The sequence below is a fragment of the Anomalospiza imberbis genome, chromosome 13, assembly GCF_031753505.1.
Source record: "Anomalospiza imberbis isolate Cuckoo-Finch-1a 21T00152 chromosome 13, ASM3175350v1, whole genome shotgun sequence".
NCBI lineage: Eukaryota > Metazoa > Chordata > Aves > Passeriformes > Viduidae > Anomalospiza > Anomalospiza imberbis.
Window position 1 is genome coordinate 6183815 of NC_089693.1, and position 269354 is coordinate 6453168.

Here is a 269354-nt window from a genome sequence, read left to right on the forward strand (position 1 = left end):
AGTCTGAGTTGGAGAGCAAATTCACAGCTGGAGTTTCTCAACCAAGACTTGAAAGGATACCCTGGATGAAGACTGGAATTAAATTTCAAGGTGGGGTTTGCTGTTGGAGCACATCAAATCTGGCATTAATCTTACGAAATGTGCTTCTTTCTTTTTCCTTCAGTGTGGCTTTGAGCAAGAACCAGCTGAGGGAATTACAGGGGAAATGCTGCAGACATTTATTCTAAACTTTTATTGCTGAAATGGGAATGTAAGGAGGATCCTTGACCTGAGAGAGTAAACCAAAATATAGCCAGAGGCAGATGAGTTTGGGATTCCCAGAGAGCAGAGAAGATGGGCAGGGAGAACTGAGTTTCACTGGTGTACATGCCACATCTGTTCCATGCTGGCACATTATTTAAATAAAAAACCTTTGCAAGTTGCTGTGGGACCACAAATGACCTCCTGCACATGCAATAAGGACCCATCTCAGGTGCATGGCTGTGGGGCCACAACACAAGAAATTACCAAAAGACCTCTGAGTCACCAGGCTTTAAAGGTAAGTTAGAAATAAAGTGTGTCCATTAAAAAATAATTTAAAAACCCCGGCTGTTTCAACAGGATAAAGAAGTTACGGCTCCAAGGAGCATCCATCAACAAAACTGTTGTCCACGGAGGAAGACAGAAATCTGGAGAAGGAATGAAAGAAAGATGCAGGACAGTGGAAGAACAGATGGAGGAATGGTCTTTGGGAGAAAATTCTCTGGTAAGTGAAGGATATTGGCATGTAGAAAAAGGGTGTTTCACTAAATAGAATGTAAATGATAAAAAATGAAAATGCCAAGACTTGCATTACTACTTAAAAAAACAAACAAACAAAAGAGATATGACAGAGTGGTAGAGATGCTTGCAGAGAAATCTGGAGCTGAAAACTGCTTGCTTACGTAAATGGCTAATTCCAATTAATAAATGCAAGTTAAGATTCCATTTTCTCGTCAAGTGGATCTATCAGGCTAAGTAGGATGGACAGTGAGGAAAGAGAGTGGGCAGAAAATAGAAAAATAAGACAGCATTCACTGAGTGTGAGGTGTCAGATGGATAGACTAGGGGCTACATCACAAAAACAACACCTCTGAGTGTTTGCTTCTGAAGTGAATAATGGAAAACTGGGGAAATGGAGACATAAAGATGAGAATTGTCCTAACAAAATGATGGCTGAAAATCAGGAACTGAAACCAGTGGAAAGGGAAACTGAGGGGAATAGGGACAAAATCCTATTTGACAAACAGGGAAAGAAAGAAAGAAGGAGTGCTGGCAGGGTGGAAGGGAGAATTGTTGGCAAGGGTGAAAAGGAAGTTCCTCTGCATAGTTTTGTACTCAAAAATCATAAGCAAAGATATAATGAAATGTTTCAACCTCTCAGAAAGTCCCTGGGAAGCTTCATACAGAGTTTCAGCTGCTGTGTTCAGATAAACAAACATCTGGGAGGTTTTGTATTGCATATTTGTCTCACCTGGGATGGAGCTGGATGAAGCAGGACACAGGGCCATGATTTACTGTGCCATACATCAATAGTATCAAATTATGGCTCTGTGGTTATTGGGGTATATGGTGGAGTGTGTTTTACTCCTGGCAATAAATGTAGTGTTTGCCTTGGGATGTCAATCAATAAACTATCTGCCTTAATTGCTATTGATTTATTCATTCATTCATTATAACACTGTACAATGAAAACCAACACTCCTGCATTGTCACAGCCCCTGCAGCAACAGAGCTCTTGCCAAATCCATTTTGCACAGCAAAACTCGGGGTTTCAGATGGGGACAAACCTCTGTGAAACTCCCAGTGACTCCAGCTCTCCCCTGGGACACCGAGGGGCTGCCCTCCATCACTTCTGATCTCTACAGAACAGGGGACTCCTGTTCAATTTTGCCTCTTCCATGATCCACTGCTGAATGGGAAGAGAAAACCTCTCTCCTTTCTACCTCAATTGAGCAGTGGAGAACAGAGCTTTCCCTAAGAGAGGTATAAATGTGGATACCCCGTGGGTTTGAGGCGCATTTGAAGCCTGCGAGAGTCTCAGCAGTGCAGTGATTTGCTTAATAATGGCGACAAAAGCTGCTCATCCTGCCAAAGCAGCTCTAAAACCTGCCCTGCACACTGGGCTGGGTGGCAGGGGCAGTGCTGGGGGGCTCAGGGTCTCTCCCAAAAGGACACCTGGAGTCTGCTGTGCTGTCTGAACAAGGCCAGCAGGTTTCATGCTACTTTTGGCCCAGTGGGATGCTGCCACTGTAACAATATCTCCTCTCTTTTAACTGGGAGGAGGCAAAACGCTCAAGTCCAAAGATCAGCTCTGACATGGCTCAGAAGCTGCTCCAGAGGGGAAGAAGGGATGCAGCAGTGCCTCCAGCCTGGAGAGCATGGGCTCAGGATGGGGTGAGGGCTGGTTGCTCCACTGATGGCTCGCTTTCTTTTAAGTTAAAATATGATGACTGAAAAGCAGGAACTGTAAAAGCAGTGGAAAGGTAACAGGGACAATACCCAGTATGAAAAGAGTGAAAGAAAAGATGACAGTGAGGGGAGGGAGAATGGTTTCCATGGGGTTTAGTTATAATGAATAAATAAATAAATCTGTTTTTTGTTAATTCCATACTTTAAACAGTGCTCAGGCAGTCCCAGAACTTATGGCATGGTACGGAAAGAGGAACCTCTTTTCCTGCCTCACTGGTACCCTCAGTCATGGCTTTGTGCTTTGTTCTGGGGATGCCTCTCCCAGACAGAAATGTATGTGCTGGCAATTAGAGTTAGCACAGACAATTACACTTCTGCGGTTTCTCTCTTGTCTCACCTCATCTGAGCAAGTCAATTAATCTCCCTGCATCTCAGTTTGCCTGCCTGTAAAACAGATAATCATGTGGGCACCACCCAGCATGGCTTAATCGAAGTGCTGGCATCTCCCCTGGCTGCAGAGGTGCCGTGGCTCCTTTATCTGAAGCCAGGTAAAGCGCTGCTGTCTGACTGGTCATTATACCTGCCAAACCAGCAGCAGCCTCTGCCCACCCCTGGGATTTGCTGGGTCACCTCCCAGGACCTCCTGCCGGCTGTGGCTCTGAGCCCTGGGAGACCCTGCTAAAAATAGCTGTGCTGGCACTTCTGCTCTGGATGCTGCAGTTCATCTATTTTTCTTTTTTAAAGAGATGATTTTACTGAATTTTCTTTTGGGGAAAAAAAAATGAGGGAGGGAGAGAAAGAAACCATTCAATTAGGGATGAAAATAATGGCCCCATTAGGTGGTCACTGCTGGATCAGGCAGGAGGGAGGTGAACTGCAAAGTTCTCGTGTTGGGAGGGAGGGTGTGTGGGGTGTGAGGGGCTGCCTTGCAAAAAGTGCCAGTGTGAGGTAAGGAGCCTCTCGTGCAGTGAAAAGCGACCCAGTTATGTCCCAGGATGAAAATTTACCAATTAAACAACTTTTCTACAGAGGAAATTGCTGCAGACGTGCCCTATCTCTTCAGGAGGAGCTGTCCATTAGTGCTAAATGTGCTGGTGACCCTGGCAATGGAGACACCGGCCTGTTTGGAGTGGGATGGACAAACTTCATCTGATTTCACTTATGCTGCCAAACAGATAATGGCTGTTAATTATTTTAGCCACTAATTCTCTGTATCACAGTATAACCCACGACCCAGAGGGGAAATGTTTTGTACCCCATTACCATATCCCCTGCATCAACTAACGACTCCAAAGATAAACATGTTTAAATTAATAGTAATTTCTATTTGTGCTTTGTGACAACACTCTTTCCAGCATACAGTCCTTACACACTCCCTATTTTTATGCAGAAAAGATATTGTGTTAAAGTTTGGAGAGCTTTTTATTGGGTATTTTTGGTATGCAATGAGTGCTTTTCTGGCATTAGTCCATCTCATGCCCTCTCAGATTTTAAGGAGAGACTAAGTGGCTCTGACATGAGTAGAGGAGGATAAGCAAATGGAAGAAAGCATAATTGGAGTAGATGAACTTTTCAAGACTCAAAGAGGAGTAAGAAGAACCACTCTAGAGTCTGGAGAATCTTCACATTTCCCAACAACAATGTAGACCAAGAAAAAGGCTGTAGGTCTGCAGCTAGTGATGGGTACACAAGCAGCACATGGCAGCTGTGTCAGGCTGAAGCCCTTCTCTGGAAAATCCTTCGTGTTCTCAGTAAACATCTCCTTCCACACAATACGTCAGCCACCCTCCCAAGATCTCAAATTTTCATTGGAAAGCCACAGTTTTGCTTATAGAAATTATTTTATTCTCATAATTTGTAGTTTAGGGGGCGGGGAAAGGTTGATTTACTCTCAAATAATAATAAAAACCACCGAAATTCCCACCTCTTCTCATTTTTTCATCCAGTTCCTATTAGTCTGTGCTCATCCATGCTAAAGCACAATAGAAGGGTTCTTTTGGGTGGAGTTTGGCTTTTTACAACGCAGCCCTACAACAACATTTGGAAATCAGGCACTGACATATCTGAATGGGTGTGCTGAGCCTTCAGAACAATTTCTGTAACAGGCAGACAGGTGAAAGGGAGAAATCACAGGAGGATTCACTTGTCTCATAAAACGCAAGAACCAACCTGAGAGCTCACATGGTGCTGAAACAGATGGCTTTCTGAGAGGTAATCTGTTTTCTCAATTTGGTGCTGTGGAAGGCACATAAACATTTCCTAAGGAGAAGATGACTCCTTGTCTTTTGATGAAAGGCACCTGCCCTCCATGCAGCCATTACCTGAACAAGGACAAAGAGAGAGAAAACAGAAAAAAAAAAATCATGTGTTTTTCAAGTCTTTGTTGGAAAAAGGATGTAGAGAGGGTGAATATTTCTAATTATTATCTGAGCAGCATTCACAGACAGTAGCTTTGGGGAAGCCTGTGGCAGGTTAAGAGAGCACATCAGCAAGCACACACAAATGAGAAGGTACCTGCTCAAAGGAAAACAATGCATAAAACATCCTGCTTATGCAAATGTATGATGATGACATTACCAGGTGCTGATTAGAAAATAAATCTGATTTGCTTAGGGCCTTTTTTATCAACAATCCACTGTTTTTTAAAAGGTGTCTGGTGGCTGTAACCTTGGCTTCCTCTGTATTTGGCTGTCCCCTGAGGTGAGGTCCAGCCATTTGGAAATTAGCAGAGGAAGGAAGGCTCCTGCTCTCAGGGTGTCCTGCAAGTGAGACTCCAGGCATGACTGATGAACAGGCCAGGGTGGTTTTTGTGCTTGCCACAGGGAAAATGGCTCTTTATACATCCTGTAATCTGTGTTCCTGCTCCTAAGGATGCTCACATGTACATCAATTCCTCTCCAGCCTCCTCCTGTGCACCTAGTCATGCAGCAGAGGGATAAATACTGAAACAACTTACAGAGTAGGTTGGTTAAATGTTCACTTCTTGCCGTGTTTACAAAGGTTTGGAACTTTCCTGTTTTCACTGCAGGGGCAGAGACATCAGGACATGGCAGGAACGCTCCATCTGTGTGGGCTGCTGTGGTCCCGGACACCAAAGAGCAGCACTGTCTCCTTTGATGGCATTCATTGCTAGCAAGATTTTTCTGATAAACACTGGCCATTAGCACATCCTGCAAGTGCCTTTTCTAAGCCCATTTCTTCTTGGCATCCATCACCTGCAGAGACTGGTTTCTAGCTCCACAAATTGGCACCGGATCACATTAACAGATGGCCTCGAGTACACGTGTGCCAGGACTCATTATGCACCTCTTTTTTTCTTGTTTTTTAAGAGCTGTGTATGGACTCTGTCCAAGTATGTGGCAACATCTCTCACATCTGGGATCATGGTGATAGCTCCTTTCTTGTACAACAAAGACATGTCTTGTGTGTGATGTGCTCCACAGTCCTCACTCACACTCGAAGGGAGAGAAGCATCTGTCTGGTTGGAGTAAACAGCTGTGCATTCCTTTCGGGTAGCCTGCAGTGAGCTGCTGGCAGCCAACACAAAATGCAGCTGCTGGGATCCATCCAGTCCTCAGTACACTCCCAGCCTCAGTAGATCTTCCCAGCCAAAGCAAACCCCAAATGCTCCCTCAGGTGATATTCCTGTGGCAGCCACAGCACCGGGAACACAGGGCACACAGGGCACCGAGTAGGAATTTTCAGGCAAACAGCAGCAGGTGGCCAGCAAAGCCCAAGGAAAGGAGCTGGAATCTCCTTCCTTGGGGGTACTGAAAAGCTGTGTGGACACAATCCTGAGTAAAGTGCTCTCGGGGGTCCTGCTTGAGCAGGGAGGTTGGACCAGGTGACTTCCCAGTCCCTTCCAGCCGTACCCATCCTGTGAATTTGTGATTTTACTGCTCAGGGCTCATTTCTGGGGCTGCCTCCATGGCAGAACTGGTCAGGGAACTTCTTAGAGATGACAGCTAAAGGACAGAGATACCACAGCTACATCCTGATCCAACAAACTCTGGTTTTGAAGCTTTTATCTTAATTTGCATAACCTCAGGTCTGTGTTATTTACATGATGGAAAAAGACTCATCCCTTTGTCTTCCTGAATATCATCACGACTCTGCTGACTCCCCTTTGTGTCAACCTCAATTTTTTTTTCCCTTGGGAAAAATATGTTGTGCACTGATCTGTCAGTCACTTCTTCGGGGATATGGAATCTATAAAAAAGAAAAGCCTGGTTTTAAATGACATGTCACACTAAACTGCCTCGTTATGTCCAAAGTGAGATGAAATGCATTCTCTCTACATATTACTTTTCCCCCTACTTCTCAGTATTATTCTTCATTCATTAGAATGGTGTTTAGCCAGGAAGATTATAGACTGGTCATAACCAAAGAAAAGGAGAGAAAGATTTACTCCAATCATGTCAAAGGGACCTCAGTGAGTATTAACTGATAAAGCATGCACAGGTCTCAGCACCCCCTCACAGCCCGCCTGTGAATTTATCCGGCTTGATAAATGGGAGCAGTTTACAGAGCAGGCAGGAATTGATATGGGAGAGGTTTCTATCTGGAATGCTCTGTATAAATTACTGGATGCTTATCTGTGAGTAATTCCCTTGCATATGCTAACTGTCCAGACACTTAGAGCCTATGGCAAAGACATTAGATAACCTTCGATTCACAATTGCTGGGGGCAATCTTCAAGCTAAATAAATAGTTCATCTCCTTCAGACCCAAATGATATATCTGTTTCCTGGCACCACAAGTACTGGTCTAGAAATGGATACTTCAGCTACAATTTTTGAGCTGTCCTTCCTTTTTATTTTTGTGCCTGCAATTTCTGTCTGTACTTTATGTAATTTAGCAGCCTGCTACTCCTGCCTTGCCTATTTTATCCATCAGGTTTCTAATGTCCCCATCCAGGTGTCTGTCAGGTAGATGGACAGTTAAAAATATGATTTTTAATCTTTCTCTTTTTTGCCATACACGCTCTATTGAGGCCACAAACCACCCCAAGCACCTTCCTTTATTTGCCTTTTTGGCAATTTTGCCCACAGCTCTTCCTTGCTACAAACTTATGTGCTGAACTGAAAAGGAAATATTTTTCTACTGAGCCTTGCAGTCTTAAGATCAGAGCAAAAACTGAGGCCAGGATGGAGGCAGGGTGAAAATCAAGCAGTCAGTACATAAAGACAAGAGCATTTTCAGCACTCAGACAGGTGAGTGACAAATATCATCCTTTTCTGATAGAACTCCCCCATCCCACCTTAATACAGACATTGCATAGTGTTTGTTTGGCATCAGCCGAATTTATAGCTCTATTTTCTAGAAATAAAATCACTATCACTGCCTGAAAGTCAGAGCAGATTCTTCTTTCCCCTAAAGGAATTGCATTGGCACTCTCAGCCCATTGTGCAGCCCAGTGCCAACCAAGTGTAAATGAACCAGGAGGAGGAAGTTCATGGCACAGAGAGGAAACTTCAGGCTGCAGGCAATGTACAGCAGCAGATCTAAACCAGATGGGTGGAAGCTGCTACTTCTCCAGCCATCAAGAGCAAAGCCAGGGATTCCCATCCTGTTGTGGCCCAGCTCCTGAGCCATGGAAACTTTCTGCCTCACTGTGAGAGTGAACTGCAGCTGTGACCAGCACATGGCCAAAAGCCACAGTGTGCTGGGAGATGAGACACATGGAGCTGCTGTCCCTGCCTGGAGAGACACAGCCCTCCAGGGAGGACAAGCACAAGGCTCAGGGCTCCCAGCTGCTGCCTTTGGTTTAAATCTGCTGCTACACTTCAGCCAATCCTGCACCTTCAGGTGATCTGCAATAAGTTCAACAAGATGGTCTGCACAAGCCTCCTCACCACAGCCGTGAAACAAACTGGAAATTATTAAAACCTTAAGACACTCTTCCCCCAGCAATATTCTCTGCTCTAAGTTTTGCTGCCTGACAAGCTGTGCTGGTAAGTGCAGTTTCCCTTGGCAGTTATCAGTGAAGCTGGCTCTGTGTGTGTGCTGGATTTGTATTTCTCAGCTCTGGAAGAGGTGCTGATCCCACGCCTCATTCTTGGCATTGCCAGGGTCCCTGGCAGAAAGCTGTGCACAGATCCTTCCACAGGGGAATACTTCATTAATCTAGTGCTGACAGTCCTTCTCACTGTTTTTTTTTTCCCACATGAGGGTCAAACACATCATTTTTGCTCCTGAAAGACGTTGCCTGCAATCCTGCACGGCACAACTGCGTCACACAGGCCCCGGCAGTGGCAGAGGGTCTGGAGCTCAGTCTGTACCCCTGGGGAAGGCAGCAGTGTTTCCCAACACCCAGCCAGGATCTCGTACAGATGCAGAGACAGAGCTTGTCTTTTGACAAGCTTCTTCCACCTTCTGCGTTTAACAGCTAGTGACAGCCCATGGCTGCTGGTCAGAGCCCCTGTGAGTGCTCTAAGCTGTGCCACCATCTCAGGCTTGGCTGCCCTCTCTCCCACAGCCAAAGTTAACCCTTCCTTTTCTCAGTTTTCCATGTGGAAGCAGCACTCAGCAGCTGGCCAGATCTGCAAGGCACAGCTAAATATCTGGAGTCCCCAGCCAGGGGCATCCCACCCCCAGAATGGGGGTATCCCAAGATTTTATATGGAGGCAAAACAACTGTCTCATTTTCAATGGACTCCCTGGTATTTCACAAGCTTTTTTTTGGCTGCCACTGCCCATTGAACTAACGATATTGGAGAAGTGTCAGAACTGAATCCAGCTATGCCCAGTCCAAGCTCAGCATGTGCAGAGATGGCCCAGATTGTTTCTCCCCACATTCATTATGGTCAGTTACACTGACACTCAGATTTACCTAGTCACACAGATTTCTGAAATCCTTCAGAGGTTCCCTGCTATTTGATGGCTTTTGACTGCCCAGAAGACCTGAGCTCTTCCCCCTCACTCCAGCTGTGTTGTGAGCAAATGCACAGCTGGAGGGATGCTCAGCTGGGATGGGCATTGGGGGACCTCAGCCCTCTTGCCCACCACTTCTTGTTTCTAAGAACCTGAAGGCAGATTTTACACCACAATTACTTTTTTTTTTTTTTTCATAAAAAGCTGACATCACCGATTATTAAAGGTCAGTGAGAGGAAGAAATATCTTTGCATTTGCCTCTTTAGCTGAAATCTGGGAGCTACTGCCCATCTGCCAGGCTAGTGCTGGAGATAAGCCCAAACTCCAAACTCAGCAGCAAGCTACAACTCCTCTAGATCTGGCCAGAGCAAATAACATCTCCTGCCACTGCTACACGCCTGTGATTTGGGTCAGACAAACCTTTTGCTGCATGCTTGCGACAATTAGCAGAAATTTCTTTAGATCCAAGGTCCATCAAGTGCTCTGTGCAGAAGAGAACTGAACACAAGTTTCTTTCTCTGCCTCAGCAGAAACCCATTTCCATCTCATAGGAGAGAAAATCTACATGTTATTTTTTCCTCCTCATGGCTTGTTGCAACAAGGACTCTCCCTACTACCTTTCCCAGAGGGGAGAAGAGTTGCCTTCACTTCTAAATTTAGATTTAATGAGTGCAAAATGAATAAGGCAGCAGGGGAACCTAATCTGGTTAGCAGAGCAGCAGCAGAAAGCACAAGATGCCTGAGTACAGCGTTGGGTTGCCATTTCCTATGCTGAATCCACAGGAGCACTGGTTTTGCGGATAAACAGTTGGGGATGAATTCAGCAGGCAGTCCTTACTGCTGGTGATGAGAGCAGAGCTGAATTTGACCCTGGGCAAACACACCTTCCTGCTGACCTTGCTGCTTGGATGTGTGTGTGAAGGGAGAAATAGCCCAGGTTGGAATATATAAAGTTCTGTGTAAAATCACCCCCTTGGCACAGCTTGCAGAGGTACTTGGCTCCTAACAGGCACCCTCTGGCTGTCCCTGCCCTCGGGTCTGAGTGCCTCTCTCCTCCACTCCTGGAGCACTGCAGGAGCTCTGGTCACTCCCTAATTCAAAGCAAAATTATTTGCTGCATTCATTCAACTCCGAGATCCCCCCAAACCTCTATCAACATGCCTTAGTTTTGCTCCAGACCTGATTCTGCAAGTCCCTCCTGATACCCTTCACTCCTGACTTGAATTATCCATTTTATCCTTCCCATTCCTCACAGCCCAAAAGGAGAGTGCTGCTGAGCTCAGCTCCCCTGATCTGCAAAATATCAAAATGGGTAGGATGCCCTGACTCTTGCAACTCAGAAAGTGTTTCCTCCAAGAACCCCAACGTTATAATCCCAAATTTTTTCTTGGGGGTCATTCCTGGGGAGTAGCTCCATGGGGGAAAAGAAAAAAAATTGCCACCAATGTAACCAAAGTAGCTTCACTGCCCAAAAGTATAAAGAAGAATGTGTACACAGAGATAAAATATTCAGATTCCACTGCATAAAATTAGCACCTGGCATTTGTCAGAAATGGCAGAGGATGGCTCATGATGTTAAATGATCAAAGCACTTGCTTTGGTCTCATGTGAAAGCTGAAACTATCTTCAGAAACCATAAATTCTGCTAATCCTGTGCTGATGCTGCGACTTTCTGTGGTGTCCTGGGGCTTCCTTGGAGGTCTGTGGACCAGAGACACATAAAGGATGCACAGACTGAATTTCAAAAGCATCTCTGCTCCCACAATTTCTAGTGAAGTCATCTGAGGAGACTGCAATGCTCCAATCCTTTCCTAATTAGATCAGCAGTCTCATCACCCCCTGAGAAGGCTTGGTGAATCCTCTGGCTTTTAAAGGAATTCTGTATCAAAAGCAGAGATCCAACAAATTGGAGCCTTCTCAAATACAGAAAGAAATGTAAAGAAAACAAAGAGCTTCCTCCATCACAATTTTGAATAATGACAGCTGGAGAAATAGCACTTGTTTGTAAATAACCCATGACCCTTTTCATCCAAAGGGATCTTGGTAGCAAATTAATCAATGCTTTTCTCAAGACATAGAGGGCATTAATAACATGCTTGGCCAGTTTTCTCACTTGAATTTTAACTTTTTTGAGGCTGTGACCAAACATTCTCTGAAGAAATAGATAACACTATCTTTAATTTCTCACTAATTTACAATGGGCTTATTTTCAGGGGATGGATAATTTATTTTTATACACACTTTATTTCAGGGGATGAGTGCACACAGAAAGCACCATCAATTACTCAATCAAGCATGGAGGCAGCAAATCAGCTGGGTATGAGCAACCAGGGTAAATTATCCCTCTATATAAGATTATTTCTGCAATATATAAATGAATACAAAAGGCTGGATTTGTGTTTCAGTGCTCTCACATTGCCTGGTGTCACAGAGATATTTAATGTTTATTTGTCAGTGTTGGGATGAGGGGTCATTTGTACAAATGGGTGTAAAGATGACCCTGGATCTGTGTCTTGTAGCATTTGCAGGGTGAGCTGATAGGACAAGGGATATTGGAAGAAAGGAATTGTTATTACCCCATTTGATGGCTGAAGAGTGAAGGTGTGAGGAAACAAGGCTCAGTGGAAGAGTGTAAAGGACTGAGAGGTGACTCCTGTGCTCCAGCCACAGTGTGCACCTTCCCAAGAAGATCCACACCTCAGAAATTCAGTCAGCAGCCGGGAAACCGCAGCTGTGTCCTCTCCACCTCCAACAAAATGAACGGGATTAGAGATGCTCAGAGATAACAGGTGGCCCAGAGGTCGCCAGGGAGCCTAACCCTCACATCTATAAACCCCGTGGTGAGATCTGCACAAGCCAAAATGAGCAAACAACGGTGGAGTGTTTGTGAGGATTTATATAAATGGTGCTTGAGTGTTTTCCTTGGGGACATTCTTTCCCTTTGCCACGAATCTTCATACAAATGATATTTTTCTGTGCAAGACCAACTATACAAAGGAAAATGCTCAGAAATATGCATTTGAGTTTCACTACAAAGAAATCTTTGTGGTGTATAAAAGTTTCAGTCCCTCAGAGAGTGAACTGAAGAAATACAATCTAGGTAATACATTTTGCAAACCAGCAAATAGCAACAAAAGGCTGGCAAACAGCCAGGTGCCAGAGAAATGAACTCGAGGACTGAGATACATCACAGATTGTGTTTGAATAAGCAACATTGTCATAAAAACCAACCCTGTTCTTTCATGAATAATACAGGACCAAGGGACAGGTCTGAATTTGTCATGTAAATTATTTACTGTAACTATGAAATGGCCACCTGTCAGGACTTGTTGCAGCATTTGAAACACAGCCCATTAAATAAAAAAAGGAAAAGATAAAGTTGATTAAGCTGAAGAGGAACTTCTTTGGTCGTGCAGAGTGGGATGGAGACCTGTCTGCCAAGCCAGTCTGACCCAAAGCTGATGAGAGAGCAGCTCTTAAAAACACAGCACCTTCACGCCCAGCATTAGCCATTGTTAAAGGTGGCATAAAATCTGCACTGTAGGAAGTCTAAGAGACATTTTTCTGGGTTCTGGCTACACCCTTCCACACCTCCCCCAGCCTGTTCCCAACACCTCACGGGAGTCAGCTCCTCCATGGTTACATGCAGCTCTGTGCAACCTGAGCTGGAGGACAGCTCAGCCGCTCAGGATTCCAGCGTGGTCTTTTATTTAGTGGTTTCTTATTTTTTTTTTCTTTTAACCTGTTGCTCTATAAAGTGCTTCCAAAAAATCCCAGCAGATCAATAATGAACAGGAGTTACTTCAGAAAGGCACTCGGCATTCTTGTTTAAATAACCTCTTTTACTCCTCAATTGCCTTGTTTTTCTCAGGGTTGTCATAGAGAGGAAGATATTGATGAGATGGTGGTGTGAGGCAGCATGGATGAGAGCAAAGTCATTTACTCTGTTCTCTAAAGCATTTATTGTTGACCTATTTATCTAGTGTGTGTAGCTACAGTGTCCCTCTGCTCCTTCATGTCAGTTTGGTCATTGGGAAGAGCATCCTGAGGCAGAGCACAGACATGGTTAATGCTGCACTGCCTGGGACTAGAGGAGTGTCTGTCATGCTTAATACATCCTGAGAAAGCAGACACCTTGTAGCAGGCAAGTCAATAGGTTGTTTAGTTATACAGAGCTTCCAGAAGGCAAAACCTCATTTTCACCTCTCTAAAGAAAGGAAAGGTCTCGGGTGTCTGCATTAGATCTTAAGAATGTCCCGTCAAAACAGAGGCTGCTGCAAAGGCTGTTACCTTTTAAGAGAAATGTCTTACTGAAATCAGCAAGGTCTCTGCTCTCTCCTATGAAAAAGGAGATGAATGAAAGCAGGCAGTAGGTTCTAAGACTGCTTTCCCCAGAAATAACCCCAAACTTTTCTTCCTGGTGCATTGCACTTGTTTGCACTTAACTAGAAAACTGGAGAAGAACTAAAAGGTGCAGGAAGCCAGGCTGGGCCATCTCTGAGTTTCAACCATCAAAAGGCTCCTTCAGCAGCAGTAGCATTATGAAAAGTCCAAGACAGAATGTATGATGTGCATCAAGAGCTACTCACAAACTCCAGCCCTTCTGGAAGCTACATTCTTTGTTGAAGACTTTCCTCTGGATATTCCTTCCTGCCCTTGCTGAAACACACAGTTCTATTTCCACCCCCATAACCACTTGTCCTCTTCAGGTCTCACAATTCCTCTGTTCACACTGGAAGGCAGCACTGCCAGCAGAAGAGTTTTGACTGCAGCAGTATATTAACCAAACATCCTAATTAACTGATTCACTCTTTTATTGTCTCACATCCTTGCTATCACTGGGCCTGCTGTGCTCTAACAATGCTTTAAAAAGCCTAACTTGTTTTTTGTCTCCTGGCTTTTAAACATCCTGGCATTCCCATCTGCGGCTTTGTGTAGAGATACACATGCAAAAAAAAAAAAAAAAAACAAAAAAAACCACAACAAACAAACAAACAAAAAAAAAACACAACAAAAAAACCCACAAAAAAAACCCCCCAAAACCCAAACAAACATGCTTCTTGCAGACTCCTTCACCTTTTTCTGCATGCAGCCCCCAAAAGGTGGCTGCCCTGCATGTTTCTAAAGCTGTAACCCAAACTATGACCACAGAAATGCAGCTCCAGTGATACCAGGTAGCTAACACCAGAAATGGCAGTAAGAGCGCAGGGAAAGGAGGAATTGAAAAGGGAACCAGCTCAAATAAGATGATCCTAAATGTTATTAACCTGATTCTCCTCTGCCATCAAAATTACACCGAGGGATCTCCGGTTCAATGAGATTCAGACCATGAAAGACCAACAAAATCCTTTCTGTTAATAAGCCCATAAACTAATGGCACTTGAAAAACTCAGCACACCAGGCTTTATGACCCGCAGTGAAACAGATTAGAAGTAATACAGAGGCAAAGAGAGCCCCCTAAAACCTTCTCTTTAGCTACAAAGAGTGTTCTTGTGCTGAGCAGGTTTTGGTTTGCAGCTCAGCATCCTCTTCTGCACCTCCAGAGGCATTTACAGTCCAGCAGCATGTTTCCACAATATTGGAAAGAAAATAAATAAAATAAGTCAAACATCTCTGTGTCATTTCAACAAAGGCTGGGTTATGTTTTGGCTTCATACAGAAATCTAGATGAGTCTCAAGCTGCTCTGCTCCTTTCCAGACACATTTGGAAGTTGTGTGGGTGTTAGTACTGGATGAGTGCTGATTTCAGTGGGGAATCCCTACATGTCCTGAATGGAGAAGGTGCTTTGTATACACACAAGGCTTGCAGGAAAAGGCCTCCAGGATTTCAGGTGAAAGCATTCCTAATTAACCTAAGGGGAAGGGTAGCTCCAGCATGCTCTAAGGGTCGCCACAAAAACATCATCGTATCAATCATTCATACTATTGGCTCAGCAGACCCTTTCCTCCTGCATATGAAGGGAGGGTTGGAGAGGTAGTTTTAATTCCAGAAACCATCTCTAAGACAGAGAATCAGGAGGAGGGTCCACTGCATCCCAAGCAGTTCTTAAACTCCTGGATTTCTGCTCTCTGAGTTTCTGTATTCATCTGCTGGAAGCCACCCAAGGACCCCTGTTCACTTTGCCCTGCAGCCTTTGGGGCACATTCACTCCTCACTGCCATCCTGAGCCCACCTGAGAATGAGATAAAGTTTCCATCCCCTTTGCTTTCCCACCTCTCAGCAGAAATTTTCCTAACCTGCTGTATAATGAGACCATTTTTATTCTTTCTGGCCATCTCCTAAAGGTGAAAATGGGCCCTCTGCTGAGCATCAGCTTCCCAGGCTCGAGACGTTTAATGAAAACCTCAAATTCCTTTATTTAAGGCCAGCAAGGTGACTAATGGGCTAAACATCCTTAGAGGTGGAGGAAAGGCCCTGCAGAAGAGCACTGTGGCTGCCAGCAAGGTCCTTGTGCTGAGCTAATGTCCCTGACAGTCAGCCAGCCCCACGGACCTCAGGCAGGGAGCAAACTCCCCTGAGCTGCACTTTGGTCTCCTCAAGGAGCTCTTTCACACCTACAAGGCCAGTAAAAACACCCTATTGCTACAGCTGCCCTTCAGCTTTATGGATTTTCACTCCCAAAATAAGGAGTCTCCTACCGGAACTCTGCATTCCAAAAGTAATACAGGCTGGGGCTCTGTAGCCTGTGGGACGTGAGCAGGCTCAGCCCCTGAACATGGAGCTCCCAGCCTGAAGATGAGACCTGCTCAAGCATCTTGCCCTGCCAGGGAGGGAAGATGCAGATTTGCAAAAGAGCAGACACAAAGCCAATTTTAAAACCAACGCTGGCCTCAAGCTAACAGGAAAAAAAAAATGCACCATTAGCTTTGATTTTTAAATAGTTATTCTCTCAAAGGCTGGATCAATGGAAAAAGGAAGCTGAGCAATGGATGAACCTTTAATTGCTTAGAAGTAGGATTCATCCTCACACTGCCTGGCCTGAGCATGCCCTTCTACTGGTAACTGTGCTCCTGCATTCCCTCACAGCAGCTGTGCCTGCTCCCATGTCCCAAGCGACCACCAGGCCAGTCAGGCACTCAAAGCATTTTTCTGGTGGGGTCTGGATTGGCAAAAGGCATCTGTGAAAAGTTCCAGAAGGTTTATATGCACTTGTGTCTCAAAATAGAACAAAACACTGAATTTCAGAGTTTCCGCAGAAGTGTAATGTTAAGCAGAAAATATTGCTTGAAGGCAATCAAAACATTTCATTTTGATAAAGGCCCAAATACTCCAATTTATTTTATGTGCTGAAAAACTTCAAGCTACAGTTTCCCAAAGAAAACTCTAAATGCTCCAATTTCAACAAGATACTGTGAGCTCATCAGCTTTTGTTTGAATGAAATAGCACTGAAACGGAGACATTCCCACAAAAAGTCATAATTTGGAGGAAATTACATTTTTTTTCCCTCACAGGGAATATTCTGACTGGCTGTATGTAGCAGTTTGGTTTTGCATTTTGCCTGCAGAGCCAAAGGCATTTGTGTGGAAGGACACCTATTTGTTACAGGAGTGACAGGTAAACAGAAATGAGATAAACACCTAACTTTGCCCTGCCATGAGCAAGGGATCTGCCCCTCTTCTCTGGCTGGCTGAGAAAGGCTCTTCAAAGAAGGTTTGTGGTAGAGTGACAATTCTAATGCTGTGTTTTATCCTTCCAACGTTCTCCATTTCAGGCCACCAGACTGCTCTCTGCACTCACACACACAACCCAGGGCTGCTGCCAGCACAGGGAGCACCACAACACAGAACCAAGGCAGGTTCTCACAGCCCCTCCAGCCCACTCAGCAGCACACAGATCATCTAAAGCTTCAGGAGCTGAGCAAAGCTGGTGCAGAGCTAAGACCTTCTGCAGGGAACATCGCCTGGAACATCACAACCCTCTCCACTTGGAGCTCCCCAGATTCATCACCAGACACTGCCTTAGACCCAGCTCAGGGTGGCCTTAGGAAGGGTTCCAGCACCACAATCTCCCTGGGGTGGGCACCATAACTTACGCACAGCCCAGGAACACCCAGGAGGAGAAGGATCAGAGAAGGCTGAAAGGGACAGGTGAACTGATGCTGTTGATGTGACCCAACTGTGAGTCCTTTCTAATTAAAGCAGGGCTCAAGCACAGCTACACATGGGCCCTGTTGCTAATTAAGGGAGAACTGAGCACTGACTGACACATTAACCTCCCAGTCTCAAAATATTAACTTTACCAGGTGTAATATCTTCTAGGTGACATAAAGGTTAATAGTCTGCACCCACGACAGAATTCAGATTGGTAAATACCCAATTAACCAGTTTCTGTTAGAGGCAGCCACAAAAATGAAAGGTCTGGGCTGGCTGAAGGGAGGCTCTGAAATGCTGGGTGTGATGTGTGCTGGTGTGTTCACCCCCTGTGGGGGACAGGGGACCTGCCAGGAATGGCCAGAGGAGCAAGCAGGAGTGATGCCTTCAGAGGGAGCTTGCACAGATCTCAGCACTACCAGGAGCTGGGCTGAGGAAAAGCAATGAAGTGAAATAAATAAAAGGATTCTTCACTGTCAGCATTTAACAAAACATTTTTTTCCCAGACTTCCTCCCTCATTCCTCCTGAACTATTCTTCAAAGTCCCTGTTGCTGGAAAGTGAATTCAAAGTAACAGTGGTTGGATTCAACTCCTGTGCAACAAAATTGGGTTTTGTTTGTTTTCTGACTTTTAATCTTTGTTTTGCTCACTGCCTTTCAGAAGAGGAAACTGGAACAGGGAAAGATAAAAAATGGAACAACCAAGGAATAAGTGAATATTCAACTGGGTTTGAATGCAATTGCCTCATTTAGCATAATATTGTAGAAGCTTCAGGAGAAAACTTTGATACACCAGATTTGAAGCGTTTAGAAATAAAGGATCAAAGAAGTGATTATTTTTATTCTGACCAGTACAGCAGCTGGAAGAAGGGGAAGTGTGTGTCACTGAATCCTCAGGAATGTGTCACCCTCTGGGCCTGATCCCATTGATGGAGATGGAGAAGCTTCTGCAGCTGCAGGGGCTCAGGGTGCAAGGCAGGGCTCAGCCACTTCACTCAGCTGTTGCTATTTCAGCTAAAAAGCTTTTTTTTTTTTCCCTCCACAGCTGAACTAAGAGTGTGAGACATATTCATCACCACTGACATATCCACCATTTTCCTGCTCAAATCATGTTTCCTTTGAGCTCCTCCTCATTTTGGTGTCTTCCAGGTGTTCAAGTTCCTCTGTTAATCAAGAATTTAGGATGCCCTTGTTCTAGCTTTCCTTTCTCCATTCATTAAACTTCATTTTGCCCTTCCCCAAAACCTGCCTTACCTTCTCTGCCACAACCACTGCTTCACTGGACCTCCCCTCTGAAGGCACTGCACATGCACAGAACACATTCACCCCACTGTCATTTCTAGCAAACCTCCAACCTGAACTCTCAACCCTGCTTTTACTGAGGCTGAGAACCTTCTGGAACAGTCAGAGCACCAGCCCAGCCAGGCAACCCAGGAGAACCAAAGAGATCATCCAGTGAGACAGGACAAGAATGAAAATAGTGTTTTTAATATCATTTACAGCAAACTTACAGTATGTATTTCACATCACATATTTCTAAACTGCTCATCTGGAAAATATAAGCTGCAAAAATACAGAACACAGTACTCAAAATATATCGAGCATGTGGCTTCTTTTTTTTTTTTTTTAAAGTCAATTGTACAGTGAAACATTTCCTTTTCCAAACCAGGTTTTGGTTTATTTTGGAAGTGCTGCTAAACAGCTGAAAAATTACCAGCAGTCAAATTACCAGCACAGTTCAAAGACCTTTCTGAGGACCACTTTCCCTTGGGCACTGCAGGAAAACAGTAACCCCCAGCCCAAGAAGGGGCAGCAGCATGTGGGCTCATCCAGGTCCCACAGTGCTACAGATTATTTGTGGAGATGTTCTGTGCAGGGAGGACCTTCTCCACAGCCCACAAATGCTGCTCTGCCCAGGTGACTGTGAAGAACAGCAATGGCTTGAGGGACAAACACCATGGACTGGTCTGCTACAGAGACAAGTAAATACTCCTCCAGTGCTGTGGCCCCTGCACAGAGCTCTGCAGGTGAGTTTCAAGCACAGGTGTGACAAACTGCATGGGGTTGTCTTGTTCTCCAACAAGACAATCAGCGTGGAAGCACCCTCCGTGCACTGATGGAAGACTGCATCCACACACCAGCTGCAAACACTTGTCAGAGAAGTCCTGAGCTGCTGAAGCCCAGAGAAACTTCCACCAACAACCCTGTTAAGAGATGCATCGGGATTTGGAGGGCACATGGCAGGCCTGCCTTGTGTGTGTGTTATTTTCTTTATTTACACTATGGAGAAAGAGAAGGATGGATAAGGGAGTGAGTTAAGGAACAAAGTAGGTTCCTAATATTCTTACTAGCCAAAACCCCAAGCCCCTCAATCTCTGTCAGAGACACAGAGGAGCCAGCTGGTCAAGAACTTCTTTCCCAATATGCTATGAATTTTAAGCTCTTGAGTTTGCTCATCTGTAGCTGCCACTAAGGGCTGTCAGGGGTGGGGAATAACCAGGTTGCATAGGCAGGGCATGTGCTGCTGGTCAACCTCTCCAGCAGCAAAACAAAGAAAGAGAGATCAGCCACTGAAACCTGGCTGTTTCTCCACCGTGAATGAGACATGGCCAAGGACTGGCTGGGCAGTCTCTTCTGCTCATGAACCACATCAAGAGCTGCTCTCCTCCTACCTGTGTAAACTGCCCCACTCCCTCTCCTCTGATTTCAGATGGAGCTCGTGTCTCACCTGCACAGGGCAAAAGGAAGTTCAGAACAGCCTTACTGCAAACATGCCCCATCTAATGCCATTTATGCATTGTTAGCTCACACAACTCCAAATGTCCTCGTGCCTGGAATGTGATATAAGTACATACAGCAGGGAAAAAACCATTTCTGCAGACTGCATTTGACTTGTATCAAAATCCTAACGAACACCACATTTATTGTACTTTATTTACATGGTAGTCACGTATAATATAATACAATACAGCGTTCCATTTGCAGTGGTAGGCACTATGGGTTTTAAAATGTCACAGCTGTCCCCTCTGCTCCATCCCACCCCTCCTCCCTATGGATGTGAGCTCCCTGTTGTGCGGTCCCAGCGCTGCTCCAGTTTCCCTCTGAACCTGCTCTGGGATGGCTCTTCCCCAAAAGCAGGTGAGGGAAGCTGCTTTCACATGCTAACGTGGAGACTCCAAAACTTTGGTGGTCACAGACCACTGGCACACCTTAGCACTTGTCAGGGGCAGTCATGTGCAGCCTCCTCACCATGCTTTGCACCAAAACACCGTGAAGGCAACGTGGGGCTGTAGCTGAGCTACAGACCCCTAGCACAGGGAATAGGCCACCCATGGTGATCACAGAGCACCATTTGGTCCTGCTGCAGTAAGACTTTAGGAAAACGGCTGTGAGTCTCCAAGAGGGATCATCCTCCTCCTCTGATCGGGCAGGAAGTGTCACAGGTGAAGAACAGGGGTCTTTTCTTCCTTCCAAGTTCACAGTTAGAGTTGTGAGGCACCAAAAACACAGCACGGTTTGCACTGAGGGCTAAATGCACTGCTGTTTGTGCGATGCCATACTGCAAGAGAGAACGGGTTTTGGGGGCTGAGACATCTGTGGCACAGAAAGATGCCTTTTGCTGTCCCACCCATGGGCAATTCATTTGGGAAGAACTAAGACATGTTAGGCCATATGCAACTCTCTTGATGCCCAAGAGGTTTCTGCTTCTGATGCAGGAGCTGTGCAAACATTGCAAATAAAATTTACACCACCTGCTTCACCTCAACACCGATTCGCTTTTGTCTGGATTCATACTCTTCTGGTGTTGGCTCTCAGCAATTACTCAAATGAGTGCTTTAACCAGTAGGAATACTGGGAGAGGCTGAGAATTTCAAGCATCTTTGAGAAAACTTTCCTGGGAAATGGACTGTGAGTTGGAAGCCAGCACTGTGGTTGTCCTGGAGCATGGTGTGTCCAGCGGCGCTCAGCCCACTTACACTGAGCAAGGATCCTCTTACTCAATTCCTAATCATATACTTTTGAACTAAATGTTTTTACTGATGAGAAAATTACATCTTAGGGAACTCAGGGAGCAGAAATAACTCCTGTGAGTTTTATGTCCATCCAGAACAAATCCCTGTGTATGAATTATAAGAAAGCTTTTCCAACTTCTCCAGACCACAGATGATATGCAGAAACGACCTTGCAAATACACTGGAGGCATTTTCTTGGTTTTATCAGAAATTTGCAAGGAAGAAATAAAAGGAAGAATTAATGTATGAAGTTGCTATAAATTATTTGCCGAGTTGCAGCTGACAAGTTTCTTATTGCTTCTTGCCATATGCAGATACCAACTTCATGCAGAACAAGTCCTGCACTACAAACTGTTCAGGGTATGACAAAGCTTTTCCTTCTTAGGGTTGGGCACCCTGTTCTGCCACACTTAATCTGAATAAATGGGGGAAACATCACAAACTCATCCCATCCCAAAGACCCCATCCCTGGGGTCACTCCATTCATCAAACAAATAGAGATTGAAGCAAAGCTTGGACAAGCAAAACAACATCAACACTAGAAGCATCCTGAAGTCCTACTCTGGCAGACATCTAAATGGACTGCTTTATCCACATGGCTTCTCCTGAAATCCCTGTGTCCTTTTGGGACCAAGAGATGCTCAGAGCCAAACAGCCAAGGCAACACTGAAGCTGACAGAAAAGCAGTCCATGTTCACACTCTGCCCCGGGAAACATCAGTATTGCTTCTGGGCAGGCACAGCCTCCTTCTGCTCCCCTGAATCCAGGGAACAGACAATGGCCAGAGATTTTACTTGGCATCACTAGTTAATAAAGAAGTACCTCATGTCTAAGAACTGCTGAGAGGCCATTTTTCAGCAAAGCAATTGTATTAAGACTCAAATTGGCTAGAAATGTCAGTGGAATGATAGAAAACATCATTTGCAGCCTAGAAGTTATAGATTTTAGGGGATATAAGCAGAACAAACTATAACATTTTGAACATATGTAAAACTAAGTGAGACTTGCTGGCATCCCAGGCAAATTTAAATGCCTCTCAGTAACTCTGGATACCTTGTATTGACTTGGTAGAGCCAAGCTGTGCTTTGCCATTGGGGGAAGGAAGAACTGTGGCTAGAGAAAGGAAGCTGACGGTCAGTTTGGAAGAAAACACCCATAAACCATGGGTCTGGTGGAGGTAGGGCTATCCAGGAGCACAGAAGGGTGGATAATCCTTTCACAGACACCAAGTGGCTCAGTTACAATGTCCTTTCCTCCTCGGATCAGTCTCCACCATCAGATAAGCATGGCTGAACCTGGCTCACACCAAAGGTTCCCATCTTAGTAAACTGCTACCTATATTCTCACCAATTTTATTTTGGCTGCCAACAAAACAGGTGAGGTACAGCAGCAGTGAGGGATGCTGGGAGAGGTGAACCCAGATTTAGGTAAGAAAACCCAGAAGCCCAATTGCAAACGAGAGCAGGTCAGTATTATTGCTTGTAATCAGGGGTGCTCTGCCCTATGCACAGCAAGCTTGTGAGCTTTGCACATGGTAATCAGATCTAGAGAGAGAACAACAACAAACCTGCTCCTGTCTGCAAACAGAGTTCACATGAAATTAGGGGGATAGATGAGCACAGCTGCATTTAAAGGCAGAGCAGGAGTAAGTCTGCAAACCCTTGTGAATAAACAAACAAAGCTGTTATCACATCAGTCCAGTGAAGCATTTACACGTGTCTTTTATACTGACAATTCCTCATATCACCTGCCAAGAATAAAGCAAACATCACACCAAGAATGCCAAAATCTGAAGAAAATACCAAGCCAAACACACCCAGCTGTGACAAACTCTCATATGGCAGCAACAGCTGTGGCTGACCTGGGGGCTAAAGCTTCACAGTGCTGGTAGGCTTCAGGTTGTTGTGGACTGGCTGTGGAGTGAAACTGCTGGTTGTGAGATGGAGTTGCCTTTCTGTGTCCCAGGACCTCATTTACTGAGAAAAAAAGTGAGCCTGTGTGAGACACAAAGGTGAACCTTAAGCACATTGCCTCCACTGCAATGTGATGAACATAAAACTCTGATGGGGATAGGAGGGGGTTCAAATCACATTCATTCATTCCTTTTTTTTTTTTTTTTTTTTGCAAGGCAAAAGAAGTAAATGCATCTCAGCCATTTGGAAATACTCCAATCACTTTCCAAATGTCTGCAGACCATCAGTTCAATTTGGAAGCATTTTGAAGTGTAGCTAAGTCAGATAATGGAAGCTAATTCCTCTCTGCATCTTTCCCTTCTCACCTTCTGAGCAAGGTGAGACCCAACCACGATGAACAGCAGCAGAAGCACCGAGGAGTTTAGTGCATCTCAGAGGGGAATGGCAGAGGGAGGTCCCTGTTAGCTGAATTGCCAAGAATGGAAGGTTTGTGATATTCAACTGATGGATTTTCAGTCCCACTCTACATCCAAGATGTGCTGGTAAAGTCAGAAAAATAGATGATTTCTATCTGTATTAAATGAAGGTTCTGGAAATGCATCACCTTGTTAACAAGGATGCAAAGAAAACGATTCCAGTGTCATCTGCACCAATTTTAGACTGGGGTCCCCTTTTGATTCCACTGGGGCTATTCCAAAGTGGGATCTGAGCAAGGGAAAAGAAACCCCAGCCTGAAGTCATGCAAGGCAACTGGTCAATCCCAGAGAGACTGCAGAATCTCAAGTAAATTGTTTTTCCAAACATCCCATTCCTTAGCAGACAGCCACATGGGGAACACAGTGCTTGGAAATGCCAAAATAACATTTCTGCTGAGACTGAGGCCTCAACAAACCCCTGAATTTCAATGTCCTTGAACATGAAGAAACAATTTCCACCACTGGATCTGGACCACACAGCTCAGAGCATGCCTCTGTTTCTGCTCCTGAGAATGGGCATTTTTCTAACTCCATCCTTGTTTTTTAAGTTTCCTGCATGGTTAAGGCAGTTACAGGATGGAGGTGAAATGCTGACAGGTGAAGGCCCATAACGCAGTTTGGGAAGAAGGAGGATGTCTGACGCCCTTCCTTTGTTATTCTGTAACAAAAATTGGGTTGTAGGCAAAAATGGCTTGTGGTTCTGAAATCAGAAAAAACCAAAATGCCTGCTGGTGTGGATGAAGGGCTTGGTCTGTGTATTTTCTTTCAACTAAAGCTCTGTTCTTGTATCTGTACCAAAGCACTGACAGCAAAGCCCTAGACAATGACGGCATCAGACCTAACCCTGGGGGGGAAAAAAAGAAAAAGAGTGGGATGGGGGAAAAGATTTTCAAGAGTGCCATTATCAAAAGAAATAAAATAACAATCATGCAGGAATTTCAAGTTACAGCTTAAAAATAACATAAGTAACCCTATTCAACTGCATCTCCCACACATACTAAGAGAAGAGATCAAATGGAAAAAGTAAAGAAAACAAAAATGAAAATGTTATGTGCCCTGGAATCCTGTTTCTATAACTCCGGTCAAGGGAGACTTTTGACTCTAGCAACAAACCACAGCTCGTGAACACTGGGAGTTTGTTTTACATCATATCAATCAGCATGCTATTCTCCTTCACCTTGGACTTTCATAGGGGAAAATCATGAAATTGTGGAAGGGCTTATGAAATTTCAAGCAATCAGGCTCTTAGAAAGGTTCTATTCTGTGACATTTGTGTTTGAGTCTGAAAGTGTGTGTATAGTATAAAATTATGAGTTAACACTTGGAAAGACAGCAGTCAAAGTAATAAATCTGCAGAACGAAGAGAACTGTACAGAATGATTTCAGAGGCTTATACTCGACAATTATATATATTTTATGAGACAGTTATGCACCCTGTGCCTTTTTTGAATTCATTGTTTTATGGATGCAGTATCTCTATTTTAGCAGATAGGATATACTAAACCAATGTAATGGTCTAAAAAGCATCATTTACCACCCAACATAACAATGGCACTGCATAGCTTAGTTTTTTTTTTTTCCCTAAACTCCTTCATCAATTGAGTGATTCATAACATGGCTGAATCCCAAGAATTAAATATCTGTAATTACAATATTTGTTGAGTATTTGGCACAATTGAGTTTATTTGATACACCCTTTTTTCCTGCCCTTACTGTTGCTGAACGTGTAATTCTGTGCTTAAGTTGCAAGCACACATATAAAGACAATCAAGTGATATTCCACACCCATGTTACAAAGCCTAGATAAGAGCAAAGGCTGCTAAAAATGTGCTGAACATGAGTGACAAGTTATCAACCCTCTGTAATTGTGCCAGCTCTGGGCTGTCCACTGCAGCAATGGACAAGGACTTGGGGAAGATCAACCCCTCTGCCACCTGCATGGAAGTGACATCCAGCATTTGACTCAACATGCCAGGTTACTCCTCTAAACAGTCTCAAGTTCACAACAGCTTCGAAATTCACACAAAAAATGAACTTTTAATTATGATGCTAACCCTTAAAGCCCTTCTGACATTTAGTCCATTGGAAACAAGTCTGGTTCCTGGGAAAAAAAACTCATCAAATGCCACCAATCTGCATTGCTTCCCAGCAGGAATGTTTTGGAAAACAAACATGTGCATACAAAATGAGCCTGACCCCCATGCTTCTTGTGATCAGATGAAAGCTTCCCCATGGTTTTTGCAGGTTTAGGTAAGACTGCACTGCAGGAGCCAAGCCAAATCTGCTCCTGCATGGATGCTTTGTGGGGAGCTGAATGGAAGTTTGAGTTGCTCAATGCTGGCCAGCCTCTGCTCCCATAACCCAGCCTTCCAGAGGGACACTATTCCCACATGTATGAACAAAATGTGGCAACCAGGAGAGATTACTCCATCTTCCTCACATGGCTTCCACTGAAAGTCAGTGGAATTTCTCAGGTGAAAAATAAAACACCAGTTGTGAGGGTTGAAGGATTAAGGTCAGTATTTCTCTCATCTTGTACACACACACACACACACACACACGCGCACACACACGCTTTAAAGAAAACATCCACCACACAATTTCTAGATTGCAAATTATATATATATATATATATATCTTTAAAAACTGGAGAGAACATCAACAGCCTCTCCACATATATATGTATTCACTGAGTCACATAGAATATGAAAAAACTATATTATGTAAATCATCATATTATCTATAATTCTCCAACAGACAATTGTTTTTATAGAGACACAGTGCATTCATTCTCTTTTTTAAAAACATATTATGTGTCTTCATTGGCTTGGTAGCATATTAGAATGAAGGCGTATGGATAAAAAATGCAGAGGATTAAACAAACCTCTTGAGTCACATTAAGTTTGGGTGAATTAAACAGGATCCTTCCCCAAACTAGCATAAATAAATCCTCCTCATGGAAAAGTGTCAGCGATTTAAGGGTTAACATATACTCGAAAATAATTTCAAAAAACATCTTATTAGAGGACTACACAGATAAGTATTTGGAACTCATCCCCCTTTAAAAATGACAGCACGTTTGGCAAGTGTGAGCAAATGTCTTGAACTCTACTGGGTTTGAGATCTGAGCATGGTTATTCACAGACAGCCATGAAGCTGCAATCTGCGAATAAGCCTGGCCTGGAAGGACTTGGATACCCCTGACAGCATTGCTCCCCACTGGGAAGGTTTCCAGCAGCTTTCAAGGAATTTATTGTGGACTCATGGCTGGTGACAGAGTGTGACTGGTGGAAGGACTCCAGCACCGCTCCCTCTTTGCCATCGAGGATGCAGCAGGTTGGAGCAGCACCCAGCCTGGCCAGCCCTGCAGGGCTCCACGCATCCCATCTCATAGGGAAAGAACCTATTGCTGTTATCACCTTGCTGTTATCAGCTTGCTGTTATCAGCCTGCTTTCTCTATGCCTCGTGCCCAAGCTTGTGACCAACTCTCCGCTGAACCTCTGCAGGTGCCCTCCTTGGAAGCTCATACTGTCACCGAAGGGGCTGGTACCCAGCCACAAGGGCTCCCTGCTTTCTCCATCACCCCACAGCATGTCACAAGTGATCCCATTAAAAGATGCTGTTCTCAAGAATCCTGGCTGGGTCTGACTTTGAGAAAAAGACAAAAGTTTCCTGTGTTGCCGTTGCTGTCTTGCAGTCGTTTCCTCTTCCGTTCGTGCTCTCTCCTTGTTTTTATTAAAAAGGACCCTTGTATTATTAATATAGTTCACTCCTCCACAGTCACTATAAAACAGACTCCATGTTTTCACACCACTCATGATCTTCAAGGTTATAGATAAATTTTGTCCTATGTGGTTGATTTTGGGGCATTGAGTCCCGCCCCAGATTGTCTAGGGTGAGAGTAGAGGCAAAAAACTCACTAGTGCTGAGACCACCTTCGTGGTTCTTGATGTATCTTTTATAGTTTTTCCTCAAGCACTGCCAGGTGGTTGTGTACAGGATGAATGCAAAGGACTTGAGGGCGATAGCAATGCTGACATACAGGTATCTGTAGACCACGTTGTCATACAGTGCACAGGCTCCTTGCTCGCCACAGAATGTGCTCCAGAACAGACACGTGGAGTCAATCCCGGCCCCGAAGATCAGTGGAGGTGGGATAAAACCTGCCAAAATAAGAGAGACAAATCATGCTTTGATGATCCCTGTGATAAAGAGAGAGGACGTGACTGCAGTGAGTGGAAAGAGGGTACTTTATCAAGGCTAATAGTCCCAGCTGCAGCCTGTGATTCTAATTTTTGAAGTTCTAAATCAACCTGAATGAAGCTTGTGGATGAGATTTTAGCTTGGACTTAACGTCTATGGAAGAGATTCCTGCTGATATCAACATGCAGCAAGGCTTTTATTCAAGTTTGAGTGGCTTTTATTAAACTTCATGTTTGCCTAATGAGACTAAGTGGAGGGTAAATGAAAGAGGAGGAGGACAGCCTTGCAGCTCATTCTCTAGAAGCTGTTAATTCTGCACTTTAGGGTGTTCACCTGAAGGATCACATAGCATTCCAGTTCAGCACCTAAAATCAGCCTTGGCACTGAGATCCAGTTTTGGACTGTACCCTGACATAGCTGAAGGTTTTCTCTGAATCTAAGGAAAAGAAACAATAGCCTCTAATAGATGTCAAAGATGCCATCTGAAAAGAAGGGAAAATTTCAGAGTGCCATTAAATGAAATATCACAGCAGGATTCTCCCACAGCCACTGCAGCTAACTACCGATGAGTGTTTCTCAATCATAGTTTGCAGAAGAGCTGCAATCTTCAAGCAAAGTAATCACTCCAATCTCATTTAACTAATAGAAGAAATGCTTTTCTTGTCTACTTTCCCTCATCCTGCAGGGACACTGCAGCAACCCCCCATTTCCTATTAGCCTGATGGTGATTAGGACATCCACGTTCCAGCTCTGCGCTCCCCAGCCAGTGTGCAGCACTGGGAAGAAATGTGAACATTCTACATACTGTAACCATTTCTCTACCTTCTGCTGTATTTATGGGCAGAGGATAGAAGCAGATAAACCCTGAAAAAAGCCCTGATTGGTAAAGTCACTGCTGTGGGTTAAGACAGTGAGCAGAGGAGAGCATTGCATCTACTGAAACCCAACAGCAGGCAGGCACAACACCCCCCTGACAGTATCAATGCATCCGTAGGTGCTGTGATGCCTGAGACTCTATAAATACCTGTGACAGCAGACACGAGGACTGCAGTTTTTAGACAGGAAAGTGTTTAATCTTGGATCCAGTTTCATCATTAACCTGGATTTCTAGGCTTAAAAAAGATACCTTCCTTCAGCTTGTCACGAGCAAAGTAGTGACATTCATGACATGTATCCTAAGACTACAAATAAATTGGTTGTCTTCACTGTTCTCTGTGGTAACTGAGATCTCTTTATTTTATTTTCTTGATGACTGGAGCTCTGCAGATTTTGTTTGATCTTCCTTATATGTTGATAAATGCAGGAATTAAGAAAGGCTATATGGGCTTTTGGTACTCATTTGAACCAGTCATTAACAGCACAAATGTAGTAAATAAAACCAGATGATAAAAAAGCAAGACAATCTGTTTGTTAGAAATACTAGTTCCAGTCATCATATCTAAAAACCTATCTATGTTCTGGAAAAAAAATATCAGCACCAGTTCTTTGTTCATCAATTCAATGACTGGAAAATCCAGGCTGGGCTGGTTCTGCTTCTAAGTTAAAAGATGCTTTTTTTGTTGAAACCTGTGAACAACCGCACACTCAACCTGGATTTTAAAAGTTCAGTTGGGCTCCAGCCACAAAGAAGCAAGAAGCTGTGCTGCTGACTGCAGTTTTTGTGCCCAGTGCTGCTGGATGGCACCTCAGGAGTAATATCTGGATCTGGCAGTGACTGAAGAGCCACTTTCTTTCTGTAATAACAGAAAACCACATTTGGATCATAATTTTGAGGTGTGAGTCCCTACTTGTTAATGTGCTGAGAGATGTTGACACAAAGCTTTGGAGACGTGCAGGCTGAACTTCAGAGAGAGCTGCCATCCCCACCTGCTGGCTCCAGGCTGGTGTCCATGAAAATTTGGCCTGGAAAGTGCTCCTCATAAGACTTGAGGAAGGACCTGTCTCCCTTGAACTCCAAAGCTACTCCCATATTAATGCAGTCATGTGGAGAAACCTTCAGCAACCAGTGAGTATTTCAGGTTGTTTTTAGCAGGGGAGAGGACAAGAGACTCACAGGAGCAAGTTGGTGCTCAGAACCCCTGAGACGAGGGAGCTGGGCAGTTGCACTGCACACCAGAAACTCCTCCTGAGAGTGAAACACTGTGGGGTTTTGTCATGTTAGAGTAAGAGGCAGACAACATGAGCTTGGAGGAAAAAAAATCTAAGGAAGTGCCCTGATAAGCAGGGGCTCTTCTAGGATGCATGGTGAACACCACCCACAAAAAATGCATCCAAGGTCTGAAATTCTTTGCCATTCCAGACAATTCCATTCTGAACCTTTGGCTCCAATGGCACTGCTTTACTCCCTTCTCTGGGAAACTGCAGTAATGCTTTTCTATGAAGACACTGTTAGGCTGCTCTCTCACAGCAGAATTCCTATGAAATGAGGTAATATATGCAGGAGGATACTGTGAGAATTCAGTCATGTTTCATGTTATTCCACTGAATATTAAAGAGAGTCAATCATGTTCTACCTCTTACTGCAAAGTGTTGCAAAAATTTCTGATATATATATATGTATATTTCATAGCAGAAACGGTAGGGCTGCATAAAAAAAGGTGCTTCTGTCTTACTGAAATCTATTAGCTACGATTGCACCTTCGGGTCTCATACCTCTTGCATTTAATTCTCTCCTTTGGTGTAAGAAGCAGCTATTATCGCTGTCTTCTTAAGTCAAAGCTTAAAGGTGAACTGAAAAGCTTTTAAAATAAATCAGTAAAGCTATTCTCAAACCTCAGGTTGACAGAGGCAATATTTGGATACCCTTGCTCATATGGAAAAGTGTCTTTCTCTTCATTTTCTGTGCGTTCCGGCTACATTGCTGATACGCTTCAGGATGTATTGTCTTATTTCATGGGAATCCCTTAGTGACAGAGCAACATATAAAGATTTGAATTTAAATTCTCACTATGGCTTCTTTACTGGAATGAAAAAAAGAAATCTGTTCAACTTAAGCATACATGTCTGAGCCTGGTTTTAGAGGAATTCAGGATGCTGCCGTCTCGGGAGGCTTCTATCTTTTGAAAGGAAAAAAGAAAAGCTAAAAATCCCTCTCTGCAAGTATTTTTCCTTTGGAAACAACAGCCCACAGCCATCCTCCTTGCACACGTGCCTGCTGAGATTCCACATTCAGCCAGTCACAGCTGAAGTCAGGCCAAAACCCACGAGCAGCACCAGCAGCTAAAGAAAAAGCTGTGTTTGCAAGGCTTGAACCAGAGCTGACCTGGGTCATCCCACAAACTTCCCTTTGAGTTATCTGAGCTCTGGGTAAGTGAACTTGATGGAACTTTTTGTATGGCTGCAGTAACTTCACCAAAATCAATGGACATCTAATTGGCTTTACTGTAAACTGGTCTGGGAGCACAATTTCCTGTTTAGCATACGGGGAATAAGGCGGTAAAAAAATAAGTAAAAAATGAGGTCACTTATTCAAAGCGATGTCTGGTACTGCTGGATTTTCAGTCCTGTACTTTCCAGTGTCTTGCTGTAGCCTAAGAGATGGCACTTTAGTCTCCAGCTCATTCCTTTGGGACCATGCAGGGAAGGTGCTCTCTGTGCCCTGCTAAAAAAAGTAAGTTCCACTCCCACAACATGCAGAAACCCTGGGCATGAGATGGTCCCACACAATGATGGATCAGAGGATTTTGCCCTAAACCACTGAGACTAATGAGCTGAAATAGAAGAGCTTTAAAATAGGAGCCACCTCTCCCTGGGGGGGGAAAAAAACACTCAGAAACAAGCCTGGTATGTTCCCTTTAATTCATACATGAGGAAAACATACTGGTTCAGGGGAGGAGCCATAAGCATTTTAATGGGATATTAACCCACAGGAGGAAACAAGGACTCAGCTTGTCTCATTTTCCTAGTTTCATTTCTGAGACACCCAAAGGAAGGGGCAAACTCACCGTGTAACACAGGTCCTGTCCCTCAGAGGAGGGTGAAAATCCATATCCCTCTACTTCAGCAATATGCAGTACAGCAGTAATTCTGCAAGCTGCTGACACGTTATTAACAGCTACAGAAGAGAAACTGGTTGTGTGGGACCATGGGAGAAACAGTAATTTCTCATGCAACACTGCATTTTCTTCCATTAGCACAACACAAATGGCAGGAAAAGGGCCTTCAGGAGCCTTGATGTGACATCCCTCACGGAGAGGGCTTGGACCCCAATGTGTCAGACCCCACTCACGACAGTGACAGCACTACAGGGAGTAGAAATCAACTTTTGCATGTTAAAAATGGAGTGTTCCAAGAGGGAACAAAGATTGGGAGAGAAGGACACACAACTTTTGTACCTACCTAGCAACCGGAGCAGCAGGAAAAGCACCCCCAGAGCGTAAGACTTGAGTTCAGGGCTCACGGTTCTGCAGGGAGGAGGGAGAGGGAGAGAGAGAGAAATCAATTCCTTGTTTTTCTGCTTTGATTAACACACCCTGTGGCCATTCTGTGCTGTCAGCCAGGATGCCACCAGCACCTCTTCAAAAAGTCATTAATGGGGCTTTTCTTCTGCCTTCTCCTGAACTGCCTACAGCCCCAAAAGTAATTGCATTGGTGCTAGGTTCAGGAATTAGCCAAGTCATTAATAACAACAGCTAATGTTGACATCGGATGTTTATAAGCTCCCCATCAAGTTTTCGAGGCTCCAGATCTTGAGAACTGGAGGGAGACAAAACTTTTGGTTCTGAAACTCCTCAGACAATGAGAACAAGAGAGGGAGGGAGAATGGGGGACCAAAAGGTTCAGTCAGCCTGGTGATTCAGTGAGGAAGTGCTCAACACTAGTTTTCATGCACGTGACATCAGCATGCCACTTTTTTTATCTTGGGAGGAGAGTGTTTGCAGTGTCTTCTGCTATGAACAGAACAACCACTATTGCATTAAGAGTTAGCCATCAAAGGTGCTTTAAAAAACCATTCATGGCAGAGGTGGTTTTCTGTATAAATGCACTGGAGGGGCACTGGCTGAAACTGATAAAACAGAAGCAGTTTTCAAGATAGCTTTTAAGTTAGGAGAAGATCCTTCGGATCACGTGCCCTCCTCTCACACATTCATGGGCCATGCTATACCACACCATGATGTCTGTGTGAAGCCTGTGACGTCGGGATGAATTTCAGCAGCTTCCAGGCAGACCTCCACACTTTATATATAAAGCCTTTATGCCAGGAATTATATGACCTTGGAAAAATCTTACAATGGTTAATGGGTTGGCTCAAATGGGATTCTACAGTTGGGTGAGAAATGAAGGAAATAGAGCATTAAAAGTTTTTTTTAATGAAAAAATAGATTATCACATGGAATATTCATAGTGGGCTTTTAACTAGTGGTGGTGTCCTTCCATCCACTTTTCTATATTTAAGACTAAAGTCAATCCCCATAATTAGGCTGGAGTAAAAATTGCTACTTGGAGACATCTCCTTTTCTCACTGACTACAGCAGTGACCAATGACTTGCTAAGACAAGACATTTAATTTGTAGACACCGAGTCAATTTTTAAACAACCACGGGAGCTTCCAGTGTCACTTGTCACTGCTCTGGACACCAAGGACACATTCATATGCCACAACTTTCTTTAAGCAGTGGAAGATGACAGTTGCAAGAGAGCATGAGGTGGTATCTGGCTCAGAGCTCTCCGCTGTACATTTGGTAGCTATCAGTGATTCTGAGTGAAGTTACAAATCTGGAAGCATGAATTGTTTATTTCCTACAGCTCTGAACTGAATATGTTTAATCTTCCCTTTGCTTTTCTTATTCCCTGGTATTCTTTTTCCTGGCTGGTGCTGGGCTTATCTCATTTGAAGGCAACACTAAGATGTCTCCATGCCGTATCCTAAAGGTGCTGGCAGCTTCCTTGAACAAAGAACTCTTCAAACTTCAAATTGCTTTTGTCACAATATTTATCATGAGGAAATTTGATTTCCCTTTAGCTACCGGAGATGCAAAGAGAGAAATGAACTAGTATGTGGAATATCTCATTTTGTATCCTGCAGGGAGACATGCCCTCGCAGAGCTGTTCTGTCCAAAATCCACTCAAGAGTGTGTTTCTAATACAGACCTTATTGATTGAATTTTATTGGAATTTTCCAGGCAGCAGAATGGAGCTGATATTTATGCCTCTGGTTATTAGTCTCAGTAAGTGACAGCTTGGACAGCTAAGTAATTTTGGATAAATGTGGGCTTAGATATATATGTATATCATAAAGTGAAGTGTTCCATATGTTTGGAAATAACACAAGGTCAGTTATTTGAATAAGCTACTTTTGCCCACCTATTCACATTGGTTTAACTCAGACATGTCCTTCAGACTTCCAAGCTCCTTATGTTCTTGGACTTGGTCCAGGGTGAGAGAAGTTAAACTCCAGTCAGGGAGGTATTTACCAAAGCTAGTCTTTGCCACAGCTTTTCATTTTTCCATGGTTTCTATGGTCTCCAGACTATCTCAAAAGGTGAGCCTAAGCCTCTCTCTAAGTCACTACGTGATGAGAACATGGGGTGGCAATTCTGACCCCCTCCCGATGCAGCTGTAACTTCCTTACTACCTGGACTGGAAACTGCACATGTGCATTTCCATGTTAATCCCAGAAGAACAACCCCTGCCACCACTCTCTGAAACATCCCTGATGGAATCTTGTCTGTTTGGGGGCCCAGTTCCACTTCACTCCCTCACTTTACCAAAGGAGAGCTTAAGCAGTTTTTGTTTTCTCTCTAGCAGCTCCATACTGCAGGCCCTGAAATGGGGCCATGCCTGGCTAAACCAGGTGCTACCAAGTGAAAAAAAGTGGCTTAGGGAGAAAACAGCTTGAATGGAGGTTCAGTTCAAAGTCATGGGTCTAGGACAGTGAGCTTGGTGTAAAAGGGAGAGGCCAGGAGGTGTGTGGGACTCTGAGCTCCCCCTGTGCCCTCAGGTCCCTTCAGCCCTGATCCCATGCCAAGAGTGGCCTCATCTTAGAGGATGGTGACTGATAGTCCAACTTGGTGAGAATGATGACTGATGGCCCCACCTGATGAGGATGGTGACTGAAGCCCCTCCTGATGAGGACGGTGACAGAAGCCCTACCGGATGAGGACGGTGACAGAAGCCCCACCTGATGAGGACGGTGACAGAAGCCCTACCTGATGAGGATGATGACCGATGGAGTCTGCGCCATGGCCCCGATCATGCTGCAGACACACATCACACACAGGAATGTCAGGAAGGCCTCTTCGCACCCAGGGCTGGGGCATTTGCCAGGAACGACGGTGGCATTTTCGGCAGGGACCGAGGTGAGGCACGAACAGCCACTGAGGTTCTGCAGAGGAGCACAAGGAGTCAGGAGAAGGGAGAGCTGTGATCCCCATCGCTGCCCTCTGTAACAGGGCTTGTCAGCAGCAACACCTAATCCTCTAATGGTCAATTAAATAACTCCTAAGTGCTTGTTGGAGGGGGGTTTGGAAAGAATTTCAGGAGCGTCAGAGCTGATGCATGTTGCCAGGGAGGGAAAGCTGTCCCTTGGCTTGTTTCTTTTCTTCTGCTCCTTTCAAGTCTCTCCCATAAATGTCACGGAAACAAAATTATTACCGAGTCCTACCTCTTTGGAGGAGAATAAAGAAACAATCTGTGTATCTGTGACAAGGAAGATTTCCCCCATTATGGTTCTAATTACTTTCTTATTTACCTCCATCCTCTTGGCTATTGCAATTAAACTGAAGTAGATTAAATGCAGGTAAATCTGCAGCCCTGTTCTTGGCTGCAGTTTGGGGCCTGCTTCCAGCACCTCAAACCCTGGGAAGGAGCCACCCACTATGGGTGCTGAAGCTCACCCAGAGCTGAACCACCACAGCCTGGCAGCACGGATGCTGCTGGACTTCAGTGCACTCCAGGGCTAATAACTGACATCTGGTTCAGAGGGATTTGTGTTGAGCTAAAAGCTCAAGTCAAGCAAGATAAACTTTATCAATATGTGATCACAAGGAGGGTGGAATGACTGCATTTTGCTTTGATCTCTCCAACAAGTGCAGAATGTGAAAAGAAGCTTTGTTTGCCAGTCACAGATTTAAGGATTTACTTTTTTTTTCCCCTTTATTTTCCAACTCGTCCTCCTGAATTTCTGAGTGGGGGATGTCAGTGCAATTAAGGCCCACAATACTACCAAGAAATCCCTTAACGAATACAGAAAGAAACAGTCATTAATGATTCATGGCTTGTCTTCACAAGCCCGCTGGGTTTGCAGGTCACATGTTTGTATGAGGAGTAACGTCATAAAATATAACTTATTGAAAAGCAGCTCAGTCTCCTCCCCTTCTCCTCTACCATGGGCAAGCAGAAATTCCTTTGCTTTTCTGCCAAAGGGGTCCCCTTAGGACCATACAAAACCACACTTTCTGGTTCACTGCCTCCAAAGATACGGATCAGCAGGGATACTACTCCAACCTTTCTGACACCAATCTCTTTCTTCTGCATAGGAGTCAAATCTTTTTTTTTTCCAATTAAGTGCAAAGAGGACAAGAGAGACTGTGGTGCATAACTCTAGGAAAGCTGGAGCAGACATGCAGGTGCCTTTCCACTGGCAAGCAGTAATTAAAATAACAAATTCCTGTGCTGTGAGTTAGAAGCTGACACCTGAAGGCTCCAGAATGGTGACAATTAGCACCACTGAGGTGGTATTTGCACAGACAACACGAATTTGTAGCTCCTGGCTCTGACTGCAGTGCATTTCTAGCCATCAGCCCTGTGGATCAAAACACATGTAAGTCTGGAAAAGTATATACCTGCATTGAATAACCCTTGGACAAAATTCCCATCACAGCAAACACGCAGAACTGGGTGTTTATTTCCCTGGGCTCTCATCAAGGGACAGAAAGTACCTGTTTTGGGCAGTGGTGGGCAGAATGTCCTCCCACTTGTGTGATTTTTTTACAAAGCACAAGGCAGGGCTTACCTTCACTGCCTGAAAATTTGTCCCTCAATCTGCTTTTTTGACCACTTTGCTTCAAGGTGCTAGCCTGAAGCAGTGTGAGTGGTTTGTACCAACTACCTCAGCTTGCTTGGCACTGCACATCATCCTTACCTGGGAGATCTTTGATCTTTTATTACTGACACAGTATGCAACTCACAGACATCAAACAAGGAAACATCAAAGATGGAGTTATAACTTTGTCCTGTGGAGAGGAAATTTTTTTTGCTACCTGTGCCAAACTTCTATAGATCCCCTTGTCTGCAACCCCACTGCATTCAACCACTTTTTATCAGAACCTTTTGGTGCCCAGCAACCTGCACACCCAGATTTATGTGTGCCTGTGAAGTTACACAGATGCAGAGTTTACACCTTTAACAGCATCTTGACTTTGGTGTGATTATCCATGCAAATTACCCATGTTTTTAATTACTCATTTTTAAGCCCTGGCTCTGACAGGGAAGGGACAGGCTGGTATTTCAATGCAAAGCTGTGAGGTGCCAGCACAGTAACTCCAGGATGGAATTCATGTGTCTCCAGCCAAAATGCTGAGAGTCAATGGCATCAAACAAACAAGATGCACAGTCCAACACGTGGTATGCAAGGGTCACTCCCAGGAATGGCTTGAAAGAAAGTTCTTGGGGGTGCCAGAGCTCTGCCTACCAGCACTGATATTCCTATGGCTTTTTGGACAAGTGCACCTCTGGAATCAGCTCAGTAAGAGAGAAGGAATGAAAAAGAAAAAAATAACTGAGCTACACATTGCTTTTAGAAATAGTTCACAGAGGAAAAGTGAAGAGAAGCAGTCAGAAACGTAAAATGTAGTAAAGTTAAATAAAGCATTCAGAGAATTTTATGTCCCAGTAAAAAGCAACCCTTGCCTCATCACAAGCACATAACATTCACAAGACCCTCCAGACAGGTCATTACCTGGATTATGGGTTTAAAACTTGGTTTGGCAATTTGGCTTTGCCTCAAGGCCATTGCATGGCCAAACTGGTCCATAATTCTTGATAATGCCCTTTCCAGCAGATGCTATTGCTTCACCAATTTTTGTTCAAAATGTTACTGCAAAAAACCCCCACAAAACAAAGAGATGAGAAGAACCCCATGGATGACAACAAAAAGGTAAAATAAGAAGGAGTGAGTAAGAGAAAGCATGAGGGAGAGTGAGTTTTTTGCTGAGAGTTTTTTTGCCTTGCAGAGCACGAGGTCAGGTAGCTGCAGACTGAAGGAGCAGAGCTGAATTTTCATTACCATGCTCCTTCCAGAGGAGCCAGAGCTTTGCCCTGCACAGCGAGGAGATCGCTCCCACGCTGCAGCCACACACCAACACCAGCTGTACCCTTGCTGAAGGCTTGGTGAACTGGTGAGACACGATTCTGTGTGCCTGAAACAAGCTGGTTTCTTCTTAAAACCATCCTGCAGCCATCTCAGGTGCTGACTTACTGGGAGGAGGAGGAAGAAGAGGGCAGGAGGTAACACCTTCATGTGTCACACATTGACGTAGATCCTTGTAGGGCTGCTGAAAGGTCAAAACTGTGGTGTTTCAAAGGGATGCCTGCATCTCTGAGGCTGGAGAGAGAATGGAGGAGACAAGATGTTTCTGCTCAGCAGCACTCACATGTGCTTTGTCTCCGGGGCAGGAAGGGAGGTTTGGTATTTCCTCAAAGAGGAAGGATGAAGCCTTGAAGGGATAACTGCATGTGGTGAGCACTGATGTGTAGGCACAAACAGTCCCTGTGACCAGGCTGACCTCCCACGGACTGCACACAGCAGTGATCACCACGCCTGGCACGGTCCCAAGCAGCGAGCAAGGATGCAGGAATCCCACCAGTCCCCACCCACAGGAGCAGCAGGCACTCATTTTCAGTGGAACCCAGAAGACATTAACATTTCAGCAGCAAAAAATGAAAAAGCTGGCTTTTAAGATACGGTTAAAAATCCCCCACATCTTCTTTATAGAGAGATAGTTTGGTCTTTAAGAGTTTTCTAAGGGGAAAAAACTCTTAGAGAGAACTGAAAAATGCAGAATGTCTTTGGATGGAAACTCTGCTCCCCTGACAACTGCTCTTGCTGCTGCCTCAGAGCAAATCAAGGAAAGAGAAATAAGTAAGTGGAGTTAAAGGAAAGCTTAAACAAGGGTGAATAAAACCAGGAACTGCTCACAACTATCTAGGAACCAGATTCAGGGAAACAGCAAGAGGAAAAAGACTAAAAGGGTTAGGTGGGGCAAACATGGGCAGGTGGAGAAGAGGGGAGATGAGAAGTGGCAGGATAAAAGAGAAGCTGGTTCCTCAGCTGGCCTGTTCTGGGTTAGGAATCTCTTGCAGAGGATGTGTTCTGCCACTGGACACCTGTGCAGATCTCCTATCACGTTCCTTGCTTCCCTGCTGAGGAGGAAGACCAGGGCAGGAGGTTGTGAGATCCCATCCTGCTCCGTGGGTGACCCTGGCAGCTGCTGCTGGAGAGAGTGGGCATTTATGGAACAGAGTGGCCCACCAGAGGTGTGAGATCAGCTTTTGGGGGTGCAGCCACTGCTGGCTGTAGGTGAGCTACCCTACCGGACATGCAGAACCTCACTCACTTGAGCTCCCAGAACCGTTCCTAGAGGCGAGAGGTCCCCAGGAAAGCCCACTCACCGTGCTGCTGCAGCCAGCAAAGCAGGCAGATAAGTATGTGACCCCGTCTGCCCCACACACTGGAGTGAAGGAATCAGTTTGGCATTCACAGTTGTTATTGCACGGGGAATATGGGTCCAGAGATGAGGTTGGAGTTGAGCTGTAAGATAAAGAGAGAAAGAAAATGATGGACAGTGTGGTATCAGCCAGCTTTTCCAATTGTTGCCTCACAAAGATGCCTTTGAGGGGGATAGTTAAGGCAAACACATTATAAAAAAGCAGTGGGCAGGATAGCTGGGTTCCAGCTCTAAGAATTCCAGGCTACAGCCTCTCCTTGGAGACTGAAATGCCATGGCCACTATCCCCCTGCAAAAGAGAATCTAATGCAAGGCTTGGGCTGCCCTGTTACCTCAACAAGAATCCTCAAGGAGACACAAAGAGATGCTGTGGAGATTGCTCTGTGTTTTCTGCAACACTGTAAGCAACTGACAGGCTGATCTTGTCATCTAAAGAGCTGCTACTGCATACAGGAGCACTAAGGAAGAAAATACCAAATAGCTCCCTCCAAGTCCTGTGAGTGCAGGACAAAACAGGGTTACATGGGCCTCACTTCTCACATTAAAATGAGCCTGCAGCCAAAAACACTCTCTCTTCACCGTATCTGTATTTCCAGGCATCAAAAACCTGGTTCTACAGATTCCCCTCAGGCACTTAAATCAATGTACAGAGCAGTGCATGTCCCTTACTGCCAGGACAAACCAGCCCCAATGCTACAGAGGTGCCTGTGGGCACAGACTCAAGTCTGGCACTTTTTGATTCAGTTTGACTGAATTTCAGATTTTAATGAAACTCTGTTGTCATCTGCAGGTACTCAACTCTCTCAGTGGTGAGTGGCATGGAAACATCCCAGACTAAGAGCCCATACTACACTGCCTTCTCTGAGCTTGCTCTATGGGTGTCTGAAGGCCAGCACTGACTGTCAAGGACACTAACATGGATTTATGTTGGTAAAGCTCCCTAAAACTCTCTGTGGACTCACTTGTTTCCATAGGGAACAGTAACCCCTGCCACAGGTCCTGTGTCACACCCCAGGAACAGGAATGACACGTAGCAAGCTGTGGACACCAGGTTCACCAGCATGGCCATCCTGATGGCTCCCAGAGCAGACAGGCTGAGCTTCTTCACCAAGAGGCCACCCAGGAATATGCCCAGACATGCACACGGGATTGCTGTCATCCCTGCAAGAGAAAAAAACAATTAGCAAGGCCCAGTGAACTACACTGTGACAGTGTGACAGCGCTGAACTCCCCAGCAGCCAGATCTGTGTGCTGGCATGAGGGAACCTTGCAATGCCCAACTGCTGGAGTAGCACCAAGCTGGGGTTGCCTAAAAAAAGGAACAGATGCAAACAGACATGCTGCCTTGCATGGAGGAACCAGGATCTTCTGCCAGTTCTCATCCATGCTGGAGGGAATGCCAGACTTGCTGAGCTTGGCCCAGCCTGACCTAAGCAGCAGCAAAATAAAGTCAAGAATTTTCCAAAGTGTCTGGAGGCTTTGGATGAACCCTGCTAGTGCAACTCACAGAAATCTGATCTTCAGAGACTAGCCAGGAGCAGCATTTGAAAATATGAAATCTCCCTAGAAGAATTTTCTTTTAACTGTGAAATGCAAAATCACTGCCAGAAGTGACTCCCTTTCCAGCACAGACAGAAATTACCACACTATGCTTGTTTGGGATCCCTTTCATCCCTTTGCTGCCAGTTACACTCCAGATCTCACCACCTGAACTGTGCTTAGAAGAGAATCCTAGTCCTGGCATTTCTAGACTCCCTTAAACACCATGTGAGAAATCTGATTACAACTTTGTTTAAGCAAATTGCTGTGAGAAACACAGAGGTATCCAAGTCTCCTTTCCCACTGTCAGCTCAGAAGCAGGATGTGCTCTGGCTCATGGGTGATCCCCTCTTTGCTGGCCACCCAGCTGCACTCACATGTTGACTACCCAGCCAGCTCCCACCAAACAGCTTTTTCCCTTCTCCCACTGGGTCAACAGTGAAGTTACTTTCCCTTGCCAAGCCTTTAATTTTCAGGGAAGATGGAATAGCCTAACAACTTTGAGACCTCTGGCCTTCTGTCAAATAGTATTAAAATTCACTAGCAAATTCCTGGGTTGCTGGGGGAAGAAAGGCTGACTGCAGGGGATTGTCTCTTTTGGAAAACCAGGCCAAAACCAGAAGATATCAACGAGTTTAATAGGGAAATAAACAACTGTCAGGAGAGCAGCTTGCAAACTCCTTGTTATGCTGTGAAGATCCACCCATTTCCTGATGTCCCAGTTTTTGACAGATCACTGCCAGATGCCCATCTGGCAAGCTGTGGTCACAGATCGTCCAAGATCAACTTGCAGATATCTTAATTGGGTGCTGCTGAGAGAAGGGCTGTCATAAACAAATGGCTGGGCCTGCCTGGGATGAGCAGCAGCAGAAAATAAATGACTATTCTGCCATCAGTGTCCTGACAGGGAACAAATGAACACTGAGAAATGTAGAACGTGAAATCACAGCAGCATGGAACGGTCAGAGAGAAGGGACACTTGAAAGACGACCAAGCTGCACTAACTCAGGTATTGAACTGCTCATTGCAATCTTGTCATTTGCAGGCCAAGGGGAAAGCAGTGACTAACAGGAGACACTGGGCGTCCTAACCCAGACTGAGATGGGCTGCAGAACTGTGGGGCACCAGACCATGAGACAAGCAGTTCAATGGCCACACTATCACTTGGAGAGCAACTGCAGTCTCGGGCAAACAGGCAGTCCATTTCTGCTGCATCCAAGGCTCTCACAGACTCTCCTGTCCTGGGTGTCCCACACAACAGGCTGGGCCACAGGGGAAGTGATGGCAGCAGGATGCAGTGGAGAAAGGATGCTGGAGGTCTGCTCCGGGCCCTGCAGCCATGGCACAGCTGAAGGCCAACCCTCTCACTCACAGACACATCCCCACATGTCAGACAAATCACTTTTTGGGCAGCCCAACCAGCGAGACTGACAGCAGTTACCAGCCATGCTGAACGCTTTTAAATCCCTTTGGAGGCCAGAGGTTTGGTGTCCCCTGTGGTTACTCACCCAGGAGCTGGTTAGCAGATGAGGTGGTGAGGTTGAACTGCTGCTCCAGGTACTTGCCCAGGAAGGCGGCGAAGCCGGCCACCACCGCGATCTCCATGCAGGCTGCCAGGATGATGCAGGTGAACACGGGGTTGGAGAGTAGGTGCTTAGTCACTTTGGGGATCACTAGAAGAGAGGAAAAAGGGAGAGGTGTTTTTGTGTAGACTTTACATCAGGTGCTGGAGGTGCCTTTCTCCTCTTCTGTAGGGTAAACTCACTTCACAGCAGGAGAAATTTCCTGCTCTGCACAGACAAGCTGCTTGAAATGTGGGAACACCAGAACAATGTGAAAAACCCAGAAAGTGCCACTTAAAGATTCAACAACCAAGAGGGTGCAAAAAGAAACAATCTGTTGTTATTTACTCTTACAGATGATTTTGAAAATTGGAAAAATGAGAAAAATTTCCCATATTGCTTTTTGTTTTCCCCACAGAGAAGTCAATCAAAACCTGGTGTGCTCTTTTTTCCCCCTCTCCTTTCTGTACCTGCTCCCCATGAACAAAGCTGAGCCAGATGATGGGTGCCATCAGTGCTGTATTCATCATAAATTCTTGCAAGTTTTCAGATACAAATTAACCCAGCTCACATCTGGCTTTTCCTTCTCCTGCCATCCAGATTTGATTTACTTTCCTATTCCAAACTAGCTCACTCACTGATGGTCACCTTCTTGCAGCACATGTGGGTGTTTTCAGCAAGCTGAAACTCTCAGGCTTAGCCTGGCCCATGGATACCCATGGCACAAGGGTCATCCTGCCTGGGACAGGCTTGTCAGTCTGTGTGTTCCCACAACCTAAGGCTTCTCCAGCCAACCAATGCCTTCCATGTAGACCCTGCCATCCTTAAGAGTTTGGAAGAGGACGGGCTGAGCTGTTCACTGTGTAGGACACACACATGTGGCTCTGGTCTCATGATCCCTTGGCTCTCCCCTTCCAAATCAGCCGTGTCTAGAGTCCTCTCTCTGCCAAGCCCATCTCAATTTCCCATAAGCAAACAAGATTTCCCTACAAAGGGAAATCTGTCTAATGAATCAGATTGCACGTTTTCTACTCCAGCGAGCATTTTAATTATTGTTGAGATAACATAGCTTGAACAGGAGAGCATCCCAGTACAGAAGAGAGCCTTGCTTTGTCTCAATACCTGATGACTAATTTCTCCCTGAATTAAATGTGAAAATCATTAAGTTTGAAAATTACCTTGAAGTAGTGTAGTGGAGCCTCAATGGACCCCTATTTGCATTTTGAAAATCCATCCCCCAGATTCCCTGCGGTGTACCAGGGACTGGCAGATGATGTTTCTCTGGTGCTGGCTTATGTCTTCCCTCAGGGATTTTTTTGCACTGGCCTCAGCAGAGAATGCACAGCTCTTTGTCAAGGCTCTGCTTGGGTGCCCTTGGTTCTTTCTTGGGGACAGTGGAAAAAAGGGTTATAATTAGGTTTGATCTAACCTTTTTTGGAAGAGGTCACTTCACAGTTTCTGGTCCCTTTATATCAGAAACATTTTTCCAAGCTGTACAAAATTTCTGCTTCCTAAAGATTTACTGAACATAACTAAGGTGCAAGAGCCATAGCAATTTTTAGCAGAACAGGTGAAAAAAGAAAAGAAAAAAGGGGGGAAAAATACTGTGTGGGAAGAATGGGGATGGGGGAATTCAGACATGGATAAATTTCAGAAGCCACCTGCTGCTTCCTTCAGTTCTTTGGTGGCCACCTATAGAATTTCCCCTTCTTGCCAGGAAAAATAAAAAAGTGAAAGGGTGGACTTGGCAGTACTGAGTTTGAAAAGCCATATTTAAGGTATTAATGACTGTTGTGCCTCGGGAGTTCCGTTTGTTCAAGATTAATGGATTCCTTGAGATGTAGCTTTGTGCCAATTTAAATCCAAAGACACTAAGGTCTACCTCTAACTTTATCCACCAAACAATAGTGATGACAGCCTGCCTTTTGCAGGAGGGAGCTAAGGATCACGGACATTTATTTCTGAAGTTGGCACCCAACCATCATGCACTACCAAGGTCAAAATCAATCAATCTGGGGGTGGACAACAACAAATTTGCAGAGTTACTGCAGCATCGCACATGGGAGAGGAACCCCTCATAAGTGCCTTGTCTGGCAGTACAGGGCTCCAAGTCACAGCACTTCATCACCTAAAGGGGCTACAGGAGAGCTGGAGAGGGACTTTTGACAAGGGTGTGTAGTGACAGGACAACGAGTAATGGCTTTAAACTGAAAGAGGGAGGGATTACATTAGATATAAGGAGGAAGTTCTTTACTGTGAGGGTGTGAGACATGGGAACAGGTTCCTCAGAGAAGCTGTGGATGCCACTGGAAGTGTTCAAGGCCAGGCTGGATGGGGCTTTGAGCAACCTGGTCTAGAAGAAGGTGTCCCTGTCCATGGTGAGGTGTCTGGAACAAGATAATCTTTAAGGTCCTTTCCAACCCCAATCTTCCTGTGATTCCATTATTCCACAATCATTGCTTCTCCTTCCTGTGAACTTTCTGGTACAGATTCTGTCCTCTGCTGAATGTCTGACCACTGTCTACTGCAACAGGACTGTGTACCATCAGGCATGTGGGACACAAAACCCAGTGCAAAGAGTGCACAGACAACTCAAGCAGTGTCTGGCGGCCTCCACCATCTCCTCAGCCAGGGCCAGCTCATTCTCTTTCATCTTCTAAGGGACATAACACGGGGTTCCCTGTAGAATTGAATATCCTTTCATCTTGCTGCTACCGTTCGTTAAGACCAATCATTTGACACTGGCTGCTGCCTCATCTGTCTCAGTTCTTGGGGTAAAATACCTCTGGGAAAAAGGTAAAAAGTCAGCAGCAAAGTTTAAAAATCTCTCAATGGACTAAAGTGACATGCTTTCAGCTGCTTGGCTTATGGTGCTGGGTATGGAGTAGGAATGGAAATGCCTGATGGGCGACAGTGAAGCCCTAGGGAACACAACATCTACGGATGGTGTTTTTCCACTGGAGCCAACCCAGCAGGTGTGATGGTAAACGTTACCCCTCACCTTTATGAGCCCAAAGGTTACCTGAACACTTTGGAGCAGCCCTTTGCAGCTACAAAGCTCAAAAGAAATCCATTTGCCAAGTGTGAAAGTCTTTTGGAGTCCAAAGAGTCTCAGAAATCTACTTGGAGAACCCACAAGCTGCAGCAGACACGGCACACAGACAGACTCAGCCTCCCACTCCCAGAAGGACGAGCTCATTTTGCCATCCTCATCCTGATACACCTGATATGCTCCAGAAATGGTGGCAGAAAAGCGATTCCCACTGCCCTGGCAAGATGCACTGAGGAGAACACAACACCTCTTTTCACTGCTGAAAAGTAGTGAAAAGTACTTTAATCCCCACTCTTCAGACAATTCACGTGCAGTGCTGGTCACAGGATCATCCACAGGCTGGGAGGGATGGGGTGGATGTCCCAAAGCTTTCCAATACCCCCCACCAACCCCCTGACTCCCCACCTTTTCACCCTCAAGCAACACCGGTGCCAAGGCATCCAAACCCCCTCCCTATCTCCCTCCATGGGGCCTCTGTGGATGACAGGCCAGGGGCTTGACAAATGCACACACTTATGTACACCAAGTAGCTTTGATTTGTCACTGCACATCGGGGAGTAGCGGGGATAATTGGCAACCTCATTACACGAGGTTTAACTACTCTCCAGAAACGACAAACTATAATCATCACGTTGGTGCTTGAAATGAATTGTTTGGAACATTACAATCACCAAGGCCCCTGTTTCTGGTTGGAGCACCCTACAGAGACATGTTTTCAATTTGCAGTAAAGATGAAGAACACAGAAAGCAAAGTAATAAATTAGAGGGAGGTTTACAGCCCAGTCCACCTAGGACAGAGTGGTGAGGGAAAGGCAAAATGTAGTATTGAGCCAAAACACAACTTTCTACTACCCATGTCAGCAGCAAGCCTCAGGTCTGAAGAGAAAACAAAAGGCAAAATCTCCACCTGGCTTGAGGGAAAAGGGATGAAGAAATCAGCAGAGGCAGCAACACTAAAATACATTCTGGAAAGAGGTAGCTCCTGTAGAAGAGAATATGGAGTAAGGCAAGAGGTACTGAAGATATCTCAGGTGAGGTTAGTTTGCTGAAGTTCCATGTGGCCTTGGCAAAATTATCATAATGGATATGAGGGAAAAGCATGACATAAATCAAAAAAGTCTTCCTGACAAGATGCAAGCTTGAAGCAGCAGTTACATACTCAAGCATGGAAAGCAGTTCCTTCTAGTCCATCATCTTCCCTGCAGGAACCACCTTTACTTGACTTGAGAGGAGGACACAGACCTCCCTCACCTGTGACACAGAAGTCATGGAAAAGAATTTTCTGGAGACAGGCTCTGCTTGCCTTCAGCTGCTGCTCAGCTTTGGCCTTGAGGTGTGCAGGCTGAAGGCCTTTCTGAATTTTTTAAAGGTGCTGACAACAAGATGTTGGCTTGGAAACAGCCATGAAAAACCTGACAACAGTACCTGCTCCTTCATGAAACACAAGCCAAAGGAAACGCAAAGACTGATAAGACCCGATGCCTTTTATGATCACCACCTTCTCACCTAAGACTTGGACTTCTCAGCAAGCCTTTAAAGTGTTTGCAGGGGGACAAGACCCAAATCCAAAAAGGCATTAAAGTCTAAACCTGGCCCAAAGCCTCACTGCTGCAGCTGTGAATGAAGGTATAGATGGAGCCCTCTCCAAAAGCTTGTCACTATCAGTCATGAGTAGTCAGGTGTTAAAAACGACTCTTGTTAGCCTTTAATCCTGCCCAATCCTATGAACTCCCACTGAGGATTACAGGCTCCCCATGGTCCAGGTCCTCCCTGCACAGCTGGGAGCTTTTGGCCTAACACTATGCTCCCAGCAAGCACTTTTTGGGAGAGAAATCGCAGATTCAGAGCAGCTCCCTCCCTAGGTATTCAGCAGATTGGTACACGGAGCAGGACGGAACTGCACAGAAGACAAGGCAGCTGTCAGCTGTACGTCCCAGCTCTCCTACACTCCTGAAAATGAAGCTGGAAAGAAACCAAAACGTTTCCAAATCTAGGGAATTTGCAGTTCTGAAATTCATTTAATTCCACAGCGAGTTTTCTTTTAATTCCTCATGAATGAGCTTCTCTTTCCAAACCTGGAGGATTCCATATCAATTTCAATCCTTTTAGGGTTTTAATCTCTCTTGCTAGACAGAGCAGCAGAACATAACGAATTTCTGGTTTAAATCATTGCAAAACAGAATGCATTTAGGGCAGAATGTTTCAGAGGTGTTAAAGATCATGCCAAGGAAACATTCTGAAATAAAATTTCATCAGAACTGGCCGCTCAATTCAATAAATGTGACATTTCTGTGCAAAAAAAAGAGAAAGGCTTTAACAAACTATTTCCAAGCACGTCCCAGAGCAGGTGGTGTGTCAGAGGCAGCGAGTGAGAGAGCAGATGCTGGAGAGACTCGAGCAGAGGGGCACAGGTGCCCTGACAGAGCCGAGCATCTTAGCTGGCCCTGAGGAGCAGCGAGGTCTCCAAGGCAGAGCAGAGGTAGGAAAGCAAAGGTGTGCCCCCCAGAAGATCAGGGACTGCCCAACCCATGCCTGAAGTGCTCCCACAGACCACACGGAGAGCACAGGGCTGGAACAACCCTGCCAGGCGGGAGCAAAGAGCAACGGCAGCATTTATTCAGACTTCCACTGCTGTTAATCCTTCACTTCTCTGTGCTCCCAAATGGATTTGCTTTGCTGAAATGAAATACTAATCAGGCAAAGCAGTGCAGCATTCACATGCCAGTTTAGCCACGGGAAGCAGCTCCCAGGACTGTCCCAAAGCTTTCCTGCCTGAGCTGCCGTGCCCCTGTGCTGAGCCCCCTGCTGCCTCCACTGCCTTTGACTGCCTCTTCACCTCCTGCTGTTCAAAGGCACCACTTTCATTTCAAGTTTAGAGCTCCTCTTAAGACTGCTTCTTCCTGGCATGAAAATACCCCACAGGAAGAGATGCTGGAGCTTCCCAAAAGCTGGGCCCTCCCTCCTGCTTAGACTTTGACAGAAATGTAAAAGATCAATACTTTGAGCATGTTCCTTTTATATTAGTCCTGGTTTTATTTTTTTTTTTTTGTATGCTAAGGCTAGAGAAAGCCAAGGAATCTCTGCCAGCTCTGCATCTCACTGACTTTCAGCAGATCTTGTGGTGTCTGGAGCATCCTCCCACTTGCCAGCCGTGCCATGTCTCTAGCTAACAGCCATGACCCAGCTCAGAGCATGTCCCCAGCTGACACTGCCCTGCTCCCTCTCCTACCATGTCCTTTCTCTCATGGCAGTCACTGCAATGTTTGGAAACAAATGTAAGAAAAAATAATAAAGCTCCTTCAGTAGCCAAAAAGGAGATGCAGTTCATCCTCTCAGGATGTGCTGTTGATACAGAGGGTGTTTGCATAATCAGTCCAGAGAAACAGCTCTTCCTCCCCACACCTGCACAAGAGATGGACAATCCACACCTCCATGCAGACATGGACTTACAGCAGGGACAGCCCTGTCCAGGACCAGCTGCAGAACCAACGCTTGCTAAAAATGAGTCAGAGTCGTGGCCAGACAAATCCCAAGGAGCATCTCCAGCCCCAACCCCCTGTACAGGCAAATCCTCTGCTGCTGCCCAGAGAAGCTGTGCTTGTCCCATCCCTGGAAGTGTTCAGAGCCAGAATGGATGGAGCTTTGAACAAGCTGGCCTAGTGAAAGGTGTCCCTGCCCATGCCAGGGGGGTTGGAACTAGATGATCTTTAAGGTCTCTTCCAACTCATGCCGTTTTATGACTCCATGGATTCTGTTCAGCGTCACAATTCATGCAAAATCCAAGGTCATATTAGGACAGAAGACATGACTATGCATGCACATACATATTTTTAACCTCTGTATATAATTAAGAGCCTTTTTTACCCTAGGAAAAAGCCTAAACAGTCTTAACTTTCTCCAAAGGAGAATCAACAAATAGATTAGGGAGACTAAGACCTGCCACAAAGAAATGAATACAGATATTTCAGCTGCTACCAAAGTAATGTACACCCACAGAAAGGTTAAACCATCACCTGAAACACCGCTCGTCAGGAATGATGAGGTGTGTTTGCCTCACTTCAGCAATGTGACTCTTCACCACATTCCGACTATGACAACAGTGGCAGGGGATTTGAAAGGAGATGTCAGCTACCAACACCGTGTCGCCTGTGACAGCCTCAAAGGAATTACTAAAAAGGTCATTCCTTGTCTTATTTGATGTGATGTAAATTTTATTTCAAAGTCCATCTCCAAAGAGGCTCCTGGAATACTGACTGATCCGAAAGGGGGTTGCCCAGTGAGAGGGCTAACGTGGAGGCCTGTGGTGCCTCCTGATGTAATCAATACTTGAAGCATATGCATGTGGCAGTTTAATTTCTCTACTTCAATGAGCAACAGATGCTCAGTGAACCCCCCATGGCCTCCCTGTGTGCAAGATGCTCAGAATCATCCTCAGGCTGAACTGCTGCCCCTCCATGCAGCAGGGATACATCATAGTCTTTCATTTTTCTGTACAAAAATCTGCAAACGTTTCTAGTACCCACTCCAAAAGCTCAGTGGACAGAAGCAGACACTCTGATGTGTACACAACAAAAGCCACAGAACTATCCATATGGACATACAGTGGGAAAAGCCCATTCAATAGAAAATCCTTGCAAAAAGGATGTAAGGATGAAGAAATGAATTTTACTGAGTTTCAAAAAATTTATCCCTTTACCTTCCTTCTGAATTTCCTCATCAATTCAAAATTTCACATCTTTGACCTTCCCTTAATGAACAACCACATCTAGTATTCAAGGCATTTTTATATATTTAGACAACATTTTTTTCCCCCAAAGTCTGTTTTTCCATCCCACTCGCACTTCATCCAACTCCCAATTAAGGTGACTGCATAGGGAGTAAGTGATTTTGTCCTCATTTATCTAAATGCATCAGGCAGTAATGAAACCTGCTCTGCCACGGCAACAGGGAGTGGGAAGCAGCCACCAGTGCTACAGAAACACCCTCTCAGATGAAGGATTTTCCAGTACAGCCTAAAGAAAGGATATCTGCCCACACTCTCCCACGAAATGCTGGATCATCAGCTTACTTTAATTAGAGTCACCTCCATTTCCATCACTGCAGGACACGATGTGAGGCTTTCTCTCTAATTTGCTGCAAATCATGCTCTGCCCTGCCATTTTGCTGCTATTCTGGGCTGGTATCTCCCTCTTCCCATTTCAGTTTAAGAGCTATGGTGATGCCCAGCACTCATTGCTTTGTATCTGGGATTGCATTAAGGTGAAGCTCAGGTGCTGGGACCTCCCTATTTCTTTTAAGTGCCCTTGCTGGCTTGCTCTCCGTTTCAGGAGGCAGAGGGGAGCAGAACAGTACACTGGAGAGAAGTTCACAAATTGCTCTGGCAGCTGTGCTCCCCTTCATATTTTTTAGCAACTCTACAGCACTATCATGCAGCTTAAATAAAAGCAACCCAAAGCTTTTGAGTGGAACGAAATCTCTCTTTGAGATGCCGGAGATAATTAAATAGCAGCTAAGGACGGAAACTGAGGCTAGCGATTTCTTGGGTGGCTTTTGGCGGGCCCTGCTGCTGAGCCCCACGGACAGCACGGCTCACGCCTCACCTCGCAGCTGCTGGAAGCAGGTGGTGCTGCTGTCCCCATCCAGCGGGTGCCGCAGGACCCCGTTGCTGGGCTTGGGCCGCTCGTAGTCCCTGTCGGGGAGCATGGCCTGCTCGCTCTCCCCGGCGTGCTCCGGCCGTGGCGGCAGCGACTGCGGGAAGCCGAACATCGGCAGGGACGAGAAGAAGAGTAAGGCACCACAGAGCAGGAAGCCTCCCCACCACGCTCCGATCCACCGAGGGTCGTCCGGGGTTATGTCCAGCTTACCTGTGGGGGAGCAAACACGAGCCAGAGTCAGCGGCTTGGCCACAGGGAGGGGAAGACAGCGGTGTGAAGGATCCCGTGGGCTGCACAGCGGTGGCTGGGGCCTTTGCTGGCAAGGGAGGGGCACAAGACACAAGGTGGGATATCGCCGGCCAGGGGACTATGTGCAAATCATGAACGGGACAGGACTGCTGAGGAACGCGTCTCGAGCTGTTTATTTTCCAGCATCAGTCTCATTACACGGCTATGACAACGGGAAGATGCCAGCAGCTCACATCCCCAGCAGCAGACTAAACTTAATGTTACAATTTACTTTAAAAGCTTTTTGACCAATCGCACAAAGCAAAAGCATACTGACAGTAGTTCTGTCCAACCACTGTAAGCACACGTACTGTCGCTGTTGAGGATGGGAACAGAAGAACTCCAATTCAGAAGGCGAGAAGAAAACTGATTTATTTCAAATGCACCACTCTATTTATAGAGAACATCGTGCAGACTAATTTCATTGGTCTTAAAGTAAAAACATCCCACACCATTGGTGCGGTCTGAATGACTCACGGTGGCAGAACATATCTATAAACAATGTGAACAACAAGAGAGATAGTGCATTATTTACATTCTTTTCCAACTCTCTCCCAGGCCCAGCCTGGTAGAAATGTCTCATTTTCTGTCTGACTGAACTGAGAATATCCGCACACGTACCTTTGGTTAAAACAATGCTCGCTTATTTTGAATACAATACCAGCTTGTAAGCCTTAAGATACAATGCACGGAGCTCCATTATTAAGCTTAGAACTTCTTAGTATCTCACTAGATATACTTTTCTGTAACTTAGGGAGTTATTCCAGACAAACGTTAATACACAGACCATTGTTCTATTTGCCCTTACTCTTCTATTTACTTTATAATTTTTCTGCTGACAAATCTTATGTCTACTGCTTAGCTGTAATCGCAGTTCTACTGTCTCTGAGGCCTGCCTTTTGCAACTTGCCCAAAACCCTCGGATTTTAAGGATTCCCACAGTGGGAGCCCACAGTGAACCCCACAGCTGTAGCATGTGAGACATCAGTGCACAGTGTCCTCCGTATCCAAGAGATCCTTAGGACCAGCTCCCATCCCCTCTTCTACCCAAATGGTACACCCAGCTTCTGCAACACCCTCTAGTCAGAGCTTCTCCCTTGTGTTTTTGGCTCTGCCAGCTCTAGGAAGCTGCTGTACACCAGTGTCCCCTGCGCTGGCACTGAGCTTTTGGGCATCCCTGTCCAAGTGTGTCACACTCACCTGACACCTATTGGCACACACCTGCACAGAGAAGGACACTGCACCTCCAACCTGCTTACCACCCTGTTTTCCCAGGAGCTCAATGCTCCTGCTGCTTTGAATTCACAGCCCTTTTCAGCAAAAGAGAGATTGGTATTTGGGCTTTAGGGGCATCTGTGACTGGAGGGTGAAACAGTCCTAAATATTGGAAAAGAAACCCACTCACAGCATCAAATGGGCTCAGGAAAGTACAGAAATAATCAGAAAAGGAAGAAAAGCAAAATAAAAGGCTAGAGTATCCGTAGGCCATCACTCTGCACAGGTAAGGTCCAAGAAGAATCTGGAGTCAGTTTGAGGAAATACAAATAAACAGCAGGAGAGGAAAAACTTTTCCTAACAGCTGCCTTGCTGCCACAGCCACAAGGGTGCCCAGCGCTGGAGCTGATTCCTGGGGGAGACCCACATCCACATGGCTGGAATAACAATCCTCTGTTCATGGTGACTGTCTGGTTACTGCCACTCTGAAAAATCTGTCTCAAGTGAGGCAATCAAGTTGTCTCTCAAGCTGAGACAGAAGGAAACTCTTTTTGCCTTAGGGAAAATAACACGTAGCTCTCAAACACAGATAAAGTTTGAAAAATAGTGCTGTGGAGGGACTGGATTCTTCTGCTGTTATTTCCTCCTGCCTGAAGTGCATTTTTTTCAGGTTCTTGGGAACACAACAGCGTGAAGAGTCAGGCAAATCAGAGTTTTCTTCATATTCCTTTCCTAAAATAGCTGCTGGATGGTGGGCAGTGCAGCAGCATGCCCTGGCATCCCACACCTGCCCAAAACAGGGAGTAGGACAAGGCTCAGCCCCCTGGAGCTTGCTCTCCTTATGCCACCTCGAGCTCCAAGGCAGAGCCAACTGCAAAGTGGAAACTCTTTCCCATACAAAAACAAACAGAGGCCATGTGTGCCTCAGCTTTTGCATGACAGTGACTGACCGTGGCCAAAGCCAGCTGGACCAGGAGCTGGGAGCACTGCACCATCCCTGGAAAGTGGCTGAGCCACAGCCCTTCCAGGCTTCTCAGCAGTAACCTTCCACAGTTTTCTCTGTGGCTCAGTATTTGTCTGGGGCTTTTTGAGCTGTAAATATTGAGCAATGTCTTATGTTAAAAATGGCCAGAAAATACCAAATTAACTTCTCAGCTAGGTCAGCATCTTGCCTCTGATGGCAACCAACTGCAGCTGCCCAGAAAGCCTACATGAATAAAGCCAGCATATATTATTCTTGTGGCTTGGAGGCTTTCTAAGCTAGATTTGGTGTCATGTTCATTTTTTTTTCATCTATATACACTTGTCCAATTGCTTTAAAATCCATTTGGAGATTTTTAGCACCTTACGGTGAGGAGTTCCACAGCTTCACCTACTGGGAGATAAAATATTTTCTTCTGTACATTCATATTTTAGTGTAAATTATACTAAATGGTAAAATATCTAACAGGTTTCAAACAGCTCCTCTGCCAAATGAGGCTTTGGTAAAGCCAAGGAATGAAAAGGGGCCATGTGGTGTTTGACCAAACTGCAGACAAATGCCTCAGCCATCCCAAAAGATACTTCCTTCTCATTTGATATTATTTACATTTCTTCAGCTGCCATGTGCATGTGAGATCAAAAAAAAAAAAAAGCAGTAACACTTTTGCAGCTTTGCACAATTCTGTTCTGAGTCCCGCAAGGTTCAACTCCACCCAAATGTGTCCTGTGACAACGCATTTGCAACATCATAGGGCTGAAACACACCCTCTAAGAGACAAAACCCCTGCACAAGGGTCTGTGGGGTCCAATGGAGCTGAGAACTGTGGAAAAAGCATCTGAACAACTGAGGGAAAGGAATGAAGTATCAGGTTTGCTGTGTGTAGCCAGAGGGCCGCGGAGCAGCAGAAAACAGCCTGTTACATGTTGCCCTCTCATGGCGAAGAACACACAGTGCAGGCACCAAAAAAAGCAGAATTTGGTCTAAACGAACAAAAGGACAATTTGCAAACAATCTGCTTTAACCCGAGTGAAGTCAAGGTGAGCAATAATTATTTAATGCTCTGGAGAAAAGCAATAACGCTGTGGGACTGATGCTGCCCATCCAAGCAGGGTCATGGGCAGAAGGTGCTGGGCATGGACCTTACTGGTGGGCCTCCATCAGAACCTGGCTGGTTCCCCCACACCCTGGGGTGGCAGCTCTCCAGATTTCACCCCGTGCTCTGGACACAGCTCCCCCGGCATGACAATGCCACAGTGCTATTTCAAGGTGTCCTTTAAGAGCTGGGATGAAACGCATCTCATAGTAGAAAACACAGAAGGGAACAAATTTTAACCATTAAAAATCTGTTGCTTAACAGAGCTGAATCCTTTTGAATCCCAGTCTTAAAACCCTTCTAAAAGTGACACTTATACATGCAAGAGGCACTGAAGATAGAATGAGTTTCCTGCTTGTGAGCATCAACATTTTCGTCCCGATGATAAAAATGTAGCATATTTGATTTGAAACCAAACCCAGTTCTCCTTACTTGTGTCAATGAAGACAGCATCCACGTAGATTTTGGTACAGAAGGAGCCCAAGATAAATCCACAGGCTGGCCCAAATACCAGCATCGTAAACAGGATCCCTACAAGGAGAGAGAAAAGAGAAGATTAGTACCAGGCTCTGGTTATTCATTGCAAGTTGTTCTGCTTGTATTACCTCAGTGATGCCAAATAGATAGGGACAGTCTCTGTGTTGAATGCTCCAAGCAAAAGAGCACCCTAAATGTGTTTTGCTTTTCCATATCTCTTCAGAAAAATGAACAGATGGAGGTGTGATAATGCTGAAGGATTTCTATTGAGCTGAGGAGACAGTGTGGACATATGCTGTGTTTTGGTCGGCTGGCTGCTCTAAAAGATGTCTTACTCAACAGCACAAGGCAAAGCAGCCCTGCCTTCTCCTCACAGGCAACTCTGTTTTTGCCACCTCCAGCTAAAATCCTGGTAGACAGAATTTTCAAACATTAGGGACAACGAATCTATGAAACGAGTGCTGTCACAGACTGCTGGATAAAGTCCCTTTACAGAAGTAGGAGCACTTTTCCACATCTGTGAAGCCCTTCTCCCCATCAGACGCACATGGCAAATATTCATGCTGTGTGGAACTTCCAGCCTCTCACAACTGCTTGTTCTTTCTGCAAAACCTGCATGAAATTGCCAGTGTAATGCCAGGAGAAGAGCCATTATGAGTAAATTACTTATTTGTTTCAATACAGTATTTAGAAGCATTTATTACACTCCCATTTTGGCCCTGAAACAGGAATGCTACAGGCACAGCGCCAGCTCTCAATTATGCAAGGCAGAAAGGCAGGGGGACACAAGGAAAATCAGAAAAAGAAACAGCAAAGATAACACAAAACATTTGTAAATTAGACAATAAGAACATATTAGGTACTTTCACATTTGGGATAACAACAACATTTGGGAAAAACAACAAAAAGTCCCCCAAGGACCCTTGTAAATGGTTTTCTGAAGGGAGCAGGGACAGACTGAGCAGTGTGCAGCAGAGCAAGAGCCTGCTTGTTCCCTCTGGAGGAAGGAATGGACCTTGCTGATGGACCCATGTGCCTGGTGACGGGGGCACCTCAGCAGACACGTGCCAGCACCAGTCTTGGTGTCACTGCACTTCAGAAATGGCCCACAAGGACCTTATTTGCATCTGGGTGCTTTGCTCACTCTCCTAATCTCTCTGGGGTGTTGCCTGGCATCTCAGTGCATTTATAATGCACTTCATCACAGCTATCTCAGCCCTCACGTTCCTTATCTGGAAACTTTTTAATTCCCAAGCTCCCTCTCTGTGCATTTCTCATGAGCTGGAGAAATTATCAGAGCTGTAAAAAAAAATCCCAGACCCCCATCCCCAGGCAAGGCAAACCACACCTGCCAACAACAGCTTAGCCAAGCAGAATAAACTTGTATGGTCAGAAGTAACTTCACCTTCATTTTTAAAACGCAGGGTGCAAACTAATTCCTCCAGGTGGCTGGCACTGGGATCTGGCTGGATTAATAACAAGGGACAAAGCAGAGGTGCCCCCAGCCAGCTGCTCACACAGAAACCCAGCACGTTAAAGCCTTCAAGGCTCTCACCTACAGCAGCATGAGGGACAGAGGAAGGTGGTGGGAGGAAAAGAAGTGCCAGGTTGTATGAGCTGCAGTGAGGGGTCACTGCTGTCAGGGCAGCAGCAGGACTGCCAAGCTCAAAGCTGCAGCAATGCCACCGTGCCTCAGCCCGTGCTGCCAGCTTAAATTAATCCCCAGGGTCTCTGCCCGTGCTGTCCCATGTCACAGGAGGACCAGCCATCTCCCCTCCTGCAGTCACCTTGTCCTGGGTGTTGGGTTTGTGCTTCATGATCCAGCAGTACATTGGGGAATTGGTGCCCCCTGAGCAACAGAGCTGCTTAGGAAGCCTGTGCCTTGCTCCTTTGGGGATCTATAAAGCCTCACAGGGGAGATCCCTGAACACCTGCAGAAGCATTTCAAGGGATGTGAAGTGAGGGAAGAGAAAGGCTGGGAGAGAGAAAAAAAGGGATTTCTTTCCCCAGCAAATCTCAGCCCAATCTCCCCTCCCTCCCAGCCCCAAGGCCAGCCCCACTGCCGTTACACACTTTCCAACAGGATTTTCCAAAATATCCATGTCACATTTTTTGTGGTCACTAGATGGCATCAGCGTTTGGCATTCAGTCCCCAAGTGCCATGTGGAGCAGGCTGGGTGACAGTGCTGCTCATCCTTGCTCCCGGAACACGATGGTGGTCCCGGGATCCTGCAGCCCTATGGAGGGTGGTATAGTAAAAAATGCAGCAGACCCCGACTCAGGGAAGAAATGATGATGTCTGGCTCCAGATCAGAAGGCTGAAGGATTGCTTTATTAAAACTATACTATATTACATTAATATACTATTTAAAGAGATACTCTACTATTCTACATACTTCTTACTTACCTATCTAACTCAAACTCGTGACTCTCTGCTGAGAGCCCCACACACAGCTGGATCCCATTTGTCACTGAACCCAAACAACCTTCACCAGGATCCAACCCAGCAATCACTGCAGGTAAACAATCTCCATACCACATTCCACATGGGGAAAATAAAGGAGCAGAGATAAAGATTGCTTTCTCTTCTACTCTCTGTGCTTCTCCTGAGAGACAGAATTATGTCTCTCTGTCCAGAGAATGTGAATGTCACAGGGTGGCACTGACACAGGGCACTGTCAGCACCCACACATCTGCCATATGCACACTCAGGCTGAGCCCCTTCCCTGTCTGCATGCCAAAAATGACAGGTTTTAGGACAAACTGTTCTCTAACTGTTAAGTTTTCAGGCACAGAGCTGAAGGAGACAGCATGTAGCAGAGATTGCTATGGCTACTCCTGTGACGAATGAGACAGCATTCAAATACCTTTGAAAACTGAATATTAATTACGAATTTCTATGTAAATATGGTCAAGCACATAAGGACACGCTGGGCCCCATATCAGATGGAGCAATGACAAATGGAGCTACTCAGGCAGAAGGACAAGGGCCAGCCAGTTCTACCTCCTAGGCAACACCTTTGGACGCATCAGTGTTGGTTTGAGGAGGGATGGAAGTTTGTCCTGTGATGATCTCCAAACCAGAGAGTTGTCTGACCATGTGTGTACAGCAAAACCACAGAACTGGTGTTTGTTTCATGGAGCAAAGCCCAAAACAAAGAACACGGAAAAAGATCATCCTTCACCAAAACCAAACAGGAAATATGTTCCTCTTTTCCAAAAGCAGGGACCTGTGGCTGGTGATCCAGCAGCAGCAGCGAGATGCTTGCAGAGAGAACTGTCTCAGAAAAAGGCAAACAATGAGAAAGCTGTAGCCAGTGCAGGCACAGGTGACAGATGAACACTGCCCCTCCTCACACTACCGCATCTTACTGCACTATGCCAAAACAAGCCCTGTCCTCCGTTATTAAAGGACCTCATTTCGTATCCTGGTGGCTGCAGGAAGCCACGATTTGCTCTGCCATATCCTCACTAGAGGGCAATGTGGGATAGAGCATCCACTGAAACACCTAACATCTTACAAAAGCTATTAAATTATTATTCACCTCTAGGCTAGCCTTAAAAACCCATGTTAATTTTGTTTTCACTTTTTCTGTAGTTTGTTCTAAAATCAAGAAGAAAACACCTGGTTCACCCATTGCCCTTTTTATCTTTTTTTTGAGACTCCAACAAAATCCAAGGGTTGCAATAATAGTATTTTACACTTTAATTCACAAATCAAGCAGATTGTAGAAAAACCCAAGGCATGGACTGTCACAATGGATAGTCCAGGGTCTGTACAGAGCAGGACCACGCTCAAGGATCAATGGAGCATGCTGCTGGGCACAAAAGCCAGGCTAATTAAGCAAGTGGGATGGAGCCTGTGGTTGAACATCTATGCGGAATTGAGGACACAAGGGGAAGTTAGGCAAGTTTGAATTAGCTTAAGACATCCTTCCTCTTTTGAGAAATCCTGCACAACTCCTACCACCCCTGCTACTAGGAGAACACTTTCCACATCACTCACCTCGTCATGCATCAAGAAAGCTGATGCTTAGTATAAAAGGAGGTCTTGCAAAAACCCTTTTCCCAGTGCTGGGGCTGCTGCTAAGAATTAAAATGTGCTAAATTTGTGGCTAGCTTTAATACCACTTGCTTGTTCTTTTCCAATGTTTTCCTCTAACTTTTAAATCAGTCTGACTTGATGGAGCCAGAGGACACTGATACCAGGAACAAACAGATCAAAGCTCCTATCCTGGCTCCACCAGGCTCTTGGGAAACTCCCAATGATGCCAATAAAACCAGTGATCAGTACAGGTACTGAAATTTGATGGTATTTTTATTTTTAATATCTGAGTTATTTTTCCAAATTCTTACTAAATTATGGAAGTTTTTAGAAGTACTTCAGAGAAGATAATTAAAAAAAAAAAAGCAACTCTGTCTTGGGACAATTCAAACACTTTTTTTGGTAACTCTCAAACATTTCCTTCCAGTTTGTGTCCTTTTAGAGCACAATGACATCTTAGTTTGAAAACAGCTAATAATTTTCAGTTTACCTGTTCTACGCGCTTCATCATTCTTCCTGCCTCCCAAAAAGGCAGGAAGAAAAAAAAAGCAGCAAAGCAGGCTGCACTGAGAAATCAGAAATGTTTTCCTCCTCATCTTTTCAAATGGAAAAATTTGCCAAATCCTATTTTGTCCTGTCAAATAACATTTTCCCAGAGCTGAGGAAAGGATTGAGACAGAGGCCAGTATTAGATCTGACATTTTGTGATGAGACTTTATCACTAGTAAAGCCCAAGACTGATAATGCAGTTTTCCATTAGAGCAAAGGGAAGGAGCAGCAGCAGGTACCACATCTGTGGAGGGATGGTGGCACAGAGATGCTCTGAGTCACACAAAGTACACAGAAACCAAACTGCAAAGAGGGATAAAAGCTGTCAGTATTTCAGTAATAAAGAGCTGTCCCTTGGTGTTTCAAATTGCTTTCCAGTAGCAACAGGATCCTGAAACATGAGCAAACCTGTGCTGTTCACAGGGTAAAACGGGTGAAGCATCAACTCAATCCCTGTAATGAATTAACTGGGGACAGTAACTCCCAGGAGAAGCCCTCCTGGCTGGAAATAAGGCATCGAGGGAGACACTGCAAGGCTTGCCAGCCTCACCAAGGTGCAGCCAGAGACACCTCAGGTACAGTTCACTGAGGAATAAGAGCACAGTCACGGGCTGAGGAAAAGAACACGTGGGCAGCTAAAGAACACCAAGTCATTTCGCTTAAAAGCCTCAGCCTCCTCACCAGGGGCTGAAGACATGAGGAAATTTATTTTGGAGAGCTGCCAACATACGCCAGGCAAAGGTGAGCTGGGTAGGTGAGACAGGAGGAGGAAAAGCAGCATCTCCCACAGCAGGGATGGCTATCAGAGCAGGAACCATCAGCAGTGACTCACACAGCACTTCCCAACCATGGGCAAACCCCTGGTGTAGCAGAGGATACTGTTTTATTTAGCTATGGGGTTGTCACTGGTATCTGTTGGGTCCCCTGGAGCCAGGTTGCTCCTACCTTGGCATTTCCATGAAATTAAAGTGTGGGAGATTATTCACTGTGCTCCTAAGAAGCAGCATACCTTCAGCCAAGCACGTGGTCAGAGAAATACCTCCTCCCCCTTGCACCATCCCAAGGGACAGCTTTGGTGGGCAAAAAGCTGATCAGTTTGGAAGGTGTGGGAAATTGCTGCAAAACATTGTCCTTGCATCAAGTAACTACATCCCTGAGGAGGAAGGGATCAAGGAGCTAAATGTGATCTCTGTCAGCAACTGGGTGGTGCAGTGACCATCACAAACCAGAGGTTTTGGGGTGTGCGGGGGAGGGCACAGCACAGACCCCACCTGCCATGGTCCTCGGAGTGCTGCCGTGGTCATGGGACAGCATCTGGCCAGGAACGTCACCCTCAGCCCCCTGCCTGTGCAGGAGCAAGCTCTTTCTAAAAGCACAAAGGGAACTGGCTTTGCAAAGCACGAGATAATCTCAAAACCCTGCTTGTCCCACATTTCCCGCTGCGTGCAGGGCCGGGCAGGCCAGTGTAAAGGGATTACTGGAATATCATAATTCAGGGGCTCTGTGACCTGCCTTTAAAGAGACACCAGCCCAGCACAGCCTGTGGGAACCAAAGGCATCCTGGTACAGTGCCGCATCCTCCTGCACACCAGGGAGTGGCTCTCAAGGGGACAAACGCTCCATGCTCACACCCAGTGGGCAAAGCTCCCCGCTTCAGTGGGTTCTCCCTGACTTCTATCAGTTGATGTAACCTGAAAAACACACAGTAAGGGTAGAGGGAGGCTGTTTCCTACCCAGATAGCTTCTTTGTACAGCAAAACCTGCTGGAGTCACCCAGCACTGCCCATGCTCTCTGGTAGACAGCGTGCCCATGAGCTGCCCGTGCCCACAGTAGTGGAGGGATGCCTGCATCCCTGCTCAGCCCTTGGTCTCTCATTCCCAGCTCTGCTCATTTACCATGGAAAGACATCAATTTCCCTGCCACTCAGCTCCCTGTCTACACAAACAGCTGCCCACCACCACCTCCTGCTCCCTTATGGCTGCTGCTCACTCACACCGGCTGTAGGAAAGGTGAAGAGCTGGTGCTGGCCCGGCGACGTGTTTTGATTTGTTCTGCCTCCTCAGGGCACCCACTGAAGCGAAGGGAATGCTCAAACAGGCTGGACAGATGTTTCCAAGTGCCTGCAGCTGTCGGTTAATGAGGAACAACTTTGGGACAATTCACTTTAATGTTTAGTCTTTGTTCTGATGGGGATCAAATGGCTCCAGCCCTGTATGGCATGAGGTGGGGAGGAGTGAAGAGGTTGGGGGTTCATCCCACCTGTACAGTAGCACACACATTATTTATTAGTTTTGCCTTCAGGAGCTCAACACCAGCAGACCCCTCAGACACCTATTTAGGGTTGCTCAAGTGATGCCAAAGACAGGCACAGATGTCCTGGCAGTCCCAAGGCAGTGAGAGGCTGAAATCCCTGCTCGGCCATTCCCTTCCCATGGACCAGTCACTGCATCTCATTACCTTTCTACCTTTTAACAAAAGCTAGTCCCTCCTTGTGATGTATTGCAAGATGCACAAATACTATGCAGTGCTTTAGTTATCAGGAACACCAAATGTGTTAGATCAAAGTGAGTTTTAGTTCTGAGCTCGTCTCATTGATTCCACTGTTACAGCTCACTGCCTGCAGCTGTGTGTGCAACACAACACTTGGAGGAAGGTCCAACAGCACTGTCCCAAGACATCCCATTTCTCACTGACAGACTTGCAGCTGCTTTTGGGCCAACAGAGCAGCTCCAAAAAGCCTGCAAAGCAAAAACATTGGATTGAATCTGACTTCTCCCATTTCCATGTAACCACTTGTGATGGAAAAGCCATACAGGGGTTTAATTCTTCCAGCCAGTGAAAGAAATTATTACAGAGTTTGAAATCAGGCAGCCTTGGACATCTCCCATCCTCCCTTCTTCTCTGATCAAGCCTTTCTATCAATATACCAAATCAGTTTCAGTAGCCTGTAAAAACCACTCTTGCTTCATGAATATTTGGGTTTTTAAAGCAAGCTACTCACCACCGTATGCAAATGCTGCAGAATGACTTATTTATCCCCATGTTTAATAAGACTTAGTAACTGTAGCTAAAGCTGGTTGGGGAGTTTCATGCACTTACTTACAAGAAGCAACAAAAACATGCACCCATGCTACAGATATAACAAACTTCTAATATGATTCTTCCAAGGCCGGAGAGAGCCCATGGCAGTGGCCTTTTCCCTGCCTGCTGGAAAAGACTGTTTGACTACTCCAGTACAGTTTTTGTTCTAGCCTATATTTAACATTCAGATGTTTATCCCTAAAGGGGTTGCTTGGACTTGAAAGTATCTTACATGGAGGCTTCTCCCCAGACTATCAGGGTCCCTTCAAATATTGATTTCCATCAGAATTTGGGATTTCTCTAAAGAAATGTCTGCTGACTTAGAGATTAAATCTGTTTTCTATAAGCGGGCATTTTGCCTGGTGAACCCTGCGTTTTCAATTATTACAAAGCCTTAGGTTTGTTTTATCAGCAAATCCCTGTCCTCAGCACTATCAAGGCTACATGTGGAAGGATCAATGTTGTATCAACAACTGACAGTCCCAGGGGATCCTGATGCACACACAGAATGTTTGTGGAGTGGCACAGAAGGGGATTGGGCTTTTGCATTAGGAGCACAAGCTCCAGCATCCAGCCCTGTATCTTCTCCATAATGACTAGGTGCACTTGCAGCAGCTCAAAACACATTCATGATCTGGTTTGTGCCCTCATTCTGATGAGCACAGAAATAAGGAAAAACCCAAGCCAAACAAAACAAACACCCCCCCTCGAAAAAAAACCCCAAATACAACCTCATATCAACCAAAAACCCAACCCAGAGCTCTGTGCATATTGGCTTTTAGGTTCCTCCTTTATCCAGCTGCTGAAACGGGATCACCAAAAAGATGGCAGAAAAGCAAATCACACCATAAGAAAAGCTCCACAACCCTCAAAACCATGTTTGCAAGCAAAACAAAAACTAAAGCAGCCAATTTGTGAGCTCTGCAAGGTAAACTGTGGGGATGTGCTGACTACAGAAGTCTTGGGATTTATTTGGTCACACCAGTTAACACTGGGAACAAACTGTTCCCACTCCAGTTTTCCTCCCTACCATCTCAGTCCCCTCCCAGGCAGCGGAGGCACCTCTTGCTGCATTTCTCTCCTTACTGATGGGAAGCTGGAGAAGAAATTTGCTTATGCTAATCAATCCCTGGCACCAGCCACACGAGAGCTAATCCACTGGCAATCTCCATCAGTCTCTGCATATTTAACCAAAGCAGTGAACACTCACAGAGGATTACGAACGCAGTGTCATTGTTGTAGCAGTGTTTTCCTACTCGAGCTGCAATCACTCTGATGCCCTGTCTCTTAATATTTACACACACTCTACGCACAAACAGCATGCAGAATCACATCAGTGCATCCAAGCAAGATGAGAGCCTATGAAAACACACATGCATTGATTTAATATATCTCCCTGCACCTAGTGCTGTCTCCAACCTCTTCCAAAATGCTCATCTTCATGCTGGTTATTTCTATAAACCAGCATCTCTTAAGATAGTCATATTGCTTAATCCTCACAGAAGATTTGTCTCCTTCTGCAAAGATTTTACAGGTAGTTGGACATGCACTGCAAGAGATTAGAGACTCAGGCTGAGTTAGGAGAAGTCTGAAAAAAGAAGCTCAATAGTAAATTCTTCTGCCACTTTCTGCAAAAAGGAAACAAAGAAACAAAGAAAGTATGAACCCATGCCCTGTCCAGTCAGGTGCGTCACAAAAAGCCAATGCTGAGCGATCTCTGAAAAATAAGGACAAGCCACTTGTTCCACCTACCCTGCTAGCTCACATTCCTGTCCCTGAAACTTGCTTGTTATCACATCAGAAGGAGGCAGCTCAGTTTAAGAAGTGGGTACAAGCACGTTCCTAACTATAGCGTGCAAATCCAGGGCAGGCTATTTCCACCCTGACGCACGAGCCCACGAGCCACGGATTCCACACCTCCAACATACGGTGCAAACACACCAGCCATAGCCGTGGGCTTGAACCAGCCATTTCCACCTTGTAAGCAATTTTTCCCTTGTGCTAATTACCTTGGGAGGCAGCCACCAAAGAGACTGGAAAAAAAAAAGCCACATGCTCCAACGCCAAGTATGGTTTTTTTGAAGGGCTGAAGCCGCACGCCTTCGAGCCGTGTTCATCTCCCCCCAGCCCTTAAACACAAACACCTGTTCCCCCAAACCCATGATGCCTCTGCAGCTACAGATGGGCAGATTTCCTTGTGTTATTTCCCAGGAATTGTGCCAACTATAGGTTTGTATGGAAATATACTTACAGGGCACTTTCTCTCTACAGGACTGCCAACTCTGCTCTGAGTTTGCTGGCTTATGTCCCCTTCAATACTGGGTGGTTTTGATCCTACAGAAGAGCGTAGGGATACATTAAAGATCTGCACAAAATTCTTCCCAGTCCTCTCTTCCCTGCTCGGATGAGCTGTCCACTCCACCTACGAGCACAGCCTGTGTTTGCTCAACAGACATGAGACTCTTTTGAGGCTCCTGTACATTTTAACCTCCATCACTTGAATTCTGCACAAGTCAGGCACCTCCTTATACACTAAAATACACTGGGAAAAAAGCCCCCAACAGCTCAAACAACTCACAGTACAATGAGCTATTCACACATGATTCTCACAGCCTGTAAAATGTGAATTTTGGCATTTGGAAGTTGCTGCAACACCACCTTCCCTTTTTATTTATTTATTTTCAGTTGTGTACTGCGTTCAGAACAGACACAACATGTTCTTTTGAGGAAAGAGCAGCCAGAACTGCCTCCCTCTCTCTCTAACATCAGTCTTGGGGGTATCCCTTCCCATCCCACATACCTTAAATGAGAACATGTTCAATTGCTAACTGAGATTTTATGTCAATACAGGCAGCTTGCTGCTTTTCTAAACAATGATTAGTCAGGAAGAAAAGTTCAGCTTTTTTCTCCCTACTGGACCTCTGACATGTCTGTCTCACCATTTGAAAAACTCTTCCCTGCAGAATTCCCCTCTGCTCCTACCCACTTCTCACCTGACTGCAGCAGAGGGCCACTGCTGCATTTCCAGTTTTTTCATGCCTCTAAAAGCATTTGCCATTTCTTTCTTGAGCTGACAGCACTTAGGATTTAAAGACCTTTCATCTTAGCATCATCCAGAGAAAGGATTTCCAGGGTTGGATGACGCAGACTCATCCAGTCAAGTCAGGTATGGTCCTGGATACCCCAGCAGCCCACAGCTCCCCAAATCCTGCTCCCCTGCCAGCTGATCAAGCTGTTACACACACATACATGAGTAATCCTCCATCCCAAACAGAGCACCTGCTACAGAATTTGACGCCCTGAACAATGGGTGAAAAGTTCATATCCCTGCTGTTCAGGCATTTCCGTGCCAAGGAAACCCTCCCACTGCCCCACATCACCCCTGCTCCAGTGCTTGCAGATCAGCTGACAGCTCCCTGGGAACATAAGCAATTCTAATTTATTTTTCTCCTTTGGTTTCATGTTTTTTCAAAAGGTCTTGGAGGAAAAACTCAGAACAATTAAAGATGCATGAAATGGTCTCTTCATCTGTGAAGGAAAGCAGTAAGAAAAGAGCATCCAAAAAGCAACAGTTCCCTAAGAATTGCCAGGGCAGCTCCTGCCCTCCCAAAAGCCATCGGCACAACTTCCACTTTTAGCAAGAGCAGTTTTCACACATTTTGAGATGTCTGTTCGAATCTCCTTTGCTTGGCTGCCGTGCAGGTACAGACTACGCTGCATGGTGGAGGATGACTCACAGGCAGCTGGCACTGGGTAAGCCCATCCTAAATTTCCGAGGCAAGGAGAGGCCTGGGAATCACCAATGACGTCAGGCAAGCTGCTGGGAAGCCAGTGCTGATAACAGTTATCTTCACCCACCATTTAAGAAAGCGCCATGCTTTCCTCTGCACAAGAGATTAAATCTACTCTGGTAATGGCTGAGCTGTCAGGAAGGAAAGGAAATTGAAAACAAAACGTGTGTTGTTCTGCTTCCTCATATTGCAAACACCATCAGAAAAAAACATCTGCTCTAGTCATTCTGTGCCCTGACCCAAATCTCACTGAGGTTTAGGCAAACTCTTGCACTGATCTTAACAGACTTTGGATCAAATCCACCGTTTGCTTCCTAGAGCAGATAAATATTTGATCTTAGAGACATATAGGGTGCTGGCCTGGGACCTGGCAGACTTGGCTTGACACAAGTATCTCACACCTCCTGGCCACCCATCTCCTCCCTTTGAGGTACCCCACTGCAGAGCTGCTCAGCCCTTGGCCATGCACAGGTTGCAGCTCCACCTGCTTCCTTTGGACAGTGGCAGGAGTAGGCCAAGGTGTCCCCAAAGCATTTGTGAAGATCACTCTGGGGTTGGGGCTCTAGCTGTGCTTTGTTTCATGGCAAAGCTACTTCTCAACAAGCTCTATGTAAACTTCTCAGCAAGAGAAATTTTGGAAGTCTAAATATGTATTATTTATGGGTGAGACAGCACTATGCTCCCACAAAACCTTCCAGGCAGGCAATGGGGTGATCCAGTCTGACAATCCCCTCCAAATATTGCCCCCAATTATCCCATGTGAGGAAGTCTGAGGGATGCCAGATGCCAGTCTGCACTGGGGGATGGGGAGACTGGCTGGACGCAGGATAATCCCCCAGTCTAAGATTACTTCCAATGTAATTGTTTAGCAGTTGCTTGCACTATCAGCACAAACCCTGCAGACTGGATGCAGAGGAATATGCTCCTGAGAGAGTGTTATTCAGCATTTCATCCCTGGTGCACAGCCCTCCTTCCTCCTGCCAAAACTACAGGACACATGGCTGTTTTCCTGAGGTTTCTTACCAAGTCAGAAGCCGTGGGGAGCTGCCAGCCTCTTCAGCTGCTTTCACAAGAATATCTTCTTTTGTGCCAAGGAGGACCCTGTCCTTGAAGAGTCTCTTTCTGCCCAGGGGAGAGAACAGCTGCTGCTATCATTATGGGCTTGTCTCCCTCAATTAAACATCCACAGCCACAGCTGAAAGATGAAACGAAGTCCTCTTCCAGCCCTCCAGGAAAGGGGTTGGATGGAGGCTCTGGGAGAAGACAGCAATTCTCCTACAGTAGACCTGGAATTTTGTTTTAAGTTGAGAAGTAAATTAAAAGCTGCTGAATATCCCATCTAAAATCAATCATGTCAGAACGGCCCGGTTAAGGGTGTTGAGTGGGAGGCTGCCCTTGCCTTAGTGAAGCAACCCTAGTTGGCCAAGTAGGATGAACATAGAAGGTCCATGAGGGCCTCTTATCACTGAAACAGGTTATCCAAAATTCTTCGTATTATTCCTCCTCAATGACCTTTCAGGAGCTAGTGTGACTCTGCAAGGTCATTCTTCTGGGAGTAATGGCTTTAATGATAAGATACATAATTTCCACTTTGTTCAGAGATGTCCACCTCTGAGTTTGCTACTTTTTGGTGTTTTATGTTTTACAAAGGGTGAAGGTGTGCATTTGTTCTGCCTTCTTTTTTCTTTTATTTGTTGGCTTGGTTCAAAAAAAACAACTAAATTAATACAAGCCTATTAATTCCCAAATTTTTGACTTCAAGTGGCTTCTCTTTGCAAGCATCCTTTCATCTTGATTAGAAAAAAATGGAGTTTTAACCAACCAAGCAACTGCAGATATCTCTGAATAGTATTTCTAAGAGTCATTTTGGTGCTGTCACTCCTGCTCATCTCCAGTGAGGTTCTATTAATGAATTCATGTTGACTCATTTCTCTGACTGTTTATTACCCCTCTCCCAGCAATCACCTCCTGGAAGATGTTAACTCCTTAGGACTGCATAGGCAAATTAACTGCTCAGAAAATGAAACTAGTTTCAGACAACCATGCTATTCTGGCTGCATCTGAGCTGGACTCAGAGGTTTATAGAACTTGTTAGCACCCACATGCTGCACATCCTGCCAGCTGAACTGCCAGTGCTGCCATTTCCAAGCCCAATCCTGTGAAGCAATACAAGTTAAGATACTCATACTTTTAAAATAATCCAGCTAAAAAAAAAAAACGCTGCAGTGAGGAATCCTAGAGAGTCTGTGACAGGAAGCTGGAAACAGCAATTTCCAAACCAGCAAACAGAGCTGCCTCTTTTATCAGCATTTCACAAGGTTTATCTCTACTGCAAAGTCCTGGTATATGGAATTGGTCAAAAAGGCTTTGATGGACCAGTGTGCCACTGGAAAAATGCAGGGGATGAAGCCAGGAGGCTTTAATGAGACTGTGGCTGCTTACCCTTACTTTAATTTTTGGGAGAGAAAAAAAAAAGGAAAGGATGCTGAAAATTCTCCCCAGACATTCAAAACAGACCACATTATTTAATTTGGGGTCGAAAAACCAGTCACTCCTCCGTGATGAATTCTCAGAGTGAGTGATACAGAGCCAAACAAAAAAAACCCAGAAGAGTTAACAAAACCCACTGATCTCTCAGACACTTTGTTCCCAAAACGCTCTGTGTGGGAGGTTTCAAAGCCTGCCCCATTTCCCTGCACGCAGAGGGAGGCAGAGTTGTTCTGCACGGAGCTGCCGCTGCCAAGCCCCGCGGGACGCGCTTGGCCGGCCCCCACAAACTGCCACATGTTTCAGCTGGTGTGGCTTTGGACGATGATCTACTTTCATTATTTTTGGCAGTTTGTCGCATTCTTTTGGACAGTAATTACATTTTCCAAGGCAGGCTTCCTGCCAGAGCTCGAAACGATGACCAACAGGCCATTTTTAACCACCTGCTGTGATTCCAGCCTTGATTAGTTATTAATGTGCTGTGGAAACCCATTACAAGAACCACCCTTTCTGGTTATGTTACCAGGCTGGCTTCAGGGAGAGGGAGGCTTGAAAAGAGAACAGGGAAATACCATAAGCAACAAAGACAGAAATTTGGAAGGCTGTAGAGAAACCATGGAGATTTTGTAGAATGGTACATGAGTGGGGACCAGTTTTTAAGTGGGGACTTGCTTTGTCCCCACTGTTACCACATCAGCTGGGACTGAGCAGCTGCGATATGATATGAGCAACCCAATGCTGATGATAGCTAAAACAGAAACAAAACTCCTCATAAAAATCTGGGGTCTTTTTCACACAACAAGTATCAGGCTCCCATTTTCTTCTTGTATTTTAGCTGACTCGGGGAATGGGAGGCTTGAAAGCATTGGGTTTCTCCAGGTGTTGGGCACCTTCTGACTGCCTCCACCCAACAAACATCAGCCCCATGGGCCAATCTGTGGGTTGGTAGCAAGTTCACCCTGGCAGGAAAACTGGTCTTTCAGTCCGAAGAAAACCTCTAATTTCCTCCACTTTTTAATTTCTACTGCCTGATTTTTACAATTGCCTTGCTTCCAAAAGAAGAAATTGTGGTTCAGTGGCACATGGGGATCAAGCCTTGCATGAGGACAAGTCACACTGTCTCTCACTGAGGGGAAGTAAGAGGCTCTTGTCGCTGCATATCACACACTTCAGGTATTTTCTTCATCAAACCACAGCGAACAGAGGATTGAGGCACCAAGAGGCTAAGGCATGTGACCAAGGATATTCCCAGAGCTTCAGAGAATGCGGATTCTAATCTTCCACCTCTTTTCTCCTGAGCTGGTATCCAGAAATGCCCAGATTCCACATTAGATACTTTAAAATCTGCTGTGATGGATCCCTTCTCACAGTTTGTGCTTTCACCCATTGAAGTTTATGTCATTCTCCTTTTAATAATCAAGTCTCTATTTTCACTCACTGAGCACAGAAACAAGTCAAGAGTTTGGCACACATCACAGGCACAAAGGACACACGTGCCTGGCACCTTCTCAAAGCAGCAGTCCCAAAGTGAGTAATCACAATTACACTCAACAGGAATTTCTACTCTTCACAGGTACCAAATTTTAAAGGAAACGTGACCGACAACATTGGTGATGTCCTGCATAGCATCTAAAATTCAAGAAAAATCCCCATTAATCCTGATTCAGGCCCACTTGAATGCTAGACTTCTTTGTAGACTTGGTCATGAGTATGTATTGTCCAGGGTGTCTTTGACAACTCCCTCACTCCTTCAAAGCCATCAGGATTTCTCCAGCCAGGCTTTCCATGGCATCCCTCCCAGCTTCTCAGGCTACAGCCTGCCAGGGCTGGTTTGGAGCTTCCCTCTGAGTAGATCTCAATAAAGCTACCCACTGGATCTTGATAAAAATTAATGTGAAACTCTGCTGTATGCCACCAAATCTGCATCCTGTAGGGGATACAGGAAAACTACTAAATTGGTTTAGTAATAAAGCCTCACCAATGGAATGACCATCTCAGGGGAACATTCCACCTTCACTTTCACTCTATTCTTTTATCATCTCCCAGAGGTTTTTAGTAATAAAACCAGCACTATAAGGATCCAGAGCAGACACACAGAAGGCACTCTGCATTTATTGTGAAGATTTCTGCTTTGCAAAGCAGCCACATGTCTGCCAGAAAGTTCCCCGCTCTGCTCCTGCCAGTGTAACCTGAACCGTGGGGAGGAGAAAGGGACTTAATTTTTCACATTATCCAGGTTTTGCTCCTTTTCTCAACTTTAAATGCATTTAAAGTTAATTCTTCTCTTCACTTTTTTTCTTTACCTGATCAAATCCATTATTTAATATGGGGATAAACATCTACAGACACCTTGGAGGTTCTGCAGTGCATGAGGAGTTGCCAAGAGAAGGAAAGCATACCACCACTCAGATTTAGAGGCTTAGATTGTTCTGTGGAAGGTTTGGCAAAGTAGTACAGTAAAAAGAAAAGATTTTTCCATCCCTGTGAAAATAATTCCTTTAGTCCAACGTCGAGACAAATAATCAGCCCTTGTGATTTATTTTGCCAAAAGAAACATTCCCAAGACACTTCACTGAAATTATTGAAACATTATGTGTTGATAGAGGGGAAAAGTAACTACCTAGAGCCTGTTTCATCTCAGTACTACATTATATAAAGAGATCTTTTGTCTCCACCCAAATACATAATTTTGACAATCTTCTGTTGAATATTTGGATAAATCTGATACAAAACACTTCAATTTGAACGAATTTACCTTACAAAACACCTGCCACAGTGAGAAGTGTCCAGCAGACACAACCCAGCAATCACCCTGCAAGGTTCCCTCTGCAAACCTGATGTGCCTTGTTTTCCCAGCAGTAAGGTGCAAGGATCACAAGGGGGTTTCTGATCTGGATGTGACCTTTATGAACATCCTTAAATATGGAGGTTGTAGCAGAAAGTTCTAATCACTGCATCTTGTCAAGACTATGCACAAGACTGTAGCAGGGCATTTCTTTAAAGGAAATTACCTGGGCACTGAAGTCATGGAGTGTTTTCATCTCCAGTGACTAACTGAAGCCTTCAGGCAAATTATTACACCTCTCCACTTAGGAAAGATAAAAGTTTTCTTTGACACTAAATGACCATTAAGCATGTAATACTAATAGGGGACAGCAACCATTAAGAATGGTAACTGCAGTGTGTGCCACGAAGGACAGTTAGGAAATATGCAATTTTCACAGTCTAAATAGGTTAGAATCCATCTAGTTCATGACTTCAGTAAGTGTATCACTGCTCTGCATTACTATGGCAAAGCTGTTGGGTCACATTTACTTTATCACCACAGTCACGGTAGGACTGCTCTTTCTGGCTTTTTTAAGGGGATTATTTTCAGGTATCCAAATGTACAATTTTACATTCATGCACATTTTTAATACTGAACTAGTGAACAAGGGGAGAAAAAGAAGGTAGGGAAAAAATGCTGCATGTGAAAACCACTATTCCTTTCAGTAGCAGCTGTAATACACAAAGAGGTGCTGACTGACACAGTCTGGAACTCGAAAACCCTTCGGGGACACAGAAATCTATGATGCTGTTTATAAAGGACCCTTCATCCATCCTGAAGTGACAACACTACACAGGCACTGCTGCAAACAGTGTGTTTAATCCTGCCTTTTGAGTGCTCTCTAGCACTCATCCAGCTTTCTACACACTGCTGGATAAGAAACGTTCTGCAACCTCCCCATCTGGCCATGGCAGGCAGTGAACAGAGCCCTGTCCCCCAAACCACCACTTTGTGCCACTGCTCCTCCTCCACAGCTCACAGAGGAAAGCACTTGTGGTCCTGTCACAGCAAGAAAAGATAATGTGGAGAAAACCAGGTCACCTCTTGGTACACAGAGGAGAAAAGCCGTTCCACAAACCTTTACAGCCCTTTAATACTGGCATTTGACGTAACTCTGGGCTTGCACAGAAGTGCTGGAGTTGAAAAGAGGTTTTAGTGTGTTTGAAAGGGGGAGAAGGAGCTTGATGAGAGCCATGCTGTACATCTCAGATACAACACCTACAGATTTCCTCACCTGCCCCTGAGATGGGCACAGAAAGTCCATTCCTTTGCATGGAGGAGCTTGCTTTTGTTTCACTGTTCTCACAGCTTTTGTCATGGGTGATTATGAGACCTGAAAAACTCTCCAGACTGAGCAACTCCACTTCCAAACTTCCCAGGTGCTGCTCACTCAGCACTTCCAGAAAAAACTGCCAGTGAGGACTAAATTCTTATACCTGCCAAAGAATGAAGAGGCCACTTTACAATTATTAGCCCAGGTATTTGTCGCCCATCTGCCTCCAGGAGACCACATCTCAATTGTTTCCCTTGCCAGGGAAGCACCTGCGCCACTCTCTGTCTGGTGCCAGATTTTACAAGTGACTATTCCTGAATTGGAACCAAGCTAAAGGTTTCCAAACTTCTACCTAACTCATATACCGGTTTAGGATCTGAATTTTATTGCTCAGAAAGCAAACCAGGGGGGAAAAAAAAAGAAGTAGCAGGAGTAGTCAGAAAAATCACATTTGTTACACACTAGAAATCCACCCTTTCACTAACGAGTGCTTCTCTCTCCACAGAGGTTCTCAGACACATCTACATAAGAGGCTTGATGGAGCTTAGCTCTCTGGAATACGTGTCACGCCAGACCCAAATCACAGCGCTGTGATGTCACGGCCAGCAGCAGCTCAATTCCCAAGACTTGCCTTTTTTGCACCAAAATAGCAGTTAAGCCTGAACAGGAAGTTCTGAAATATTCATAACGATGGAATTAGAGGTAACACTTAATCCTCATTACTCACTATTGGTATTTAGGCAGCATACTGTCTGGCTCGTGAATAATCCAGAGGCAGAAGGCAAAAGAAGTTAATATATGTGAACAGGGCACTGTCATTTCTGAAAAGTGACTCTGTGCTGCCTTTTGGCTCTGTGTAATCTTTGTGGGCAGAGGCAATGCAAATTCCTCTCCCTTTACCTGTCATTGTAAGAAAAATTAGAGCTGGCATGAATAAAGAAGAGAGCAGACAATTCCATCACATTCTGCTTGCAGCTACCTGGAGCCGTATTTGCAGCGAATGAGTCGCATCCAAACTCCCTGGATTATTAAGAACAGTTTGGTGGGGGGTTCTCCATTCCTACACCACCAGGTCTGCCCAACAGCAGCAACAAATGTGGCTCTAAGACTTAAGGCACTGACAGACATTCCCTCTCAAGTACACCATGACCTCTTTTTTACTTCTCATTATGCTTTTTGCTAGCAGTCGGGGCAGCTGGCCGAGCCACCAGTGCAAAGGCATCCTACCTCCTTCCAGTCAAGAGGAGCCAGATTAGCAAAGACCTGTTCACATGCTCAGTCACCTGGCTCGTTTTGGTTTAGGGATGGATCAGAGGAGCAACTCTGCCTGTTGGGATCAAGGGTCAGCATCTCTTAAATACCAGCTAGAGAAATAAACTGCAGCTGACAATAGAGGCTAGAAAGGTCACATCTCTATGGCCTTGGTTTAGTAACAACACTCATTTCAGGGACTGGACATTCCACAGCCCTTGATCTCACATTATTCTGGGAAAAAAAAAGTCAAAATATTGCCTTTCTCCCCTCTGAAGAAAGAACAAACTGAGAGCAAAATATCTACATCGCTTTCCACTGCTGGCCAACAGCAGAGGAAAAACACAAGCCAAGATTTTTGGGGTGTTCCCAGCATTCCATCACCAAACATCTCACACACTTTGTGGTGGATACCATCCTACGTCATGTTTATCTTCCTGTGGGAAAGGTGCTGTGCCTTATCTTCCCTCTACTTCTACAAGTACCTGAGAGCAGCAGCCAAGCTGAGGGTCCATCTGCCCCCATCACACATCCTTACCCTTCAGCCATGCTTTTCTCTCTCTCTCTCCTGGATGAAAGCTCCTGCTTCATCCCACTACCAGGACCAAAGCATCTCACTTCCACTCAACTCATTAAAGGCCTTCAAAAATGGAGGCTGCTGCTGATAAAACCAGCAAGCACCAGGGCTTTGAGCAGAAGCTTTGAGTTCACCATCTAAGGCATCAGCAGGGTGAGGGAGAGAGTGGCATCCAAAGAGGCTCTCTACCAATAAAAAAGGCATAAAAATGGACTGTCAGCTAGCAAAGCCCTTCAAAGAACTGCAGGGAAAGCACTTTTCCTTCTTATCCTCAGGAGTATAAAGATGATTCATGTTTCAGTGCTGCCACTGTAAATGAGGACACATTGGGTACCACCACGTACTTCACAGGTTCTGCAAGTCATCTCAGTGGTGGGGTGACAAAGGCACAAGTTCAGGATTGCCACCACAGACAGGGCTGTGACAAAGTTTTGACTAGAGCACAGTCACTCCAGCTGGCTTCCAGCCTGCCAGCACTTGTATCCCTGCACTTGCAGCCTGCCAAGGGTCAGAGAACTGATCTCCAAAGCAACCTAGGTGATGAAAGTAAAACCTGATTCTCAGCTTGTGAGTCCTGGCTTGCATCAGGAAAGTTTAAAGGCAGTTCAGCTACCTGTCACATGGCAGAGCAGCCTCTGTCCTGAAATGACAGGTGACGTGGGTCAGTGCTCAGGTATCGCCATCTGGTTGTGAAATGCTCTACAGATGTGGGAGAGCAGGCAGTGTGACAGCTCTCTGGTTTGTGTAGAGGATGCTGCAAGGTAGCAGAGAAAAAAGAAAAGGAGATTCACTCATCAGCATGCAAGAGTGTCAAACCGTCAGAGCCTGTCCTTTCCACCACTGGGTTCTGCCCTGTGGAGACAGAGATCTGTGAGTACAGAACAAAGCAGGAGTTTCACCTCTGATATTACAAAAAGAAAAAGAGCAAAAAGCCTGCTGCTTACTCCCAGCTCCTCTGGGCCATCCCTGTTGTGTGGGCAGCAAAAGCTGATTGCAGACTGCTAACAGTAGTCACCACTGCCATCTTCAAAACTGCCATTTGCAAGTGATTAATTAATGCTGCCTGGGTACAGGCTGTGTTGTTAATTAAGCTTAGGGGGACTTTTCAAAAGCAATACTGGTGAGTGCTACACTGTGCTGGAAGGGCTGAACATGGTTGTCTTTCCCCTCCAGAAACAGGGAAAACAAACAAACAAGTAAAGTATAGACCTGAACAAAATGGGTCCTAGTACATTTTTAAACAGATCACATTTGGTTAATTTCAAATAAATGCTATGCAATTTAATTTCCAAGGCTAGAGACAGGAATAATACAGCCCTGCTGTGTTGTCTTCATGTGTCTTCTAATAAACTGATTAGAGCCCAACACGTTAAAAGCCCTGTGCAGCATTATCTATTATTCAGGTCCCCAAAAGATGTTAATTAACCCGCATGTTCTGAGGAGCTCCATTGTAACACATACAATAGGGAGCCACATGGCACAGTCAAAGCACGTGTTGCTTACTCATTTCAACTTAATTACATGGGCATGATGCCAGGGTGGTACTGGAAGAAAAAATACAGTATGGCAGAGACAACGTCCAGACAAACACGTCAGCTTACAGTTCATTATTTTATCAGGAAAAACCCAAATAAATTCACCTTTCTCTGTTTTTAGCCAAAAAAAAAAAAGCCTCACGTAGCTTAGTCAGAACTAGGTTATGTCAGGAAAATCTAATGTTAAACAAGACAAGTTTGGGTTCAAAAATCAGCACTCAAAAGAGTTGATCCTACCATGAAGAAGACCTGAAAGAACAGTTCTTTGTAGGTCAAAATGCAAACCAGAAACTAAAGGAATTGCAGAAGGAGATAAATGGGGTTCTGAGTCAGCTCCTGGTCCCTAAGCCATTGAGAAATGAGTGGAAGGACTAAGAAGAAGAAACTTCGACATTAGCTCCCTCAGCCATGGCACATGCATGCCCATCACAGATGAAGCCTCTGGACAAGATGCATTACCGAGATCCCCACCAAGCATATAAAATATAAAATCTTTCAGAATTTCATCACAAAATAAAGTCTTTCAGACCGCAAAGTTCAGCATACTTAAGTGATTCAATAATGGTGACAGAACTCTCTCTCCCCAGACTGCAAGGCCTGGGAGTACATGATAACTGTAAGAATTATATTTCTATTTGAACATGGTAAAATAACATGTGTTCAACCAAAAACACTGAGCCGCAGCTGTTTGCACTGAAAATTTAATTTCTTCCTAAAATCTCACCCTGAGGTTGACACTCTGCATGGAAAACCTCGTGTCAAGCTCTGAAAGCTGGAAAAGCTGTAAGCGCTAAAACCAATGCAGTGCAAAGGGACACAATCAGCTGTAAGGCTGCTTGATCCGCCTCCAACACTGCAGAGCCAACATTTAATAGGACATCAGGTGGACAGCCAACCTCCTGCAAAGCCTGAGGTACCTGAATGGTGTTTTTTAAGCCAGTCCTCAAACAGATGATCATTGCACATGGGGAAGGTGTCTGAACTGCTGGGGACTGGTTTCCTAGCATGGATTCTTTGGTTTATGTGGTAGGCACTTGGTGGTGCACTGGTCAGACAAGCACTGTGCTGAACATCCACACACTGCATGGTTTAAAATACCTAACTTGTGGAACTGAGGTGATGGATACCAACATAAACCACTAATAGGTGTAAACTGCTGATTTGGGGCCAGCCCAACAATCAACAGATAAAACTAACAACAGATCAGAGGGGATGAAAGCCAGCACCAAGAAAATTAAGCTAACTCACCTCTCTTGCAAACCTCTCCCTTCTTCTTGTTTTGCAACACTTTCAAAGGAAAGTAAAAGTAAAAAAAAAAAAAAAAAGAAAAAAGACTGAACAAAACCACAGACTTTTCCTATAAGGCTTCAAGGACCACAGGCAGGTGAAGCTGTAAAAGAAGCCCTGCAGCCCCTGGCAGGGATGGATCCTTGTGCTGGGATGCACCCCAGGTAACTCAGCAGGGTTTGGGCAGGAGCACACCAAGCTCCTGTTGGAAGGGGTCACAAACAGCAGCTGGCCCCACATGAACTCTCTGCAGCCCAGCACCTGGCTCAGGGTTTGCTGATAAAGGCAGGACTTTACTCAGGGGCAGGAACTGACGCTGTCCTCCAGGGCTCCCATGCTCTGTTTCCCTGCTATAAATCTAAGCCAGCTCCATAAATCTGCTAACATAAACTGCTGGTGGGAGCTGTGCAAACACAACACATGCAATGGGGAGTTTGGAGGGAGCCTACCTCATCTCCTAGTGCTGCTGGTATGTTTTTTTAAAGCTGTTTCAGAGCTGCTTCATCTGCCAAGAACTTGTGATTTCTGACAGCATAACCACCCAGCCACTGGGAGCACATTACTTTGTGCCATACAGGACCTTTGTGATGGAGTTTCAGATGTCTGTGGTGCTGGGATCTTGTACTTAACTGCAGAAGGACAGTTTGTTCCTTGTTCTCAGGAAAATGGAACTTGAAAACATGACAAAATTTGTATTAGAATTTGCTTTAAATGAAAAATCTGCAAAGGTTACTTAACTCAAACTGTCCTTAAATCCTTGTGTGTTCTAGGGAACCAACTATCAGGGTCAAGTTATCCCATGTGTATTTACCAAAGATCTCATTCTTTCCTGACATACACAGAAATTTGGAGAGGAACAGGCAATTTGAGGTTCTCTTCCTGTTGAATCAAAAATTTCTCTATACCTGTTCAGCTCCTGCTTTCTCTAATATAAATGTTGAGCTGTCCCTGTGTTTTCTCTGAAGTCTGAGCAGTGGAGCCTTTAGAGATGGACCACTGGACTGATGATGGGTTTCACCTCTCCTTTTTTTTATAGAAAAGAAAAACCAAACAGAAGAACTCAGTAGTTGCTGAAGTAGCTACTCAGCAACACAGAAAATTCCCATCCAAGGTTTATTCTGCTTGCAGAACTGTGAACATGCAGCAGGGCCCCTGGCAGGAGGGGAATGCAACAGAACCACCAGGATTTTATTCTATCTTATGTTAACCCTTCTGCACATCCACCCAGCAACTCCTACTGCTGACAATGGCAGTATTTTTATGGTCACCCCCTATCAATGCAGATGCCATTAATATGTCTGTGTCTATCAGTGTAAGCAATAGCACAGTGCTAACTGAATGGCTGAGTGTTCATTTCATCACACATTAACACTGCTAAAAGTTACATAATTCAGTTCCCAGGGAACATTTTACCATACACTATAAACTACCTCAAGACAAAAAGAAGGCCAAGACAAAGCAAACCAGCTCCTAGAAGCTTTTCCCCTCTTGGAGGGCTGTTATTTAATCAGCTTTTATTTCCATCATTTATCATGGGGAAGCAACGGTGCCATTTCAGTGGCTGTATCTTAAAATGTAATAAAATATGGTTGTGACACAACAATACCTGGATCCTTCAGCCAAAGCCTGCATTTCAGTGTCAGGATGCACAAAATATTAATCATCTGATGCAGCTGCTGCTCTCTTTGTGAACAGAGCATATATTTCACTGCACCCTGGCACGTCTCTTCTCCTGAGGGCTTTTATTAAAAAGAGCCTGTGAGTTACTGAACCATTAAGGTTTCTAAGCCAGAAATTTGACCCAATACCCAGGTTTATAATGCTCTTGGAAAATATTTAAATCAACGAGCAGACCCGGACCCTTAAATCACAGCAAAAGAACACCTGACACACCATTACACAACAAATCTTTTTTAAGAAGAGGCGGCTGATAAAGCTTAGCTCCTGGCATCATTATTTGCAATGTTTTATAACCAAAGAGGCCAGGTTCCTACTTACTGATTAGGTCACCAGACAGAGTCAGGAAACATGAGGGCTGACAAACTCCTTCTTAGACTTCATCTTTGAGTCATGAGTTTCACAACACTTTAATTAAGGGGAATATTAGCACAATACAACTGGGCAGCAGGAACAGTGTTTTGCTTGGAGGGGAGCACTGAAGGGCCATCTCTGCTGAGGATGATGATGACAATGACCATGCACTTGGGCTGCCAAGGCTGGGTCAGGACTCTGCTCTTGCCTTGGCCTGGCACAGCAGTATCAGCCCGAGAGAAGTAGCTCCAGCTCCTTGGAGCACTGCAGCTTTTGGACAACGTTCACGCATCTGTTCAGCCCAGACTTTTAGAAAAAGGTATACAGAAACAAAAAGGAGGATCAGAACATTTCCTTTGGTGTCAGTGTCACTCCTGATGAGAACTGGGTCATTGAAGAAGAGCTATTTCAGCTATTATATCCAATTACAAAAAGCAATCAGCATCTAAAAATAAAGCTTCGTGTGCCTGAACTTTATTAAAGGCAGATCAAATAGAATCAAATAGAATAGACCACCTTTCCCAACAAGTCAAGTCTGCATCTCTGCTGAGGTGTCACTGAAATGTATCACTAATGTGGGAGCTGCATGCAAAGGACAACAGCCACAGCTCCTGAGGGATGACACCACTATACAGCAACCTCATTCTTGGAGACTGGAAACAAAGAACTCCACAGCACTTCAGTAATTACTGCTGCTGAACAGAACTTGTCTGCTTTGAATTCACTGGTATAACTAACCCAAGAACTGGTCAAATATCTGTTACCTCTTTCCAGCATCCCCCCTGTTCAGACATGTGAACAATATATCCCTAGACACTCCATCCTCCCAAGAAACATGCTCAGAGGCAAATGAGTCCACCTGAAACACAAACCACCCTCTGGCAATGCCTGAGTCGTCCCACAGCCTCCACACTCAGCCTTCTAGCTCTGAAAAAAGTGCCATTGTCCCTCCAGAGGAGGATGTCTCAAGGTCACCCTATATACCAAGGTAAGTGGACACTGCCAAGCCAAACTTACTGGTAGAAGTCAGGAGCAAAATACATTTCGAACAAGAAGGTGGGAAACTGGGTGCAAGATTGCACAGCCAGCAATGGGCAGAGTCTCAAAGCTTGTTTGATATATGCAAACATGCCAGAGATCAGACATAGATTTGAAGCACTTGGAATTGCAAAGCTGGATTGAAGTTTCACAAAAATAATCTTCTTCATGGTACATCTTGTTCTTCCTATTTCTGAATGTGATGGAAACACTGCAAGAACAGCCTCTGCCATCACAGAGCAGCATATTGTATTCCCAGGCAGTGCCACAACGGAGAAGCAGAAGTGAATGGAGCAGAAAAAAGCATAACACTTTGGCATTATCACCCTCAGAAACACTCTTTTTTCTTTTCCTAGTATGCCATTTGAAAGTTTTTACACCCATTTTATCCTCAGAGAACTTTTCTTGAGGACAATTTCACGGAGAAGACCTAAAAGTGAAATCAGATTTGAGAAATTCATCCATGTGGGGGTGGATACCCCATTTCTTCTTCAGAAAAGTGTGGATGCAATTTATCTGTGCAAACCCAAAAGAAAGGGCAGGGAGGACAAGAGGGAGAGATCCAGTCCAGCTGAAGGAGGGGCATCAAACACATTAGGAAGAGCAGAACAGCATCGACACTGATAGGGCATCATGGACTGAGGGGCAGTTCTTGCACACCTGAAGGAGTGCAAACTTGAAAGCTGGATCATTAGAGGATCATTATCTTACATCCTCCCTCTCTTGCTTTTAGTGAAACTCCTTCTTCTCCACCTCCTTCTGACACACAACCCTTACACACCCTGTTCACCTGCCCCTGTATCACACCCTGCTCTGTGTTCATCCCATTTCTTCAGATTCCAACACTACAAAGATGCTCATTACCTCACACTGCAAGTGTTAGCCAGACTTTCAAGAGCTTACAAAGTGGGATTCAATAGCACCCAGTAGACAGGCAGTTGTGGGAAATCAGCAAGTAGGGGCCTTCACACAGGCCCAATTCAGGGTAATGACTGATCACACATTCATTACAGATGCAACCTTTTCTGACCCAATTCTCAACAGCCAACATCTGTCTGCTTGCAAAAATGTGCATCATTGTGCTATGAATCTTGTATGAGTAAAAAAGGAGTCGTTATGTACAAAAAACTCCCTTTTTGGTCAGAAATCTTTCTGCAGCTTGGATGGGTTTTGCCAGTCTCTGCCTTTCCTCCTTTGCCAACAGTCAAGGAACTTGCATCACTTGTCACTGCCACTCTTCATGCCCATGGGCTGTCCTGCCCCACACTTCATTGCTTACCAAAAACTTGCCTTTATAGTCTGTGGGATGCTCCTTCCTGGGCCGAAAAAGCAGAAGCAGAAGCTGCTTCTGAGGCTGAAAGCTCTTGAAGGTAGGGAAAAAGCAGGGGAGGGCTGTGTAGCATCTGCTCCTTTCCATTCCTCTGCAAACATCTCACAACTCCTGCCAAACTGCTCTGTGCTAACTACCTGCTAATCCAAATTTGCTCACTGCTCACAGGTTGGGTACCTCCTCCAAGATCAGTACTAAGAAATATTAAAAGAAAGATGAAATTAATGTGTAGCCATTTTGTCAGTGTTAACACAGAGCAATTACCACAACGTTCGTGTTCCATAACAGGCAACAAGCTCTTAACAAAGTGATGTTGTACAGAAGGCTCCTGCAGATAGATCACAGCTGGGAGCAGGGCTGAGAGCTCGGAAGCACTCCTGGTTAAAAATAGGACAGTTGCATGGAAGAGGTAGGATTTGTAATTCTAAAAATAGTCTTCCCTAAAAGGATGCTCTTTACCTCGCTCACACATCACATGTGTATCAGACCTCTCAGCAAGTACCAGCTGTTATATCAGGATTTTTCCTGGTCCTAAATTATCATTTCAGAAACATGAAATCTTAACTCACAAATTTAAAGAAAAATAAAATATCTACCATAATGACTCATTCTGAGAACTACATTCACAAATGCTCCCTTTCCCCTAGCAGGAGACACATTCCAGGACCATGTGAGCAAGGAAACACAGTGGCAGTCTCCAAACAACACGGCCTCTGCTTATTTAACAGTTTTGGTGAGCCTCTGTTTCCTGATTCAGTGCTTCAGATTTGCAACAACAGAAGTGAGAGATTACAGAGAAGGTTTGTGTGGAGGCTGGAATGAATGTAGGTCGACCAAACTGAATTTCCTAAGAGGTGCAGGAGAGCAGTGTTGTCACACCATAATGGTCTCCAGCTGTTATGCCACCAAAATACGCAGCTAACATTTAAAATACACACATATAGCGCTTAAAAGCATGTAAAATCTGGCTCATCTGACAGCAGGTCTGCAGGGCAGAGTCACTAACACAGGACTGGGTATTTATGGAAAGCACCGATCACTGGGTGACACTCTTTACATGGGGCTGATTCTACTGTGGAAGTACCTCAGCTAAATCAGACTGGGATGAGCAGGATTAAAAGAAATTATTCTCTCAATTCCTGCCTTCTTCTATTGCTCTGCCAGCACCCCTGCTACAGTTGATGCTAATGCATAGCATCAGAGTTGTTATTCCACAGGAGCAAGAGAAGCCCAATCTGCACTGCTGAGCAGGGAGAAAGGGAAGGGAATGTGACCCAGCAGATACAACATGGAACTGGCAGTGGAGCTGCTGCTCCCAGCCCTGCCACTTGCCCATCCCTGCACAAGGAAACCTGCCTTTTTGTGCTCTAATTTCCCAATCTCCAAAGCCAGGCTTCGCTGTTAAGATCTTTCAGATCCATGCATGATCAAGAGCTAGACTGGTTTCTAAAATGAGGGCAGCAAAGCCTCAGGGCCAATAAAAATGCAGGGACTACCCAAGCAAAATGAGTGAGTCAGTGGAATTCCTCCAGTTAGTTTCTCATTTGTCCACAGTAACCAACGAGCCATGATACTGGCAGGCTGCCACAGGACTCTGACAGCAACCACTAAAAATTATGGCTTTGGTTTTTCCTTGGTTTGGGCATAATGAAATAAGAGCAATGAACGTATTGATCTATTTTTAAACCAGTAACCAGCAACATCCGACAAAAGTGCTGGGCACCACAGATTTCCAAAAGGAGAAGCTGCCTCAGTCTGAACTGCCCAAAGGATATTGGCTTTCTCTCAGTAGGCTCCACAGCCCTGACTAGAGGACAGGTGGGACTCCAGAAAACACAGGGTATAAAGGCCACCAGAATTACTGTCTTTCAAAACATAGCTCTAAAGACTCTTTTTATAGGTGCTTTGACTTAGCCTTTGGCAGAATAGGAAGGAAAGACAAATATAAGCATTTCTTTCTCTCTTACCTCCTGGGCTGGCTGTATTTATACTGCCACACAGGCTCTTGACAGGTTGGTTCAAATGCCTTCTTAGGAATAACCTGAAAAAGCCTCAATTTTCTCAACAGCCACCTTCAAGCGACAAATGAAGATAAACTACACACAGTGATACAGCTGCTGTGTAACCAGGACCCAAGGATTGCACTCATGGTAGACAAGAGGTGCATTTGCACTATTTGTTCCTCCTACATGAGCTCTAGGAGGTAGCTCAGGAAAAGTTCACCTAGTAGAACTTGCCTCAGGGGTTTTCTTTTCAGCTTTAGCATTTTACAGGGTGGAATGGCCTGGGAGCAACTTCAGACACAAGTTTGTCTACGTGTTATTGACAACACTGAAAGGAAAAGCACTGGCAAAGCTGATGTATGATGAGCAGCTTTCCTTCTATGCAATGTCCTGGCTCCCTGGTGACCAGTCTGGCAAAGCACTTCTAGCACTTCATCTTGCAACTTTCTCCAAGAGCTGAAAGATAGTTCAGGAACAACAAACAATGGAGGTCTGAGGAAGACACCTGCAATTGAGCTTGCTTATTGCATTATGTTGGAAAAAAACCCAGAGCTATCAACTCCATATGGGAGAAGACATTCAGCAATTCCTTTATCCTGTATAATCAGCAGGAAGATCCAGAAGGAATTTTGGTTGGCCAAAACAAGTAATTCCTTGTTCCTGGGATAGGGGTGTAACTGAGAGCCCATGTCTGTATTTTAAGACTGAAAAACAGAGCAGGTGTAGTGTACAGGTTGTACTGTATCTGTGGGCACAAACACCTACTGCATCTCATCAGACCCACCAAGACAGAAGTGACCACAAGGCACCAATACCCAGGAGAGCGTAAAAAGCAGCAAGAATATTTCTGAATTGTATTTGCCTTAGTTACAGCAACAGGCAAGCATCTGGGCAAGCAGCTCTGGCGCCGTGCAAATCTGAGGCCTCCCCGTATGTCCAAAGGAACTGAAAGAAAGGAATTCATTACAGGATACGGTGACATGCCTTTGATGCTGCCAAAGCTACTCTGTCTGCCTCTGAACAACTGAGCCATAATCACAAAGGAAACTCTTCTGAAGTTTATTTCTCCTCTAATTTGCATCTTGTTTTCTTGTGCCTCTTTTGTAAGCTGTGCTTTGAAAGCACATTTCCCTGCCAGCAGCAGAGCAGAGTGGAGAGGCGAGAAAGCTCCCTCCCACCCCTGCCAGGATTCCTTGCTGGCTGCCTACGTGTCTCCCATCGCTGGGCTGACCCTGCCCATGGGTGGGCAGGGGGAGCTCCCTCTCAGAGCTCACCCACCACCCACCTGCGAGGGCTCTGCAGAGAGCTCCATTCCCTGTGCTGAGCCACAGCACTTGGAGATGAACTGTGCTTCATCAGGACAGAAATACAGATGCTTATTGTTGACTGACACGCACCCCATCGCTGTGGGTGCGTGTTCCTGTGCTTTCCTTAGCCTGGTTTGCAGGAGAGTGGCTGGCCTAGAGCAAACTCTGCAGCTGGCTGAGACTGCTGCTCTGAGCTCAACTGTTTGACCATGACAGAGCATAACATTTTTGGGCCACAGTCCCTGCATTTGGTTGGAAAAAAAAGAATATATTCAGTAGTCAAGACATTTAGTGCGTAAGGGCAGCGAGGTACAGGTCTATGATAAAGTGTTCCATTGATCTAACATCCTTTATACAGTGTAATACGCTTCCATCACAAATTCCAACATCTTTCTAAGCCAGATGTTTCACTTTTGCTCTTTCCAAGGGGCCATGTTGCAGCCCTGAGGGTAATAGGGTGGTCCCACTCTACACCTCAACCCTTGTACTTGTGACTCTGGCCTGATAGGATGTGGTTCAAAACATATTGTTTTCTGAAGGGATTTTAAACACAACAGCATTGCATGCTGATGTATTCCAGGGGAAAAAATGCAATGGACAGGCAGAATTTTTCAATATCTCTACCACTGCAGGCCTCTGCATGAACCTAGAACTCACTTTTATAGGAAGTCTATTGAAACAACCAGAAGACCATGACAGAAAGATATTTCAGTCCTACTGTCTGCAGAGCCAGTTATGCCCTGCACGACTGACTACACTGATCTTCAAACTCTTCAAGGGGCTGGACAGAGCCGTGCCCACCTCTCCAAGTTCAGGGGGGACCCAAGAACTCAGTAAAACTGACAACTCCAAAATTATGCCAAGTTTTTGCCTGGGAAAGACAGCTTTATCCAGTTCCTCAAATCCCATTAATGGCTCCTTGACTACAGTCTATATATCTAGCTCTAAATGCAGGAAGAGGAAAAAAAAGGAAAAAGAAAAAAAAAGAGTTTAAAAAAAAGATTTCAAAGTCAAAACGTTGTTTAATTTTTTCATGAATAACTCAATGGCAGCAGTATGACATTGTGCCTTCTGCCCCCATCACAGTTTCACAATCATCAGAATTCTAAAGGTGTCTCTCTATCGCTCTCCAACGTTCATAGGTATAGTCTTGACAATTCAGTAAACTAAACTGAAATGAAGGCTCAACAGAGCACAAAATTTGAGGCTAGTTGGAGCTTTTGAACCAGGCCATTACGATATTTTGGGTCAGTGAGTAGGAAAACAAGTTGGGATAGCAAAATGTCAAAGAGTAAAACTGTCAGAAAAAAAAGATGTCAGAAACAATATACTCTCATTCCTCCCTGAAGATGACTCTGTCTGTGATACAATACCAAAATTATTTTACACACCAGAGATCCACAAAGTCCTTTCAGCTGGAATGGCAGCAACCGATAACTTGCTCTGGAGTGTGCGCACTGAGCTTCTTCAGTCCTGATCTCGTGTTTCAAGAGCTGACTTGGACCATGAAATTTTATTGGTAGCACAAAAAAATTCTTAAATAAAGCTAAGCTGATGGTTTTGCACTGCTGAGAAAAGGAGATGTATTTATTTTGATCATTTTATCTCCTCAGAGATAAAAGTAAGACTTTAGAAAAAGATGCAAACATCAAATCACAGATCTTCTATGTGGATAAGCTGAAAGTTACAGTATTTTCTTAGCTAGGAAAGACAGAACTGCTATGAATTTGATGACATTCAAGACTTACCACAGTCTGTTTTATTTTCTTGAACCAAAATGCAAAATAGAACCTACAGTGTCATTGCTAGAAATATTATTCTAAAAAGGTAGCAAAGATACTTGTTAAACTCTTTACGATAAGTTGGCACTCACTCGTGTATCTAAATCAATGACAAGAGATAGAAACATCTGAAATGATGCATGAGCACTGTGAAGTAAGTTGGCTGAAGTTTCTCCAATTAGACAGTGCTGGGATTCAACAATTAACTTCAGCCATTCATTGTGTGAAGTACTTGATGTAACGTCACTGTAAAAGACCAAATCATCTGCAACTGGAGCAAAAATGTGCCCCTTGACAAACAATTAAAAGTACATATAATATGAGGGGAAAAGACAGCTTGAAGACTCTTAGAGCCTCAGAAAATCACAGAAGATGGAGAGTTTCAGATTTCAGAACCTAATAATGAATCAACACCAGGGATCTTCCTATGGCTACTAATGGATTTATGTAAAAATGCCTATGAAGGGCTCCTGCCACAGCCCTGTGTGCCAATCCTACCCTGGTTTAACTGGAGTCTTTGCTGAAAGCTTGGTGTCAATGCCAGAATAAATCTGAAGTAATGCAAAGTTGAGTTTTCCCTGGGATGCCCACTGAAGGAGCAGAGAGGAACATCAGCAGCTGCACGATAGAGAAGGACACTCTTCAGGTCAGACAATCTGGCACCCATGAGCATTAAACTAATTTCCAATAGTTTAAAATGACAGCTGTAAGTTAGCATCCATTTTCTTCTTCATTGACTACTAAAATGAGAAATCCCCTTCTTCAGCTCCCAGGAGAAAGCCAGGACAAATACACTTTGTCAATCACAATATATCATTCTGCAGCCCCAGCTTCCCTAGAGAACCTCAGCACGAGTCATTTACTGGACTGGATGGGCCCTGAGCATACACACTGTTGAAAATCATCTTGCATTCAACCCTGAGAGGACAGATGTAATGAATATTTCCAAACTCTCATTTCTGTGGTTCCATTCCATGTCCTTCTGTTAAGAAGATAAAAGGCAAGAGAACAAGTGGAGGTAAAATAGCCACTTGCAGGCAATGCTATCCAGGTCAAGGATCCTGGAACGTAACTACAATGCAACAGAGGCTACAGAATAATGGAATTGATTGTTTTCAAGTGTGTCTTTCTCTCCTTGGAGAACTGCCTTTACAAAAGCCCTGGAAATGCAGTGCCCTCAATTAGCAGAAGCAGCCTTTGAGTGAATACGTTGAATTTAATCTTGGATCTACAAGTCTGTGCTTTTCTCATGCTTATTCCCTCATCAGAGAAGTTATTCAGGAGAGACCAGCAAAGACAATTGTCAAATGTTTTCATCTGCTGAAGAAATGCCTTGGAGATGACCTCCACCCCACCTGTGATCATACAGCCTGTCACCCCTCCATGGTACCAACCCAAGTGATGCCTTCCCAAGAAGAGAAACACCAGGTATGTACCTGGCAATGTATTACAGGCCACTTAATTAAGAGGAAGACCAAAAACCAAGTAATCAAGCAGGGATGAGTCAGCTCTGCTTGCATGCAGCTCACAAGGAACAGTTTGGCCAATCCTAATATCTATTGTATATATAATACTACTATATTTCCAAAGAGCTTAAACAAATGGAAGAAACTACCTTTTTGCCCCAATTAATTTTGAAGTTGGGAAACTCACTGTCAAGTAATGAGCGCCAAAAGATAAGATGGATTAAAAAAGCAATTGGACAAAATAAGAAATCTCTCTTCCTGCCAAGTAACACAGCAGATAGGAGAGAGCAAGGTTTCACTTCCCCCACTATGAGATGGGGCAAAAGGCAACCCAAGGAGGAGTTAACATCACATCAAACCACCAGCATTCAAAATTCCAGCCCTGGTCAGTACAGGAATTTGAAGAGACAGACACTCAGTTTATACAGCCCAAGTGTACTCTGTTGCTTTGTATTTGCTCAACATTAGGCCCATGGGTTTTCCATCGTGAAGATCATCTTGTGCAGCCACAGAACTGTGACAGCACCCACAAGGTGTGCTCCTCCTGGTGACCAAGTTTGTATTGATGGCATTGAGTTTGCTGACATTGATTGTGACAGGCACTAGAGAAGCCCAGCAAACCCCCGAACAGCTTTTGGGAATAAAGAAGCACTAGTAACTGTGCACAAACATATACAGGGTGAGCTACATGGTCACAAACAAAGCAGTAGCACAACAACAACAGCCTGGATCCCAGTCCAAGGACACTCAATCCAGTAATTTAGACATATCAGCATGAAAGCCCTTGAAGTGGATTCTGGCTGCAGCCACCATGTTTAGAAGCTCTTTTTTTTTGTCATTCTCCTCTAATCAAATGTTTTACTTTGCAGAGACAAATTACATTCCTACCTTTTATTTACTCAGGAGCCGTTGTGACCAAGCAATCAACACTCTTTCGTCATGTTTAAAACGCTGATGGTCAAATAACACAAGGGGTGATTCATCTTTCAAATGCATCAAGCTGCTTGCAATTGCCTGACTGCTTTCCACACACCAAGGAATGGCAGGCTTAAGGGTCTGTTGTTCACAACAAACAGGATTCCTCCAAGGGACTTTCCCATATGTTCCCAGTTGTCCCACACTGTTATATATAGGCTCTTCTTGACTTTCATTGCACAAGGGAAGGTATGGAAGTCATACATCAACAGGCAGCATCTCTATAAAACTGTGAACTGGTTTCAGGGACAGCTAGATCCAAAAACCTCTCCTGTCAGCACCTGCACAAGATGCTGGAGCAGCTTCTTCTTGTTCCCAGCCACAGCCACACTGGAGTCAGACACCACTTTGACAACAAAGTGGGTGAAAGCCAGGCTACAAGTTGGCCAAAATTTTCCCATATCTTATTTAATTTAAAAGAAGTTTTCCTATAAAAGAGTAAAAAATAATTTCAATACTTTTTTTTCCTAATAAAAAGTTCTTAAGAGACAAAAAGTAATTATCGGGAAATTTGAGAGGGGAAGGGGGACTGTCAAAAAGCTGTTTAAGTGGCAGAAAAAACCCCTCAGATTACCCCCTTCCTACTGCCATTGTGAGAGCACAATGCAATTCATTGGAAGGCCGCAGTTCCACAGACTGGCTGCTCATAACCACTACTAAAGAATGTCCATGCGCAAGGTTCCACTTTCTGTCCCAAGTGCTCCTTCCACCACAGAGGATGAAGCTGATGCACAAAGATCTGGATAGATGTATTTGTTCCAGCTGTTCAGTGGACAAAGAAATCAGGGCAAATAATTAATGCTGGCAGCTGGCACAAATGTAACTTTTCTTTTGAGATGTGGACTCTATAAGACAGCCTGAATCTCCATCCCAAATTCAAACCACTGCAAAGGATGCACATCAGAGAAGCTGTGGCTCAGCATATTATCTTAAACTTCTGCATGTGGAAAAAAATAATAAAGAGAGTTCAGCACTAATTCTTTTCTTTATTAGAAGTCAGTGCAGACCATATGTGATCCAACTTTCTGGACTCAAGACAGCCACCTGGCACCAAAGCACTGCACTCAATTAGTGTGATGGATTGATTTCTCCAAGAGGCCAAATTAATGCAAAGCATTAGTGTTATCCAGCTTGTATCAGCATCTCACAGTTCACAGAGCAGGTGACACCAGCCTGGCAACACTATGAAGAGACAGGGGAAATGTGCATCCCTAATGCTGGCCAGCTGGTCAAGCCCACAGCCAGGATTTGAGGAAACCTCGGGAGGATGTCACAGGACCTCTGCTCAGGCAGGAAACTTCACTCAGCCCTTGATGTCAGCAACCCTGACTGCAACCTGCTAGCAAGTCTTTTCATTACCCTTTTTCTCTTTGCCCCATGCCTTACCTCACACTTCAACATCTTGCCAAAAAGGACTTTTCTCCTTCTGCCATTTATGCACAGACAACACATTTCTCTGCTTCTCATCCTTATATTATGCAGCCTTGGGGTCCCATGTTTTGTTCACACAAAAAGTGCTTTCTGCAGGCAAGGGAACTGGCTGAATTCATCTGCAAAACTTCACAACAGCAGGAACATGGGTCACGCTCAAAGAGTCCCCTGGCAGGTCACAAAGTCTTTTCAAACTAGAAGCAGACAAAGAGCACTTCAGGAACTCTCACTATAAGCAAAAATAGCTCTGGAGACCCAACTGCTGTAACAGACTCAACAGCTACAGCTTCAAAAATTTGGCAGAATTTTACTTTTCCATAAACCTAAAAGAGCATTTATATTTTTCTTTGTGAAGTCAAAGGTGGGAGCAAACCACACACAAAGGAGGCAAGGCAGTACAGTGGAGCTCTCATCTCTGCTCAAGTTTGTAGGCATTGCTGCAGTAGACTTCACTGTGTAAGAAGTACTGTGGTATTTTGGCTGCTAGAGCCCCAGCTGGAGTGCAAACATATACTGAAAGCCAGAGAAACAAAGAATAATGAAAATAAATCATTACTGTTTAAAAGCTGAAAAAAAAATCAATTTGAATATGGCATTTGTGTTTATTTTAATTTAAAGCTATGACAACTGCACCAGCAAACTTATTACAGCCTCTTCACAAATGGACTGGTTCAGGGCAACACCAAATGTTAAATTATGACCACAGACCTGCAAAACTAGAGGTGCTGAACACACACTCAGCGAGTCCAGTTCATGTTTAAGAGTAAAGCCCTACTGACATAGCTATAATTCAAAGGAATAACACAGATTTCCAAAGAACATTAATAAAAATATACTTGTTCTGGTTTTGCTGGGTACACACTGGACCCAATCAGCAGGTACAGCAACACTGAGTCTTTTGCAATAACTGATGATGCAAACTGTGCAGCACAGAGGCGTTTTGCTCCCACCTGCAAGCTCCAGGCTCCTCAGAGTGGCTGCTCTGGGGTGATTTTGTAGTGGCACATCAGAACAGACAATGCAGGAACCAGCTTGGTCCTTTTGGAGGAAATTACTTAGTATCTTTTTACAAGAATCAGTTCAAAGGTAAATTAGTATTTGTATCAAAAGCTGATAAATTGGTATTTTCCTCATATTATCTTAACGGCACAAAAAAAAAAAAGGAAGAAAAACAGGAACTAAAGAAAATAGGATTTCACAAGTAGAATAATTTACTCAGGCAAATATATTCAGAGACACCCCGTTAACAGAATGGCTTAGCAAGACCAGCCAAGCAGTGATCACCGAGCCAAGCAGAACAACCCCTAACATGCATTGTCTGAGGAGATATGGCAGGGGAGGGGAAATAAGCATCACTTAGAAATGGAAAGGGGAAATGTATCGATGGTTTTGTAACTCAGAAAAACACGAGGAAGGAAATATCTGCAAATTTACGCTTGGGTAAAGATCACCAAGGCTTCTAACTGCCTTTCTTCTCCTGTCCCCTGAGATTCTTGCTAAAAAGCAATTTACAACCTCCTTGCAGGGCTTTGTTGTAAAGTGGGTCCTTAGTCTCCTGTTTTTAGGTTCCTTCTGACTGTCTTGCCTAGGGCACATTGGAGCAGCACCTCACTGACAGCTGCTGCTCTGGCTCCCTTCTCAAGCTTGCCAAGAGATATTAACTGTATTAGCAAATGCAGATGGGAGGGGTCAACCTACAGGTGTAACCTCCATGGCATCCCTTTTAGAGGTAAAAATAATAAAAACAGCCTAGGTGCAAAGGTCCAGTCCCTGCCTTTTAATGTTCTGGTAACACCTGGCCACTGCTGCTAATCCTCTGTTCTTTGGCAAAACGGAAAACAGAAGCTTATCTACAAAGATCATAAACTAGAAGGCTTTCATCTCCTGGAAGCTGTGCACACCAAGAACTGTCATGACGGAAAAATCACCAATGACTGTTTGCAGAGCACTGACAGGAGAACACAAGCTCAGCCTTCCCCACAGCACCATCTGCAGAAACCTCTCTCTCAGATGCCAACCCCTCATCTCTAAGCTTGACATCACCAGTATCCCATCTCTGCTTTGCGCTAACAAGATGCCTTCATCTCCCAAGCAGGGAATTCTTCACAGAAGAGACAGCTTCCTTCCTCACGTGAGACTGAGTCCCCCCATCACTGCCCAGTGCAGATGCTGCCTTCAGAAACAGCCTGAGGGCACGGTGGTGACTCCCACTCTCAGATGGAAACACACAGAATTAAAACTGGGCTTTGGAGGCAGCACCTGAGTTAAGCTCTCAAAGCAGTTGGGTGCCTGTCTATGGGATTGGGAGCATGATGCTCAACAGCCAGCATCAGGAGCAGGATGAAGAGCAGCAACCACAAGCACTGAAGTGCAGACAGACACACAGACTGGCTGTGGTCAAGCCTGTGGAGAGTGTTAGTGAGGACTGATGGGAGTGCCAGATGGTTACACAGCAAAGTTTTGCCTTCTGCGGTGGATAACAGCATTGCCCTCTGAGCAGCTCCAGTGTCAGAGCAAAATCCACTCTTGTTCAGGGTCTTGTTCATGAATATTTGCACCCTGGTCCTCCCACACTGGTGCCATGTAATGATGCACAAGCCCAGCTGCTGCAGTGGCCACGGGGACAGGAGGCTCTCAGCCACCCACAAATAAAGTGTTTGTCTTGCAGTTTAGATCTAACTAAGCTATTTGAAAATCCTCTGGTGACTCTGGCATTCTATAGACTCACTCAAATGCCTCAGTGAGAAGCCAGGTGCCTGGTTCCAATGGATGGGAAAGGTTTCCCTCCATATATCTGTGCATACAAGCATAGTATGATCCAGGCAGCCTAAAATACTGCCTTAAGCACTGGCAGTCAGAAGCAGATGTTTCTGATGACCTTCACACTGAATTTTTTGGAGGTCATAGGAAAACCCCTTTTTGAGTCTTAAGTCACTTGATCCTGAGGAATAACTGGAGAAATGGTCCAGTCAGATCAAACTTACACAACTGTACATACAGGGTCACAACAACAGCTCCCCCCACACAAGAGGATCTGTCATACAAAAATACCATTACTTTGTCCTGCCCTATCACACCCAAGGCCAAACTCTCAGCCTCTGAGGACAACAGAACAAGGGCTCTTGCCTTGATGCACACAAATTTGAGCTGCCATGTAAGTGAAAATCCCAGAATCAACGCTCTGCACAACTTGTGTATCATTAAAAAAATACTACTGACTCAAAAAGCAAGTTCAGCATGTGAAGAAAAATATTTGCAGCGAGTCAGTGGGGAATACATCACTGCTTCTCATGCACAGAGGAAGTGTTATTCCCACCTTGCAATTCTCCAGCACAGGAATTCCCAAAGCTTCACCCCCTTTGCTGGGAAAGGAGAGAACAGCACATTAAAATGGGCTGCTGCTCACAAAAATCTCAGGCAGAACTTCAAGCTTCTGTGTCCACATGCATGCACTAGTGACACCACAGTCACGTGGGATGTATAAAATGACAGCTCTAGGATTACAGCACCAGTGATGATATAAATAGGTGGTGATGCACAGATGACGACAAAGATGAAGGGTCAGGGATTTATGGTCCGTCAGGTGTTGCATGAGCAGATGGTGGCCAACAGCAGCAAAGAAGTCCACAGCCATGCCAGACAGCTTTGATCCATTCATATCTCAAGCTCCACATCTGCTGTAAGAGTTTCCACTTCCTGAGCAGCTTCCCAGGATTGGCAGGGTGGTATTTCCTGTCCACACTATCCAGAGATGAAGCTGCTGCCTGAGCTCAGACATGGCAGAAGGGACGTGTCTGGTCCTCAGGACACACTCTAAAGTCCAGTGCTGTGCAGTGACCTACATCAACCAGCCTAGCCACAGAGGCTGGCTGCTTACAGCTAAATGAAAGGCCTAAAAACTTGAAGATTTGGAGGATTACAAGGGAGATGAGGCTGAGTCAGGTCCTAATCCTAAGTATTTGCCTGATTTTGTGTGCTAAAATGAGATCTCTGTGACACTATGTACTGCAAGTTTTCCAGTTTGAATTTGTTCCCAACCTTGTAGCATTTGCCACCTCAGCCTCTTTTCTTACCATAAATTTCAGCACTGGAAGATGACACATCACTGGAAGACTAAGCAGTATGAGTAGGACACCCTTTGAATTCAGTATTATCTTGAGATAAGAGACCCAAACGCACAAATCCTCCCTTTCCCTGCTGCTCTGACAACAGTGCCCCTTCATACCAGAAGTCAAAGCAACAAAAATCCCCAACTGCTGAGAAAGGTATAAAAAAAAGTTGCTTTTTCACAACATCTTCTCCACTAGGAACATGTAGACACATCTTAATGAGCTAAAACAGGATCTTGAGCTCCATTCTAGAGGTGCTGGCAGAATACTGACTGCTCAAAACATGTAGAAATGGATGCAGCACCACATGGCATAATCAGTTCTGCCTGACATCAGGCAGTGATAAAACAGTCCTTAGACTAAGAAAAGTTATTTAAATGTCTTAATTAGACACTTTGTCCCTCTGTTTAGTCCCACATATATAACAGGACATGCAAATACAAGTCAGCAGCATGGAAAGAGGAGGAGGAGGCTCAAGGAAGGAAGGAAGAGTACAGTTAGCCATAAGCTGCCCAACTAAGGACAAGAAATTTAGAAGTGTGAACTTCAGTTTAAGCATCCTGTTTCCATCATATTTTCATGGGAAAAGAAATATCCATGCTCTAAAGGTTCAATTACTGACAGGACAGCGTGAATGTGGGAAAAAAAACCCCTCAGATTCCCAGAAAAGTCAGGAAACCTTAACTATGGTTTAAAAACTAATCCACCACCGCCACTTTGTTAAGACCCCGATGAAACCTGTACAGGGCTCCAAGGCTTTCAAGGGAAATTTTAGACAGAGCACTAGCATTTCATGGATCACACAATCCAATTTAAGGGTTTGCCTGTGCTAGAAGTTCACTGCTTTCACTTGCCTGTGGTGGTTAGAGTGGCATCCTGCTCAGCCAGGTCTCAATATGGGTGCAGGTGTGCATGTAATAGAAATTGCATTTGTAGGGCTTATTTGCTTTTTTAGGCAAAATAAACAAGTCAGTGCTCCCTTCAGCCCAGCTGAAGTACGGGTACAAATGTAAAATCCTATCTCTGACAACATGGTTTTTGACTGGTCTGTGTGTTCTAGCAGGCCAGCATCTGAACACTTGCAGAGACAGGAGGAGAGCAGAGGACCAGGAGAGAAGATAAAATACCTCCTTTCCAATCTGCATGGATTTACTAGAGCCCCAGCAGTGATGTTTCACGGTGTGTTCCCCCCCAGGAAAGGAGGAAATGGGCTGACATCCCACTATCTTTTCCACCCTGTGCTGTATCACCTCCAAATTAGCTCTGCATGGAAATAAACTCTCTCCTAAAGTGAATAAAACTTTTTCTCCATAGCACAGTAAGTTTTCTTCTAGCTCAAGGCTCTGTAATTTTAAATAAAAACTTGCTCCTTTTACATCAATTTCTTAACATTTATGGTGTGACCCACAGGCACAAAACAGGATTCCTGATAACACCAACTCTTCATGCAGCTTTGAACCTTGGTCAGGATGTCACATTAGCAGAGCCCCAGCTAATGATTTATTTGAGCCATTTTCACATGAGAAAACTTGGCTTCTCATAATGCAAACTGAAAGGGATGGATTCAAGTCCTTTATCTTTCCAAACACAGTTTGGAAATATTTTTTAATTGCTCCTATATTTTCTCCAAGATGCCTTCAAAACTAGCAATATCATATTTTCCAGTTTGAAACAATGTTTTGCTTAGAAATTTCAAACTAAAAGAAAAATTTAAAAGTAAATAAACATTTAAAAAGATAACCTTTGGTTTAGTATTAAGAACTTGTGCTTTTTTCATCTCATGTCCCACCAAGTCACAGATCCATTTTGGAGGATGAAAGCAAAGCAAGCCAGAAACACCATCCTCCTGCTGACTCCCTGCTTTATCCATTTGGTTGCAATATCTTCTGCAGCTTGAGGTTTTGGGGGTTGGTGTGTGTTTGAGTCCAGGCACCATCCAGCCTCCTTCCCCCGCTGTTCCCACTGCAGCACGAGGGTGCCAGCGCCCAAGGAGCAGACAGAAATGCTGGATGGCACTGCCTAGCCCAAATGCACAGCTAAAAAATATTTTATTAGCCAACATGGTTTCTGTCCTGGAGCTGTTTAGCTTATTAGTCTTACAGTGCCCTTCCCTCTCAAAACACATCCACACTATTTCTTTGGCCTGCTGTGGCTTCTTGGATCCATGCAAACCACTCTTGCCCTTCCCCATGAAAACCCAGCCAGCAGGCAACACATAACCTACAGAGTATCATCCTGCTTAGCTTTCTTCTTTGTTGTTGAACTGCTGTGTGTGCTTGTGTGTGGGATCCAGAACACCCTGTTCATTAATTAACATAATTAGCTGCTTGGATCTGCAGCACTATCATTAGTCTGCAGCGTAACACAGATCAGGGAACAGCCGATGTGGATGTAGGGACTCGGATCACGGCTCAGTCTCGGGGCAAGCTCAACAACTGCAAAAAGCATCCAAGCTTCCTGAGCACCCAAGTCTTGCCTGTGCCACGAGCTGGACTCACACACTGCTGGCCAGGTAGAATTGCCATGTGCACAAACATGGGCTGGGACAAAGGAGAGCCCAGGCCCCCACAGCAGACCCTGGCACAGCTCAGACAATGCGCTAATTCAAAGTTTTCACAACTAGAGCTCTGTTCAAGTCTAAACTTCCTTTTGTGGCTTCTCCTCCCACCCCATCTGCTTTTGGCTAAGTGCAATTCTTCTTATCTAGATACCCATTTCTACATGGGGTTTCACCAGGCTGGTGGATGAGGTTTCCTTACCCTCTGCAGCTTGCTGGAGTGGGGAACAGAAGTGGCACATGAATAACACTCAGGAGAGGGAAGAAAACATCAGAAAACCAAGCCAAGGCTCACTTAGCCTGCTGGGTTTTTTTGTATTATTGAAGTAGGTTTTCATTAGCTGATAAACACTCTGACAGTGAGATTACTCCAAGAGAAATCATCACGCAGAACAAATCAGTACATCCACAAGGCTGTCTCCATTCTCCAGCCTCCATAGGGACCACTTCCCCCATCAATAAATGTAGAGGGAAAGGAGATGTTAATTCTTCCTAGTAATACTTTGCCTTTCATCTGAGATTTTCAAAGCACTCAACATTGAGCATTTGTTTTGTTAATGTTTAGAGGACCCAGGAGAGTGGAGGCCTCATTAGGAAATTGATACAGACAAAGCAGCATCATCCCTGTACTGAAGAATATGGTCTGACCAGGCTGGGCAGACCAGGTGCATCAGAAGAAATGAAGGCAAAGGAACCTGTATACAATTGTCCACTGAGATGATTAGGAAGTTAATTCTGTTTCCCTGAGCTTCAGTCTTACTCACTGGATCAGACTGAACATCACAGCCAAGCTCCCCACACTAGAGGCGGAATATCCCCATAAAACATACAGGGGAGGCCAAAGGAACTCAGGTTTCCAGGAAGCATAGGAAGTCAAAGAACAGACATTTATTTCCCTGACCACTATAGAAAGTGCCCAGATATCTCCTGGATAAGCCAAGGCTCAAATACCTGCACAGAGACAGCTCCACCATAAATGCCAGGAAGAAATGTGTGGAAAAGCATATATGTGAATAACAGCCAGTTCTCTTTTCCATTTCAGTGTTTCCTCCCAAAGGAGAATGTCGTGCATATTACTTGCATCTATAAATAATTTATATGTCTGAAAGAAAGAAGGCAAGGTCTTACAAATTTAGGTACCATATGCCTTCATACACATATTTATGTATAGAAATATATCTGCATGCACAGCACTCTGCTATCCTGGCACTCGGATTTCTACAGACAGCTCATTTCTCTCCCCTCTCCTCTGCTCCTCTGCAGGATCACAGTAATGAAGTTAGGCCTGGCAACATTAGTGAAGCACTTATTTAATCCACCCTTTCAAATTCAACTGATATCTGCCCAGATAATATCAAGAGAGCAGCTGAGGCCCCTTTGTCAGCAGCCTTGAAGGAGTCTTAAGCAAGAAGATAATAAGAAATCTTATTACCAGTTTGGAGAGAAAGAGAAAATAGGGATTTGGAAGAGACATATAAGCCAAAATTGACCCTAGGCAAATGCATGTGAGCAAGGCTTTCAAATGCAGTACATCAGGAGAGCCCTAAAACAGGGTTTTAAATGTGTACAGTGCACCCAACCAATTAAAATCAGATGCTGGGAAGCTCTGTCCCTGTCAGGACACAGAAGCAAATTTTTATCCTCGGCTAAAAAAAAAAAATTTACCTTTTTGTTTCACCTTCATGACATGAATTTTCTTTTGTTCTCTCGCCTTCTGCAGTGTGAATGAACAAAAATGGCATTCTTGGTTTATGAATCTCCTCAGAAACACAGAAACTCTTTGCATATATCTGGAGATGCCACCTAAATCTTAAAATTAATCCCATAAGTTGGTTTCAGTTACAAGATGTTTTTGAAATAAGCAATCTTGAATAGCAGTAGCACTACATACTCGTCTGCAAAGTAACCGAAGTTACTTTATTTCTTGGAATTTCTTAAGAACCAGCAACATGGCATATTTTTATGAATTATTTATCTAGTATTTCTCACAGAATATTGTTTTTTGGCAAATTTTGACCAGTTTTTATACTTGAAGCTGGATATCACTTTGAAAAATACAAAAGTTTTGTAGCCCTGCACAGAAGAGACAGCCGCATTACGGAATCACTAACTGGTCACCTGATCTGATCACCAGAATGACCTGCACAAACCCTTCTGGAAACTATTACATCTGAATTAGTGATTGCTTCACCTCTGTTCTCTTGCCTCAGAATAGGGCTGGCACTCACAGGACCCATCTCCCCACAGAGCTCCAGTACACCACGGTTTCACACGTCCCAGATGGGAGAGGAACCTCAGCTGGTGAAGGCACAAGGACCTCTTACCACTGCATCCTCACAGCCGAGGCTCAGCAACGCTTTGAGGAAAACACTTCCACTGAGATGAGCCTGAAGAGCCAAAGGGAGAAGCTGATGGGCTGTTATTAACAACAGATGGCTCTCAGTAGTGCATCTTCAGGGGAAATTGTATCATTTCCCAGTTTGGGGGCTTGGAAACCTGAGAAACCCTGGAGGTGAGGTGGTTTGCCAAGGGGCATTCGCAGTGACTCTGCTCTTTCTGATTTATTAATAACTTTGTCTACACTGACTCAGCTGGAAAATATGATGGCCTCTAAAGGCAGATGAAAGCTTGTTTATGGCTCAGAAAGGTAATGTCAGCTGAGCATATTTCTAAGCCTGTTTCTAACACTGAAGTTATATTTAAGCACTCATATGTTACAGCTGATCTCAACCCAGAAGATAAAGTCTATTGTGCTTTGCAGGTTGTCCCACCAGAGGCAGAAACAATTGTTTCAGTTTGGTTTTTAAGCTCAAAAGGAGAATAAGCAGCATTTTCAGTTGACCCAAATACTTGGCTTCACATGACCTATTTCTGACTACGATAACTGCACAGACATTGTTTACAGGTCACCAAAGTGTGATGCGCAGGGAGGAGCACAGCAGCCCAGAACCCAGTCAGAAATATCCTCCCCTTGTGCCTGACCACTGACAATCTGAAGCCTCCTCATCACCATTGATTTTGGTGCAGAATTGACATTTCCAGCGGTTTCATTACTTGCAGATCAAACACCAACTAGGACACGGATCCAGCTAACCCACTGGCTTGGATCTGACAATTCTTCATAAGCTTGGGACATACCCAATTGTAGAATTTCAGCCTAGCCTTATCAATTCTCCTTTTGGTTGAATCTAAGACAATATAAGATTAAGCAAAGTGGCCTCTTCTGCTGCTCTGACAAAGGCCAACAAGAAGCAGTAACGGCTGCAACGAGCACAGCTCACTCCTGCACTTCCATCTGCCCATCCAGGGGAAGGAGAGGACTGCTGAAGGTGACGATGGAACTTCTCTGCATCAGGTTTGGCGTTTAAACAACAGAGAGTCAAATCTGCAAGAGAAGTATGGACTGAGACTGTAGATCTACTAAGCAATGCAAACACAGCATATGCTTTTGCAACATGGCCCTTACAGGGGCTGCTATGCAACCCCACACTGTTCCAACTCCTGCACCAGCTCTACCCCTGTGGTCATGTCTCTGCCCAAATACACTTGGGAGCTGTGCTGACAGTTCAGCTCTGTGCCTAATCAAAATTGAAAGCCGCTCAGAATGACTGCAGTCTGCCAAGACTTCAAAGGAAAGGTTAGTTAAACTGCAGGACTACCTGCAGACCCAGATGAATGAGATTTTATTTTACTGGCGTAATTCAAAGTCAGCGTCTGCATGTTATGGCAGGAATATGTGCAAAGAGCTCTTTTACCTCCCCATGTTCTGCCCAGCACTGGAGAGTTATCCCTCCCTCCAGATACATGTCCCTAGCAGTTCTCTCCCACAACTGCTGTGACAGCAAGGGATCTGCTGCTTCTCTTCAGTCTCTACAGCTCAGGAGCACCAGCTTTAATTGCTGACAGTACTGGCGGATGTCTCCTCTCCTCACACACCCATCTCCAGCCCAAGCCTCACCAGTGCCCAGTAAGGACTTCACAAGGTGCTGCCTGGGATCAGGAGGAGGGGAATTGCACAGCTGTGCAGCACTCCTCCAGCAGTCACATTTGTGTCCTGCAAGTGGATGTTTTTGAATGGTGTTTGAGAAGTTACTGCATTCACTGACACGTTTTGACATTCTTCTATTGACATCTAAAGATGTAAATAGATGTAGCCTGGCTTTCATGGATATCACTTCACACCACAAGGGAGGTGATATTTGAGCACAATTTCGTGTAGACAGCAGGTGCCACAAGCCTCCCTTATTCTCCTGGAAGCTTCATACCCTCCTAACGCTGCACATCCTTGCCTTCCCCAGAAATTCACCACATGCCCATCCTAACTGCAGCCTCCCTGATCAACTCCAAATTAAATCTAATAATCAGCTCGTGCCTAAATGTGATTATCGTCCATGAGTTGCAGGAAACAGGGAACATTCTGTAAAACTGAGATCAGGGCCAGGCTTGATAAAAATCATCTCTGGAAATAAGTGTAGTGAAAACAGAGGCTCCGTACCAGGGTAAAATAGCCTTTCCAGAGCTCTAAGCCTCTGGCCTACATTTTGTCCAGCTGGTAGAAACCCCTATATACTACACTAGGAGTAAGACAACAGGTAGCAGTTTTATCCAAAAAGCTTTGGATGGATGATAGAGCCAATGCAGGAGACAAAGACAGGAAGAAGAAACAAAGCATAGGGAAAAGTAACAGATTAGCCACCACATCAAAGGAGCAGCCCAGCCATGCTTTTGAGACAAAGGATCCTCTGTCATGCACAGTGTTTCCAAAGGCATGGATTGCAAACCCATGCTGGTGCCACTGGAGCATTCAGGGAAGCCCAGTGAATATCTGATACCAAGGAAGACCCTGAGCAGCTGCACATTCTGTCCCTGTCAATGGGAACAACATTTGGGAATTCCTGTCATGGAACGAGAAGTCATCATCTTCATCTACAGAGAAGGCACTCTGATGGCCTCCAGAGCTGTAGGGAGTTGTCCAGAGAAGAATGCAGTTGAAAAAAGGAAAATAAACATCAGCTCTTCTGTTCTGGAGTGTGGTTGCTTGCATAGCTGAAGTATTTTTGGCCGTATATACAAAATTCAGTTTAGATGTTCTTCAAGTTCAATTTTGGTAATTAGAGAATGTACTTTTATATCCTGACTGACCCTGCATTTTCAGGGAGGGTTGTGTTAGTTTTGGCTATAAAGCACTGATTCTCAGCTGTTTATTGCACAAGTGTGGACAACTATCCTACTTCCTTAATTTATCACTAGATCCCTGGGAAAAGCAAGCTTGCTTTTACAGCAGGAGAGGAGACACACAGTAACACTGGAGTCCTGTGATGACACCAAGGAAAACTGGTCAGAGTTAAGCTGGCAGTCTCTCCAAAAGCTTGAGTACAGTAGAGGTGCTAGAAATGAAGCAAGGAGGGGCTGTTTTTTTCTGTGCAACAGCTGGGAAAAATGCTACAAGCTTCTTTTCAAGGCCAGCCTTCATTTAACTGAAAAGATTAGAACAAAATGAAACAGTAAGCCACTCTCAAACTGACAGAGCTGGAGGACAACACATGCAAGCAAGCAGCCTGCATACAAAAATAAGACAGCTGAAGAAGCAATGGCCGTATTTTCCTCCTAGAAAGCAGCCTGGGGAATTAGACACAGCTTGGCTCTGCAAAACTTTGGAGAATATCATCTCCCACTTGATCAGAATCCTTTCCCACACCTTTCCACAGCAGACTTAAAGAGCAGCTTTCAGAGGATCGCTGTGACACTACAGGGAGGCAGCACGACAGGAAGGCTCCAGCCTGGATGGCAGAATCCCCCCCAGATCCCACCCCACAGCCCTCCTACGTGTGAAACCAAACTGGCTGGCAGCTCTGGGTAGAGCTGTAGGAAGCCAAGGAGAGAAAAAAACCATTTATAAAACACCCTGTTTGGGGAGAGCTACAGCATTGTACAGTTTAACAGAGTAAATGATTAAGTCCAGGCAGGTTGCAGGAATTCTGCTCCAATCTCATCCCCTGTGCCAGTGCTACAAAGACAGAATTAAAAGCAGTAAATATGATGGCTCTGCCTCTTTGGCATGAAGGATGCCCAGCTGGTGCACTGTGCCACTAACTCATCTGGCACCAGGGAATGTGACTCTTGGGCAGATGACAGCAGGAAAGGCACTGACTGCTCCCTCCTCCTCAGGGCAGGGTTACAGCTGTAGGACCATGGACAGCCCAGCAGAAAGCAGAGCATCTTTCTTCTGCTTCCTCCATCCAATGAGCTGAAGAATCAGGCTTAAAACATGGACCTCAATAAGAACTTTTTGGATTTTCTCCCACTTTTACAAGTCTTCCAAATCACATCAAGTGGCACATCTCTGGTCTCAAGGAAGTGCCACATCTTGAAGCACTTCAGGTTTTTTTGCCTTGACTGCAAGTAGAATCCACATGGATAAATTGAATACCAGTCATTGCCATGCCCATTAAAGCATCTGACAGTATCCTAAATGAGAGCATTTCACCACCACAAATAAAACCTTCATTGAACACAGGAAATGTCCAGCCAGAGCCCATAACAAACATTTCCATCCTAGTAGCAACTCCTGCTTTTATCTCTTTGAAAATATTACTCAAAACCTGTAACACCCTGTAAAGTTTCATAAACAGGGAAAGCCTAATTGAAATAATTCAGCCAGGGCTTTGGAGAAGCAGTGCATCAACTGGACTACAATCCAAGCAATTCTTCTCTAACCCTCCTCCCCAAACATGAGCTCATACTTGGTTGCTGAGGATTCAATAACAATTAATTTTTGCACCACAAAAACCTAGCTGTCTTTGCTGACAGAGCTCCCATTCTGCACTCTATATTATTGTGGTAGGAATGCAACGGAAAATATCTAGTGAAAAATTAAATGGATTCTACCAAATGCCTTCAGCTCCGTACAAAGAGCAGATGTTAAAACCTTCAAGTGGTGTCAAAATATCTCTCTCAAAAGTGGCAGGTTTGAATGGCTTGGTAATTAAAGACTCTGAAGATTGTTGGCTTTAGTTCAGCACACTTCACATTCACAGAAAGCCTTATTTCTTCCCTCCACAGTGCCAGATACTGATGTACCGAGGTATTTAAAAAGCCAGTCAGCCACCAACTTCCATGAGAAAACAGCAAAAAACCAGCAGTGCTAAAATCCCAACATCTACAGAGTCTGTTCACATATCATCAGCCTGCCTGGGTAAAAAGAGACAGAAATTTGCACAATCACATAAACCCACAACCAACGTTCACACCTTGCAGGTGAGGGAAAGGTTTCTCCCTGGGGGCACCAAACCAAGAGCAGAGGGAGCCCAAGCAGGGCATGGAAACAGCCAAACCCCAATCACCTCAGGAGCCAGGTAGTGCCCAGGGGGAGCTCTGTTTGGAACATACTGAATAGGAGGCTCCAGAGCTGTCACACTTTGGCCAAGCTCCATCACTATTTGAAGAGGAGATCTGTGTATATTCCTTACAGGATATACAGAGCACACTGAAACATGCAAACTCCCCCATAAATATGCTATAGATCAAGGACAAAACCAAGTCCTTTTTTAACACCAAAAATGTTTTCCACACAAAAGCCATGTTATTAATTACAATTTTTTCCTTAAGTGGCTCACATGAAGGGTTAGTCATATACCTCCCATTGACTCTAATGAGAGCCTTATGGTTAGAACAGCAACAGCTTTTTCCAGAACATGGTGGGTGGAAGCAACTACTATTTTAATAGGCCAAGAGTAGAGAGAAAGACAGAAAACCAGAAAAAAAAATTCCCCATGCATGTTTGGAAGGGGAAGAGATATGGCATATGTGTTCTCTGCCTCATTTCAGGGACCTGAAATGAATCTTCAAATTAATTCTTAAAGCATTGCAACAAGACAATAAAGTAATTTTCAGAAGAGATGTTAACCTGCTCCTTCCTTTAGGATGAACACTGAAAGGACAACACCAAGATAAAAGCATGGAAGCTGAAAACAAATCTTGGGTTTGAGAAATAGCTTACAGAAAATTATATACACTGCCAGTGGTTCAAGGCTGGCATATCTAGATTACCAGAGCTAGAGAGAAAAAATAGAAAGGCTTCTCCAAAGAGCCACCACATTTCAAGCTAACTTAAATTCTGAAATGGAAACTCACCCCCTCGAACCTATACTTAGAAAGAAAATCCCTAAAAAGTACAGTCTGAGATTTCATTTAGGAAAACTGAAAACAATCTTGTAACTGAGGATTTTCAAAACACTTCTGAAGCTCCTTAAAATGCCTAAAGCTCAGCTGTTTGCAGGCTGACAAGCTGGGCAACAGACATGAGAACTGGGTTGTGAAGGGTATTTTAAAGCAGAGGAGCCTCCCATGGTGCACACCTTTGAACAGGAACACGGGAGCCCTACAAATCCCACCTCCAGAGCAGCACACATGGCGTGAGCCTGGAAACCCAGACTGCTGCAAAGAATGAAGACAGTTCAACTTTGAGCTTTTTTTTTTTTTTTTACAGTTCTGTTATTCCATGTGGCCTATTAAGAGTAACCTTAATATTTGTATAAGGCTTCAAAACTCTGTCCAAACATCAGTTAATCCTCTCAACAAACTTGTGAGGTAAGCAAATAAGTATTATAATTTCCATTTCATGGATGACAAAGCTAAAACATGTAAAGGAAGTTAAAGCCACTATTTCCAAACAAGCAGGTGAACAGAATGAATGAATGAATGAATGAATGAATGAATGAGTGAACAGAGCATCCTGGAAGTTCAAAGAGATCTCTTCCTCCAAACAATCATATCACTTGCAAGTGTGGTTAGATATTAATGTTCTTGAAGGAGGAGAGCACGCACACCTTCATGCAGTGGGTGATACCTGACACTCATCTTCACATGGGAGGTAAATTCTACTTGGATTTGATGGCATTAAGCAAGAAGCTGCTTGGTGAGTACAGCAAGAGGTGCATCTTGCTTCCAGGAAATATTGAAAATTATTCCAACAAGCACCACCTCAAATCTCCCTGAGAATGGTTCACCCCTTAAAACCCAAAGCTCCTATGTGTTGATACACCAGTTATGGCTGGGGTGAGATGTTAGAATCTCACCCAGCAGTGCTCTTCAGGACAGATTCCAGTGGTTCCTTCTTCCCCAGGGCAGGGGAGCTCAGCTGCCTGCTGCTGTACACAGAGGAGGTGGTCACCAGTCTTGTTTTCCTATCTGGTTTGTTTTGAATGTATTTGTAAGGGCACTGAAGTAATTGAGCTGGGCGTTTTTATTGTCTTGCTCTTATAAATCTAAATAAACACCACACCCCCTAGAAAAATGGTTTAGTTATTAAAAAATACAAATATGAGCAAACAAAAATTTACTTTTTTTTTTTAAGACCTCAAAACATGTCCAAAAGTCCTTAATGCCTGAAAGGATAAAACTCCAAAATGAACAGTACCCTAGAGGCAGCACAGGCTAATTTATATGAGCCAAAAACCTTTTGTACAGAGTATACAGAACTGTGAAACAGGTTTGATCAGGGGCCAAGTTGTGTTTCCTGGGCTGGTGTGTGATTATCCAGCATGACTTTGCATTATAGGACGGGTGTGAGCTACAAGAGGGTGCTGCAGAAAATCACAGGTGAAGAGCTAAAGGTTAAACATCTTCAACAGAGAAAAAACCCTGCACTTCAAGTACACAAAGCTTTGGGTTAGGCCAGAGTTTTATACTGTGGTGACAGGGAGGAGAAGAATAAACTAATTGTGGTTGATTTTTACTAAGCAAGAACCTAGCAGCTTAAATGCTTTTTCTGCTGAAATAGAAACAGATTAGATATATTAAATTGATGACAATGACATTTATCTTGAGAGTCAAGACACAAAGTAACAAACACTGATTTGCTGTCAGAAGCACACAGAGCAAGACCTAGATTTTCATAAATCTCAGCTGTTGCTCAGGCAACAGCCACTTTTAAACAGCTACCGTGCAGAGAGCATTTCCACAAACCCAGCCTGGAGCATCTCTGACTCAGTTTACTTGCTGCAAGCAGAGATGGGAACATCAGGGTGAGAGAAAGCAGCAAGTGCTTCACAGTCCCTGTGTGAGGAAAGCCTCCCTGGGGCCACTGTAAAAGCTGATGGATCCCAAGAAAAAGCTTTGCTGTTCAGTCTGTGAGCAAGAAAGACCTGGATCAGGTCTGTTCCTCTCCCCAGACGGAGGGATGATGTGGCAGGGCTGCAGGGAGGCCCTGCCCTGTGGCTGTACAGTTTCCTGCAGTTGTAAAAGCACCACAGACCAGCCCTGCCAACTACAACTGACAGGCAAGCAGAAGTTCTTCCTGAGCCCTGAGGCTACAGAGGCCCTAGAAAACAGCTACCAGGCAGGAGGAGAGCTTGCATTCCCAATTCCCTGCCTCTCGCTTTACTGGAGTGCAGCCTTTTTGTCCTCCAAACACATTAGCTTGGATATTTAATTTTCCTCCCTCCAATTCTCAATGCCCATGGAGAAGCAGCTCCTTCCCTGCCAGCCTGTTCCCTCTCACCTGATCCTTTTGTTTCAGCTCATTATCACTGTCTGCGTGGGAAGCAGAGCTAGGTAAATGAGCACCAAGTGTGTTATTCTCAGATTTTTCTTTACATTTTGTAGCAAGGTGGCACATGTACATCAGCACGTTTTCACTTTTCTTGCTGAGCAGTTTGGACAGAGCCTCAGAGTCCTTTGGGATGGAAACCTGGCAGCAAAGCTCTGTTTCAGCCTGTTCTGCTCTCAGAGAATAAAGCTGATTTTCTTCCCATTCAGGCATTGTACCTGAAAAAAGATGTTTCTTGCAATAACCCTTAATGCTCAGTGTATATAGTGGCCTGCTTTGCTCTGCTTACTATGACAACAAAACCCTCCCATCTTTATTTATTTCCTCTGATCAAATAGCAGTGGAGGTTTCCAGACGTGGACACCATTAAAATCTGTATTCTCTACTAGTCAGTAAAAAGTGCATTAAGAACTGAGAGGGCTAATAGGGCATAAATGATTTTCAGGTGGCAAGTCCCACTGGTCTGTACAAAACACAGACGAGATTGGAAACTGTGTGACCTTATGTAAAGGATGTAATTTCAAAAACTGGAACAAGATCTCTAAATAACATTTGCAGAAGAAAAAGGAATCACAATCAAAAAAGGACTAAGTGTCCCTCTTGCCACAGGTGAGACTGCAATAGGCTTGCAAAGCAGCCTGAGGCTGAGGTCAGGAGACAGAAGGAGAAAGGGATTTAAGTGTGGAGCCAAAGCAAAAATACCCAACAAATGTTGCTTTGATTTGCCTGTGCAGCAACACTGCAGTTACCTGGAGTGACCCTAAGGAAGGAGCCCAGCAGCAGTGAGGGTTATGGGGAGATGCTGTGGCCAGATTGTCACAGAAATGCAGGCTATTTTATCAGGTTAAAACAAGCAGAAGGCAGTGCACGACAGCAAAGCAGCAGCCACCCTGCTGACCCCACAGAGGTAAAAATCAGAAAAGCAGGAGGGTTTAGCCGAAATTAATAGACAGTGGATTAGTATGGGATTTTTATCTTTGACCTGGCTTTCTCTCTTGCAGACAGCTTACACCCAAACACACTGGCTAAAGAGAAACCCCCACAGACAAGTGATACATTTTTGCTCTGGCACAATCAGAGGAAGGAAGGAAGTTATCTATGCTTTACTGTACACAAGGTACACATTCGTTTCCTGCAGTTACAGAAAAGCCTGTCCTTCCTCCTTTCCCAAAACCACCTAGCAGTACTCCGTGCAGCAATACCAAGTCCTGTACAAGTTTTCTTCCACTCCTTCAGGAATAAAGAGGAAACAAAACAAATTTCTCTTTTTTCTTTTTAAGTTCACATCTTCCACACATCTATGATTTACATTTGAAAACAAAGAGCTGCAGAAAGTGCTATGAAGAAGGATTCTCTTCTTCTCAGCCACTTCAGAAACATGCACATGAATCAGAAGCGAGCCCTAGGAAGTTTGCTGCCATCCTTTCATTCACAACAGGAGGCTTTCCCTTTTCCAGCCCCTTTTCAGAGACAGAAGCTGCATCAATAACCACTTCATCCTACACTCCAGGATGAGACACTGTGGGCAGGAGCTGGCTTTCAGTTAAACCTCCGTCCGGAGCGATTGCTGCATTTATCCTCGCAGTAGAGCCTGCAGCCCACCCTGTGCTGGCAGCCTGTACGAGCAAAGCTTGCCTAAAATAGCTGTGTATCTTCCCAACTACAAACCAGTTTTACTTCAAGTGCCTCAGAGACAGCAGCTACTTCAAAACTTCTTCAGAGTAAGTTAAACTTGCAAGGTTAAGTGATAACTTTGGGGGTTTTTTTAAAGCTGTGGCATACAAGAAAGCCTCAGGCAGCACTTCTTTTCCTTTCCCCATCCCAATCCCATGCTGGCTCTGCATCTCAGCAGGGTAAGGCTGGAGCGACCCCAATGCTGCAGCAGTCACCTCAGCAGCTGTTCGGAACCCCAGGGACCAGGAAGACTTTGAGGTCCCCATCTCACCAGGCACAGCAAACTCGTCCAGTCAGAGCAAGAGGGGGCACTAGGGCAGCTTTGGAGGCAAAGCTCTCCAGCACCACGGGGCTGGGAGATGGTGACATTTCTGCCAAGTGAAGGATGGTGCAGGTGAGAGGAACAGCAGCAGCACAGCAGCCCTTCCATCCCATGACTAAAGATACACCTCACTAACAGGTGTGCAGTGAACAGAGATCACTGTTAGTATATTTAATTTTGAAACAAACCCCAGGAAAACCCTTGCTGCTGTCTTGGAATGTTCCAAGCAAACAAAACTTTGACATACTTCCTTTTAAAGCTTTTTTCCTCCCCTTCTTTTCTTTAACCTTTGAAATACTGACCTTCTGCTGCGTAAGAGTGCTTGATCTTGCACATATCCCCAGCTATAGTCCTTCCTTATACCCAACCACTGTGCTGCCAATCAGTTTGAAACTCCATCAGTGTTTCTGGGATGCTCCAAAGGAACAGTGTAAAACCAAGGTGTGCCCTAAATCTCAGGACAGGGTGCTCTCTGAGCAAACTACACCTGCCTTTCCTGAGGATTTGAAAATAAGGATGACTTTGCTACTCTGTCACAAATCCCTAGCCAGTATTTCATTTTAGTGGGCTTAAATTGCTCTGGTGCACAACACAGCTGAAGGAAAAATGCTCCCCTGAGCAGCTGCAGTTGCTTGTTTAAAAGTAGAATAATCCTGTGTAGCTCCTCAGGATGGATCACTGGGAACTGTGATTCTGTGATGTTAACAACCCATCCCAAGATGACACATGTAATCCTTTGGCTCTAAAACAAAAGAAAACCGAACGTTCTCCTTCAGGTTCCAGTCCAGGAAATGTTTTACTCACTTCTGCACTGCAAACACCTCCAAGAAGAAGTGAAGCAGCAGACTAAAATCCCACAAAAGAATCCTAGCGTGACTCTGAGGACAAAACAGAGCTCTAACATCTCTGACGGGGGGTGGGGTAGCAAAGAAAGAGAACTGCACACGTGTCCATCGCTAGGACTGTCCCTGAAGCAATGGCTCAAGATTAGCTCACACGAACTGCTGGAGCAGCTGAGCTTTCTGGGGTCAGAGAAGGAAATTTCAGTCCTTAAGCAGTTTTGCTTATGTGAGTCAGATGCTCTTGAAGCAATCTGTGTACACACATGCATTTTCACATGCAGCCCCTTGCCCACATATTGATCATCAGCAGCATGTTCTGTCCTTCCTCTAGCTCCTTAATGCCAACACTGACTGCAATTCAGCCCTGTAAAATAGAGGAAGCTCTTACAAAGTAGGGGGGAATCGATATGAGACAACCATAATTCTCTGCTCAATAATTACACAGAATTTACACTGCTGAGTACGCTCCCTCCATTGATTTTTACAAAAAATATTTACTGCAGAAGGGATACAGGTGTAAGGCTAAGTTTAGAGGCTCTGTCTTTTCAGTGCATTGATTTCAAAATAATAACCAATTTCACACAGTACAATGCTTTAATACCTTCATTCAGAGACACACCTCCACACAGACCATGCCTCTGCCTACAGCATTCTTCTCCCTCTCTATTTCTCTTCCTTTGTTCAAAAATGCCAGTTTAGCAACTCTTAAGTACTTATCACAGCCTCAGTAAGAAATGAGTCATGTTGTAGAAGACCTTGGGTCCAACAAGAAAGGACAACATCCCTGGAATCCTATCAACCGACTCCACCCAATGACACAACTGAGGGGCTGTGAAGATGTGCCAGAATGTCTCAGTGCTAGACAATGCTCAGGCTGTTAATTACAGTCTCATAGGAAAAACAAACAAATCCATCCTGATACCAAAAAAATCTCTTAGAATGTGCTCTGCAAAACTTGAGGGACGAGGGAGGCAATTAAGAAGGGAAAAAATCTGTCACCATCCAACTCCAGAGCAAACCTGTATCATATCAAATGTGAACATCTGGCCATCCAGCTTCAGAAACAATAGAAAAGAACTAGAAAACACAGACAATACAAGACAAGGAAACCAGAAATATGGAATGGAAACACGGAAGGAGAGAACCACTGCTTTGGGAACTTAAGATGACCAAATTGTGTGGAAGAGATTAACAAAACATTACTATTCTGTCAGGGCTTGTGGGTGCCCAGGCAGAACCTGCAAAGAGATCTAAAAATAAGAATTTAGTTTGTTGAACTTGCGGCTGCAAGATATTGCAGGGCCTGAAAGACAAATCAGCCTATAGTCAGGTTAGATGAACTTAATATGGCAATGGTTCAGATGGAGCCTCCAAAACCAAACCACTGAACAGCCAGAACTGGCTTCAAATACCCAGGAGAGGATCATCCTTGTGTTTTTCCACACTTGAACATTTGTTGCTGGTTACTATGTGAGGCAGAGCACAGGCTAAGAGGGACTCTGGCCACAGCTGTCCCCACGTTTAATGTAGCACAGAAATCCCTGAACTATTGCCAGTGCCAATGGCACAAATGCGTGTGAGAGGAAGGGCAGTTCAGAAGCACCGGAGAAAGATGGACACAAACTCCCCTCAATTTAAAGGAGTAAAAACACCATTTAATTATTTCCTTGCTGTTGGTGCTGTCCAGAGGGGAAAAAAACAAGATGAGCCAAGAATCTATGACTGCTTTTCCACAAAACACTGGTGTGCAGCAGCTCCTGTGGACTCAGCAAGATACTGCCCTTTCTCTTTAAACTTAGAAGGGAAAGTGTAAGCCTTCAAAGCAAGAGCAGAGATCTGGACCCAAACTAATAAATCCCGCTGGTATACAAAGATGAAGGGTAGGTATCTATATGGCACTCTCTATTTTTCTTTTCATTGCAATCAATTTCATTTTCTAATTTTTCATGAGATGTAAAGAAACTGTGCTTTAATTCCATGAAAAAAAAACCAAAAAAAAAAAACAAAAGACAGAAGGTCAATACTGCGTTAAGTCTCACTTTCCTTGGTTTTCTCTCCTGAGAACACTGATGCTCCTAAAGCACCATGAATTTCATAAGAATGACTCATTATCTGAGTAATGAAAGATTAAGTTTTTCTTCCCCCTCCTTAAACTTCTGCAAGAGAGGGTTTTTCAGGAGGGTGATCAGGGTGACTCACTGCGGAGGGCGCAGGGGCCACAGCTGGACATGCAGCGCTCCCATCTCAGAAAGCCCTTCCAGGTGCTCTGCAGAGCTGTGCAATGACAAATGGCAGATTAGCATCTGACATGCTAGAGGAGAGCTTGTAATTACCAGCAAAGGGGAAGGCAGAGGCAAATAATTGCCTCTCTTCCAGGAGACAAACATTAGAAAGGTTTAGTTAGCAATGCTTCTTGGGGTGGCAATGGCCTCTTTCAACACCTCCTGTAAACCCTTCTTCTTCAATTTTCCCTAAGCTGGGGCATTCCAAAGCCACAAGATAAACTGTCACAGGAGCAGGGGAAGAACAGTAAGAGGAATAAAACCTGGATCCAGGCTAGAGTAATAAATATTTATTGCCTTTCCTTTCTGCACATTGTGGAAACAGATGCAAAATGAAGTTCAGTGACTTGTGGGAAGCGAGCCAAACCCAGCTTTGCTGCTGCTGCAAACAAGCAGAGCCACAGGAATGGCTCCTGGTTACCTTGCAAGTGGTGCAGAATTTGCCTGTCTATCCAGGACCTCCTAATCTCCAACATCCCTGTTCCACTCCACATGTACCAGTCCCACCCAGTGCCACATGCTCAGGAACAGCCACATGGACAAGTGGCCCTCTGAAGCACTGGGACATGGCTGCTTAGTCCTGAAGTACTGCAAAGACACAGCAGCTGTTGCTGCTTTGTCAGGAAGCCAAAATTTTAATAGCTTCTTTTGTCCGAGGTCCTAACATCAGCTCCTCTTCTCATGTGATGAGAACCTCTCCTTGTACCTTCACTCAACATTTTCAAGGAAGCCTGCTACGTTCTCTCAGACCTTTTTCAGCACAACTGTGTGCTAAGGAAACTTTGTTCTCTTGTCACACTGCCAGAAGCATGCAAATACTACAAAAAGCCACACAGAAAAAAAAACACAACTGCCGTTTGTTTGCTGGCTTTCGTATTTTTTCCTGGATTAAAGGCAAGTCCCACCATCCAACATGCAGCTAGAAAAGGAAAGGCAACTACAATATATAGAGCCTAAGGACCAAATGATGTCACAAAGTTTAAATACAATAATCCCAAAATCAAACCTGTCTCATATTCAGTAATATGGTTTCAAAGGGATGAGTGGGAGTCTTAATTTCCATCCTTTCTTAGTGGATTCTGGTTCTTCTGTGTAGTCACTTCAAAACTACCACTTCCATCTAAGATCTTAAGTTCTTACAGGCTCCTACCTCACAGGGTGACAAAGAGGCACAAATGGTTATTTCCAGTTATTAAGCTGATGATATATTAGGCAGGGATTGAATCTGGAAAACTCTGCGAGCAGCTCAGGCTTTGAGCACTCCAATTATCAACAGTGTGGAGAAGTTTAGGCAAGCCCCACAAAACAGACAGGGTGAGGGAGAAGGATCCTTCTCCTGAGTGGCCATTCTAAACAGCCTCACTAAGAGACAATCAGGGAACAAGAACTTTGCTCCCAGAACATGATGTTTCTTCAAAGCAAGAACAGGTGGGGAGGCAAAACAGGTCATCTAGAAATTGTTCATGGTGCATTTCTTTCTTTAAATAAATGGCTGAAGCACACCACAGCTTACCAGAGGACATCAGAGAAGAATGAAATGTGAAGCAGTTCAAGGAAAGAGAGAAAAAACCCGGGGCAGGGCTTGGCAGTGCAGACACCAAGCAGGTCTCTGGGCTGGCGAGGAGGAAAAGCTGAACACACTGACTTATAAAACTCTGCAGGTGCCGTGGGAGCAGCAGATGAGACAGGTCAGTGCAGTTTCACATGCTCACAAAGAGGCCTCTGCAAACAGCAGCACCTGCCAGACGGAGGGAGCTGCTGCCCTGTCCTCATGCACACTCTGCCCATTGTTTCCTAACACAGTTTGGCTTTCCCCCCCTCCCTCAAGTCTATAACATCTCTAGTTGACTTTAAAAGCTCTTTTCTTTCTGTGGAAATACGAAAGCTCTCCATTATTCAGCACTTATTCCACATGGATGAAGGTCGACAGCCTCCTTAAAGAGCTTTCCTGCAGTGTGTAACATTAATAGCTGCACCAAGATGAAATTAATTTTGTTTTCCGAGATCTTACTTTTGACACTGAACAAAGTGCGTGGGATGGGAAGGAACAGCAGTAACAATTCCTTACATGACTCAAGGGGAATTACACCTCAGGCACAAGGACCAAACCCCACAGACCACTTCTGCCCTCTCCTCCAGGGCATGCAAAGGACTCTAAGGTAAACTGGTCCACACTGGCCAGCCCCAAATCCCAAACTCCTGAATACTTGTAAGTCACAGCCAGGAGCCTTCTGTGGGTGACATTCACAACATGTGAGCGTGTTGGCAGAAGACTTGAGGAAGTCTTAAAAATGCTTAGGAACTTCATGAGGTTAATTACTAGGCTAAAAAATACTTTAATCATTAAAATAAAACACAAGAATCAAACTGTCCATTTAAAAGAGGGGAAAATGAGAATAAATTGCAGGTCCCTCTGCTCTAAGTAAAGTTGACATTTCCCATTATATGCCTAGTGTCAAGGGCTGGGTCCTAAAAGCTGCATCTCTGATGACCATAAGCAAGAAAAAAAGAAAAAAGGGCTGACCATCACATCCCCCCAGTAGAGGTCTCACTGCAATGGTTACAGCATTCAGAGCCTCTGAGAGCCCTCTGCCAAACCAATCCATACCAGCTTTTATCCTTTCAACAACTTTAAACTTCCGTATCTGAGTGGTTTTGACTGAATGGTGACACCACCAGTCAAATGGGAGTCCTGGTGGGATGGGACATCCCCCATTAATCATCCCCAGCCAGAAAAACACAGAGCCAGACCTTTGCTCAGGAGCACCTTTCCAGGAAGGCAAAGACAAAGCCACCAAGCCTATGAGGCTGAACACAAAACACACTCGGGGTGAAAAAGGAGAGAGTTTGACAGCAGGGAGCTGCAAAGGAAAGAAGACTGAACCAAAGCAATGTAAAGATTAACAGGAAGGTGGAGATTAAGCACTGCTGTGACCTGCCTGTTTTATTATGAATAAAGGGTACAAGGAAATACAACACCAGTGACCTGCTCCTGCTTAGGCCACCAGCATCAGATGGTATAAACAGCCCAAAGGAGATTTGCCATCATGGTGTAGAAATCATATGCCATTTAGAAACCCTGGAATCAAATTGACTTTGCAATTCAACAGCAAGCACAGAAGGAAGATAAATAAAAAGCCAGTGGGTTGAAAGTCAGGATTTCCTTTAGTGCTGGGAACACAGTTTGATTTTAGCTGTGCTGCACAGCTCAAAGACTAAAGCTTAAGCTGTGATATTAAGGTTCATACGGCTGAGAAGATATTGGCATTTGGGCAGACGTCAGCAATTCTTTCAAGCGAGTCACAGATACCAAGGGCTGGAAAGTCAGAAGCATTTCTGCTGTGTAAAACGTGACATGCCAAGATATTTATTCTGTTGCAAATGATGCTCCACACGAACCTTGAAAGACTGGGCTTCTTGTAGCTGAAAAAATAAGACACTCCATCCTCCATGCAGACACACAGGTTTTGGCCCAGGTGTAATGATGCTCCTGCCGTCTGCTCCCCCAGTCTGCGCTCCCTCACAGAGCATTTGGGACTTGCACAGGATCCCAAATTCCTTACACCATGTGGCTCCAGGGAGAAAAATTATAGGAAAATGCCTCGACATTAGTTATAATAAGGCTTGTGAGCAGACTGGGTGATGAGAGCATTCTACTAGCGCTGAATACAAATCAGAGGCAACATACAACCATGGATCGCCTGTTAAGTGATCAGCTCCTGTTTGCACTCCCTGGAAAGGGCTTCTTGCTTCTGGAAGGGCACGTGGAAGAAGCAGGACGGGAGAAGGGCAGCCCAGGACACGCTGCCCACTGCAGAGCTCCCAGCAGGAACACTGCCAGTTCCCACGGCTGGCGAGACCCGCGGCGGCTCCGCTGTAGGGACCTGGGCATGCCGGGACTCTGCGGGCCAGAGCTGCCCAACTGAGGTTCCTTTGAACCTCACTGAAAATAACAGGCTTTGTAGCTCATGGCCAAATACTAAATGTCACTTTCATACTAATTTTCAAGCTTGGACACAAGTGTTTGTTTTTCAGAGAATGCTCCAGAAAGCTTTCGCCTTCTGCACAGATGGGTACAGCCAAGATCCAGAAAACAATCCACCAGAACTGATGAGACTTGATTTTCCTCCTTATGAAATTATTATATCTGTGATTTTTCTGAATATAAAAGGTTACAGTTAAAACTTGGGATAATGAAAGCAGAAGTTAACTTTCATTAAAAAAAAAAACTAACCCAGAATGTTGCAATTACTTCTGGCACACAAAAAGCCTACTAAAATTCAGAAATTATTATTCAAGTTAAATATTTCACTAGTTAGGTTAATTTTTTGCAAGGTTTTATTGTGTTTTCTTCCTTTCTTAAATAAACTCCCACCAATTTGCTGCTAGAAAACCTTGAAATGGTGGAAATAAAAGGCAGCCAGCATGTCCTGTTAAGGTTTAGATCATGTCCAGCTGCATAAGAAGCACAGATAAATAGGAGGGAGTAACTCAACCAACAGGATTTTGGGCCCACAAGATGAGTGTCATATGTTTGAGAAACACTTTTTGCCTTCTTGCCATGATTCCAGATACCACAGAAGGCAGAAGATAAAGGCACAGCTCCCGCCCCATGTGCTCAGGCTGGATGTGCAAGGACACAATCACTATTATGTCCACTGCACATCAAGCTCTGTGTCACCCTTGAAATTAGTGAGGATCAGAAGGCACTGATGAACCTTTGGTTTATTAATTATTTTTTTTCTGCTCCCTAGAGAAATTACACTAAAAACAAAAAAGAGCATTTTAATTTCCCTTGAAGAAACTTGGAAAATTATCATTCCAATGTAACTTTGGCATTCTGATTTTTTTAAAGTAGTCTACAACTTCCTCCGAAGGGATAGTAAACTTCTTGTCTGTCAATGGAGATTTACTTGGTCAACAGTTGTATGCAAGTGGAATTAGACCTTCATCACCATTTCTAGAGCATCCTGGGTGTATGCACAGCATTGCACAAATTAAGAACTGCACCAGACAAATAACAGGTCGTCCATCCAAAAGGGTTTACATTAATTATGTTAATCCAGCAGAGACAGAGGAGTGTGATTAAACAGTCTCTACTGCCTGGGATTTGGCTGTTATCCAGCAGTAATCCTGCACAATCTGGGTTTGAAGTGTGTGTGTAAGGAGTATACTCTAACCACCTACACTCAAAATCAAAGCCAGTGACTTGGGTAGACAATGGCATCCCAAGATGCAGGAGCAGTTCCTGGAGAGCAGCATCTCCAGAGATGAGCCCCAAGCCCCCAAGCTCAGCTCCAGAGCAGCCAGTCTCTCCCCTGACTACTGTGAGCCTAAGGGCACTGGGGACTTGGAAGTTAGGCAGTAACTGTAATTAAACCCCAAAAGCCTCGTTAAGGAGAGCAGAAGGAGACACCAGAAACAAACCTGGTGCCAAACCCTAACATGCAGCTGTCTCCTGTGCACCTGATGGGGGACGAAGACTCAGCTACATGGACCCTCCATGCAGTCACTCGAGGTTAGATTTGAACTCTCCCAGAGAGAGAGCAATCTCTGTACAGGAGGTGCCTCATCCTCCTGCAACACAGAGGAGCCTGTTAAACAACAATTTAAGAGTCACCTCCAAATCTCCCCTTTCTTTTAGTTGTAACACAGCTGTTATGAACACAACTGGCTGAAAAAGGGATACTGATTCCCATGCAGCAACACAGCCTGGGGCAACACAGAGCTACAACACACAGCCTCTACCAGATCACATGTTTGTGACCAACAGAAAAGGAGAGGTCCCTTCAGGCAACTGAAGCCACTTTGTGCTGAACAGGCAGGTTGTAACTAAGGCACCCATAACCTGGGCTGGAGGCAGTAAGCCTCAGTGGTCAGTACTGGACCTCCTGCTTCTCTTCCAGTGCCTTCCTGCAGAAGGCTGTAGGTTACACAGGGAGAAGAAGGTGCAGACCCGGCAGAACTGAGCCTGTGCCTGCTCTGTGCCAGCTCCCCACGGCAGCAGCACACCAGCCTCACCCCAGTGATGCCACCCAGCACACTCACTGTGTGAGTGTCACCAGCAGAGGCACTGACGGTGGCACCTGGTGTGACACAGCCCTGACCCTGCTCCTGCAGCAAAAGGTTATCTCAGCTTCTGGCCCAGCTGGCAGCAGACCCTGGACACTGCTGTGGGGACCCAGCTGATACACTATCCACCTGCTGTAACCAGAGCACAGCTTATTTATTCCCTGTCTCTGGCAGGCTGTCTCCCATCCAGAGGCATCTCCTCGGAAGAGAAGCCAAAGCCCCGAGTCACTGCTCGCAGGCATGGGGAGCTCTGCCTACCCACTGAGGAGCCTTCTCCAGCTCATTCACTCCTGAACATCACCTCTGGCAAGCAGGCAGCAGTTCTGTGCTACCTAGCACACAGCTCCAGAGGGAAGCTGGCAGCAAAAACAATGAATCATCTGCTGAACCTTAACTCGTGACAGCGTGAGCGTGGACTCTGCTGTGCTGGATACAGCTCTGAAAGCTGTGAGGAGCAGAACCACAGGCACAACTTCTGGGATGTGAAGTGGGAAAGGTCTGCTTCCAAACACCAAAACCCACTTCTACACTCGCAACTGACAGGGAAGAAAATCCTTAAATCTAAAGAGATTCACTTAAACAAATTCCATTCCTCTCTCCTGCATCCCTCTGAGACAGAGAGTCTGCAGGATATTGTGGAAAAATCAAGATAGTCTCAGAACAAAGGCTGAAGTCCCAACCCTCCTTTTCCCCACTTCACACAATAGAAAATGACCCGTGAAAATGCAGGTCTGGAGAAATGCTTTGTTTCTAAGTCTCCTGGACAGAAAACTGAAGTAGTAACTTCAACATACACACTCACAGAAGATGACAAACACGTCTACAAGCTATTTCTAAATTCTCAGTCTCATTTGCCAACTGAGATGACACAGACAGCAAGTAATTTCTCTGTCTCAGCAGGGGAGACAGGACAGAAGTCCGTAGACAATGCGAAGAAATGCTGCTCAGGCAGGAATCAAAGAGTCAATCCTTGGGAAGTGCAGATCACTGTTACACAAGTCTGGTTTGCAATGCTTCTTTCATATTATAGTAGAAAAACCCACTCATACAAACAGGGAATAATGAATAAATGTACCTATTCTACTTCTAACTTTGTGGTGGATAAACTCACTGCAACAATAAAACCCCCAAACTTAGGGGTTTGCTGTACCTGTCACTCCCACAACCTCAACTCAAAGTGCTCTTTGATGATATGCTGACAACTCACTTGTTCAAGGTTTGCATTTAGTTTGAAAAGCTCAACATCCCCAGCGTGAAAAACATCAATGTTTTCCTTGGGTCAGCAAAACAGGGCAAACACAGCTTTTATTTTTCACCCTAACCCTAGCTGGGAGAGGCATGGCTCACATTCAAAGGCACAAGTACTCTCTGCCACACGGCTGGGAATGAGTTTTGCTCTGTAGCTCTGTAACATCATCCAATTCTCAGCTGGAGGTTTTCCAGTTAATAAAACGGCCATATGGGGCATTAAAAAACAAAACCAAAAAACCAAAAGCATTTCCTTCCTTTGCAACCTTCAGTCTCAAAATCTCTCCAAAAAAAAAAAAAAAAAAAGAAAAATAAAAACAAAAAGTAAAGAAAAGTAAAGCAGCAGCCGGTGGTAGTTCTGAAATTCAAGATCATCTCTTTTCCTTCTTATAACCTTTTGCTGATAGTGCTTTTAGCGAAAGCACTATCAGCACCTTTGATCGGTGTGCTGCGGGCAGAAGACAAATAATGATGGGTTGGAGGCAGCAATTAGCATCTTCAGTAAACACTGGATCTCTCTCTGGGAACAAGGCTTCTGGCACACTCGCTTCCTGACACCACCCACACTCACCATCAAAACACACTGTTTATTCACAAAACAAGCTTGAATGGAGATGTGAGCACCCTGTGGTCTAGGAAGAGGCACACAGCAATACCCTCCTGAACCCTGCAACAGCTGTGACCCAGAAAGGCAACGTTTAGCACAGATTCCACTTAGACACCTGATTCCCAGGTGGGTGTCGATTATTTTAAGAGCCTGAATTTTAATAAAAAATGGAGTCTTTGGATGTGAGGATCCAGGCTTCTGTAGACTTAATGGAGATGGCCCACACCATGTTTCTGCTGTATTGGCTGAGCTCCTGTCTTAACTCTGCTTGCTTCAATACCCGACCCCTTCACCCCCAGTTTTAATACGCTGCTGCTCACTTCACCTCCCTTTCACCACCATCATTATCCCTGCCTCTGCTGAATGCAGCCTTTGCTCAAGCAGATTTCCCAAATCCTTACCCCATCCTAAGCCACCCCAAACAGCTCCCCAGTGCACTGTAGATTTAATTTCCAATTGCCTTCCTGGGCTGCAGTAAGCAGCAAGGACTTTCTCAAGCATATCCTCAGCCAGCCCTACACCTCCTTGCTTGACTCTCATTCCTTTGCTCCTCTGGCTCAGCTCTAGAATTTACTGCCCCTCCAGGGCTAATAAAACCCAAACTTGCTGATTTTAAGGCACAGAGTGTCTCTTCTGTTTACTCAGACTTAGAATATCACAGGACAGCAAGACTAATTTATTCAGAAAGCTTCACTCAGCTGCTCTCATCTCCACATTACCACAGTTTTGGGGGGTGCAGAATGTGAGATGAACTCAGGGAGCTACACATGGGAGCATTTTACACAGCAATCTGGGCAGCAGCACAGCTGCATTTCCACTTCTCTTGTTTATCTGAAATTTTCACTTCAACAGGTCTTTTATGCATCGGCAAAACCCATTAAAGACTGTATTTTTCACCTAATGGGATTGCCTGTCCTGATTTTTGCCAGCTGTGCCAGCCTGTGCCTTATCTCCCCAGCCTCAGTGCACTTTCTCACCAGCCCAAGGAATTCCAGGTGCACTCCTATCTGTGGTGGGATGTTGCAACACCAGGGCGATGGCATGACTGCTAATTCAGCAGGTTTTTGATAGGCAGATGACACTTTGAAGATATCTTTACTCCAAGAGAAGTTTTGTGCCCACTTTGCCACCTTCACAGCCTTAAAGCCAAAATCCTAAACATCCAATCAAGAAAGCAACAGTCTTGGGAATAAAAATGCACAGCCTAACTCGGAGATGACAAAAGCCAGAGGGAACTGTGGAATTTGCTACCATTTTTGTTGTGCAGGCTGCAAGTGAGCTTCAGAGGTGACTGGACAAGTCTGGGATGTGCATTCCTGTGCTGCTGGCTTCTGGGAAGGAGCTACAGAAGAGTGAGGTGTCAGACTGTCCTCAGAATGCTTCTTGCAGCTCACCAACCTCAATCACAGGATGGTCTGTGCTGGAAGGGACCTTAAATTTCAACACCCCTGCCATGGGAAGGGACACCTTCTGCTAGACCAGGCTGCTCACAGCCCCATCCAGGCTGGCCCTGAAGAGTTCCAGGGACTGGGCATCCACCAGTTCTCTGTGCAACCTGTTCCAGAGACTCACCACCCTCACAATCATGTTTTTTCCTAATAGCTAATCTAAACCTGCTCTCAGTTTGAAGCCTTGTCCTGTCACTACATGCTCTTGTAAATAGTCTCTCTCCACTATGCAAAGCCAGTGTTGGTCTCAATCATCCAGCTCTTGGAGGCAAGTTAAACATAGTTTGCAGAGGCGGAGCAGGCTAGTGCTAGCAGACAAAAAGCCAGGATCTGTAACCCCTCTGACACTGAAAAGAAAGGAATGTCTGCACCCATGGAAGATACATTGCTTTGCAGGAATGTAGTGAAATGCTTTGGTTCTCAGAGCAATTGCAGAGCACTGGAGTCAGAATTCCTGGGGTCTATTCTCACCCTCTTACTAACTTGTTTTATAACCCTTGAGACGTTGCTGAGTAGGAGTATTTGCTTAAGCTAAGCTTAATTTAAGTTTTGCTCCTACTTCTAAATCAAGTACCTCCAGGGCTCTAAGCTCCTGATGAGGTGGGGCATACAATTACGGAAGAGAGTGTTTCCATTTGATAGGGAAGTCTCACCAACACATGAAGTAAAGCAAGGTTTGAAGGGATAAGATAGAACTGACAATTGATAGATAAGAGAGAACTGAGCTCAGGCCAGTAAGGCATGAATCAGTGCTCAAACACCTCAGAAGCACAGCCAGGGGAATTTGTAGTTCACTTCTTGCATGCTACCACCCCTTCAGTCTCCAACCCCAGCACACAGTTTATAACTGTCTACTGAGAAAAAGCTCTCTCTAACAAGTCTTATTCTTTTGATGATCAACCTGATTGGATTAGGACATCCTTATGTTGTAGCTGATGGCTAACAAGATAGAGGTGGTTTTTCATCACATGGCTAATTGGTCTCTGCAGCAATTACTAACACAGCAAAGTTGTCCCAGTTGTCTTTTTCTCCCCCCTAATATTATTTCTTTCAAACTCTAATAAGCAGTATCACTGACTTGTACAAAGAGTCACAGTGGGACTGGTTTGTCTAACACTGAGGGCAGGAATGTACAGAATACCTCAGGGGAAAAGTGAGGCAAGCAGAGAGACACAGAGAGGAAAGAACTGATGCACAGAGTATCTTGCTCTTCTACCAGTTTGAACACTTGAATGTTCACTATTGCTTTGATCTGCTGCCTTTAGCCAGATCCTGCTCCTTGTCACAGACACAGCTTTGTTTGGCTGCACTCAAGAGCTCTGAGGTATTAAGTCAAAGAGCAAAGTCACATGTTGTTAACTTCTATCCAAGAAACTAAATCTCACGTTTTAACTGGTTAATAAAGGGCCAAATTTGCATACAAAATCCCTATTACTGAAATCAAAAGGGGGCTTAGTGGGAGCAGGCCTCCCTCTTAGGAAAAGCCAAATACCTCATTACCAGCATAGTTAATAGAATGGCCATACCCTGGCAAAAATAAATCTGATAAAAGACTTGGGTCCTTTCAAAAGAGCAAAATTAGAAGAAGCAATTTTGGGAGCAGATACCAACTTTGACCCAAACAACCAAGTAAAGCCAGAATTTCTCCAAAACCACGGGGAAAGTGCTCAATAACCCCAGATTTATGCAGACTTATCATTTATGCAAAACAAATAAATCCATAAAGTGATAAACTTTCAACATTCACCAAACCAAGGAAGAGCTTCCACTCCACTGGCCGCTAAGATGACCACAAAGGATGCAGTGGAATTTCATTTTTGTTTTACTAGGTAGCCATCACTTGTGGCCACACTTTTTCCTCCAGGCTGGTGCATGAGGGGCAATCAGATACTTGTAGTTAGTGAGGCTGCACCGATGTCCCCACAGCAGCTCTGCCCCAAGTCCCACCCTGATGGGCCATCTCAGGGCCTGTCTGACAGGACAAGGGATAAAGATTTTAAACTACTACAGGGTCAATTCCAACTAGATCTACAGAAGAAATGTATTATGAGGAGGGCCATAAAACATGGCACATGTGACATTTACAGGGAGGTGGTGGAGTGCCCTGCACAGTCCCTGATGCCCAGCAAAGCCAGCATAAAACCACACTTTAACAGCTTTGGCAGCTGAGTGCTGCCAGGCCCTGTGGGTCAACAGAGCTGCACGTTTGTGCCATGGCACTGCTTGGGACTTTGCAAAAGCAAACGCACGTAGGAGGTTATTCAAATAGCACTTTTTTGGCACCCAAAGGGTGTAAGTGCCAGCTTGCCCAGAACCCAGCTCAGACCTGCAGCTACTTTTCCAAGTGCAAGAAAACGTGGTTGAGCACCTCACCCAGGCACACGAGAGGCAGCTGTGAAAGAGGGAAAGCAGGAACTTCTCTGCATTCTCCTATATACTCATACAAACACCTTGTCCTGCAGATAAGTGAGTAACACCCAGCCAGTGCCCTGAATAGTGCCGGTGAAGGGGAAAATTCTGTGCCTTGTCCCACCATAGGAAACAGAGCCCCAGCTGTCCTCAGTGCCAGCCTGTAAACTGTGACCAAAACATCTGGACACTCCTTATGCGCAATAAGTTGGGGAGTCTCAGTCAAGTTCCCAGAGGAAGGGCCAAGATTGGCACACACCACTCCTGCTTGTGCCATCAAGGAGGCACAATACAGCCTTCAGCTTTTGACATGGGCAACTCACCACCTTCCAATCTACTTAATTAATTTCACGAACCTTAGGACTCTGCATATGTGCCATTTAAATGACAAGGGCACTGCACTAGACAGGCTGCCCCAGGAATGATGTACCTCACTAGGCTCTCCCAGCTGATGATTATTTAAAGGACATCACAGAAAAAAACCCAACAAACTCAACAAATGGAGTGATTTTCACAGACATCAGAGACAGCAAATCCCAGTTAAGGCAAAAATCAGCTGCAGAGTACACAGAGAGCACAGAGTAACATGGAAACAGCTCCTAACCCTCAATATGCTTTCACACAAAGTCATTTGGTTGGGCCTAAGCTTTATTTACTCAGCTCATAACAACAGCAAAAAAAAAAAAAAAAAGAAAAAAAAGCTATTAGCTATTAGCAGAAAGTTAAGGTACCTGAAACAATTTCTGTAAAATAATGGAGCCCACAACAGTTACGACTTCGTGCATATATATTTATTTAATTGAATAAATACATCCATTCAGCTACTGCTTTTTGCAACAGCCTTCCTGCCTGTAGTGGGAAAGGTTATTCCCATGAATTGATTATTGTTAGTGCTCTAATACACCCTACACACTTGTTTGTGCTTCCATTTAATTTTCCAGGGTATTACCACCAGCACTGTAAAAGGGGACACGTGTAACGGAGCCAGCCCCGCTGACACACAGCAGATGAGAACACCCATCTCTCCCCAAAGGGCTGTAATTATAAAAGGCCGCAGGTTATCGATGGATCAGTGGGTTAATACCGGGACATCCGCGTGAAGCCGTGTAATTTAATCTGATCACAGTCAGTCCACGGGGGAGACAGCCAGAGAATCTTTCAGCACAGACACCTTTCAGTAATGAACAGGCATCACGGCCCTCGCGCTGGCAGCAGCTCTCCTCGGAGCTCAGAGCTAATACTGTGCCTTTCTCAGCCCATGGGAGGCTGTGACAGGAAGGAAAGGCTCTCCAAATCACCCGTAGGAGGATGCATTTACTGAACAAAAGCATTACAGAATTCCGTCTTCAGGCTAAAAATATTACACACCTATAAAACTGCCTATACCAGCAAGGAGAAAAGCAGTTCTCGCTTCTGTGCCCACGTGGGGGTGGACAAACTCACCAGGCAGCTGATGGGTATGGAGTGGGCACAGAGCAAATACAACAGATAGGAGTCAGCTACAATCCACTACAAAAGACCTCATAAAACAGGATTTAAAAGGAAAAAGGGTAAGGAATGCAAAAGGCTGGCAGAGCCTTAGGTGGTGAGCTCAGAGAAGCATGTTCCAGCAGGAAGGGCTAATGTGAATAAAGTACCCACGTTGCTTGCAGACCACAAATGAGCACAACAGGAAGGAGGGTGGCCACGTGGGAAATGCTGTGAGGAGTAAAAGAATAAGCAGTCAGGGTGGGCAGAGCTGTAGAGACCTCTCAGGTGGGTCCTAAAGGCCTTCCAATTGATACACATCAACAGATGGCCTCAAATGGCTGATGATATGACCTGTATGCTATAAACACACAATTATTCCACTTCCTGTGGTTTAGAAATGTAGGTTCAGACATACATGTCAAGAAATTTGAGAGCTTTGGAAAGGATAAGACTGACCAAAATATGTTCATCCTCTTTGTAAGAGACTTTTCATCAGGTAGAGACAAAACCAGCAAACCTCAAACACACAAAATGTTGACTCAAACTCTGATTTCAGCAGCTTATGCTGATAACTTGCCATTAACTCACCAGCTTAGATACTAACTCTCAGATTAAATTCTTGTCAGTCGAGAAAATGTTTCTGCTTCTCCAAAGCACAATGGCTGCTATCATTTTGACTGACGTAAGCTACCATAAATGAGTTTTCAAATGGACAAATTTATCCCTGAAGACAGCAAGATTCCAATTAGGGCATGTTTGTCTTCCTCTGCAGCAAATCTTGAGCTGGTGCTTAAAGCAAGACAGAAGGCAGCAGAAGTGAGAGTGAGCTTTCTCTCTGTCAACACAAAACAAAAAGTGCTTCGACGCATTTGATGCAAAATAACCCCACACTAATACAAAGGTCAAAGCCAGCAGCTGCAATGCAGGGTCCCATCCCTCTTACAGGGTTAGTTAGGGCAGATGTGGTAAGAACACACCATTCTGTGGAGTTCTCCTCTCACATCAAGGGTAAGAGCTGGAACAAGCATGATAAAACCAAAACAAACACAGAAAAGGCCAAACAGGTAAGACAGAAGAAAGCAGCTAAACCGACACATCCAGCAGAGCTGAGGTATCCATTTTTGCATTCCTCTGCCCTGTCATGAAACAGGCCAAGGACAGCTCTGTGCCCCAGAGGATGCTGTGCTCACATACACCCTTGCACATCAATAATTCAGGAGCACTCATCACTCAGCACATACTTCTTGACTCAAGATTTGTCCCTTCTGGAGATTCCTTTAAGCCATTCTTCACATTACTGCAATTCAGTGAGTAGCGCCAAGTCACAGGTCCTGAACATGTGGGGTGTGTGCCCACGATGCCAAACACAGAGACAGCTTCAACAAATGCAAAGGGAAACTCTGAAATGCATTAAAGATCAGCACAGCATTCTTCTGAATGAGTCGCACAATCTGGCAGGGCTCCTTCCAACATCAATATCAATTTCCTCCATCAACTGGAGACAGAATAATAGCAACTTCCTCTGTTTAATACAGCCCTTAATTGTCCCAGATCAAATACTGGCTCCCAGAGGCTATTCATTCTGCTCTATAGGTAACTGTGTCCCAGACAAGAGGCAAGAACTTTTATCAGCAAATGTTAAATGCAGCAGGAAGGCCAGAAGGTGTGTCTCAGGCTGCTAAAAACATTAACCAACCACATCACTGCACTGGCTCTAATGGAACTCACTGCTGGGAGCAGCACAGGCACTCCAGTGAGCAGAAAACACTTGCAAGCTTCTACTTATCTGAGAGGCAGCAAATCCATACAACCACTGTCAGGTCAGGGCTTTTTTCCCTCTTTGTATCAGCTCCACTATGCCTCTGATCCCCCTCCTAATGACAAAGTCCTCACTGATTTCAAGAGAACTCAGCAAGACTGAGCAGAAAAAGAACTAAAAAAGGAAATGACAAGTGAGTCATTAGTGGGTGGAGAAAAGAACCATATAGTAAGTAGTCTTTACTCCTTTAAAATAAACAGTGCCACAAATTGAAGGAATCCTTTGACACTAGTGAAGATGGAGCAGTAACAAGCCCCACATGGTCTGCAGGAATGATGAATTCCTCCACTCAAAAGGCTTATTTATGCCAGATGCCAATAAGCACACAGGTAAAATTAATCTGCTTGTTTGGAAACCTCTAGATGGGAGTTCCAATACTAAATACCAGATCAGATTCAGAGAGAAGCAACCGAACCAGCACCAAATCAGAACATTTTTCCCAATTTCAAACTGCTAAGAAAATTCCTTTATTTTTTCCATTGTTTGGCTGCTACTGCCAGCATTATGACCTTTGAGTCAAGCAGGTGCTCAGATGCTGAAAATGGGAGGAGAGTTTCTTCCCCATCATTAGGTTTCACCTGACCAGCAACCTGTTCAAGTGAAAGGTGTCCCTCTCCACAGCAGGGTAGCAGCTGGATGATCTCTGAGGGCCCTTCCAACCCAAACTCTTCTATGACTCTATGATTAACCAGAGCAGGCATGGTGCCATGATCTTTCTAACCCTGCTACAGCACAAATGTGTTTCCTTTGGAACATACTTTGGTGTGTACTTTCACATACTCATCTCTTTGGTTCACTTTGCCCTGGGTTACCAAAACACAGCCCTTTTTCCTAGGCCTGGTTACTACAGCAACAGAATCTTTTTGAGTTTGGTAGCAACACATTGCAGGCAGCAAAAAAAAAAAAAAAAATCTGTTCATTAGTTCAAGAAACATGAAGTTGCAAGTCAGCAGCCCATGAAGAGAAATATTCCTCCAGTATCTCACCCCTGCCTCTCTAATTAAGAAACTCTAAGAATCCCCACCTCCTTGGCAGAGCACAAGCCTGAGCAACCCCTGACTTCAAAGGATGCACAACAGAGGTGCACTGCCCACAACCTCCTGTGTGCCTGTCACTGCAGAGAAACCACAGGAGAAATCTGATGGGCTTCATAGCCAGAAGAATATTACACTCCACAGATGCTATTAGTTCCACTAATGATTAAAGCCAAAGCATCACTTTAAACTCCATATGGTACCACATCTGCATTCTTCTGCATACACATGAGTATTAACACACAAAAAAGAAGGTTTGGGAGGGTGTTCTGGAGGTTTGGACTTTTTTAAAAAATAACCAGAGGTGTCCTGTATTGTTATTTCACTGCAAAGTGACTGTATTAGATATTATATGATTACTCCACTTAAATTTCATACAGCTCAGAAGGAGGAAAAAAACCCTCTCGGTGCACACAGTTATTTCTATCTAATTCACTGCCTTGGGACATGAGGATTTTTATTGCAGAGGTAAACAATGACTAGTGCTTAGCTGTCAGGTTGAGAGACTGCTTCTAACCCTCAGCTACAGTCCAGCCCAATGCAGCACACATGGACTCAACATAAACAATTCACTAAGGACAGGACAAACTGGTCAATCTGATCATTTCTCAGCAGCAGCCAGTCATTCTAGAAGTTCAGCCAGACTATTATCACTGCTATTAATTAGTTCCTATCCTGAGAGAACAATCTATGCCAGATTTGCCCCTAATTTCAACTAAGGGAACTTACCCAAAAACATTTCATCTGGTCACACACAGCCCCCACTGAGTGAGTGAGCTATTATGAGAAAGCAAGCTGATATAAATATAGCACAGTGACAGTATCCACTCTGCAGTTATTTCCTCTGCAAAACAGAGCAGAATGAAGTGGGTAAGCTGCTCAGCCAGCTTTCTTCTAAGGCCACTGAAAACTGCATTGATGACATCAACAAAAATAATCAGTTAAAGACAAATCTGAGCAAATAATTTTCAAACAACATTTAAACCGAGCAATCTGACCCCCTCTCAAGTATCCACCAAGGTAAGATGACACTTCCACTTGTTTCTTCTCCATTTATATTCATTCATGGAATAGATTTTTTTTCCTTGTAGCTTTTATTTTCACTAGCCAAATTGATTACAAGTTGATAGATGAATTAATCATCCACTATCTCAAACCCTACTTGTGATGGATAGGCTAGGACAGGGCAGAAATTAAACTTCATTGCTGGTTGAGTGTGCATACACAGGCACCCATGTAGAAATCCAGATTATGATTTCCATAGCTAATGCCAGAAAGCAAACAACCCCAAAATGCTTGGGGTTTTGTGGTGATTTTTTTTTTGGTGTGGCTTTTTCCTTTGTTTGTTTTGAAACTCCACATGTAGTAACAAATACGGTTAGACAACATCCTTATCTCTGCAGAAAAAAAAAAATAAAAAGCAGCATATAGTAAGCAGAAATAATTTTCTGGAAGTATTTTCCCAGCTACACTTGAACTGCCAACTTTAAACACGTTATTTTAGCATACAAGATGAATGTAGCTCAGGAAGAAGAAGAATCACTCTTCCTAATCCTCCTCTCATGCACCCTCCTCCAGCCTGTTCTCAAGACATGAAGCATTGCTTAAAAAATGCCCACGGAACAGACTGAAAGAAGTTGCTGCTCCTCTATATAGTTATTTATAATAGATAATCTTAGAATCACTCTTAATTCCAGCTCATCATTTATGGTGTTGGCACAGTTGCTCCAGTGAATTCAATCTCATTATTCACCTTTGGGTTGTACATTATCTTGTATTTTATACATCATCCTTCTTTGTCCAGTGGATCCCTCACAAACACTTGCAGAACCAAGTGAAGATGAATAATGACCCAAGGACAAAGCTAAATGCTGAAATACTATGATTTTATGGCCAGCTACAGAAAAGAAGGCACATGTTTTGAATACACAGACGAAGCTCTAAGTGAAGCAGCAATACATCCATGAATGCCACACTGTGTAGTAACTTTCCACCAAGCTTCTGCACTACCCAAGACATTAAACAGCACTCTGAAAGTGAGCAGGACTGCTCAGCTCTGCTGTCAGTGGCCACAGTCAGCTTAGAAACTTGATAAAAATGTCTTTGGGAAAAAAACCCAAAGGGGAACAGGATCACCCATTCAGCTGAAAGTCACACCAAGGTGGGGATGATGGGACAAGTGCACACTTTTGGTTACCAGGGTTATACTAACAATGGCAGCACACACTCCACTGATTTATTCCATTGGAGCAGCTTACCTAGTGACAAATCCTGCAGAAAGAGGAATGTGCCAAGCTGGTACATTTTTTCAAAGAAAACTTTGCCAACAACATCCTCTTTAAACCTGCTGGGAGGGGAACTACTGCTGAAACCCACAAGCACTTTACCTCAATAACTGAGATGTTTCACTGGGGATTCAAAGGCAAATTTCACAGCGTAACCATATGAAAGAATTTTGCAACATGATCACCAGAACTATGAGTTCTACTTCAGGCTCACTGTATTTCAAAATAGACCTCACCAGCTTTCACATCCCATTCCGTTACAGGGATCGCATTATCGAGGGTCCTGCCACAGCATCCTGGGTCACAGCACCTACTCTGTAACTGGCACTTCCTTTAAAATGTGACAGTGGTAGTGACAACACGTGTGTCCTCTCAGTCTCCTTAGACTGCAGTGATCACTCAGACACAGGATTTGGAACAAGAAGAGAACTAGGGTATCATGTAGGGTAAAAAAAGCCAAGAAAGTCAATCATCATTACACACACCAATTGAAAATTCTTCAGCTAAAACTGAGCCATAAGCCACCAATATAAGAACTTAAAGCAATCTGGGCAAACACAAGAGAAGGAATGAGCATCTGCCCAATCATCACGGCTGTCAACCTTTACCACTGTTACAATATAAGCAAGCACTGCTGTGCTTCCCTGCTGCTTGATGTAGAGACCCATGCCAAGTTACTTCCACAGGCACAGCAGCACATGGAGAAGAGGCCTTGAGGCATCCCTTCCACTGGCATCAAACAGGCAACAAGAGCCAGATGCCAGCCCACAAGGAAAGCCTTCCAGGAGAAGAAGTTCAGAGAGCCTTACCTATGTACAGGGAGGAATCTTTCCGCCTCACGTGGTCATCGATGTAGGAAACTCCCAGGGGCTGGACAGGGGTAGCACCAATGCCCAGGAGGACCTGTGCCCCGATGAGCAGCAAGTACATCATGTTGGTAGCAGTCCTATTCCTGCAGATAAGGTCCGGGTCTGGTCCCTCATCACTGCTGGACCCGTTGACAGCACACACATCCCTCCCTTCAGCTCCCCAGCGTATTTCTCCCGATTCGTATTCGTACTGGTGGGTCAGAAATTCAGGCAACGCAGAAAGGAGGGCACCCAAGGCCATGACTATCCCTCCACATCCTATCAAGCGTGGCCGGTGTCCCCGGGCTCCAAAGTAGCTCACGAAGAGGATGAGGGCCAGGTTGCCAATCTCAAAGCTGCTGGCAATGACGCCCACGTCAGCGCTCTGGAGGTTGAATCGCCGCTCCAAGGTGGTTAAAACACTCACCTACAACAGAGAAATCCACAGAAAATTACATTCCATGCCTTCCATTCTCCCCATATGTACTGCTAAAGTGTAAATTCCCTTGACTTCTCCTTGGAGCTGAAATCATATCCATCAAGGACATCCAAATCACAGTACAGTAGCTGAGCTCCAAGCATGACCTGATGGCTCAAATACAGCCACGCCAGAAGGTCCTAATACCAAGTGACATTTCACAGCCTGCCACCTGTCTGAGCACATGTCACTTCCGAATTCCTGTGCCCATCAGCGTGTATTTTGGATGCCTGCAGACACCCATGAGTCCATGATTCTGTCTTTGGGCTCCCTTTCTATTTGAAGGCACAACCTTCATGGTGCACTGTCCCACAGAACCAAGGCACAAACCATACTGAGCTTCACATCCTGCCAGGCACCCAGCCTTTCCCCTGGAATGAACTGCAGTCAGGGAGCAGCAGAAAACCCTGCAGATTCTTTGCCTGCACACCAGCACAAGGCTATCGAGCCACTCAGAGACAGCGATGTACAAACAGGCAGTTTAGCTGGCATTGAATGCTTTTACTCAAGTATATAAATAAAATGCTGATCAAACTGTGGATTAGTTAATGACTGGGATCGTCACAGAGTATTTTTGAGAAGACAGGCCAATTAAGGTTTACATAGAAGATTTAAATCCACCATGAAGAAGGGATGATTTAACAAATTGTGGGTATTTAACACTAGAAAGAGAGAAGCACATGAATAGTCTTCAAATATTTAACATTGCTGCAAAAAGGAATGACCTGTTCTTTGAGTTCAAAATGGACAGGACAAGAAGTGACAAGTCTAAACAGCAGCAGAGATGATTCAAGTTAGATACAAGGTGGGGAGAAACCAGATTTTACTGTTAGGGATTGTGAGGCTCTGAAATATGCTGCCTGGAAAGGCTGCAGAGGCCTTTAACAGAGCACCGACCAGCATCTGTCAGGAAAGACACAGATATGACTGATCTTGGTATAGGGCAGGAAAATGAACAAGATCATCTCTTGAGAGCTCTTCCAATCTTGATTACATGGTGCAGTGAAACACAATGTGGATTTTCTGCAACAGTCAAGCACTGATCAGAGCATGAAGGATGAACCATTAAGTACCTCACTTGCTGTCAGCTCTGCTCAATAGAGAAACCAGAGTATTCTCAGGTCGATGGCAGTGTCCCTCTTCTACAGCAAAAAAGCAACAAAAGAAATCTTGAACGTGTCACAGAAATGCCGAAAACTTTTACCTTGAATAAAAAAACATCTAGTTTTTCAAACTGCAAAAGATGAAGGTATTTAAGGTTGTCCTAAAAGAGGCAGGTTTCTCTATTCCAAAAAAATGTGATAAAGACCTCAGAGCAGAAGGTAGCCCCTGGATAGAATAAAAATAGCCTCCCACTGGAGGCACTGAAAATCTTTGCTGATAAACCTCACTAAGCAGGAGCCAGCCTGACCGACTTTAAAGTATTCTGACAGCAGTTCTTCTCCGGGGGCAGTTTGCCTCTGCTAGGGTACACCAGGGCACAGTTGGACAAAGACAGCCCCGTTGGCAACAAAATGAAAAATGGAAACAACCCACTTCTGCTGCTTTGCATAAGCAAAAGCTCCTAAACCTGACTGCGATAAGTGTCCAAGTCAGATCTCCAAAACTGGACTGTGTTAATGTTTTCTGAAAATCCAGCTCTCTTCTCATACAGGCAGCTATCATTTTATACTACCACCAGTGCAATCCTCCCCAGCTAAAGAGCAAGAGCTGAGGAAGGCTAGGAGAAAGAAACCTAAAAATGAAATCCTATGAATAAAGGCTGTGCAAGAGCAGTAATTCTTCCCATGCCAAAGCCAAGTGTGCGTGTCAGAGGGAGAGGAGATCACCACTTTGCCTGCAACACCAGGTGCAGGTCCCTGTTGGGAAGAAACAGCCCCGTGACTCACAAGGGACAACAGAGTCCCCTGTGAGAGGGCACAGCATAGCCTGTCCCTGCTCCAGTGGCCTTGGCCAGCAGTGCTGGAGCTCACATTCTACGGGGACACTGCTGCTCCCAGCCCTCTCTCTGTGGGAGCTGAGCAGGTGAGCACAGACACTGCTGTAAAACATCATGCTGGTGTTTAGAGAACAGGGCATGCCAAGGAGGGGATGCAGACAGCATCCCATAGCCACAGGCAGATCCACCAGGCACCCACAGGAGAAAGAACCACGGAATAGTTTTGGATTGGAAAGGAACCTTAAAGACCATCTATAGTTTCAAACCTTTCACCGTGGATAAGAATTTATCATCCATGGTTTTATTGCAAGGTGTGGTCTAACGGTGCTGCGGTCCTGTGAACACCAATTTTGACAGACTGGGGAATCTCTCCAAGATCAATATATAGCTCTGAGCATGCAAAATTATGTTTGTGGTGCTCATTTCTGAGCTGTACCTAGATGGGAAACTCATGATTACTCATTATAGCTGTATAAACTGAGGTAGAGAGCCAACTATTAATGAGACAAGTACAGTCAACAAAATTAATTTCTGATGGAATAATTTAGGCTGGAAGATTGAAAGCCAACAGAAGTAATTTCCCAAGGCCAACTGGTATTAACTAGTTTTGGAAGTCTCCCACATTTTGACCTGGCTGCCACATTTTAGGCTTTTCTCATACATATATACAAGTGGCTAGAAAACAGGATGGTGGTTAGACATATGTGGGTCCAGATGTCAAAAGGGTCAGCTTTTGGACAGCTGGATTTCAGATACAGAAAACTGCACCATTTCCAGGTGAAATTCACAGTGACAGAGACAGTAAATTCGTGACAAACCAGGGAACTAAAACCAGAGTCCCAGTTCTCATTCCACTCTTATTTCTGTGGGACTTCAGCCATTCTTTTCCTTTTTACAAAACACTAACCCACTCACAGTAGGGAAAAAGAGTCTCACCATCCCCTTATACTTTCCTGTTTTACTCTGGGGAAGACTGAAACAAAAGCAGGAGGAGGGCAACAACACAGGGCAAATTCCAACTCTCTTGATAAAAGCTGGCAGTTCTCCTTATTTCCTCTGGCCAGATCACACTGCATTTCCCAGTTTGCTCCTTCTGGCTGTAGCACTGCTACCAGCTCTGCCTTTGCTAAGTGGGTTATGAGGAGCAGGGGGTCTGGTGAAAGAACAAATCCATCATACCAGCCTTGAGCATCCAGAAGAAAATAGCATCCAAGTACAAAATGCTGAGACCAGCATCAGCAGAGCAGCCTCCAAAACTGACAGTCACAGTGACAGGGAAAAAAAAATCCCAAAATAAAAATAGGGCTGGGAAATAAACTGTCAACATGCAAATTCTTAGCCAGAGAACAACAGGAGCCCAACTGCATTTTATCCAGGGTGGCTGCAGCCTGGACAGCACAGCCCAAACTCTTCCTGTGACATTGGCTGTGACCTTACAAAGACCAACTACAAAATCAGCAATAGCATAGCACAGATGTTACCTGCATTTATGCAAAATAAACCTCTGCCCATGGCTAAAATAATTCCCCCACCCTCCATGCTCCACTTTTATGGGACTTTCTGCACATAAGTTTAGTCTGACTAAACTTGTTGTTTCTATGTGGGGTGTTCCCAGTACCCTTGTAACTGTGGGATAAAAACACTGTGTTGCCCATATTTCCTTTCACAGTCCTGTTCCCCAGCAGACCAGCTATCACCACTCACAGACACTAACTCTGTTTATCCAGAGTTATATAAAATGGTGTAAAAGACACCACAGGTCCCTGTAAAATATTGATGTCATGTGGAAAGGCTGTGAGGATTATAAAAAGTCCCCATGTGCTGATGCCAGGTCCATCACTCCAGAGCACAGCCCACGTGGATGCTGTTTAAGAGCAGGGACGTGGGCCATGGGATGGTGCAGCAGCACAGCAGCTTCAGATGGACAACCTCCTGCTAAAACACAGCAGGCAAACACCAGGAGCCCACAGCTGTGAGGCTGCTACTTCCTGACTCCTGTCAACTTACACAGCTGTTTAGTCAGGGATGGAAAGAATTGACTAAGAGGGTATTTAGTTAAAAAAAGCTTCTAACCCAAGATCAAAACGGTTACAGGAAGCAAAGACAGCACCCGGCAAAACTCAGGCGGACAAGACAGAGCAGATCATGCAGTCTGACCCCAAGAAGTCACTGGTGTGAAACCACCCACAGGACCAGACGGGTCCAGAGCAGACACAAGGACATGCCAGCACCCAGGAAAATGGGAACTGCACTGAAACTACAGCTTCCCATGGCAATGTGCCTGCCTGCCACCCGTATGTGCTCACATCTGCCCCTCAGCAGGGCACTGGGGCTCTGACCAGCCAGTCCTTTAACTGCAGCATGGACTCAGCCTTCTGTTGTGCCAGCTTTGCTGCCTCTTGCACGACTCCCTTTCACCTACCCCAGATATCTCCTCCTCAGTTTTTGACAGCAGCTCCACTAAGATGTAGCTCTGGGACAGATGAACTATGTGGCTGCTGTTCCTCCACAGGTTCCTGCTCCTCCAGACTGGGTCTGTACCGGAACAGTCAACTGGACCACTGAAAACTACACCAGTTTGACACCTGCACACCTTGCCCATGCAGAAAGCAGGCTGGGCATCTAGAGGAGATGATGTAACCCAGCCTTCTGGCTTTCTGTGAACACACTGCAACATACAAGAACTAAAAGTGATTAAAATTTGTAGCATGCTTGCACTCTCTCCTCCTCTTACTGAGCCACAGCAGGCTGCACACACACATTTGGATCAGATGACTGACATCAAACAGGCCTGGGCTAAAGAGGCCTCCTAACACCGCTCTAAAACACTCTTCAATGATTGAAAAAGGAAAATGTCTCACATAATGCACACAGTGATAAATGACCAACATCAAAAAAAAAAAAAAAATCAATCACCACCTTAAAATTTTCCAGCTAAAGCAATTTGTGTTGCAACTTTTGTAACTAAATCCACGGAAGCTTCTGCCATGCCATTCTGGACTTATTTCAGTAATACATGCTCACATTCATCATTCCTGTCTGTCCCAAATCTACAGACCTCGGCCTTTCTGAACCAAGGTAAATTTGTTTTCTCTATAGGCTGTTTATTCTATATTAGTGCTCAGCAAAAATACAATCCACAGACCTGCTTCACCCTATTGCCCCACTTTATCACTAAGAAATGAACTGAAGGCTGGGAGCACCATTATGGAGTCAGACACAGTACATTGAAAATGAATATCATATTGTTCAGATCTCTAATGATCAAGTCATATTCACCCACAGTGTCTCCAGTTAAGTTCATTGTATTAATAATACTGGGTTATATATAGAAAACACATTGACTTTATGCCTGAAGGGCCTTTTCAAAAGGCTTCTTTTTAATGTAAAATATATTTTCTCAGTTATGTGGTAAAAGATTGGACTTGAAGAGACATGTCTGCAGTGCTACAGGGTGTAAAATAATTGCCTGGCAACTACATTCCCAAAGGAAAACAAATGCAGTCTCCATTACAGAGCTGGGAAACACAAGGTTCCTTGCAGAGCCAAAGGGACCATGCCAGAAGTGCCACTCCTTCCAGGTGCATCCACCCACTTCTTCAGGTGTCACCTCATCCTCTCTTCCAACAGCTGTGCAGGATGGGGCAAATGTGATCCCACCACTGTGAGACTCTTCACAGCTCTCCTCCTGCAGAGCTGGTCCCCAGGGGCTGGTCACCCTTCCTCCCACAGCCACTAGGCTCAGGCTTCAAGCCCAAGGGAATGATGCTGATCCTCTGCTCTGACATCTTCCTGCTCCACAGTTCCAGGGTTGAGATGGATCACTTGTGGTTGAGCCAAACTTTTAAAAAGGCAGCCACTTCCTTGGCATTTTGCACACTCTTTCCCCATGGGATGGTTGGGGAAAAAGGCAAGAACCTTCATACCCTTTGCCCAAACCCAGGCAACAGCTCTTCTTGCTGCTCCTCACCCCACTGAAGTGAGGGCATCAGGACTGTCTGTCTCAGGCTGCTGATCACTTGTTTGAACACCTTTCCTGGTCCAGCAAAGTCAGTCAAAACTTAAAATACACTTTCACTGCAGATGCCAACACCTGTGCTGGCTCTGGGCACATGAACATACGGGAAAGCAAAAAAAGGTGGTGATATGAACACACCCAAGCTGGCTCTGCTCAAGGTCTGGAAATCATCTCTGCATAGAAATCTGCATTCACATGACAAGGATAATAGATGCCACAGCTGAACCCCTGCTGAAAGTAGGGTGTTATTAGCTTGGCTCTTGCTGCATGTGCCTGTGCTGTTTCTAGGCCAGCACTCAAAAAATATGCAAGTTACTGTACTGGTGCCATGAGGAGTTTGCAGATTGGATCTGTGCCTCACTGGTGTGAAAAATTCATTTTATATTCTAGTGACCAACTCTGAGGTTAGTGACACAGTGCAAATTAAGCACACATTCAAGGTCAGGATTTTCAGGGCCTGAGAAGAGAGAAGGTATTGCATCACGCAGCAAGAAAAAGAGCACATCACACTCCCAGCTGAGGCAAGGCACACATTGTTGGCAACCTTCTTCTCTCTGGCATCAAGCAGAAAACTTTCCTGTCATCTCCTGTAGCCCACTGTGCATCTCCTTGCCACATTTCAGTAGCCACAGCATCCTGTGCCATTGGCCCCTGGCCAACACACAAGGCAAAAAACAAGTGTACCTGGGCACCTTTTGCAGGGTTTCACAGCTGTGCCACAAGCACAGTGATGCTCCAGGCTGTTGCACTCTGCAAACAGAGCAAAGAGTACTCAGCACCCATGGAAGATATCCTGTTTGGTCAGAAGCTGATACATCAGTGCAAAGCCACAGTTTGTTCCAAAATACTTAAAGCAGAAAAAAGCCACGTGCCTCTCAAAGGTAAACATGCATTTTCCGCTACTCGAGTGAAACTGGGATCCAAATACTCTGCATAAAAACCTCACCTCTAACCCAGGCACTCACTGCAGCAAGCAGCAAGGCAGGCAGGGCTGTCAATACCTCCCTCATTTGCTTCCTACAGATCCTGCATGGGACACAATGGGCTGACCCCCTTTCCCAGCTCCCCCATGGAAGGGAAGGCGCAGTGCCCCATTTACAGCGTGAACAAAAAGATCACTGGGGTGTTATTTGCAGCTACCCCCCCACATTCATCATGGAAAGTCAGCCTGAGTCACCAACAGGTCAAAGCAGACCCAGATACAGAGCCAGGCCATACGGAACTGCCTAAGCAGAACTTGAAAGGCTTTTTCTGTTGCTTTGAAACAGATGCACACCACAGCCAAAATCTAGTTTTTTAACCTTTTAAAGCCCCAACCTACAGTGATATTATAATCACAACCACAAACTTAGTGTCCACAAGCTTTATGCCCCTAAGTCTGCTGCTCAATACCGACCTCACTGAGTGAAAGCAGGTGGTATTTAAGTCCCTGACAAGGTATCTACAAAAACATCCAGCACCAGAATCCGTTTTTAGCACAAACTTTCCTTGAGTAGCACACTTACAACAAAGCCAGTAGATATTTGAATCCTTACTTATTTTTAAATGTTATGTCATTTTCACTGGCAGTCAAACAACACATCATAAACATGCAAAGAAGTACAACACCTCAACCCTGCAGCTACATTTCTGCATGCTTTAAAAACTGTAGCACAGAACAGTGCTGCCGGCACATTTCAGACCTGGAGGATGAAGAATTCCATGTGGAACAAGTGCTCAGCAGCAGGGGCTGGTGAGCAGGGGCAGCCAATCTCTCTGTCAAAGTAAACAGCCAAGGGAAAGCTGCTGGAACATCTTAGACACATTCAGAGATGGATCTTTTTTCTCTCCATGGCCAGCAAGTACAGTACAAAGCCAGATGAAGAGGAATTTGAAGTGTATAATTTAAATGTAGGTTCCTGCAGCACTCCTGGCCACATACAGAACTGGTAGCAAGATTCATACATGCATCTGGAACTCTGAAAACTGGGCACCATCATGCTGGGTTCCAGCTGAGAGGAGAAAATGAAATTCATGTCACTGGAAGACTCCTAACAGGAAAAAAACCCCTTCCTATATACTATCACATGGACTATGTACTACCACTGGAGAGGCACATCCCAAGCTGTCACACTGCAATGCCCTCCTTTCTCCACCTCCACAACTGAATGCAGGTTTGCCTGTTCATCCAATGAATCACTTCCTACCACAACACTTCCATGCCTGCAGAGAAGGCTTTCTACTATAAACAGGGCACTTCCCATGCAGAAACCATAAGGCAAGTCTGACGAGGAAACCTGTCACGTGAAGGGCTTCATGTTAGTTTAATTTATGATCAAGAGCTGAACTCGGGGCTAAGGGCTGCACCTGAGTTATGCCACAGTGCAGATGAAGAAGCAAGGCCTGTGGAGCTGGTTGCTGAAGCATTCCCAGCTGCCAGGCATGAACCAGGGCAGAAGTGACACAGGCAGGACACTCTGAGGCAGCATTAATAAAAGCTTTGAAGGAAGCTGAATTCAGTTTTCATGGTTGGAGGACACTGGTGATTATATAAAGGCTACATACTGGGAGAGGAGCTTTTCTGACAAGTCCTACTACTTTTCTCCTCTTCTGCTCTGGTTCTGCTGATATCTCTCCTGCTCTACTCCCTATCCAGCAGAAAGGATGCCTGGCTGCAGCAAATGGGAACTTGTCTTAGGGAGAAGTTTGAGGCTTTTCCCATCAACCAGTGCATCAAGTGCTTCAATTTAGTAAGCCTTGGGACATAGGAAGCCATTTGAAAGGGAAACAGCAAAATGGCCACATTGTACTGCCATTCCACAGCACTTTTTAACAACTCATAAAAGAAATACTGAATTACACTTCTGCACGTGGAATTGGGGTCTTACTTTAGCACCTAACTAGCAACACCCCAAGCTTGCCCCAGAGCCACATGTGCTGCTTGCTTATCCCCACCTCACACCCTGCAGCCCACACAAGCACTGTCCGTGTCATCCTGCTTATTTGCTAAGTAACACCCTCCTACAAAGCTGCTCACCAGCAACTCATTTCTCCTTTCACGTTGTGTCTGTGCAGCACCAAGGGTACAAACAGGAGCCATGTGCTGGCTGCTGCCAAACTTCCCACTAAAGGGAGAGGCAGGCTGGGAGGTGAGCAAGGAGGGGCCACGGTGCAAGCAGGCGAGTCATGGCTTGAAGATGATCTTACATCTATGTACAGCAGAATCACCAGACCCTGAAAAACTTTAATGAGCACACAGCAGGAAAACAGAAGTTCCCACCTCTTCTGTTTACCTATCAGTCTGACATGAGCCAAAGCACAATAGGAGAGGGGTTCCTATAGAGGATCACTGCTCCTAGGGACATAGCAAATTCTGGGAGGAATCCATCATGCAGGCACTAGAAGTGGGAATGGTTTTGCATTCAGCATTCAACACAAAGCCAGAGACATCCACTCTAATGGTTACTGCAGCCAACATGAGCACTTTTTCTCCTCTCCTTGGAACTTTCCCAATCTGGGTTCTCTCAACCTCCACAGCCATTTCGAATCCCATGTTTTCATTTCCTTCCAGTTCTTCACTCATCCTTTGCAGAAAGCTTCTACATGAAGTTAATTCTCTTTATACTCAGCTTCTCTCTGGTTACTGCCTCCCCAAGGTACTAATTACAATACAGTTTACTAGCCAGGCACATAACATTTAGACTCTAATTTTGCCCTGCTTTAAAGGAAGCTAGACACCACTGAGACAGTCCACTGCAGCCAGTAGCAGGGAAGGATATTTTTCAAAAGCACTTCAGTGGCTTTGGAACCAGAGTCCCATTTTCAAAGAGACACTTGGAGTAAGTCACTTCTGTCAATGACAGTATGGCTCAGAAAACATCCTTGAAAATAATACCCTCAGGCTCTTTTAAAATCCATCACTTACCAAAGAGTGAGTAAAGCAGCCCCAAGCAGTCTTTTCCAGTGAAGCCTCAAACAGCAAAAGGCTAAATGTTTCAGCCCTGACATTTCAGGCAGGTGTGAAGGAAACAGGGATACCATTCAGCAACAAGGCTGCATCATCACAGGTAGGATAGCACAAAATTACCATCCCCATTAATTAATTAGGTTCAGCCTGTTATGATAACTGCTAGAGACCTGGTTCAGGGCCCAAGCCTGGGGGCCTCTTTCATCCTAGTTACCATCACTGGAGCAGCTCAGTGCCCATCATCCTACACCACAAGATGACCACGGAACCTGACAATAACACAGCTAGCACATTTGCTGATTGAGAAAGTATGCCCAAAGAAGGCCTGGCGATGTCCATGACAAAGCCAGGAAATGATCCCAAGCATGCCTGGTCTGCACCTTCACCACAAAATACAAAATAGTAGTTGTTCCTCAGCCAACAAGAGTTACCCCATGGGCTAAGCTGTCCTCTCCCAAGTCTGCCCCATGTCACATAGTCCAAATGCAAATAAATCCAGATTTCTCTGGGCACAAATATTAGTCTTGACTGATGAAAAGAGTCAGTTTGGACATGACAGGTCTGGACAGCCAGCTACAAAGTAAGAGCTTGGCTTGAAAACATTATCCACATGTGGCAGGAGTGCTCCTCTGTTCCTGCCAAGATGCCACCATCACCAGATTATACCTCACCAGTATTGGTTCAGATGAATCAAGTTGCTGTTCCTCCATCATTTAATCTCTCACTTGCCTGAAGAGTGGGGGCGAGGAGGAGGTCAGGGAAATACACAGTGACAGGACTCCTGGAAACACTCCATGAACATAATATTTTGTGACACTGTCTGGATACCAAGAGTTCTGAATACAATCAGGATGCTGAGAATCAAATTGAAAGTGTCTGTATCTATGCATTATGAAGCAGAAGGGGCAAACAAACAAGAAACCAAATGTCATTTTAGTTTCATTTGCACTTCCAGTGTAGCAAAGTTCTGTGTACCTCTTAAAGATCCCACTCCTTGAAGCCTCAGTGTGATGCCTAACAGGAATCTATAAAGACTTGATCAACAGTAACTTGAATACAAGTATTGGAGTAACCAGACACACTCCATCCATGTCAAAAGGCCGGGTTAGCTAAACCAGAAGACCACACTTTGCCACCAGCTATTTGCAGAACATTTTTGTCCGTTTTAGCCAAGCACTCCCCCAAAATTAAAATGCCATCTCAGAGCAGGTCAGTTTGAACATGGAAATACAGAAGTATTGAGCTGGAAAGACTGTAGGAGAGCCTGGGAAAAAATTCCATGCATGAGAACATACAACCTTACACCAAATCCCACAGAGAACTCTCCATCCAGATTCACCTCCCAGCTGTTACCCTGCTAACCAATTCCTCACTGGATACCTGCCCACAGGTACCAGAGGTGCAGTCTATTAATGTGGGAGTATCTGGAAAACTTAGATAACAACAAGGGACACTGATCAGGGACAGACTTCAAAAGTTTGCAATCTGAAAGCACACAGAACTGATTCTAGAGGCTGCATCCAGTATTTCCCAAGAGTCATTATCTACAACTACAGTAATTCATTAGGGATCTATTTAAATAAGAAGGCAAAATAAAAATTCTGGCAAAAAGCTTGTCCAGCATTGAATTAAGCTGAATAATTCAAATCAATAAATGCCATCTAAAATACAGCAGGCTACACCATACGGCTCAAATGCTTCCACAAGAAACAGCAAGAAGATATTTGAAACTTCTGCCTTCTTGCTAAGAAAGAGCAAGAACTGAGATTAAGTGCAACACAGTAGCCTTGATGCATCCTAATCCATGGAAAACACTCAACTTCTGTACAGGGCCAGCATTTGAGAAAGCTTGTGCAGTTGTGCCAAATGACACAGCAAACCCACAAAACTGTGCCTCTAGCACATGGCTTGCTAGTGTGGCTTAACTTCAATAGCCATCAAATAACTCCCAAGCAGATTTTGGAATCCATTCATTCACACAATGATTTGTCAATGCAGAAGAGGCCTCAATCAAGTGAATTAACTCATGGAAGTGAATGGTTTATCTAGCTCCATGGAATACTTGAACACTTTCAGCCTTTGCTCTCAAGCTCTCTGAAGCTGGTAGGTTTGAATCCCAAAGACTATGGGAAAGCTTTTCAGTAACCCTAAGCAGCTCCCTTGAGTTACAATTTTTAATAGTATTCATTATCACAGACTATAGAAAGAGAACTAACAAAACCCAAAACCCAACCTAGACTAGCATCTTGTGACCCAAGGGCTCAAGCAGCCATGTAGTTTTGGTATCACATTTTGACATCAAAAATAGAAACTTGTGGTCCAAGCACCCCTCTTTGGACCAAAACTGGAGAACACAAGACAAGGCAGGTTCCTGCAGGAACACAGCTGAGCTAAGTGGGCATTCCTTGCACTGAGCACCTTGGATGAGACCATCAAGAGGATCACCCAAACAGCCATCACTGCCCTTCACAAACAAGCACCCCTAGACAAGGCATCTCTTCAGCTGAAGCTCCTGTCCCTCGGCCAGCAGCTGCACTGACTTCAGACATAAGGACCTGCATTATAACTAGCTATAGGCAGCAGGAAACAAAGTGTGCATCTCATGCAGAGGCTGAAAGGCCCATTGTAATTAACCACTCTCAGCCCTGTACGCTGGACAAGACAAAAACAAAACCCACAGTTTTCCTTTGCTGCCAAGCCCTAAAAACACTGCCCACTATTTCTCATAAAGGGCCTGTATGCCCAGCACTTTCTCTATCACAAGCTAGAGCATTTGGCATAGGCTATGGGAAGGTTAATTCCCACCAAAATCACATTTTACAGACAATGCCTGCAGGACAGAAAGAACACCACCGTGTTTCAGTCACACAGACATGCTTCTCCTTGGGCTGAACCTTGCTGCCCAGTGGGACACCACAAAAACCAGTGACTGATCACCAAGTGCAGACAGGACCCAAGCAAAAGGGAAACCATTTACCCAGTGGCAGCCAACATTTCTGCAAAGAGCATGTCAGTGCTCAAACATGATTAATGATTTACTTTAGCTCATGGCAAGGGTGGATGCTCTTTCAGCAGAGCACAGTGAAGATCTGACAGAGACATACACCCAGAGAGCCTAGGGGGAAAAAAGGGGTGGGATGAAGGGAATATGGTGTTTTGATTTCTGGCTTTGTTTTAAACATCAAAATCTATTTTAATGGGTGATGAAAATTAATTTTCCCAGGTTGAGTCTGTTTTATCCCTGACAGTAATTGCTTTATCTCAACCCACAAGCTTTTTCACCTCATTTTCTGCCCCCACTGAGTTGATGAGGGAGTGAGAGAGAAGATGGGTGGTTATCTGGCTGCAGACCAAGGTTAACACACCATAACATCTCACCAAGCAAGGTGGACATCCTTTAACAGGAAAAGAGTTAAAGCTTGAAGAATAACTTGGAGAAAATAGCTTTCCTAAGTCACAACAATTACGGCTCTTCCTGCAGCTCAGTGAGATGATGAGAAGCAAGCTGTAGGATTGAAAAACTTAAAGTCTTAAACTTCTCCTCTTTAAAAATCAAACCTTAGTTATATACTGTTATTTTTCTGTTGTTTCCAAACTACTGGGTAACAAAGGATCCATCCCTAATATGGCAACTCAATGCATTATCATACAACACTCAGACCATGTCAGGATGAGAAGTGAGCATGTTGCCAGCAGATGAAACTCATTAGCAGGGCACAAGAAGCAGCAGGACACCACTGGGGGCATTCCCCTTTCATGTTTTTCAAAATAATTTTCTTTCAGTCAGTGTTTTAGCTTCTCTCTTGGAACGTTTTACAAGCTTGCCCTCTTCTCTCTTGGCATTTCTCAGCGTAGACAGGCATGTGTGGTATTTTTCGGAGGTACAGGGACTTGCCCTGCTACTGTCCCAAGTAATGCACATGCCAGTCTTCCTGCATCTTCCTTCAGAGATTCCTTTCAAGCCAAAGCATGAGGTTTAGTCCATTCCAGCACCAAAACACTCCCAAGCAAATCTCTGGTCTCCTGCTAATGATGTGCCAAACTATGTTTGCATGAAACTGAGAAGAAGAAAGAGGTAGCAACTATTTAATATCCTCCTTTTCAGAAATAAAAAACAAGAACTCCAGACGATCTTTCTGCAGCCCTTCCTGGTAAAGTTCCAACAGAGAAAACAAATACCATTCATTGTTTAACAGGACAGGTTGCAAAACTATTAAGTTATGATGTTTTCTCACTCCCTGTTATTCCTTTAGAGCATTAAAGGGATGAAATAAATCTGAAACTCCAGAAAACTCAGAACTCTGTCCTGCTACGGCAAACAGGCCCACCACTATCCTCTGGCCCTGCTGTGTTTGAACATAGGTGCTCCATCTAACACACATTTCAAGAAGATTCCAGGAAAAATACTTCCTTTTTACCTTAAACATAAATTCATAGAGTAATTCCTCTGTTTTAGGAATGCAGAGGGCACCACTACCTGTCACTCTCCACTGTAAAGCAATTCCACGTTGTTTCATGCAGTTCTCCAGGTATTAAAATGTTAGGTATCATCCTAAAATACATACATGCAACACACATTTCAAGGCTGTTTCTTCTATATTGACCCAAACTCAACGCTGATTTCAATTCAGCCAGAAGTCTTTCAGTGGGAGACAAAAAAAAAAAAGTATGTCACAAATATACCATTATTCTATTCATCTTTGAAAATGAAAAGTGAAACATTTCTGAAAGGTTTCTGTATTCTTCCACACCCACACCACACATCTCTCTCAACAGCCGAACTTTCTTTCAGTTTCCTTATAGCAGAGTTTGTATTTGCCTTTAAAAAAAAAAAACAAAAAACTAAAGAAAATGTTGGATTGAGATGCAAACATCAAAGCACCAAAAAACAAACCTGCTATAGTTGCTTCAGAAACTGGGTGAGTCATGAAGACCTCAATACAACTGATTATCCAGGTTCTGTCAAAAACTTCACTGTCATTTGATGGATCACCATAAAACTAAATTTTAAGTTTTTTTCCACTTTCAGTAAACTAAGGAATTATGAATTATACCAGTGAACAGCATGGTAAGTGTTTCAAAAGGACACTTAAATATTAAAAATGAGCCAATTCCAGCAATCCTTGCCCGGGAAACAGATGTAGCATGAAATAACAACTCCTGTGCTCCCACACCGGCTCTCACAGCCACTTATCTAAGAGCCACTGTGCCTGCAAACATGCAGAAACCATCCAAGTGATAGCTGCAGACACCAAGATGGTGTTAAAAAATACAGAGAAATAGCTGGCTGCTTGGTGAGGTTTCGAAAGGCTACTATGAAGGGAGAGGCAATAGAGGGGAAAAACAGAAACCAAAGCAAATTCCTTTTCTTTTTGAAAATAACAAGGATGATAAACATTCTAGCAAACCAGAAATAAATATTTTGCTTTTACACTCCAGCCATCTAAAATAACTGACAGTGTTCAGGCACTGCTGCAACAGAAGCTCAGTAAAAGATCTTCAATACAGTGGGCACTGTGCAACAGCAGGAGGGGGCTGCCTGTCCCACTTCAGCAAGGAATACTCAGGTGGTAAAATGCTGAAGCACATCAAATTAAGAATAAGGCTGGGAAAAAAATTGCTAACTGGAGAGCTTAGAAAATCTGATTTTAGTTCTGAGGTGTCTCCTAGTTTGCTGAGTGAGGGGAGGCAGATCCAGACCTGTGCTCTAAGTCTGTACCTCTTATGATTACAACTGCATACCTGCTTAACATCTGGGAAAAAGGAACATTCCTTCTCCCCCTCCTCTCAAACAGAAACAGCTTGGATGCAGGGACCACCTCTCTGAACACTACAGAATGCTTCCCACAACAGGGCAGAGCCCTCCCAGCATGGATGGACGGAGTGACAGACACTCCAGGAGCTTCCTCAACAGCCTGCAATCACTGCTGATCCTACTGACAGTGTATGGAGCAGGGCAGTGTGAAATCTCTACTCCGTGGAGCAGGCACCACTGTTTGCTTTGCACTGCCTATCTACAAAGAGAGAGAGTGTCTAGTGGTTGTTCCAAGGTGACCTGGAGATGGGACTCTTGGGGTTCTAGTCCTGGTTTTGCTGCAGAGCTATAATGAAGCCTTGTAAATCAAAATCAGTGGCCCATTTTTCTGTGCAATAGGAAAAATTAAGTCTTCCAAACTTCACTGGAGCACTTAAAGGAGTTATTACACAAAGTACTATCACGTTGATTTAAACTTCTTTGGATGATGCTTAAAATACAACACTTGTAGGTTTCATCTGGTGTTGATCAGGAGACAAAGCTACACTAATTCATCCAAGGTGCAACCTCAGCCACTAAATAGTTTGCCATTGTTTGATCTTCCTGTGAAGGAAAAGCAGGAGACCAAGCAGTCTACAAGTAAGGATTATAATACACAGAGGACAAATTCTTCCTGATGAATTGCAGAATAACCTTTCTGAAGCAATAAATTTACACTGCTGTAGCAGGACAGAAGTTGGCTTTTGGTCCTTTACAATACCCTGAAAGTAAGGGACAAAAAAGCCCATGCAAACCTGACAGACACTCCTTTCTGGGAAGCAGGGAGTATCTGCTCTGCCTTGCAGAGAAGGGGAGGGATCACAGCTCCACTGAGCTCTCTCTGGGACAGGGGCTACACAACGACTAAAAGAGTCACCTGCATGAAACTCCTGAGCACGAATGGCACAGCCCCTCAGACCAGTGCATTTTCTGCTCTAATTCAGGATCCCTGTAAACCTCAGCTGCAGGAATACTGCAGGCCATTAAACCACTCCGAGCCTGTCACACAGGCACCCTGCAAGAGCTAGAGGGATTCTGGAAGCAAAGGCTGGCCAGAAGAAATGAGACACTGGTTTTACAGTGGGCCATAGCATTTCTAACTGTCCTTCTTTCAGAGCCTACAAACATCACTTGGCCCTTACAGAGAAAATGAAGAACTGCCAAAGTTTCTGCTAAAAATAATAAAAACACTAAAATCAATTAGTCCACATTTAGACATCAAGTACATTTTGCCTTTAAATGCATTTAACCAGCAAGACATCAGGTTGTAATTTGCATATAATACATAATCTAAGAGATAAACATGTTATCTCCACACTGTTTCATCTATTAGTAGCAGATAAAAAAACCCCTTTCTCCTAATCAACACATATATGCCAGCTACAAGTTTTCTTGATATTCAAAAATCCACACTTGGATTGGAATTTATAACTTAAATAAAGTTTTTATATTAATGTGTCCATGCCACAGTCCTGACTCACACCCCACAGGAGCATGAAAGCATCAGGACCCAGAGCTGGATCTGGTTTCTGCTCCACCCTGCAGTCAGAGACCCAAAAATATATCAGAAGGCTTCTTCGAGAAGAAATATGAATGTAGTCAAAAGAGCTAGTTTAGAATAACTTTCTGTGCAACTCAGCTGCAGAACAGACAATATTCTCTAATGGGAAAGGCACACTAGAAACAACTTTCCAGAAATAACATTGCCAGCAAAGATATATTAAGGGAAAATGAACGGTAAGCAATAACCAGCCAATGCTTGGCAATACTCATCCCCACTAAAACGTTTATTTAACTCCATGGGTTTCTTCCCCTTTAACTACCCCAGTGACAAATAAATTATGAACATTACAGCTAATTTATTACTCAGCACAGCCGAGGATGGAGAGAAAAAAAAAAGGCAGCAGTATTTTCAAGCTGATTCTTATTCTAGAAAAACAAATACTTTATTAAAAATAATAAATTAAAATAGGAAAAACTACTTTTGTAGTTAAGTCTGCCCATGCCTAAGCCATTCAGGCTCTGCTGCTGCCAACCAATCAAATGCTTTATCAATAGCTTCAGAAAAAGAATCAAGCTCTTAATCTCTGCCTCAGTTTTCCCACCTGTGACACTTCTCCCACCCCATCCATTCAGACTGCAAATACACAGAGGCAAATTCTATAGTGCAGCACCAAGGACAACAGAAAGCTCTGAAGCACTGCAGTATTTCCAAAACTGACTTTAATGACATCCTCCATGCAGATCTTGCCAGATTTCAAGGAGGGTTTGATCAGGTCTGTGCCACAGAACACAGTATTGTTTTTGTTATATTTAACATGGGAGAGGAAGGGGTTGCACAGCAAAACAACTTAAAAAATACAGGAGCCAAATTCTGCTGTTAACCCCCCAGTTCCCAGCTGTGCATCATACAGGGCTCCTATTTCTGTTTGCTCCACCAGGAACCCTTTGGTCATTAACTTCTGTATTTATCTTTTATACTTATCTTTTCCCTGAAGATGGAATTTCAAGATTTTCATTGATATCTCAAACCCCAGCAGCAATAAAACCACACAGAAGGAGGCTGTCTCAGAGACCACATACACACACACTCTCACCTGGAGTCATACAGCACTAATTTTACTGCAGACACTTAGTTAAAAGAGTTTTTGCAGGCTGCAGTCAAACACTGCTTCATGGGCAAAGCTCTCCCTAGGAAGTTAAGCACGGCTCAAAAGTTTTCATTCAGCAAAACAAGAAACAATTTGGCATTCATTCCCACGCAAACACCAATGCACCCTCCTTGGGAGGGACCAATTATTTTCCTTTCCATCCCATGCTCAGGCCAGTCATCCTCTATCACTTGATAAAACACATGAATAGCTGCATTCAAAGCTGTAGCAAACAGAGACAGCTCAGTAAAGCTCTGTAAAAACAGCTCCCCAGAGCACACCACAGAACCGGCTCCCAGCGCGCTTCCCATATGCATGCCCTTTATCTAAAGAAGCCCATGACTTTGGCAGATGTTGGATGCTTGCAACTAGGTCAGTTTGAACCAGAGCAAGTCGAGGCTAAAGGCCAGGGAGAGAAATTAAACTGTGCTCCTGCTCCACAGACTGTGGCTGTCAAAGAGAGAGTGCTTTGCCTTCTGCTCAAGCAGTGATTTCACCACTGGCTAGGCAGAAGATTTGACTGGCAGGGTGATGAAATGCCTCAGCGATGAACCGTCAGGAGCACTTGGAACGTTATTACCAGCAAAAATATTCCAAAATATAGTGCATGCAGGAATTCATGGGGAGGGAGGTAGACAGGCAGGAAAGTGTTGCCAAGGTATGTGAATCAGCCTTATCGAAATCCTCATCGCTGCACGGCTGGCATGACTGATCACACTGCTGCATCCACCCGAAAGGCACAAGGCTCCAGCTGGAGAACAGAGGCTCCAGCCCTTCCCTCTTGGTGCCCTCTGCACCAGTCACCCTCAGCTCTATAATCCACTGCCCAGTGCTGCAGGAGAGCAACTGCAGGTGGAAACCAGCTGGGCTTTTAAAAGTTGCTGCAAAAATCCTGAGTAACTTCTGCAGCAGGAATGCCTGCAGACTACAAGCAGCATTTTCCCCACTGCCACTGCAGTTGCTGGGAAATTCAAGTTTCCAAAAGCACGCAGGAGTAATTAGATGAAGCCAAATAAATGTGTACACAAAACCTTACACGAATATGCAAATAATAGGGTGTATTCAGCAGCCCCAGAAATTAAAGCAGCAGCGCAGGCTTGTATTTGCATAAACTATGCAGGATATGGCACCAAGTAATTTTGGAACATGTGCATTTTGCAAACAGCAAGCATAATAATAGACAAATATTTTGGAATGTGACATTGATCAAATACTCCCTAAAACTTCACATGAAGAACCTCAGAGACACTGCACTGTTTAAACACAGACATCTACTGCTGGCATCCTGGGGTATTTTCACTGCTGAGTTCTGTGGGAAAAGAATTGGACTTTATATAGATTTTTATCAGCATTTATTATTTATAAAGCCCTGTTGGCAAGAAGAATGTTTTATGAACAAATAAAAGTGAATGATCCTTTTTTAAAAACCACATAATGAATGAATGTATACTTTGTACATATATGCAAGTGGTTGCTGTTAGTCTACTGCACAGCGAACACGGAAAAGGGGAGGTTTTTTACATCTCTAAAAAGAAGTAACAATAGCCACTTCTAAATGTACTGACATGAAAGCAAAGCCCAATCCAAACTGAGCTCTTCAATCACTCCTGAAAAGCCAAGCCCATGGCTTGTTTTCTTAACAAGCTGAATTTCTGCCCTTGTGGTCTCCCTGTGCAGAACGAGACAAAATCTGAGGAAACCAACTTGTCGCCGTATAAGGCAAAAAAAGGTTTCTCTTCCTGAGTTACAAATAACTAGGGAAAGTCACACATGTGGCTAAGGAAAGCAGAACTACAATACCGAACTCCCTCACTGCTGACAGGCTAAAATTAGTAGTTTATTCAACTGCCCAGAACTACACACTGTGCCTGTCCTATGCAGCATCTCCCTATTTGTCTTTCTGTGCTCTCCACTTTGTCTCACCTGCTAATTTGTCCCTCGGGGAGTAGCCCAGCAGCCACCGCTGAGCCTCACTCATCCCAGGAGCCTGAGCAAATGAATATCCACTTGCAGTTACACCTGGGCAATTCTGCAGTGCCTCCACTGATTCCACCCCATGGCAGCACCTGAGAACAGCACCTGGCCCCACGGGACACTTGGTCTGTAAAAACGATTAAGTCCTCCGTGCTTTCCAGCAAGCATCTTTGCTGCTCCCGCTCTCACTCCCCTGCAGCACCTGTTAGCACAGCGCTGGGCAGATTTGCTTTAAGCACAGATTCACCCTGCAATGACAATTCCACATTTGCATCTGTTCATTGTAGGAAGAGCTTCATGGTATTTGTAATGCCGGCAGATAAATTATACAGGGAACAGAGGAACACTTGCCCAGTGCAGCTGGGCCACTGCTTATGCATGCTAGGGATCGTTTTGAGTTTAGTTTGCTTTTTTTTTCCTTTTCCCCCACTGCCCAGTTGTCTGTTACTGCCTGCGGATCCCGCTGGCCATGGGACGTGCTGCCATGCTGCTCAGGACATAGACCTGGAGAAAGGCAGAGAGCAGAGACAGCAGCACCTCCGCTGAGTTCACCCCTTGGAGGAGGGAGGGCTCTGGGAATCGCAGCGCTCATTTCCAGACGGTGGGGCTGGGGTGTGTGAAACACTCCAAAGGAGCAGCAACGCTACTCCGGCACAAAGCACCTCCCAGGAGTTGGGGAAAACAGGAAAAGAAATGCAAAACTGGTGAGGAGTGAGCAATGCAAAGGAGTTTGAGGGAAATGCCACACTAGGGACTAATGCTGCTGATCCTACGCTCGAACACCCCAGCGAAGCGTGCTGAAATACAGTCCTCCAGCAGATCCATACATTCCCGGCACACCGGTGCCCACTGGGTGACATCACCCGTGGGCTCTTCCTTGGCTATTACTTTGAGGAAGGATTATCCTACACTCATTCACACCGACAGCTCATTTTGCAAGTAGCTCATCGGAAACAATATATTTACTTACCAAGGTGTTACTCACATAAAACAGGCATGTTCCTGTCAGGCTCCTACAAATTTAGTTATATCTACATATACTCACCTAGGGTATAGAGCTGCTGAATTTATCTCATCAGATGTGATGCAGTTTCCTTTGGAATTACAAATATGTTTCAAACTAAACTTATGTTTTATTATATGGAGATGAATTCTAATTTCCATTTCATATTAAGAGGGACTATTAACCATGGTTAGTTTAGTCACATACCTTGAAAAATTATAGATCACGTTCAGCACAAATTTGCATAAGTAGTTTGAGCATGTGAAAGAAGCAATGCTAAATACTGAATGTAAGTTACCAAATGCAGAGTTCTTACATTTACTGTAGAATATATTATGTGTATGGCCTCAAAAAGCCTCAGAGATTACGAATACATTTCTTTTCCATGGAAACTATAATTCTCAAATCCAGCAAGCTATTTTAAGAAATTTAAATCAACTATACACTTACATCTGCTGGAAGAAGAACATTTCCACAGGCTGTACACTTCAAGGCACAAGCACAGCCGTATGGACATCTTCCCAACTCTTCTACTACACTTCTGCTTCTGACACCACATCTCACTATGCAGATTTAGTGCTAAAGTCTTATTTGGATTGTTCTGTACCCAACACCGGGACTTTCGGGGCTGCTGCGCTTTGCACCGCTGCATCACTTAAGAGGATGAGGAAAAGCGGTAACGCGGGAGGCACGAAATAAATGCCCCACTAGCTTTTGCCGGTATTTATTCAGTGAGAAACGGAAAGGCTGGCGCTGGAGCCGAGTGCCCGGCCAGCCGGAGACCCGCATTGGTGCCAGCCCGCCCCGGGCACAGCCGCGCTCCGGGCGCTCGGGAGTCCCGCGGAGCGGCCGCACAAGTTGGGCGGCAGCGGGTGGGTGACCCCTCGGCACTGCTGAGTCATTTCAGCCGCCGAACGCCGGGCTGTCCTGACCCAGCCGGGCTGGGGGGCTGCCCGCAGAGCCGCCCCGGCGCCGGGGAAACTTCCCCTGCGCTCCGCCGCGCACCCCCGCCCGCGGCTCAGCCCCGCCGGCGCGGGGGGCTGCGGGCCGGCCGCACTCACCAGGTAGGCTCCCACCGTGCCCTGGGCCAGCATCAGGGCGCACTCGGACACCAGGAAGAGCTGGATGCTGGAGAAGCAGGAGACCTTCCTCCGCCGCCTGCGCTGCCGCGGCGCGCCGGCCCCCGGGAGCTCGCTGCCGCCGCCGCCGCCGCCCGCCGAGCCCCGCTTCCCCGGCATCCTCCCGGGCACCGCCGCTCCGCCGCCGCGGGATGGCGGGCCCCGCGGCTGCTCCGCGCCTTCCTCCACCGCCTCCTCCTCCTCCTCCTCGGGGTGCCAATCACAGCGGCAACCCGCGGCTGCCTCTCCGCCCGCGGGCTGCTGCCATGGCCAGCTCGCCGCCGCCTCCGCCGCCGCCTCCTCGCTTCTCCCCTCCCCTCGCCCGGCCGCGCTCCCTCTCTCCGCCGGCTCCGCGCAGGCCGAATCCGCGTCCCCGCCGGCGAGGGGCGGGGAACGCGAGGGGCTGGGGCTGGGGCCGGGGCTGGCGGAGGCTCCGCGGCGGGCGGGGCGGCCCCGTCCCGGGCTGTGGGCACGGCGGGGGCAGCGGCCGCAGTGCCCGCCCCGAGCCCGCTGCCCCGCGGCGGCGGCCGCGCACCCGCCTTCGGAGCGAGCGGCGGTGCTCCCGCGCGGCGCCGGCGGCGGGGATTGTCCCCGCAGGTGGAGGGCTGGATGCCCCCTCATCCGCCCGGCCGGCGCCCTGCCGGTGTGTGTCCCCTGCTCCGTTCGGTTGTAGGGGCCCCTTTACGAAGGGAAACGGAGGCCCCACAGAAATTAAACCTAAGAAGAAACGAGCGGCTGGAGGTGACTTGCGTCGCGCTGCCGCTGCCATGTGCGCCAGCCTTGGCCATGCTGCGTGTCCCTGGCACCTGCCTTCCGTGGTGGCCTTTGTGGTCAGCCCCACCTCGAGTTCTAATTTCAAGAGATATCTTCTCTTAAAAACCACTAATCTTCACTTCTACTATTACAGATCACATTCCTTGTCAACGTAATTGCAAAACCTGATCTGTTTCACTCTTCAGATGCACTTTTCTTGTTCATTTCTGGATCCACGCTGGGCGGCTGCTGTTCTACTTCCTTGTGTTATTAAACTCCAAGTTATAGGGAACTTTAAATCAATGGTTCATTTAGGACTGGGATGCCCACGGCCTTTGAGAGGAAGAATTTGTGGAAACACAGGTTACATTTTTCAGAACTACCCCATGATTTGCATCCTAAATTTCATTTTCAGAGGCAGTTGAGACCTTGAAGCTCCTGAACACCTCAGAAGATATCTTTGAAAATGGAACTTAGGACCGTTGTAATTTATAAAGCATAAACCAGTCAGCACCAGGAAGTCAAGAGAACTGATATTTTGGATGAACTCTTTTTTTCTTCCCGTACTCTTTTTGAGTTTCTTCTCCCAAAATATTATCACCTCTTGGGGGCTTTTTATTTTGGCCTATTGTTACATGAGTAACCTTATTAAACACAATGCTGAAAATCTCTGAGCAGCGTCTCCAGCCAGGCTGATGAATCTTTACTGAGACCAGCTGGTGCACATTGCAGAACTGCAAACCACTGCTGGAAAGAAAATGGAGAGACCTGGCACACTCAGATGCTGCCCTTCGTTCATCAGCTGCCCAACAGGTCCCTCCCATGCTGAACTTTGTCTTGCCACAGCTTTTCCAGCAGGTCTGTGCCACATCAACAGGAGTCAATAGTCCAGTCCACCTCAGGGACACGGTCTCCAACAGTAATGGCCTGAGGCATCGTTATCAATTAATGAGCGAGGAGAACAGTCTGGTGCTTGTAGATGAGTGGTCTTAATTTTAATGAGATATAGACCAGTCCTCCAGACATTGCAAGGCTCACGAGATGCACATTAGAAGCTACCTGAGGGCTCAGTTGCTACGGTTTTTGCATGAGGCCATGAGAAACTGGCTCTTCCATACAGGTTTCTGCCAGTTCATAAGGTGTTTGTTTTCCATCCTGAAAAAACTGGTTCTTCCACCAAAGAAACCCCAAAAAGGCAAGTGTTCTGGAAATCTCTTTAGACAACAAAAGTGCTCATCTTCTTCCTAATATGTTTATTTGGGCACCTGTTCTGTAAACATCCTGAAGTTGGGAAGCCAGCAAGGTCTCTATCTCTAGATGGGTAACTTCGCAGACTAATTCAATTAGCGTGGCTAGACAGATGCTTTGCTCCAGGTGGATGCTGTAGTGCGTGATAAACAGGATGGACAAGCTCACAGACTTTTAAATAGGTGAAACCAGAGTGGTGTCTCTTAAAATACTTGAACATAGAGTTTTGCTAGGGGAAGTCTTAAAATTTCCTGAAAAAAACCCCACCCAACAGAACCAATACACATTTTTGGGGCATGCTGGTCTTTCCAGTCATCTTTTGGCTGCTCTTAAGTTAGGTACTAAAGACAGCAAAGCTCTGAAAACTCACCAAGTATATAGCTGGAGGCAGAAGTAAACTTCTGCACGTGCTACTGCAGTTACCAATATTCAAGTTGATGCTTTAAAGCTCTTGAGAATATATATATATATATATATATATAATATATGCAAATGACATCATGTGTCTTGATCACATCTTAGACATCCTGTTGGAAGAATTTGTCTGGGCTGATACACTGCTTGTCTTTCACAAGGAAAACAGCTGCTAGAAAAATTTGACTCTAATACTAATTATCTGAAACATCTGGTTGGTTGGTTTATTGCAGCAGAATACAATTTTCAGTTCAGTTTTTCTCCAGAAGAGACAGAATGCCTGGAATTTTTTTTCTCTTATTTATGTTGTATACTCACGCTTATTTCCTCTAGAAAAAATCCTCCTGCGTTGCTCTGCTGAAAGAAAGAGTGAGGGTCTTTCATCTCCACTTGAAGTAGATTGGTAGACCTGAGTTTGCTTTCTGCCACCTCAAAACAGACCACATTCCTGAGAGATCTCAGTAGAATGCTTCAGGGATGGACAAGTGACCTGGTTGGATTTAATAGTTAATTATTGCTATACCCAAACAGCTTTTCTGGCCTAAATTGACTCAGCTTTAACTACTAATGTGTGGAATACTAATGTTCCTGGATTATCATTAGCCTAGAATGAAAAATGACTCTATAGCTAGAATAGTCCCTTCTCCTCAGGGCTCAGCAGTTTGGCCAGCACAGTTCTCAGCTGTTTCCACATCCAAAGCAAGCATTTCCCCCACAGTAATTTCTACTAAAGCATCTTGCAGATACCTTGTCAGGTTTTCATAAACACTCCGACATTCATTGCCGGCAGGCAGCGTGCTGCCCTAGATAAGGGTGGGCACTCCAATCTTAAACAAGCCAGCTCTCCTGAGACCATCTCATTGCACCTTGTCTCTGGACATCTCCTTGCTTCTGGGCTTGTGTCAACATTCACCTCTGGGTAACCTTAGCAGGCAGAGTTTTCTTAGTCTGAAACCATGCTGAAACAATTTCTGCTTTAGTTCACTTTTCCCCCCTCCTGTTTATGGTTAATACTACTCCAAATTAGCTGTGTAATTGTGTGGCTTGAAACTAGGCAGGCATAACTTTTTTGATCCATGTGTGCAGTCGTTGCCTGTGGTATATGGGGTGTGTGGCACTGAAGAACTGAGAGAGAGCTGTGCAGGGTGAGGACCTTAGTGAAGTACTTGACTGGTATCTTACACCTCAAGGGGCGAAAGTGCAAACTGAAAATCTAAGCTTGACCATCAGCAGTGTGGGTAACAGGAGAAGGAGCAGGAGAGGATGATTTCCCTTCAGCAGAGCTGGTGGAAACCACTCCTGTGAAATGTGCCAAAGCAAGCAGCTGAGCTGTATCATTAGGCATCTCTACAACTGCCATTGGAATCATATTCCCAAACCTTCCAGACATATTTTACAGTCCAGGGAACTAATGTGTGCCTCACCCAGTACAGCCCCTCTGGAGAACTGTACCTTTTCCTGCTGAGGACCAAGAAATAGCAGGGAAAACCAAGAACAGATGCTAAGACAAAATGATGGTCTTACAAAGACCTGTGATATATATTTAAAAACACCCAACCAAAGCAGTGCTGCAACCATAACTGTTGACTTCTGTTACTAAAACTTCTCTGGATGTTCTCTACAGGGTGACTGCACTTCACTGCTCTCCTTTCCACTGCTGCAGGTCAGCTATTGCAGTCTGACACTCATCCAAGTGTCTGCATCCTCACCCCTCCCCATAGCTATGCTTTCAGACGGGCATTTGTGCAGTGTTGGGGCTGCTCTCCTGCCCCGTGGCCCTGGGTGCCAGCCCGGCTGTAAATCGCTGCTAATCTGAGATAATTGCAAGGGCGACTGAGGAACATCATCGTGAGAGCCGTCCCCGAGGCATGCTTGCCTCAGTCTGCCGCGTTGACACTTGTTCTGCCCCTTGCTCTGGCAGAGAAGATGCTCTCACCTGGCTGTGAAGATGCCACAGCGCTGCATTAGGCACAGGAAAATAATGTCCCTGAGAGGTTTGTATTCCGCTCCATTCAAAATCCCACCAGTGAGGTTAAAAATCAGGCACAGCTGCCTCAGATACCAGTCTCAGACTACACCCATTTGGGTTTCTTTCCAGGACAGTGTATCCATGTTTGGGCCAGTTTTCATTTGCTTTAAGCCATTTGGATGAAAGGAGAGCTCATCTGCTACCAAAACAGATTTGCATGTAACGTAAATCACATCCCCTTGGCACCAGATCTGCACCCCTGGCTGGTCCTGCCTGGTGCATTTGTCTGAGGGAAGACTTATATATTAAGACAATAAGGAATAACTTCAGATATGTTCAAAGTACAAGGAAGAACATGTAAATAAATATGAGATCCCAGGGCATTGGCCAAGAGACTTTTCCTTGGGATGGCTTTGAAATTATGTTTTGTGATTCCCCGGTGCAAAACCCTGTGGAGCAGCTGGCACAGGAGGGAGGAGACAGGAAGGGATTTTTATCACCTACCGATGTAGAATGGGGGTATAAGTGTGCCCATCAACCAAAGGTGTATGGCAGTAAGGAGAACTGAGACTGGGGCAGCTTGTGGACATATCAGCAGCTGTCATTTCCAAGATACCATGACATTAACAGTTTTAAAGCAATTTCTTTCTATAAACACTTCTGACTTTACTGCCTTGCTATTTTGAGTCCTGCTGGAGACTTGGACTCATTAAAAAGGTATTTCCTTCAGACAAGCAGATTAGATAGCTGTTCCTTCCCCCACATGATGAAAGGATGGAGAACACCTCACTGAAGCTAAAAAATGCAGAAAATTAGGACACATTAGTTTAACAAGAGGTCAAGGCTCACCTTGAAATCTCCACCTATGAAAAGGAGTTTAAAAAGAGAGTAGATTCCTAAATGCAAGAATTGGGTGTCTTGTCTACAATCCACATTGCATAAACCTGGCTCCTAAGCTCTAATTACGGTTTCCCAAATAAATGAGACTTGGATCTGAAGGCAGCTGAGTAATCTCCAGTGCCACTGACTCCATGAGACCTGAGGGCATGCGACACTTTTACAGCAGAACTAGGCACCCAGCAGGATCATGGTCTAAATGGAAATCCGAATGACTTTTGAATTAAAGCAATGTCATTTAGCAAACACAGTATAATTGTGGAGTACCTGCAAATATTGACATCAGCCTAACACCTCATTTAGTAGGAAAGTTAATTTGCAGAATCAGAAAATGAAAAGTAAATTACTGGACAATAGACTGCTGCTTTCCTGACTATTAATCAGCATCTCATAAAGCAATGCATGTCTAAACTTTAAGTCAATATACAATAAAAATATTTAATTTCTTTATTTTAAGGATGAGACCTTCAAGCTCTTAATTCTAAAAGATTATTCTATTTAGTAAAAAAAAGGAATGTCATCTATATTTTATACATTGATGTGCATTTGTGAAACAACTAAGATACTCACAGTAGTAACACATTATTACAAATGTTCTGCTTTCCTGTCACTGTCACACTCTGAAAAATATTCTTGGCCAGACCTGTCCGTGGCTGATGATGCAGCAGAAGGCAATGTTCCCTGGAGTCTGCAAGAATTCATCTTCCAGGTGGTGGGATAACAAGATGAGTGATGGTGACATCTTTTGTGTAGGAAGTCACACCAAGCTCTGACACAGTCGCAGTTGCTGGTGACACATGGACACTTCTGCCCAGCTCTGGGCATTAATATTAGTGGGTCAGCCCAAAGTTCATTGTTGTGATTTCATTTTGACCCCTTACTTTGGGGTTTTTTTTTGGTATTAGTTGGACACTATTTGCTCCTTCTACGTGTCCACATTGTGAGTAACTTCCTTTAATAGCAAAATGTAGCACAGCTTCTATATGAAAGCTTGTGAAGTGCTTTGGACCAAGGGAGCTATAAACACTGTGTAAGCAAGTGGAGTTCCACCCAGACACTGAACAGTTGTGTCCTGACACTTCTTGCTAGATAATGACTTTAGGGACCCAGTACTTGTAAATCAGACTGTCCCCTTAGTAAAGAAGTTGTTTATAGTGATGCTCAGTGGCATCTTGAAATCCAGCCATGGGTGCATGGGCTGACTTCCCCTGTAGCCTTTTATTTACATTCCATGACCACATTCTCAGTGGATCTTGCAGCTTGGCGTGAACACTTTCAATCAAACACTGCTTGCTTTCAGCCCAGTCATATTTTTTTCTCTAGACATAATATAGAGCATTGTATTTGTCTCACGGAACTAGTCCCTGGGTTTATTGAAATGACTGTTGTATCTTTTTGCAGAATAGATTTTATTAACATCTCTGAGCTGGTAAAAACCTGGCTTAGGGCTTTTCTGGATTAGCTGTTTCTTGTCAATGGAAGAGAGTTTCCTGTGTGATTTTTGTGGGGTCTCTCTAACACACACTGTAGTCCCAGATGAAGTAAGCCACTGTGAAGGGTGTTCCATCTCTCAGGCTGAGGTAAAGGTGTTCATGGCAGAGTGGGAAGCTGAATAATTGTAGATGATAATTAAAATAGTGTCCTGTGCTGTCCATGAAAGAATCAAGGCAATCAGCAAACGCAAAGTAGGACAGTACAGACAGAAAAGGGAGGAACTTCACTGATAGCATTGTGATGTTGTGGAACAGCTCCTCAAAACAAAACCAGTTCCCATAAACCAGCCTTTTATTGCCTTTTTTTTTTTTTTTTTTTTTTTTGGTTTAGAACTGAGTTCTCTCACCTCAACTCATGCATCACCTCAACTGATGCGTGACCCCAGTTCAATTCAATAGGTTCATCTTAGGAGCAGCTAACGATGTTGTTGGGTGTTACTTTATATACTTATGTAATTTCAGTTGGGTGAGCTTGATGTAAAAGAACACCCTTTTGTCACCTTAGCTATCCCCATGCCTCTGGGTACCATAAGGTCAGTCACAATCTGCTTTGGCTGGACACATAACCCTGAGTTGAGCTGTAATCTTTTAAGTTCATATTGATAAGTAACAATGGCAGCATTTGAAAAATGGCAGCAATATGAGTATATAGTGAGCATTTTGGCCAAAATTAAATGTTTTTTCTTTTGATTTGGACTCTAATAGCTTGCTATAATTTGGTTTCAGCATTCTTGACAATATTTGGTCCTCAAAGGTTTGCACACAGACTAATGGAAGCAAGTAGGAACTTCAAGAATTGAATTGTATTTTTTTAAAACTAATTTTATTGGGGGTTTAGTGGTTTATTCTGCTTTATTGGTTCAAGCTTTTAGAATTAAGACAATCCCTAAACTATTTCATGTCTATATGAAAATGAAATGTTTATAACAGCCTCTTGTAGTACATAGTGTCACAATTTGATATTTAAGGCAATGGTCATCTGATATAAAGACTCAGCTGTGAGAGGAGCCTTTACTGAAGTCTCTGCAGAAGACCTTGCAGAGCAGTCCTGAGGTCTGCAGGCAAACTTTATCCAAAGAGCACCAGAGTCCTGCTGCATCTTTTCATCCCTGTGGTCCTAGAGGCTGAACTTCCCCTTATGAAGGATCCTTACAGTGTTTGGTATGAAGGAATGCAATATCTCTGAAGCAATGATAGAAATGCAGTGATAGAAATGCAGGACCCAGGAATGCAGGGGAGAGAGGAGTTGTTGACCTCACTGGAACTTAGCTAAGCCAGTGAAAGATAAAGGGAATCCACTTGCTCTTGGCCTGACCTCCAACATGAAAACAGGGCAGTGCAATGGGTGGTCAAAGACTAAAACCAAGTTATTTGAAACTGCCTCGGTAAGGCAGCAGAGAGTTGCTCTATTTGACCTTGAAATAAGCAAAGCCCTCAAAGGAAAAAAAATGTCCAATTCCTTTTCTTACTGTGAAGCAAACAGAGACCATATTTTGGTTGACATAACAGAACAACTCTCCTGTAAAAAAAATCAGGGAAAGGAAGGTGTCATTAAAGGAGATTTGTGAACTTGTTATCTTGAGGCTTGATGCTAATTCTAGAGTGCTCAATAAGCATGGAGAAAATGGAGCAACAAGGAGAGGCAAAGCCTGACAGGTTCTTAACAGCGTTACATTCCTGCTCCACTTTTCATTGCTATTTTAAAAAGAAAATAATTGGGTTACAGGAAATATCCTGAAAGATCTCACATGAATGTTTGCTTTTTGGGTAGAGTGGCTTGCAGGTGAGCCCTCAGCAGGTGTTTTTCATTGAGAAAAAGATACAATTTCTATCTCTTACATTTTTGGTGTGTGAAGGGCTGTCCATAAGCCAAGAATAGCATTCTGCTCATGCTGAGGGTGCAGTAGTGGAGGTTTGGATGGTAATCATTATCTCACATCAGAGAATGGGATGACTAGTTCAAATGGATTAAAAAAGAAATAATCTCTCACTACTCATTTAAATGTCCTTCCCCTCTAGATCAAGAAACTAGCTCCAGCCTTTTATACTTATGGTGGGACATTAAGAGATGGGATTCACTCTGCAACTAAAATTGTTCATCTTCCCAGAGGAGACAATATACACTTACCCAGGAAAGTTACAGACAGGACCTAGTCTAGAGAAAGAAATTACCTTGAGACGTTGTTTTCAGGGATATTCCCTAGAGCTCAGTGGGATCTGGTGCCATAAAGACACCACAACCTGTATGAACACCACAAGGATGGGATCTGATTCCCACTGCCTAACAACAAACACTTGAAATTATCATTCAGGATCTAGCTTTGCACCTACCCCTTAGCTCCCTTTCTGACTTTCAAAGGCTCTTTTCTGACAGAAACATCCTAACTGTCAATTATGGGGGGTATGTTTGGCTGCATAATTAGAATGAAGGACAGTTGTTAAGAAGGTAACTATTATTTTTATTTTTCTATGGCAATATAAAACTCTCCTGTGAATCAATCATAAATGTCTCTCCAGTGATTTATGACCAGTATGTGAAAGCTGAGAGATGACTTGAATGCAGATTTTGTTATAAATTATTTCCTTGAGTTTTTGTCCCAAATGCAATATTTTACTATTATTAATAGTCTGTGCATGTCACATTGAAGCAAAATGGAGCATGGCACCTTAAGACAACCACTGTGCTCAACAAAACTTCCTTGCATAACTTCCTCCATGTGGATGTGTATCATTAATCTTTTGACAAGAAGGATCTTGATTCTTTCCTTTCGTACAAAATTAAAAATGCCTTTCTGGAACAGAGAACTGAAGTAGTACATATACTGAGAGGATGAGAATCAAGGTCTTTACAAAAAGATAGGGCTTTTTAAATATTCAGCTTTGTTGACTTACATAAATTGCAGCAGTGCCCACCTGGTCTGTTGAGGACTGAAGTTCTGGAGGTGCTGCTTTCTCCTGAACAAAGGCTCAGTCTCAGCTCTCCTCTACATGGAGATTGTTTTACCACATGCACAGGACAATATGATAATGATTATTCAAGAGAGTGATTGTCTCTCCAGTCATTCCATTGTATCAACATGCCTTTTCTCAATCAAGCTGAACAGACCCTCCATGAACTATTGCTGTTGTTTGCTTGAGAAAAGCTCATTACCAGAGCTGATCAAGAGACATGTTTCAACCATAGTGAATGCATGTATTTCTGTGAAACTCAGCTTTTTATGTAATTTTTATTAAAAGCAGTATGTTTTGATTACTGGATTTTCTATTAGAATTCTCCTTTCAATAAGTAAAAATTACAATGACATTTTTAATACCTTTATCTATAGTTTTCTCTCTGTTTTTTCTGGGAAGGTCAATAAAAGTGTAAAAATGTGTTCATTTTACGTTTCAAAATGAAAACAGAGACTTCAGCATATCTTTCAAATTGCTTTCTCTATCTTGATTATTTAGACATCAGAATGTATCTTACATCTCCTTCTGTGCTATGAATTAGCCTGATACCAATGACATTACCACAGTTTTCACATCCTTCTGAGCTTTTTGTGGGTTTAGGTTTCCTAATAGAAACATTAGAGGGACACATATGCATGCTGTCTGTGATTTATGAGTAGGTTTTATTTGTGGGGAGATTAAATTGTGGTAGGTTGGGTCTGTTTGGGTTTCCTCGATAGCCTCTGATTAGTTTTAATACAGGTAACCCTCACAGTAAATCAAGTGTCTCAGCTGATCTACAACAAAATGAAGCTGTGACTCATTACCTGGTAGAGCAGCCTTTCCTCAGACTGTAACTCATTAAACTGAGGGAGTTATTTACGATCATCCTTGCAGCCACCCTAGCTGATGGTGTCATTTAGGAAACCTGGATGATCCATATGGAATGTGAAATATTTGATGGCTCGTAGATAACTCATTAAGGCCTGAGCAAATTCAAAGTGTGCTTTCCGAAGGAAAGCTCATCTAGGTGATGAATGTGGCCATCACTGGGCTCCAGGGGTCTCCTGGAAGCACAAAGAATGTCCCCTGCCTTTGCCCAAGGTTGATGTACATAAGGTTTTCTTGGAAACTTGTTAACTCTGTGACCTGCAAAGTGTAATGAAGAAAGGATTTCTTTTCCAAGTCAAGCACCGTGAGTCCTGCAGAAACAGCACAAGAACAGACTTCAAGCTGGAGTTGTCAGAAGCATTGTTGAAAGAAAAAAAGTTCTTGAGCTTGGAAGCATGGCTAATGCAAGCCTGAGGGCATGCAAGGTTTAGACACTGCCCAGTGCTTGCAGAGCATCTAAACCCAGGCCTAAGGACTGGATTTACAGCAGCAGTTGGGTCAGTTTATCATCTCTCTGTTATTCAGCATCTGCAATATATTTCTTTATACTTCTTTCTTTCTGTCACTCTCTGGTGTCTATGCTAATGAAGTATCAGTGCTCACAATCACTCCATGAATTCATTCACCATCGTGCCATTCTTGGAAACTCATGGCTGCACCATCATATTTACACTTCAGCAGCAACACCAACCCCCAAATCCCTCTGTGTCCACCAGCCAGCTGGCCCCCCTCTCCTGAGCAACCATGGAGCCATTCCAGGAGGATCCTGGCCATCCTCTTTGAAATATGTTTTATTGTCCCTTGGACACCAGTCTGTCACTTGGATGGCAAGCAGTCTGAGACAAGGGCTGCACTCATGCTTTCTGTTAAGTGGCTAATGCATGGGGGAGGCAGAGGGGGGTATTAAATAATAATGAAAATAATAGTACATCTGATAGAGTTCTGTTCCACTTTAGCACTAAATGGAAAGCTGAAAGCCTCCCTATGGATCTTTTCCATCTCCTGCACCAATGGTTGTAACAGATGCATCAGTTTAAATGTATGACTTGCATGACAAATAAGACTGATACATGTGTTTAGAAAATCTGTGCCCAACTGGCATGTTTTGATTAGCTGCAGATGATGACACTGCCATGTCTGTAATGCAGCTTATAAAAGGCATAGATGCGGTCCACTTTTTTAGTTGGATCAAGACAACATAGATCTGTTAATGTGATATCTGTCCTTTATCTCCAACTTTATGAAATCCTTATGAAATAAAAATAAAAGCAATGAACTTTCTTCTCTGATTTTAAAAATACCTACAAACAAGAAAGAATTAGTAAAACCCAAAAGAGGAATGAGGAAACACTGGAGATGAAAACCACTGGTCCATTTAAGCACAGATGAAACGATTTGACAATGTACTGGAAAGGAATATTAAACAGATACAAGCTATTAATTTTTACTGAGGGTCAGCCTGGGAGCTTGAGTAGAACCTCAAGAGAGATTCAAGTTAACCCTTCACAGTGGGGAGGATCTCACTATCAATCAAAGCTTCTTACTCTTCTTGGAGGATGTTGATACTGCTCATCTAATAACTGCAAAATGCTTTGGACAAGTGATAATGTTTATAGAAGGGAAGGATAGTAAGGAAGGTGGAAAGAGTTCAAAGATTACAAGGAAGGCTAGCAAATTGCAAAATTAGCATGGAAAAATCCATTTCATTTATTTCTTATAGGGAGAGCACATTGAGGGGTGAGACTGATCTCAATGAAAAATAGTTTCTGCTATCAGGACCTCTCATGGGAGCAGAGACCTTCCAGCTCATAGGTCAGCTGTTTATTCTGCAAACTCCCTGTGGGCTGGGCTCTCCTGGCCATTTTTAATGTCTGTCTGCTCCCAGAGTATGAGTATCTTCCATCTTGAGCATAACAAAGCTTTTACAGGGCTTTACAATGTCACTGGCTCATCCCTCATTTTGAGGTTCAAACTCTGCTCAGTGCTTTTGGAGGGGAATAAGGTTGCTGGGAAAAGCTGTGCAAGCAATTAATATGAGGAATTTCAGCCTTGATACCTCTATTCTGAGCACTCCACCTAAAACAGAGCATTTACCTCCTCTCAGCTGCCTATGCAGCCAACTTTTTGTCCTTGTCCTTAAAAAAAACCCAAAAAAACAACATTAAACTGTACAACAAATCACTACACTTGTCCACAGGGAACAGTAAATGCTACTCTAATCATACCTTACTTCTTCAACAATCCTATTTCCAGTGCTAGAAATAATGATGTGAATACCTCTATATCAGCATTTTCTGTCATGATTAAGGCTATTCCAGTCACCATAAAGGTCACCATATGATAGACTACAGAGCACAGGCCCCCACAAGCCAGTGTGACTAACACATTAAATATTGGATTGCAGTTTGGTCAAGTGACTAGTGTGGTGTGAGAAATGAAATCAATACTCACCCTGGTGAGAAATGATAGAAATGAGCATTCACCGTCAGCCACGTTCAGATGGCTGTGAGTCTGGAATGCCATATTTTCATGTTTATAACCTAGATGTTGCATTAAAAATTGCCCTGAAACTCAGTAGTAATGACAACACTGAGCACTTATTCCTTCAAGTCTTTCTTCAACTTTATCAATGTCCTTGATTTTTGAAGCAGCAGTCTCCTCTGTAGAGGTCTTGACCCTCCTGCCCCAGCCATGAAGGAGGGACCTCTTCTGCCAGGCACCAATTCCAACAGAACAAGCTATACTATGGAAGATTCAGCTTGTTCTGCCAGGAAAAAAATACACCCAACAGGACTGTTGTAGCTGTTTCAAGGGGATTGTATTCTGTCCCTCACAAGAGAAATATTCCAGGTACAGCAAGATGCATTTTAATGACTTGCACATCCTGTGGAACAAAAGCCTTTATTCCCCAACCTTTTTCCTTTCTCAATCTTCCCTATTTTTAACATGTTCATTACAATTGTTATTATTGTGGATAGTATTATTAGTATATTTTATTTCCTTTCACTTATTAAACTGTTCTTTTCTCAGGCCACAAGCTTTACCTTTTTTCGATCGTCCTCCCAATCCTGATGTGGCTAGACCACGATACCATGCTGCATTTTGTTGAATTGGAATTAAACAGAGATGTTTCTAGAGGAAAGGTTGATGTCTCAGTATCTTCTCTTTTGGTCTTCAAAGAAAGTTCAATTTTATTATTCTACATTTTATTTTTGTTTCAAAGGTGCACCAGTTGAGCATACAAAGAGGGTTTCAGATTGGTCTTATTATCTGTTTACAACAGCCTGGTCTTGAGTTCAGAATCATCACTGTTTAAAAAGCATTGAAGTTGTAGTAATGAGTATTGGACTGTGTTTTATGTGCAACCTTCTGGTCTTGAAAGCAAAACAAAGTGCTTCACCTCTTTTAGCATGTCTGCTCCTTGAATATCTATTTTCCAGGTCAGTCTTAAAAGCAGCTGTTTTTTTACAAAAGCAAATCCAATATTGTAGCTGTTAAGTCCAGGCAGCTGCTTAAAACTTAGCCCTGTCTGAAAAATAATTAATAATAAGAAAAAAGAAAGTGTTTGTGTAACCTTTCTGTAGAAGAAGCCACTAATTGATACAGATGTCAGTGCAAAGAAGCACTCGGAAGAAGCATTGATTACAAATCCCACTGGGATATGGCTCTCTAAAGGTCAATCACTCCTTCTATTAATTGCTTTAAAAATAAGTCTTGGAGAAAGCTGCATATGAAATTATGGTGGGATTTTGGCAATCCCTGTTGTAAACTGTGGCAGTGTTTCCATTGGTTTCAGGAGGAGAAAGTTGTGCCATGGCTTGGACGGGTCCTTTTATTCCTCCGGGGTTTGTCTGTAATGAAATTGGCTGGTGAAGAGGTGAGCGTGGCAAAGAAGTGCCAAAACCACAGGTCTCATTACCGACTGCTGTACTGAAAACACATTCATTTCAAACACCTCAAAAAGCGCAGGAGAGAAGATTAAGTCTGGGTATGTTTCATTTCTCCAGGCAATTTTTCTTCCTGGGTTACACAAATCTATTCTTTTCGGTTGTTTAATAAAAGAAGTCGCAGAGTGTAATTGTTAAAACGAGCAGTGGGAAATGCAACAGCCTGACAAGAAATTACATGTCTTATTTATCTCCACTGGCATTACTCCTGCAGGAGCTGGGTACTGGTGGAATGTATTGCACTGGAACGTGCCCCTCTGATGCTGGGCAGGGGTACTGCCCCCAGCTCCGCAGCCGTTTCCTCCCCACTGGAAGTCCTAAAGGTAAATGCAAACCCAGGACTGAATTAACCTGTGAATCTTGCCAGAGACTGATGCCCCTCTGCGCCCTTGCTGTTAATGCTGAGGCAGAAATGAAGCAGGTCAGGCAGAACTGGACCTCTGTGGGTGGCCTCCTGAGTGTAGGAAAAATTAAATCAAAGCTCAAGGAATAGTTATCCCTGGGGAAGAGGGTTGGTGCTTACAAGTTTTCTCTGTAGATGCCTGAAAAACTGCCCAAGCACAATGCACAGCCCCAGCACATCGAGCTTTGGCTGAAACAGAGATGAAAATAGATAAGAAGGAAAAATGGTTTAAGTACATTTATTTCATGGAAGTGGCAGCATAAAATCAGATCCTGTTTAACCAGATTGGAATTCTTCTGTGCAATGATTTAACAGCATGCTGATGTGCTGATAGCATTTGCCATCAGCTTTGTTAAATGCTGGTACATGGTGCTCCAGTCCTACAAAAATTCACTCATTTTCACAGATAGCTATCCAAGGGCATCAAGGCTCTTCTGAGATGGATGGCTTCTTCTTTTGAAGACCCTAGCTACTATTTTGATCAGCACAGTGTAAAAAACCTGAAGGGAATTTAAATGAGATTTAAATTATTTCCTCATTTTGCTGCCATTATGTATATTGGGAGGAAGGGGAATGAGCAAATAATGAACAATATTGCAATTATACCTTCAGAGGGTTTGGCTTATGTAGGGCAACTGGGCCAACAGATGGTGAAAGCAATTTGATGTAGAAAAGTATGAAATAACTGATCTGGACAGAAGGATTAAAGTGGGGTGTGGGTATAAATTGAACATGGATCATGAAAAGTATATTGGACTATTATGGGAAATCACTGCAGCCTGAGCACAGATGCTGCAAAAGAGCAAATCAAAGTGCACTGGCATACCAAAAGAAACAAAGACAAAAGGTGAAAACCTTATTGTTTTAGCCCTTTGTCAGTGGTGCCGGCTTTGATCTGCTGGAAGAAGAGAGCTGCCTCGAGGGAGAGGTGCTGAAGGATCTGGTCAGGAGCAGAAAGTTCACAGGGGCTGGGCAATTTGCATGGCAAACTACAGGGTGATGTGCTGATTTTAGAGAAACACCTTTAAGGAAGGGCTCCATCAGGGCATTGCATTCCTTAAACTAGTACTGAACAAGACAGAACATTTTATTGGTGTTGGCAAAAAGGCCTGGGTGAGGCAAAAAGGCCAGGCTGCCTCTTCTGAAGCATAATGCAAGCACAAAATAAGTAAAATGAGGACACACATTTGAGAGCACTTAATGGGAAGCACCAAGTTTTTAGTTGATAATAGCCACTTAATCAAACAGCCTTATGTAAAGTCCTTCTAATCCTAGCTCATCAGCAGAAGCGATGCACCACTGGGGTATTCCCAGGACAGAAGCACAGTTTTGCTGACAAAGAAGACTAAAAGCAGAAAATTCACACAGTGCTCCTGTCCGTGCTGCTCACAGTCTAAGGGAAGGTGTGCCCCAGACAGGGGTGCCTTGGTTGGGATCCCCAAGGAAGCCCTGTCCAAGCTGGTTCCCAGGGTGGGCTGGGCATGGCCCAAACCAAAGTGACTGCACAAATTTGGGAATCACATCCTGCATGCCTGCTCTGCCCTGCGTTCTGTGCAGCAGGACAGCCCAGCCTGGGTGTGCCTCTGGGATGGCCACAGCAACCCAGCTAACACATCTCTGTTAAAAAAGCTGTTTACCTGCTTCGGGTGGGTGTTGTGAGGCAGCTGAGAAGGATGGCAATACAATCCCTCCCTGTTTTCAGGAAAGAATGCCTCCTGGTGTCCCCTTACCTGTGCATGGCTGCAGAGCTGACAGCAAAATACAAACTCGGGGCAGCTTTTGCTGTGATCCAGGGGGAGAATTTGGGGGGCTACTACTGGACTGGTCCATACAGAAGGATTCCTGAAGGATTCCCCAGAAGGGAAGGGGAAAGTCTGTGGGATATTGAGCTGCTGAAGTAGCTCACTTGCTCTGTGTTCAATAAATGATAAATTGAATATGCTGCCCCAGAAAGCCATGACCAACCCATGTGTCTAAACCCAGAAACACTCTCATGTTCACTGAAGAGCTCTTCTAGCACAAGTGTGGTGCCATGGAGTCCCACTGATCTGAACTTCCATGGCATTGCCCTCCTACCTGGGGAGGATAACAGCGCATGGCTGCCCTGGACCAGCAGCACATCCCAGTTTTCCTTATTTCCTAGCTGGCTAAATTGCTTTTGGCTGGACATGTGGTGGATGGAGGATTGCTTCAGCTCATTTCCCACCCATAACAGAGCAAATCAACCCATTTACTCTTAGAGCTCCCACTAGCAGAACTGATGGAGAGGCATGAGGAAGTTCTTGTTTGCTTTTTCATCCGTTTAGTCACACAGTCCAAAACCAAATTAAACCTTCACCCTGGAAATGTGTCCTATTGTGAGAGGCACTTAATTCCTGCAAGGCTCTGGGAGTGCTGAGGAGTCAGAACAGCACAGCCTGAAGGGCTGAAGCACAGTAAAACCCTGGCTTTGGGATTTAATGGCAGAAACACAAAGTAAGTATGTTGGAGAAAATCAGTTTAGAGGAAGTAAAAAAGGATATTTAAAAAATAGTTTTTTCAGGTTTGGATTATTCACCATTTTAAACTTTTCTCTCTGTTAAAAAATCACTTCTAGGTCAATTTTTCAGTAAAAATTCCTGTCTCAGCATGAAGGGACCAGTCTTTTCAGCTTGAAAACATAGGCCTGCAACTGTCACGCCTGCACTAAAATGTATTGTTTTAACACTGTGTACATGAAAGTTAGTACATAAAAACTGCTGCACTCACTTTTTCCAGTTAGCCTAAGTCAGCTCACATGCATTGTCTCACTCCATCTGAATTGCTATATTTTAGGGAAATTTTCTTGCAGAAAATAAATCAGCTGGATCCTTCTCTGGAGCCCTTAAATCCTGAGGTTCCAATTTTGTTTTGTTTTCATTTTTATTCCCTTGTTTTGGAAATTTTGGAGCAGGTAGACTGAAGAAATTTTCAAACTTGTTTGACCATTTCTTGCACCTCCTCCTCTCCCCCTGTCTCACGGATGATCTCCACTCCCCCACATCCCAGAACCTGCCCCATCTGGAAAGAATGCATCAATCTGGAACACGGGCCAGCAATATATAAGCCAGAGTAGGAGTAAAGTTATAGTAATTAAGGCAGAGTCCTGAAGGGATAGGTTAGTGTTAGTTAGCTTTAAAGAAATTGCAAGAGTATGCTCAGACCTTATTAGTAGATATTCCCTGGCTAGAGAATATATAAGATACCTGAAGAGTTAAGCTGGAAAATAAAAGCTTCAGCAAGGGCTATTTAGGTCTTAGGAAGGACAGAAAAGGATTTAACTTAGATTTTGTCTAGTGAGAATTTTCTGTTGGAGAGATTTATCCTGCTCTTTGCTTGCAGGGCAGGACTCACCAGCATGCCAGCTCCCCATCTCTGTCTGTTTGTGCTACATATAGACCATGACAAGTGCAAGGCAATGATGTGCAGGACAGAAATCCCACCCTTGTCACTGAACTGAGGCTGAGGTGCCTACACCAACAGAGAAAACCTGCTGCATGGGTGCCAAAGCAGGTACTGGAAGGAATTTAAATGGTTTACATAAAGCATCTGAAATGAAGCAGCAGGGAAAGGCTGGTGGCCCAATGTCCAGCAGACCAGAACTTGTAGCAGAGAAAAAATACTGACAGTTGTTCCATTGGACGTGCAGCAGAGAAAAAATACTGACAGTTGTTCCATTGGACGTGCAGTATCTTCTGGCTCACACTTAATTTCTGTCCCTTCATCCTGAATTTGGAAGACAAAATAGGATGTAGCCCAGCAACGGTGTGCAGTTCTTGATCCAATGTCTTCCATGCCCTAGGGAGGTGCTGAGGAGTATCCAGTGGCAGCAATGCCATGTGGATATGCTGCAGACCCCGAGCAAACAGCCATTCCCTCCCTCCCCAGCCCCAGGGAAGGACTACAGTGTCCTGAGCTGGCCTTGCTGCCTGGGCACAGCTTAAGCCTCTCAGCATGCACAGTGTGGATGCTTCTTTAGCTCTCTTTTTGTGCTGGGATTGACAGTGTCCTTGTCCCCAGTGTAAGTGCCACTCTGTCACAGCAATGCCATGTGTCCCAGTCCTGGGGGAGAGGCTGGGCACGTGCTGGGAGCTCATGGGGTAAGCAACAATGAGTGTTCCTCCCCAAAACGCGGAGGCAGGGGAGCAGAGGAGAAGATGCGACCTCAGCAGATGCTCGAGAAGGAGAGGGGGAGGATGTGCACTGCAAGGAACCAAAGTTAGCACAAAAGAGAAAGTGTTAGCCTCGTCACAGTAGCAAATGCATTCAGATCTCAGTGGGGGCTGACAGCAGCTCTGCTCTCCCAAACGCCTCAGCACGCTGCCCTTGAGCTCTTCCTTCAGTTCACCACACCTCAGCACTGCCTCCTGTGCAAGCACACAGACCTTTCCTCCTCCCCGAGCCCCTGGGCGTGCATCCCCCCCATTCTGGTCCTCCTTCAGAACAAGCAGCACTCCCGAAGCATTCTGCATCTTCACAGAGTTTCACAAACACCAACATGCCTCCCTTCTGCAGGCCAGCAAATGCTCTTTGAAAGAAATTTGTGTCTTGCAATTTTAGTAGGAAAGGTTGAAAGAAAATGGTGTTGGCCCAGTGCTCGTGCTGGCAGGGAGCCAAATCAAGTGTGGAAAATCCAAATTGGGCATAACGAGAGGAGAAGATTTTGTGCCCTATTGCACTGTTGGTGCAAGAATTCTGGTTAATTGTTAAGAGTTGCTTATGCAGTGTTTCTTTTTTTCCATAGACAATGTCTTGCAACATGTGACTGTTTAAAAACTACAATAAAAAACCCACAATTTTTTGCCTGTATTCAGTATCAATAAAATAGTCTACACAATCTTACATGACCATACTCCCTGACGTCAACACAGATGAAGCACCTGTCTTCCAGAAGAAACAAAATGTTGTCAAATCTGTCACCTTTAGCAAACAGAGCAGCCTTTTTTTGCCCATGCTGTCTCATCTCTGAAGTACCTCTTGCCTGAATGAATCCAGTTTTGATGATTAACCAGCCCATTTTCAAGCACCTAGAAAATACCCTTCCCATTCAGGGAAGGATTTGGATATTAACTCCAGCAGCATAGTGCTCAAACACAGACCCATTACTGCTGTTTGTTAATCATCTGGGGAGACAGTGTCTGCAAAGAACTGTGCAGGGACCCTCTGCAGTGTTTATAGAAGTGCTTATAGCTTCTTCTGTACCTTCGGTGAGGCAAAATCAGTGTTCATTGATACATGAGGTCTTCAGGCTTCATTTTAGAGTTTTCTGCTGCAGCATAACAAGATGTACTGAAAGCAGTCTTGTGTGCTCTGCTGTACCTCCTCAAACTCCTCTTCTCTGGCAGATCAGATGGATGGGGGGCTGCAGCCATTTGCATTTTTAAATAAAGTCAAACACTGTAAAGTGGAACTTGGCTTTCTACAACAGTGTGCTGAGCACTTGGATTTGGTTGTATTTTGAGAGGCTTGAACTCTGCTCCAGTCTACTGCTGTCTCTTTTCTGAGCACACTCCCTAGTACTCTAATAAATATTAAAACCATGGTTGTGCCTTTTCTTCAGCTGAAACTTGGATTTAGCTGACATCTGGCAGAATCTGACCCAAAGGTTTGAGAGAATCACAGACTGGTCATTAGAAGGCACCTGAAAGGGCTGGTTGTAACCCCCACGCCATGGGCAGGGACCTTCCACCAGGCCAGGTTGCTCAGAGCCCCATCAAGCCTGGGGATAGTTTGGGGTAAGGTTAGGGGCAGACGTGTAGGTAAAAGGATATGCAGACAGAATTATCTCAAGAACCTTCAGAAGCTCTGCAAGAAGCAAAGAGAAAATCATAATAAAATAAATAAATGAAAGCCAGCAAACAAGTGCTAAATTCAAAGAAATCAGAATAAATGTATCCACAGGGGTCAACTTAGGGTAAAAACACTTAACTGCAGTGATGTTCCTGCCCTTCTCCTTTCACCCCTTATTGTTTTGCAGCTACAAGCAGAAATGATCCTCCCCCTTCCCCAGGCTGAATTCAATCTCCCACCATGTCAGCAGCTGGCACCTCCTCGGCGCTCACAGAGACACTTTGGGCACTGCCAAGACTATTTGCATTGCCAGAGGAAGGATGTTATGCACTGAATTAATGAAACCTATGTCAAACTCAGCTGTCCTTCCAATATTCTGAGTACTTTAGCTCTGTCTGTGTCTGAGGCAGTGGGAACTATTTAGTGGCAACGTGGCACAATCTCTACAGCATTGCTGCAGGTTTTGTGTGCTCTAGGTTGAAGCCACCTGAATGGGAACCTGAAAAAGATGCAACAGATGTTTGAACTTGTTGATGCGTGAATTTTGAGCTGGTGAAGTACAGAAAAACACTCTCCCTGTCTGGAAATGTAGGGAGAGTCACAAAGGTTAAAAATTCTATAGTGGCATCATTTGGGTTTGAGTTATAAAACAACTGCTGTGTTAAGAGGTGTGCGTGGAAATTTTTCATGTGAGCTCAGTGAAGTTTGCATAAGTTCCCTTTCCAGTAATGCTTTATCCAAACACATCCTCACACATGCTACACAAATCCTGGCAGTTGTTCTGCTGAGTGGAGAGGGCTGCACACATGGCAGGCACCATGTGTGTGCAGTATACTTTGCCCCAAGCTGCTTGAAATCCCCAAGATTTCCAGAGACTTGCAAATGTTACACTCGGCTGGCCATTTCCACCCTACACAGTAATCTGAGTTTTCCCTCCAACCTCTGCCAGTATTTTTAAATAGGGCTGAAGCAGCCTTTTTCTATAAATAGTCCACTTCTACACCAATATTTGAGATTCCAGCTGATCAAATTCTGCTTGTTATGCCACTGTTTTGTTTATTATGTATTAATGCTTTTCAGCACCCATTTCATTTCTTTCCCTTCTTGTTATTGCTAGGTGACTCTTGCTAGGACCCACTCAGACTATGGAGATTTACAGAAGAAACCTGTGCTTTTCCCAAACCAAGAGTCCTGCAGCTCACAGCCTGCAGTGTTTCCAGGATATAACACAGTCAGCAGGACAGCATGTCAGTCACTAGCACAGGCCAAAAAGAGCATGTGTAAGGCCAAACTCAAAGGGCTAAAATGGTGCTCTTAGATCGGGTGCTTAAAAGCTTATGCACAAGCTCTAGGTTTGTTAGCCAGCCTGGACCAGCTGCAAAAGGCCTCTGGGAAGGATTAAAACTCTTGGCTAGTACACACACTTCTCTGTTGGAGGCACTAGAGATATGTTTTACTTAAAAATTAAGGTGGTAACCTGGACTGAAGTCTTGCTCAAAGGTCTTCTGAGCCAGAGGTCCTGGCACCATTCCTGATTTGGGCCAAGTACTCATTAAGTGCAACATGATCTCAGAAAGGGCTAAGAAGGGCCATTTATGGCTCAAGAGAATCTTGTCTTAAGGAGGATGGGGTAGAAAAAATTATGTGAGAAATGGAGAAATTCCATAAGTAAGACTAATAGCTGGGAGGTTTTACAAGTGTAAAAGAAAATCTATTGAAAAAAACATCTGAAGAAAGAAGACTTTAAGATTCCTGGTTGAGATAACCCCAGTGGCAGCATTCAGCAATCCCAGACTCGCTTTGCATCCACTCCAACATCTATGGAAGCACCACATCCTGACACATTCTCTGCAGTGAACAGGCAATATCAATGACTTTGTCTTTTTTCCCATTCCCCCTACCTGGTTTTCTATAAACACTCCCTGATGAACAACCCATCCACCTTTGCTGTTTCTGCCATATTTTCATTCTCTGGCTAAAACACTGTGTCTTTGGCTTGTTACCGTGGCAAGAAGGTGTCCTTCTGTGTCATTCACAGTGAGAAACCAGAGGCTCTAATATTCCACATAACAATTTTATAGCCTAATGTGTGAAAACATGAGCTCATTGAGAAGCAGAAAGCCAGCATTCACCCTGAGCTACAGATGATTTCCCCAGTCATTAAACCTTTGGCCAAGCAGCACCACGTTTTTTTTTCTTTTTTCATCACAAGAAAAGATACCATTGAAAGTTTTCCCAAGTGCCAGATTGTACAAGTAAAAGGCTGGGGGTTATTATGAGTCTCATTAGTCTCCTTGCCCTCCTTCCCACACCTATGAAGACCAGCACGTTATAAAAAGAGTTAGTTGGACTCAACAATAAATGAACAGTTTAGCTGGGTAAAGAACAGAGAAGAAATAGATTGGGATAATATGGCGAAGGAAAGCAAAATGGATTTATTTCCCCCAGCCCTAGCTGAAACTAGATGAGTGCTTGGATTGGGTACCCACTAAGGGAAACCCCATGGTGGTGTTTGATCTTGGTCTCATGAAGAAGAAGGGATTTTTTTAAATTAAAAATACTGAACTGATAAAATATACTGATAAAAAATGCTTCCAATACTGCAGTATTGGAAATTCCACCCAAATATATAAAAGTTTTTTTTGTTCTCTCTGGCATAGCTGTGTGAGAGCTCTACCAAGGGTAGGTCAGTGAAGGATGGGTATTGTGGTGCTATTTTCTTGCAGAATAAGGCAGGAAGTGAGAAATGATCACTGTTGTGTCTGAAAAGATCAGGTTAATTGCTGGGACAGAAATCCACTGAGGAATTAATTTGTAGACTTTGCAGAAAGTAAGGAAATTAAATCTAGCTAAACGAGTTATTCATATTGTTTCCCTTAACAGTAGTAAGCATTGAATCTTGAACTGGGAGCACAGTGAGGCACTGACACACCATCAGTGTGTTAACTGGCTCATTCATGCTGGAGCAAGACTGTGGGTAACAAGGAGCTTTCATTAACAGCTAATCTAAAAAGGCAGCAGTTTTAGTCAGCATTTACCTTTTCCAGGCACTCCAGGGACTGTAGCATGTTTGAGCTGGGAGGGATATCCAGGGAGACCTGGTGGTGCATGCAGGCCAGGAGGTCTCTCTCCTGATGGTGTTGATTCCAGGAATGCTGTCTGTGGATTTTACTCTTCCCAAAACATTGGCTCTGGGTTCCTGTCATCACCTGAGCTACCTACATTGTTCTGATTGGTTTGGCACCTGGAAAAAACTCCTTTCAGGAACGAGGAACCAGCAGTACAATGTGGTGCAGCTGGTGTCATCCTAGGGGTGAGAAAGAATGTTGGCAGAAAACAAAATTTTGACCTATATAGAGCAATCCATCTGTCCAAGGAAATATTTCTATACTTCCTAGAGTCAGCTTCTTCCCCTGCTTTACCTGTTGGTGTTCTGACAGAAATTTTCAGTGTTTTTACCAAAAGGATATTTTCCCCCCCTGCTAGAATCCTTTTCCCCAAAATTATATCTCAAAACATGGTGCTAGGGAAGGCTTAGCCACCCAGACTTGCCATTCTGATGTGGTTTTCAGCAGCCTCCTGGGAACTCCCTTAAGGCCGTCCTGCTCAGTCATTACATTGCATTCCTGGCTGGTTCCCCCCCCCCCCCCCCCCTTTTTTTTTTTTCTTTCCTTTTTCCATTCAGCTGCTTGTAATTCACATGTATTAATAAACAGACCTTTCCCTTCACCAATCAGACAAACATATGGGATATGAAGCAATAAATGACAAAGCAGCCCCACATCTTTCATACCGTCATTGGCCTTCGTGTCTTGCAGGAGAGGAATTTCATCCAGCTGGTTTCATCATGGTTGAGTGATCTTTAGTATTAAATGCAGGGCAAAAGCTAAAGATCATGGCACCAGAATCCTTTATACGTAATGTTATAAATGACTCGCCTGCAAATGGAACGAAATGTCAGAAGATGATATCAAATAAATGAAGATATCACCACAACTACTCATGTGGAGCACAATGCCCCAGACCTTCTCTCTCTTATTTCAAAAGCACTCACATTTCAAAAGAGTGGGGATTTCTTTTCTCTTCCTTGTAGGGGAAACGGATGCTGTAGAATTGCAAACACGACTGTGGTGCATGCTGCGTGAGAAGCAGTCGCTTGCTGCCTTGGAAACCTTGAAAAGGCCGTGTCTCTGATTCTAGTTTCTCTTTCTCTCACCCTCTAATTATGTAAGCCCCACTCATTTAGGTTTGGACTTGGGCTGCTTTTCTTCCTGGTATCCATTACACCATTAGGCTGTTGCAGTGACAGAGTGACCCGATGGGAGGGTAAAAATACCCCGTGGGTTAATGGAGGCAGCAGGATGTTTTCCCTGGATGAGTGTTGCTGTAAGTGGGATACAATGGAAGACATGTTCCCCTGCCAGTGGTGGTGCCTGTGCTACAGCAACAACCACCCCTCCCCTTCCAACATTACGGGGGCTGAACTGGTAATTTAGATGTAATTGGGCACCTCTGATTCTGTTTAATGGGGCTCCTGATAAATGGCTCTCCTGCCTAATTGGTACAGTTACCATAGGAGGGCCTGGCCCAAAGTGTGAAGCAATGCGGGCCCCTAACTCCCACTGAAATCAATTACACTGAAATCAATGAGAGTTAAACAGCTGAACAGCTTTTAAAATCTGGCCCTCAGTGCCCCCCAGGGCTGTAATTTATCAAAACACCAAATAAATGGCATGCCTGGTTGATTTCAATGGGTGTGATTGGTTTATGGGAGTTATTACTGGAAAACCCCCAGCTTTTAATACATGTCCCCTGTTATTTCTCCAGAATTTCAGTCTGTTGATGCACAAGTGCAAAGCAAATGTACTTGAGTTCCAGGAAGGCTATCAGGTGGAGTCCAGCATATATTTTGATTTTGACCATGATTAGGAAGGGGACAGAGGATTAGACAGACATGGGCTCTCATCCTATGCAGCCATTTGTGCAAGTTCTAACCAGGGCAATTGATTTGAGGAAAAAACTCTGCAGTCTTTGCCCATCAAACTCTCCTGAACATAACTGGGCATAAAATCAGCAGTGACCTTGAGGATGGGGCCTTTTCTGCACATTGCAGTGCTGTAAAACTCTCTGCACACAAAACCAGGAGACTGCCACAAGTGCTTCATTCTTTAAAAGATAATTCAGTTAGGGTGTTCTGGTGCTTGCTGGCATGATCTTTTTGCTCTGTTACAGCTTCTAAGCAGGGTACCTTATCTCTTATGACTGTTGTGAAGTGCTTCGCTGTTCTGCATTTCGCAGTGGTACCAGATACTAAACTATGTCTCAGTCTCTACATCCCTGAGAAATTGAGAGTTGCACCAGGACTGCTGTTGAAAGGACATTTTCTTCTGCAGGCGTCAGTATTTCAGAGCATCCTGCAATGAATGGGATGTTAATTAATGTGTGATTTATGTCCCAACATTGTAACACACAACCATTGTGTTTGATAGGTTAATCATGGGACATTTCAGTCAATTTTCTGTCTACCCCTGCATTTCCTATGTGTGTTGATCCTTTGGCTTCAGGGTCTTCTCAGAGGTGTGAGTTGAGAGGCAATTAGAAATTCTCTTTCCTGATGTGAAGGGAGGGGTACAGCATGCCAGGTGGCCTTGGAGGGTGTCTGTCCAAACTCACCTTTTAGAATCCCAGAACCTCTGGGATGACTAAAGTGTTATTTATAGACTCTGATGAAAGAACTGAATTTCTTCATTTACAAGGGTGCCTTGTAACCTGTCAAACCAGATGTCAAATGTCAGTCTTTCATAGTGTGACAAATAATTTCCATTCTGAGATTGCTTTATGTTGCTGATTAGACTGTTGATGGGCCATCAAAGACATCAGATTCTGGCATCTATTCTTGATGACAATATGTAAACTCTTCAGTGATCTACATATTGGCTCAGGGACTGACTTTGTTCTTTCCTGCTCAGAATAGCAGTATTTCCTCACCCCTCCAAAGAATGATATGTTTCTCACTTTTTTTTTTTTTTTTGGTGGTGCAGCTTGGACAAAAGGCTTGAAGGTGTGAAAGAAAAGTAGCAACAAAAAGTTGCATCACTCATTCCCAACATAGCTCGTGCTGGCAGTGTTTGTGTTGTCCTGGTTAAAGATGCCAGCGTGCACTTGAGTTTGTCACAGCGTGTGGCACGATCTGCTCCCAGCTGTCCTACCAAGGGGAAGCCAGGCTCTTTCTCCTCTTGTGATACCTCAGATTGTTTTTACTTGTGCCAGCCATGTAGTTTGCTTCAGCCTAGAGCAAGGCACTAAGGAGACAGCGTAGTTTGTACTGAGGACCGGCTCAAATGCCAACTGAAGCCCCAGTTGCAAAGGATGAGTCTTACATTCCCCAAGAGACTTGTTGGATGGAAGGCAGATAAAGGTACAAGTAGACTCTAGGTGTAGTGCTTGGAAAATCAGAACACTTCGTTCCACGTGAGAAGAGATACAGGTCCTTGGAGAAGAGACACCAGCCTCTTTGGAAATCACACTTTGAGTTCCTGCTGAAATGCTCTGTGTGACTGGTACTGAGCTGCTGCTGCCAATAGCTGAGATCACAGTTCACCTGGCTTTATTTTCTCAGAGGTGCCTGGAAGTGGCTCATTTTAAACAGTAGCAGTGTATGTTTGGACTCACATGATTTCTTTCTTTCCTTTCCCACCCTAAATTTCTTCATGCTTCCTTGAGGCGACAGGCATGGTCTTCCATGTAATTTGATCTGCCATTCCACAAACTCATCTAGGTCACACTCTTACAGTGCCAGCAACTGAGAGGTATCCATGAGTATCTTGCCTGTTAATGATATTACACTTCCATGAAGTTCCTTCAGATCCTCCCCACCTGTACCTATAACAGACCCCATGTGGTGCCTTCTCTCGTCTCTTTTTCTTTGCTCCTAAGCTGATGCATTTCTGACACTGGGAAGTATCTTGGTGAATTTCTGCATTTCCTAGAATGACCTTGTTGGCATTTTGACCACAGTATGTGAAAGCCCTGAAATGCTTGCAACCTTGTAAAAATGAGGTTAACAAATATGTAAATCAATGTTTATTTATAGCCTGGCAGAACTCAAACACCCAGGTTGCAGCCGAAAACTGCTATCTATGGTCCCAAATGGCTTAACACTAGAATTTGAAACACCAGGAGGAGGTGAACACATTCAAGAAGGACCTTTTTTTAAGAAAAAAACAACAGAATTACCCATAATTTCCTCTCTTTAATTTTTTTACTTACATGTTTACAAGGCATTGAGCAACACACTATTAATTACACAGAGGTCACTCAATATAAGATGATGTATCTCCATTCCTCTCCGTGGCAGTTCACAGAAACTCCACTCAGGTGGGAGTGGAGCCCATGTTAAAGGTGCTGCCCATGAGGGCCACTATGTATGTATGAATTTATGAAATTCTTTATTATAAAGTATGCCTGGATCAAAGGATTACTCCAAGGAGTGAAATCGAATCAGCTAAAAAAAAAGGGAAAAGAAGTCTCAAAATGAATGCAACTCAGCCCCTCCAGAACTTATTTATTTTTTGTTTGTGGGTGGTATTTCCTTCATTCCCCATCAATCATGCCAGCTATTGATATTTTTTTTCTGTCAGACACTAAGAGTATCAGACTGACTGACACTATCTGTCTATTGACTGCCTCGGTTTTCAACCTTTTTGGATTTGCAGCCCCCCTGAGCATTTTCCAACTGAGGAATTTAAGCCAACTGACATGGATCATTAGCTTGAGTTACTCTTCATGAACCTGCCAGAAGTAAACTAGAAACCTCAGAAGCCTTAGGTAGATAACAGTGATTATATAGGATAGATATTTACATAACACCATTGATGTCTCAGGTATAATCAGTCTCTAGCTGGATGAAATAATCGATAGGAAACCTGGCAGAAAATGCAGAATGAGATTGTTCTAGGCATTAGGGAGCCTGACCCATAGGTGTATCCATTTTCTGTCTCTCTGGGCTGAGACAGAGTTTCTGAGGGGGCCTTCACCCACTCTGGAGGAGAGCTGTGATCCAGGCATCGTTTGCATGCTGGGTGGGTGGATGAGGATTTAGGTTAGCCCCTACAACCTCTTGCAGGCTTGGAGAGATATAGGAGACTAGCTCAGGTGGATCCAGTCTCTATATTGAGTACTTACCTCTTGGGCTTTATTACGCTTTATTTAGCGCCTGAAATCATGTTGGAGACCTATTCTCTTGGGTGCCTCACTGGAAACTAATTATACTCTCATAAGCCTGCTAATTTAATGTGTGCTTCCAGCTACTCCAGGCAGGCACCACCTGATGTGCAAGTTATGACTTGCATAATGCTTGGGGACTAAATTTTCATAGGTACCTTTGTGCCATGGAAATCAGCAGGACACCTCATATTGCTCTTTTTTGCCTTCACATCATTGCTCAAATAAATACAAGAAAACTATGTAGTCATGTGTAGAGACTCAGCATTTCTATATTTCTCAAATGTCAGTCAGATTTGCTACCTCTGCTAGACTGAAGAGCTTTTTCCCAGCCAAAACCTACAAGCTGAATCTTCAAGGGAGATCACGTCCAGCAATTTGATATGGGTTCTTCACAGTCAAGAAGTTCAAGGGCACGTTGATATATGAAGTTGTGTTGGTTTAATTGATAGTTTAACCTAGTTTTGTCAAACTAATTATAGTTTCTTGTGAAGGTTTACTTTTCCTCTACTTCATTTAAGATTAAATTGCTAAGTAGCTGATTTAGGCTGGAATATGATAAAACAATTTCTAAGCAGAAAAATTATCTTGATATGGTAGAAAAGAGCACCGCAACTTTTATCTGTCTTGGTTACACTATAGTAATTTGTGTGTAGACTAATCCTGGGAAGTTTAAGAGACATTCCTTTGTGGATACCATGCCCCAGTGATGAAGGAGGAAACTTGCTGTCCGCTCATGTTCCAAATGTTCTTATGAGGTGTTAATGAAGCATTTCATCCTTTAATGGGACCACTGGGATTGCAGTTATCTATATTTTATTTTAAGTGTTTTTCATTTTCCAGGGATCAATACCTAGTTCCTAGAAAAGATACAAAAAATTCCAGTAATATAAAGGAGAGAATTACTGCATACCTTGAGGGCTGATATGTTGGTAATGAAATCTCCTCTGCAGCGTGAGCCAGTTTTAAATTCTCCACAACACTGAACTTCCTTTTCAAGATGCAGAGCAGAAAGAAAAATCATGTCATGTTGTGGCAGCAGCTCTCTGGCCACAGAGAGCAGGCACAGAATTTTCCAGGAATTTTCCTGGGGAAGGCTGTGAGAAGAGCAGAGAAAGAATGAGAAACAATTCTTATCTCCAGTTGTTGCACCTGCTGTTGTGCACATGTAGAATGTGTCATGGAGGTTTGTTTACCAAAGGGTGATTTCTTAATTGGACACTAGATAGTATTTAGATTGATTGACCAATTAAGTCAAAGCTGTATTGGACTGGCTAGAAGAGTTACTAAGTTTCTTAATAAGTATGGTATAATATAGTATAAGATGATATAATAAAGCAATTGATCAGCCTTCTGCAATCATAGAGTCAATGCTAATTATTACCCAGCTGGGGGCCTGCAGCGACATCAGGTAACAAATATCAAGACAGAAGGGGGGCCCCGTAGCTTATGACATATGTGTTTGGGACTCAGTCATTTAATAACTCAGCTTCAGTGGCGCTCTGGCAAGTGAGACAAAAAATCCAGTGCACAAGGCAATACAAGAGGCCACTAATATCTCAGGAAGTGATGCCAGGATTTGTTGCCACCTACTCTGCTTGATCTTCTCCATAAGGGACTTTGTGTTTAATAAAAGCAGCAAGTGTACTAGATAAAAGATTTTTTGGCAAGATCTTGCTTTGGTCAGTTGGAATCCAGTTTCCATTACTTCAGGGCTTGGCATGAACAAAAGCCGCAGAACTTAAACAGTTTACAACCCACTTGTTGCATTTAAAAAAAAAATTATATATTTTCTGTGCTGTAGGAGTCTGGTTTTAATTGGATATCTTTAGTACAACAGGCTCACATGGAAAATTTTTACCTAACAGAGACAACTATAACAGATCCAGAAAGTGCTGTGGGAAAAGCCATGTTTTCCACGTGTCATTGCTGAGTCTTGTCCCCAAACCAGGTTCATGTCTGTCATCTGGCTCTGTGAACTTTCCAGTGTCATATAGCAATTGTGCTTTTCTTTTCCTACCTCAAACCATCTGGAAAAGCTGTTCCCAGCTGCTGTGTAAAACACAGTAGGAGAGACTGTGAATTTTCAGAAATACATTTTCCCCTGTGCTACTTCTGGCTGGAGTAAAGTTTGTTTTCTTCACAGTAGCCAGTATAGGGCTGTTTTGGATTTGTGCTGTTGATAACTCAGGGAGTTTTTTTCTTGCTGAATGGTGCTTACACACAGCCAAGGGCTTTTCTTCCTCTCACCCCACCAGTGAGCAGCATTGGGGCACAAGGAGCTGGGAGGGGACACAGCCAGGACAGCTGACCCAAGGGATTTTCCAGACCATGTGGAGTCATGGTCAGTGTATAGAGCTGAGGAAACAAGGAGGAAGGAGGGGACATTCAAAGTGATAGTGTTTGTCTTCCCACATCATCATTACATGTGATGGGACCCTGCACTCCTGGGGATGGCTGAACACCTGCCAGCCCTTGGAAAGTGGCAAGTGAATTCCTTGTTTTGCTTTTTATTTGCATGCACAGCTTCTGATTTACCTAATTACCTGTCTTCATCTCGATCCACAAGTTTTCTCACTTTTGATTCTCTCTTCCATCCCACTGGGTGGAAGCAAGAGGCTGTGTGGGGTTTAGTTGCCATTTGGGGTTAAACCACAGCATTCCCCATCAAATATTTTCCAATTCAGCAAAAAAAAAAGAAGTACCTCAATCTGCTGTAATTCCCATGCAAATCCACAAGCTATCCAATTATGCCTTCCTTACTAGCCATGTCCAAACCGTGCCTGGTTTTGTGTAGGGCTGGCTCCTCAGAAGGCCTTCTGGCAGCCCTGGTAATGCTTTGCTTGGCAGCATCTCTATTTTAGATTTGTTTTTATTAAAAATTATGGCACATACCCCAGAACGAGAATTTCAGCCTCCAAATTATGGTGCTGCACTGATGTGGTGGCTGTGTTTTTTCTAACTCCCATAACAGGATCCTCGTACGTGTGGTTGGTAACATTTTTTTTGTAAAGATTTTCCCCAATCACTTGAGATTTCAGAATTGGACACATGATTTTCCTGTACCTTTTTGTTGTTGTTGTTATTGTTTTGGGTTTTTTTTTTGTGGTTTTGTTGGGGGTTTTTTTCTGTATTGCTAAGTGCCTGATTGTAGTTGACAATATGCTGGATACTGCTCTACATATAGCAAGACAGGAGAGCTTGTAAGGCTACATGGGCATGGAAATACAGCAGAGATATGGTCTGCTCCTCTCTACTGGAATTAGAAACAACGTGGGTATGATAACCTGAAAGGAATCCTGTTCCCCTTTTTTCTGGATGACAAATGAAATAATGGTGTTCTCTATAGTGTTCTAAAAGAATCAGTTTTGATCCTACCAAACTGAGCTCATGGTGACAACCTGTCATTCAGGAGAGAAAAGTGGGTCTGTGAATTGTGATCATGAGGGCACATGGGTTTTGATGCTTTCCAGAGTATAAAAGGTGGAAGTGAGAAAATCTAAGGTTCAGTAAGATTTTATCCCTGTCTTCTCAAAAAAAGGCAGAGTCCCACTGCAGGTCAATGCTCTGCTTCATTTTCTTACTTTACCCTTACTCCTAAGCAAGGTGAGCTCTGTTCCTGCTTCCCCGCAGGAGGAGATGCATTACAGAATCTCTTTTAGGCCCGGAGATGGTTTCTCATTGTTGTCTGTGAAAATCAGATGATTTGTGCTCCATTGTAATGGAAATAGCAGAGCTCGAAGTGCTCCAGCAGCCATCCAAGCCCAAGAGGAGAGCTGGCAACTTCCCCCTGACATTTCCAAAACAACTTGCTGTATTTTCACTGCTAAATGATGCTATGGACAGAAGCCCTGAGACCATTCTTCCTGTCAGTTCCAGGGACGGCCAATTAATCACTAGTGATTACAGATTTTTTTCCTAGCCAATAATTGCAAGGCAATTAAGTTTGGGGAAGGGAGAGCAGGGTGACAGCGTGGATGGCTGTGCAGAAGGGGACTGTCAGCCCCTGGCAGTGTTAAACTGTCCCACATCACCTACGAATTTCAGTTACCAAAGCATATTTTGATATTCAGTAATTATGCTTCCACCTCAGTTTTCATCCCTTTCATTTGTCGCTTCCATTGAATGTCAGGCATTATGTGTCACGGTTCAGAAAGACTTGAGAAATCCATTAAAAGCTTCCACAAAGAGAGCAATTTTTCAGACAAATGTACGATGAAGAAACTGGTCTCCTCTGATGATTAATTCCAGGAACTATTCATCAAGTCAGGTGCCAGGCTTTGCAGTAGGCTAGGAGCATTCAGAGCTGTGATGAGTAAGGTCTTCTAGCCCTGAACCTATGAACTAAGTACATCAGCATACTCCCAGGCAGCAGCTAGCAGAAATACAACATTAGTTTTAGTCACTGTACTGTTAAAACATGTATTTTCACTGGCAGGCTGCAATTGCCAACCCTTCATAAATCTTTCCACACAGCCAGTGCCATAAGCACCACTGGTTTAGCTCTAATCCCTTGGAGTGTTGTAATCTGTCATCCTCAGGGGGATTCCAGTGATCCCCCACCCAGACTGTGCCTGGCTGATGTCAGTGGGAGTTTTGGACAAAACACTGCAGAGGTTTAGTCAACCAGATCTGCAGCCCCGCTGTGATAACTCCAAGCTATAATTAGGTACTGGTGGGGAGTGTTTTATCCATTGGGTGATACACAGTACAGAGATCAGGGGTTTATTGCAGTCACTCCTGAGCAGAGCTGGTTCAGCAGCTCAGGCTGTGCTTTGCACTGGAGAGCAGCACTGGTTGCATGCTTTGTGTGTCATCAGCAGCACCATCAGCAGTTTTGTGTGACACCCCCCAGCATCCAAACAGAAATGCTCCTCCTTGAAATGCCACTTCTTGTTTCTCTCTACTGGACTTAATTTTGTACCACAGAAAGGGGTGCCCCAGATTTCTAGCCCGGAGTATCCCTTCAGTCAGGGCTCTGTGTATTTGTCATAGGAGCTGGAGAATGGGCTTTTTGACTCTGGCTGGGATGAGTGATCTCTCTGATGAGATGTTTTGAGTACATGTGCTGTAGGGTTTTCTCCCTTTCACTCTCCTTCCCAGAAAAAGGAACCACAGGGAATGAGGAGTCCTGCCAGCCTCTACTCCTGAGCCTCCTGCCCTCATCCCACATAAGCCAAATTCCCCTTGAAGTTACACTTGGGTAATTCCATTGAGATGAATAAGACTTTTACAGTGTGATCAAGAAGAAAACTTGTAATACAAGTTTTGTTTTTTTTTTTTTAAGATGTATTAACTTCGTTCTTTTTTTTGCTGGCAAAAGTTGTATTTAGAATATTCTCCTTCCTTCTTGCTGTCTTGTGGGTGTACCTCTTGTGAAACTTTCCATTGTTAGAAATGTCTGTAAAGAAAAGACAAAAAGAGATAAGCTGAATTACTTTTTTTATGCCTTAAAAATTTCCTCCAAAGAAGAGCTTGCAAGAATTGGAGAGAGAACATGAGATTTTAGTGCTGCCTTTAGCCATATGTAATTATAAAGCTAAGGTATGGGTGCCTTTAGGGTATCAGCCTAAAAATGAATGGCATTTCTATCAGAGTAGCAGAAGGAATGTTAACTGTTCCCTAGTGATGGAGACCCAAGATAGAGAGAAATTAAATGATGTGCTCCTCATTTCACAGACATGAACACACACACACACACACACATGAGATCACAGAGAGCTCTGGTCACCAATACATGGATTAGAGCAAGGACCACTGGCTAGACTTTATTTGTGGTTAGTCAGCTGCTATGGGGAGTAAGCCAAAATACCCATTTCCATCCAGAAGACTGTAGGAAGCCAGTGTTAATCTTGAGCTAAACTGCTGTATTTGATCTCTAACTGCAAAGAAAGGTTTTGATACCCTGATCCAAACCATCTCACCAGCAGAAGGCACCTTGTACAGGGACTGTGTTGACATCAGAGCCCAGCAGAGCCAAAGCCCCAGCAATTGCTGGGTGGTTGATTTTAACAACAGCAGCAGGACCCTCCTCATCCAAATTCTTGCATGGGATCCTGCCTGGCTTTGCTGAGGGCTGCAATGTGGCAATCACATTGTTATCAGAGCCTAAGATAATCAAGCATGGCAGAGGGAAGAATGCGATGACTCATGAAATAAACCAGCAAGGACAGGGAACATGCACACCCCTGTAACATTCCCATACCGATCAGATAACTTCTCTTTCCAACTGTTAATTTTACCTCAAAGCTTTACAGCTAAGTGCACAATACTGGAAATTCTGTTAATTTAGAATAAATTTTTTAATTCACCGACCTGCCACCAAGTCTTGGAACTATAACCACGCAAAGTCAATCTTTCTTTGCTGTCTAAAGTATGAGAACTACAAACCACAGGTAATCATCAGACTTCTTGATGTTTATTCTTAATTGAAAAAAGGAAGATAGTGCTTTCAGGAAAAGCAAACTCCATCTCCTTCCTTAAAATTTTGTGCCAATGTCTTTCTTCTGCTTCTCAATATTAATCTGAATGATTGCTCTAAAAAGCAAGATTATTAATTTCTAAGAATCTAAGGATATTTTCTTCATAGTCTGACCTGAATTTGGCATGGTATTTAATAGATCAAGCTCAATACAGAGCAAAACCACCTCATTTCTCATAGAAGTTTATCCTTTCTTCTCAGCACAGCAGACATATCTTTTGCAGCTGAACCATGTCAGGCTTTGTCCTGAGACTTCTCTCACTAAGGAAGTTTGCCTCTGGCTGTCTCGTTTGCTTTCTTGCTGACTTGTTCTTTGTTCTTCTGTGAACACAACTCTTCATACTCCTTGTTCTTCATCTGTGATACCGTCTTTAAAGAAACAGCATTAAGAGGACATTACTACAGTCCAGTCAAGTGCACCACATGTAAGAGATGCCCGAGTTAAGCTTGCCTAAGCAATCCTAATTCAGTCCCTTATACATGCATTCCTTTTGGTACAACCTATAACCCTCTGTTCAATATTTCATTGCATCTCCAGGGAGGGCCCCATCTCGGGCTGAGACTGGGAATCTGTGCCATCAGAGCAGCACTAATTGGAAGATGACAAATGTTTGCTGATGGACCTCTGATGATGGTTGTGCTCCTGGATCCCTGCCGTCTCCTAGGATGACCAATTTATTTAGGCTGACTCGGATAATTGAATGCATGAGTAAATTTTTTCCTCACTCAGCCTCTATTCTTTCCTCATGTGACTGCAGATCTCTGAACTTTCCCTGCACGGAGTTGTCCCAGCATTACCTATTTTCTTTGCTCAGGAAGCACCAAGTTGGTCTCTTTGAGAGGTCACAAAGGGGATCTGTTCTTCACAATATCAGTAGATATTCCCTACCAATGATGGAAAATGTGCTACCACATACAGGAGACACTTCATGAGCAGATCAAAAGATCAGTATTTGATGTGAGGAGGACAGTCAGTGAGCCCATGCCAAATGCTTTTGGCAGATTAGCTCTTGCTTTGAGGAACAGCCTGAACACTTTCCTGTAAGATCAGGGACGTAGTGCCATGAACATAAAACATAATCTCACTGTTTCTCTGTTTAACAGCTCTTTCCACCCTAGGCACAGACACTGCCTTCATTTCAGATGGCCAATCAACAGGAATATGGCCTCAGTTCCAGCTAGTTGCGACATTGCTGGGATGGCATCCTCAGGACTGTGTCCACTCTGTTCCAGCCCAGAGCTGGAAGTATTTCCTCACAGAAGAGGAGAAATATTCCACCTTCAGCCTCTCCAGAGCATTAGTGACATAGCAATGTGCACACCTGTGGGACTTGGGTACATCTCTCTGCCAAAAACTACTCAGCCCCTCCTTTCCTTACTGTGCATCACAGAACTTTGCCCACTGCTTTGCAGCAAACTGAAGAGAGGGGCAGAGAGAAGCTCCCCACACCTGCCAACCCACCTGCAGCCCCTTGCTCTGCCTCCCACCAGGAAATTCCTCAGGCATTACTGGGTGAATCAGAGAAGGAAGATGCTTGAGAAGACCCTGTAAACAGTTTACAAGAGTAAAAGAAGGGAACTCAGCTCTTCAAATAAAATAGCCACCTAAGAGAATAAAAATTGTTCATTAATTTATTTCAGCTTGAACCTCTATACAAGTTTATGCACTTATTTTGCCTCTCAGAATCATTTCAAGCATCATCAGTTCTCAGCTAACAGGAAGTAGATTTCTAGCAGTGCTGGGGAATTCCTCCCAGCTGCACCAAAGGGTTCACAAACCATCACTGATCTTACACTGCAGTCCCTGCTCACATCCAGTACTTCTGCTGCTCATCAGCTCCTGATCATTTTCCTTTTCTGCTGCTGTTGTGCTCTTCTCCAGAGGTACCAGAGCATCCATGGGCAGCAGGTGGTGGTCTGAGCTGAAGTGCTCAGGAGAGACTAGCAGAGGTGATTTGCAAGAGTCAGGGTTTGAGATTCCCAGCCTGGAGGAAGCCCCTCTCAAAGCCCCCGTGCCCACTCACTGTGAGCACCCTGCAGACTCCCTCGCTTCTTGGTGACAAGGAAAACTGATGAGAACAATGCTCATCTCCTTCCTTTTTCCTTGGAAAGTCACTGCCTAGTTCTTAAAACCAGATGGACTTCAACATCCTGACACTTCCCTTCCAGCAAAGAAAAACACTTAGTATACAAAATCCCTGGACCAGCATTTTGAGAACATTTTCTAATAAAATAAATCAAAAATAGAGGGAGGTTTCCATCTGATAAAATTAGCCCAGCCTGTAAGTGCTGCTGCCCTAAAACAATCAGTCATACCTGGGAGCTAAGCTCCCATGAAAGGCAATTGCATCTCTGTGTTGGTAATGCTTTTTGTCACTGCAGTATGTCTTTGAGGTACCTCCAGCCCCACTATGGCTGGTTTAACATAATTTCTTCTGATAGCAAATAGGAGTTTTAGCTGCAGCCAAAAAGGCTTGACAGTGTTGTTTTCATCTTGGTACCATCCATGCTACGGATATAAGCAGGAAAATATCACTAACAATACATCAACTAGGCTTTTATTGTCACAAAAAATTCAAAAAAGACACTACCACTTTCTGATGACACTGTCATTAAATCCAGCTACCCTGGAGCATGATTAGTGCACACACAGACAAGGCAACACCAAGGATAGCAAAATGAACTTGCAATGGCTACTCTTTGAGTAATTCTGAGTCATCACTGATTATCTGGTGCATGATCAAGGAAGGAAATAAGCAAAGCCACGTTGATCTATGCTCCAGATGCCACATACTCTGCCAGGCTCAGGCTAGTGTGGCTGTGTTGTCCTCAGAGCTGATTTACAATGGCCATACATCAAGAAAAGCACATTGAGGAATTAGTGCTTGCCAAAAGGAAACAAACAAGACTGGGAAAGGCACTATTTTAATCCATTTTGCGATGTGACAATGATTTTATAAGTTCTCTCAGAAACAGTTTGGTGTTTGACATCTGATGCTTTCTAAATATGTCGCTGTTTGTGGCATGTTCAGAGAAAACCTGTAATCATCACAACCTCTTTAATACAGCACAATGAGATCTGACTGTAGCAATAAATCATAACTCACCCTATTCTATTCTCATTGATTTTGGTGGAATAAAGGTTTTGCCCAAAGGAATAAAACCACATGAATACTTTGTTAACTTCTCATCATCTCTTTCTCAATTCATTACTACTTTGCTTTCTCCTTTGATAACTGGTCATGGAAAGTAATTCAGTAAATAATTCTGGTGAAGGATTTATGTTGTTCTTATTATATGTGAGAAAACTATTTGTGATGCATCTGCAAGGAGATCAGCATGGGTTTTAAATCTTACCAGATTTGTAGACAACAGGATACTGGCTTTATCTCTCAATTGGCTGAGAAATATGTGTAATTTTTTACTTTCAGGTACAAACATTTCCATCTGCATCAAAATTTTCATGCTGGGAGGCTCCATGTGCATGCAGTGCTCCAGGGATACAGACCATGGAATAGCAGAGCTTCTTATATTAACTCTTTTTGGTTATCTTTAGCTTAACCCTGCCATCCCAGTCACAACTCTATTCACATACATTTCAGGGAACTTATGAGGAAATATCAGGGTGCAATAACAGAACTTTGCTTCCAAAATTGATTTCACAGCAGCGAAGAGTGATGCATCTGGCTGAGCTAGAAGTGATGGCTGCTACAGTAAACCAACTTTAATTTCCTCCACAATTTCTTTTTTCACTCTACCAGACTTAATACTCTGGCACAGAAAGATTATTGGGAAATAGACTGAGGTGACCATTGAGATTGTGGAATGTGTTTGATTAGGTTTCTATTTCAGGAGGGCTATTATTTGGGAAATTGAGTCTCACTCCTTGTTAGAGACTGATTGTAGCTTATCAGCTGAAGAGGTTTAGGTAACATTTCAACTACACAGCTGGAAGTGGTACAATAACCCTTGATTTTAAGGGAATAATTATTGCACCCAGCTTAGGCTTAAAAATAGAGAAAAACAGACTTACAGGGCACAGCAAAGGAAATCTCGTTTTGTTTTTATTTGAAAGCAGCAAGGAGAAAACATGTTGTCATGTAGCTGTCAGTGGGATCTTGACACCCGAATCAGAAAGACTTCAAACACTGGCACAAAGCACAGCCCCAGTTCTGTGCAAACTTGTGTCTCCTGGATGTGGAAGGGAAGAAGAGGCATCTGGTACTTCCCTCTCCCCATTTCCTACAGCCTGACACAACCCCCCTTCTCTCCTGGTCAAGATGGAGGCTGTGCTGGTCAAAGAAAATTAAAAGGTGAGCATTGCATCTTTGTTTATCATTTGTCACCTCAGATCTGGACCATGGGGAAATCTCCATCAGGGTGAAATCTGTGTCTCAGAGCCCGTGACTCACCAGGGAATACACTGACATGAGGAATACTCTGAAAGTATCCCTTTAGCCCAGGTATTAAGCTGCAGGCGAGAGGTTAAGAGGAACATTTTTAAAGCAGAGCAAAAGACTTAGTGATGAAAATTCTGTTGATATTAAGTCCCACACACTGCTTTGAAAATATACCACCTAAGAGCTACCTTAAATCTATAATGCAGTAATGGTATTAAACGAGGCAGGGACATTAAAGCACTGGCTTAAATCTTGGATTTCCATAATGCTCTGAAATGGGACAATAGCAAGTCTAGTGCTTGGTCTTGATTAATTATGTGAGAGGGATATGCTGAACTGGCCAGCAGTGTCATAGGCACACTGCCTATTAAAAAAGTTGTGATATTTTCTTTTCTTTCCTACATGTTCCATCAGCTCCATCTTTATAGGTAGAAGGTTCCTCATGGAGGTCACTTGCAGGGAAGTGTTCCCAGGAAAAGCAGGACCAATCTGTCTTACCCACAGGAATCAAATGCTGTTTTCATAAAGTAGAGAAGACCTGCTAAATTCTTTCAATTCTTTAGAAAAAGTTGTGTTCTTTTTCCCTGAGAAATGCAGTTAAGATTGGTTTGAAGCTTCTGAGAAGCTTAATGAACCGTGGCTGTGCCTGTAGCTTTTTAACATTTGGAAACTTTTGTTGCTAATTAACTTCATTAATAGTACTTAGAGGCACTGTGGCCAATATTTACCGAGCACTGGTGTTACTGCAAAGCACCAGTGGAGCCAGTGGCTCAGCAAATAGATTCCCTACAGAAAACTACAGAGCTGAACTCATCATGGTCAGATTGTTTCTCCTCTGCGTAAAGAAAAAAAGGAAAACCTCATTGGTGCTGTTGTTGCAAAAAAACCACAGTGGTGTTAAATGAATTGATGGAACTTCCTAATCCTGCTGGGCTGGTACTGGGAGCTGCTTTCCCACATGGAATTCAGTGTGCACAGGGAGCTGGCTGCAAGATTGTGGCCTCGAACTGGACAGGGCTGCACAGAGCAGTTCTACCTCCACAGGGACCCTCAGTGCTCAGAGGAAGATGCTGCAGAAACATCCCTTTCCAAGTAAACCCCCAGACAGGAGCTTGGTGGCACTGAGGGATGTGGCTCTTGATACCTGGATGACTTCAGCATCCATCCGGCAAAATTTTTGGCATTGTGGGGTCCATGGGTAGTCACTGGGTGCATTCCTGGTGCTCAGCTTCCCTGCTCAGCTGAAAAGGGAGGTACACCAGACTCTCTTTGTCATGACAGAAACGCCCTCTGAAAAGGCAGAGAGGTTTCTTGGGCACAGCTATCTGAAGTCTAGCTAGTTGGACACCACTGCAGCAACTAACTGATCTGGAAAACTCCAGAATTGTGTAGGTGTTACAAGAAAAGTAGCTGGAATTATTTCTTGAAAAGGTTTTTTTGTTTCTGTTTTTGTTTTTGTTTTCTTTTACCTCTTTCATAACCACTTTTATTTACAGTGCATCCTTCAGGGGACACTGTTGAGCTATTCACTATAAACCTAAAATATATATATCTAGGTTGGTATATATATGGAAATAGATTAGTCTCTTTGACTTATATTTCTAGTCAGTCTGTCCAGATTGCTGTGTTCTACCAAGGGAAATCTCCTGACCTGAAAAATGTTTAAACTATGTTTTGTTTTATTAATATCACAAGATCATTTCTATTGGTATGATGGTTCTTTGATGCTTCTCTGCAGCTCTTTTGGCTTTTACTGCACTGACAGGATTTGAGTAGATTCTGAAAGCTGCTAGGAAAAAATTTGCTGAAGATCCCAGGAATATAATCCTCTCCTTCTGGTTTTGCTACAAGCTTTTTTTTTTTTTTTTTTTTTTTTTTTTTTGGCATGAGAGCCCAAATCCAAGGGGATTGCTGAAATTGTGAGGGCAACTGGAAAAGGAGGAACACCTTATCAGGCAATGGCTGCACAAGAAGGTTTTTAAAATGTTTCTTATCTCCATGCTATTAGCTACAACACCAGTTCCTCTTAGGTTTTATACCAAAAGGGGTCTCTCTCAGGAATTCATCACCTGGTGTGTTATATTGTGGATGGCTGAATTCCCCTTAAGAAGTTAAGATTTTTACTCTTATTGCCCACGAGGATGGGCTGTAGGAGAAAGCTGGAGAGACAGGGAAAAACATCCTGTTGGATGACACGGTTCTGAGCATTGCTGAGGGTCCCTGGGTGCTGGTCTGGAGGAGTTTGGCTCAGTCCCTCAGTCTCATGTGGCCTCTGCAGATGATAATCTGTGCCTGCAAGGCCATGTCAGCATTTCCCAAGGTCCCTTAACACTCCCTGCCACGGTAGTTGGGATCATATCCCACTCTGCATGAAAAGCAGAATAGGCCTGTGCATAACTGGAAGGTTGGATGTCTGGAGAGCAATAAACCTCCAAGGTTTGCAGTGGGTATAAACGCTTTTTTTTTTTTTTTTTGGCTATTGTGAAAAGTTGGAAGGGTTTCTTATTTTTCTTTTCTTCTGCCTGTGATAAATACATTAACTAATAACTTAAACCCCAGGGTGCCTGCTGGTACTTAGACAAGGGAAGGATCAGTATTAAATACACTTTAGCATAGTCTAAGAGGTATGTGGAAGGAAGACAGGATCAAAGCAAATGGCAGTAAAGTATTGAAATGGACTTCAAAAAGGACTAGAGAAGGGTCCTTATGCAAAAACCAAAAGGAGGAAACATTTGAACTACCATCTTGGGGCCCGATTCTGCTCCTGCCTGGTTAACACCAGCCAAATTGCCAAAGTGATTCTGCAATACTCTGCACAAGGCACCTCCTTTCTCTGTGTCCAGTGGTGCTGCAGAGCAGGATGGGACCACAGCTGTCACTGGGAAATGAAAAAGACACGAGTTGCTGCAATCACAGGGCTTGAAAGTGTGCCTGATGTAAACATCAGGAGGTCATTTGGTGCACTCCCAAGGCTTTTCTATCACTGGCCAACCTCTGTGTGAACAGGTCTAGGGCTTTGGAATGGTTTAGCCATCTCTAAAGGGCTGTAAGGGTTTTATCCACTTCAGCTCTCTAAGCCTTTAGTGCCAAATCCTTGTCCCTTGTAAGTCTCCAACAAAATCACCAGTAGTTTCAATGGGTGCAGGATCGGGTCCCTGGAGCACTTTAAGTAATTTAAACCACTCTAAATCCTCGAAGCAGCTTAAGTGATAAGCTACTTGTTCCAGAGTTTTCATCTTGCAGACCTGCCTTTTAAAATACTCCAGGCAGCTCATGGTGCACTTGGCTGTGAGCACACACAGATGCATTGCTTTGGAACAGAGATAACGTGGTGAGACCTTGCTATCAAACCCTCAAAGTGTTTTACTTTTAGAGAAAGTGGGACTTCTGTTATTTTTTAAACATAGTAAATAACTTCCAGCAGCTACCAGATGAGATACTGTTCCCTGTGCTTGGGCAGGAGAGATAGTGCCAAAAGCTCAGGATTCAGACCCTGCTGGTGATGCCATTTGCTGCTACATTCCCAACCAGTCTTTGTGATATCAGGAGCACCAGGGGCTCTTTAATGTACCCTGCTTTTGAATGATGATTGGAAAATAGGATAAACCTGGGAAACACTTCACAAAAATTCTTCTGTAAAAAGTCACTGGATGAAATCTTGGCAGCCACTTTGGAAGTCCTAGCAGATCATCAAGCAGCGTTTGGACAGGACTGCTGCAAACAGGTAAGTGTTTCTAAAGGGAAAGGGAGGTAGAGGAGCCAGACAAAAATTTCACTGCTTTTCCATCCTTTCATTTGCATGACAGCACCCGGTTCACACTTGTCTTTTCATCTATTTTTTGCAGCTCTGCAAATCAAGGCAATTGTGGCCAGGCCTGGTCAAGGGGATATTTTAGGGAACTTATTAAGTCTTGCTGAAATCACAGCAGTTTGCTACTTAGGGCATAATGAAAGAGACTGAGATGTTGTCTGAGACTTTAGCCAAGCTGTCTCCCTGGAGATGGATGTTTTGCTTCTGTGCAGAAGAGTCAATGTTCCTGCAGTAATGTGGGAGGCTTTGATGATGCCCAGGAGCAGATACAAAGACTGCAGCTCTCCACTGGCTAGCACAGCATGAAATCTTTGCTAGCTCTGCTGTCCAGCACCATTCCTACACACCATCTCAGCAGTTCTTCTCTCTTCTAGGCCATCTCTCCTCCACTGCTGGTCCAACTAACTCTGACTCCTCTGACTCCTACTAACTTGAAGACACTGGAAAATTACCTTCCAACCTTGCACACTCCTCTGCTGCCCCTCTTTTCCCCTTCTTCTTTCCTTCCCATCATACTCATCACCCTTTGCCTTCCTGTTTACATCAGCCTCTCCCGTTCAAACTCTCTTGGGTGTCTAGATAAATATCATATACTGAATTACAGCTGCAGACCAGAGCCCAAGACACCTGTGTCTGATTCCTGCCAGTGTTCATGAGCTTTTGTGACTCAGCCCCTTTCTGATGCTCCTTCCTCATCTATGAGCTAAAGCTGGAAAAAATATCAATAGGGGCGTTGTGTTCCTTGGGTTCAGGGCACAATATAAATCCAGGGTGTGATTGCTGTTAACCTCTTCTGTGAGAAGTTGAACTGGCCAAATTTTCTGGTGGAGACCATTGGCTGCCTTTCTTGGCTGTAACATGCCATTTTTCCTGAATTTATTCCCCCCTTTTCCTTCCCAGGGAATGAGATGTGCTTGGCACAGGAGCTGCAATCCATGCAATATTATTATTAGACAATAAACAGTGTCCATGAATGATTTAAACACAGGCAGAGCTGCTGATATTGATTTATTTTAAGCTCTATAAACAATTACATGGAGTTTATTTTAATGGGAATTATTAGTTTTCCATGGGGGAATTTTCAAAAGTACCTCTCTGCAACAAGGCAAATAGTGAAGCTTTTGATTTGCAGGGGCTCTTATGGGGCTCCATGCCCTGGGCTGCCTCTGCCAGCAGCACTGGGAGGGACAAGGCACTGGCTCTGGGGGTGTAATTTCTCTAATTTCCCCCCTGTAATGAAAACAAAACTGCTGCCTTCTTGGAAAGAGCAGAGAGTGAAGCCTGGGAGGGGATGAGGAACAGACTGTGCAGACACTGATGGATGCTGTAATATTGTCCGCTCTTCTCCCTGGAGTTTCATGTGCTGAACAGCTTCTGGCAGAGCCCTTCCTCCTCTCCTGCCCGCTTTCCAGGCCCAGTGATCTCCCTCCTTTCCTTTCTCACTTTCTTCCTGTCCTCTTAAATATTCCCTGCTGGCCTGATGTTTCCAGCCCTCCACTTTCTGATTCTCACGTCCTATCTCCACGTCTCATTAGTCCTTCAGGACTGATAACATCCACCTGACCTTCCTTAACAAGCCAGCCTATGCTGGTGGACTTTGCTCTGGCTGAGGAACACTCACAGCTCTTCAACCCATGCTTTACTCCAGGTGCCTTCCCCCCTTCAAAGCTCACAACCTTTCAGGAGGTGAAAAACCTCCACCAAAAACTGGTAACAAGCAGGCTGGTTGAGGGAGGGCTCTTTAACCACCACTGTTATCTCTGTAGCACCTGTCTTAGTGTTAACACAGTCTTACCCTCTGACTCTTGTCACTAAAGTCTCAAAATAACAAGAAATCCACTTTGTGTTCAGATTTTCTCTGTTCAGATTAATTTACATGTTGGGGTTTTTTTTTTTTTTTTTTTTTTTTTTTTTTTTTGTTTTTTTTTTTTGTTTTTTTTTTTCTGTGCAGAGAGATAAAGAAACATTGCAGAAAAATGCCCAAGGTGTATATGGGAATTGGATCCCCAACCTTTATTAAAAGTCAGGAAAACTGGTGCCTAAGAGTCTTTGAAACTCTCTCCTGTTGATTTCAGGAGAAGGCAAAAGTGAGTGTGTCTTCCTACACTGAAATGTCTTGATGAAGACAGAAGACTTTCAACACACCTTTGTGACTTAGGAGCACTTAACATAGAGATTTAAAAAACAAATCTCATTTTAACAGTCATCTACACACCTCCAGGTCCAGCTTGGAAAACTGCTCAGAAGGAGCCTCTGCACGTGCAAGCCTCTCATCCTGCACAGCTTTTGAAATGGAGAATTTACTGCACTGGAAAGCAGGGATCCTCTGGGTATTGGATGTAATCTCCTGGATGCTGTCCTCTGCTCCAATGAATGGCAAAAATTAAAAATAAGCTTCTTTGCAGAGCAAGATATCTGAAAAGCAGGCCCAAACCCCAGACTGTGAGCAAAGCTGGTGAGAATTTGAGTTATCCATGTGTGGAGAGAAGTGCAGGAACATGGGAGCAGGAAACAGGAGCAGCAGAAGCCCCTGGCACCACACCAAAGAGGAGAGACCTGACTCTCTGTGGCCAGAGACACTTTCAGTTCCCAGGGGTCACTTGAAAAGAAGCCTTTTGTAATATGAAGTTAATTTAATTAATCTTGAAACAATCCAAAACAAAATCACTGCCAGCTATGTTGCTTTTAAATAAGGATTTCAATGGGCCAAGATTTAGCATCCTTTATAGACACATCTGCCTAAAGGCCTGTATCTTATCTGATCATTTCCATGGCAACAGCTCTGGGATTAGAAAAGGATGAATGTTTAGGAATAGTTGCTGGAATTTCATGGAAGATGATGAATTGAGGATTACTTCACTACCTACGTGTTACCATGGAAATGCACATTTACAAATTGCACTGGATTTTAAACCCCACCATTATTAGTATAAATTTGTGCTGCTTTCTGAAGGAGCTCCAGGAGCAGAAGTTGCCTCTCACCTCTCTAGCCCCACTGAGCACAAAAATGACCGTGGTGGCTGTGAAAGGAAAGGGAGACAAGTGGCAGGTCTTGGGCCCAATTACTCCTCCTAAATGAAACCCAGGTAGTCAAAAGGGTTAAAATTTAAAAAAAAAGTATTTCACACACAGAGAAGCCACCAATCAAAAGCAACCCCCCTTTCAACTTATAATGGAACTTGATAAATGGATGAACAGATTTTTGAATTACCACACGCGACTTCTTGACTTAGGAGACTTTCAGTCTTGCAAACCTAAGGTTATTTCTAAGACTGTTTTTATTGCTTTTGTGAAATTCTTATTTTAAGTGTGAAACAAATCTACAAAGTCTGTTTTGTAAACTGTTCATAAAATATTCCATATTTTAGTAAACTGCTCTGCTCTGCCACTGGGACTGAAGTAGGACTTGAGACTAACTCTTACTAAAGCCTTGGAAAACCCAGTTCCCATCATTGAAGCCCAGAGCAAAGCCAGAAATAGTCCCTATCCATACATAAACCATGAAAATTCAGAGGGTCAGATAAATAACTGCTGGAAATTCTTTTATCACAGATACACCTGTTTTTTGTAGGGCCTGAGGAAGCATCTTACCATACAAACTACAAATATCAAAATAAAAAAATGGCATGATAACTCCAAGAAGGCTACTGCAGCTGATCCATGAATTCAATCTAAAGGGACCAGAGCATCTTCGAAGCAAAACTGAAGATTTGCAGCAGCTTGAGAAGGAAGTGTTATTCATTTTATTTTGTATATCAGGAAAGTGAGTCCAGAAAAACTACCCTGAGGGTCAGCAGCCTGGCTGAGGATGTGACATTACACAAAACTCACTGGTTGCTGGTTATAGGGTATATTCAGTGAGGGATGGGTGTCATAATGATGGCTGGGGTAGTGATGCTGCTTCTTGGGGGAGAAGCAAAGGTGTCCTCTAAGGAGCTGTGTGGCTGAGACTGCTTCAAAACAAATTCATCTGCACTGACAGTCCTGCCAGCAACAAATCTATTCAGACTGACATCCCCACTGCCTAAAACTGGGCAGAAACACCCAGGGCAAGGTGTTCCCAAGTGAGGCCAACTTCTGTTCATCCAGCCACCACCTGCCCCTCTGTTATTCCTTGTGGCATTTCACAGATCCTGGGCTTGCTGCAAATACACCATGGCGATCCAATAAGCTGTGCTGGCTGTCTTAGAGACCTGGGATTGAGATGAAGGGAGAACACCTTCCCCACAGATGGCAGAAGAGGCACATCAGCTCACACCCTCTGCAGACATGCCTGTGTTGCATTTTTGGTATTGAGGGTGAGTCAAAACCCAAGAGCACAGAGGCTCTGCAGTCACCTGACCTTCCCATGACAGGGTGAAGCACTCACTGGTGACCCAGGCATTAAGTTAGCTGTCATTTTTGGAAAATATCATGGTGTGGATCTCATCTCTCCTTTGCACTGAGGAGGTCACTGCTAATGCAGAGCTCAGCATCCTCCCAAACCCATGGATTTCTGGAGAGGAGACCCTCGTCCCTGGGTTTAGTGACATATTTGGGTGTTGACATTGCATTACAGCTAGCAACAATTTATGACGGGATTTTTTCCATGTTCTCCCTTCCCACCTCTTCACCTCTTTCTTGCAATCTTTGTGCTTTCTTAAGCTACTTTTTTTTCTTTCATTTGATTGTGTGTGGTGGTTTTTTTTTTTTTTGTTTGTTTGTTTTTTTTTTTTTAATATGAGAAAAATTACTTTTGGGCTGTGCCTCTTTGGGAAAAACAGGGGGCAGATCTCCCCAGCTGCCTGAAAGCCCTGCTCCCACCACTGCCACATTCAGCCTCCTGCAGACTTTCCCACAAGCAATTAGGAAATTGCTGGAGCAGTCAGAGCTGCAAAGAGGCAGTGAGGATGCATGGCATCTTCCCAAGGGTGAGAAAATCAGAAGTCAGTCAGCTGTTTAGAAAGCCTCCACCTTTTCCTCTAAGATAAGCCTCACAGCTGGACATAGAGCCAGGCACAATGAGGGAAAGCAGCCTGGCTGAGGAGGGGTTTCCGCCAGCCCTCAGTCCTGACCTTTGGGAATGGCATTTCCCAAGGCAGCAAAACCCTGGCAGGCTCCACTGCCCCACTTGGACATGCTCAGACACCCCCAGTGCACTGCAGCCAGTGCATTATCCCAGAGTTCTCCCAGAATCCAGGCAGCCACCAGCACACTGAACCCATCCCTGCTGCAATGCCACTGCACACAGCTCGCTCTGGGGAAGCTGTACAAGATTTTAGGTGTCCAAGGGGAGAGAAATCCTTCCAGCAAGGAGGTTTTGCCTGTGGAAATGGGTAGTTGCTGGGCACCCCACACCCTGCCAGGGGTGAAAGGGAGTGAGCAGCAAGACAAGTTCCTTGCAGGCTTCTCAACTGTCAGCTCTGTTTTTGGCTGCTCCAAGCTGGAGTGCCACAAGAAAAAAAAAAAAAAAAAGCCTCGTTAAAACTCTAGCAGTGAGATTCTTCTGATTTTCTTAGCAGCTTGATGACAGTTTCTAGCTGCTGAAGTTTCAATATTGCAGGACAATAAAAAGGATATTTTGAGGGTGGGGGAACGGTCAACAGCTGGAGGAGCCTTTTCCTCCAGTGCGGCACAGATAAAACTTTGTAACTTTCCATGCCCCAGGAACCAAACTGATTTCAATTACTGGGAACACTGGCTTTGAAATCAGTGAAACCAAACCAGGAGGCAGGCTGTCTTAGGGATGAGGGGGCTTCTCTGCTCATAGGAGGGCTGTGGGACCAACCTGAACCCAACCATGACATCTGCCAAAGACTTCTCGAAGTCCTGGGTGAGGTCCTTCATCTCAGTGTGCCACACTGCTGTTGTAGCACAGGGACAGTGACTGCTCTGCACCTGCCTTCTGCAGTGTGACCTCAGTGTCACACACCCCATAAGACAGCCAGTTCTCCCTAGGTTACATGCAGATAAATAAGCAAACCTCTTTTTTTTTTATCCTGTGAGTTGCTTTGTGCAAAAAAGTTCTGGGCTGAAAATATGCATTTTCACATGAAGAGTTGATCAAATACCTCTAAGATGTTTAACCTTGGAAGATGAAAGAGTTCCCTAGTTGTTGCCATCTTCCCTAAGTCGTTATCAGAGCAATTATGTGTGATTTAATAGTTTGCTCTGTTGCAACACAATTTTCTATATTGTCTGAAATGATAAATGGAACTGCAGACCTGGCCCCTGTATGACTTCTTGAAATCTGCTGCATGGGACAGGTGAAAAATATTGCAGCAGGGTAAAAAACAGTGCTGGATGATCCATGGGAATGAGCTGATTCCTGCAGCTTTCCCTACCTGTCCTCAGCAGTCAGGAAATTATCATGAGGGCAAGAAGTCAGCCACAGGCAAAATGGGAAAGCTGTCTCTGCCACTGTTGAACAGATGGGATCAGGGTGCTGCTTGGGCACAGCATTTCTCCTTATGTGCCCTATATTTCTGAGGCAGTTTCAGGGATTTGTTTGTTTTTCCAATTCTTAGCAATTTGGAATTTAAAAACAACTCAACTCCCAAGTTCTATTTGTTCCTTTGGAATCCTCAGGAGACCACTGAGAGCTTTTCCCCTCAGCCAAAAGGGCTCAAAATATCCTTTCCTTTTCTATTTTTTATTTTTCTTTTCTTTTTTTTTTTTATTTTGTAAATGAGATGGCATTCTTTATGTATCATTAACTCCAGGAGCTGGATCTCACTACAAATTCAAATGTTCAGGGTAAAAATGTTGTGGATTTCCAGCTCTGGTAACCTCAATCAAAGAGAAAGCCTTCACTGAATGACCTAGAGACATGCAGCAATGCAGAGCAGACAAGGTTTGGTTTTGGAAATAACAAGGAGACACTTGGCAGGAAAGAACAACCACCTTGAGATTTACAACTGCAAATTTTCTTCCTTTCAAACACAGACCTCGTGCATCCCACTGCAGGTTTCCCATACTAGTAACACTCCTACAGATTTTGGATTACTGCTGCAAAACAGTCACACCACCACAGAAGTGACTCTATTTTGAGATCCTTTACATGCATGCAGAGAGTCTTTTACATTTAGACAGTGTCATTTTGTCCCTACACGACTACACAAGAGTGGGGGTACAGAAGCCAGGGACTGCAGGGAATTGCCCTGTTCACTGTTGCAGTACAAAGCCAGCTTATAGTCATAACTGAAAAGTTCCTGTTCAGTTCTTGGGGAGAACAACAGCAAAAGAGGATGTGGGGTTCAACACACTCCCCAGGAAAGCCAGGAAAACACTTCAGGTTGCTTTGCAGAGCTGGAGGCAAATTGGAGAAATGAAAGGCAGTGATAAGGGCTCCCACTGAAATGAATTGCAAAGCTCCTGGTGACATAAGGCATGCTCAATCAGGGAAAAAAAGTCAACCTAAGCCTTGCTTTTTAATGTTTTGTTTCCTCCACTCTGTATAATTCCAAAATAGCCCTAGGAAGTAGAAGAAACAAGACTCAAAGACAGACTTTTCCTCTTAAGACCCAGCTTCCTTCCTTGAACAGTTTGGAGAAATTTCAGCTACACATGTCTCTGAGCAAGGGCTTTATTTGAGGCTGTCCTATTGTTAGGAAAACCCCATCAAAAAGCCTGTGGCCTCCACAACAGACATCCTGAGTCAGGCAGGTCAGGCACAGAGTTCAGGATTTTGTCCTTTTAGGATGCTATTGTATCCAAGAAAGCAGGATGTGAGATTTACCCTGGCCTTTTGCTCTTAAGCAAGAGGCAGGGACTCTGCAAGATGATATTCTGCACAGGGAGTGGGCTCAGACACAAAACCCAGCACAGGCAGTGTCTTCTAGCACAGCCTGTGTCACTTGGGCTGACAGACAGACAGGACAGCCTCAGCCTTGCTGGGTGAGGCTGCCCAGCAGCAGGCACAGCCAGGCTCCACCTGAAATGAGAGAGGGCAGGAGAACCACGGTGCAGACATCCCCAGCTGGGGGTGAGCATCCTCCAGGGGTGTATAAACAGCTTCAGACAGAGCCACTGAAGGAAAACCCAGAGCACAGGATTTTGAGATAGAATTTGGGATTTCATGGTTGAACGAGTTCAAAAGTTTCTAATAGACCTGGTTTGGGGTGAGGATTTTTTTTGGCAGGAAGGCTTAAGCCATTTCTGAATTATTACTAGAATATCTTCTATTACTAATTATGACATTTGAGATTTAGGTGATGTAGAAATGTTGGAAGCCCTTAGTGTCTTGGAGCTCAGATGAAGACAAAGATAATATTTTAGCAGGTGAGCAGGGCTTCAGAGATTACAGGGGCTTCCCATTCCTCTTCCAGACAACTCACTTTTTTCTCCATGTATTACTTCTAGTGTCAATTCATCCTCCTAGTCAGGCCAGAAGGCACATCACAGGAGAGCTGGAGTTCTGAAGGAGTGGCAGCTGGGGGCCGTGGCTGACTCATCTCTGCACAGGGAATCCCCAGCATTTCCATCTCTGAGACTGAGCAAATGTTAATTTCCACAGGCAGGTTAAATTCTCCATAAGTTAAAAAGACAAGTAATATTCTGTCTCAAGGGCTCTAATTCACCTGGAAGTGTGAGACCAAGCAGAATTACACCAGTCAAATACAAAGTGCTGTTTCCATTTTTGCCCAGCAATTCTGGCCCTTTTCTCATTTTATCTCTGTTCTTGTGGGCTTCTCATTTTATCTCTATTCTTCTTTTTATCCTTTAAAGGATAAAACCCACTTAGCAGAATCTAGTGTTTGTAGGAATAGCAAAATTAAAGTCAGGTAAGCAATACTTCCTGAAAAGGTACAGAAATCAGGAAAACCTCACGTTTTTCAAGTCATAGCTTACTCCAGCTTGCTAGGTTATGTGTCCCTCCACTCAAGATCATGGCCAAGCATAAGGATGCTGTAAATAAAATGTCACATTCTTCAAGCTAAAAAAGCCTCTTGATGCCATTCCCAGCCAGCAATGGTCATTACAAGCTCTGAGAAAAGCTGTATCATCATAAAATGTGCCCAAAGGATGCAATAAAAGGCTTAGCAAAGGACACCAGAGAGAACCTTAAGTCTTACTCTCCTGAAGCTGAGAAATCCTTAGAAGAATCTGCAGCGATGCTGTTACCCAAAACAATCCCAAATCACTTGCTTAATGCTGGTAATTACCGTGCCTTTTGATTTATAAGGTATCTCACAGGCTGTGACAGGTCGAGGTCACTTTGGAGTGATAACTGCAAGGAAGCATCATCAAATTCAGGTGTTTGTGCCTCTTGAAGGTGCCATCTGTCTGTCAGCAGAGCTGTGTGCAGCCACTGCACTTCTCCTGCAGGCATCCCTCTCCAGCAGCACCGAGGTCCCTGTGCTGCCTGCAGCTCCTGGGATGCTCAGTGTCCCAGGGACACCTGCACAGGGTGTCACTTTGATGGGAACAGACATTGTGCAGTGCTAAATCTCCAGAGGCCACCTCTGCCACTCTCACTTTTCTTTAACATAACATCTCTGCCTCTTTGTGTGTCCCTTGGTAGAAGGAGCTGGAAATTAGGAGTCAGATCCAGTTCTGTACCACATGTTTTTCCTACACAGCCCAGACTGGATACCAGTTCTAAGAATAAAAACTCAGGCAGGGTCTTTGGCCTTTGGTCCCTGCTGCCCAAGGAGCAGGGGAATACTGTAAGTAATCAGTTTGGATACTGTGAGTAATCAGTTAACACACAGATTAAAGGAACAAAGAGTTTTAAGACCGGGGCTGCAACCAGGGCTGAATTAAATTTTTTAGCATCAAGGGTATAGCTTCCTGTGAAATCAGGGAAATATGGAGATATCGCTGCAATGCATCTGTCAGTCCTTCCCTAGATCTGTATAGGGAGAAGATTTTTCTTCCTCAAAACTTGGGCTTTTGGCTTTGCTCCCTGCAGTGGATCCCTTCTCCTTGGAACAGAAGCACAGATCCAGAACAACTCAGGGGCTTCAAGAACAACTCCAAAGGGTTAAGAAAGCTCTGGTACAAAGATAAATCATCATGATATTGCTGAGGTACTGAACAAGCACACTGTGCAACTTTTCCTTCTCACATCACTTTTCTAAAGCTTTTTTTTCCCTTCCTAGAAACGCATTGCAGAAGAGAACAAATACCATACTCACAGCTGAGGTGCCAGTCCTCAGCTCTGTTACTTTGAGCTAATTGGTTTCATTTCCATAAAATTTGATGAGAGGTACTTGGAGCTTTGGACAAGAAGTACTTGGGAAAAAAAAAAATTGTTTTTCAGTTCATAGCAATTTCTTTTCCGAACACTCACTTCTGTTTTGCAGTTGTACTGGTGTCATTCTGAAGAAATATGAACACTGATTGCAAAGAACAATTATCTGAGCTTTCCCCAGCAAGGCAAACCTAATGCTGAGTGCAGGATTTTGTACAATGTTCACTTATATTATACCATATCTCCTTGTAATGCTGTACAGAGTGATCAAAAACTTCCTTCTGGGTGGGTAGAGAAACTGAGTCATGCAAAATAATGGCTATTTAACTCTGTATTCAGCAGGGCATTTAATGAGAAGCTTAAGCCATTCTGTTTCATAAAGCATTTAAGATGTCCTGTATGGGATAAGCCATCGAATTGTCAGTTGAAGAATGCATTTTCCAAAGCACTGAGCACTTGGGAAGCTCCAGTTGAAGTCAAGTGTGGCCTTTAAGATAAATGTCATCTTTTTATTTCCAGCCTTGCATTTCCACTGTAGTAAAGGGAATAGGTGAAAGCATGGCAAGCCTAGCAAGGTTTGCCCAAAGTTTGAGGGCAGAGAAGAACACCAAGAGAGTTCCAAATAAAGCTGTTGAGAGTCTGAATCCATGTGAGTACAAAGGGCTTTTTCTGATCTGAATGGTGACATGAACCTAGAATCGTAGCATATCCCGACTTAGAAGGGACCCACAAGGATCAAAGTACAACTCCTGCCCCTGCACAGTAAAGAAAAAGGAAAAACAAAACTCCTTTTTACCAGGATTTACACCTGGAAAGTTCACTCCAGCTTTTCCTTTTCCTGTCAAGGCTGGCAGAGCCTAATTTGGAAGTTACATCTTTCAGCAATCTCATATTTCCTTAATAAACACTGCAGGGTGATGGACCTGTATAGAGTAATATTATTTTTTCCAAGATGTTAACTGTGCAACTAAGCTCAGCCTATACCCTCTTCAAAATATCAGGTGGGTAAAATACCCCCCAAATTATATTTGTCTCTATCAAACAAGACAGTGTTTGCACACTTGGGAATAAAGTGAAGGCAATTAACTTCTCATATGCTTGAAAAGACGTTCCACTGCCACCTGATTACTTTATCTTCATTATTTTTAGCTGTAGAATTATGTAAATAGCAATTTAGAGAGCCCAGAGGATTCTGAAGATTCAGTTTAATGACTTATAATTGTTTAATTGGACTGTAAACTGGCCCCTGCGGGGAGTTGAGCACAGGTACAAGTGTTACTTCATGTCCCTACCAAAATTTGCTAATTGCCAGCTTTTGTGTAAGCAACAGCTTCTAAGTCCTCCCAGCAGCACAGCAGCTCAGCACTGCTGGGGATTGAACCTGCATGAAGTTCAGCTGGGGAATGGATTGCAGAGCCTATAGCATCAGGCAGGAGATGCAGCAATTCACAGAACCCAGCCACAGGCTGCAGTCCATGAGCAGAGGGCAGCATGTGGAGGGGGGAATGCTGTTATTAGTGAGAAAGGAAGAGGTTTAGCTCAATTATGGCACAAACTCCATCATAAAGAAACATCACTCAGTTATTTAGGAAGGGAGGAGCGTGCTAAACCAGTTTCTCGGAGATGTACCCAGTACTTTGGACACGTGCTGTGACAAATCCAGGCAAACAGAACTGGAGATATTTCCTAGATGCTGGCCAAAAACCTCCTAAAAGAGCAATCTTTAGGTTCCCCACAGAAGCAGCAAGGGACTCAAACCACAATCAAAACACAGGCAGAGCTTGGCTTTGAACTGAGGCATGTTCTTGCACAAGAACCATTTTCTCTGCCCTCCCTGAAAGGAGGAATGGGGCAAGGAGATAAATCACTGCAAAAGGGCAGCAGATGTCCAGAGGAAAAAAGGCAGAGTACCTAAGATTATTCCTGTAGCAAGACTAACTGGCTTGACAAATGAAACATAATGGAAAGTGCCCACTCTGCTCCACTCTGTCCATCTCTCTCCTGGCCGATTCATTTCCCTTCTTCCTCTCAACAAAATAAAATGAAATGCATATTTTACTGTAAGCTTCTTTACAGTGCAGGCTGCAAGAGGCTTGAGGACCTCCCTAGGGGGAATGAGCTAACCAGAGATTGCTTCATCCTTTAATTCCAAAGGCCAGGGACTTTCATTTTCAATTTCCTTTTATCCAGGGCTTCTTATTATGTTCAGGTTGCTCCTCCACACCCTTCACTGAGTGACAAGCGTGCACTGGAAGGTGACAGACAGACACCACATGTGTGGCCAGGGCCAGAATGCAACATCTCAAAACCTGTTTTGCAAATGGAAAGATCTTGATGAGTTTCTGGATTGTCTGATAAAGTTTGTGGTTTTTGAGCCATACAGCTGGGCATCTCACTGTCAAATGTGATTAAAAATATCACTCAAAAGCACCAAGGCTAGCAGAGGTCAGGTGAGGGTTATCAATACCCTGTAACCAGTTTTTATGAAATAGAAAACAGCTGGTGATGTTGCTGATGGTCTTCCTGGGACTTTCTGACCCTCTCACTTCCATTACCTGGTTAGATAGGAGAGGGCAAGGGAAGTGTGTCATAGGGATATAGGATTCATTCCTTGGATGTCTGCCTCTCCTGAGCATTTTCCTTTTCAAACTGCCCATCTTGGCAAAGTGTACATTGTCCCAAAGTATGTGTTACATTAGCTCCTGGTACAGCCTGGCTGAGGCACTTCAGACCCTCACAACAGGAGGCTGCAGAATCACCCTCCAGCAGGGACCAGCTTACTTCCTTTCTGTAGGAAGCAGCATTATAATTTACATAAAAGGAAAACAAGCATAGTTAATAGCACCCAAAGTACCTATCCTTGAATCCATTATTGGCCAGGCAGGCCAAGCCTGAGGACACTGGGCTTGGCTCAAAGGCAAGCAGGAAGATTCCCTCTATGAGCTCCTGGGCCAGACTCCTGGCTCTGAGCTAGGTGTTGACAGAAGAGCATCACCCACTGCAATGCCATGAGATGTCACACAAGCCATCACCTTCCTCTGGCAGTCCTGGCTGGCAACACCTTCTCTTATCAGCTGGGTTAACCATCAGTTAACCCCTAACTAGAGATTGCTCTTTTTCCTCCCTTTAATGTATCAGAGACCGTCATAATTTATTTCACTCAAGAAGAATACTCTCAGGATTGTTTTGAAGTGGGGAAACAGAGTATTAGAAACTCTTGACTGTCAGACAATGTTCTGCTGAGATGCAAGTTCTGGGACAGAACCACTTGAGAACAAGCACTGGAGACAGTGTTAACTTGAAAGGGCAATGTAGTCAAATCCTTCACAACAATTATCTACTACACAAAAATATATACACATTTATATATATATATATACAATGAAAGTGTAATTTTATGGAAGTTATTGTATTTCTCTGTTGGCTTGAGTTAAGCAGAAGTCAGCATCTCCAGAAGCTCACAAGCATGGCATAAGAATGCAGAGGGGAGTTCTTACTGAATGTTCTTTCCATAATTAATTCTCCAAAAATTTTTCTTGCCTGATCATCATGCAATTATTTGTAAAACAAAAAAGGAAGCTACAATCAAATTATATTTCCATGCCTTGAAGATACATTGCATCTATTAGTTTATGTTTAAACAATAATTGAATATGTGAAAAACTAATCATTGTGATACTGAAAACATCTGCAACCCAAAAACTGAAATCCTTTTTGTTTTAGTTCAGAGAAACTTGGAGTTCCCCTATATATGGGAAGTATCTTTTAAATTCCTTTTGGTTCCCCCTTTAAACACCTGGTAATTATAAACATATTGGCTTGTTGTGAGTTTTCAGGAAATGGCAATTTAGGGAAGTCCAGAAGATTTTGCTTCAGGTTTTCAGGCCTTTAAATATTTCAGTCAGAATATTGGAAAGCCCATGAAAACCCTAAGCTTTTTTCAGCCTTCACTAACACACTCCAGCCTAACTCTCAGTGTAACTAAAGAGACTTTAAGCAGCAAGGGCAAAGGAAGGACACCATCCAGTAAATATGCAGGAAAGTGTTCTGCCTTCCAGCTCTGCTCTCTCCCATGGCTCTGGACCTGTTAGATACAGCTGAAGAGCCAAACTTAGCTGGAGCCCACCTGGCTCAGCCTGGATTAAAGCCACAGTCAAGCTAGGAACATTTCCCCTCCATATTCCTTTCAAGACAGCGAAAACATTGTGCAAATAAAGAGACCAGAAGTGAGGCTGTTTAGTGGCCAAGCTCACTCCATTTGCTTTCAGCTCTCAATTACAAGCCTCACATACAAGAGCCAAGTAGCAGCAAAAACAAAAGCAGCCAGCCAAACCCTGCCACCAATTTTCAGAGCATAAATCCTAAATGAGTCAATAGATATATCCCAGTATAACCCCTTTGTGAATGATCAACATAGGAATAAAAGGCTAAGATCTTCCATCCATTTCCTCATTAAATCAGAAACAACTTGGTTGCTCATCAGAATGCTGCTCCTCATTAACACAGCAGAGGATCTGCTCCACTTTCAGAGTCCCAAGCTTTCTGACACCCCCAAAATCTGCCTGTGCTGAGCTGAGCCTGCCAGGGTCACTGGCAGGACTCGCAGAGAAGCCATTTAAATGAAATTATTCTGGTTTTACTAAGTGAAGGAGGAGGAAATGCACAGACTGTGCAGTCATGCCCTGCCTCACCTGTGCAAGCCTTTCAGTTTTTAGCACCATTTCCTGATCTATTCCTGAGCTCCTGACCCAGCAGAAGCTGCACTACAGCAGGAAAGCACTGCCCTAGCAGCATTAGCATTACGTCCTACAGGGACTACAGTCACCAAGAGCCTCACTCATCAGCAGTGGAGTGTAACTGATAATTCCTCAAGGTTTTGTGGCTGCACGCATGCTCTGATTTCTTATAATATGCCAGCAAGAGCTGCATTTCAGAGAGCAGCAGGCTGAGAAATAATGATGGTCATTCCATTTTCCCATCTCAGATCAACTCCTTGATCATTCTAGCTTAGGACAAAACTGGCTCACTGATGCAGACTCTTGATATTTTTGGTCAAACACCCATGATGCACCATCTTGCAGTGTTTACACAGAAGCAGGCCTGCATGGCAAGGCAGCTCCCTGAAGCATAAGATTTGATTAACCTCGTTAGCTTGCCTTGCAGAGCTGCAAATGTTGTTAGACATCATGAAATTATCCAGCCCTATTTAAAACCCAACCAGAGTATTTGGCCTGCTGACCTCTCCCAGCAACAAATTCCACACATAAAATTAACCACTTTAACTGGGCTTTCACAGCCCACAGTGGCTCAGTCCCTGATCCCAGCCAGGAGCATCTCTTTAAGCTTCACTTACGGGAGCTCAGGGTTTCTCAGACCACTTTACTTTTCTCCACTGAGTCCCCACATTCCCTTTCAGTCCTTAAAAGTTAAATCAGTCCAGAATATCATTAAAGTTATTAAAGACAATAAGCAGTACCATTAAAATGTTCGCAAGCTGCATGTGCCTGAAAGGTAAAGACAGAAGAATTAAAAGCACTGCTCTCCAAACTCCCTCTCAAGGGTTATCCAGCTTTATTGGGGCTGATGTAGGAGATTTGATCTGCACTGACATCCAGGGAAATACAAACAGGACCAGGCACCCTGGTAATACAAGCAGCCATATGTGTATTGACCTAACTGGTCCACAATAACAAATTCTCCACTGACAAACTGCAGTTCTGCTCTCGGTGGAGACCCAAGTAGGTGCTTCACAAGACAGAACAGGGTAGTCCTTGCCTTGAGAGTTGGAGAATTTCTAACCTAAAGAACAATCCTAGAAGTCATAGGAAGTTCACAGCTGGGCTTGATCTTAAGGGTCTTTTTGAACCTAAATAATTGCATACAAACAGTGATAGGGGATAGCAAGCACTAAAAACACTCACAGCTGGACACTTCCACATAACTTGGAGCCAGCTTCTCCCCATCTCACTGATTTTCACTCCAAAACTTCCCCAAGGATGTTCCTTTGGGCCCTTCCAGTGCTGCCTGTTGCTTTCCCTGACTCAACAATGAGCATTCAAAGCCCTTGTGCTGGAGGAACACACAGTGTCAATTACAGCAACATCATCCTTCTTAATCAAGGTTAATTTCAGTGGGTAACATTTTTCTCTGTTGGAATATTGTCAGGTGTTTTTAGATCTCCAATTTTATATAAATTTAGCCTCTGAATGCTCAAGGAGAGAGTTGCTAAGGTAACCAGACCCAGCCATATTCCTGTATGTTCTCCCCATGGAGCTTCATTAGGGCCAATCAGTCACTTCCAGGGTAATAGAATATGTTGCTTTCAGAGATAAGGATACAGCTTTTTATAGTGTCAGGGTATTTTTATTAAGCATGTTAACCCCTTGCCCTCTTAAGAATCAGGCACTGGCCCTTTCCTTAGAACTGTAATACCCAAGAAATGAGATTCAGGGAGACTAATTGCTGACAGTTGAGCACCTACGGCCAGATCAGAGGAAGCCAGCATGCCTGGAGTGTGTTGCCTTGTGATAAGAAAGCCAGGGGTGGTTGGGGATTGTTTTCTGCTGGCAGGGAGCCAAATCAGCTTTATATCCCAGTAGCCAGGCACAAAGCCTGCTTCTGAAATAGATCTGACCTGCATGAACCAAGGGGTTTGGTATATATATTTCTTGTCCCAGTCTAGACATATGGACTACCTGCTATGTTTGGTCTCTCATGGGAGCATCATCATCTTTCACATCTAAGAGCTACTTTACACCTGTTCATAGGACTTATTAGCAGTCACTTTGGAAGACTGCTTAGAAAAAAACACTGGTATCAGATCAGTTCCTAGAGATCAGAATTAGATCTACTACCCCAGGACCTAGAAACCTCCCAAATTTCATCTAGCTGAAAACAGCACAGCCAAGATCTGCACCTTTTTTAGTCAAGAAGACTCTGCCTGTTGTTCTAATTGTCCCTGCACCACTCATTAACTATTAAGATAAACTTCAGACCACACATAGTCTCATTTCATATGCATACTGGCTTCAGAAATTCATTTTCTCCAAGACTTTCCAGTGAGTACTAAGGAAACCTCACTGTGCCAGAGCAGCTGATGTTTGTGACTCACACCTGCTGATCCATCTCCTCAGGCTGAACCTTCAGCATGGAGCTGCTCCAAGGTTATTTCCTCAACTCTAAGTAACAACACATTTATCCCTGTGCCTCTTGCTCATCCACAGAACCAAGAGCACCTGAACTGAACATGACTTGACCTCACTTTTGCAGAAAAATTTTGATAAAATTGTACTAAGAAAGAAAACACATTTGCTGCCAAAGTGGTGAGAAAACCCCAACAAACCAACACAACTCACTAGCAGCTTTCTGTATGTCAGTCTTCATCCAGTAGGACTCCTCCAGAATCCTGCCTGCAGTCCAAAAGCTGCAGTCATAAGACACCAGAAACCCAAAGGAAAAATCTTCCCCTCCTTCCTCCTCCATTAATCTCTTTGGAGGCTCCTCCTGGTGCAGAAAGATACAGTTTCACCTCATTGCTCCAGCTTTCCTGGACACCATGTCCATCTTATTGAATAATGGATATAACACTGCAGTCAGGAAGGACAGCACCTGTCAGCTGATACCGTGTTTATTGTTTTCCCTTGAAAGAATCCATTCTTGTAGTCCTGTAGCAGGTTCACTTACAGACAAAGAGAAGCTTTACTTAAAAGAAGCAGGATCTTTTTGTGCTGGAGAAGTAGAGACAGCTGGGTACTGGCAATTTTTGTCATCTCATGATTTTTTTCTTGCTGTTATATATTCACTAATAGGATAGGAAAAGGTAATTATGTGGAATTTGAATAAAATTAATGAGATAGTGACAATAATTTAAAAAAGATGCCTGAAAAAACCCTGCATGTACAGCACAGAGGTATTTAATAATCATTTGAGTAAAAAATCCGCTTGTCCCAACATGAATTCACAGCTGAAACAAGCATATGGAAACAAATGAAATTCAGAGCAATAGCCACACTTACAGCTGGTTTGAATTTGTTACTTTGAAATAGAAGTGTAGGGCATGAACACACATTTGAATACAAGAACAGCAGCAGTGATGGTGACGCCCAGAGGAAAAAGCAAAATGGGCAAGGTGTTTTGTTTTGGTCATTCTTTCCCTTTTTTAAAATTTCATTCTTCCTTATGACAATGTCTCACTTTCCTCCTAAAAATCGAACCTGCCCCTGTAACAGACTACAAAGAGCCTACAAGAGTGAACATAAAGCATCATTCCAAGGGCCTTAGAAGTGCATTTACCTGTGCATCGTTGTCACTGCAGTGGAGGACAGGAGCTGTGTGTCCTTTTGTGACCGAAGGCTCAGCTCCTCACCCCTCTTCTGACTCCCCTGGAGGTGGGTCCTGCAGCCTGCAGGGGATGTGCAGTGAGGAGGGTGAAGATGAACACCTTTCACATGGTTGCTGCATCCCACCACAAGGCATGAGACAGGGCTGGCAAGATGTGGATGCAAGCTCAGTACCATCCCTCTGTCAGTTTTCCAGAGAAGAAACCCACGAGCAATGAAAAGCTGAGGCACCTTCCACAGCAAAATTACCCACACTAATGACAGTGTTCAGCTTGCAAAGCTTGACTGCAGCTGTAGTAACAGAGCTCAACTCAAACAGAAAAAGCCCAGCAAGCTGCAGGGAAGGTGCTCCCAACCCAAGCTCCAAGGGAATAGCTCTCCATTAGTAATCATTAAGCACTGAAGGGGGAAATCAGAAACAGAACCCATTCTGCTTTAGTCATCTATGCTCAACTCCCTGATACAATGGCTACCCAAACTCTCTTTAGCTTCTTTTCATCCCTACTCCCTTAATCTCCAGACAGGCATGGAAATCCCAGGCAGGCTGCAGCTGCTCATGGGGAGCAGTTTTGTGAAGCTTCCACTCCCCAGGACTGCCCCATTCAGTAGCAGGTGATGGCTTTTCTGCTTTGCAAAGCAACACACCTTTCTAGCAAAGGAAAAAATAAAGCAATAAGAAGGTAAATTAACCCCCTGCAGGAAAAATCTGTGTTCATCAGCCTGAACATCTGCCTTGGATGCTTTGTGAAGCAGCCAAGTACTATTATGAGCATTATCAGCCTCAGAAGCTTTGTAGGGTGAAGCTGCTTGATTTGAACTTGAACCCTCCATGAAACCCCCAAAGCTCACATTAGAACCCTTCTTGAACCTGTTACTGTCTCTTCACATCTTGCTCCCCACCCGGCAGCACTTCCCATTTGTCTTTTACCAAGGGCTCAGCTCAGTGCCCACCTGACCCCATTTCCCCTCCAGGACTGTTGCCTCCCACCTGAGGCACCCTTAGACATCCCACACCACATCTTGGCCACCTGTTAAAGCCCCTTTGAAACAAAGATTCCAGGCAGAGCTCCCTTCCCTGCAAAGCCACATCACCTCTAGGCTGCCTGCTGCTAAACTGCACTCTGGAGATTTTCCCATCAGCTAGAAGAACTGTTCTTCATAAGAAAAGAATCCAGGATAAATATAAACTAAAAAGTACCACTTCAATACAAAATGCAGCACACCCCTCCCCTCATTTCTACTCAACCAATCCATCACAAAAACCCTTGGGACAATAGGATGTTCTATGCAGCTTGATGCTATGGAACAGGTAGCAAAGCCCACAGTAATGATGTGATTGACGTTTGTTGTCTTGGAGAGAGTACCCATTAAAAGGGTTTTTTTCAACCCCTGGTTCAGCACAAAAACAAGTTATCTCTAATTGCAGTTATACCTGTACCAGCTCAGAGAAGTGTACAAAATCTCACTATTCTGCCATGTGAAGATGATTTATCTCATGACACCTGAAAAGTATGGCAACAAAGATAATAACCAAACACAGGCAGAGGAGAAGACAGAAGTGTTTTGAGGAAGTTTAATTCATTGGAAACAAAGAAGAGAAAGTAAGCTACTCTATTAGGCTTCCTCTTTTCCAGATGTGGAAGCAATAAAAAACCATCCCACTTTCTGGAGCTCTGCATATCACAAATGCAGCTTCTTAGGCACTATTACTCAGCTGGAGGTTAAGAACAACTCAACAGCTGTTTAGGATTTTGAGCATCCTTCATTCCTGCTGGAGTTAACATCATGCTGATAAGCACCAAGAAAGTTTGAAAGCTTATGGAAAACTTGCCCAAGTAAACTATTTAAACTCCTTTGATCTGCAAGCCACAGCAGGAAAATCACAGCGAAATAACTTTTTCTTCTATTCCAGCACTTGTGCTTCTGGGTGGAATTAGAAAAATGCACATAAACAGAGCTTTTTCTAACCTCAAAACACGACACTTGTCAGAACAAGTGCCACCTTAGGCCACCCTCTTGTGGCCAGGGAAAATTGTGCAGCCACCCTGTCCTGCTGTTCCTTCTCCATCACCTTGGTGGCCCCCACTCCCCCAGCACGGGGGGGTTACTGAACCCATGCTTTGAGTTCCTTCATGAGTTCCACCCCGCTGCAAAATGAGGCTCCCGAGGAGGTGCATCAATTCCAGCAAGGAATTGTACATTAATAAAGCCCCTAATGGGACATCAGATTCCCTGGTAAATGTTGGGAGCAAGGGGAATCTGTGCTTCCCTCCAAGCACATCTCTGCACCCTGATCCAAGCCTCACCACACCGCCCCTGTTAGCTCCAGAGAAGCTGCTGGTGCAGCTCCTGCCTTGGCTGGTGCTCACTTGGGAGTAACCTGCTCCAGCTCAGGATGTTCCAGGACTCTCAGCACGCATTCCACCTGCAGTAGGGCATTGGGCTGGGAGAGGCAGAGCTGTTCCTCTGTAGGCTCTTCAGCACTGCAGGGCCTGCAGCCCCTGGGTCAGAGTCAGTTCAGTGAGCTGAGCTGCCATGAAGAGGAAGAAAAAATGAAAGAAATCTTCCAGGGGGTTCGTTTCTTGGTCTAATTTGCACTGAGTGGATGAAGGAGAAGCAGGGGGAGGGTGATAGGGTTGGTAGGGCTGCACCTTTCTGTAGCAGGGTCCTGGTTAGATGCAGCATCAATTCACATCCTAAACCTCTGCCAGTGTCTGTTTTCATGTCTGGACAGCACACCAAATGCAATGCCACACTGTCACCACATCATTAACATGTGTCTTTAGCCAAACCAAATTAGACTTTAGGATAAACAGCCTTTATTTTTATTTAAACTTGTTTATGTACTTTTGTAGAGCAATAGCAACACTTGAATCCTCTGTGCAAAATACTTATTAATAGCAACAAAACCAAGTAAATAAGGCAGGAGAAATAGCCAGGGTATTTTATTGCATCTAATCCTCTTTTTGCATCATTCATATTTATACAGGCCAGAGACTGATTTTCTTGGTCTGCCAAGCATGGCTGATAGATGCACTGCAAGCACAGAAGAGAACCTTGCTCACAGCCAGGTTTTTCTGTGTCTCACTAGAGTGCTTTTGTTTTATCTCTCTCCACACCTTTGCAGTAAGACAAAAGATTACAGCTCAGATGGGTGGGCAATTGTTAAAGGAAGGAGAACAAAATGAGCAGTCAGGCCAATCTGAGAGAAGGATGTAGGCAGGGCTAAGGCATAGAGACATCTCTACTGGATTTAGGCACTGAGGACCAGGTAAAGCATTTAGGCACTAGCAGCCACTGGAATAGGGAATTAATGCCCAACTCCCTTCGAGAAATATTAAACCTTTGCCAAAATAAAGGTGGGGAGAAAGGAAGAACTTTGTGCTGGTGGTAAAAGGTGATGTTGCATGATTCAAAGCATGGCTTTTTGCTTCCTAGTCCTCTTTGCATCTAAGGGGACGTCTGGGCCACATCCTTGCAAGTGGCCAGAGCTGCACAAGAGCCACCCCTGTCAGAAATGGTACATCAGTGTGGTGGCTCATCAACTGGGACCTCCTCTAGTCCATCCAGCAGCAAGGTCTGAACTTCTGTCTAAATTCAAGCTGCCTTTTTCTCAGTTTGCAGTTACTCACCCAGCTGAGATGCTCTCCCAGAAAGCCTTATGGTGATTTTTTCCCCCAAGAAGCCGTAATCCTACCTTCTTTCCACCTTTTACTGCATATCTTTATGTGCTCAAAGCTCACACAGCATTTAAATACTTAGTCTTCAGGAACCTGAGCAGTAAAAAGCAAAACTCTCTTCAGAGATTTGTAACTCAAGATGCTCTCAGTCTTATTTTGCTCTGTGTTTGATTTAAGCCCCTCACCAGACAATACAAAGTGAGCGGCCTGGTGCTGCAGAGATGGATAGATCTGTTTGTACAAGACTTGGACAATTGCTCAGGTAAAATCTTTGTCAGTACTCTCTATTGTCACATCCACATTGCATGCACAAATAAAGCCTCTCTCACTGGTCCATCTTTCCTTTTGCTATTATACCTGGTGCAAGGATAGAACAACATGTGCTTTAAAAGAGCCTACTGCCACAAATTTGCACTGCCAAAACCTAATTCTCAGAGGGAGGGAGAGAAAAAAGCTAAGAAAAAAAAATCCGATGCTTTACACCTCCTCAGTGCTCTCAAGAGCCCTCAACATCAGTGGGAATTGCACATATGGAGCAGAACTCTTGGCTCTCATGTCAGGAGACCAACACCAAGTGACAGCTTTGAGGGCAGCATGTCTTCAGAGGAACAGCTGCAGGATTTTCCTGTTCCAGGGGCAGCAGAGCCTTTGTACAGCAGGCTAACAGGGTGCTCTGCAGAACAGAAGTAAACCTGTGTCACACCATTCTTCCTCTGGACTTCATTACTCAGGATGGAAAATGGGGTCACTTTTCCTGTTGTGAAACACAGCTGATAATTCTGGCACTGCCATGTGCCAACTCCACATGTAGGGCAAGCAAAGCACAGGGTCTGCTCTCTGCTCTGTGAGGATCACCCCTTTGAAGGCTGAAGTCTCAGTCTTGGGGAGCAAGCAAATTTCCAAGGGGGATAATAGGAAGCAGCTGTCCAGCAGAGAAGTTGGTCAAGCCTAGATTTAGCAAACAAACAGATTTTCTATCTTCTCCATCTCAAGTGCCCAGAAAGCAGACAGCATATCAGTTACCAACCAGCCCCAGGAGAATTCTGCCTTCCTGGCTCTGTCCTGAGGGAAGTGCAGCTTAGGAGGAAAGAAATATTGATGCTCAAGAGCTACAGCATAAGAATAACTTGGGCAAAGATCTTTGTTTTTCCCTCAGATTAGATATTTCCTATTACACTGATTTATCCTTTCTGCCAAATCTCGTATTCTCATTTTTATTAATTGTTCCTGACAAGTGAAAAGAGCTATGAGGTCTTCCATAAAGAAATCTAAAAGAGCTTTCTCACACTGAAGAAAACAGGTTAAGTTCATCAGGCCAGCAGGCTTTGGTGCTAGGAAGGCAGGGAGGGCAAAAGGGAGGGGAAAGAGGCTTTTCTGCATTGCCTTGTAGCACCAGGCACACACTATGGACAGGAGACCTGGTCCCAGTTCTTTGGAGCATTATGATCGATGGGGAGATGGCAAAAACATGGCCCTGGCACCAGGTCATAGCTCATTCCTACTCACAGGAAGGACAAGAAAGTAGTGACAGTCAAAATAGCTTCACAAAAAATCTGCCCCAATAAGAATGACAGCCCAGAGTGGCACAGAAATCCCCTTCCCAATCCCTGGCTCTCCAGTCTAAAAAATATCCATTCTCTGGAGCTTCTTTTGTCTAATTTGCCAGGGGCAAACTGCACCAAGCAGCATCAGGGGGGACTGAGCACACCCCTCAGTCTGCCCTGGGCTTGTTAACACAGGCAGGCAGCACACACAGATCAATAGCCAGGGTCTGAAGTTTCACAGCAGGTCATCATTTGATCTGGTAATAAATCTTCTATGGTTTATTACTGGACACAACAGAAGTAGAGGGAAAACATAGTTTTCACCCTAGCCGTGACCAATGGGTTATAGGGAAGGAATGTCCAGGATGATGGTCTGAGTTATTTTATTAGGGAACACATTAAACACTGATTTTGTTCTCTGCAGGAGGGATGATGTCCAATGAAAATGTCAAAACACAGTAAAATGAGTTCAAGAAATAGAATAGCCTGGAAATAGGGATCCTTACTGGCATTGCTAGGACAGTTTTTGGGATTGGTACCATCCCTGTCCCTCTTTCCTGTCCCCTTTGAGTTGCAGGGAGAATAAGTAAGCTGTCTGACCCTCTAACCTTGCAGTTTCAGTGGAATTAAAGGTTTTGTAGCCACCCCATTTTCCATGCTGCTACTGCAGCACCTTTACTTGCATTAAATTGGAGCCACAGCTGTGCAGCTTTTAATGGGAGACACTTTACAACCTTGTTTGGATAAGAAAGAATATTGTGACCAGACAGCTGGGCAAATACTTTACCTTGGGAAAACCCCAGCTGGCTTTTCCTTCCTCCTCACTCCCAATAAGCAGGAAGTTCTCACAGGTTGGTTCTCCATCTCCAAAGCTGCCTCCAGCCTTGCACTGCTCACACTGAGCTGCTGAGGAGCTGCAGCCCCTCGTGCACTACAGGGTTAACCAGAAGCCAAGCTGTAAAAGCAATTCCAGCCCTCACTAATCCCATCCTCTGGCTGGGAGTCTGTTCCCAGGGCTTCCCAGCACAGCTCATTGCTGCACGTGCCTTTATATTACAGCAGAGCACTTTATCTTTAGGCTGAATTTTTGTAGGGCTGTTGAATATAGTGATGTTTCAAGCTGCTCCGTCCAGATAAAAGACTGGGGCTGGACTTCTTGGAAAGGCAGGATTTCTGTCCCCAATCAGAGTGTTTTCCCTTCTGGCATGTGCTCAAAATGCCTGTAACCCGGGAGAGCAAAAAAAAAGTTTCCAGAGTAGGATGCCCTAGATTTTATCATCACAGCTTGATCTGTGTGTAGGCTTTTCTGCTGCTGACAGAAATATTGTCTCAGGTATTTAGACATGGTCCTTTTTCTTCTGGGTTCACTCCTCTGGGATTTCTCTGGCTCACAGCTCTCTTGGAACGTCCCTGACTCATGTGCCTTCTGGACATCTCTGCTTGTCACGTTTGGGAGGTGCCTCAGGGTAGGTGTCCTCTGGCAACCTTGTACTGGTGTAACTGGAGTAACCATGCTGACGGTGGTGATGGTCAGACTCTGATCTGTAGCTGGGAAATACTAAGTGACCCAGGAAAGAGGCTGATGACTGTCCCTCACCCAGTTGATCTGAATGCTGAGGACCCAGATTGAGTCTGAATGCTCCCAAAAACATTTTTCCACCTTCTTATTCCCATACCCCTGATTGCATCTTAGTCATGGTTGCAAATGCTGGCTTTCCTTCCTCCCCAAATACTCCATTTACTCCAACAAGACATGGATTGCACTTAATTGTTTATCAGAACTGAGGCTGTAAACTGTTAAATGATTCATCCATTAATATTCAAGGTGGATGCTGCTTTCACACGTGGCACTGTGCAGAAAAACAAGAGACACGTGTCATTTTAATGAATCAATAATTACTGCTCATTAAATGTTATGAAGAGAGGTCACACCACTATTTATTAGGTAGTTATTTTAGGTTGTTTCACTTAATTTGGTGATAAACGCTGGAATTTATCTCCCCAGACCACTGTGAGTTTGTATTTGGTACCTACACAGGGAGTGATGCACTGCAGCATAGTTGGGAGAGGCAGGATGCCAGCCCCCAGTGTGATATGCAGACCAGCATTTTGCCAACCCAGCCTGCACATAACTTTGTTCAGACCCAGTAGTTTCTGAAAAAGGAAAAGGGAAACCCAACCCTGATTGCTTGCTCAGGCACAGTGCAGGGCAGCAGGACAGAAACCATCTCTCTTGGCATAGCGTGTTGTCTTGTTTCAGCCCTGCTCACCCCTTCCCGTACTCACTCCCCACACGTGGCAAGGGACCCCTCTGTGTCCTGAACAAGGATCAATTCATCATGTGGAATAGGAAGGCATCAAGCCCACTCCCAGGAGTAATTGCTGGCAACATGGGCATTGAATGACTAAAGTGACAGGAGTTCTGCCTTTCATTTCAGTGTGGCCAGGATTTGCTTGCAACAAAAGAGGGGAAAGTTCCTAAGATTTCATTCCATTTAGATAAGTACCAACAGTTTGTTTGGTTATCCCAGAGCCTTTTATCTGCAGTAAATACAAAAAGAAAAGGCCTTTGAGAAGACAGATTGAGAGGGTGTTAAATAAGTTGTTACCCTTTCCTTGTTCTGAGTGCAAGCAGCCAGTTTTCATGGATAGGGGCTCTAAAAGGCTGCCTACATACGATCAAGAAGTAAATTGTATTTGAGATTTTAATGATGGAAATTTAACTTGCTGCTTCGGGCTTACCCTGGCCAAGCCAGCGGATCGATGCACGAGGGTCATGCATTATTCCAGCTGAAGTACTGTTGACAAATGGTGATGAGTTTGCAGAGAATTATTCAAGAGACATAACCAGCTACAGGCAAGGAGTGTTTTTCCTTCCTCAGAACCTGACAAAATGTGATTCTGAGAAGCCTGTGCTTCAGTGAAACTTTGTCTCCTGACTCCTCACCTCTAAATGTCTCCAGTTTTTGCCCAGAATGGAACTCTTGTGATGCAGACAGAGGTCTGGTTTCAGTGTAATTCTTCCCTGCTCTGGTGTCAGAGAGGTTTGGAGACTGAATCAATATTTGCAACAATTACAAAGGAACTTTCCCTTCAACCCTTCTGAATTCAGCTGGCTTTTAAACTTGTCAGGAATAATTCTCCACCATCTCCTTGCAGGTTTTAGCAATAGACCTGAACATACAGTCATGCTGAATAGGCAGATGGTCCAATCCCAGCTACCTGTGCAAAGGTGACTCTGGATTTGCATGATGCCGCTTTAAAAAAGAAGCAAAGGACTTCCGAGAAGCTGAAACACATCTCCACACTATCATTTCAGTCAGCTGCTCTGAAGAACAAATATTTTCATGCAGCTAATTTATTCTCCTTAAAAAACGTCCCATGGGAAGAAATATCCTATGGTTGATTGTTCATGAACATTTAAAGAGTTTCCTATCTGGCAATTCTTTCTCCTCCTGACAGAATATCAATCCAGCCATTCTGTCATCTCCTGTACTTTAGTTTAGTTACTACCACAGTTACTGCTACAGCAGTAAAATTTATTGATCAGACATTCTTGCTTTACAAGGTAGAAATGGAGGGCTGTGACTGCTCATTCCCCTACAGAATGCAGTAACTATCTTTGGAGGTGAAGAGCCTTGAACGTTTATGGAGCTGCAGACTGTATTTTCCAAACTGGGTCTTAGGAATGACAAGCAAAAAAAGAATCATTGAGCAAGTAGGAAAGGAAAAAAAATAATCTTTGGGCTCTCGGTAAACACTGTTCACTTCTGGCTATAGATATCATTGTCTGCTCCTGACTAGTGTAGAACTAGCAGTGAGCTCCATGCCATTCTCCCTCTCCCTCCCTGCTCATTCTCTGCACAAGGCCTGCGAGGCAGATGAAAAAACCCTTTTGTGTGAAGTAACACAGCTGCAGAGCGGAGCATTTGGGCTGAAGGTGTGCTCTGCTCCCAAGGCCAGGGACTGCTTTGCATCCTGACCACACCACCAGCACCATCCCCAGCTCTGCTGCCGTGCTCCCGCTGCCGGCACGGAGAGCGGGAGGGAGCGAGGGGCACTGCTGGCTTTTGGCAGCTGTCGTCTCATTAGTTCTCCATTACCTAGCAGGAGCAACATGTGATGCATTTCTACACCCCTCTAGCTGTCAAAGGTATTAAAATGCCCAGTGCCATCTGACTGGGAATGTGAAAGGCAGTGGGGGAAAGACACACACATTAAGCAGCTCAGAAACTGAGGGGCCAGCTGGTATCTTAAGAGGGTGTCATTTGTAAGGCACAAATGGGCCTAAGTGAGCACAAGGGAGGTTCTGACCCTGAGCACTGAAGCACGCACTTCTCTTTAAGGAGTTAGTAATTCCACTAAATTCATTGGCAACAATATTTTTAACCAACTCTTTTCTGTGTCTAATGCTCCCTAGATAGAAAATAGAAGTGATAATATCTGTTTGCCAGTTGTTGAGGCTTAGAGGCTAAATGTGTGCAGAGTGCTTTGAGATAGGAACCTAGGAAACAGAACCAAAGGGGACTCCAAGGGTACCAAATCCCATAGGCACATCCACCACTTAATATCTTTGATAAATGTAGCAAGCTCCATCCTGAAACCTGTTAAATTTCTCACCCAAAGTATTTTGGCTAGCCAACTATTCACAAATGTTACCTTTCTAAGGATTAGAAGCAGGGCTGTTAGTATGGGAAAATGATGAGCAGAAAAGAAAATGCATTTAGGAAAAGATTATCAGCTACATTATGAGCCAAAATGAACAAGTGTGCTCTGAACAGTCCATTTGCTTCCTGCCTGCTCTGGGCACTGTTTCCCTGTCTTCTTCCATGGTTATTGTCACTGTTCTCCAGCCATTATTGCCCCTTTACTCATTTCTGTTATCTGCAGACACTGCTCCCTCCCCACTTTCTTCCTACTGATTTTTAGATCCTCTCCTTCTCCATCACTTGATTTTGAACACCAGAAATCCAGTTCCCCCTCACAATCCAGGAGCATGGGCATTTGCCCTTTTGCACTGAGCTCCTGGAATCCTGTCAGCATTCAACCACATCCCAGGCTGGGGTCAGGAAAGCCTCTGGCTGCAGAGAAGGTCTCAACATTCCAGGAGACAGCATTTCTTCCCTTCATGCTGGCTGGTGGAATGATCTGTGTGGGGAAAATTGAGAGCCCGATGGAGGAGTGTGGGAAGAGTGACTGTACCAGCACCCCCAGGCTGTCAATAACCATCAGGATGATGGTGACTGAGCCAGTGCTGGGAACCGCAAAAGCAGGAAGGAGCCAAACATGCAGCCACAGAACATTATTTTTCTTCTCTTTTCAGTAATTATTTCCTAGGATGAGAATTTGCTTTTCCTCAACATTTTAAAATTGAGGTCCCTCTTTGTGCAGCAGTCACAACCTGCCCAACATTCACATCCTGTGGTGGGGACAGGACCTGGTTTTGGATATCATCCATCAGTGACAGATCCACACCCCTGTGTGACGGAGGGCAAGGCAGGGAGGAAGGAGAGGGGGGGAATGGGAGGTGCAGAGGGCTGGTAAACAGCACACAGAAATCTCATTTTCAGTTGCCAGCTCAAAAACAACCCCAGCTTGCTGTGGCCCAAAGCCATTTCCTGTTGAGTGTAATGACTTTGGTACTTGCTCTGCACTTATTAGACAGACAACCAAAAGAAAACAACAGCAAAAAGCTGTCTTTTATAATGAAGCAGGCATTGCTAACAGCAGCTATCCATCTTAGTCTCCATTTCCCCCTGGAAACAGATCCCAGCAATTAGCAGGACACCCGCATCTTTAATGGAAATAAAAAAAAAAAAGTTAAATGAACTCCAAACCTGCTTCCGTCTCTTTGTGAACATTAACAGAGGGAGTGAAGGGACCCTTCAAGCCTACGTAGCCCAGCCCCTCTGCAGTGAGCAGAGACATCTTCAACTTGATCAAGTTGCTCAGAGCCCCATCCAATCTGGCTTTGAATGTTCCCTGGGATGGGGCATTGGGCAGCCCATGCCAGTGTTTCACTACCCTCACCGAAAAAAACCCTTCTTCCTTGCCCTTAATCTAAATTGACCCCCTTTCAGTGCAAAACCATTTCCCCTTGTCCTATCAGAACGTGCCCTGTAAGAAGCTTTTCCCCACAAATACAAGTTTGTGCCAAGATGCTGAGTTCACAACAAACACTGGCACCCCAAAGAGACAATTTGCTCCTTGGCAAAAACACCGTGACCACCCTGGTGTGGAGCCCTCTTGAGCAGCAAGAGCCACCCTGCAGCAGCTGTCAGGAGAGCTGCAGTCCCACAGCCCTGTCATTCCTGCCTGAGCTTGGGTCAGGGCAGTGAACCAAATACCCTTGGCAGTGTTTGAGGGAGTCACTGTGCATCTGTGCTCTTTTGCACACAACATCTTTACTTTTTCTCCACCAAACTGGCAGCCAAGAGTGACAGAGGAGTCCTTCCTCATCCAACAGCTGTGCTGGCAGTGCTGATGAATGTTTCAGGATAACTAACATCCTCTTCATCTCAGATTCCTCTGCACCTCTTAGCCTGTTCATGTGGAAATGGCTTAGCCCAGGATTTAAACAGCACTTCTTCCACAGACTCACTTTCCCTGGTATTTGTCCACGTTATGACATGTATCCATGTAAAAGAAAAAATATGTTGAGGGTAATGGAGCAGAAGGACAGAGGGTCATCATTATTTTTTAAGCTGCTTCTATTTTTTAAGCTGCTTCGAGGATTCTAAAGAAACTACCTCCAACAGACATTTATGTAGGCATTCTGATGTGGCTGCCCTGCTGGAGGAAGTTTGGCTCCACCACACCTTCCCCTCGCTGAGATTGCTTTCACCTGAATTTTAATCATCTGAAAGACTCTTCAGACTTGAAAAAGATAAAATCAATAAAATGTTTAATGTGGAGAGATAGCACAGGGTGACCCCGAGTGCTGTTCTTTGTGGATGAAAAATGCCTTATTCAAAGTTTTTCAGTTTGTGGATCTCCCCCAGCAATAAATTTGATTTCCTGCCTTTTGCATTTGCTTTTGATTTCAGTGGAAATTGGCTCCCACAACCAGGGCAGGGCAGGGAATTGGAGCTGGACTGACTTTGTGCACAGACACTTCACAATCACCCAAGAGAGGTGTAGCTGGTGGAGTTTTCCAGCAGCACAGACTGGCTTCTCCATGAATAGGAGAGCTGGCATGATGAATACTGAAGCTTTCATCACTACCAAAACATCCACAATAGTTGTTAATTCCTTCCTAGCTGAAGAGGTGGTGTGTAAAGGAGCTCTTCAAGAGATGAAAAGATATTTTGTCCCCAACAGAAAGCAGCTGATAATGAAATAGAAAAGCACAGCCCACACCATGCTGAACATCTGCATTTGGATTTTAATTCTCCATCCCCTTAGAATCCTGTTTTAGTATTGTCCAAAGGGAGATAAAAAATTATGCCTTCTTTTATTATGTCTGTGGGGTTTTGGCAGTGAGATGAGCCTGTATCTTGCAAGCTGATGCTGTCTCTGATGTGAAGAGTTTGGCTGCTTTGGCCCCTTGTAACTGCATTTGCTTTTGGTCCAGGAGAGGCAAGAGCAAGAGAAAAGAACTCCCCTTGCTGTTTCAGGTAATTGGGAGCCAATCAAACAGGCTGGGACCCTGTCCAGAGCTTTTCATGGGGGCCCTGCCCACACAGGGCTTGGTGCTGTCCTGTTCACTCTGTGGCATGATCTCTACCACATTGTTCCAAACCACTTGAAATAACCTGTCTGGATCTCTTACAACAAAGGTCTCTCCCATCTTTTTACACATTGAAATACCATGGAATAGTACTGCAAAGTCTGCATCCTCGAGGAAAATGATGGAAATAGATATTTTTCTTCACAGACAAACAGCATGAAACTCATTGACTCTTATGATATGTCATGTTTTTCTCAGCAATGAATCTCCTGCAGATGCATGATTAGATAGAAATCTCAGCTATAGGATTCCACAGAAAAGCTTGAATTCAATGTTAGGTCTTAGGAAGCAGAAGGTGCACTAAAAAAAGTTAAAATATCATGCTTTCTTGGAATCTGACTCATGCGTTAGGGATGGCAGATTCTGGAGATGGTTAATTAGTAAAAACACTTGAGATATTCTCAGCTAGAAAATCTTCTGTGCCAGGATCACAAAGGGCTAGGGTTTAATCTAATGCACAGCAGCAGTGGGAATTATGCTCCCTGCTGTATTTCAATATCCACTGAGCCATTGCTTGGGTGTGTTTGGATAACTCCATAGCCTTGCACTTATGGAGCACAAGGGAATTCACTTTCCTCTGAACCCAATTAATCAGTACCTGTGGAAGGCACAATGGATTTCAATACATTTTGTTAATATAATAAAGGTTGGTTTTGTGGTTTTGTTTTTTTTTTTTTTGTTTTTTTTTTTTTTTAATTTATGAGCAAATGTGTACCTTTAATACTCACTGAATTCAGGTAACTGTGGTTCCTGCCGACAGAGGAATCAACCACGTGGCGAGCACTGGACCATCAGTTCTTGGGTGTCCTGCACTAGAATGTCCCTCCTCACCAAAGGATTGTCCATCTGTTGCTGAGAGTGGTGGTTAAAGATCAGAAGATGTGCACTAATCTTATTTCTATTTTCTCAGGAGAAGTTCTGTGTGAATAATCAACTATCTGCAAATGCAAGAGACTCATATAAGAGGGTCACGCCCAAAACTTTGGATCAATTAAAAATGTAACCAAACCTAGAGAGAATGGGTAAAAAAATTCTACTCTTTTCTATATAATATCAGTTTAAAACTGGACTGCAGCAAGTGAAATAGGAAACAAAGTCCTTGACAGTTCATTCCAGAGCTACCCTTATGAAACAATCCTGTCATTTATTTGCCTTGTCCTTGATAAATACACACAAAAGAATGGAAGATTTTACAGCAGAAAATATCAATAACGTCTTGAGGGAGTCAGATAAAATTGGTTTGTCTATTTACAAATCAATACATAAAACCCTCCATAAAGCTGGTGCTGATTTGACTTTGATGTCTGAGCATTACTGAGGGTGTCAAGGGTTGTTCGCTGTGCTGTCTAATGGCACAGAGAGGCAAAGCTGTTGTGCTGTGCTGAGTTTCTGGCTCCCCACATGTGTCCTTGTGCCAGCACAAGCCAAGAAGCTCCGTGGGGTCATGGGTTGTGGAGGTGTACTGAGCACCACTCCTGATGGGAATCCCACAGGGATGTTCTTCATCTGCCCTCCCTGCCCCCCCATGCTGCCCTGACGGCTGCATGAGAAGTGAAACAGAAGAGCTCAGCCCTCCTGGCATCAGCATTTCCTGGAATATCAGCAGGATTTTGTAGAAAGCTGTTTTCTCCTCTGTTGTATTCCCTAGGGCCTGGAAAATAAGGGGGAAAGGCTATGCAAACTCCACTGGGACAAGTGAGGTGGGTCAAGACATGTACATCAAAACACAGGGAAGATGATAGCTGTAAACTCTGCTTCCACTTCCCTGGGGAAGGCCCAGATCTGTCCTTGGAAAAGGGGTGCTTTTCTATCTGTACAAGACTTTAACTGGGAAAAAAGATGCCCAGAAAGCCCAAGGGCATCCCTCCTGCAGTTACCAGGACTTGGAAATGTTTCCCAGAAAAGGAGTGAGTGAAGATGCAGAGGGAGAGATGATACCTTTCATTAAATCAATGGAGCAGAGCAGTTGTGGTGCAGCAGAGCAAGAGCAAAAGGCAGGCAGCCCCTCTGCAGGGCTGAGCCAGCGATGGCAAAGCAGATAAACACGGTCACTAAACACAGCCAAGACCCCAAGCATCAATCTAAACGCTACAGTTACGAAAATATTGCCCTTAACAATTTGAAAACGTCACTTGCAGGATGCACAATTAACCCTAAGAAATCAGTGAGAGAAAAACTGATTGGGTAGAAATTTCATAAAATGGGGGTCAACACCTTTTCTGTTTTCTCCATCAGGATTTAAAAATACACAAAATAAGGGATATAAAGGCCAGCAGCAAGAAATTAGATTTTTTTTTTCTCAGCCAGCAGTAAACAACACACATCTTTCAGAAAATGAGACATGTCCCAAGGAATTTGAAATGGATCATTGCCTTTTATGAAACATTAGATATGTGTCTGGAAGTTAACACTGAAAATTAGAATGCAGAGAATAGACAGACCAGAGAAAAACATCATTAAGTGCAACGTATTTACTATCCTTTCACAGTGGGGATAAGAGCATTATTGTTTAGGTAAGTGAATGGGAATTCAAATGGAAGACCAGACCAAACCTACCTAGTTTGTTGTTTTGTTTTGTTTTGTTTGTTTTTGGTTTTGTTTTTTTTTTTTTTTTACAAGATGAAATTTCCTGCAATGTCCTGTATTACTGTATTATGCATTACTGCCTGGAGGAAAGTTTCTCTCTAAACAAATACATGAAAATATTTTGAGAGAGATCACAAAGGAGCTTAGAGCAATGAGCAAAAACCAAATAGGCAGTGTAAGCATGATTAATTTGTTTCTGCCTGCTCCTCTATTCAGAGAGGGATGAGCTGTGGAAAACATGGTTTATTTGCAAAAGGAACAGATTCCTATCACGAAGAGAATGGGGGCAAAATTGCTTTGAATTATTTTTGTTGTCTTTTGTGCAACAAATTCTCTGACCTAAGATGTAAAACTTAAATGTCTCACATGCTGGAATGTTCTCACATTGCTGTTTCCAGCAGTGGGCTGTGCTCAGATGCCTTTGTTCTCCATATCTCCCTTCCCCTCTTTGTGTGCTCTTTATTTACGGTCTTCTACCTGTTGGATAACAAATTATTGTGCTACACGAATGGGAAAGACTGGATCTCTGGTAAAGGGCTTTGAAGAGAAGAGATAGTGCTGCTGGCTTGTTCGAAGAGGTTCTTCCTAAACAATTTGTGCCACAACAGGAACAGCCTCAAGTTAACAGCGTTTTTCTGAGCCTCAGACATTGCTGTGAATGGTGCAAAGGTTAGGGAGATGAGGCTGGAAGGTGAAGGCTGTCAGGACTCTGCCCTGCTGGCACAGCTGAGTGGGTGGTGGGTGGTGCTCAGGGGTCAGGGACTCACTGCTGTGGTTCAACTCCTCAACCTGGTTTTGCTGCTGTACTGGAGGTGTAGGAACCATGCCCTGAATGCAGGAGCTCAGTGGTTCCAGGTGATCTACTTTCCACCCACCCCTGTCCTCATGGAGAAGAAGCTGTGCTGTCTGACTCGGACACACTTTGTGTAAGGCCTGGCTGTTGCAGGAATTTTCCTGAATCCGACCCTCGGTTTTGCTCTGCTGCTGTTCCTGGGTGAGCAGTGGAGATGCTGCTGCTCCTTCTGGAAGGCCACAGCCTCACAGGGCAGCAGCAGCTCCATCTCCCTGTTCCTCAGGGGGGACTTGACCTCAGCTCTGTCCCAGCACAGGTCCTCCCATCTGTCACCATCTCCTCTGTGCTTTTCTATCCAGGTTTGTGATAACCTGGCATTTCTACTGACAGTGAGCACTGAAAATTTATGTGTGCTTTGGATTTCATAGGGATTTGGTGTCATTTTGGTCTTTTTTAGAGCTTTGCTACTCTTTTTTTGTCCCTGGGAATAAATCCTGATTGTGTTGATGATAAGTCCAGCAAGGGCAGCTCCCAGATGAGTGGGAAAATATGTAAACACCAAAGATCTGGAGGAAGGCAATTGATTTTTCTCAGGGTTTGTATGCTTTTATGAAGTGCAGAACAGCAGTAAAAATTTTATTTTAAACTATAGTTAACCTGTGTGGGGTGAGATGAAAAGAGGTTGAATGCACCAGCCACAGGATTCTAGGTTATGGCATTTTTGTTCTTCAAATCACAATATAACCAGCTCTAAAGAAAACAGAAACACTGAAAACAGTTTTCTGGGGACAAAGTGAATTGCTTATTGCTCGGCTGTGGTTTAGAGGTTTGCTCCCTTTTCCTTCCCCCATTCATTGCTAAGTTATGTCTTCCCTCCTGATAATTCACAATAAACACCTCAGGGATGCAGGGTATGATTGAAAAAACATGAAAACGTTTGAAAGCCTTGACTCACTGCCAGCAAACCACCTTCCACTGCAGTTAAATATCTGTTTGCATTTGAATATTTGATGGAATCTGGTCGAACTCAAATGAAACTGTTGCTGGGAGAGAGATAATGCTACGGCAATCTATAGTAATGATCTGAAGTGGTGCCATTTACAGCAATGGCCCTGCTGTGGCTGCTGCATTGTTAATGAGACCACAAAAACACACAGAGCCCATTAATGATGGGGAAAAGCCTACAGGGAGCTGGGCACCCGCAGCTCCAGGAGGCCCTCAGCTCCCATCCTCTGTGCCAGATGTGGAAATTTCCACTCAGCCCCTGACACGAGGGATTGCCACCCACTCACACCTCCCAGCTGGGGAGCTCATGGGAGCATCCCTAACCCATTCCCCTGTGCAAAGACTGGGATTACTGAAAGCCTGGTCCTTCTGCACGGGGCACACCAAGGAGGAAGTTGAAAGGCAGGATTTCCTATCTCCTCTGATGGCTTCTGAAATGAGTTTGCCTGCAAACCACTAATCCCTGTGCTACTAAACAGTTTCCCTCTCCCATACTGTGACAGTTTTCCCTCCTGCTTTTCTCAAACAGCTACCACAGCCAAGGATGGATCAGTTATAGATTCCCTCACAAAACATAAAAACCTAAACAAAATGAAAAACTCACTTGACTTAGTGGAAGATTCTAAGATTAAACCTGGAGCTAAAGCCAACCCAGAGGTCATCTCTGAACTGCAATGGCTAAAGATGCGCCTCGTTCACTTCTAAGCTGGGTGAAATGCTAGAGGTCACTGAACTGGGGAAACCACCACTGGTGAGGTGACAAATAGTGCCAGAATTCTTCCACAAAGAAAAGAGGAGCCAAAGGAGAAGGGTAATCACATCTTTTGAGCAGCTGGCTTCATGCCAAGGGAAAAAGAGATGTTAGGCTGTCACCACTTCCTGCAGCACTGCTGAAGGGGTATTGGCAGGGAGAAGAAAGCAGGCATTGCCTCACAAGCCCACCTTGATCTTCTGAGTAATTGCATTTCCATGAAGTGTCACTTCTGCCGGCTCCCAGGTGTTCCCGGCTGTGTTTCTGCCTGAGCACTCAATTCCACCTCAAAGGGGGTGCCTGTGGAGGCCCTTTCACTCAGCTGCTGCTGGGCTGAGCGGAGCAACTCTCATTTTTCCCACATTTTCTCCCTGCCTCCATCCCGTGTACAGCACCTCCAGTTAAATTGCCGGGGAAAGCTGGGCCCATTCAGTTTTTGTTACTGGGACTGTAAACAGATGTGGGGAGTTTTCCACTCTAGCTTTCCCTGGATGCAGGAGAGGATTTTAATCAGCACAGCAACTGCCCAAAGGGAGGTGCTCTCACCTCACACGGCAAAGAGCTGATGCTGTACCTGGGGAGAGAGTCCATGAGGAGGTCACTTACAGATCTGCTCCTTGAGAGGCTTCCCTGTGTCTTCTTCTGAGATATCAGGCTCTGCCCCTCACCTGGCAGGGAATCTGAGATGAGACAGGTCCTAGTCTATTTGGGTACTGGTTTCCAACAGCTGAGACCTGCCATCAGAACCAAAGAATGACATTTCTTTCAGCAGTGACCATTTTAATCCAAATTATTTATTCAAGGAACTTATTAATTTAAAGACGAAATCGTTAGTTGATCAGATTCTGAGAAATAGCATTCCCTCAGGACTTGCAATACTGATCTCAGCCTTGTGCTGGCATGTGGGGTGTTTATTCAAGCTTGGCCCTTGAAAAGGGTCACCAAGCCCCTGTCCCAGGGTATTTCTCTTTGCTTTCAATTGCAAATGAACATTGGGTAAGGCCTTAATCTCCAGTTTGCCTTGTAGAAATTGATTTATCACTTAATAAAACCCTTGCTGTGATGGGGAGAGAGCAGGCAGAGCTTGAGCAATAGCTCTATTGTGCTGTCAGTATAAATTAGAGCTAAAGATGTTACTCTTTAACTACAAGCTTTGGGGTTTCTGTGTTTTTTTACAAGTGCAATTTTCAGCTGACAAAAGGCGTCTTGCACAACAGATTCTTTCCTGTTTAGGGCTTCATCCCACACAGCTTTCACAGCCTTGCTGCCCTCTGAATCTCCTGCAGGCAGCAGCATGCAGAGGAGAGGGGATCAAACAACAGGAAAGGCAGAGTCTGCTTTCTGGGCTGAAAATTGTAGTGTACAGCTATTGATGATAATTATAGGGAAAAGGCTCATTGATTTACACTCTACTTTCTGAACATCTGAGGTTTAAATAGAACCAGGGAAAGGAAAAAGTAATAAACTAAGACATCTGTTCTTCTTTATCTGTTGTTAGAGAGGATAGAACTGGCTTCAGGTGTGAGAGAGTCATGTTAAGCTCCAAGACAAAGTCTGAAGAATGAGCTTTACTTCTAAAGTAAAATAAGACCAGCTAATTTTTCCTAGGATCTCACCCCAGGCTGAGTAGCTGAAATCTGGAATAAGAGTGCTTCAGCTCTGTAGAGATGGCCTTGTCCTGAAACAAAGGTTCAGATGGAGCCAGCAGTAAGAGCAGGGTGCAGGGACACGCCTGGGTTTCATCATTTGGGAACTGCTGAACGTGCTGTCAATCTCTTCCTCTGTGAGGAGACTAAAAAGATGATACAGTGAGTAATGCTCAGTCAGTAATACTGAAATACCAGATATGGATAGAGGGAGTGGTATCAGCTCTATCTAAAGCTGAGAGCTCTTGATCTCCTGCCTGACTGCAGATGGAAAGATCCTGTTGGAGCAGGTTGGACATCCAAGGGAACAGGGAGTGTCACAGTGGCAGCCTGGTGTTTTTCTGCAGAGGAGCTGAATTAATATCAGTGGTAGCTATGAATCAAGGAGGCCAGGTCTAGCTCAGGGGTTTCCATGTCCTTTTTAATCCTGCAGCTCATTAACACCAATTTTGTCTTTTGCATTCAGCTTCTGAGAAGCTCCCATGAATTTAGATTCCATAATTCCTGATTTCCCAGCCCAGGACCCAGAGGTGGCATCAACCAGCCTGCAATTCCCTTGGCATAAACAGAAATTCTATAAAATAATATTAACCAGAGCTTATGGGGTTAACTTACTATGGCATAAAAACTCATAGAGGAGAGGAAGATTTATTTGTAAGTTAGCATTTTTATATACACACATGCATATATATATATTCATTAACTTGCTAGAATGTATATTGGGAGCATTTAATACATTCTTCAACAGCTGAGAAATTTCTGTTCAGCTCATGAATTCATCACCACAGTGAGTGATAATAAGCCTTTTTTCTGTAGGATGCAAATCCTACAACATCCCTGGTGAAGGAGGGACCAGGAATCCAGGCTCTCCCTGATACTAGGGCTAGACTGAGAATGGAAAAAATAAATTAACCCTTGTCATTTGCTAAGTGTGTCTGTAATGAACTATATTCTCTTTGAAAGGTAAGAGTATTTTAAACAGAAACTAAAATGTGGACCTGATGTACTTAATTACTGTTAATCAAAGACGAATTAGGATTTATCAAAGGTTATCTAACATTTTGTTAAATCTTTCGTACAGTCTCTTTGCTCTGGGAGGACAGAGAACAAAATGTTAGAAATGTCTTCCAAGTCAACTTCTTCTAGAAAATGAATAATTGAATTTGCATATTTATTTGACATTATTTCACAATACTTTTGGGATTTCTTATTTTTCTCCTTAGTTAATTCATTTGTAGAAACATATTTTCTTTATTCTTATAATGATTCACATCACAGTGATCTTGGAAATTTTTTTCAAAATCACTTTGGTTGTCTTAGTCATGATTTACGAAAACCTTTGCACTCAGTGCATATTCTAATCTACAAATTAACATTTAACAAGCATTCAAGGTCTTTTATACAAATAAAAAATAAATATGTGAGGGTGGGAGGTTTGTGTGTCAAAAGTAACTTGCTTTGTATGGAAGAAAGAAGAGGCCAGAAAGAAGCAGCCTGTCAGCAGCACCATTTCTTGCTGTTATGACCACTAGTGACCAAGATCCTCCAAAATCACACCTCTCCTCCTGTCTTTTCAAACAAAATGCAAATCTATTTTTTTAAAGATGGCTTTACTAGTCTCTATGATCGTTCCCTCCTCTTCCATTTACTTTGAAACGAAAACAAAATTTCTTAATAATAATAAAGAAAATTAATTACGTTGGAGAGCTAGAGATTTGTGTGCCAGTGAACACTCTGGTATTCTGCACAAGGAAACACTGACCATATTAATTTTTTTTGTCCTGAAGGTGAAAGAGATCTTTTATTTTTTGAAGTTCTCCATTGCCTTAAGAACATTTAACAGAAAAGTTTTCCTCCTTGCAGTAATAAGACAGACATTCAAAATCTATCAAGCTGCAGGGAAGGCTGCAGTCTTTCATTAGCTGCTGAAGAATGCACCACACCATCCAACTTCAAACATTCTGTCACAAATATAATTAAGCCATCTTCTAAGTAATAGTAATGATATCTTATATTTTCCTAGATGCTTTTATCCCTGCAAAGAATGTATTTCAGAATTCACAGACCTCCTCCTGTCTCCCTTTATTAAAATAAATGTTGAAAAATGCCATAGTTAGTTGGATGATACATTTATTTATTTATTTATTTATTTATTTATTTATGTATCTCAATGTTTATCAATGAGATCATTTTAGTAAAGATTACATGGCAGGGTTATGTGCATGTATATTCATGAATATGAGTCGGGGCTGGAATTTCTTGCTGGAATCCTTGAAGTGCGTCAGTCCCTTGTGCCACTCTGCATCTTTGCAGAACAATTTTAACCCAAGGAACTGGAGGCTCCTTTGTTCAACTGAAATTCAAAATGTGCTTCACACCCTCCAGGTGCTGCAAAAGTATCCAAACCCCCTCTGAACCAGCAACAATCTTTTGGGGTTTTTTTTGCTTTTAATACCAGAGGACTCCCGTTTTTTACATTCACACATCTTTAGGGACAGGGCTGTGAATGGAGAGCCCTGGGTGGACAGGAGTTGGCAGCAGGAGCCCCCCAGGCGTGGGCAGCACCGGGAGCTGTGCCCACACACCCCAGCATCTGCTCATCTCCTCATCTCAGCTCCCCTCTCCCTGCCGTCCCTGGGAGAATGATGCAGGCAGAGCAGGAAAATCAATATAAAGCATGCCCCCTTCTACTTTGTTTATTTATTTGCTTATATCTTTTTGAAGGAAAGTTAAAGAAAAAACAACAGACCTGTCTCTTGCTTGGTTGTCCTTTATGAGGGATTTTAAGGTAATCTTTCATCAGCTCTCCTTACCACCACAGGAAAACATCTCCCTCTCTTGCATTCTTACTTCAGGTAACTGAGGCATGAAATGGGAAATCTCATCTTCAGTGGAGAGCAAATGTGTCACCTTATTTATTAATTTCATGATCAGCTGAAGGTTTTGATTTATTGGACAAGCCCAGCCAGAGTGTTTTTGAATAAAAGCAAGAATAAAGGCTAGCTGTGGAGAAGGTTGCTGAATATTTTCTTTTGATTACTTACACAGAGATGCAATGACAAATGCCATTTAAAATCAAAAATAAAATCAAAAATAAAAACAGTACAAACCCAGAAACCCTTATGTCTTTTTTCCATACTGTGGGAAGTTTTTCTCCCTTTTTCTTTGCCAAGTCTCTCACCATGGCCTTGGTGACATCGCATTCCAGTCCATGCCTCTACATGCAGGTTGTGGAGTGCTGTACCTTGGATCTGTTTGATTTAGCTAAACTTGGCTGCCAGCATGATGGGTCGAGACCCTGGAGTCCTGGCTTCAAGGTGCCATTGGCAAAACGAGCAGAATTTGAAATATTTGCAAAGTGCTCACATAGTGCTGTGAGCTCTCAGGCACTCTGGAATGCCTGGTATTTTCTTTGCAAATGGGATTTGCATGTATATGAACATTTAAAATCTTGCAAGAGAAGGTGAAGTCACCACAGCCAGGCAGGAGACAGACTAAGAACATTAATTTCCCTGCATTTGGGAAACAGAACACATAAGCACTATCTTTCAAAAATCTACATTTTCCTCTCTTCTACAGAAAACTAACACTGAACCAGTTTCATATAAATGACTTTAAACTTGCAATAATAGCAATATACCCAGGAGAATGGTGAAGGAGTTCCCTATGCAGTGCTGGAGCCTGAGGTCTCAGGTATTAAATCAGGAGAACAGTAAAAGCACAGAGGTGGAGCAGGCATGGATGCTGGCTCAGGTGGGTGCATGTCCCAGAATGATGCTCTGGCTTCATTTCCCCAGGGCTGTTAGTGCATTATCTACTGATGGATAGGTTTTAATTACAAGTGGACATGTTTTCCGTCATCTGATCTTCATCCAGATGCTAATTCAGAGAAATATTCTGGTCTGGTTTATGCAGGGGAGTTGGCTAAGATCATCTTGACAGTCCCTCGTGGCGCTATAATCCATAATCCTTTTCAATAAATCACACCATTGCTCCAGTCTTCTCTATGTAATCACACATGCAAAGGATGTGACGAAGAGGATCAAATCTAGCCCTGATCTTTGTTGAAAGCTCCCCTTTTAAGAGGAAATGCATATGAGTGATTCACCCACCCCACTTGACCCACCATTTAATCGATTAGTGGGGAAATACAGACTGTCCTTAGGGATGTGCATATATGCAAATCTCCTGTTTTATTCCTGTGAGGCAATTAAGCTCATAGATATATAACAGTTATGCTGTAAAGTTTCCTTTTTCCTTAAGGGGAAGCATGTAGCATTTAAAAAACAAACATTTAGAATCTTAAAGCCCTTGTTTTTGGTGATGTTTAAGGGATGTGGGGCCAGAGAGTTAACTGAGTTAGATGGCATCAAAAAGAGCAGGAATGAGTCCCTGTTTGACAGCTTGGAGAAAAACTGTAAATGTGAGACATAATTTATATGTATTTTAAAAATTAAACAACAACAACAAATAATTCAAGGGACTCTAGCCAGCTGGTCTTCTTTCTAAAACTGGATACGGCAAGCAGGAAGTCTTTGCACAGCAATGATGACAGGCAGAAGCCTTCTATATAAATTTACACATTCATCAAGCCTTTGTGGAATAATGAGCTACAATCTAGCCAGCCTGGGGCAGTCTGCTGTAATTGTTATGATTTGTTTTCAAGATACAGTACAAATTCCTTGGTAATCTTTCCTGAATTTTAATAAGGGGAAGGGAAGACTTAATTAAAGAATCCTTTGTACCTTCTATGGCAACTGCCATCTGTGAGTGCTTCATTCAGGGTCTTATCTCCATCGTGCAGCCCCCAGCTCTGCCTTTGTGCAGGGTGCTGGTAACTTAGACTCAAGGGGTGAAATACCCACTTAGGGAAGCATTAACCACTTTGGCATCTTCAGTGGAGAGGCAAGGACCAGAGCCCTTTGATCAGCCCAGATACATCAGAGCATTTATTGAAGACAAATGGCATTTATTTCAAGACAAATTAATGGCATTTATTTAAAGACAAATCAGGGAATACCCAGTTTACACATGAAAGAATCGCAAAACTTTTTTTTTTTAAGAGGTATGTATAACATAATTGACTTCTACCAAGAGTAGTCTCTGGTGTCAATAGAGCCTTTTGTATGTTGCTACAAATGGGCTTTTATTTTTACAATGAAATAGGGAAATGTATCTACCAATAGAAGCTGTCAGTAAAGAGGTGAGCTTCTCAGATGCAGCTCTGTACAGGCTAAATTGATAATTTATTTGGAAATAAATCCTCTTCACCCATAGCTTCAAGAATAAGCAACATTTATAATAGGAGTTTGTAATTAAGGCTAGGTGCTCCAGCTTACAAGGGCCTGAAAATCCAAATAATATGATGGATTTGTTCACAAGTATGACCCAGAAACTGGCTGGGATTTCAGAGCAGGATGTGTCTGACCACAGGCAAAAAGAATTCTAGAAACTAACTGTCCTTGACTTAATGCAGAGGGAGCAAACACCAGAGGCATCTCATAGAGCCCTTGCTCCCTCCTTGCAAGTATCTATATTCTTATGTACCTTTTGCTGTAAGAAATTCAAAGTTTGGCCAACATCTCATTCTTTCTGTTCTGCTAAATGAGGCCTGGTATAGCCGTGAAAGCTCTACTAATTTCCTCTCTTTGTTCCATTCCTACTCCCTTCTTTCCTATCCATCTATGCCTGTGGGCTGAGAAGCTGCTTTGGTGTGGGAATCCTCAGCACTGAGTTCTTTCTCGTCCCATGTTAATCCCCCTTAGGAGCAGCCAGGATGTGATGATTAATCACTCACTGGAGAGTCAGGAATGTAATCTCTAGATAACATCCATCCATGATTTAAACCTGCCCTTAATGCCAGTTTTTGGAGAAATGTCTTGGGACTTTGTGTCTTCTGTTACACCTTGATATGATCACACAGGAATCCTCATGGGAATGGAGAAAAACACTGCCAGACCTGATAGCCAGGCTTTCATTTCTTCCTGTCTGACTGCACACGTGGTGTGATGCCATTGCTTTAGCTGATGGGTGTGCGAAAGCCTGACCTGTGGACAGAGGGGTTAATTTGTTGAAAGAAAAATAATTGCCGTTTTTCTTTTTCCTCTCCTCGTTTTATCCATTTGTATCAAAACTCTATCAAGTAAACTGCTTTCTTCTACATCTGGAAAAATTCAGTTTGTATTTTACTTCTATTGCACTTTTGTATCCTTCCAGCTCTGTTAGCATAGATCAAAACAATCTAGGAGCATATGTTCCTATCAGATTTAATGTGTAGACTTTCTTAAATATCTCAAAAGACCTTTCAGATCTAAGCTTACATTTAAGTAAGCAATTAATTATTGCATAGCTCTTCCAATAAAAACACAACTTGTTTTCAATTTAAACTGCAATTCTGGCTCTTTTGAAGTTTCCTGTCTGTTCATTCCAAACTAAGGATTGTGCAAATTTGATCTCAGACCGTACCTGTCAAATCATCAAAAGGCATTGGGGAGTCCCCACATGTCAGGAAGAATCTCCAGTTCTTCACTCACCCCCGTGGAGTTCAGGGACCAGCAAATTCAGCCACACACATCAGTGTGCGCAAAGCACTGAACTAAAACCTTTCTCTAAAACACTTAAAACACAATATCTTGCCTAAAAGGACACAGCCTTCCTACAAAACCAGGGGGAGAACATTTAATTAATTCTCTGACACTGTGAAATGTCAGGCAGGAGGGAGTCCTTGGGGAGGGAGAGGATTTGGGAGTGAAGTGTTTCTTGTCCTGGTTGGTGAGTCGGGGACAAAAGCCGGGAGTGATTTTCTGAAGAGAGGAGGTGTCTGTGATTCAGCTGTCATGTTATCGACTGCTCCTGGAGACCCAGTGCCCTGACAGGGCAGGGAAATATTTCCCACCAGAGCTGGGGCTGAAATATGTCTTTCTACTGGAAAACTCCAGGCGGTCCCACAGCTTGTCAGGCAGTAAATCGAGTTCACCATGCAGAGCATCACCTGCTGCCAGCCCAACAGAAGGCACCAGAGCAAAGCACAGAAAGCCCCATAAATACACAGAAAGAGCAGAGGATGAACCTGGGGCTTGTTGCGTTGGTTTTTGAAGGACGGGGTGTAATTCATCACTTGTGGGCAATCACGAGAGGGATGTTTAAATTCCTCAGAGAGCACAGAGCTTATAAATAATAATGAACAGAATAAAATGCAAATGGCCTGGAAAGAATCAATAGTCATGAATGAAATCAGCCCTCAGATCCTAATTGAAATGAAAATGAGATGCATATTCAATATGTGCTTAATAGAATATACATGATATGTGCATCCTGAGCTAATGAACAAGATCTTTCCATCATGCAGATACACATAGGCAGGCCCCCCTCCCAGGAAGAGAATGCCAATAGATGCACCCAGCCTCACCATACCTCTGTGAATTGCTATGTATTTATACATATATATTGAGGATAATGGAAACAATGAACTTTTAACCTCTGTCAGGTCTCAACAGCAAACAGCCACAAAAAGAGCAGCTGTTGTTTCTGAATATCCATGAAACAGTGATAGGTATTTTGCATATTGCTCCAAAATTAATTGAAGCTTTTGTTTGTGTCAGAAATGGCATGTGCAGAGGCTTTATTCTCCTTTGTATTTCAGGCCATTTTGCAGTAGCTGATTAGGTGCCCACATGCTAATTGCTCTGGTTCCTTGGTAGCCCTTCCTAGGACCTCACTGACCCATGCAGAAGAGTGGGAGCTGCTGCTCTTTGAGTCTAATTACAAACAATTGAATTATTTGCTGCACGAGGCTGAGCTGGGGATCTCATGTTATCTCAGCAGAGAGCAGATGTGCACTTCTGTGGGGATGAGTTTCCCCAGTATGCTAAACACTGGAACACTCCCTTACAGTAAGAAAAGAGCTCCTTGTTTAAAACCAGGATTTTGGCGTTTGTGACTTGGAAGAACGAGCAGCAGAGACAGGATCATCAGTGTCACGTGCAGGAGGGTCTTGGCTAAGGCTGCAAACATTGGCTGTCATGAGCACAGCTCTGCTGAGACAGGAGCAGGAGATGGTCCACACGCCTGGGACCCACGGAATCCTGACAGCTGGGTAGGTGTGAGGCACCATGGCTCATGTGGGATCACCTCCCTGAGGTCCCACTCCTCTTGTGTTGGAGAATACAAGTTCAAAGTTTGCTGCTGAAATGCCGATTGCCCTTCGCCATGCTGGGTGCCTCACCCAGCAAAACAGAATTAGACATTCTGCTCTTGGGATAAAAACCCAAAAGCCAAGAGTCCTAATTGGAATTCTGCCACAGTTCAACCTCTCTGCCTCCAATTCCTCATCTCCACCCCACATCTGTCCTGAGGGTTGAGTGTTTAACATTGCAATGTTTTGAAAATGTTCTAAATGTTTTGTGCTAAATCCTATCTCAAAGTACCTAACTGTTAAACAGATTGAGCTTTTTTTATTGCTTTGCAAAGCAAATGTCATCTGTATTGAATTTCTTGCCTTGTCTGCTAACAGAATTTTTCTCTCTGATTTTATTTTTCCATTTCTGTGCAGACGGGATTGCTGGGGAGGGAGCCGAACACAACAATTTAAGGCCCAAAAATCTATTTCTTGCTTTAGTATCCAGCATGAATGTTACTGGCTCATCACTACTGAGCCAGAATCCCAACTGGATGTCAGACTGATGAGGTCTTTATCCCAGACCCATTACTGGATGGAAACACATTCTTCTGAATCTGTACTCTATGGCTGAATGGGGGCACTCATTGAAAGGGAAAAAAAGTGTGTCTGAGTGTAGCAGAAAGCTGAAGTAAAAATCATCCCTCCCTTAACACAGCACAACAGCTCTTCTGACACAGTGAAGGCTTTGCCAAGGGCCATTCAGCTAAGCTAAGGACCATTAAGCTGCCACGGAAATACCGGTGGGTTTTCCTCATGGGAAAAACATCTGAAAATGATCACTGGTGTAAACTGCATGGGTGCAGCTTGTGCTCTTGCCCCTTGCTGACAGCTGAGCACAGGAGAATGCCTGCAGGGAGCTGGGCAGTGCTCCTGGCTGTGCTGCCAGCAGGGATTGCTCTCCCTGTCTCAGCATCTCCATCCTCAGATGTGAACACAGCACCTTGGGAGGGCCTTTGACCAACAGCTATTCTCACAGCCAGCTGAGTAATTCTTCCTGTTGTATTCCTTTCTCTTCCAGCAGATGGTTGTCTGTAGCTGTTCCTTCGTAATTTTTCTCCTTATTTACTGGCTCCAAGCAGTGGAAGAAAAGGGAGAATATTGAGATGATGGACCTGTCTTCATCACCTGGCCCGCATCCTGTCACCATGCTTCCCAGACCTGGTGCACTGGGTTCCAATCCTTCCTCCCTGAGACCCTACAGCCTCTGCACCTTCAGGAGTGTGACTTTGAGTCATAAGCAATAAGCCTGGAAGGACTTGAATCTATTCTAGGTTGCTGCTGCCAGGTACAGCACATGCTATCTGTTAGTTTTTACTTTCCCAGAAATTCTTCTGATTCATAAAACATTCAGGATTGTGGACCCCTATTTTGTCAATTCTTTCTTTCCTGCTGTGTAGCTTTTGGCAGTGTAAACGTGTATAAATGACTACAGAGCTGGTCTTCTTTATTAATATCTTGGCTGCCCAGAACATTGTTGGATAAGCCACGGATAGTCCTGGGGAGTCTGCAAGACATCAGGAAGTGATTTTCCAGATGAGAAGTAGAAAGAAAGAAGGAAAAGTCTGTTTTGAGCTATACACACAAATTTCCATGGATGCAAATGAACAAAAAGGAGAAGAATTAATTCAATTAAAGGGTATTCAAGCTTAAGCCTTGTTTTAGGAGTTTTTAAGTGATAACTCATGTAGCTACACTGCTTGGAGTTTCCTTGGATTTTTTTTCTTTGTCTTTCTTTTCCCCAAGTAAGACAATCCCTCAGTTAAAAGGATCAGAACACTTTGAAATAATTGTTGAGAAGTAATTCATCTTGCTGTTCTCCCTGGGGAGCAGCACTCCAGGGTGGGTGCTGGTCCCAAAGCAGCTGGAGACATCTCAGCTCTCAGGATGTGGCTCCCAGCACATCCCTTAGTGCTGAGATGAAGAACAGGAGAAATACACACATTGGTGTGGAGTATGTGTTGCTGGTGCTGACCCTGGCAGGGGCAAATGTGAGCCCAGGCTGAGTGCTGGCAGCTGCAGTGTCACAGCTTGCAGGGAAGTTCCACATTCCTGACATCCCTGTCTGGAGGGGACACATGGCAATGCAGCTGAGCCAGGCCTGTCCCCACACCTCCCCTGCCAAAGGGCCACTGCTGCCACTGCTGGAGGGCACCAAGAGCAAGCTGAGGGGTGTGACAATGGCTTTGCATGAAATACAGTCACTCCTTTGCTGAAATTTCCCTCCTTTTTGGCATATCGAATATTCACATGTGATATACACTAATAAGATACATCTATTTCTAAATCCACCTCATGCTACTTAGAATAGGGGCAGGAGTCATTCACCTTATACACAGAGGTTGATGGAAGGGGGATTCTGTGAGTTTCAGGGAAAATCTTACAATAAAACCTGATCTAGAGCCAGTAAAACATTCATCATTGTCAGCCCTTCCCCACTACTGGCTCTTTTCTTCTATTTCTACACTTTATGTGAGGATTATCAACTTTTCCCTCATCTTTTGGAAAACTATTGTTGCAATAACAGTATTAAGATCAGTTTAGCATTTGTTATGCTGGTTTCAGATTTTTTTTAAGCACAAAAGAAATTTATTTTAAACACTAAAATTACCAGATGGGAAGCTAATTTAATAAGTTGATCATATCTTTCATTTTAATTAGAAGACTGCACATAGAGAGTTGTCTTCTTGAAATACAACCTGACACAACTGCAATAATCCTAAACTGCCAGATCTGATTTTGTTTTCCAAGTAGGAACTAAAGAGTACTTTAATTTCTTTAAAAGTACATTGGAGAGGATAACATTTCATTTACAAGGGCATTCTTTAAGGAAGACTGATTCAGGCACTATGAGACATGGAAAGTGAAAAAGTTAAAACCAACTGAGTTGAAAAACAGTTATGACCACCAAATGAAATAAGCAAATAAAAACTGCAAAGGAACATCCCAGTTTTGCCGCCTAAACCTTTATTATTTTTCTACAAGCCATGGGTAGAATGCTACTGCCATTCACAATACAGAGCTTATTTTAATATTTTGCTCTATCAACACATATTCCATGGCTGGGAGAACTGGGCTTAATCTCAATATTATCAAGGTCTTTCCATCTTAAATATAGTGTACAAAAACCAGACTGACTGGAACTGAATACAGTATTCATGTAGAGAACAAATACCCACAAAATTTCACCAATATCTGATGAAAATCAAGATGTACCCTCTGGAGAGAAGATTATGTAGACCTACCCCCAAACATAAGTGAATATTCTATTTTTACATATACCTGCTTCCTAATTCTGTTTCCAGTGAAGGAAATAATAAATTATCTTTTAAATTCCATTTTTATCCATGAGAACCATTTCAGAAACTTATTAATGGACAGGAAATGTTGGCTGATAGTAATGAGGTTAAGAAGCACATTGCATTACAATCATTTTACCTGGGTTCAGACTAAGATTTTTAAGCCACAGAAGAAACTATTTCTCACTCTTTTCTTATCAGAGGTTGAGTACCTAGAACAATTCGGAGGGGAGATAATACTTGCTGAGTGTAACATAGGGAAAAGGTTGTGGTAGAACATTTCACAGGGAAGTTTTTTTTTGTGTAGTGGAAAGGTTGGTCCCCACCTCCAGATATGTTTGAGTTACAGGGACAACAGTGATTTTATCAAGAGGAAACAGGAGCTGGGGAAATATTCCTTGTTTCTAAATAAAAAACATTCATTTTTCTCCAACCTCCTAATGCATGGGATGTAGTTAATATGAAATATTGTCCTTCAGCTGCCTCAGCATGCGTGTCTGCTACACAAGCACCTTCTCGGCTTGATTTCATTTCAAAGCCCATTCAGACTCTATTCTCCTTGTGCTATAGTTCTCTAACTGATTCGGGTTTCAAATAATATTTTGCTGTTTTCCCTCAAGAGTAAAAATCAGAGCTGGCTCCTGTGGGCAGTAGCAGATTTTCACATGAGCTAGAGGCAAACTTTAGGGTTCATTCCACACACACTCTTTTGTAAGAGTGTCTAGTTGATTGAAACATGCAAAAAAGCATCACCTACACCTGTCATCAGCACAGCACTTATCTAGGAAAAAAGGGCTTGCAGATGAAAATGATTCTAGGAATAATTGCAAATCCAAGATGAAAAAATCAAATTATCTCCTTTTAAATACCACAGAAACATATTGGCAAACCTTTACCATTAGACTGGAAAATAAATATCCATCCACTCATGGTCAAATTTCAAATGAACATGATCTAACTAATCAATTTTTGTTTATTTAACATGCTCTAACTACTCAAGTAAATCTAAATTAATGGCATGAGTAATTGGATTCATTTAAGACCTTGCATTTCCTTTCCTTATGCTCTGTTGCTCACTGCTGCTTAAATGGGAGCAGCCAAACCATTTTCTTCTGTGGGCCACACAGACAATACACTGATCACCAGAATTTGGGTCCCAGGTGCCCTTTTCAGAATTATCCTCTCACATGTGGCATAGCCAATAATTAAACGTGCCAGATAGCTTAGAGCTCCAGAATAATTCAAACCAGAGATTTCCAGCAAAGAAAAGATCATGTATACAAAAGAGAAACTACCCAGTGTTATTCCCACTAGTGGAGAGGGAAGAGGTTAGTTTGAGGTTAACATCAAGACTTTGGAGGCCTTGGCATGTGGTATAAATGTCTTCTGGCACACAGCTGAGCCTCTGGGCTGCACCTCAGCCTAAGTGGGATGTGATGTGTCCTCCTGCCTCTGCTGGAATTCATGGAGTGAGCCATTGCTTCCTGGGGATTGCACTGGAGCCCAGGTATGCATGGGATGGGTTTTACAGGAGCGGAAGTTGATAGTGGTTTGTACCTCAGGGCCTGTGACCCCTTCTTTAATAATCGAGTCTGCTGTCCTGCAGGCCTCCTTCCTCCTCCCAACACATCAAACTCCTCATGTCTGTCCTGTCCCATGAATCCACATGCTGTGATGGATCTACACATGCACAGTGCATCTCTACTCCACTCTGTTCTGGGAATATGGTTCTGCAACACTGTTGGCAACACAGGGTGACTACAGCAGCTTTCTTTGCTGTATAGCAGGTAATTTGTGTCAGCCTTTTTCTTAGGAGCCTGGAGCTTTACACGCTCAAAGCAGGTTTGCTTGGCAGGAATTGAAAACATTTCTTATGTGTTGGAGGAGTTTTTCCACTTACAGTTTGCTAAAGTGGGGTCTAAGGGAAGAATCACTCCATTTTGACTACTCTTGTTTAAATTGGAGTGGTCTTACAATTCAGCCTGTTCCTGTCAATCCACACTCATGGATGAGATCCTAAAGCCCACCTTCCACCAGTGACCTCCTCTCCTCACACACCCTGCAGCACCTGACACTCCTCTCATTCAGCATCTTCTTCTGCTGCTCGAGAGGAGAGGAGAGGAGAGGAGAGGAGAGGAGAGGAGAGGAGAGGAGAGGAGAGGAGAGGAGAGGAGAGGAGAGGAGAGGAGAGGAGAGGAGAGGAGAGGAGAGGAGAGGAGAGGAGAGGAGAGGAGAGGAGAGGAGAGGAGAGGAGAGGAGAGGAGAGGAGAGGAGAGGAGAGGAGAGGAGAGGAGAGGAGAGGAGAGGAGAGGAGAGGAGAGGAGAGGAGAGGAGGAGAGCCCCTCCATAGACCTGGGCACCATTTAACACAGCCCTGGGGCTTCTGGTGCCCCTGTAACTCAGCTATTCTATTAGTAACCAAGAACAACTGCATTATTCTTTCATCCCATGGTAAAGAAGGCTGGTGCTGCCTGTTGCAGCTTTATTTATAGCTTCCCTACACCCCCCTGCTCTCTCTGACAGGCAAACCAAGGAACAAGCTGGAGGCTACTGCATGGAGAAAGGGAGTTCTTCAAGTAGAGGCTGGGATGGGGGTGTGATAGTACATGTTACTACCCAGAGAATATTTCTTAGAGCTATTCTCCTCTCTCAATAGGTTTTTTTTGACAGACTAGGCCTTTTTATGGAAAGAGAATGCTTTTCACCTAAAATGTTGAAGGTTTTGCGAGGCAAAGTTGGATCCAAAAGGGAAAGAAAAAAATATTACTTCTACCAGAGTATTTCTGGGAGAGAACAATCACCTTCTGAGCCTTCTTAGCAGTTCTGTCCTCTCTGTGTTGTGGTTAAAATTGCTCAGCAGAGAGGCAAATTCCTGGAGCCTGGACCCCTCAGCCCAGATTAAAATGGTGTGAAGGGCATGAGGGTGAACAGGCAAGAGAGCAGGAAAAGACAAAGGGGTTTTGGACCAGGAGCAAAGAGTTGTTAAAATGGCATATTTTCTAACTAGCAGCAGAACTGCTGACTCTGGTTTAGATTATTGTTCCTTGCTTTCCATGAGCACTAATAGGCTATAAATAAACTCACAAAATCTTACTGCCAGGGAAAGCTAATTTCTGGTGCATTTACTGATGTTTAGGGCTTTCTTTTCACAGCAGATGAAATCACTGGAGTGTTTGCTGTGATTTGGTGCATAGTAGCTTAAATCAGAGCTTTGCTTGGACCAGCTCCCAGCATTCCCTTTGTTGTTGGATCAGCGATCTTAGTGTGAATTTGCAAGGGGCCAAAGGAATTAAGTGCCCACACCAACTAATTTTGGTCATCAGGATGCCCACGTTTGCCTTACAAATGCAAACTTTGAAAAAGTACGCCCTGTTTTCAACAAGAAACTTACTGAACAGACTTCTAAACCAGTGAGATTTTTTTCCATGGTATCTTACTTGAATTCTTCCTTTGGATTTTGGTCCGTGCAGCAGGGGAGAGGTGCCAGTGCTGAGAACACCTGAAAAGCAATTAAAGGCAGCAGCTGCTGAGGGACTGCTTCTTTATTGCTCTCCACTGAAAAGGTTCATGGAAAACTATTTGCTTTCCCTGAGCTGCTGAAGAAAATGTTAGACAAGTTGTAGCTCTGTGCAGAGGTTCGTGTTTGTTCTAACCTCTCGCATCCATTTGATATCTGCAAATCTATTGACAAATTATTTCCTATCTGCCTTTCACACTTGCTAGATTCCTGGGATGAGAGAGTCTTTATTTCTTTGCAGGGCTGCACTACAGCAAACTAGATTAGAAAATGTTACTTTCTGATAGATTTTTTTTCCCCTTTTAGCTGCCTACAGAATGCTATACTGAGGTGCACCAAAAAAAAAAAAAATTCCACACCAGAGATATGATTTTTCTATTAACCTTTTCACCCCAAACTTCTTCAGAGACGTTCATTTTTTCCCCCTGGATTTCTATAGAATTTTTCCATAAAAGCTGAAGAAGTTTGCAGAAATCAGCCATTCCTAAAATAATTTCTTCATGCTCATATATTTTACATTGCTTTTAAAATCAGATTCCTTGTAAATATACAATTCTACTATAGATGAGGCCTTGTAAGGCTCAGTTGATACATTACAGAGCCCTTCATTACCAGGCTTTGGTGAACCCCAGCTCTGCTGTGTTACTGCTACAAGCTGCAGGAAAAGGCATCCAGGAGCTGGTATCACACATGGTTCTCTGTAGAAATCCGGTGTTTGACAAGAACTGGAAGGGTAAAGGAAATGGCACTTTGGGGACTGGGGATTCACCAGCTCATGAGGAGTGAGTCGGCAGCACTTCTTGGCTAAATTCACAGCAAACCAGCCTGTAAAACACCACCACTGGTACGAGCAGGGATGTGAAGGCAGGCACAATTGACCAAACTTTTTGAAGTACGGAAAAAATCCATTTCATATGCAGCTGAAGACAGCCCTGCAGAAGAGTTCATCGCCATTCCAAAGGGAGAGCTCCCACATTTTGACTGACTTGAAGAACAATATGCTGCCATCAGAGAGATATTTGCAATCAAACACAGCCTAATGCAACCCTGTCTCTCAGGAGCTTTGCCGGTTTTTTCGTTCCCTGCTCTTTCTCCCACTCTTCTTTGTGGTTTATTGTGTCCTTTCAAGCATTAATTTCACAAGAGATAAATAAAATTTCCTACTGACTGGGGTGCAGTGGCAGTCAGACCAGGATTTACACTTCCAGTTTAATAAAACCAGTGAGAATGATTTGTTAAACCAATGCAAGAAAAATGCAGGAGGGGAATTTCAAGGATCTCTCAGTTCATGAGCATGATTGCATAAGATGGAAGCAATACCTTTGATTTCTTCTGATCTAAGCAGTGTTCTCATGACCCTCACACAGTTACAGTGGTCCGACATTCCTTCTTTATAATGGATTGATGTTTATTGCCTAGGATTTGGGATTTTTATCCTGAAATCTGGAGAACTATTAATTTCAAGATAACTTATGGCTACACATAAATCTAATTATTCAAGACAGCTTTCAGTAAAGGGCCAATGTGGTAATGACTCCCTTGAATTCTGGCTATGAGTTTGAGCAGGCTGACTTATTTGTGTTCTGCAGGCACCCAACAAATTTATTAATCTCACTGCAACAGTTAGGTATGAATGCTTTGTGTTGTTAACTATTGTATTAGAACATTGGGGATTCAGAAATCTTTCCAATTATTAGTGGCTGCTGTAGAGAATGGACTAGACCATGATTTTTACGAAGGTAGATGTGCTTGACTTGACGCCACTTTCTTTCTCCCTGTTGTGTTATTGATGGTGCTCTGTTGCACTCATTCTTCGGAGAAAAAAGAATTCACCAAATGAAACAGTTTTCACTGATGCTCACATTTCATTGTGTTGTAATGCTGTTATTTTCCCCCTAAATTTTATCCATCCTTTGTCTAGTATATGTGGAGTTTTGAGGACAAGCACAGAAAAAAAAAAAAGATATTCTGAAGACTCGTCAGTCTTCCTTAGTTATAACACAGAGCAGAAGTGCATGTAGGGGCTGTAAGGAGGTGTGTAAAAGGGATCACGATTTGGCAGACAGAAGTCTTGATAGGTTTTCTTATTCCTGTGCTTTTAAAAAACTTATTTCCTTTAAATATATCCCACACCCCATCCCATGGCAGCTCAGGATCCATGGGCAGACAAACACAGACACTGTTACCAAGGCAGCAGCAGCACACAGACACCCTGCTGCTACCATGACAGCAAATGTTATATGGTTTATATATATATATTTGTTTGTGTGCACACATCTGTCCTGGCTTTAGGCCTAAACCCCACAAGTCAATGCCAGAAGCTGCAGTGATTTAAGACCATGGAGTTAGGCTGAATGTAGTGGAAGCTAAGCACGGGCTTAATCTTGCTTCTTGATGGGAACCTTTTTATCCAATTAAAATTGGGAGGACAAGGACAGTCAGAAAGCCAGGAGCAGTCAGTTCATCCAGGGGAAATGAGTGCAAGTTGTCACCCTCCAACACAGCTTCCCAGGCAAACAAGGCCAAACCCTTGGAGCCACTGTATCCTACAAGGAGTCTCCCAAGTCAGGGTTTGCCTTGGCCATCTCCAAGTAACACCCAACAGACAGTGTAAATACTTTTAAATTTTGCCCACAATCCAAAAGGCTTGTTGCATTATGTTTTTGTCCAAATAGATACAAATATTGCCCCTCATTATCCATAACCCCTGAAATATTGTGGGGTTTGATTTTTTTCCTTCAAATAATTAAGCCTGTTTTCTGTTGGCAGCCATCACATTTGCCTATGTGAAGCCAAGTCTTTCCAAGTTTATTAGATTTACTATTTCCAAGAAATAGCTTTCATAACCAGAGGTGCCCATTAGTTCTCCAGCTATTTCCTGTCTTATCCCCAGGTTTTCAACCATGCCAGATTCCCATGCAAGAGTGGTCTCATGTTACAGAAAGAGCCTCCTTCTCTCTGGAGGGCACCAACTTCTCTGACCCCACACAGATATAAAGATGACTTTAAAACACAGAGTTCAGCAATTACCCATGCACGTGTCACAAATCAGGTCCACAGAATTATTTACTGTCTCTCTGCTTTTAATTTTTTCCTTGTTCTGCTTCTTATAAAGGTCCCTGTCATGCTGCCAGCATTTTGGTGCCTGTTATTTATTTTATTTACTGTTGAAAAATAAAAATATGTGTAAATCCATAAATAGCTAATACAAGAAATATTGCTTCTGTGACATAAGTCTGAGTCTTTCATGGCTCTTGCATCAAATGAATGGTCCAATGGGTCAGGCAGCTTCAACCAATCTCCCAGCACCCCATGACATTTAAATATAATTTAGCTTTCAGGGTTAGGGTAGAAGAGGGGAGGGGAAACTGAATGAGTTATGAAAATACAAATTAAACTACATTACTATTGCTTTACAACAGCCTGTGTCATATTAAATAGCTGGCGTGTCTGTTCTGAGACTTTGTCTTGTTACTTTTACATTTATGTAAACTTACTTCAATTAAAAAGAGAGCAGGAAAAGAAAAATCAATTGAAACAGAAGACAGAGATTTAATTTAACTGGGGGCAAATCAGATCAAGGAAGGCAAATGATGAAGATAAAAGTAACCCCTGTCCCAATATAGAGAGAGAGTGGCTGTCTGATGTTCATTAGAATTAATTAACAGCATTCTGCTCCTCTGGGACCTGGGGGGGGCTGAGGAGGGTGGGATTTGCTGCTGTTCCAAGAATGAATTATAAACACAGACCAAAGGAAAAGGGTGCCAGGGGTTCTCATCCTTTAGGACTACAATGGGTTGGTGGATCTAGATGTGGATGGGCAGAACTGAAGTGGTTTAAGCACAGCCCTTCCTCACCACAGCTGTGGTGGAAAAATGCAGTGACTGCTGGATTATTGTGCGGACAGCGCACCTGGGAAAATGAGGTTTATGTGATCCACACTGTGTATGCAACTGTCTGCCTCTGCCTCTGTAAAAATCATAATGTCCACTGGCTGATTTGAATGAGATGCCTGGATAATCAGAAAGATTTTAAGTTCCCAGAAGGAAATAGGCCAGAAATAGGAAATAGGTAGAAATGTGTCTGTGTCTATGTTCAGGCTGATACTAGGAATGAACTCACATTTCTTATGAAACACTAGAGAACCAACATTAGACAGAGCTATTATGAACATCCCAGCACTAACCCATGTCCTCAAGTGCCACATCTACACATCTTCTCAATACCTGCAGGGTTGGTGGTTTCACCACGGCTGTGGGCAGCCTGTTCCAGTGCTTGACAACCTTTGGTGAAGAAATTTTTCCTCATATCCAATCTAAGCCTCTCCTGGCACAACATGAAGCTATTTCTTCTTGTTCTGTTCCTTGTTACGTGGGAGGAGGGCTCAACCCCCACACGGCTACACCCTCCATTCTGGGAGTTGTGACACCAAAAAGGTCACTCCAGAGCCTCCTTTTCTCCTGGCTGAACCCCCCAGTTCCCTCACCAGCTCCATTTTCTCTGGACACTCTCCAGGCCCTCAATGTCTTTCTTGTAGTGAGGGGCCCAGAACTGACCCCAGGATGTGAGGTGCAGCCTCACCAGTGCCAAGAACAGAGGGACAATCACTGCTCTTGTCCTGCTGGCCACGCTGTTGCTGACACAAGCCAGGATGCTGCCAGCCTTTTTGGCCACCTGGGCACACTGCCAGCTCATATTCAGCTGCAATCCAGACGATTAAACCCGGGATAATCCAAATACCAGACACAAAATGGCAGGAAGGAGGTTTCGTGAATTCATGGGGTTTTTTTCCCCACATCTCTCCCCAAGAAGTCCTGCCAGGAAGGCTGTTCATGCCAGCCCTGTAGACCCTGTGCCCACACTTGGTGTGTGCTAGAGGAGGAGAGGCAGCCAGTCTGGGAGTGTGAGCAAACCAACAGATCTGCTTCCAAGAACATGGGAGGCAGCTGAGTGTGGAAGGACACAAACTTATGTTTGTTTGTCTTGGGTTGAAAAGGAAGGCTCATTTTAAGCTTCATAGGGTTTTTTGAGGGATGGAAGAAATCAGCCTTTACCAAATGCAGGGAAAAACTGACTTTTCAAAACCTGGAGAGGATCAGGGCTTAAACAAACAGAGCCTCTGGAATTAAATCATGCAAATGTACTTGACAGATTCCCTGTTCAGAAAATGGTGCCCAAGAACAAATAGTTCTTTGGCTGTTGAAATGTTACAGGATATTGGCAGCCTAAAGAAATGAGAATAACCCCCTGAATCAAGACATTCTGCATCCCCTGAGCTGCTGTGCTCCTGCCCTGTGGTCAGGGGGTGTGAGCACTCTCAAGATGGTGATGACTGAATGATTTATGAAGTCCCTTTTCCAAGCATGCCTTGAAAGGTGCATCTGTATAGCTGATCCCAGCTGATCCAACCATGGCATCAGTCTCTGAAGACTGTTCCACGTGTTGTCTGTTCATTACATAAAAGTAGAGTGTGGGCCACTGGAGTCTTTGTTTGCTGCCTCTCCAAGCAGTTTAGAGAGGGGACAAATGTGAGCAAGGTACATGGACTGCTCAATTCAGTATTCAATAATAAAGCAAGGACCAAGGGGTTGGGGACAAACCAGAAGATCATGTTGATGGCCTGCTTAATCTGTCCCTCCAAACCTGCTGCAACCTCAAGCCTCCAGAGCTGATCCTTCCAGGTGAGCAAACTGATTCCATCAGATTAGGAAGATAGGATGTTGTTGGGAAAAAAGGCCTCTTCATTAAGATCATTTGACCATGGAACAACATGCATAAGTTCCTTAGCTGGACACTGACTTGAAAAGCAGCAAAAGGAGGGGGAAAAAGCAAGAAGCTTCTTGGACTGCACTCTGACAATCTGAAAATTCACCAGGCATTTCGACTATCAAGCTACCCCAAAACACATGAGCAGTATGAAGCATGAAAGTAGAGCGAGATCTGAATTTGATGGGTCAATATCTTCAGTGATTTCATTGCACTAAATTCAATCTTTAGTTCAGAGAGGTGACACAGAGCTGAAAATTGAAGCTCAGCTAGAGAAATTGAGTCTGAGGAAGGCAAGAAAGCAGCAAGGCATAAAGGGAAAAGAAAATAATTTCTTAAATAACTTCCCTTTAGATTCCTCTAGCTAAAGCCAGTGTTTGCCAAGAGATAATCCATGCATAGCTTTGCCTCCTGTGCTTTGGAAAGGGAGTCTCTGGGGGCCAGACTTTGAAACCCCAGCACCCAGCAGCCAAGTATGAACTATATTGCTGAGGAATTTATTTAATGACTAATCCTGCTGGCTGTTCTGGTAGCAGGGGAAGCCCTTCCCTCCCTGGGGGAAAGGAAACTCAGCCTCAGCCATGATTTGCACACAGCAGAGACCCTGAGGGCAATGGTCAGTGCATGGTCGTGTGATGCCATGGAGATGTTCACCTACCAGGAGCAGGTGCTCCCTTGTCACTGGGGCTGAAGAGGGAATGGATTGAAGATGAACAGCTCTCAATGTGTTGGCAGAGACCCCAGCCAAACTGGGGATTGTCTACAGGCTGCTTTACTTTCCAGGGCTGTCACCTATCTTGGAACAGTTGTTGTTTTTCAGGAGCCAAGGCCATGGCCCTGTGTGGTCTTTGGAGCCAGTTCATGTCTCACTGAGAGGAGTTCTATTTTGTCCTGTGATGACAGAAAAATTTGGTCTTTCCTGCACTCAAAAATACTCAAACAAGAGAAACTCTGAGTTCAGCCCTCTGCAGGAGCTTTGGGATTTCCTCCCTTCCCAGCCTGGGAAAGCTCTTGCAGGCATGGTAGAGATTATCAGTAGTAGTTAACAACAGAATTTATACATTGTATTTTAAAACATTTTGCTTGAAGCGTTCTGCAAAGAGCCAATATTACAATAATAAGCAACAATTTAGAAATGATCATCAAAGTGGAAAACCAAGATAGATATAACATAAAGAGCCAAAGGGCATCATTAGAAGGAGGGGGAGGCTTCCCTTTGGAATGCAGCCATGATGCAGAAAATGCCTGTTCAGAGCTAACTTTCACCTGATCCTTCTTCCCTTCCAGAAAAATGTGCATTAGAATTTAATGTTGCAATTTCTATGTTAGATTTCAGAAAGCAAACACAGCCATGAGCTTCTGCTTGTTCTGAGATCTCGTTCACCCTACTTCTCTCCTCTTGGGTCTTACTCATCTTTAACAGGTTGTAAAGGAAAACACAGCTCTCTTGACTGCACCTGGGGTCAACAATGTTTTCTGCTCTTGCTTAAGTGAAAGATCAGGATTTTTGTGGACTTGGGCCACAGTTGTACTGTGTCTGACCACACAGTCCAATAGCACTGACACAAGCAGAGAAGAGGAATAGCTCTAAAGTATTATAGACACAATTTACCATGCTTCTTATGTCACTGTGACTGTACAGATTCTTACAGCAATCAGCATTTTTCATTAAAGCCCATTTTTAAGAGAACATTCATTTTCACTGGGGGGAAAAATATTAAAGTCATATCTGTTTTCCTTAAAGTATGGGAATATTGTAAAATATAGTTGGAGTCCTAAAGGAGAGTGTTTTAATTTTCAGCTGGAAAATACTGGCTGAAATGCCAAAATCTCAGCTTCATACAGAAGAGGAAAAAGAAATTAAAATGTTTGGTGAAATCTTTTCCTCTTCCTCTGGGTCATCTTTACTAGGTCAATGCTGCAAGCTACATGCCTTTTCTTCTCTTCCTTGACTGCTCTAGGACATCCCTTCACAATTCTGCTCTTTCCCTGCAATTTCCCACCTCTGCAGTTTTAACTCCACTGTCCCTCGATGCAGCAGGAGCCTGGCAAAGCCCCAGAGGCTGCTGGTTTGGGGCAGCAGCTCTGTTGTGCTGTCAGCTGAGAGTCCTCCCACCAATGCTGATCTCTTTCTAAGGCAGCTTTTACATCAGTTTGTAGGTGAAGGTGTCCTTCACTCTGCCATTTACAGAGTTCAAGGATAAAAGATTTCATATTCTCATCAAATTTCTCATTTCAGACTTCTCAAAGCTTCATCCAGTTAAGCTGAACTGGGCATACAAACTATTCAGTTTATGTGAAATTTCTGATAGAACACAGAGATTTTTTAAAGAATGTGGAAGATGGGACAACGATGACACTAATTATTTTGCTGCTTAAGCATTCTTCCTGTTTAAATGTTTTTTGTCTTGCACTCAGATTGAATTTTTTTAATATTTTGACATTTATTTTTAAAGTGTTTTTCCCCAGAACCACACACAAATCTAGTGGCCACCTGTATTGTAAATCTTCCTTTTAATCCTAATGTATTTTAAAATTTCTGAGTTCTGACAGCTGTGGTTTTCTCCTTTTCATTCTCACAGAAGTTTTTCACCATTCTTGATGGGATGATTGATCACACCTCTTATTTTTCACATGAACCACTGTGTGTGTATATATAACATGCATATGTACATTCTACATGTTTAGTTTTGAGCAGCTGGCTGCCAGTGAGATGCCCTTAGCATGTTGGGTGGTGGCTCTGGCCTCCTCTATTTGAGACAGCAGGAGCTCCTCAATTTTAGGACCCTATTTACCTCTGCTGAACTGTGTCTGGTACTTCTGGCGCTTGTGCTGGTCATTGAGTAAATGCTGTAGATAATTTCAAAATCATTGGCAAAATATCTTCTGGAGGCACCAAGATCGATCCTTTGTGAGGCAGCAAAGGCATGTCTGAGTGCATCAAGGACTGTCTTTCCTCCTGATCCAAGTGGCTGAACACATCCCTGGCTTTAAGAGCTCGGTGTGGGAGGCAGCTGGGCTGGCAGGCAGAGCCAGCCCTGTCACAGGGGCTGGAGAAGGCTGACCAAGAAGCCACACGCTCCCCCGTGCCCCATTGTCAAAAGCAATATTCCCATTTAATCACTCGCACTCGCTGTCTTTCAAGCCTCATTGAACTCCACCAGGGGTAAAAAAATCTCTGCCTCGAATGTGATCTTCATCTGCAGGACAGAGGAGTTTAGAGGATGGCACTGCCATCACTCTGGCTGGGGGTAAGGCTGAAATAACTGCTGTCATCCCCATGATGAAAACAGGACGGAGGAGCGCTGCTAACAACAGGCAGCCGTCAACACTTCCAAAGCTCTCCTCTGAAATAAGGCCACCGGGCTGTCCCTAAATCTTGCTGTGGGTGTGCGTGGTGCTGTGAGCTGCAGGTCTCTGGGTATTAGGGGCTGTCTGGAGCAGTGAGGGGCCCTGCAGCTGCCAGACCCCAGCCGAGGGTGACAGCTGTAGAGGCATCATTACTGCCCGCCTCCCACTGCTCCTGCTCACAGCTACAGCCGCCTCGGTTCAGTTTAGTTTATGTGTGACATAATTTCCACATAAAGGAGGGCTGAATGTAAATCCAGATGGAAATGGATTTGCGTGAAATGCACTTTAATTAATTAGCTAAATGTTTGCAAAGTGCTTTGAAGATGTAAACCTCCATGCAAGTGTTCAACTGTTCTAATAATAAAATAACAATAATTAATTTCCCCAGGAAGTGTATGTACAGCATATGCTCAGAATATTCCTATCCAAGAACATAAAAAAAAATAACCCCACTTTACCTCTGACATTTTATTGAGGACTGAGTACTGCAATAAAATAAATTAATTCATTTATTCATCCATGGAGACTTCAGTTTGGCTCTAGTTTAAAAAAGAAAATAGCAGCCATAGTGCCCCATTAGTCAATGTGACAGAACAGAAGTATAATTTAGAGCAGTTAAGCAAGACAGAGCTGTTTAGCAACGAGGCATCAGATAGGTGACCAAGTATGTCTGCTTTCAGATTTCCCCTAAAAGCAGTATGGCCCTGCAATAAGGTGGCCTGCAGTGACTCAAAATCTGGATGTTATTCTGAGTACATGAACTGTAAAGAAGCAGCAGAAACCTGGGCTGTTGCAGATGCTTTTACACATTGCTCCTGGATGGAGTCTGGGAAATTCTGCTCCCTTCCCCTGGAAGAAGTGGTCATTTTGGTGCTTGCTTTCCTTTGGATTTGATTTCTGCAAACATTTGGTCACATTTCTGCACGCAAGAAGTTAGTGAGATAAAAAAGCCATCACAAAAGCTCATGCATTTACCACAGGATTTGCTTCTCCAGCAAAGGCTTACAGCATTTCAAAGTCTTTACAGCAAACCTTCAGCTCAAGAGTCAACCTTCCCTGCGCTGCACCACCAGGATTGTGTTCTCTGAGAGAAACTAGGCTAGATTGTCCTCACTCTGAAGGAAGAGTTGACAATGCAGTGCTCAGCTTCCTGACAGCTTTTCACTTGAAATCATCAGACTTGTTAATTTACCCACGACATCCCAGCAAACGCATCTGCTGGAGCAGGTCACCACAGAGACTCAAGGGCAGGGCAGAGAAGAACTGTGGATGGGCTGATTTCCCCCTGCATTTTTCATGCTTTATACAAGTGCAGAGATCAGTGGTGAAAGTTTGTGTCATTAATCAGTTGCTTATACCCAGAGCATTAGGGATTTTAAAGCTGAGGAGATAATGTGACAAATGAAAAAAATGATGCGAATTAGCAGAAAACTGACTTTCCCCCTTGATATTAATTCATTTCTATGGCAAGGGTGCACTTTCAGAGTGCAATCAAATTCATGAAGAGGTTTTGATGGATATGGAGAGACAGGAAAACACCATTTATCACTTGGAAAAGCTTCACAAAGCACGAGAAGGGCCCCTTTATGGAGTCATAACTGCAGGAGATGTCATCTGTCAGGGAGCCTGCACGATGGCTCTCCCTCCCCAAGTGGGGATGTGCAGATTGCAAGTGAGGCTTTAAACTTCTCTCCAGAGCCTGAGTTCAGGAGTTTGTTTCTAGTGTATTTTAGGAATAAAATCAGAGAAGAAAATTGGGAGAGCTGGGCTGCTTTCTACAGAGGGACTCTGCTGCCTCATTCAGCAAGGGATTGGGTGAGATTCACCTGATTCACCTGTCTCGGAGCAGAATTTTATGACAAAAGGCATCTGTTTTGTTCCCAGTAGTTATTATTATATAACAAGAAGACCTAGAATGAGACACTCAAACAAAACCAAACCTGTGCTTTATCTCCATGCATTTAAGCGGATTGAGTGAGAGCAAATGATTTTAGATGTATCTCTAACCTCCTTACCAAAACAGAGGAGATATTCATGGTCCACCAGAAGTAAAAAGAAGCATTCAGAAGAATAGCTGAGGCCAGCCATTTTCCCTAAATACTGAGCTGTTTGCCAAAACCTAGAAGATTATTTGACAGTCATCAGCATGAATTTTCTTGAAGAGGATGCCTGGAGTAAGTAGAAAGACCTGAAGGTTTTGAGCATGCAAAACTAATATAACTTTACCCTGACTCTGAATTCATCCTGCTTCTGGAGAGAAGGGAGAATTGGTAATCTCCATACAATCTCAACACCCTGACTGAATAAAAAGAACATGACTGACCTGCTGCATTTGACCATTATGTTATTGAAAAATTCCCACCTATGAACTAAGGGATTTAGCCCTTGGAAAACCTACTTGTATTTGCAGAGCTGTTTCCTGACCTTTTCTGTGAGCCAACGTAGTCATGAGCAGTAAGATCAAAGGCCTGATGAACGTCTGATGTGAAGAGAAAAGAAAAGGCTTCAGGCTCTTTCCCTTAGAGACTGATGAACAGTCATTTCCGGTTAATTTAATAGGGTATATGCTGAAAAAGGGACTCCTGTATACAGTACATTGAGCACAACCTCTTATATTTTCTCTGCTTAAGTGGATGGTCTGTTCTAGTGAGCCTCTGTCTTAGCAGACACTAAACATTTTGTTTGTCAGATGAATGTACCTCTTCAGGAGCTCAGGTTGCCGGCACTGAGTGCACTTCAGAGGGCAGATGTCGATTCGGAATGGATATAGAAACCCTGCCTGCTTTGGGACAAATGGAAGAGGTGACCTGAGCCTCCAGTGAGGTAAACCAGCCACATTTAACTGATTTTGGTGCAGCAGCAGTGACTGTGGTCCCTGATGATCCAAGCTGGATGCTCCAGACCAGCTGACTGTGGAGCAATTAAAGAAAGGGATGAAGAAGGAGCGTGTTTTAGGGCAGCAACATCAGCATCAGGCTTTAAGCTGACAACTGAAATTTAATAATGCATTTCACAACATGTGAGCATTATGTTCCTGAGCCATCATTGTGGACTGGTTTTTGGCTTAATAACTGAGCCACACACCTGGAAGGAGCAGGAATGATCCTGGGGGGAAACAGCCCCCCTGCCTGAGGCACAGCTCAGTGGGACCAGCTCTGCCTGTCAGCCCCTCAGCACTGACTCCTGCACATTCCACAGGAGAGAGGAACACACAAATTTGTGTCCTCACTGGTAGTTCCTAGCCCAAATTTCTTTATCCAAAAACAAAATTCAGCTAAATTTGTCAAAAATATCTTCAAAAAGCTTTTTGGCTGGCTCCTACCTGTGAAGTAATAATCTGTCTCTACTGAGAATGACTTTGGGAGGGACATAATCAAAGGGAGGAGGGAAAGAGTTGACATTATTTAAAGAAATCTTTTTAGTGAAACGAAGCATGTCATCTAGATCTTAATTTTGCAGGTGTCAAGTAAATATAAGAAGATTGTATTTGCAGTAAGCAAGAGCCCATGCTCAAGCCCAGGTATCTACATTAATGTAGATCCCAACTGCTTTAGGGTTTTCTTCACTGGGACATTTTTACAATCTAACCCCTTCAGCTGCTAATTTCCTGTGCTTTGCAGGATGGTAAGCAAGGTACAGGGAAGGGAGAATGTTCTTAGAGGGGAATGGGGCATTTTACTGCAGTAAGTAATTACCAATTTAATTATTTCATATACTCTCTGCCTTTAATGGTTATCATCAACATACAAATACTCTGCAACAGCATAATTTCTCTGGCAGCAGCAAATAAAGAATCAAATGGTGATTGGAGCCATGAACTTTGTCATTTGTGTCCCTGCTTCTTTTGTCAGGTTCCTTTGTGGAGCTCAAGTTTGTGTGGATCTCTCCCTTAAATCCACTGAGCAGAGTCAGGGCCACAAAGCAGACTGTTCTCTGTTCTTTTTGGAGCTTAAATGAAGGCTGGAAGAATAATAGAATGTCCTGCATTGGAAGGGATCCACAAGGAGCATTGCTAATCTATTTCATTGTAGCTGGGTGGTCAGGGCAGTAAAATGGTCCAGTGCTTAACTGCACTTGTATAACCCTGTACAGGAGACAGAGTGATGCCAGAAAGCCTCTGCATTTACCACTGCAGAGCAAGTGGAAGGAGACATGTTCCTAAGAGTGCAGTTTACCGGGGGAAGCTGCAGCAGCTGTATCTGTGCTCTTCCCTCAAGTTCAGCCCAGGATTCACCCTCCCTTTTTCCTGAAACTCGGACAATTCCACGATGGATCAAACACATGTGAGATGCTACCAGGCTGGCCTCTGACAGCTGGAACAGCTCCAAGGATACTATAGACTGCTTCTATTGTAGCAGATCTGAATTACATAAGGAGAAACTGAGAGTTTGTCATCATTACCCTCTGCAAACCAGGACTGAGAGGCTGCTCTGCAGATGTCCCTGCCTGTCCTGTTCACTGCTATCGCTTCACTGTTCTCTTATCCTCCTGTTCTGTTTTCTCTTGATTTAGTCTTCAGTCATGAGCACTTTCATGTCACCTTTCTTCTCCCTGGATGAGGGTAGAATGTGGCCCCTGGCTTTAAATAGCCACCCTACCTCACAGGGTACCTGCTGTGCCTCACAGGCACTGTCCCTGTGAACCAGCTGGGACAGAACTTTGCCTCCAACCTGGAAAATGGAGGTGCCAGCAAAATGAGGAGCTGCAGTTCTTCTTGTCTCTAAGTCCTGTTGTTGGTCTCAGTGGTAATAAATCAGTGTTTAAAACACTTTAGCTTTTCATCATCCATTAGACTAAACATCCGCTACTCATCTATTTTCCTTCTGCAGTATCATTGTCTTCACGAGTCAGAATTAATTGATTTCTTTGTGTTGGATTGGGTTTCATAAGAAGACTAAATATTCCCAAGAGATGAAAACATGAACTGAGTGGTGTGTGTGTGCAAAAGAGATTTCCATCTAGATAAGGGGAAAGTGAGAGTTCAATACAGAGCTACTATGATAGTCCTGGAGACACAGGAAAACCACAAACTTGCCCTATGTGGAACGTGGGAACAGGTTGCTCAGAGAAGCTGTGGCTACCCAAACTTTGGAATTGTTCAAAGTCAGGCTGGATGTCTCTGCCCACGGCAAAAGTTTTGGACTAGATAATCTTAGAATATCCCCTCCAACCCAAACCAGTCTGTGATTATATGGGGCCTCTTAGGTAGGTACAGAAATATCTATTTTATAAATAAAGTAGAAATCCATGATGGAAGTTAAATTGTTTGAGAGACATCAGACAGCAGATAAACTACATAATCCTCAAGAAAACTGAGGAATTCTGGATGTCACTCATGCTTTCCCTTCTGAACCATGTTATCATCTGAATGTGTAAGAAAACAAAATCTACAGTAAAATAAGCTTCAATCATAAATCAGTGAAGCTGAGGGGTCAGCAGGTCTCTCACTTCCTCTCAAAATCAAAACCCAAAAAGACAAGGAAAGTTCCATTTCTGTCCAGTACAATGCCATTATTGTGTCTGACAATGACAGGTTTTGCATACACAGACACACAATGTACATGCACACGCATACAAAGTTGTTCCATAATAATAGGTTTTCTGGCTCGGTCTCAAAGCTGACATAAATGACAAGACCGAGAGCTCCTCTCCTGCTATTTTATGGACTATGTATAAGACTGCACTTGTCCTGATGATCCTTCCATTTAGCCATCATTCATAACCATCAGAGTGCCCCTCACAAAGAAAGGACACATCCATACCCAGGAGTCTGTCAGACAGAGTGAACACGTCACTCTAAACTTACCCACAGTGACCCAACACATATTTTTCTCCCTTCTTTAATTTAAAATAGTTTTTCTCTTTCCTTTCAATTTTCACCTGCTCCCTGGATGAAAATTGCACTGCTAGGAAGGCAGGGGCACCAGCTGCTCTGTGGCTCCCTCCATTCATCTCTCTTAGGTCCTGAATCAGTCAGGTGTTTTTGTGATGCTGAATGATAAGCACCTGCTTGAATCCATCCTTGTTCAGTGAAACATTTAAAACTCATTGTAAGCCTCACTGGCACCAAGCAGAGTTAAATACAGTTAATGCCATACTTAAAATTCAGCCCAGTTGTGTAGTGCTTTGCCAAATCATTATTTGGCACTGGATAGCAATGCAGGCCTAAGTGACCTCCAAAAGGCTGCTCATTATAGCTGTTTATAGCAGTTAGAGGCAAATACTTTAAGGTGCAGTTAAGGAAATGTACCCAGCTTCAGATCTTTGCCACTCACAAGCAAAAGCTCAAGGAAGCTGAGAGGAGAAGGTTCAATTTGTTCTCCAAATGGGACATAAACTCTGAGGAATAAATGCACAGAAATGCTGCTTTTAAAATTTTGAGTTCAGCAATCATTCACAGCTGCCATAAAAGCCAGACAATTTCCATATACTTCATTTTAGCTGCATAAAAACTAAACTCACATGTTACAAAATCTGAAGGTAACTTTGGGATGTTTGCTTGTAGCTGCCTACCTATACTTGAAAATTCATCATCTAATAAAATTGAGTGGAAACAATTCAGCATCTCAGTTATCTTCCTGACTTTTCATGACCCACTGAGATAACTCATCCCTAACACAAACAGTGCATGTGCACATCAACATGAGCAGAAACAGCCCCTGGAGGGTGTGCAGTGGGCTGGTTATGAGAGTATTTATGCCAGAGTACAGGGAGTGAGGAGTCCAAAGCTGTACCTACACCATCCTCAAGAACATAAAGGCACTGAAACTGCCTGACTCTGGTCTACAGAAAATCTACAGAAAAGCTGTTTGAGCCATCTTTTGTCCAAGAGTTTGTTGACCAGTGCACAGCTGGAGTGGCAATGCCTAATGGGAGGTGTCTAATGGGCAGATGAAGAGAGCAAGCTAAACAGCTCAGTCTCTGACTATTAAAAACTGGCTTTGGTTGGGCTGCCTGGCTGAACTGCCAAAGGTTCAGCTATTAGAGGGCTCAAGATGCTTATCTAAAAATAGGTTTAGGGCTTTTTGTCAAATTTCAACGCTTTGATTCTTTCTAACCCGCTATAAAATCTGCCTGATCTTTGGATCTGCCTGGAGCTCTGTGAAGATCAAACTAAGGCAATGAGAGCCACAGGAAAACAATAGACTTAGAGATGGGAAGTATTTAAGCCTATCTTTTATTTTCTCTCAGATGCAGCCCCTAACACTGATATCACCAGAAACATCTGAAAGTTCTT

General features: G+C 44.1%; 1 protein-coding gene and 2 long non-coding RNA genes across 3 annotated transcripts; 2 read left to right on the top strand and 1 right to left on the bottom strand.

The window, feature by feature from the left end:
- The first annotated feature begins 23219 nt into the window (after nt 1–23219).
- Nucleotides 23220–24640, top strand: LOC137481788 (uncharacterized). The gene is made up of 2 exons (XR_011003684.1): nt 23220–23397; nt 23538–24640. It is a non-coding gene; the product is annotated as an uncharacterized lncRNA (long non-coding RNA).
- A 2639-nt stretch (nt 24641–27279) lies between these two features.
- SLCO3A1 (solute carrier organic anion transporter family member 3A1) lies at nt 27280–156459 on the bottom strand. The gene is made up of 10 exons (XM_068203691.1): nt 156036–156459; nt 133133–133598; nt 55486–55584; nt 51422–51685; nt 42716–42880; nt 40631–40829; nt 39613–39751; nt 35151–35326; nt 32341–32405; nt 27280–27962 (listed from the first exon to the last, which is right to left on the bottom strand). Exons 1-10 carry the CDS (start codon nt 156210–156212, stop codon nt 27583–27585), a joined length of 2130 nt encoding a protein of 709 aa, XP_068059792.1. The 5' UTR covers nt 156213–156459; the 3' UTR covers nt 27280–27582.
- A 43154-nt stretch (nt 156460–199613) lies between these two features.
- LOC137481569 (uncharacterized) lies at nt 199614–202165 on the top strand. Its single transcript, XR_011003549.1, has 2 exons — nt 199614–199674; nt 201717–202165. It is a non-coding gene; the product is annotated as an uncharacterized lncRNA (long non-coding RNA).
- Nucleotides 202166–269354: the final 67189 nt, after the last annotated feature.

Bases quoted from the DNA above. Each gene is read 5' to 3' on its own strand.
- SLCO3A1 (XM_068203691.1), bottom strand. From the start codon at position 156,212: ATGCCGGGGAAGCGGGGCTCGGCGGGCGGCGGCGGCGGCGGCAGCGAG. The intron at 42,881-51,421 runs GTGAGGCGTGAG...CCTCTCTTCTAG, and splicing joins CTGCTTCCAGCAGCTGCGAG to TGATCCCCAAAGTGACTAAG. The intron at 27,963-32,340 runs GTAGGTACAAAA...TTATTTTGGCAG, and splicing joins CCTGCTGCTCCGGTTGCTAG to GTTTTATCCCACCTCCACTG.